This window comes from Drosophila santomea, chromosome X (genome assembly GCF_016746245.2).
Source record: "Drosophila santomea strain STO CAGO 1482 chromosome X, Prin_Dsan_1.1, whole genome shotgun sequence".
Classification (NCBI taxonomy): Eukaryota; Metazoa; Arthropoda; class Insecta; order Diptera; family Drosophilidae; genus Drosophila; species Drosophila santomea.
The window spans coordinates 17570107-17851532 of NC_053021.2; the positions used below are offsets into that span (position 1 = coordinate 17570107).

General features: G+C 44.4%; 26 protein-coding genes across 39 annotated transcripts in view; 15 read left to right on the forward strand and 11 right to left on the reverse strand.

Moving 5' to 3' along the window:
* LOC120456715 (cholecystokinin receptor type A) overlaps window positions 1-717 on the reverse strand; it is an 18877-nt gene extending 18160 nt beyond the window's left edge. The window contains exon 1 of the mRNA XM_039643697.1: window positions 1-717. This exon is cut by the window's left edge and continues 7 nt beyond it. Within this exon, the coding sequence (XP_039499631.1) occupies window positions 1-399 (399 nt within the window). The 5' untranslated portion in view covers window positions 400-717.
* A 12009-nt stretch (window positions 718-12726) lies between these two features.
* Window positions 12727-13427, reverse strand: LOC120455959 (cofilin/actin-depolymerizing factor homolog). Its single transcript, XM_039642501.2, has one exon. The coding sequence runs from the start codon at window positions 13285-13287 to the stop codon at window positions 12841-12843; it is 447 nt and encodes a 148-aa protein (XP_039498435.1). The 5' UTR covers window positions 13288-13427; the 3' UTR covers window positions 12727-12840.
* Window positions 13428-19997: 6570 nt separating this feature from the next.
* LOC120457078 lies at window positions 19998-21817 on the reverse strand. 2 transcript variants are annotated; one of them, XM_039644256.1, is made up of 2 exons: window positions 20513-21817; window positions 19998-20451 (listed from the first exon to the last, which is right to left on the reverse strand). In XM_039644256.1, exon 1 carries the CDS (start codon window positions 21749-21751, stop codon window positions 20771-20773), a length of 981 nt encoding a protein of 326 aa, XP_039500190.1. In that variant the 5' UTR covers window positions 21752-21817; the 3' UTR covers window positions 19998-20451; window positions 20513-20770. The 2 variants fall into 2 exon arrangements, with proteins under 2 accessions (XP_039500190.1, XP_039500191.1); XM_039644257.1 differs by having other exon boundaries at window positions 20509-21817.
* A 12129-nt stretch (window positions 21818-33946) lies between these two features.
* On the reverse strand, window positions 33947-42739 carry LOC120455756 (cholecystokinin receptor type A). Its single transcript, XM_039642194.1, has 5 exons — window positions 41937-42739; window positions 35539-35739; window positions 35191-35481; window positions 34774-34960; window positions 33947-34700 (listed from the first exon to the last, which is right to left on the reverse strand). Exons 1-5 carry the CDS (start codon window positions 42517-42519, stop codon window positions 34193-34195), a joined length of 1770 nt encoding a protein of 589 aa, XP_039498128.1. The 5' UTR covers window positions 42520-42739; the 3' UTR covers window positions 33947-34192.
* Window positions 42740-44101: 1362 nt separating this feature from the next.
* LOC120457017 (coactosin-like protein) lies at window positions 44102-50060 on the forward strand. Its single transcript, XM_039644173.2, has 3 exons — window positions 44102-44571; window positions 49402-49725; window positions 49790-50060. The coding sequence occupies exons 1-3, from the start codon at window positions 44521-44523 to the stop codon at window positions 49904-49906; spliced, it is 492 nt and encodes a 163-aa protein (XP_039500107.1). The 5' UTR covers window positions 44102-44520; the 3' UTR covers window positions 49907-50060.
* A 52-nt stretch (window positions 50061-50112) lies between these two features.
* On the reverse strand, window positions 50113-52283 carry LOC120457013. The gene is made up of 4 exons (XM_039644170.2): window positions 52065-52283; window positions 51482-52002; window positions 50649-51417; window positions 50113-50591 (listed from the first exon to the last, which is right to left on the reverse strand). Exons 1-4 carry the CDS (start codon window positions 52142-52144, stop codon window positions 50510-50512), a joined length of 1452 nt encoding a protein of 483 aa, XP_039500104.1. The 5' UTR covers window positions 52145-52283; the 3' UTR covers window positions 50113-50509.
* Window positions 52284-52529: 246 nt separating this feature from the next.
* LOC120457012 (serine/threonine-protein kinase S6KL) lies at window positions 52530-70495 on the forward strand. 2 transcript variants are annotated; one of them, XM_039644169.2, is made up of 9 exons: window positions 52530-53134; window positions 54579-54682; window positions 54747-54963; window positions 55026-55149; window positions 55214-55312; window positions 55369-55527; window positions 57856-57944; window positions 69816-70109; window positions 70167-70495. In XM_039644169.2, exons 1-9 carry the CDS (start codon window positions 52859-52861, stop codon window positions 70272-70274), a joined length of 1470 nt encoding a protein of 489 aa, XP_039500103.1. In that variant the 5' UTR covers window positions 52530-52858; the 3' UTR covers window positions 70275-70495. The 2 variants fall into 2 exon arrangements, with proteins under 2 accessions (XP_039500103.1, XP_039500102.1); XM_039644168.2 differs by having other exon boundaries at window positions 52531-53134; window positions 54573-54682.
* LOC120457016 (autophagy-related protein 101) lies at window positions 55534-57604 on the forward strand. Its single transcript, XM_039644172.1, has one exon. The coding sequence runs from the start codon at window positions 55971-55973 to the stop codon at window positions 56625-56627; it is 657 nt and encodes a 218-aa protein (XP_039500106.1). The 5' UTR covers window positions 55534-55970; the 3' UTR covers window positions 56628-57604.
* On the reverse strand, window positions 58396-61960 carry LOC120457014 (protein bangles and beads). Its single transcript, XM_039644171.2, has 3 exons — window positions 61910-61960; window positions 61588-61730; window positions 58396-60508 (listed from the first exon to the last, which is right to left on the reverse strand). Exon 3 carries the CDS (start codon window positions 60505-60507, stop codon window positions 59173-59175), a length of 1335 nt encoding a protein of 444 aa, XP_039500105.1. The 5' UTR covers window position 60508; window positions 61588-61730; window positions 61910-61960; the 3' UTR covers window positions 58396-59172.
* Window positions 70496-70962: 467 nt separating the features above from the next.
* On the forward strand, window positions 70963-75882 carry LOC120455152. Its single transcript, XM_039641060.1, has 13 exons — window positions 70963-71641; window positions 71726-71775; window positions 71831-72026; window positions 72102-73116; window positions 73186-73320; window positions 73378-73589; window positions 73645-73716; window positions 73778-74055; window positions 74112-74292; window positions 74351-74599; window positions 74665-75114; window positions 75179-75355; window positions 75417-75882. The coding sequence occupies exons 1-13, from the start codon at window positions 71606-71608 to the stop codon at window positions 75567-75569; spliced, it is 3204 nt and encodes a 1067-aa protein (XP_039496994.1). The 5' UTR covers window positions 70963-71605; the 3' UTR covers window positions 75570-75882.
* A 2011-nt stretch (window positions 75883-77893) lies between these two features.
* On the forward strand, window positions 77894-93311 carry LOC120455151. 4 transcript variants are annotated; one of them, XR_005616718.2, is made up of 12 exons: window positions 77894-78791; window positions 84037-84312; window positions 84583-85565; window positions 85628-85724; window positions 85805-86720; window positions 86792-87295; window positions 87664-87771; window positions 88808-89074; window positions 89140-89292; window positions 89356-90438; window positions 90526-90730; window positions 90786-93311. XR_005616718.2 is itself a non-coding variant. In XM_039641057.2 (11 exons), exons 3-11 carry the CDS (start codon window positions 84912-84914, stop codon window positions 90584-90586), a joined length of 3843 nt encoding a protein of 1280 aa, XP_039496991.1. In that variant the 5' UTR covers window positions 77894-78791; window positions 84037-84312; window positions 84583-84911; the 3' UTR covers window positions 90587-93311. The 4 variants fall into 4 exon arrangements, 2 of the variants coding, with proteins under 2 accessions (XP_039496991.1, XP_039496992.1); XR_005616719.2 differs by having other exon boundaries at window positions 92034-93311; XM_039641057.2 differs by having other exon boundaries at window positions 90526-93311.
* Window positions 93312-94742: 1431 nt separating this feature from the next.
* Window positions 94743-96301, forward strand: LOC120456964 (zinc finger protein 133). The gene is made up of 2 exons (XM_039644109.2): window positions 94743-95310; window positions 95390-96301. The coding sequence occupies exons 1-2, from the start codon at window positions 94830-94832 to the stop codon at window positions 95965-95967; spliced, it is 1059 nt and encodes a 352-aa protein (XP_039500043.1). The 5' UTR covers window positions 94743-94829; the 3' UTR covers window positions 95968-96301.
* A 343-nt stretch (window positions 96302-96644) lies between these two features.
* LOC120456507 (vascular endothelial growth factor C) lies at window positions 96645-107014 on the forward strand. 3 transcript variants are annotated; one of them, XR_005616836.1, is made up of 7 exons: window positions 96645-97038; window positions 102060-102433; window positions 104555-104633; window positions 104695-104721; window positions 104833-105323; window positions 105948-106201; window positions 106395-107014. XR_005616836.1 is itself a non-coding variant. In XM_039643375.2 (6 exons), the coding sequence occupies exons 2-6, from the start codon at window positions 102131-102133 to the stop codon at window positions 106485-106487; spliced, it is 993 nt and encodes a 330-aa protein (XP_039499309.1). In that variant the 5' UTR covers window positions 96653-97038; window positions 102060-102130; the 3' UTR covers window positions 106488-107014. The 3 variants fall into 3 exon arrangements, 1 of the variants encoding a protein (XP_039499309.1); XR_005616837.2 differs by having other exon boundaries at window positions 96647-97038; window positions 104833-105886; XM_039643375.2 differs by lacking the exon at window positions 105948-106201 and having other exon boundaries at window positions 96653-97038.
* A 334-nt stretch (window positions 107015-107348) lies between these two features.
* LOC120457195 (mucin-19) lies at window positions 107349-119585 on the forward strand. Of its 3 annotated transcripts, none has more exons than XM_039644548.2 (5): window positions 107349-107738; window positions 108342-110199; window positions 113583-118775; window positions 118855-119067; window positions 119133-119585. In XM_039644548.2, exons 1-5 carry the CDS (start codon window positions 107733-107735, stop codon window positions 119321-119323), a joined length of 7461 nt encoding a protein of 2486 aa, XP_039500482.1. In that variant the 5' UTR covers window positions 107349-107732; the 3' UTR covers window positions 119324-119585. The 3 variants fall into 3 exon arrangements, with proteins under 3 accessions (XP_039500482.1, XP_039500481.1, XP_039500483.1); XM_039644547.2 differs by lacking the exon at window positions 107349-107738 and adding an exon at window positions 108114-108232; XM_039644549.2 differs by lacking the exons at window positions 107349-107738; window positions 108342-110199 and adding an exon at window positions 112843-112861.
* Window positions 110221-112383, reverse strand: LOC120457196 (sulfite oxidase, mitochondrial). The gene is made up of 2 exons (XM_039644550.1): window positions 111208-112383; window positions 110221-111144 (listed from the first exon to the last, which is right to left on the reverse strand). Exons 1-2 carry the CDS (start codon window positions 112109-112111, stop codon window positions 110330-110332), a joined length of 1719 nt encoding a protein of 572 aa, XP_039500484.1. The 5' UTR covers window positions 112112-112383; the 3' UTR covers window positions 110221-110329.
* Window positions 119586-119618: 33 nt separating the features above from the next.
* On the reverse strand, window positions 119619-121165 carry LOC120457197 (L-xylulose reductase). Its single transcript, XM_039644551.2, has 2 exons — window positions 120787-121165; window positions 119619-120123 (listed from the first exon to the last, which is right to left on the reverse strand). The coding sequence occupies exons 1-2, from the start codon at window positions 121092-121094 to the stop codon at window positions 119703-119705; spliced, it is 729 nt and encodes a 242-aa protein (XP_039500485.1). The 5' UTR covers window positions 121095-121165; the 3' UTR covers window positions 119619-119702.
* Window positions 121166-121964: 799 nt separating this feature from the next.
* Window positions 121965-123855, forward strand: LOC120456740 (U4/U6.U5 tri-snRNP-associated protein 2). Its single transcript, XM_039643729.1, has 4 exons — window positions 121965-122097; window positions 122158-122211; window positions 122268-123420; window positions 123480-123855. Exons 1-4 carry the CDS (start codon window positions 122076-122078, stop codon window positions 123733-123735), a joined length of 1485 nt encoding a protein of 494 aa, XP_039499663.1. The 5' UTR covers window positions 121965-122075; the 3' UTR covers window positions 123736-123855.
* Window positions 123856-124016: 161 nt separating this feature from the next.
* LOC120455702 lies at window positions 124017-125028 on the forward strand. Its single transcript, XM_039642110.1, has 4 exons — window positions 124017-124046; window positions 124094-124273; window positions 124325-124744; window positions 124837-125028. The coding sequence occupies exons 1-3, from the start codon at window positions 124017-124019 to the stop codon at window positions 124724-124726; spliced, it is 612 nt and encodes a 203-aa protein (XP_039498044.1). The 3' UTR covers window positions 124727-124744; window positions 124837-125028.
* Window positions 125029-125174: 146 nt separating this feature from the next.
* Window positions 125175-127640, reverse strand: LOC120457100. The gene has a single exon (XM_039644289.2). It carries the CDS (start codon window positions 127507-127509, stop codon window positions 126043-126045), a length of 1467 nt encoding a protein of 488 aa, XP_039500223.1. The 5' UTR covers window positions 127510-127640; the 3' UTR covers window positions 125175-126042.
* Window positions 127641-127776: 136 nt separating this feature from the next.
* LOC120457099 (zinc finger SWIM domain-containing protein 8 homolog) lies at window positions 127777-142605 on the forward strand. 2 transcript variants are annotated; one of them, XM_039644287.2, is made up of 8 exons: window positions 127777-129560; window positions 135983-136225; window positions 136289-136452; window positions 136575-136885; window positions 136953-141710; window positions 141775-142113; window positions 142186-142335; window positions 142404-142605. In XM_039644287.2, exons 1-8 carry the CDS (start codon window positions 129281-129283, stop codon window positions 142468-142470), a joined length of 6312 nt encoding a protein of 2103 aa, XP_039500221.1. In that variant the 5' UTR covers window positions 127777-129280; the 3' UTR covers window positions 142471-142605. The 2 variants fall into 2 exon arrangements, with proteins under 2 accessions (XP_039500221.1, XP_039500222.1); XM_039644288.2 differs by having other exon boundaries at window positions 135986-136225.
* A 6218-nt stretch (window positions 142606-148823) lies between these two features.
* Window positions 148824-153392, forward strand: LOC120455045 (ubiquitin carboxyl-terminal hydrolase MINDY-3 homolog). The gene is made up of 6 exons (XM_039640893.2): window positions 148824-149530; window positions 150313-150446; window positions 150511-151234; window positions 151334-151493; window positions 151551-151710; window positions 151768-153392. Exons 1-6 carry the CDS (start codon window positions 149152-149154, stop codon window positions 151912-151914), a joined length of 1704 nt encoding a protein of 567 aa, XP_039496827.1. The 5' UTR covers window positions 148824-149151; the 3' UTR covers window positions 151915-153392.
* Window positions 153393-153662: 270 nt separating this feature from the next.
* LOC120455044 (fl(2)d-associated complex component) lies at window positions 153663-158247 on the reverse strand. The gene is made up of 5 exons (XM_039640892.2): window positions 157348-158247; window positions 156651-157293; window positions 155343-156471; window positions 154665-155079; window positions 153663-154531 (listed from the first exon to the last, which is right to left on the reverse strand). The coding sequence occupies exons 1-5, from the start codon at window positions 158045-158047 to the stop codon at window positions 153939-153941; spliced, it is 3480 nt and encodes a 1159-aa protein (XP_039496826.1). The 5' UTR covers window positions 158048-158247; the 3' UTR covers window positions 153663-153938.
* A 687-nt stretch (window positions 158248-158934) lies between these two features.
* LOC120456828 (succinate dehydrogenase [ubiquinone] iron-sulfur subunit) lies at window positions 158935-160640 on the forward strand. The gene is made up of 3 exons (XM_039643876.2): window positions 158935-159319; window positions 159381-160167; window positions 160231-160640. Exons 1-3 carry the CDS (start codon window positions 159079-159081, stop codon window positions 160436-160438), a joined length of 1236 nt encoding a protein of 411 aa, XP_039499810.1. The 5' UTR covers window positions 158935-159078; the 3' UTR covers window positions 160439-160640.
* Window positions 160641-165397: 4757 nt separating this feature from the next.
* Window positions 165398-175408, forward strand: LOC120455975 (dual specificity protein phosphatase 3). Of its 4 annotated transcripts, none has more exons than XM_039642524.2 (7): window positions 165398-165561; window positions 165730-165946; window positions 171286-171345; window positions 172770-172939; window positions 173006-173134; window positions 173540-173664; window positions 174199-175408. In XM_039642524.2, exons 2-7 carry the CDS (start codon window positions 165929-165931, stop codon window positions 174402-174404), a joined length of 708 nt encoding a protein of 235 aa, XP_039498458.1. In that variant the 5' UTR covers window positions 165398-165561; window positions 165730-165928; the 3' UTR covers window positions 174405-175408. The 4 variants fall into 4 exon arrangements, with proteins under 4 accessions (XP_039498458.1, XP_039498461.1, XP_039498459.1 ...); XM_039642525.2 differs by having other exon boundaries at window positions 165400-165561; window positions 173567-173664; XM_039642527.2 differs by lacking the exon at window positions 171286-171345.
* A 19186-nt stretch (window positions 175409-194594) lies between these two features.
* Window positions 194595-281426, forward strand: part of LOC120455991 (midnolin homolog) — an 88259-nt gene continuing 1427 nt past the window's right edge. The window contains exons 1-6 of the mRNA XM_039642548.1: window positions 194595-195259; window positions 201025-201185; window positions 242323-242404; window positions 259525-259580; window positions 266107-266845; window positions 266917-268554. Coding sequence (XP_039498482.1) covers window positions 266219-266845; window positions 266917-268503 — 2214 coding nt within the window. The 5' untranslated portion in view covers window positions 194595-195259; window positions 201025-201185; window positions 242323-242404; window positions 259525-259580; window positions 266107-266218 and the 3' untranslated portion in view covers window positions 268504-268554. The remainder of the gene's footprint in view (window positions 195260-201024; window positions 201186-242322; window positions 242405-259524; window positions 259581-266106; window positions 266846-266916; window positions 268555-281426) is intronic.
* Window positions 234821-238711, reverse strand: LOC120455992. The gene is made up of 3 exons (XM_039642550.1): window positions 238607-238711; window positions 238491-238550; window positions 234821-235126 (listed from the first exon to the last, which is right to left on the reverse strand). The coding sequence occupies exons 1-3, from the start codon at window positions 238685-238687 to the stop codon at window positions 234926-234928; spliced, it is 342 nt and encodes a 113-aa protein (XP_039498484.1). The 5' UTR covers window positions 238688-238711; the 3' UTR covers window positions 234821-234925.

Genomic DNA, 281426 nt, shown 5'->3' on the forward strand with positions numbered 1-281426 from the left:
AAACTGGATGAGCTTGCAGAGCAGCTCCCCAAAGATGAAGTGCCTCAGCAGAGTGCCGACCAGGGTCACTGGCATGCAGAAGACGCCGAGCAGGATGTCCGAGATGGCCAGGTTGAGCAGGAATACGTTGGTGATGGTGCGCATGCGACGATTCTGGACGAGGGTCAACACCACCAGCAGGTTCCCCACCACGGCGCACAGCAGGATGGCCGAATAGCACGGCACCACCCAGATGGGCACATCGGCACTGACCCGCACCACGCTCCTGTTACCCGGCGTCCTGGCGGTTGCGGGCGGCGCCAGTGTGCTGCTGCTGCTGCTGCTGCTGCTGCTGCTGGGTGTGCTGGCTAGGCCCATGTCCAGACCCAGATCCACATCCAGATCGAGTCCGAGATCCATTTCCAGCACGCTGTAGTTGAGGAGATCGCCGGGCGAGCCAGTGATGCTGACTGCACCGGAGATCTCGTTGCTGGCATTTAAGTGGATCGCGGCCTCCTTGGCCAGCGGCAGCGCCTGGCGCAGGAAGCGGTAGAAGGCGTCAATCGTGAGGCCGAAGTAGATTCGTTTCTGATCCCGGAACAGCACTCGCAATCGCAATCGCAATCGGAGTCGGAGTCGGAGTCGCACTCGCACTGTGTCCACACACACTTCGTTCACTTTCACGCAACAAAAATGGGGTCAGGCCGGAATTTGAGTGTCGGCACGGCCGATATGGAGTTCGGGTTCCGCGTTGTGTGTCGCGCCTCGCAATCTTCGCGAAGCACTGACGGCGAACGTCGGCGCTTTTTGTGACCACCAGCCGGCGCCAGGCGACCGCAACATGCTGCCAACACGGACACGGTGGCACAACTCACAACTCACCACAGGCATGGCAACATGTTGCCAGCGTGACTTGTTGATATATTCATGTTAGAAATTAGAATATGTGCTCGTCGCAATTCTATGCGATCACACCTTGATCAAGGTTTGAATATATGAATAAGAGCAGAAACTTCCTTTATTACAGGGTACAAATCTGCCATTCGAAATCATCCAATTATGGCGTTGAAGTGACAGTGATGCCAACTAATTGGTTTTGAAAGAGCGTAGCTAAAAGGATTCAATTCAATTTAATTCAATTTATAGTTATTACAGATATAAGAAAGAACATGTAAGTTAAACTTAAGATGAAAAACAAGTGTAGTTCTTTATATCCTATATATATAGATCTCCCCCGTAAAGCTAAATCCATTTATAAGCCTACGAAAGTGCCTGCGAAAAGGACAAATCGCTGCCACCGGATAGCATAGCATACATTTGGGGGCAAACGAGATGATGGAGCCCGTACAATGTTTGGCAATCGGTGGAAGTGACTGGATAACTGGAGTGACTGGAGTGGCTGAAGTGGCTGGTTGAGTAATTAGCATGTCTCCCCGAGGAACTGCAAAATCAGTGAATCCTGCCAGAGCGGAAAAGGCAACGAAAGGCCACATTTGTCAACTTAATTAGCGAACCTCCGGTGATTCCGGGGTGATCCCACCGTTCAGGTGGCATCTTCCAGCTTACACCCTGCGCTCATTATTTAAAGACTTTGTCGCCGTTTGTTTGCCCTGCGACCCGAGTTTATAAATCACTTTGCACCACTTCGCGCCACTGGAGCCAGCCATAAAGTGAAACCCGAGTGGTTTATTTGCCGCTTGCCGCTTGCCACGCCTTTTGGTGCCCTCAACAGGTTGTGTTGCAAGTTGCAAACTTTATTTGGGCTCCAGTTCAGGCGAATAATCGACTTTGGTGGACCAAATTAAGTGCAGACGGATTCTTTGGCTGGCCAAGCGCTCGAAAACTTTCCAACGGATTCACTTTATCTGCCAGAACGATCTGGCCACCACCAAAAAAATTGTGTGCTCTGGCGTTTGCCTAAATTGATTAATTCAATTTAACTCTTTGGGCGAACTTGCCGCGAAAGACAAACTTTGTGGGGCGCATAAATAATGCTGCAACATTAATTAAAGTGCCCAGAAGCGTTGGCCGGATCGAAATGCGAAGTTGGCTTGGATGTTTCAGTTGTTTCGGTTGTTTTTTGTCTGGCGGTCGGTTGGGTCGTTTGGCACGTCAGCAATCCAGCCTACATTTTATTTATGTACTTTGGGCTTTAATTAATTTTAATTGTTGTATTTGCATTCGCAACGGCTCAGTTGTTGTTTTTCAACATTATGGAGTAGTGATTGCCGGCCGTTAATGCAATTCAGGCCACCGAAAATTACAGCTGCCGTCGCTAATGGACAGATATATCTGTATATAGATACAGATATGAATACAGATATAGTATGGGTAATGCCACTGATTCGCACAAGAACCAAACAGAACAGAACCGAACAGAAGCAACATATATACTGTGAATGCATAATGAGCATGTCGGGGAATGCCCCTGAATAATGAATTAATAGTCCATTTCAGCTGCTAGTTCCCGCGTTCCAAAGCCATTTATTACCAAAGACATTTCACCACCACCCACCCACTCAAGGACATCCAGCCTGTCCTCTCACTCCTGTCTTCACTTCCTTTCTGTTAGTCCGAGGACAAACCTATAATAAACGAAAGGTACCCGGAACTTGCCAATTGTAAACTTATTCTATGCTGGCGCACAAAGTTTTGCTCATGAGATCTGCCCGATTGAAGATGCCTCCACAAACGTTTGAAGTTCAGAGGTCACCAAGGAGAAAATGGCAGAAAGAGAGCAGCTTTAATTCAATTCCAGTTCGTTCTAGAGCTATGGCAATTTCAAGGTTGAGCCTTAAACAGCAAAGTCCAAGGAGCGTGTATTTAACTAACGTTTTGGAAAGTGAAAAGTGCTCTTTGCTCTTAGCCGTATTGCAGTAACGTAGTAGGCTCGTGACTATAATTGGACCCCTGCCGCATTAAAGATGACCCAGCAGGTCGGAATATTCCACGCCCAAGGAGCGGCTCCTCATCCGCATGTGAGGGGCATGGGCATGGGATGAGCATCCCGGGATTCAATTGCTGCTGTCCTGTGTTGCGTTCTGTGGCGTTGTGTCCCAGCTGCGGAGGCATGACAGCCCACTTCTGCGTATGCTCAGCATCACAATCAGCATTAGGAGCCGGACACACGGGTCCTGGCAGGCGGCTTAGGGACACGCAATCGGACGGGCAGAGCGAGATAATTATGGCAAATGCTTTGGATTTTCCGCAGCACACAAATGGATATTAAATTTTTGCTGCCGGCTGGGCAAAAGTCGGCCGAAAAGCTGGCCAAAAGCTGGCCTAATCGAGCGCACATCTGGCTTTGGGTTACTTGTTACTGGTTGCTAGAAACGCTTTAAAGGTGGGTGTGTCGTCCTCGAGTGGCACGTTAATGATATGGCATTTTCATTTGGCCCCCTCCGAATAAATATCATTAGGCAGTTAATTTTATATATTTACGCAGCCAAGTAATTAGGGATCTCCAGGGAGTTCCAAGTCAATAGCTTGCAACCAGGTTAGACAACCAGCGACAGACAAAAGACCCGCCTCCTTTGGACCTTTGGTTTATTGACTTGGCCCAAAATCCTTTTTGGCTTTCACTCGAAATTCCTTCTTAACGCCAAAAACTTTTTATTTAACTTGGCTCCCGCTTGCTGCCTGCTGCAATATTTTACGAGCCTTTTGTTGTTCTAAACTCGAATTACGCTGAAATGAGCAATCTCGGGGCTTATTCGCAGCTTCGCCCTCGTCTTTCGCTTCTTTTATTTTATTTTTCATTCTTTTTTTTTATTTTTTGTACTCTGCACTTGCGGGCGATGGCGCTAAATACATAAATCGAGTGAAGCTTTTCCAGCGAAACAAAGGGAACGGCAATCTGCAATCCGCAATCCGCAATCCAAAATCCGCCATCCGAAATCCGCCCGAGGGAAAAACCACTCACTTAGCCAGTTAATTAGCTGAGTTCCTTGGCAATTGATTCGAAGAATAAAACCCACAAAATATGAAACCCCCCCTCCAGTCGAACTTCCCGAAATTCCTATGCAAATACCAGCGGGCAGAAGGCAAAAGGACATTCTGTGGAGGAGTAAGCACCACACCGCACACAACCCAATCAATGAATAGGTTTCTTCTGGTTTTTGTGGGTTCCGGCGTCCGTTTAATAATTCAAAGCATCTGGCAAACAAGCCACTGGCAGCAAAATCGAATGGAATTGCGCATAGATAGATATTAATTGAGCAATCAGGATGCCCCCAAGGATCCAGTGTTTCTGGGTTCCAGGCTTCCAGGTCTCCTGGTTTCCGGCAGTCCAGGTTGCCCAATCGCTTAGCCGGACTGTCAATCAGAGCTCGTGTTTCTCACAGGAAATATAAATTGGCCCAGCACACAGTTCGAAAAACCCCAAAAAAAAAAAAGCAACAAATAATCGAGAGAAAAACACTCACACACACACTTTGCTTTCTAAAAATAAGGACAGCCTGTTGGCAAAATGTATTAATACCTGCGATATGGGCGCCATTTGTAAACTGTTTCCTTTTTCTCAGGATTTATTTTTGGGCAAGCCAAGGTAAATGTTAGTTCAGTGCCCATCTCATTCTCCCATTGTTTTATGGCTCTCTCTCTCTCTGTTTTAGCCATCGCCATTTGCCGTTTGCCGTTTGCTGTTTACTGTTTTGCCAACTTTTTGCGGTGGAATGATTAATATTTGTGCACGCCCCCTCTCCCCACCCCCCCAAAATCAGAAGGGAGCCATTCTAATTCAGATTCCAATTCAACAGCCGGCATCGAATGCTAAGCTCCTCCTCCGCCGAGCTGTGCAGCCAGTGGGCGCCATTTTTCCGGCAGATCTGTCCCTTTTCGAAATGGCAACCAAGCGGATTTAAGCAGAACAAATTGGGGATAGACCATGTCAGCGGTGTGACTAATTTATAACGTCCCTTAAATAATACAATTTAAGTTTAAATAATTCGGCAGAAAACAAATAATAACAAGCATTAGCTTTAGCTAATCCAAAACTGTTTACATAGAAGTATCCCTAGTTCTTAGAGAATGTTCTTGGACTCTAGCCTCGTTTTCCTGGCCAAACGCATCAGCACTGATGCTCCAGCCGGCTGGCCACTTGGCAGGCGTGACACGTCCGGATGTCCTGGGCATCCGGCTAGGATCCACAGCACCACTAACACACACATGGAGCCCACTTTGTTTGCTGTGAGCCCTTTAAATTGACGTTACGCATCCGCCCTGTTAGCCGGCACGCACTGAAATCTTTATGAATGGGCCGCAAGTGGCGGTTGTTGGTATGTTGGAATGCGAATACCGCCTGGTATACCGCCTACTGTGCCCACGCCCACGTCCACGCCCACACACAGTTCATGTGTGATGGCAGTCATTTGCATTTCGCTTTCATATTTTTGGTAAAAAATTAGAATGTGTGCGACATGTGGCTGAAATAAATCAAAGCAGCAACAACAGCGGAGCCACACAGCCAGGAGCCAAATTATGCGATGCTCTGATTTGTGGCCATTAGCTTGAAGCTTGCCGAACGAGAGCGAATGTCATAAATTTCGGGCTCAAAATTAATGAAAAGCAAGCAATTTATGGTGGCAAAGGTCGTGTGGCGAGAACTCTCATGGTTCCCTCAATACAATTCGTTTCGTTTCGTTTCGATTCGATACGGTTGCCTGAAACATGGCTCGTGCTGGGCAGGCAGTCTAGCATTCCAATTCCCCGTCGAAAATAAATATAGTACATACATATATATATCCTATATCTGATGGGTATGGGTGGGCAAGAAGACAAAGGCCCACTCAGGTGTCACCGGAGAAATGACAGCTCATCAAAAGACCGACGACGACGATGAAGAAAACCAGGATGAGAACGTCGCCGCAACCCACGCCAAAGACAAACAAACAACAGCCATTTACGCGTGTCATCGAAGGGTGCTTTGATTCTAATTTTGATTGATGACACTGGTGTGTATACTATACACAGTGCACACAGTATACAGTGTACAGCATACAGTCAGCTTTCATAGAAGTGGGGGGGGGGAGTTGCCAGGAAACGCAGCACCGGTGGCTTAACGCCGGAGCACGCCATCATCACTGCCATTGGGTCACCATTCAGCTATGTGTGACCTTTGGGAGCTGTGCTGGGAAAGCTCCATTGGCGACAGCGCTTGTGATCAGCGTAAGACAACAAGTATGAGCTGGAACGTGCCCAGAGTGGGAACCGGTGTTTCTAAAGTTGTGCAATTGATGTCAAAGCAATCCATTTTGGTTGAATCTCTCTCTATTGCAGGAATGCTAAAAATTGCGAACTGGTGAACCCGATACTTGCTTTGCCTTTGCTAACTGGAGGTTTTTTTGTAGCCTTTGGCAGCATGTTTGTTTCGAGTAATGAATAACTCGAAATCAGTTTTCGAATGACAATCCCACATTCACATCCAACTCTGTCCCGCTCCGAGGAAGAGCTCTGGTTCGCTAATGCGATTAGTTTGAGTGTTGTCAGTGGAATTTTTAAACCGTTTAAGAGACAGCACATCTGTAGCAACACATACACACACTCGAGAACCAGACAGACACACACACAACAAATACTCACATCCTTCCAATCAGCATCCTTGTGCCGCCTTCGGAGTGCATTTCAATTTCCGTCTGTCCTGGCAAAGAGTCCTGGCACAGAGTCCTGGCACAGAGCAGTCGAGAGCCTGCTGCATCATTTCCAAGTCTCTTCCGGCCTTTGTTTGAGATTCGATTCATAACTTTTTCATCTTGGCTAGAAATAAAGCAAAGAAGCGCACAATCGAGAACGCAGAGCTTTGCTGGTATAAACAAGGAGGTGGACTCGCCACTCCACTCCAATCTCCCACTCCACTCCATGCTTATCTCTGTTATCCTTATCATTATCCTGCATACATACACTTTCGAAAGTTCCGTGAAACGAGGCGAGGCGAGGCTGCTCCGCTTCTGTTCCGCAAACAATGGGCAACAACTCGAAACACTCAAGTGCAATATTTGGCAACATAAATTTAATGTCTGTACATAAGGAGCGCAATAAAACTTTGACCAAGTGCCACCTTTTCCGACTTTTCCAGCTTTTTGCCACTTTTCCAGCGTTTTCCGGCTTTTCCGGCCGAGCCTGCAACTCCGGCGGCGGTCTTATCAATGTTTAAACAGAGCTGCACAACAGACCACGCCCCCCCCCCTCCTTCCACACCTTCCACCTAAAAAGCAAACGCAAAACCAAAAACAAGAGCTGTAAAAACCGGAAGAGGCTGCCGAAAGGACTTGCAACATTTTAAGACCAAATTTTATTAGTGCCAAAAGGCCATAAAGGGAATGCAGGTGGTGATGTCGCATACCCCCAACCCAACCAGCATAATGACCTTGTGTGAAATCAGGGCGCGTGTGGCTGTGACGATAAATCCGCTTTTTATTAATTAACATTTGTCTTTGTGCTGCGACCACACACGTTTACCAATTAGTTTACCCTAATTAGTCATCGCCATTCGATTAGCCATCAGTGCACTTTCGCTGCACCCGTGAATAATCTACAACGAGTAGCTCTGCGCCTCCCCAGGACCCAGGACCCTCCACTCCTGGTGCTCCGGCTAGACATTGCATCATCACAGTTCACTGGTGGAGTTCCCATTGGGGCTGGAGACGCCAAAGTCCAAGGGAAGGCGAGCAGCTTAGTTCGGTGCGTATAATTAAGCCTGTAAGCTGCTTATGGGTCTTCCTTGTGTGTCGACGAGCAGCAAGTGCGTAGCAAATGCCGATGAAGTGCATGCCACCAATTCCGCCGATTGGCACGTGTCACCGCACTTGACGGCGGAGTTTCAACTGCCGAAAGTCGCAGCGCGCAAGTTGGAGATTTCTGTGGGCTCCTGCAGCAAAGTTAATTAGTTGTTCACTCCCTGCTAATTGAAGACAGCAGCCAGTTTTCCTTGTCCCCCCTTCCCACTACGATTTTCCATGCAGGAAGTTTTCCCAGCAAGCGCACATGTGTGCCCGTCAAGATAAATGCCAAACGCCAAATGCCAAATGCCAAATGCCAAATGGCGGATGCCGGATGATGGGAAGGTCTTGTGGGCCGGCAATTTGTTAAATTTTAATTAAATTCCTCTTGGAATAATTGCTATTGCTGCGTTAGCAAGAAAGTCCCTGTTGTTTTTCAGAATAAGAAATCAAATGAAAAGCAACGACGCACTTGCCGCCTATTAAATTGTTTAACTTTTCAGTTTGGCGAATTCCCACACACACAACACAAAGCGACGGACATGGATATGGATATGCGGCTATCTGGAGCCATTGGGAGTCCGGAGTCCGGAGTCCGGAGTCCGGAGTCCGGAGTCCGGAGTCCGGAGTCCAGAGTACGGGTCAGAAGTGGCAGACGCGTTCGCCGGGCATTACTCAAATCGCACCCGAATGATGGTATATTTATATTTCTGGGCACGGAGGCAAAAGTGACCGACTCATGGACACGCAACAATTCCATTTGGCATCCAGAGCAGCTCGGTTACGTATGCACTCAGTGGCAGTTCTTTGCCAGCTTCGTGACTCATTAATCTTCTGTACCAACCCCCTCTTCCACCTCTTCCATGTAAATTTTCGATGAAAAACCACGTGACGAATGCCCCTTGAACCGAACGAACTTTCAGTTCGGAAAGTAAAGTTTTTTGCGTGTAGCTGTGCTGCATATGCTGGGTAAAAGTTTAATTGCTCACGGATCCCCGGAGACTAAGACTCCTGGGATTTCTCAGGGTCGCTGTTCCTTAAAGGCCCCGGAATACCCAGTAAACACAATTTCTACTCGACTTGGCCTGCGGTCGCCAACGCCTGCGTCCCCCCCTAGGGGGCGCCACATGGATTGGACTCGGGCAGGCGGCAGACAGTTTGGTGACCCCAAAGGGCCGCCATGGTTCACGAACCCAAGTGCTATGTGTGAGCACCTAATCGCCATGTATTAGAGCCGTGACCGCATTTTTGGGCATCCATATCCATGAACGGACGGATTCGCAATTCCAAAAATTGGGCAAGCGGCAGCATATTAAATATTTAAGCGTCAAGCCGTAAAAATGCCAATTTTCAAATACATAAATGAGCTTTCTGCCTTGGCCAACCATTTTGAAAAGCAAAAGCAAAAAGAACACATGTATGTCTGGCTGGCTGGCGGTTTCGTCCTTGCTCTTGTAGCTTTTTCATCTGCTATCGCTTTGCAATTCAAATTAAGCTCCGAGCAGCAGCTCCACGCTTCTATTCTCTGCGTGGAATCAGACGAGTGTCTGGACCTGGACACATCTCGGGTCTGGCACTTGGCAGTCCAAGGGTGCCCCCAACTGCCCCGAATTCCAAGCCCCAACGAGCACTGCACACTGGGCTGGGATGTTACTTCCTTGGGTTCACAGGAGGGGCAAGCTTATTTAACATAAATAAAGCCTTTGGTTAACCCATAACTTTAGTCGTGATTTCAAAATGATATTTCCTAGAAAGTTTTCAGTTTAGTTGGCTATTAATCTGCACTTAAATAAATATACCTTTTTCTTGACATATCTAGCTGCTTTGATACTCTACATTAAAGTATCTAAGCCATACTTTCATGTTCCATTAAATTAAGCTAAGCTTCTGCTATTGATTAAGTATCTTGCTGCTAGGTTTTGTGAGCTAATAACTCATCAAATGAAATGAAATTCTGTCTTTCCATAAAGTTGGCCAAAATGAAACCTCGGGGTTTCGAGTCGAGTCCAATGTGCCCGGCAAGACGCATCCTCCAAAGGAAACAATTCCGTATCTGCCTGTCATGGCACTTTGCATACACTTAGCATATTCGCATTCACATTCACATTCGCATTCGCCGTCGTATCTTCGATGGCCAAACGGATCACGGTCGCAAATTGATCCTGGCAAAAGGAGGCGTCTCTAGACAGGAGTTCCACGTTCGACAGGCAGCCAATTTAAGTGTAATTGAGCCGCATGCCTGGCCTTAAAGGTTTCCACAGGTCGTGGGTTTAATCAGACCTATGGAAACAATTGTAATGGGTACATAAAGTGCATGCATGCCGAAGGCTGGGAACAGTAGTTGAATGGGGTCGTCTGCTTTCAAGAACTTCAATTAGGCCAGGGAGGTGGAAAACTAAACCAACTAACAATTTCCAGCTGGCTTGTCCAGCAAACTAAACACACACAAAGGCCCCAGCGTAGCGTCAAAAATCGCATCATGTTGTTTGCATTCCAAATTAGAAAAGCCAGCAATTCTGCAACTTTCGCAGTTTTCCGTGATGACATGTGTTGCCCCAGATTAGAAGGGGTTGCCACACGGAGGTAAACGAGACAGCCACGGAGCAGTTTGCAACTTTTGAGCCAAGTACATGGCCATTAAAGTCGTTCAACCATACTGTTTTCCCTGTTGCGAGGATATTCCAATTCCAAGTCACGGTTGGCGAATTGGCCATTAATGACTAAATAGCCTTGTAAGTTTTGCCAGCCAGCAATGTGACTGGCCAGAAGAAAGTTTTGAAAGTTTGACAGCAAACATCGCGACGTGGCTTAACAAATTCAATTTCACGAGCACAACAGGCATAATTAAATGGAACACAGCGGGTGAACTGAAAGTGAACTGAAAGTGGGCCAGGAATCAGGAATCCGCCAGAAAGGCGGACATCTGTCCCGGATTTTGGCCACATTCTAAGCCGCTTAGCCGTCGACTGTCGTCTGGGCGAAATGGCTGGGTTGGGTGGTTAATTGTAAAGAGCATCGAAAAACGTAAAAGTTTTGGCCATTGACAAACGCATTAAGAGCATTCAATGGATAATTACGTACATTCTGGACAAGATGGCGCACATGGAGATGCCTCTATGGAGATGCAGGCACTTCTCGAGTGCAGAATCCTTAGTGGTGGTCGGTGTGGTCTTGCAAGGACTCCATCCGATTAGCCAAAGTCAAGGTGGAAAAAGTGCTAAGCTTAAGTGGACTCTTCTTTTTGTCGGTCTGCAGTTGGAAGAGTTGCAAAGAGTGGCTATTAGTCGGCGAGTTTAAGGGCTGCCAGGGCCAAATGGAGATAGAGATGGAGATGGGTATGCATTTGCATGCAGGTCTCGGCCAAAAAAGCTTCATTTCCCCATTTTTGGCCTGGCCCAAAAGTTCCAAAAGGTCCAAAGGTAAACTCATTTCCGCTGCGAGCGTGCGTGGTTCGCCGCGGATTCGTTGGCCAAAAATCAAAAAGGGTTTGCCAGCGCCATTTTCGCAACGGAGACACGAAGTCTGCCCGTTGCTGTCACTTCTTAACGGCTTCGCCTCTTGACGTTCGCATAAATGGGCAAAATTTTAATTTTCCACTAGATTTGCGTGAATTTTCCCGGCTTGCTTCGGTTGCCAGTTCTGTTTAAGCCCTGATTTTGCGCCATTCTATGCCGCTCCTTTCGCTTCGCTTTGCTTTGATTTTGCCACATTTGTTGTGGCACGAAATAAAAAAAAGTGGGAGAAAGGAGGCAGGAGGCAGGAGGCAGGAGAAAGGAGAAAGGAGGTGGCAAATTTATGACTGCATCTCTTTGAGGTTTCTCGTTTTTTATCTATCTGTTTGCTTTTTGCTCGCTTCATTTGGAAAACTTTTGCTCCTTGCGCGTCTCGATTTTCCTTGTTTCCACCACCCCCCACCGCCTTTTTACTTCCAGCGACATCCTTGTTTTCGTCCTTGTCAGTGTCCTTTCCCCCCGCCGCCTTTTCCTTTCCATCTCGTCTGCCAAGTAATATCTGCTCCGCCTTTGCATCTCGTTTCCCAGGCATATGACGGATATTCGTAGCGTCACCAACGTTTCAGTTTGAGAACGCCGATGAAATTACCAGCCAAGTGCTGCCCATTCGTCCTTTTTGCCGCCTCAAATGATGTGTCCTTGCTGAAAAGGAGACCCCTGCACGAGTATACCCCAAATATCCTAGTTGAATTTACATAATTACGAACCATAAACTGGTTCAATGGCTCAGATAGATTCCTCAGCAGTCCATAAAGAAATGTTAAAGTTAAGTTAAGTGATGCGAATAGCTTGGCAGCTAATATCCTAAATAGTACATACTCCAATAATAAAAAGAAATTAATATCTAATTTGCATGGCATCACTACAATACTTTCACGACAAGGACGATGTCCTGCAGTTAATGCACACGATGATAGCGGTAGATGGGAGGATAAGAACTCAAATAATGGGTTATTCGCTACTTCCAATTGAATTCAGTGAATCAATACGCCATACAAGGCAGCACATTCAATTGAGAATCCTGTTGCTGTTTGAAGTGTAGCAATTGAGAATGGTGACGTGCTCCTCGTCAATTTGATTAATTCGCAGACTTTTGCCAAATGATATGGAAAGTGGCGTGGCCGGAATGGGAAGTGGGTGGCGTTCTTTAACTTGGCCGTGATTTATGGATGAGATAAAAAAGTCGGAATGCTTTGAAAACTTTGCCCTCGCCAACTCGCAACTCAGGCGAAAGTATTTTTAGAGTCGGGCGGCACCAGGATAATGAGCGATGAAGGAAGCTGGGGGACAAAAACAAATTATGGCTGATACCCGTGGCCAGCTTCAAGAGGCATCCATATGCCAAATGGGCTCATTAGATGCTGGGCGAAATCAAATTAAATCCGGGCCCCTGGCAACGAAAGACGAGAACGAGTCAAGGATGAGGATGTGGATGAGGATGAGGATGAGAATGAGGATGCGGACATGGAGTGGATGCTGGACACTGAAGCTACAATAAGAAAACCCGACATCGGAGGCAATTTAAATTGACGGCCGACTGAATGAGCCTTACTATATTTCAAGAAGGAGCAGGAGCAGCAGCAGAAGCAGCAGGAGCAGCAGAAGGAGCAGGAGCAGCAGCAGAAGGAGAAGGACTACTCCCTGTCCAAGGAGCGCAGCTGCTCCTCGACAGCAGTGCGACAGGCCTCCTCCGGTTCGGTGGCCTGTATGCACTTCTGGACGCCGGCAAACTCCCGCTTGAGCACCGCAAACGTGCTGGAGTACAGCATCTTGTCCTTGATCCTGGCCAGCGTCGGGCACCAGAGCATCAGGAATAGCTTCTCCTTCAAGCAGGTGGACGAGGTGCCCTGGCACTGGTGCCGATACGCATAGTCGTAGACGGCAAAGCGGCACTGATTGGCTCCACCACGTTGCAGATCCCGAAGAAAGTCATCATAGTTGGCCTCCCTAACACCCAGCAACTCCACCTTGATCTCTCGCTCCTCCTGGATGACGAAGACCGCGTAGCGATGCTGCTTCAACTTTCGGATCTGCTCGAACACGTGCTTGCACTCGCGGCTCAGATCGATGCCAGATGCCATACTTGATGATGCAGTGCAGCAGCCAGGAGTTGGTCCACAGTTAGTTGGCAGCCAGTGGGATCAATCTCAGCCAGACTTGAAACTTGGAAATTTTTACTGGGATATGCACGAAATCCAGGCGGAAACTTGACAAATGCTTTGGGCAGAGCCAACTGGATGATCGAAATTCACACAGAGAGAAAAGTAAATGAAAATATATATACTGAATATCTAGAGATATCACAACACATGTAAGTGATGCAGGTGTATGTATATTATGATGTATATTATTTGTGCATATTCTTATATTTGTGCTATTTCCAATCTAATAATAAATAAATACGGCTCCACTGTGCAGCTCAACTGGGCCATGATTATTTATGGCTTCAGCACCTTCTGCTCCAGAACCCACACTCTCCTGCAACCCAATCAAATAGAGATAAATTTAGAACTGTTTGTAAGCACTTTTGTCCATGCAAAGGATGCAAAGGATGCGGCAGTGGATCCCAGTGGATGCAACGCGTGTTTGTGCATGCAAATCTGCTAAATGCCGCTTGTGGCCCGAAACAATGTCCGGTTTGTGTGTGGATATGGACATGGACATGGACATGGACATGGGTATGGACATGGGCATGGGCTTGGCGTTACGAAAATCGGATCCTTTGTGGTTAAATTAATGCACCATTTTATTCCGAATGGAAAAGCGCTCCGACGGGATGTACATATGTGCACATCTGTGTTTGGCTGGCAAGTAGTTACGACATGCTGACTGACAGGAGCACAAAGGCGGCAGGATGCAAGGAGGCAAGGATGCGGGGTTGCAAGGATGCGAGGATGGCGGCTGGGCAGGCTCACCCATCATCCAATGAGTATTAATGGTTTAAAGGGCCGCCCACGGGCTCAATGAGTAAGGACATAAATGTCCATTAGTGCGGCAAATAACAAGAGTTGCCAGATTTAGAGCCAGATTTCATTGTACTTTAAATTTCATATGTCATTTGGCATCCATTGTGCGAACTTTAAAGCGAGACAATGGCCCATTTCCCCATCGATTTAGTTGGAAAATGTCACAGAACTCGAGTGCTGCGTTTGCCATGCACTTAATTTCCTAATTAATCTGCGCAATGGGCCGCCCACATAAACATTGAGGTCCTTGAGCTCCTCGTGACTCGTGGCGTGGCACACACGGTCGTGGCATTCCGCCATCAAATGAGTATCCATCCTGAGTGGAAATGTATTTAACTTATCCACTTTGGCCCATAAAAAGCCGGCAAACTTCATTCCCATCTCCTCATTGCTGTCAACCGCTCGGCGCCACTTACAGACACTTGAGAACATCTGGGAATAGATAGATATATCCTACAGTCACTCCTCTAAGGACTCGAAAGGATCCGCCTTCTATGCGTTTTAAATTCAATGCGCTTTCGGCCTGGGCTCATGCATATTTAAGCGCTTTTGCCGTGTAATCAACATGTATGGCTTATACTTTTATGCCATTAAGAGCCCACCATCTCCAGCTCCATCTCCAGCTCCATCTCCATCTCCATCCAGCATCATCTCCTCCTGGAGCGGGAAAATGGTGAGCAAAACACTTTCTCATCGACACAGAAAGTCCCCTTGGGGAGGTTGGGCTGTAAATTAAATATAAAATAACGTAAAATACACTTGAGGCAACCGCAAAGTGTACGGAAAGGGACAACGGGAGGGGGCGGGAAGAACAACAAGTTATGGGCATGGTGGCACACTTTCTATACGCCGTACACCCACTTCCTCCTCCGGAGCTTCAAAAGCCGCCCGGCGGCCATTGTTCAACGGAGATTTCGTTTTTATTACGCGTAAATGAAAGACATTTGTCGTTGAATGTCGACCAACTGCAGGGGGTGGGTGATGGGGGGGGGGAGTGGCAAATGAGCAGGTTCATCCTTCACAGGCCGAGTTCGCCCACCACCCACAGCACCCAGAGAAAAAGGACATGGTATACCAAATAGTGGTACCTTCTCAGAGTCAGAATTCTCAGAAATATATTAAGAACTTCCACTGATTCATTAAGTGTAATATTAGCTGGAAATCTAAGAAAACGATATTCTTTACTTAAACATCAAAACGGGCAATTAATCAATTTCATAATCCAAACAAGATACGCGTACTCACATATAAATTGAATTTTTCAAGTCATTTTAGATGCAAATCTAAGTACATAACTTCAGTACTTACTCCTCTTTCAGATATTTCTCTGTTAGCTATCTGGTTGCTTGTCCTGGATACACAAAGGCGATGACATTGGGGTGCTGGCATTAAACAAGCATTTGGGCAACCTTCTTTATTCTCTGTGTACACTGTGCATAAGTTTCCTGCTAAGCTGTGCGATAAAAATCGCTTTACGGCTGGCAGGCGTCGCTTTTGCCTTCATGATGAGGCAAAGGCAACAGACATTGTTGACCAACACGCGAATGATTAACAAGCAATCGTAGCAATCACGAGGGAACCGAGGTCCTGACGCCTTCGTCCTCGTCCTCGTCCTTGCGCTCTTCCTCCTCCCCGCCAGCCCATCGCACCCATTCCGGAATAGATTTAGATTCAGATTCCGATTGTGATTGCGGATGCGATTGCGATGGCGATGGCGATGGCGATGGCTCGTTCCCGCTCGGAAAACTATTTTAATGGAAAGAGCGTGTTTTGCCGTCTTGGGGGCGTGGCAGGAGGGCAGGGGGCGTGGCTGGGGGGCAGGGTGCCAGGGTGCCAGGGAAATGAAAAGCACATTTTTGATTTAATTATATCGGTGCCATTCATGCGCGTGCGAATTCACCCTCCATATTTAAGACTATTGATTTCAAAAGCTTTTGTATTTCATTTCGCTGCTTGCCGTTTTCTATTTTCCATTTGCTATTTGTTTGTTGATATTTTGTTTTTCTTTTTTGATATTTGCTTGGTGATTGAAATAATGGTAACCCAAGGCTGCGAGCAAAGGGAAAAGTGGAAGAACGAAAGATGCAAGGGTTATGGTTTGCATACGCTTTTGTTCCACAACAATATGCACGTATATATATACATATGTATATTTTGTGCCATTTTCAAACCCAATTAGTTAAGAAAACCCCAACAAAGGGCGGTGGAAACATGTTGCCGCAACATGTTGCTACTTGGGGCGTTAGCAACTGAAGAGTTTTTAATGGCCAGCACAGCCGGATGACTAGGATGTGGCGCTGCACGACAAACTTGTGCCAGCTGCCTGGGAGAGGCGCAAAGTTTGCCTTGAAAGTTAAAGACCACTGCCCATCATCCACCACCCAGTAACCCACCATCCAGTAACCCACTATCCAGTATCCCACTATCCAGTATCGCAATATTCAGTGGCACTTAAGTGGAAAGACAGTAGGCTGCTGCAGTTCCAGATGGTCAGGAGTTGTGCACTTCCATAGTTACTATACTTACTTGTCGACACTTAGCAACTCACCCACTCCCACTCCCGCTATCGCCTCTTCTTCTCGTCCATTAAAGTCAGTTCAGTTGGCGTAAGTTGGAAAACACGCCCCCAGCACTTTTACCTACAGAATAGAAACTGAAAGAAAAGAGGAAGTCCTACCGGTGGTGGTGTGTGCACACAAAGTACAATGGAAGTCACGGGTCACGGATCGCTGAAGACTGCGTTCAGGTCAAAGAGTGAGTGTTTATGCTCGTTTATGTATCAGGCACAGCCATTTAGCCATTTTGTCGAATGGAAAGCCGTTCGGTGACATCAAAGCGCATCTGCAGGGGCTTACAACTCATAAATTACCCGCAAGTGTTGGGGGGCTTTTAAAGTCGAGGAGACGTGAGTACTGGAATCGCATTTTTCCGCCATCTACGCATTGATTTCTTGCCTGTCTTTTGGCCATTATTTTGTGCGGCTGCCTCCGGTTTCCGTTTCCGCTTCCGCTTTCACTTCCACTTCCGCTTGCGCAATGCGTGAAATGCGAAATTGCCAAAGGTTTTCGCGGTTGCAGGCTGAGAATGATGCACGGGAAATGAGAAACGGCAATTAACGATTCACAATTCACAATTCACAATTGCCAGAAAGCAGCTGCTATCGATTTGGGCATAATGCTCCTTCTTCTTGGCGACAAATTGATAAATGAATGGATGGTTGGGCGAAATGACACAGCCGATTGAAGCACAAGAATGCTGGTGGATCAGGAATGAGAAAAATCAAATAAAAAAAACTAAAAATACAGGCAGCACATTTTGATACGATTGAAGCGCAACAGTGCGTATGAGAAATTTCCAAATAGTTGAAGCTGGAGACACGTGCTCAATGGCCACATAAACACACAGAACAAGAGTTTGGAGTATTTGCACCAACTATACTATATAGTCTTTTGCGAAAGTTTTCAAACCAATCACAGTGCGTACCACGTCCCACACCAAAATTGATTCCCAATCCGATTGCGACTGCTTAAAGCTGCATCTGGAGTGTGTTCCGGCTTCGACCAGCAATGCAAATTACTGCCCAACTGGGGCATCCTATAATTGGCATTCCTTCCGATCGATTGCCTCTCTTGGAGTGGCACGCCACCTGGCTGCCACCCGTGCCTCCTGCCCTCCTCCGCAGACTTATTGCCTCGTCCAGTTATGCAACGACTGCTCCTTGGCAAGAGCAAATAGCGTAAAGTGTGCACTGCAAAAAACAACTCGAACTCGAACTCCAACAATCCGCAAACTGCAAACTGCAATCTGTAAACTGCAATCTGCAATCTTGTGCAATTAACAAAGAAATGCCTCGTGGTGCAACAAATACATAGTATGTAATCCCAAAGTGCAAAGCTTTTAGCAACATAGATACGCGAATTCTTCAGCAAATGTTTTATACATAATAAAAGTGATAAGTACTTATTTTATGTAACTATTTAAGGCATTTCTTGACTCAATCTGCAAACTGTTTGTAAGAGTGTCGCTGTACTTCCGTATCCGATTAAGTAAATTGCAGTGCGTTAACGAAAGCGGTGATTAATGCGTATGCCCTGTCAGTGAATACTTTAATCGCCTCGAAATGAGCCATCAACTGCAGCGAATCAACGAGGACTCAACAGATGGCTCTTGATTATCGAGTGCTGCTCAAGTGGATGCAGGCATGTCATCCATTAGTCGAGCTCCTTTGGCGGCATTCCTCCATTTTCCCGTTTTCCCGTTTCTCCATTTCTACATTAATGGATTCCTAGAGTCCTGGAGTCCTGGATTCCTGGATGCCGCCCAACTCATCCCCTGCAGCTAATCAAAATGTAACCGCTCTGAAGCAATTAAAGTCGCAACGTGTGGCACAAGGAGACAGTTGCTGCTCTTCCATTTGTATTCATGAATATCATCCGAATAAGAATACGAATATGTGCCGCCTTCTCCCCCGTTTATTTGGCACATCATCCTCTCCATTCGCCGGCGTTTTTGCTATTGCCAACCGCGATGCCAACTTTTTCTGGTATGCAAATGAATGACACGGCGATGACACGGCAAGTTTAGTGACTGCGGCAAACACTACAACTACGGTAGACCTGGATATACATTTAAATATATATATATATATATATATATGTATATATACTTGTGTATACAGTGGTTATCCTCATCCGCCTCATTCGCATGAAAATCATCTCTGCCTTTGTCATATAACTACGACAGTAGCTCACTTCTGCAGCATTAACATGCCAGGCGCAGAGCAGCAGCCTTTGGCTTACAGAAAGTATTCGAATGGGAAGTACCCTGTTTTTTATTGAGTTAAACGGGCCACAGAAACCGTTTACAATTTAAGTCACTTTTTTAGTTACAACTTTAGTTCTTGTTCATATCTAGATGTTTTAAATTTGGATACGTACAATTTATACCCTATTGCAATTATGAATGGATAGTGCATACATATAGGACTTACCCTGTATATATGAACACTTCTCACCTTAGCTTCACACTTATTTCGTGAATTATGGAACAAAAAGACAGCAAGGCAAGAGGTACTCACAAAGTTAACATGTTTGGTTCCTAGATAGTAGCATTTCCTGTAGTCCATTAAAATAGATATACTAGTATACCCGTGGTGTAAAATGGTCGAGCATTCCCTGGCCATTTTGAGAGGCGAGGCGAGGCGGAAATAATAAAATGCAAAAATATTATTTTTTAATTAAGTCATAATAGCAATGTCGAGGGCTAATCGGGGGCCCAACGACTCCGCCCATTCCGAATGCCATGTGAATGCAAATGACCCGGACGAACGCCAAGGGGAGTAATGCTGTTTCCTGGAAGGATCTGGACGGATACGGGGATGTGGAAGGATACGGAGATGAGGAAGGATACGGGGATGTGGAAGGAAACGGGGATGAGGACGGATACGGACGGAGGCGGGACGTGCTCACAGTTTTCGACAGCGCGAACGCAGTTTGCATATTATCACATCATTTTGCATTTGCTCAAGGACGAAGCTACAGTTGTAGGCGCTGGTGAGGAGGTAAGGGCAAGGACATTGGGCAAATTGCAGAGCCAACGGAGCCAAAGAAAGTGGCTTCTGTCATGGCAACTACATATTACGCCAAGTGGATTCGCCATCTAAACAGTAATTACTTGTATCGCAGATACCCAACATGAATGCCACAAAACTTCTCCTCGGTCTCTGCGGTTCGGTGTCCATTTTGCGGATATTCGTCACTCATTTAATCAATCAATTAATCAAAAGTTAGCGAGCGAAAGCCGGGGAATCGAAACGATTGAAAAGATAAGGCGAGCACTTAAGGGGTTTATTGGGGGAAATTAAATTAAATTTTCACACTAATGAGCACTGGTGTGGGAATTTCAGAATGGGGATGGTGATTGGGGATGAGTCCTATCCTTTTGCCGGATGAATGTGTCTGTGGAGCTAAACAGTATGTGTAATTTCTGGAAGTAATTTCGTTATTTGCTTTGGCAGCCAAAAACTAATTTCGTCGGTGGTTTTTGGATTTGCGGCAAGAGTTCACAACTTGACTGTACGTCATCATCATCCTGAAGTATTCATAAATCATTGAGTTTTGGGCCGTATCTTTCCGCCTCATTTGCCCAGACTCAAGGATTAATCAAACTCGAAAGGAGCCCTCAACAACTTGGCGGGGCAAAGTGGATGTCCTTTGGATTACCAAACAGGTACATGTTGTCAATGCTACAATAGGTCAAATGGACAAGTGGCAAATGTATCTAAAGGAAATGTATCGGTAGTGCTAGTCATTCATAAGTATTTCCATGCCTACTTACTGACCTTTGACTGTTTTGATGGACAGGTGGGCAAGAGTCATTGTCATTGATTTCGGGTTTCTTTGGCTCCAGGTAATTAATATTTATATTTATATGCAAGCTCATTTGATGGATAAGAAAGGAAGCTAACAGTTAGTTCCCTTTTGGAAATGCAAAGTTCTTGATCACGTACTTATCCAACTTGCACTTGTATCTGGCCCCTCTTTTTCCACTATTACTTAACACAATAAAATCAATTTGGTAACTTGGTGCGAGAACTTGGTTAAAATATATCTGGAGTGGGTTCGTTGGGCTGCGAAGGACGCAATCGCGTCGGCAGCTTCAGCAGGCGATCGTGTCCGGGACGCAGTGACCTCTGATCCTTGCGAGCATTCCAATGCAAGTTGTAGAGGTCCTCGTCCTCCGACTGGTCGGCGTTGGCCAGCGCAGCTTGTGCCCTCTTGGAGGTCGTCGGCTGCTCAGCGTCTGCATTCTTCTGGTTCATCTTGGTCTTGGATACGGAATCACCCGGGCGTGCCTGCAATGTGGGCATAGTCTCTGATAGAGCACCCATGGAGCTGGTGGATGGACGCTGGCCCAAGCCGCGATGCCAGTTGATGCTCTGCTTGAGATCTGGAACTTTCAGACGCGGTCTGTCAAACTCCAGTGGCGCTATCTGGGCATCCATGCGCAGCTTGACCATATCCACAATTCTCGGTCCCGAACGATGGCTCTCCCTGCTGGGATCGATTGGCTCCCGTGTGATGGGATTTGTCAGGGATTTCAGATTGAAGTTTGACCAGAGTTTCGCGAACTTCTCGGAGTTGGGTATATATTCTTCCTTCGCGTTCGACTTGGATTCCTGATCATCCGGCTCCTCAGCTCCGTCTTCTGCTTCCAGAAAGGCAAAGCGATCGATGTAGTAAGGCTTCTCGGGCGGTTTACCCTCACCGGTGGTCATCTGGTGCTCGATCATCTGGAGCTTGTACACATTGAGATGATACCGCATGTGGCGTATGCGGCAGCGTATGAATTCGGCACTGAGATGACTGCCCAACTGGCTGGCAATCTTCTCCCAGGAACTGCGCTTCATGTCCGCATCCTTGTACGCCGGCAGCGAGGTCTTCCACAGACACGGCTGCTCCCTGTAGAGATCCACCAGGCGCAAATTGAATTCCTTCTCCTGGCTGGAGGGCAGTGAGGATGCCGCTTGGCGCATGGCCAATAAACGCTTCTGGCGCTCGAGACGCCGTGTTTCCATCATTTTGGAGCTGCTGCTGTCTGTCTAACAATCTGTCTATCCGCATGAACGAAGTGTATCCAAGTGCCTGCTCAGTTCAGTTCCCTCGGGGAAATCGATTGAAAACCTTGAAATATTAGCTTTTAAAGTCCGTCAGCTGTTATTATGGATGCTGACGACTTGGATAGCCAGGTTAGCTTGCGGCTTGCAGAAGGTTTGGCCTGGCCAGGAATGCGGCCCCACTCGATGTCAGCACTCACATGCTTCAGTGCATCCGCATAATTTGTGCTCCGGGCAGGATGGGCGGCTCAAAGGCATCAAAATGTTGCAACCGCATAGTTGCCCCGGCAGTTGGGGATGTGTGTGGCAGGGGCAACCAGCAGAGACGGAAGCAAATGCGTCTCATGAAAGTTGCAACAAAGGACACGGCTTGCACTCACAAGTAAGTGGGTGGTGCTGGGCGTTGGTGGGTTGGGAAATGGGGCATGCCACTTGAGCGATAACCGAGCTCAGAAGGACGCTCGCAAGTGCTGCCAGTTTATCCTTTTCGTTTAGCTTGCCCTGCCTCTCTTCGATAAATTCCCGAAACTCCAAAGTGCTTTGCAAATTGTCGACAGAAATTTATCCTCCGATTTCTGGGAATCTTTGAGAGTCATTTGAAGTCGAGGCATCCTGTCTAGTTATAATTCCTTTTAAAATTCGGCATACATATGCTCAAAATGGAATGTTAGGTTGTAACATATTTGCTCTGGAATAGTTATAGTTCTTACCTGACGGATTAGTGGAGCAGTGGCCATCTCTAGGACGCACACGGGTGGGCCACTTTGTTGATATTAAATCGCAGCTCAGGACAAATCCGTCAACGTAAGGTCGTCCTGCTCCCCCTCCTCCTCCTGTTCCTGCTCCTGCTGCTCCTGCTACTCCTGATTCCATTGACATCTGCAGGATGCGTGTCCGGTGACTACGCCTCGAATGCGAATTCCCTTTTGGGTGGAAGGGCATTTAATTAATTTCGCCACCCAGACGCAGATGAATGGATGCGGCTGATGGGGCCTGTGTCTCTGAAATATCCACGAATTAAACTGCGAGTGCCCAGAGATTGCGACTCGTTCGTCAAATGCAAATGTTACGCACTTTACGCCGAATTTGAATAAACAAAATGTCTGCCAATTAAACGCAAAGGTGCCCGCGGCGGAATTGGAACTTCGCATTTTGCAATTGTGCCGCCTAACGAACGTGAGTAATTAGGGCTGATTGGCGTTGGGAATGGCACGTTTGCATAATTTAACAATGAATATTGGACAAACCATCGCAGTTTCCGGCGGCATGGGGTTAGAAATGGGTAAGGGGAGAGGAAAGTGGAAAAACACGCAGCATTTGATTTGATCGCTTTGTGAAGGACTCCACTAATTGCCCACAGCTGGAAGAAAGTTTGTCGCTCAACGCTGCGGAAAAATACACGTGCAGAAATCAGGGGTGCCTTAGTGTGATGATTTTAAACTCTCTCTATATTTAATTTTGATAAGATACATAACAAAGGTGGGTCTTATTTTCTTTCTATTTAAAACCCCTTTCTTGCTTGGAATACTCAAATGGCTCTATATTCTCTACTGAATATAATTACAAATGGAACTACTTATGTTTTTATTTAATTTTCAAAAAAATTTTGCCAGTGTATGTACCACTGTGTGCTTTAACTTTTCACGATGACAACATTGAAGCGTGTTAAAGTCCTGCATTATGCCAGAATAAGGAGAAGTACCCAGAAGTCCAGTCGAAGGATGACAGGATGTTGTGGGGTTTTGGGGTCAAACTGTGGACAAGAGTGATTAGTGCAGCTTGTGGCCTTGACGGCGTCGAAAAAAGTTAGTCAAGAAGTCCGGGGAACTAATTATTCCATGTTATTAGAGAACTTATAAACCGGATTAGGTGGGCGAAACTGAAAAAGGGAATGCATAAAGCGGGTTGCGGTCGGTCTTTGAATGCATACCCAAGGCCAAAACCCAAACCGAAATCCAAACTGATTAGTCAGTTACATCAGATGTAGTTTTTGCAATTAATTACGATGCCACATTCAATGCGACTTTTGTATTTTGCGGTTTCACTCTTTTAAGCGGATTAAACAGCACTTCCTTTGAAGAGTTTAATTGCCAAAAACATTTAGATTAATGCTCTCGACAATTTCCGATGTGCAAATTCATTTCGAGTGCCAGCATTTGGATGAGCAGCAAATTTCTCAATTTCCGAATTTATTAGAGCCAAAAAACCATTAGCCGGTTAAAAACTGCTGAACATGCCATTTGTTTTGCCATTAAAATGGATGTTAAGAGTAGAATATATTGACTTTAAAAGCTTTCAAGCAGAACTGCAGTTTTTCATATGACAACAGATAAACACACAAGCAATGCATTCATTATTATTATCGAAAACTACATATGCGCTGGCATATAATGTCAGTTATTCAGCTCAATTAAGTAGTGTTTTATAGCAAATTCCATGCAGGGCTTGCCAGTTTTTATGAACTTTTATTTTGTATATTTTCTCGACTTTGCAGCTAGAACTTTGGCCAATAATTCGACCGTCAGGTTGTGCGCATTCTTTGCAAACCCTGGGAATAGACAACCGAAAATTTAATAAAGTCAGCCTCAAGCGGATCCACAGTCCGGTAATTGAGTTTTGATGGTCGAGTGTCAGGCGCCCCGGCCGGCCACATCTGTTGCCAGCATGTAAATAAGGTCCTGCCCGCAAATAGCCACAGAGTGCCCACCACCAGGAGCAGCAGCACCACCACCAGGAGCAGCACCACCACCAGGAGCTTCGCCATAACCACCCAGTTGCCTAACGACTGCCGTTTGTTGCCATGCAATGGGTTTGGGTAGCAATGTTCGAGTCATTGGGTGGGGCGGGGGGCGGGGGGGGAAGGGGCAGGACCTTTTTGGCCGCACGCGTGACCAGCCACGCTTTCCAAATGAAGCCCCAAGTCCTGCAACACTTATTGCGATTCCACACGGGCAAGGGATTGCGCCGCAAAAAAGGGACTGCGATCCTGCGCAGGACCCTCAGGGCAGCACCGCTCTGGCTGCCGATCTCAACGGGGGGGGAGTGAGCTGCAGGTAGGGGGCACACCCACATGGATGGCAAATAGATTTAAAAAAAGTTCAACACTGCGTATACGTAATGTGCACATCACTGAAACTGTGAGCAGTGACAAGTCGAATTTGCCAAAATTTCATCGGGTATCTTGTAGTTTTAGCTTTAAAATGGTAGTAGATACTAAAAGTAACTTTCAGATTTAAAAAAAATAAAATGAACAAGAAAATATATTGTAAGGAGTGCAACACTGCGTATACGTAATGTGACAATAAGTACAGTTGAATTTGCCATAATTTCATAGGGTATCCTGTGGTTTTAGCTATAAAATGGTATTAGATACTAAAATCAATGTACAGATATAACAAAATATGTAGACAAGAACAAATTTTGTAAGAAATGCAACACTCCGTATACGTAATGTGACAATCAGTACAGTCGAATTTGCCAAAATTTCATTGGGTATCTTGAAGTTTTAGCTAAAAGATAGTATTAGATACTATTTAGATAGCAGATTTTTGTATCTTTGAATTGATTTGAACCAGTGAATGTGTTATTCATTTTGCTCCGTGTAGCTGCACCATCCATTCCATGGGGACAGAGGTGGCTTGTGCCGTGTTTATGCACAGCAAATTGTATTTAAACTGGATGCACTGCGCCACATGGGACTTGGCTGCCATCGCGAGCCAGGAATCGGTTGGCCACGAGTCGAGCGATTCATCAAATCCATTGTGCGGTGGACCATGAGCTCTTTCGCTTTCCACTTTCATTAAAAGTCCTCACGGCTGCAGAATACACAACGTGAAAAGATCTACAGGAGGCGTTAGGCATATGCGAATCGAATGCTCATCGCCAGCTACACTCGCCGAAAATCTCAATTAATAAAAAAAAAAATAATCAATTATATAAGTGTATGTATACCAAGGCATATAAAGTGTTTTAAGCTTTTCTATGATTACATTTGCTTACATTCAAATAGGATTGGTCTGCCCGAAAGTGTTGATCCTCGAAACGTGATAATTATTTTGTTCAGTGCGTGCAATGTACATATCCAAATGTTTGAGCTTGCCAATGAGTTTTTCCGTTCGACATTCATTGCAGTTCGGAAATAGCATATATCCTTCCAAAAGCATGTGAGCTGGTTGTAGTAAAAGGAATTCTATTTGCATAGCGACGATCAAAGGATGAGCTTTTACAACTATTTTGCCATAGCTGATGGATTTAAAAGTATTCATTTCCAACATGAATATTTAACATTGCCATATCTTGTTTCCGATTGAATTCGACTTAAAGTCCTCCTTCTTTAGCTGAGCATGCACAGCACCTTAACTATGCTTATGAAAATGCCCGATATATTTCCAAACTGACAGCGACAGGTGTGCACCTATTTTGGGTGTTCAGATGGAGGGGGTAAGGGGGTTATTTGGGGGCTTCAAATTCAATTCCAGACCGGGAAATCAAAAATACTCCCAGCTGACGCCTTAAATGAGATAACAAGTTTGTAATTTTGGCATAATTGCGGCCTCCCCAGGGAGAAACAGCCTGCTGGGCAGGATGAGCCCACTCCATGCCCATTCACATCCCCATTCCCATTCCCATCCACATCCACATCCCCATTTCCATCCGCATTCCACACTCTACTTTGGAGTTGCGGAGCTGCTGTGTATTAATAATATTTAAATCCAAATCCCCTATTTTTGTCTGCCGCTGACTGCTGTTCTGCAAACAATTGCCAAAAAAATAAAAAAAAAATGGGAAAAAAAAGTTTGTTTTCCTTGCTTTCGCACGTGCGCGTAGAGGTGGGGGGTCAGAGGTCAGATGTCAGAAGTTAAAGGTCGGGGATCCCGAACCGGAAGCACACGTGCTGACAACAAGCCAATTAAACGATTGCCACGAAATTAAGTCTGCAAACTGATAACCCACACAACTCCGCACAACTTGGCCACTGAAGGCCCGCCAACTTGGCCCGCTAAATTTGGCCAATTGAAATTTTACTCGTGGCCAAGAGCATCCAATAAACGCTTTTATATTCAATTTGAAGCTGATTGTGATTGTGATTGTGATTTTGATTTTGATTGTGCGACTGTGATTTTGATTTTAGTTTAGTTTAAACAGAAGTGAGTAGGTTGGATTTTAAGTGCCTTCTATGGGATTTATAGCTACTTTTCACATCGTTTTTTTCTGGAAATAGTTTTATGGCGCCTTTAAATTAAAGAAACTATCTGTTTCATTGCCCTAATGGGTTCAAGTCGGTTAATTTCCATCCGACTGCGTTCCCTGCAATTTCCCTCGATTCCCCCTCGATTCCCCTTCAACTCCCCTTCGATTCCATTAAAAAACTTTAATGAAACTGTCACCGCCGACAGCTAGACAAACAGGGCAATAAACATTCCTTGACCCTGATTTCAGCTGCTTCTCTCGACGCTTTTGTACATCTGCAGCCTTCTTTGTTCTTCTCCGTTGGGTTTTTTATATTGTTTTTCTTTTTTTTTGATTTTCTCGTTGGCTTTACCGCTTCGGTGGCAAAGGACATTTCCAGCCGTGGGCAGTCGCCAGAAATATTTATTATATTGTAAATATAATAAATAGAAGGGCCTTTGTGTGCATTGTTGGCTAAATCAAAATCGAGTTCCCCAAGGGCGCACACTCCTATACTTCATACTACTATGAACTATACTACTATATATATATATATATATATATATATATCTATATAGATGTGTATTTGCCAAGAAGAGTAAAGGTATTTCTGTTGTTTTCTTTTCTCATGGCTCACTTGGGCTTCATCATGGGCCTCACATGTGGAAATTAATATATCATTGTGCGGATTTGCAGGGGATTTTCGAAATTAATTCTGCCAAGTGGGCGGTGCATATGTACATATGTATTTCCAGGAAACATATGCTCTCATGAAGACCATCTCAACATCGACTGTAGTTACTTAATTAAGGGAACCAACCGCACAATTAAATGGCATTCCATTTTGAAGCGTGGCCCGCAATCCATTTATCGCGACTCGCGTGGCCGCCTCCGTGTGCGGATCTCATTAAAAATTCAATAAATTTATAAAAAAAAAAACACACACACACAAAAAAAAAGTGGAATATTTCCGAAAGAATGCAGCTTTTGGTTGTTTGCTTTCACTGGCCGCGGGCTGTTTCAGCATTCAGTTTTCGGCCATTTGCTCGCAATAAATGAAAATAAATTGTATCCCGCCAACAACTCGTTTAAGTCCTGCCACACACGCAAACACACGCAAACACACACAAGCACACACATATATAATTATACACACGCACACATTAAAGTCCTGGGAAGTGAAAATGGAAAATGGAACGGAAATGGAAGCACTGATGGTGCGGAGAAAAGTGAAAATCTGATGAAAAGCAAGGCGGCAAGCCAGTGAAAAATATCGACACGATTTCATTCTGCAGACAATGTTAACGATGATGTTGCTGTTGAGTGATGTTGAGTTTGATGTTGATATCAAATTTGATGTCGATGTTGAATTTGATGTTCTGATGTCCTGATGTTGTGGCAAACAGCGTACCAGTACCAAAACCAGTACCAAAACCAGGCCCATGATGGTCCACTGATGTTGATTTATCGCCCTGGTCCTGGTTACACAAAGCATCCGCTGGCCTGTGTCAAATGCCCAAAGCGGCCGAATCGACGGTTTTGCTGCTGGTCAATGTCCCAGGAAGCCGCACATTGGTCTGCGGGCCCAAAAAAAAAAAAAAAAAAAAAAAAAGGAAGCTCGTAAATGTGCGGATGTAAAATCCAATCCTTAAGTGCCAAGTTCACACAAATCTTGGCCGTAACACCAAGTTTTGCGTACACACGCAGTAAAAGTGCGTAAAAATGCGCGAATAAGTAGCAACTAACTATTGTTGCCGCATTTTATCAAATCTGAGCCTTGGCCAAGTGTGCCGACCTTCTTTCGGCCATTTCCGTTTCCGCATCGCTGCCTTTCACTCGTTGGCTGTGTGAAATATATATTTTTTTTGGGCCCAGGCACATAAAACTGTTGTAAAACAAAACGGCAACCCGAAAACTGTGTGGCTGTGAGTGTGTGTATCTTCCGGAAGAAACCATCATCTAAATGCCTACAACGTGACGTAAGAATGACAAACGACGTAGAGCAACTTCTGGACTTTAACTTTACCAATCGAGGGCATTTCTTCCCGTGTTTGTGGTCTTTATCTATAGAATGCTGTTCTACAAGCTGTGGTTCTTTAAGGTGCATTCCTTCATCCTCTGAACTTATCTGGCATTCTATCTACATGTGCCAATTGATGGAAGCTATACTAATTTAGCTCTGATTACCAGGACTCTTTGGCCATGCGAACAGTATGTGCATTCAGGTTGACAGCCTTCCTTTAACTGGCATGTCGATCAAGCACATATTTCAGCAGTTCCCAGTTCCAGTTCCAGTTCACTTCTGCCAGGCAGAAGTATGTGTACATTTTTATATACATACATATATTAAAACGATGTCCTTGTGGCGATGCAGGCCGATGGGCATGTGTGTCGACCGCCCCCCACTGTGTCAGCAACTCAATCTTGGTAAAAATTTGTCGCACTGGAATTTCATTTATTCTGTTGACTCTGACTTTGTTGTGGTCAGAACGACCGCCTCCCCCAAAAAACCAGAACTACACATATATACTGGTATACTTGTAAATATTTGGGGAAGCCGGAGGCCAAACTACTCGGAATCGGCAGCATTTGCCGTAGTCCCAGTTTTGGACCGGAAGCGTCGACTCGAAGCTATAAACTTTGAATGAAATCGTATTTGTGCCGAAAACTTGTGAAAGCTTGATCCAATTTTGGGGGCTTTATTAAATTGTTGACTTAAAATATTCATGCCAACAACCGGTTAGACCAAAAAAAAAAAAAAACTTGAAATCTCTGGCAAACTTGGATTTTGGGGTGGCGAAAAAAGATTGACAACGATTCGCGTTGACAACATGAAAATAAAAGAATGCTCTGGCCATCGTCTGGGATTGCAAATTAAAAACCAATCCCCGTCGTGGCCTCTCAAGTGGAAAGCCCCCAGTCATTATCATGTGGCAACAAGATGCGTGGTAATGGGAATGGGAATGGGAGTCAAGGAGTCAAGTGCACAATCAACAAATGCGAATCAAATTGCATGGACGTCGATGCCCCGAGGAGCAGCCAGTGGCCACTTGGTCACCAGGCTAGACAATCCGCGGCAACAATTGGGGTTCATCAGTGGACTCACCACTGGCGATTTGGTTCAACAACCTCCGTCCTAGTGGGTCAAAATCCTCGACAGAAAGAGGCCAATATAAGTTTAATACAGATGCTAATTAACAGCTGATGATGCCGTGGGGCTGCAAAATGGGTGTGGATGCTACAAAGTGTCCGGAATTAGCTGATTAGTCCGGATGTGGCAGCTGTTCCAATTGAATTCAATCAAAACGACAAATGTGACCCCGCCCGCAGGCACTAAAGTTATTCCATTTTATTTCACTGTGTTTATTCTATTTATTATTAGAGTTGCCCAAATAGATGTGGGGATGTGGGTATGCCGACAATTGTCCTGTGTGCTGATGGTGTCAGCCCAAAGACATTAGGCCGCATTATTTAGGCTTTGGCTGTACATAATCCCCGCTTGTCTCCTGTCGCCTGTCTCCCATCTCTTGTCGCCCGTCGCCAACGGCTGTCAGCTGTGGCTCCACGGCAGGATCTGAAGGAGCCTGGGCTCCTCCACATCGCTGTGGCAATGTGCGTGTCGTGTCGTGGCGGCAGCTCAAAGCGCAGACACACTGGCACAGGAAAAACACAAGCACGTCAGTGCCATAAGCAGCCGGGAGCCACCGCATCCGGAACAAAGGGGCGGCAAACAGCGGACGTGGTACCGCCAGCGCCAACAGAACCACCAGATCCTCCTGCTCCTCCTGTTCCTCTTGCTACTCTTGCTCCTCCTGCTCCTCTTGCTCCTCTGGCACCTCCTGCTCCTTCTGCTCCCTCTGCTCCTCTTGCTCCTCCTGCTCCTCTTGCTCTTCTTGCTCCTCCTGCTCCTCTTGCTGCTCCTGCTCCTCCTGCATCCATTCCATCGCTGGACAAATTAACAGCCCAGCTGAGCTGGCTGCCAAGCCATCGAGTGCTTGATGAAAAAGTCCTTGTAAAGTTCGACGACGCGCCATTAAGAGGCGTACAGCAATCAACAGGAGAGGTCCTTCGAGTGCTCCTTATGATAAATTCATCGATTTGCGACTGCTGCTGGGAGATTTGTCTTAACTTAAGGTCGCCAACATTTATCAGGCTCTCTGGGTGGCCGGCAAATGGATGGCATTGGTGGCTGGCTGTTTATGAATATTCAATCATTTGCTAAGTTCATTGGAGCAACGATTCGATGATCCGCAACATTATATGCTCAAACTAGGAATAACTTTTCTGCGAACGAATGGTAATGAAGATAATACGGAGTGGCCCAAGCCCAATTAGCCGTTTAGTGGTAAACTAGGCTCCCAAGTGGCCTCCATGTTATCATCTTCCACCCACCAAGTGCTGCTCTTTCGCCACCATCGTCATTGTCGTCCATGACGCCTTTAATCAGCTCTTTATAGTCGACCATCTCGTTGGCTGCGTGTGGAATCCCCAGGGCGCACAATTCACACACACCCATCGAAAGTGAAATTTGGGTGCGGTTTTGATTGTTTGCACCACTTGACCCCGTCCCCTCATCATCATCATCATCATCGTCGTCGTAGTCGTCGTCGTCGTCGGCACCTTTCGTCCTGCTCCTTCGTCCTCCTGCTGAATGGATCATCATCAAAACAAGCGACTGAGCTGTTTGTGTCTGTGCACCAGCCGAATGCCAATGACTACTCAACATCATCCCGTCCTGGCTATCCTGGAATTCCACACCCACATCTACATCCACAGCCAAAACCCACGCTCACATCCGGGCAGCCAGGTCAAGAGCGTGTCGTGAATATTTATACCTATTTGATTAGAGTCTCGCGGGAGGAGCTTGGATGCTCGAACATCTGCAAGTTTGATTGGATCCACTCCCCGGATGCGGACGATCTCGAAATTTATCGTTTAACGGACACTATAATTGAGCGGCAGTCGCCATAAGTTGGCCAAACTGGCGGCTGTCGCCCGGAGTGGCATCTTATGACCCACTTTTATTCCGTCTTTATTTTTGGGTGGCTGAGTTAGTCACCTAACCGTTTCTCACTGGGTAATCCTCTGTCAAAACTATTCGACGCTGCCAGTTGCACTTTGACAGCAAGGACACACACCAAACACACACACACACGTCCATATCCTTGAGTTGTGGAAGTTTCTGCCGCTGTGGCATAAGGAGTCATGAATAAAAGAGCAGCGCCAAAGCAACCCATCATCATCATCATCAGTTCCCCTTCCCTGCCATTCCCCCTGCCATTCCCCTTTCATCCTCACGTCGACCACAGAAACGCGGCGAGTAGTTTGTCCTGTCATCAGATGAGATTGGTACATGTCAAAGTCGCCGCATAGCTGTGTGTGTAAAATAAAATAAATTAAATAAAGCTCAAACTAGACTAGACAGCCAGTTACCCTCTAGTGCGAGCCAAGTGAAGATGGCCCTACTGGGTATCCCTCATTCGAACCCCTGCGAACAACTGACATACGTAGCTGCGTCTTGATTATAAGGTTGTGGCTCGCATGTTTTTCCTTCCCGCATTTTTTTTTTGTTTTTTTTTTTGCTGGCCAGAAGCAGCAGCCTTTGCTGCGGAGGATTTGCCATAAATTAAATTACCCAAAAGCCCAAAGCAGATTTGCGAGCCGAGCTGGCTGACAACAGCTCGTTTAGAGCCATACATCTTCCGGAATACGGACTGCAAAGTAAGGAGTATGGAGTATGGAGTATGGCAGAGTACAGAGTACGGAGTACGGAAAACGGCTCTTCCGGACTATCCCCCATCCGGGATTTCCCGCGCAGATGGGCGTGGTGGAGTCGGGCGGACTTTTCTGCATACGACGGCACTTTCGCCGACTGCCTGTCAGTGCACATTTGCCTTTTGCCAAAGCCGAAGCCAAAGTTATGTGCATGAATAAAACAAATTGCAGCTTTTCTGCCTTTCTGCTCCGCTTCATTACTCTGGGCCTCTGTTTTTGGGCCAATTCCTTAACGTGGCTGCCAGGCTGTCGACATGAAAAATTGAGCGCCACTTCTTGCGGCACGCTGCTGCATAATGCTAAAGTAATTAACGTGTTCATCTCGTATCTCAATCTCTATTCTGCTAAAAGCGAAACAAGCGCATGAAAACTAAACATTATAACAAATAAAGTAAATAATACAACGTAGTGCAATATTTAAGTAATGAACTTGGGTACAAGAAAGTTGAGGCTAAAGGAAACACCTGAGCACTGCTAAAACTTATATATATAAGTATACTTACTCAACCATGCTGCTTTTCTGGAACTTTCATTGCTGCTCATTGATTAATTGAATGAGTAATTGCGCTGCTGATAAGCTGCAAAACCGAAATGTCAACATTTAATAGGGAACATTACAGCACAAATGAAGAGGATGTTAAGTCCTTCAAACTTCACTCGGGCCTTTCCAGCTGAGCAGCGCAAAGTGCTGAAGGGATTTCTGCCCACACTCACACCTAAAACCCACTTCCACTTCCACTTCCACTTCCACTTTAAAATAATCATCATGGCCCACTGTTTTTGGCCAGGCTGCGGTGGCTTTGGGCCTTAATTGTCGACTCAGTTGCTGTGCCCTGTGTACTGAGTACTCGACGAGGCGACGAACCGTGAGCCCTGCAGCTCCATAATGACAACCGGATGGACTTGGACCCGGACTTGGACCCGTACCCGTACCCAGTCCCACAGCTGGGACATAAGCGGCTTGTGCTCCACTCAACTGTCGCCTTTCGGAGCTGCTCTGCTCCTCCTAGCTTGCAATTAAAATACCCACTCGGGCCACATAAATTCTGAACGAGAGCAGAGGCAGTAAAATAAAAAAAAAAAAAAAAGTCCCAGCACTCCCCTTTGAGCGGGGTCCACTTAATGCCCAGGTACTCCCATCCCAAAGGGATTTCCACTATTAAAACGTTCGGGGAAGAGGATTAAGTTAAGTTTTACTCTGTTTATTTGCAGCAACCTTAGGAAGTTCAATTGAAACACCAATAGACTAGCGTCTGAGTTATTTTACGTTATTTTACGTTATTTTACGAGTACGATCATAATCACAAGTAGGTAAAAAAAATCCATATATTCCTTACTTCAAAAAAAAACCACCCGCAGTTCGCTTATCATACATATTTACACCGCATCTCGTTGATTATGGGCGAATCCTGGAATGGGGGAGGGGTCCTTTTCTTTGGGGGGGGGCTAATCCTCTACAGCTTAGAGCTGAGGACTGTTGGCGGCGCCGGCGGCGGCGGCACTGTTGCTGGTCACCACCGAATTGAGAAACTCATGACGCGAGCGACTCCGCCAGGTGCCCATACCCATGGCTAGGCCGGGATTCAGACTGATGTTGGTGTTGGCACTCGCATAACCACCCGCTTGTCCAGCGCCCGCCTGGCTGGCGGAGAGTCCTCCAACGCCGGCGGCACCAGCACCACCACCACGTCGCCAGGGCAGACCCTTGAAGGTATCCACGAAGGCGCGCCGGAAGCTGGCGTTCATGAAGCAGTAGGTGATCGGATTGCAGCAGCTGGAGGAGTAGGCCAGCAGCTGGAGGAAACTGATGGCCTTGTAGTCCACATACTCGTACACCACCGGTCCAATCAGCATGACCATCGTGTTGATCACGTACAGCGGCGTCCAGCAGATGAAGAACTCCAGCACCAGGACGAACAGCATCTTGACCACACGCTTCTTGCTCTCCAGGGTCTTGGCCTCGTTGGACCTGGTTTTGGATGTGGACAAAGGGAAGTGGGAAAGGGAATTTGGCACACGAGGATAGCGGACACGAATCCTACCTGCGAAGTGCCGCATCATGGACGCGTATGCTGGGCGAGGAGCTCTTGGCCAGCGTCACCGTCGTCGTCGTGGTGGTGGTGATCACCGTTGGAGCCGTTGGTCTCGTTGTCAAGGTGGTCGTTGCCATATTAGTGGATCCTCCGCCGGCGGATCCCTCTGAATTTCCATTATTGTTGTTACTATTTTCTATGTGGAAGAGCATATGGAACAGCAGCCAAATGAATTTAAATCAAGGAACGTTATTCTGCTAAGTAAAAGATTTGAGCTAACTAAACTAAAAAAAATCGATAAATAATAATAGCATTATAATTGCTATTTAAGTTTCTTGTATGTTTATGCAATTTAAATATTAAAAGAGCCTTGTAAATATTCTACGTTTAAAGAGTTGCGACTTGGAATTTCCTGCAGTTACCTACCATTGTAGACTGCGGTGGCGGTCAGCACCAGGATGCAGTTGCTACTGCTGCTACTGGTGCCCGGATTGGGAGCGCCGCTTCCGCCGGTTGTTGCAGCGGAAACCGGGAGCGATTGCTGCAGGAGGATGCGGCCGCTGTCCTTGGCCATGCCCACGTAGAGGGTGCGCGTGATGAGGATGTAGGCCACGCAGAGCACCAGGAGCGGCAGGACGAGCAGCAGGAAGTCCAGCAGGATGTTGTAGAAGAGCTCGTATCCCTGGTCGGGCCAAAACTCGCGGCACTTGCAGTAGCCTGTAACCAATCGAATAAGATGACTGGTGATTGGTGACTGGTGCCCATCCCACTCACCCGGTCGACTGGTGGGTATCAATTGACTGAAGACCGCTATGGGCGTCATGCAGAGGATGCCGCCCAGCCAGATGAAGCCGATGATCTTGTAGGCGTGGCTGATTGTCTGCCAGGATCGCGAGCGCAGCGGATGGCAGATGGCGTAGTAGCGCTCGCAGGATATGGCCACCAAGGTCCAGGACGAAACGGCCACGGAGGCGGCTAAAAGATGGCAAGTGGATAACCTTAGAACAAGCTGAACACGATGGACACCATGGACACACCCAGCTCCTGTCTAGCGCCGTGTCAAATCGCTTTCATTAGAAGGTCCTTCGCCCGCACTCGTTGCATTTTAATTACACAATTTGCATATTAGGACCAGACAAACCAGACGAACTATCGCACTCCTTGCACTTTCGCACTTCTACTTGCGAGTAGATAGTGACAAACAGTACACCACGATGCAATTTGCAGAAAGTGCAATTAAACAATTCCCCAGCCACTCCTTTTCTCGTTTGCCCAGTCAGTCGTCAGTCAGTCCACTCTCCATTTCATGTGAGCCTGTTAGCTGCATTCGCTTCACATTGTAAAGCAATTTGCTTTCCGCCATTCGAATTCCCTCGGCTGCAATTTCGTCCTGCAGGAGTATCGATGGTTAACAAGCACACAACTGCGGTGCCATATGCAAGTGGATAGTAAGGACATATTGGATATCGGCTTGTGCACGGCAAATAAGTTTCAATTGGAAAATTGAGCCATTTCAGCGGAGTTAACAAGGTAAATATTTTCTATGTTATGCATCGATTTTGTCTCCTTAGCAAATATGTTATGAATTATCAGTGAAGATGATAAATTTGTTCATAAAGACTGCAGTTTAGACTTCAATGCAATAAGCTGTACGGTCTATGCCTTCAATTATTAATATTCCGAAATTGTTCTGTTTGCATTTATGGTTTTGCAGATATATTTGCTAATATACCTTTAATATACGTTTCATATTCAACAGCAAGGAATTAAAAAAAAAGAATGAAATTGCATCAAGGAATGAGTAATGAAGACAGCCCGTATCAAGTTCGCTTTGAAATTAAAATTTGTTTTTATAAGCACTTGCAACAGTCCACACAGCCAACCAAGGTCCACCCTAATGTGGCTTGCGCTTCAGTTGCATAGTATTGTATTACATTTTGCATGCACACTTGTTTACTTTATATTTTAATTAGGCGTGCAAACTAAGACTAGTTATGAAGATTAATAGCATCCACCTGCTCAGTCGAGGTCAGCCCATTAAAGCAAACAAGGTCCACCCTAATGTGGCTGGTATTTCAGTGTCTTTCAGCTGCATTGTCACATTTGTCTCGCCCTCAGAGTCGCGTTTTGCTGAGTTAACCCCCTGAAATTGAAGTTTACTTTTGATTGACGGCGGTGTGCGATGCGATGCGATGCTCTAAGCCAGAAATACTAGCATATGTGCGCTTAAACTTAAAACAAACAGCATTTCCATCCATTTCCATTGCGATTGCCATTTCCATTTGCATTTGGTTTCTCGCGCGCTTAACTTTAAGGCTTTTCGGCTAAGCAGTTTGATTGATTCGCGCACTGAGTCTTGACAACTAAATCATTTCGAGATGCCAATACAATCCGCCACATACTTTGCATACTACATGCTATATACATGCTATATATGTATATATATATATATATATTTACGCCCCTTTGGCGTCCACGGTGCGTAATTCAATTGGCAAATGCAAAACTGACGGCAAATAAGGCGGCGGCGTCGGCGTCGGCGGCAAATGACGAACCCAAATTGAATTCGATGCCGCCACACCCCCCTTTCTGCACGCCCAAGATGTTTTTCTTTTGGCAACTGATTGAATTTGATTTGTGCGCAGAGTGGGCAGCAGCACGCCTTTGAGGCCAGCAAAAGGACATGAGCAAGGATGCTTTTGGGGTGTGTGGGGGAAAGGCAGACGTGTTGAGCATATTACGCATACGACACGCAGTCCTCGAGCCCCGCATAAATATGCGACTCTGACAGGCCGGAATTTATAAGCGTCAGTTGGGTGATAAAATTTGATTGCCGCAAATAAAAAAACGAGCACACTCAGCAAAAAGAAATAAGGTCACTTCCCATTGAATTTGGTCGAGAGATTCCTTTAACAAAGCCATTTTAATTGACCAACGTGGCAGTGAGTTGCGTAAAATGCTGATAGTACCTTTAAATTCAACTTCCTAAGCTTATGGAGTCACTTAAGTCTTTTGTCTCTAGAAAAGAGCTCGAGAAAAATGTTTGAATGTTTGGGACACAAAATTTACTTCTTGGACTTTCAGTTTGCATAGCTCAGCGGCTTAAGAAAAAAGTTCGATAGAAGCAGCAACTTTTAAGCGAAATATAAAGGGTTTTTTTTGGAATATATTTATAGCATAAAGTTTTTGATTCAAAATGGAAAATGTTGACAGCTGTGTTGCGGTATGTGTGCCACTCGGGCAGTTTCTGTTTCGAAATATGACACTTGGCTAATTTCTTTAGGTGTACAAGTGGCAAAAAGACCACAAAAATGTGTTTTGACCAGCCTCAAAGTGTAAGAGAACGCTTGCGTGCCTGTCGCTTTATGAGGAACTTGGAACTTGGTCCTTGCTCCTTGGTGAGGTCCTTGGACCTGTGATTACAGCTGCAGGCGATCCAGGTTCCTGTAGCCTGTCGCCCTGTCGCTCGACTAAGCAGATTGAGTGCTCCTCGCAGATGATGGAACATATTGTCCGGACGGGGAATGTGGGACAGGATGTGCTGCACGGAAACCTGGCCAAAATTGCGCCCGATATTAGAAATGCTGGGTAATTTGTTCTTGCGGCTGGGGTTCCAAGTTCCCAAAATTAGTTGGGCATCATCATCTCGAGTGACTGACAATCAGATGCGGTCGCTGACGGCAAAGTGACAGGGCGGAAAAATACTCTCGAGTTTGGAGTTGGGAGTTGGGTTGACATGACCAGCGAGTGGATCTTGCCCTTTAAATGACTCGATTTTAAATGAAAAGGTATACATTTCCATTTCCCTAGAATACAATATCAAAGGAAACAAGCAACTTTTCGGGGCGAAAGTCTTTTAAACTCAATGATTCCGGCCAGCAAATGCATTCGTTCCACACGCGATGTACATACATAGTATGGAATGGGAAGTGGAGTATCCACTCGAAATCCTGAAGCCAATGGCAAAGTTTGACGGGAAACGAAATCAGAGTTTGCCCAGACATTCTATTTAAGTTGCAAAAGAAACAAAGTAGCTTTTTATCGAATTAAGTACTCCAAGGTGGCCAGGTGGATAGATGCCTTGGTGGATGGGCGCCCAACTTGGCTAAGCTTTCATATCATCCAGTGGCATGGGATGGGACATAGAGCCCAACATGTCTGGAGCAGGCTCAGCCGAGCGTGGCTCTCTCTCTCTCTCTTACTGATATTAATATTGTTTTCAAGTGTTTCATTGCGAACTTTAGATTTTAGATCTCACATTTTCCACGCCACGTGCTGCAGTTGGCATGCGGGTAAAATGAAAGTTGCTGCTGCTGCCTTTGCCGCACCGAATGTGCATTAATTAAAAAACTTCATGCGTGGCAAATCCCAAAAGGCAGCAAACTTTACCAAAACAAAGCCCTCGAAAGCGACAAAGTTTCCTGCCACACCAGCAGCCATGGCCAAAAGGGGAGTTTCTTTCTTCTTTTTTCTCGGAAATATTCTTTGCTCCTATTTATGAACAACAATTAGCCAAGGAGCACTGAGAAAATCCCGCCCGCTGGCCAAAAACTAATCAGCACAAAGTGCTCCACTGGCTCTGACCAGCACCTTGCACCCCATTACCCCAATGGCTCCAAGGACTCCCCTGTTCCCGTTTCCCTTTGCGACCAGGTGGCACTCCATGTAGGGCCATAAAAAGGACACTCTTTGCACCTCGCACCATGTGCACATATGTACATAACGCCCCGAATTCTGCTGTTGAACACATGTTTCGCAGCTTATGCAGCCTAAAACAACGAACCTTCAGCAAGGACAACAAATGCTTTGGAAAAAATATTACAACAATTGCTATGGAAAAAATATTACAACAAATGCTATGGAGAAAATGTTCAAAACATGCTGCGTTGGAATTTGATTTTTTTTGCTTAACATTTAATTTGAGCGTGTTATGGAAGATGGGGAAATTCGGTCCTTTTGAGCACCAAGTCGAAAAAACCCATATATATCCTAGCCGACTTCTTTGGAAACAGCCAGATTTCCTGCCTGAAAGTCCAGCTTCAACTTGTTAAAGTTCTTTTAGAACCCAAAGCCTTTGACAACTGCCAACTGAAAAACTTGGCAAACACAATATTAAATGTCGAACAAAACATCAACAAATCAATGAGGTAAAAACCAAGGCATTCGAAAAAAGTTATAGTTTTTGCCTTGAAAAAGTTATAGTTACAAAAGTTAGCAGGATTAATGATGGTGACACATTACAACCGATTAAAGGAAAAAACATAAAAACATCAGCTTACAACTATGGATTTCGATAGAGCTAATTTAAAAACACGTTTATATATTTATTTTTGAAGCTAATTAAAGCCATAATAATTTAGTTTGGCAAAATAAATCCTTGATTACCTAACGATGAAAATGCAATTCAGCACGACATTTTTAGAGATCCTTAAGTAAACGTTTAAGAACGAATATAGAAGCCATTGGAACGCCGAAGCCAAGAAGCGCCTCTTGACCACCTGGCAACCGGGCTTGAAAAAAATCCGTCCTCCGCGGAGCTCCGGTGGACACACACACACACACCGTACACACATTGCACACACATCGTACACACACTGTACACACACCGTTTGCGCTTCAATGACTCCGGCCCTCTTGTTTTCTTAGTGTCCGTGCTCCACATTTCCCACGGGCATCAGCAGGCGCCATTAGGAGCAGGATGAGGATGAGGAGCAGGATGAGGATGAGAAGGAGGAGGAGACTGTGACCGCGTTTGCGCTGCTCCCCCTGTAATAGCAAAACCCCGCCAAATCCACATCCATCCGCTCATCCACCTTCTCATCCACCTCCTCAATCATCCGCTCATCCATCCGCCTCCTCATCCACATTCCCATCCACCCGTGGGCCATGTCACATGCTGTGCATGCTGTGCTGCATGTTGCATGTTCCCCAGGTGCGTGACGCTTGTACCTGCCACCGGGAGCAGCTACATTCTAGCCTCAACCCGCCTCCTGGTACGCCTCCTCCGCTGGACGCTGTGCGGTGCCAATTGAAATGGTTATTTAATTCGCCAGTTTGACTGTTGCGGTGGGGCATGGGGGAATGGGGGAATGGGGACTTGGGGATTGGGGCCAAAAGTATGCAGTGCTAGTGCACACAGCCGCTTTAAATTGCGCAGCGAAGTATGCTACGCATTTGCGTTTGCTTTCAGAGCGACAGCATTGTAGCGCCTCCCTTTGCCATCCGAGATCCACAGCATGCCATTAAGATGGGGCTTACCTCTGCCAGGAACGAACTGCGGGGGGATTACGCGCGACTTGCCACATGACGCAATGGACAACAGTTACCGAAATCCTAAAAATGTGAATTTACAGTCCGTTGCTAATGCGCCATTTCACATAAACATAAAGAACGAACGAACGCACCGCCAGTTTTCCTCCAGCAAAACCCACATAATTATCCGTGGCCAACCCAAAAGTAGCGCCAACAAATGTCTATTTAATCACGTCCAACTGTTGTCCTGCCAAAGCGCTTGATTTGAAGTTATGTGCTGGCCATGGGACTCTTAAGGATACGCGGTATCCTGTATTATGTATCCTGTATCCTGTATTCGTATCCTGACGACAGACAATGGCGCACACTCTGTCAATAACATGGGCCAATATTGTGATTTTAATTTCCATTTTTCTAGGACAGCTGCTGAGTGGTTTTTGTTCGTGGAAAAGGAGACACGCACAGGTATATGGATATGGAAATAAAGGGGTAACTAGGAGGAGACGGAAGCCAGGTTAATATATGCCCACGTTTAACACAACTTGTTGTTCTGCGCCCCCGCATGACAGGGCCAATAAAACGATCCACATGCGACGATAATCGTAAAAAATTATTTTAATGCCCCACCAAGGAACCTCAAAAGCCAGGAACCTAGGAACCAAGGAACGTAGGAACGTAGCAACCCAGGAAACTATGAACCCGTGTGGCCCCCACTCACATGCGCCATAAATAGGGCTCCTCAACTTATGTATTTGTAATTCCAGCTAATTGAAGACTGCAAAAGGTGGGGGAATTGGGCCAGCTAAGCTAATATTAGGCGGTTACTTATAATGCCAGAGAACGCAGCTCCAGTGGGACGACAGGTCGTTAAATAAGCCAGACATTTAGACATTTAGTGGTTGTGAGTGGAGTGAACTCACCTTGGGAGAACTGGAAGAGCTTGCAGAGGAACTCGCCGAAGATGAAGTTGCGCAGCAGGGTGCCCACCAGGGTGACGGGCATGCAGAGCACGCCCAGCAGCATGTCCGATATGGCCAGGTTGAGCAGGAACACGTTGGTTATGGTCCGCATCCGGCGGTTCTGCACCAGCGTCGAGATGACCAGCAGGTTGCCCAGCACGGCGAACAGCAGGATTATGCTGTAGCTGGGTATCAGCCACACGGGCATGCCAGTGGAACTACTACTGGAGCTGGAGCTGGAGCTGGAGCTGGAAGCGGTAGCGGTACTGGGACTTGGACTGGAACTGGTGCCCAGGGCGAAGGCCATTTCGGTGACCAAGTCACTCGGCTCGGTGTCCATGTAGTCGGCATAGCTGGTTGTCGCATTGTCGCCCGCCAAGGAGGCACTGCCTCCGTGGCCAGTTCCATTGTATGGGCCCACGTTGAGCGACACTATGTGACCCGCCGCACTGGGCGCATTGGCATAGTAGTCGAGCAGTGCCCGATAGGCAGCCGCTGCAGCCATGGACGCCCGTTCGGCATTCCCCTCCTCGTAGCTGAACATCCCGGTGACAACCGGGTGATTTGTGGCTATCACTGGTCACCACCGCCGGACATGTCCCCTTTTTTTGGGCACCAAAAAAAATATATATACGAGTATATAACTTTAATCAATTGCAGTTGAAACGGCGACGCTTGCGCGCAGGCTGGCGAGGATTTCGATAGGGAACTCGGTGGGTGCTCCGAGCACACGAGTTGGCGGCTATGGCTGCCAGGAGAGGGCTCGCCTGCTACCGTTGCGGGTAACGCGTCGTGGGCAACTGACGACTGTCGGACGAGGACAACACCTACGCTCCGGTGGGTCAGCTGCCGCAACATGTTGCGTGGGCGATGCCGAATGGCGCAAACTCACCACGGCAACATGTGGCCAGCAGCATGCTGCCTGCTGTCGGGGCAGCCTTGTTGCCGGGCAACTTTCATGTTGCGCGCGGAGAATGTTCTGTTCCGTTCCCTTCCCAATTGTGACCACTTAACGGAGCACTGCATCCTCCTCGGCGTCTGCTGGCGGCGTCTTCAGCATCTGCTCGGCCCACGCCACACGCCACATGCCACATGCCACATGCACCACGCAAATCATCAAATCAGCCGCATTCCTACGGCACTTGAGTGCCCGAGAAAACAATCTCGGCTCGTTATGTATTTGCACAAATGTTCTGCGCCAATTCCATGGACGCATTCCCAGCCGACAAGCTGGCCGTGATCAGTGCTCATCTAGCCATATTTTCAGGTATATATGTTGGGTATATAACGTTTCCGATTAGCACCTGTAGCAGAAGCTACCATTGGAAGGGCATGTGATCGTCCGCGGTGAAGCAAATCGGAAATTGGGGGTGTCATACTCCAAGATTCAAGAGCACAAGCTAGAAAGCCACCATGCCATCGAAAAAGAGGAGCACTGCACTGAGTTTGATCTCCTGGAGAACGTGGTTCAGGTTTAAGAGCATGGTACAGAGTCACACTGATGAGTCGGTGGTCCCCGTTAATTGCACTCCAGGATTGCATGGATTTTTGGATTCAGGGTGGTGTGAAAATACAATCTGCCCTTAATGGCATCGTAATCTTGGGAGCAGTGAAGCTTATCGAATAGTTGGCTGTACTCCAGGAAACGGGATTCGAGGAGATCGCATTCTTTCCAGATTCCCAGATTATCCAGCTAAAGCTCTGGCCCAGACTTGGTTTCTGCACTCGTAATGTGAGCAATGTAAATGCGATTTTGTTAAGGTAAACAATGATAAAACTTCTTTGCGACATCAAAGCACGCCCAATTTTCTCGCGGTGTACGATCGAAAGACTAGCCAACATCTGGCTTTTTTGGGTGTTCCTGAAAATGCCTGCACTGAAAATGAAACTGAAAATAAAGCCAAATGCGGCGACATCGTCGCAGTTTGCGCTCTCTCTCTCCCTCCCTCTCTCTCTCTCTCTCGCTCGTTCGCTCGCTCCCCACGCCGCTCTGTCTCTGTCGCACCTGGTGCATGTCTATCAGCTGCCGTGGGGCCTCTGTCCCGTGCATCTCGCTCGCACCCACGGCGACTGCGCCGCCGACTTCGGGCAGTCGACGGCACTTCATTCGGAGTTGCAGACGCCGGCAACGCGGCATTCGTGAGATACAACTCGTGGTGGTCGGACGAAGTTCAGCGGCTGCTCCGATATCTGGATATCATCTGGAACTGTGCTGGTTCTGTTCTGTTCTGTTCTGTTCTGTTCTGTTCTGTACTGTTCTGTACTGTTCCTCGCTCTTTGTGCGCCTGCATTGCATTGCATTGTGTGTGTGTGTTTTTGTTGTTTCCTGGCGCTGTGTATTTTTGTTTTCGTTGTCACTCTGCCACTTTGCTGTCACCTTGCAAACGGTCAACTCCTCCCGCCGGACCAGCGATCCGATCCATTCACCATTCGAGATTAACTCGCGATCCCAGCAAGCGCTTACCAAGAGCACCAGCATCCCAGCTGCGCATCTGAAATCATATCCACATCCACATCCAGAACACAGAGCCACCAGAGCACCAGCATGTCGGACGGCATCGAGGTCGAGCAATTGGTGGAGAGCAAGCCAAGAAGGGTGAGTAGTGGGGTGGGCACACATGGACTTCCAGTTGGAATTGAAGTTGGAGTTGGAGTTGGAGTAGTCCTGCTGCGGGCAGGGTCCATGAAATGTGTGTGTATACAGGGGACGACCGAAAATTAAGAATTATAAAACATTGGGATGGGGCAGCCAGCAGTCCAGAGAGTCAGATAGAGAGAGATCTTATGGATACACCGAAAGAAAACGTGCGCATCAGAAAAATTATATTAGCTCAAGGAATTACAAACATATCAAGTAGATATAAGAAGGAGTTTCGTAGCCACTTTTTATGGAAATAGTAGCCACTTAACGAAATAGTGCATCTGCCATACCCTTTTCTCTCAGTGTGTGCCCATGCGACGTGTGTGTATCTCGGCTGGGCATGCGTGAGTGTCTGTAAATAACTCTGACATTGGCTCGCCGGCGACTCCGCTCCACAAGAACCGGCCCCAGAGGGCCAGAGGTCCAGGAGGCGGGGATGCAGCTGGCTTTTATGCCTCTGGCTGGGAGGGCGGAGGCAGTGGCAGTGGCAGTGGCAGGGACATGGGGCAGGCACCGAGTCTCGAGGGGCATCATCCCGGCGCGAAGCGATTGCGGGGGCGGATGCAGATTGCGGGGGCGACTCCGACTTCGAGTTCGTATCCAAAACCGAAAACTGTATCCAAATGCGTTGCATATCAAGTTCAAGTGCGTTTTCAATGCACTTGCTCCCGCGTCTCGAGACGCCAGCGATACCCACCGGAGACGCTGTGCTGTGGTTAATGCGGCGGAGTCCGTCTCCCTGGCGAACACGTATAGCTTTCCAGATTACGGTTGTTTGGCGGCGGGCCATGGAAGCAGTTGCAGCGCCATTATCTTGGGGGCACTTCGTTCGGCTGATCGCGAGATGTGCGATTCATGTGACTTTCGGTGCACAGCACTTGTGCGTCGACCTAATCTCTATGGCACCAAACAAAGAGCTTTCCTGCTTGGCAGCCAGGCCAATAAATCATATAATTTCGAGGTTTGCAAGTGGCGAAAACAAAAGGAGTAATAAAAGTCTGTGGATATTAGCCATTCCACACCCTCCAATGTTCGGATGTCGCTTCCTGACGCGCCAATTTTGGTCATCCACTCCCCAAGTCGTCATCGTCACCTTCAGGCGGCATGAATCACGCACTCCCCATACCCTGTACCCCATGCCCCATACCCCGTACCATACCCATCCCCATCCGGCATCCAAAATCCCCCGACTCCGGGTGTCTGGGGCGTGAGCAGCCACAAAACAGTTTGCTCCTTTGTTTCCTGCACTGCAGCACTGTGTGTGTGTGGTGTGTGTGTGTGTGCGAATGAAACATCGACGACTGCTGAATAAAAAATAAAATACAGTGAAAATAAAACAAAGTAAAGCTGGGCGAAAGAACATTGACATATCGGCGGTGCCAGACGCGGAGCAAGTACGTCATTGCGACTGCGCTGCGGCAACTGGCAATTTGTCACTACATCGGGATTTATTTATTTATTTATTTGTTTTTTGTTTTTTCATTTTTGTTTTTGGCCTGGCCAAGGCGAAGCGGTTAATAACCGATTCGTTGCAATTTATTGGTTATTTTCCAAATGCCTGACCGATCACTACTCGGCATTCAGCGCAGTGAGTCAGTTGCGTCGACTTCAAGAATATCCCGCATATTGTGCTTTTACTGTGCCATATTTCATATATCTGCAACGCCTCTCCTTTATTTCCCTTCATTCACGGTCCGATCGTATTATTTGGAATTTTTCCCGTCTCTTATCTGAAATTCATTAGTCAACATAAAACACTTTCGGTGCACACTTGTACAGTACACTTGTACACACATAACGAAAGCGAATGAAACACAAAATGTGAAGTGCAGTCGAAAGTAATACTTGCTGAATACTTGCTGAATACTTGCTGAATACTTGCTGAATACTCTTACTCTGATTATTCATACATCAGTATTTGCTTTATGAGCTCACTTTATATATACATACTATATAGTACTATCGGAGTTATTTTGAAATAATCCCATAATTCCGCTGAGCGAAAAAAAGATATGGGAATATGTATCTTTGAAGTTAGTGGCCCTGACTTTTCGGTTCTTGGATTCTGATTTAAAAGTGCAAGTATTCGAAGTATGCACTCAAGAATATCTGGCAGCTATTGCAACTGCAACTACCTTTCACAAGGGTATCAGATTTGAGGCATTACGCGGCAAGTCAGTTTTGAGCACCTGGCTGTGGATTTGGATTCGGTTTCGGTTTCGTTTTCGATTTCGTTGGCAATTTTTATTTGCAGCACTATGCTTGGTTACGTTTAGCTGCAGTTATAGCCGCGTTTGATGCATCGCCGGTCCGCTCATTGCCAGATATCGATGGATATAGCTATATATATACATATAGATATATACTGGCAATGCAACGTGCTGTATGAATGCACACATGGGCATACATATATGGCTCATTACGTACGAGTCCGCATTGAAACATGTGTACATATCTATATCTATCGGACATGGCCACAGGCCATTTGAGTAGAGCGAAATGCGAAATGTTTGGCAGATGGCTTTCCTGCTGGTAACTAACTGGCTAACTCAATGGAGTTATTATGATTATTGAAATGAAACTAAATATATATGTATATGTATTTCCTGCCATCGATACAAGGTGACTTATCAATCTGTCTGAGACTGTTGGTGACTGTTTTTTGCATCCAGAATCACGATTAACCATATCAATTATGGTCGCTTTTCCATGCGAATCTTTCGAGCATGACGCACTCTGATTTTCCTTGGAACTATTTTCCCTTTTTCGATACCCTCCCAGCAAGCCCAATCTCTCTCGATTCTTTATGACTAAGCGCCAACCTCTAGTGGATTTTTATGGTGTGTAAAATTGAAGCAGTCGAGCCCATCTCGATTACCAGATTGCTGAGGGAATGGCACTAATTGCCCAGGCGATCCCAAGAACTTTCGGTAATAAATTAATTTCGATTCCTGTAGTTTGGCGACACTATTCTTATCAGTGTTTTGGGACCAACTCGATGGCATTGCGTCAATTGCGGAGGAGGGGCTATCCGAGCCTATCCTATCTGATCTTTGGGTGCAGTCCCCAGCCCAACTGGAGTGATCTAATTTGTCGTGTTGTCATTCTTTCAGAGCAGTAGATATGGCCATACATATAGTTGTATATATACATATGTATGTGTTATCGGGCTTATCGGTTGGAAACTTAGTTTCAGCTAATTTTAGCCAACAAATTGGCTCACGTACCCATGGAGGTTGCACTAGGAGCACCGACATTTGTATATAAATTTGTATCTGCTATCTGCTATCTGGTTTTTTTTTGTTTGGGGGGAAAATTTGTTGGGTATTTTCGGTGGGTCATTTGCTGCAACGGTTTTTTTAGCCATCCGCTCTTTTTTGGCACAGTTTGCGTCCGCATCTTCTTTAATTTTTTTTTTCTTTGCCATCCGACTAATTAATTCAGAGCCACGAAACGGGAGCTTTAGAGCTGTTCCATAGTTCTATGCGACGTATAGAATACATATACAATCTCCAAGTTCTCACTGCGTTGCGTTGTGAAAGTCGTCGCCCGAATCATCTTTGGGTTTAATTGTTTGGCTTTTGATATTTTCGGCAGTCGTCGCTTTTCTAATTGATTTTTCTCACCAGACGCCGTACTCTTCTCCGGTCATTGAACGCATTATAGAGCGATCTCTATCTCCATCTTCCCATTTGTATCTGTATCTGTATATCTAGCTGTATCTGTATCCGCATCTCTGGCCCAGCTTCAATGTCTATTTATACGCGAGTCTTGTTCCTGACTTTAAGCCCGGGTTGTTTGGTTGGCACTTCGGTTTTCTTTGTTTGTTGTCATCCAGTTACACCGACGACCCCCAGTCACTTCAACTCACTTATCAAATCTCTGACCTGCTTTCCGTCGGCTACTGATTGAAAATTGTCACGCGTAAATTGATTTTAATGCGGCGATCCGCTTAAGACAATATGAGCAACAAAAGAGTGCACTACGTGAAAGGGTAGTTTTCCGACCCATGCGTACTAAGTGAAACCCATCGATCCGATCACTTTCCACGCTTTCCAATCAGCTTAACTAAACCCATCTTAATAAATCACAATTCAAAGTCACAGAAATTCGGTTTTTTAATTTCCCTATCAAGCAATCAAACTTATCAGGCAATTTAAATTCATTTACATATCAATATTTTTAAATCATTTGTTTGGGCTTTGAACCGGAACCCTCATAAGTATGGCACCCCTTCGATATCATTATCAAGAAGTGGTGTAATATAACATAATATGCGGGTATACCCAAGCTTATCAATGTACAGCCTTTAATTTTTGTTTGAAATAACTACAAATTTAGTATAGCTACTTTTGAACCGCTGATATTATTATGTTTGCGAAGCACTAAAGTGGCAACAAATTGCTTTCCGTGAATGTGAATCTGGTGAATCTGCCCGAACGTAATGCAAGTGGGCGATGCAATGGCGTGCCTTTTCCTTGGGCGTTTTGTGGTTGCCTGACACGGAAATTGAATGGATTGAATTGAATGTAATATACCATCGAAAGCGAAAGCCACGATCGAATCTGATTCATAGATGGCGCCGTCAAGAGTACTTGGCCCCGCATCGAGTGCATACAATACATTCGTTATCGACGGCCAAAGCGGATGGTGGATGGTGATTTGCCTTGGCGGAACGAGGCGGACTTGGAATACATAATTAAGCCATATAGTTACTTCCGACTGAAAGTTGCTTATAATCCCTCAAGCTTGCTTATAATCCTCCTTCCCCTTGCTCTTTCGCAGATGCCACTGGCCACGTCGCTGGAGAAGGACTCGATTCGCGAGGCCTACGAGGATGTGCGCTCCGATCTGACGGACACCGAGTGGGCGGTATTCAAGTTCGATGGCGCCCAGATCATTGTCCATGCACGCGGTCAGTGCTTCGAGGAATTCCGCCAGCAGTTCGGTGACTCGGAGCGCGCCTTTGGCTACATACGCATCCAGATGGGCGACGAGATGTCCAAACGCAAGAAGTTCATCTTCCTGACGTGGATCGGCCAGGAGGTGGGCGTCATCCAGCGGGCCAAGATGTCCACGGACAAGGCGCTGATCAAGGATGTCCTTAATGTATGTAGCCAGCTGCTAGATGCCAGGTGAAGAAATAGATCCTCTAATCTCTAATCCCTTGCAGAATTTCGCCGTGGAACTGCAGGCGGGCGTGGAGGCCGAACTGGACATTGAGCTCTTCAGGGAGGCACTGAACCGTGCCGGCGGTGCCAACTACGGAACGGGCATCCGGGATAACTAAGCGGCCTCCAAGTTACTTTATATATACATTTTTTTTTTTGCAACTCTTAACTGCTTACCAAACTGCTCCTTTCTCTTTAATTATTATGAATTAATTTTATGAAATTTAAAAACTGTACATTTTATGTAATATTATACAAGCAATTGTAACATTACTGGGTCACCTTCGTTTTTCTTACCATCCTAAAGACAAAAAAAGTACGCGTATAGTGTTTAATACCATTCTTCAAAAAAAGATGTGAAATTATTTTGGATGCCATACAATTCGTTATGTATATAGTGAGACTGCTACATTGTTTTGCTGATAATACAAATAGTTCGTTAGGAAAGTAAAAAAAAAAAGTAGCCGAAACAAAAAGAAATGTTTTTCTTGAATAGTACCATGTTCTTGTCTATTCATTTGTATATAGTGTATATACTAAACAAATGTTTTCGTTTGAACTTGTCTAGTTTTCTGAACAAACGCCGGTTGTATCGATTCAAATTCGACAAGCGCGCCTAAAGTGAAGATGGTTTACGTTGTAGAACTTATAACTAAGGAGATGATGAATTGAGTGGTATGTCTAGAAAATTGTCTAGTTGCCTCTTAGTTTCCGGACGCTACCTAGCGGTCTCGGAAGAGTACCGAGTGAAGTGCATCGATGTCCACCTCCACGCCAGACGAGTTTGTGGTCACTGTGCGAGAGCTACGGACGAGAACGTTGAACAATACTGCTCGATATCTTTGGTAGCATTTCACTCACCTGGAGTTGTGTGCCGAGCGGTGGGAGGAGTGCGGATTGACCAGCACACAGTGCATTGGCTGGTCATCGAACTCACGATGGTGATAGGCGTCTACGGCCATCTCGGCGTGTTCCAGTGACTTGTAAATAACTTCGGCGGTGCCAGGACGCACCACATGAGCATCGTACATTGGGCCGATGTCGCTAAAGAGCTCGCGAATATCCGCAGTTGTCACATTAGCATGCAGATTGCTCACCAGCAGGCGATATCCACCCTTGCTGTTCGACGTACCCAGCGGCAATGTGGGTGGTGAACGGCGAATTGTCATCGAGTGGGACATCGATGAAGCTGCACCACCACCACCACCACCACCACCACCACCACCACCACCACCACCACCACCACCGCTACCAGCGACCTGTCCCCGGTTCTCGTTTGCGTAGATTCCATGGGAAACGCGACGATCCGGCTCACCGCCAAACAAACGAGCCCGCAACGATTCTGGAAGATTGCTTGTGTTAACCGTGTTGCGGTGGCGGCGCTCGAAGAGCTTCTCGCTGGTATCCGTGCGTCCAACTACCAGTGGGGTGGGCAACGAAGGTCGCTCAATGCGATTGCGGGCCACCTCGTAAATAGAGAATGGATCGCTAGCTATGTTGTTCTTTAGTGGAGCCGTGGACATCTCCACGTCATCGTCGCGGTTCAGGTCAAAGCCACCAAAGGTGTAGCGCGGCGGCGGCTGCTGCTGGCCAGTGTAGGTTCCAAAGTGCAGTGTGCGAGTGATCTCCTCTGAAATAGAACGAGTGGTTTTAAAGTACAAGTTGGCGGAGAAAGCACTAGCTAACTAACTAACCATCCTCGAGGTCCTGCATATTGTCATGATCAACATAGCCGCGTGGGGCAAAGGGTTTGCCCGGCTGATTGGATCTGGGGCCAAAGGAACGACGCAGGCCCGCCAATCTGGGATCACGCAGTCTCACGACCTCGTCGTCCGTGTCCCATTTCGTCTGGATTTTGCCACCCGGGTGGTTTGACATGCTAATGGTGCGCTGAGCAAACGGACCAATATGTACTCCCGTTCCTCGTCCGTGACGTGATGGTTTCATCGAATCCTCTTCATCATCAGGTAATGGGCCCGCCGGACGTCCCTTCTTCCGCTCCAGCAATAGCTGGCGGGCATCTATGCCAGAGTCTCGCATGCTCTGATTGATCAGATCCCGGGCATCAGCTATTTTAGCACGTGTCTTCTGAATAATCTTGTTCCTGGCATCAAAGGTGCGCTTTGCCGGCGGATCAGACAGGGATCCTCCGGCGCCCGATGGTTTGAACGAAGGCTTGTTCAGCAACCGGCGCGGCTTGGAGAAGTTCGGATTGCTGCAATAGAAAACGCATTAAGTGCAACGCCATTTTTTCGGCTGTCCTGCAAATGCACTTACAACTTTCTGTCGATGGGACGATGGCCGCCTTGCCCGCGCTTTCGCTCTATAATCTCGTCCAGACTCAGTTCGATGTCCATGGCTTCCGGCTTTTGCTTTTCACACCCTTTCCTAAACTATGTACGAACCAAAAAAGCGAAAACCAGATAACTCGTACTCTGTTTGTAAAAAAAAAATGCTGGCGTTTCACTGGTGACACTCGGGATGGCTGTTTGTACTATCGCCCAGCACTATCGATAGCAACTATCGCTAAAATATTTTCGTGTTACTCGAAATACTAAATTTATGAAAATTTGCATGCATATATTCCCAATTGAGTGACCGTTTTGTATAGAAAAATAACGCGTTAATTACTAAGGTAATATACTAACACTAATGGACAAGGAATACCAATGTAATACTATAGTATTCTTAGTATACACCACGCGTCCCTAATTCGCAGTGTGCCCAGTCGCTCAACCGAAAACATTCGCGCTCAGGTGTCGACAGCTGGGCACACTGCTACCTGCACAACAACAAAAACAACACTCAGAAAAAACAGCAAAATAGAGCCAGCCTTAGCTACCAAATATTTATATTAGAATTTCACCTTACACGGCTGCGAAGTGCGCGCTTTTTACTGCGAATTTTCGGCTGCCCCCACACACACGCGCACGCACACGAACGGTGATTGCGCAATTCCAGTGGAACGAGTGTGGTGGTGTGCGGTGTGTGTGTGTGTGTAAACAACAAACGGACGACAAGGAAACAGAAACAGAAACAACGGGAATTGATTAGGACGAGTGGAGCTTTTGATGGGCAACTCGCAACCGCGTAATGCAAGCAGAAGCAGAAGGACATCCCAGTGGCCACAAGGCGCAGCGGAACTAGGCGCCACAGCCACCGATCACCACTACCACCAGGAGGAGCTGCAGCAGCACCAGCAACAGCAGCAGCAGCAGCAACAACAACAGCCGCAACAGGAGCAGGAGCAACCGAGCAGCAGAAGAATCCAGTTCCAGGCACAAACCAATCTCCCAACCCAGTCCAATCCTCCGGGCGAGGAGGAACAGCCTGTACAATCACAACAGGTAATGAGTAAGAGAAGTCGCATGTGGAGTGGGTGCTGGGTGGGTGGGTGTCTGTTGTGGTATATAGGACAGGCTGATAAGGCAACCCACATGTATACGTACATACATATGCATATATACAATTTGTTGGCCATGTTTGCCCTCGTCAGCGCGAATAAATACTGCGTCATTAATGGGTGTTGGGTTCGCGTTTTCCCCATTCAATTACGCCGCGGCTTTTGACCCCTGACCCCCACGAATCCCTCCCTCTTCCTCGCGGCTCCCCAAACCCCAAAAGCAGCACGTGTGTGGGCGCTCTTTTCCGCACTTTTCAAATGCCCCGAGTATTTCCGCATTCGCATACGACTTTCATGGCCATGCCAATTGAGCCTCCCGCTGCGCAAATTCTGGCGCCCCCTTATCAAAGCCGCCCTCCCGCGTGCTCCCTACTGTATTCTGCGTATGAATCTGGGGATCGCACAGCCCACACGGAGCTCCAAAGATCTGTACTTTATGCTCCATACGCGTGTGTGTAGCCATACGGAATGGTGACCCTCAAGCAAAGAAACGCTGGCCACAGTCGCGGGCAGGCATATTGGTACAGGTGTCGCTAAAGCTTAATAAAGTGAGATAAGACTTCGCATTAGTAGTCATTAGTAGTTTATTAACAGCAGCCATCAATGTTAATAGATAAAAATATACTTAAAAGAATCCTAGCTGTGCAGTGTTTTTCAAACGAATTTGGAAAAAGATAAGATCAACATGTTGACTATTAATTCGTTTTGATTGCTTTAGGAAGTGATAAGCGAATTCTTAATCATTCGCTATATCAATCGAATTGGCATTTAATGGCTCTGTTAATTCAACTTCAAATCGGTAATTTCATGAAGAAAGACGTTATCTTTTCGCCTACGTGTTTTTTTTTCCAAGAATGTGTCATAATAAATATCGAAAAAGAGATGATCACTTTTGGTGGACACCACTGTATGGGCTGTTGACGATTCGCTCTCTCGCTCTCTTCTGCGATTCATTCCCAGCTGTTCGATCATCGGTGGTGGCGTTGTTTGTTTGCAAATATTCATAGGCCATAACGCACGTGTCGTCGCCCAGTGAACATCGCAGAACCTAGTCTCCTACGCCTCCGTAGAAATTCTACGATTGCTAGACAGTTTTCTGCGAATTCATTAGCTGAGTTTCCCCGACGGAAAGGGCTAGGGCTTGGGTAACCGTTGAAAACGACGCAGGTAAGCCGTAATAAATCCGCTGAGCCCGTTTCCAGGCCGTTTTGTTGGCTTCAGCACTGGTGGTCATTCAGCAGACAGGCAGTCCGCCGCGTGTTCAATGTATAAATAACTTACTTACATTGTGTGTATGTCAATACATATGGGATAGATAGCAGCGAAGGGCAACAATTATGTATGTACTGTATAGCAAAACCTAATGATCTGCCCTGTTTCAGCAACAGCTTTCCACCTGGAGTCTTGGTAGCCTTAGCGGAGGACGACTCAACTGGAGCTTCTCCGGCGCCCGCAACTCATTTCGTCATCGAAACAAGGCCACGCGAAAGAGGTACTAGAATCGCTGAGATCTCCCCTTGAGTTTCCTTATTTTATATGCCAATTTTTCCTTCCAGCTTGACCTCACTTCATGGCTCTCGTCGTGGCAAGACCCAGTGGCACCGACCTCTGACCAACTCAATCTTTAACTCGCACTTCAAGGAGTCCAGTAAGAACGACCTGTACCGCATTGATCATTTGGTGGCCAAGGGAGCCTTTGGCGTGGTCTTCAAGGTGTCCAGCCAGACTGACAACAGTCTGTGCTACGCCCTAAAGGTGCTGAAGAAATCAAAGGTAGTTAAGCATTCGGTTTGGTCACTTGCAGAGTTTTAGTAACTCCCCTACTTGTCTAACAGCTCATCCAAGACAACAGCGTGCGGCAGATTAAGGACGAGGCGGACATACAGAAGGTGTGCGGCCATCATCCGTTTATCGTGAAGCAAATTGATCTGTGGCAGAATCGCCACAACCTTCATATTCGTACGTTGTGATAAAACTATATTTACGATTTCGTGTGTATACTAAATACTTAAATCCACTGCAGTATCGGAGTACGTACCCAACGGCGAGTTGTTCTCAAAAATAACCCACTTCTCCATTGATTTGGTGCGATTGTACATCGGCGAGATAGCACTTGCCTTGGGTGAGTAAAAGAGTTCGTAAGCCAGTTTAGCAAAATTTCACGTACGCTGTTTTCAGATTTTCTCCACAACGCTGGGATTATATATCGCGATGCGAAGCCAGAGAACATCCTGCTAACTCAACAGTTTCACATAAAGCTAACCGACTTCGGCCTTAGCAAGTGGCTCAAACTGGGGGCAAACACGCGCACCATGTGTGGCACTTTCAAATACATGGGTACGATCTAATCCAACTTAAACATACAAACACTTAAGTAATAGATTTAGCTGTTAAGAGGCGCGCCGATCCATCGCAATCCAAATCGTTCAAAGGCATTTTGTACAAGAAAGCCCAGCATAAGTAACTTAGAAGGAAAGGGAACAGAGCAGTATAGGAAATTAGGGCATATATAACCTCCTGTTACTCTAGAACACTACTATTTAAGCTATAAAACTATGTACATTTAATGAGAAAGGTTATTCAACTGTGAACAATTTTGTAAGCCAGTAAACAAAATCAGAGAACGAAGATCAGACTTAAGAGGCATAACATAGCAGACAGACAGACAGATAGTAAGGGAACAAGGGAAACCAAGAGTCACAATACCGACGTAACACTGTATATAGGCAACACACAAACACCAATCTCAACACCAAGCTCAAGCCGCAGAAGTTATCGCGATGAACGCGCGTTCGCAGGTCTTTGATCTGACCATGGAGGGTCGTCAGGTGGACGAGGCGGTGGCTACCATCTTTCACACCGTCCTATTCCACCGCTGCCTGGGCAAGTACATGTACACGGGCGATGCCCAGTACTCGATTGGCACCGTCGGTTACACGGACGTCGATTGCAACTTCATCGACTTCACCTACGTGTGCTGCACCTCGGACAGCTTGACGCACAAGGTGAAGCGGGCCATCAACTCGTTCAGCGAAAAACTGCGCTCCAACGAGAGTTGCGGCTCCGGCCAGATTAGCCTGGAGTTCTTCCAGAAAAAGAAGAACCGCTGGCCCTTCCCGCAGGAGTCGATACCGTGGGAGGTGTGGACGGTGCATCTGGATCTGATCAAGCACGAAAACGAGGATGAGAGGCAGCTATGCCGCGAGAATGTCTCCGATCTCCTAACCGAAAAGGTCATATACATCACCGAGCTGATGAATCGGCACGACTACGTGCCTAAAACGCCCAGCCAGAGTGAATTGGACCTGATCTTCGACACATCCTTTCCGGACGTGCAGCCGTATTTGTTTAAGTTTGACTACTCCACCTCGGGCTCGGCTGCGCCCTCCATGGGCAACGCCATGAAGAAGATCATCAAAGAGACGCTCGCAATGTGACGGGCTGGCGGGGGAATCGTGATCCTCCAATCATTGTGTAGTTAGGTCACTTTGCTGGCCACTGCGCTTAGTTGCTCGCAAGTTAATTTATTTTTACTTTTTTCTATTTTTTTTTTCAACCGTTTACGCCTGGTGTTTCGTTGCCCATGACCAGGGGTGAGTCATAGACAAGGGTGATAAGATGAAATTGCGAAGTAATTAATTATTTATGGCACGTCCCTGCTGAACTAGATCGTTTTACATATGTAAAGGCTTTCATCTTAAATGTTCTGCCTTAATACTTTTAGTTGTTATTATTGCTTTAGATGTCCAATAGGTTCCATGGACCACCGCTTAGCCCACGAGCATGATATGGGTAAATTCTGGACTCACATGTCCACGGCAGGACTTAAAAGCAGGAGGGAGACTTGCGTAGATAGCCATGGAGAGCCAAACGGAGATGGGTGTAGATGGCATAGGCCAACATAAGCTATCCAGATCCCACCAAATGTATAAGCTATAACCCCTTTAGCAACCATGCAAAACGTTCCAAAAGCAAGCTTTGAGCTCTAAGTTTTGAGCAAGCAGTTAGCTGTCAGCCGAGCAAAATATATTGTGTTAATTATATCTTAATCGCCAGTGTAAATAACGAAAATGATGCAAGCTATGAAATTGTACGCGGTGTGTGAGAGCAGAGCAGAAGAAAAGCAGCCTTAACGAGTTCAGAACCCATCTAAACCTAATGTTGAAGTCGAGGCAAGTGGCGGTAAGGTGGTGAGGCGGTAGAAATGTATGTATAAAAGAATGTGATTGTACTTGTAGTGATTAAACGATAGTACGGACTCCATGTATCCATGGGGATCCAATATATAGACGTGTATGTATGTAAATCAATGTTTATCTGTATGTCCAAGCTATAAAAGTAATCGATAAATGTACTTTACGACTTAACTAATATTGTAAAATCGAATTAAGCAGAATAAATCCTCTGAAGCACACGTTCAAAGTAGATATGTAATTGGCCTTTTTGCGAGCATTATTCCCATAATCCATCCAATCATTCGAACCAGTCATGTCTCGTTCCCCAAGTTTCCCAAGCTGTCCGTTTGTCTTGTCCGTATACCGCACTCCATGTCCGTATCATCCTTCGAATTCGGCGCGCCGAAAGAAAATAAAAAAAGAAACCATTGCCTCTGCACCATTTGTTTGCGGGTGGGTAAAACGTTCTCCCACTCTCGTATCGTTTCAGCACCGGAGATTCTGTGCGGAGAACCCTATGGCCATGCGGTGGACTGGTGGGCCTTGGGCGTTATTGCCTGTCAGATGCTGACGCAGAAGGTAAGCGACCAAATCCGGTAGTCGGTAATTCAATCGGTAATAACCATTCACAATGCGAGCATGCGCCATCTCGGCATACCAACCGATAAACTGATTTGTTTTCCAACGCAATTGCCATAGCTCTAGCTAGCCTTATATCCATATAGTGCACAGATCTCAGTAGATCTGGAACTGGGGAACTGGTTTGCTGCATTGCATCTGTGGGGAATACTCGGTGTGCTGGCCGCCTGTCCACAATGAAGCGTTCATAATTGGCATAGCTGTCAGAATCAGAGCTCTATAATCAAGTGTGTGTTCCATTCGATTCGAAGTCTGTATTTATCTATTCTATGTTCAGGATTAGACGTTCACATTCCACTCGCCCCAAGTTGGGATTCCATTCCCCCCAAGCAGGGATTCCATTTCCCCCAAGTTGCGATTCCATTCCCAGATAGGTTAGTATGCATTGTAGTTTAGTTTTTCGATTTTTATTTAAGAATTTTCTCAGTCTATATAAAAGCATATATACTTCTTCTCATATATACGTTATAACACTATCGTTATTAAATGTAGTTTCATTATGTTAGAGCTCAAATAAAAAAAAAGGTTTTTTTCATTTATAATGTATCATAGGCGATACTACTCATCGAGTGCTGGCATCGTTTCGGGTTTGTTATTTCTCGAAAGGACTTGGACTTGGACTTGGACTTGGACTTGGTCTTGAACTTGGTCTTGGTCTTGGTTTGGACATGGTTAGGTAGGCTGATCTATGAGTTTTTTTTTTTTGAGGTGGGTGGGGGGTCGGTTACCGGGTGGTTGTCTTGCAATGACTAAGATTTAATTAAGATTACATTAATTAAATTATAATTATAAGTATTACTTTATGCCATCTTAGCGGTTTGTCCTGTTTGTTGTGTATTGAATTGTTATGCCTACGCGTGGTCGGTCACCTTCCGATCCACCACTTGGTTCTATTGATCCTGGGGGCGCCATCCTCTCCACAGTTCTGCCCTTCATGTTCATTCTACGTTGTTGTTGTGTGTCATTTCGTTCTGCTCCATTTACAACTAAGGATACCACTAACTACGATCGTAATATTAAGACGCTGCCAAGGCGTAGCAGTGGTGCGATGGTCGGGAGGATTGGTGGTGCTGGTGTTGGTGGTGTTGGTGGTGTTGGTGGTGTTGGTGGTGCGGGTGGTGCGGTGTTGGGTTAAGGCAAGGTGGTAGATGTAAAGCTCTTACTATCCCTAGTTCTCATTCGATTCGCTGCTCTCCTCCGACTCCTTGGACTCCGAGGACCCATCGACCTTGGACTCGGACTTGTCTGACTTCTCCTCCTCCGACTTTTTGGGCTCGGCAGATGGTGTCTGGGCAATGGGCTCGGCAATGGCCTCCTGTCCCTTGGCCACAGGCTCGGCAGCTGGTGCTTCATCGATCTTCTTGGCCTCGGGCACGGCAGCAGCGGGAGCGGCGGCAGCGGGCTCTGGTGCTCCAACTGGGATGGCAGACTCCTCCGTCTTCTTCTGCTCGGCCAGGGCCTTGGTAGCGGTATCAGCGGCTGGCTGTTCCTTCTCCTGCTCCTTGACGGCCTCCGTCAGCTTGGTGGCACCGGCCGGAGCAAATGGAGCAGTGGTCTTCAGGACGGGAGCGGACTCGGCAACGGTTTCGGTGCTCTTCTGCTGGTCCACTGGCTTGGGGGCCTCACCGGACTTGGCCTGGGCGGCTTGGGCAGCAGGAGAAGCAGCTGCGACGGCGGGCGACGACTCGATGGACTTCTTCTCGGGCGCAATCACCTGGATGTTGGAATCGGACTTGGGTGCTTCAGGGGCGGCGGTGGGTGCGGCTTCAGCGGCCTTGGCTGGCTCCTCTGGGGCAGCAGCAGCGTCCTTCTTGGCCTCCTTCTGTTCGATTTCGTTGATCCTCTCCTGGCGGGCGGGCTGCTCGGGCACGGGTGTCTCCTTCTCGGCGACGACTACGGCGGGAATGGCTGGCTCCTCGGCGGACTTGGCATCGATCTTGGGCTCCTGGGGCTTGGCCTCGTCGACAACTTGCTTCTGCACCTCGGCATTGGCGGCTGGTGCTTCGGGGGCCTGTTCAATGGCCTTGGTGGCCTGGGGCTGAGCCTCGACAGCGGGTTCCGCCTCCGTGCGTGCAGTCTTCTCCTGCTTCTTCTCGGCTTCGATCGGTGCTGTCTCCTGGGCGGGCTTGGTCTCCTCGGGCAGGGTCTTCTTCTCGGGAATGGCTGGAGCGGTCTCTACATCCGGCGCACTCGACTTCAGCTCCACGCTGTTGATCTCCTTGGCTGGCTCGGCGGCGGCGGGAGTGATGGGAGCGGCGGCGGTGGCGATGGCGGCGGGCTGCTCTGGAATGGCGGCCTTGGCTTCGATGGTCTTGGTCTCCGCCGGCTTCTCGGCCTCGGGCTTCAAGGGTGCAGGCTCAACGGCGGTGGGGAGCACGGTCTTGGTCAGGAGTTCGGCCTTGGCAGCGTTGTCCGGCTGGATGGCCACCTCCTCGTCGGGCACGGGCAGTGCCCAAACGCTGGCCAGGCACACGGTGGCCACGAAAAGCAGTTGGCACTTCATTCTGCAATGGAAACGGCAATGGAAACGGGGGACTTTAATTTAGAACCCACAAAGCACTCGGCTGCACAATGACCCTCGCTGAGAATATATATGTATTTTTTTTTTAGTGGTCCGGACTTTCTATTCCGTTTTAAATTCCCCAATCATCGTTTCGTCTTCCGTGGAATTACGTTTCGTTTGGTTCTTTTGTAATTCGATTAAATGAAATTCTACCTCTGAATTAAATTGGCTCTCGTCGGCAGTTCGTAGAACCCGGCTTGCCAGTCCTGCTGGCATCCCACTAGGCAGTCATATGCATCTAATGATGCCTCTGCCTCTGTCTCCTCCTTTCTCCTCCGCCTCCCGCCTTCAATGGCCCACATTGAAAGCGTTTAATTATTCAAATGTGGCACTTAAACGGTGATCACTTAAGTGGTTTAAAACTGACCATCTCGGACCACCTCAGACCATCTCGCACCATCTGATAACGACTGACTTGCAAATTTGCCCCCGCAAGACGGCCATCTGCTCATTTCCTTATGCTAATTAATTCGGCCGTTTTATGGCCATCGATGGACCCGAATTTATTGAAAGAAATATAGCAGATATCAGATATCAGATATCAGATATAACGGTACGGATTCAAATCGAATGGGGTTCTTGAGCCCAGACCCATAAATAATGTGCATTTGAATATGCCCGAATAGTATGGTATTATTGTATACTACTATTATTTCGTGGGTGTTACGCAAGAAACGATGGCTGGTCGAGAAGCCAATGGTGCCCCCATGGTTCGATGCCAAGATACGATCTTTATAATTTACGAGCGGCTCTTGTTGGCCAAAACTGCATTTAGGGGCACATAGTATACATATGTATGTACGAGACTTGGCAATCGAAACTCGTTAACAGACATGCTGGCGGTGATTTGCGAAACCCAATCGTTTGGCTCAACCATTTGGTTGGCCACCTCGATAGCCCAACGAGATGAGGCAGATAAGGCAGGCTCGTTGCTATACTTGGATTCTAACTAAGGATTCCACATTTTAACCCGGTTACGAATGCTTCGATACCTTGGCCTTGGCCAGCAGCACTACTCACCTTTTGATTGAAGCGGCTGTGGAACGTCGATTTAGAAACTGTGTTTGCTTTGGCACTGCGTATCTCACAGATACACTTATTGGTTAACGTTTTGCGCTTTTGCAATTTTAGTTTGAGAATATTCTGCGATTTCGTTTCGCGCCCTGCAACAAAACACACAACGGCACAGAGTTAAAAAAAAAAATATTGGATTTTTGTTTCAAAAAAAAAAAATTAGATATATGAGTGTGTGATATATGTGGAGGATTTGTGTGGTGTTATATGTATGTATGTATGTTCTTAATCCACTGCGCTGCTGGACTGGCCTGCCGCGTGTTCTCACCGGTCAGTTTCAAGAAACACTTTGAGTGGATGCCAGCGTGCCGGGCGTTTATATACACTCGTCGCCGGATCACGAACGCCCGAAGTCGGCGTCGGCAGAGCATCGGCGGTCTGGCCATAGACAGCGTGCTAGGCACGAACGTCGCAGCAGCAGCAGCAGCAACAACAACAGCCGCAACAGCAACAGCAGCCGCAACAAGACGCAGCACGCAGCAGGCAGAATCTTTGGAGGATGGGGCAGCGCGGGCATGTGTACGTGAGAGTCGCGCCAGGATCCCGTGGATATGGATATTTTTAGTTCTTGCATTCTAAGCCGGGAATGGATGAGCTCCATAGCTCCAGAAGTACCCATCCCAACCAGAACCCTTTCTCCATAAATAGACGGCAAATTGTTCGCCGTGCGCTGTCTATTTTTAAAGCGAATGCAATTTGTAAGTCTTCTGCATTTCTGCAGAGCGACTTCTTTGGCAGACCGCAGATAGCTGGATACCTCTTGCCATGTGCCATGTACCTGGTACCTGGTACCTGGCACTTGGTACTTGGTAACTTGGTAACTTGGGGTGGTAGGATCTATTTATAAAATCGAACTAGCCAGGATCGCTGACTGCCGGGCCGCTGCGCGCTGATCGATTGCCATAAGCGTCATTAAACGCAGCACGATTTTCAAATGCAGTTGGTACGTTGATAATATCAGCAATCAGCCAGGGCCAAAGAAAAATGCTTAATTGTGGTTCAATGCAATTGGCGGTGCTGCCGAGCAGCTCGGAGGCGGCAGAGGAGTTGGCCTGGCGAAAAAAAAACCGGTATCTACATGGGCACGAGACGGGATTAGGGGGCAGGCCAACATGCCTGCTAGTTCCACCAGCAGCAGCAGCAGCACCACCACCACTAGCAGCACCACCACCAGCAGCAGCACCACCAAGAACTTTAGCAATCGAGCCAAAGACGAACTAAGCCAGTGGCCAGAGGAGGAGGACCAAACCAAACCAGACCAGACCAGGCTGCATTCGATCCCGCCGAGGAACATCATTAACATAATCAAAGCAGGGGGTTTCCGATCGTTGATTATCTTAGAATGATAAATGCCTTGGGGCAGCTCCAAACAGGCCTGCCGTTTCTTTTTATAGACTGCCACCAGATATATGTATGTATGTATAGTATACCCAAGTACCCAAGCACCCAAAAAGGATAGATGCGTTTGGATCGGTGGAAAGTTCCATTCCCAGCCAGAAAGTGATGTGCGCTAAATTGCCCAATCCCCCTAGTATGTAGTTGTCGCCCATGAAAATCCACAACCACGACCTCTTCGGTTCCTCCAAATTGGGCCACTAAAGCTATAATGCTTATACACACCAAAAAAATCAAATATTCAATCCAAGCCAGTGCTCTTCTTAGTACTACATGATTTTGATTTAATAGATTCGTAAATAGATCATACCTTAGACCCAAATAGATTTCTTAATATCGCATGATAAACAGTTTTAAATCATTCCTGACCCAATAGACTGAAGATTTCTATTAGTTCGTACATGATATTATGGAGAATCCTAACATCATATCATTCGTTTTTTCTCTTTGGGTGTGCGCCCATGGAACATGGAAACGAAATGCCTTATAGAAGACACCAGATACCAGATACTATGGCGTCGACGTCTCTAAGGTCAGACAATCGTTTAGCGGAAAAGTTCTGGGAGAGCTCTTAAGTTAAACGTGCTCTGATTGGATTTGGAAAGAGTCTGATTTCAGAATGCACATTATGATGATACTACAAGTGGTGCGAGATAGTAAGCGAGATGGAAGAGATAAACGAGGGAAAGCCGCATTAAGTCCGCTGTCCAAAAATATTTGAACGCGACCCATCTGTTTATTTACGACCCGTTTTGGGTTCGGTTTTTGGGTTTTATGAGCCCATGGATTATCTCTCCTGGGCTCTCTACCTGTTTTTTTTTTTTTTGGTTTACCAAATCTATATTTAGGCTGGATTGGCCACGTTGTTGCGTACCTAGGAACTTGTGTAAAGTGTATGCAAAATCAATGGATGGCTAAGCAAAATACAAAAAAATACCCAAATACCCAGAACCCGAAAAACCTTTATGACCCAACACCAACAAACAGCCAGTCGTTTTGCCAATTTTGAAGGTCGATCTACAGCGCCGCAGTTCTGTAGTTCTGTAAGTCTCGTCACGAAAATGAATCTCATAATCTTTAGATATTTGCGTTTAGAAAAATCATGCATAATTGCAATTATTAAGTTGCTCAATGATTTCCATGGATGAACGGCTGTGGAACAACAACTCTGCCGTTGTGAACTGTGTGTTCATGGAAAAAAGATGACGTATTCGAATGGTGTGACTACCGTGCTAATAGTCTAAACTTAGCTTAGATTTAAATCGCACTTTTACGAGTTTAATAAGAGCCTCTACTCACTCAGGTTTGCCATGGCACTTGGCAAGTCCTTGTACATATATATATAAATACATACATATATGTATCCACCACTTACACATTCAGTTGAGAATATCCCCCCACCTGACATTTAATGGCTCGATCTAAAAAAAACCTCAGCTCTGCTGGAGGACAACCAAGTTAGAGGAAAACCTGAACCACTGAGTCCCATCCAAAGTAGGCGATGCTATTAAAAATGTGAGTTTGGATAGGGCGCACCGAAATAGTGATACTCTCTTTCTTCAGATATGTTAGAAGTTCTATTTATTCTTGTTTCTATTTACCTGGGGAAAATCTAGCATTTCAATGATTTTTTCCTTCTATCGAAGGAACTCCTTAGTCGAAGATCTATGTAAGTAATACGATATTTAGCTAGATTAAATATATTATTATTCTTTATCAGCTTAAAGAACTCTGCTTTTACTGGCAGATCTAAAGTAGATATTTCATCTATGATACATAGACTTATTGTTCTGAATATTGGTATAACTTCTTGTGCCTCAGAAGTACATAGCTCCTATTTTAAAGGGTATTAGGGGTATGATGCGCAGAAACCTCGTCCAGCGGCCTGGGCCAAATCAAATGCAACATTTGGGCGCTGCGCCGGAGGAGGAGATGGTGGAAAATTGGCCAGGCACGGGATGGCACTGCTCTGTGAGCTGGTCCACCGATCCTCCATTGCATGTCGTCCGATCTGAAGAGGATGGGGAAGAGGTGGGAATGGGTATGCGGCGCCTTCAGAGGTGGAGGGCAGGATGCGAAAGCACTTGGCTGCTGGGCCAAGTGGTCAGTTAATGGCTGCACTGGTCTTCTCATTTTCTTGCGACATTTTTATGCTCTTGACTTGCATAAATATTTGCCTTGGCCCGCAAAAGGGAACCGTCTTCTGTGGACGTAGATTTTCTGCAGGCTCTTTTTGCGCCGGAGCAGCGAATGCAATAAATTTGTGCGCAGCGGACACGACTTGGCCATGGATATGGACTTGGACTTGCACTGGAGTGCAGTAAGAGCCTTTTAAGATTGGGTGAAGATCGGGTGAAGATCGGATAGAGGGAATATAATATAAAAATGCACATGCGTTGCAATCAACATCAACATTGTCCTGGTCGTCAACACAAAGGCGAAAGGGAGAACTAGCATAGATCGCGAGGCAGGAGCATTACCATCATCATTATCATTATCGTCATCCTGGCCAAAGGTAATTACACAGGCCAACATGGGTTTAGTTCACCATTTAGTTTACCATCGTAGCCATGGCCTGCGCATGCACTTGCAACATGGGCCACCTTGTTGCCCAGTGCTTTGCTGCATGCCACATCTCCACAGCGAGGCATACGAGTGTACGTGTGCACATACACATCCCAGTACTAGGCCTGCGATCGCCAGCAAGACAGAAAAGCAGGAGACCAGCAGAGGAGCAGAGTTGTAGAGGAGCAGAGAACGGCGGTTGAAGTCGCCTTTTGTATCTCATGGATACATAACTCTTTGTTATTGGCCTTGAATGTCCTAAGCACGGAAAAGAGGTCATTGTCGCATAATACGCCGCCTGTCCAGCCCATCCAGCCTGTCCAACTGCTGGACAATGACAGTGGACAGTGGCTACTAGAGACTGGGACTGCTCCCCCCCCCCCGAGGGGATAAAAAGTGCAAAATCTATGCGCGACGTTCGCCTTTTCTGTTTTGAAATTTGTAATTAAAGTAGACACGCATTTTAATGACTGTAATTGAAAAGGGCCCATCCCCATCATCATGGTCGTCATGTGGCAGTCGGGTTCCTCTGGAGGCGATCGCACTGATATTCATGTGCATGTGCATGGATTTAAATAAGTGAATCTCGAATCCGGCGATTAAGCAACCTATTACGCCATTGAGTTTGGAGCCAACTTGCCAAACATCTTGGCCAGGTCGAAGAGCACTTCCTGGCGCGTTTGTTTAGGTCTGTTCGCTCGGTGGAGGCCACCACCGCCACTCATATACTCATATACTCATATACTATATACTCATCGGCGAACTGAGCACTCGTGAAACCGCAATGGCCATTCGAAATCTGAAATCCGAAATCTTGCAGATTGTTTTCGGTTTTTGCTGCTGCGCACTTCAAGTATTGTCAATCCGTTCTTGTCGGCTTCCTTTTCTTTTAGGTTTTAGATTTTGGCGTTGGCTTTGGCTTTTGCCTGACTGTGCAATATGCGATGTACAGTCAGTCGATTAAGACAATTATCTCTGGACATTAATTCTGGGAAATATAAAAATAATAATCACTATCAAGCTTTTTTTTTTTTGCCCGCACTAAACTTTGTCGCGACGATAATTGGTCAAGCGAGCGAATGGCAGCCGGAGAAGGAAGCCGGTTGATGACCTATGCCAGTTCAAACGGAAGATGGACTCCAGCAATCCATGACTGGGCCAGGGCCAATCTGTGAACTCTGATCTGTGATCTGTGATTTGTGATGATTCTGTGATCTAGTTGGCCAAATCAAACGCAGAAATCCCAAACGGATTCAAGCTGATTTGTGACTACACGGCGAGAAAGAATGGCAGTTACTAGTTAAACTATGCAGTGTGTATTTGTAAAGATTAAACTATAGTTACTGCACTGGCAGCCAACCAAATCTAAATCTTCTTCGTTGATCAAAAAGTTAGCCCCATTAAAAGCCATTTGTTGTGTAATTAGGAGCGACTTGGCTTAGATAGGCCTTTGGAATTTGCAACAGTTCTAATTCCCATTGTAGTGTAGTTCCGATGGAGTGACAGTTGGTCAGCCAACTAGCCAGCTTGTCCAGTGGCTCACGTGCCGGCAATTACAATTACCATGCGTCACATTGTCAGCGATAAAGCAGATATGTTATATATATATATATATATATCTATGTACATATGTGACTATGGACGGAGATGGGCAGCGTCTGCGGGAACCAGAGCAGAATCAGTGGAGCGCTCGACTCATCTCATTTCGCAACTTGTTTTCGAATCAACGAACCAGGAAGGTGGCATGGTCAGTCGCAGTGCTCTAGCCTGATCTACCCCGAACCACCGATCAACATTACCCCGCCTCGCTTGTCTGTGATTTAATTTAATTTTTCTAAGCTAAGCACAGCCCAAACTGTTTCACTTTGTCAACATTTCGTTGTTTGTCAGTTGGCGGTCGCAGCCGCATTGATTAAGCTTAATTTGTTGCTCCAAATGCAGGTCAAACCTTTCGAAATCTCTCGGCATTAGGCCACCACCACCACCAGCACCACCACCACCACCACCACTCACTGCATCCCAAGTTGGACTTTTATCCACTGATACATATATGCCATGCCATGCCATGTGTATTTATCACCTTGTAGTCTGGGAATGAATCTGGATGACTAAGGGGCACTTTTCTGCTATTTCCCGAATGCCACCTGCCAGTAGTCGCCTTCTCCCATTATAGATGCCATTTTTGGGTCATGCCCGGGTGGTGGCCACTTCTGTCGTCCGGGTGCAGTGCAAGTTAAGTTCAAGTGCGTGCATTGCTCGAACCCGGACTACACTCATCCGCCATGAGCACCATGCATCCCACCATCTACCATGTACCATATGTATATATGCCATATATATATAATATGTAGGATTATTCAAGTGCAGCCCCTGTAATTAGCAGCTAGTCAGTGTCAGTAAGTGGCTTTTACATGACAATTGCGTTTGTCAAATTAGATTTGCATGAATTTAGCTATTCAAATGCGGAGTTGCTACCCCGCAAGATACTGTATTCCAATCCACAAATGTGCTTGATCGAACCACATAAAATTCCCTTGCGACATATCAGTTGTACACTAGTATAGCAAATACCATTTCCCTGATGAGTTCCTTTCTTTTCCGCTTACAATCCAGAAAGACCCATTTGAGATGGCATGCGAAGTATTCGGCCGTCGATCTGCCATTTGCCACATGTTGTTTCCCCATCATTCCCTTCCATGTGACCGCAGATGTGGAACGTACTCGGCAAGTGAGAGTGCGAGTATTACAGCACTCTCCATGGCGACAACGACAATAAGTCCAGCAATAGCAGTAGCAATAGCAGCAGCTACATCCATCAACTCGACAAAAAAATTGTCTATTTCTATTTTAGAAGTAGTAGCGCGCTAATTGAATCCAATTTGCATGCATTAGCGCTCGTGGAGCCGACCTGAGCTCAGCCGGGCTAGTTAGGCACAGCCGATCTTAGACATGGATCTTATCCAAGTCCCAGTATCCAAGTATCCAAGTACCCAAGTATCCAAGTATCCAGATTTCAGACCTCTGATTTCCACCGTCATTGTAATCAACATAATTGCAGCTTCTTTTGCAGAGTCATTGCAGGGATTGACTAAAATAGAGACCTAGTAGTGATGCTGAAATTGTTATCAAAGTTCTAGAGTATTCATTTACTATAGTTACTATAGTTATTGCTTTAGTTATTTCTATAGTTAATGATATAGTTATTGCTATAGTTATTCCTATAGATATTCCTATAGTTATTTCTATACTTATTGCTATAGTTATTGCTTGTGGTGTTGGCCTTTAAAGAAAATAGAACTGATGATTCAGCTATATTAGTTTTGTAATTAGAGCGTGTTACTGATTAGATACCTCGACCTTTTCCCAAGTTGTTTAGACTGTTTACAGTTTTGCTAACCCAAGCCAATTTTATTTTTCTTAATAGAAGTGCATAGTTCTTGGTATTTCAGTTGTTATTATTAAAATGAAGCATATGTAATTAGTTGGTTGCTCAACAAAGTTCAGTCTTAAAAAAATGCCTATTTAAGATTCAACTCTTATAGATAACTTACATTTTTAGAGTGTAAATTTGAAACAAATACTCGATTTCCTACAAGAATTTTCAACAATAATAATGAGGCCCACAGAGCAATAAGCGATGCACAAAGTCTCGTTTCTAGTTTCTGTTTACTCCAGTTCATGGGGTTTCATGGCAAAAAAAAAAGAAAATAAGAGATACAAAAAAAATCCAAGCCATGTGGTTAGTTGGCTCTGTCAATAAGCTGACGTTTGTGATTTGCGTATTTGCGTGCTCATGCGTCTGTGCCAAATTGTTTGGTTATTTCGATATGATTCAGGGCGCCAGCATTAGCATTGTTCGGTTGTTTGGTTGTTTGGTTGTTTGGTTGATCGTGTTGTCACCGGACGCTAATTATTATTTTTTGGAATAGTTGACAGAGGAGCGGAGAAGATAAACAGAGGTGTATGGTGTATCATCGCTTGGGTGACTACCCATGATCTCTTGGTTTCAAATCAGAAGTTTAGTCACACGAATTCCAAGTTCTTGATCTATAGGAATACCTGATACCTATATCACTTGGTGGAGTTACTTCGAGTGAGGGTTTGTGTCTTGGCTAATTAGCAGGGTCGCTGAAAAGTATGCTTCAATAAATGGGATTAACTAAGAATGATGCGTAATGATACCCTGCTTAATGATACCCTTTCCCCCATTGCAGTCGCCCAACATCAAACGCCACCTACTGCGCCGGCGGGAGAGTGTGGAGCCGGAGGACGGCCTGTCCAATGCCCCCTCCATTGCCCAGATCAACGGCTGTCTGCAGGACAGTGACGGCGACGGCGACGGCGAGGACTTCCTGCCGGAGGAGGTGCAGCAGCTCAGCCACGAGGGCAGGGATGTGCTGCGCAAGCTGCTCACCATTGAGCCGCGCCAGCGCATCCGCAGTGTGATGGCGCTCCAGAGGATTGCCCTCTACAAGGACTACAATCTGAGCTCCAAGCAGCTGCTAAGCGTAAGTCACATGCAGCTTACGTTGACATGGAAGTAGTTCTCCAATTGCCATTTGCAGCTGTCGCCGCGGGAGATTATAGCTAGGGATGGCATCCGCATCTACGAGGACAGGCAGTTCGATCAGCTGACCAACCAGTGTGCCATCGATGCATTCCTGGACTTCTAGTGCCCGCGATTTGGAAAAGCCATACAAACAAAGTCAGCCATATATTTTCCACTGGTTTCGGTATTATTTTAACTGCAACGTTCCATTAAATTACTATTTTTGTACAAAAGTGTTATACTCTCGACTCGATTAACTAATTTGAAAAGTGAAAAAGCATACCTTAAAATTGAACCAATTGAATATTGTTAAAATAATAATAAATTATATTCCATATTGTGCTATATTGAGCGTTAAGTGAAAATGTTTTCGAAAAACTTGCAGTGTTAAATTTCAAAACTTATTAACTGAGTTTTTTTACATTTCGAATGCGATATTTACACTGTTTATGTTTGTATTATATTTTCAAGCTCGAAAAGTAATTTTAGTCCAATGCGCCAAAATAAATGTTTTCCTTGTTCTTAAAAATATGTTTCAAATTAAATATGTTTTTATGTGACTTCGTTCTACGTCGATAACTATTTTAACTTTAAAATACGATTTCTATGTTGATCACTTGTATTTAATTTATTGTAAACTTAACGAGAAGTATAAACTTCTTGGAGTGTTGTATTTAGCTTAAATACGCACTGATAATATTTGATAAAAACTTTCATGATTTGTTTGGCAACATCTCTTTTCTAATTATTTTTCTGAGTGACAGCAAATGCCGTGTGAAAATGTGAAAATCAGTGACGGCAAATGAGTTTCCTGTCCGACGTCATTAGGTGCGTGCGTTGTGTTTGCCCAAACATTTCATGGAAGAGTAAATAGAAAGCTCTGCGAACGTGGGTGGCATTGTCATACATAACCACCCACCCACGTAGACTTTCGACTTTCGACTTTCCGCATTTCCCGGAGCTTTTCCCCCTGTTTTTCCGAAGCTTTGTCAGCTGCTGCTCGCGCCAGGATGTGGCCACGAACAGCCGGGAGGAGAGCGCGAACGTGAACGAGAGAGAGAGAGAGCCAGCGAGAAGGATTCGCAGCGAGCGCGGACTTTGGACTCGCTGGTATCCTTGCAGAGAGTCCTGGCGGCGGAGTAGCGGAGGTGGCAGCAACAGCGGCAGCGCAGTTACAGCTATTGGCAACAACAAATACATACACATGCACACTCGCACATCGATATCCGTATCCAGAAGAGGTCCTTTCTAGAGGCAGGAAAAGCAAAAAGTGGACACTGGTCACGACTCCTCGACGCATCCCAGTAGCGGAGCATGCAAATCGGTTGTCGCCGCTGGTGCTGGGCAAACTGCAGTTCCACATCGCAGGTCAGAAGTACACCCACACACACTTGGCCAGGATACATGGCGCTATGCGAGATTAGGCAACTGCAAGCAGGACACTAGAAAACCGCCATGGCACTGGTGCACACATTCCTGGGCACCTGGGAGGTGAGTTGCTTTGCTGCTTTCCAACTACCTGGTGCGGTTATCCATCTAACATACACACACACACACACTCCCAAAAATCCCCAGATTGTCTGCTGCACGTTCGAGGGCAAGCGGGAGCTGTCCGGTCTCGAGGGGTAAGCTAATCCTGAAGCAGCGCATAGCCATCCTAATCCTCTTGCTTCCACTTAGCATCAAGTTCCGCCTGGATGACACCAGTGACATTACCTGGTACAATGACCTGGTCAGCCCGCTTCCGGAATCCAAAGACTGCGGCACCTTCTGCGAATCGGCCAGTGTCCTCTTCAGCTGCGAGACCTTCGATGTCCACGAGATCAATCCGCGCCTGGTCTTCGGCGCCTTTGCCGGCCACAGCATCGAGTTTAGCGTATGTATTACACATGTATAACTCATGCAGAGCCCGTTTGATTAACCTTTGACCTTTACCTTTGACCAATCGCAGACCAACACCTTAACGCCGACTGATACGCTGGTGCTCAACTGCGAGAACTGGTATGCCGTGGAGTGCAAGCGGCTGCAGGACAACCAAGCCGCCGGCCAGGAGAAGCAACTGAGCTTCGGCGAGGCCCTGCAGGAGTCCTATTTCAGCGATGTGATGGTGAAGAGCTCCAGTGGCCTGGAGTACGCTCTGCACGCCTCCATACTGCGGCTCAATGGCTTCGATTGCAGCATGTACGTGAACAGTGCCCCATCATCGGCTGCCCCACGTCCTGCGACCAGGTCCTGCCACAGTGGTCCGAACACCCCGAATCCCATAAGGATCTCCGTGGCGCCGGCGGCCAACGATGATGGGCATGACAAGTCCCTGCCGCGCCTCAATCTCTCGCCCATTTACCTGCAGCCGCCGTGTGATTTCCAGACCATGCCGTCGTCCGGCTTGGGCGCCCAGCGAGTGCATCAGTTCAGCAGCAGCTTCAATTGCCTGAGCAACGGCAATGCCGGCGACTCGGAGTCGGTGGTCAGGACCACAGGTCTGCTCAGCCTCGAATGTGGCGGCGGAGGCGGTGGTGGTGGTGGTGGCATGTATCGTCTGCCACCCACCTCGCACTCGGATTCGCACCTGGAGACATCGCAGTCGCACTGCAAGAACATCTTTAACTTCTGCCAGGACCTGATGCTGCAGCCAACGCCCACGCCCTTGCCACCGACCGCTGGTCTGGCCATTTGCAGCATCCGGAGGCCACCACTATCGCCGTACCGTGCCCGCAGTCCCTCGCCTTTTCCCAGCTCCATGGACACGCCGCCCTCGTCGCCCCTAGCGCCCGTGGGCGTGCTGTGTAACCTGCCCAACTTCCTGCTGGGCCCCGTCCTGCACTGGCTGTACACGGAGTCTCTGCTTCCGGACCTGGACGAGGATGTGTGCGAGAAGCTCATCAGCTTTGCGGAGCTGCAGCCGTCGCTTACCAAGCTGGTGGAGCCGACTCGCAAGTACCTGCGGCTGATACGACTCAAGAAGTGTAAGCATCACGCGAGAGACTATATCCTGATTACATATTTCTGAGTAACTCCTAATCGATTGCTTGCAGTTGTGGTCAATGTTACCATGGATCTGCACGGCATTCTCAATCGGGTCATCCAGTGCATCAATCCCGGGAATATTACCCGCGATCCGGCGCAGCTCTATGCCACCTTCCAGGATGCCTTGCGCGAGTGTGCCATAGGTGAGTCACTGGGATATTGGTTATCCAGTTTCCATAAAAGGATGTATCTTTTTTCAGGCTGCGCCAAGGTGCTGCAGTTCTGCAACATCTTCATCACGGATGCCGCTCACATGACGCGTTATCAGAAGAACGAAATCGTTAAGTACATCCGCACCCGCATTCCCATCTTCATGTCGCAGGTTCAGCAGCTGCTCCAGAATGTGCTTGGAGTCTTCGTGGGTCTGAGTGTGGATGAAAAGGCCGAGCTGGTGAATTACCTAGTACCTGAAGTGAGTTGGCATGCAACTAATCTAAGCTAAGGCACTAATCCAATCTATCCCACAGATCGAATCAACCTTATTTGTATTGACCGCTGTGATAGAGAAAATCAAAAACTCACTGGAAATCATGTGTAAGGTGAGCTATCAGGATTATAAAGAGTTCCCTTAGCTGTATACTAACTAAATTACCCGTTTAGGATCTTAAATGCTCCCACTTGGATCTCTCGCTACAACAACAACAGGCGGACGATGCTATTGTCATGAAACTGCAGATTGCCGATGGAGGCGAACCCTCGCCACGTCCTCGTCGCGGTGCTCCCGTGGGTCTAACGCTCTACGATAATCTCTCGGACAAGCAACGCCTCAGTTCCGCGGAAAACGACCTCAAGTTTGTACTGTACATGTACGAGGTGCGGAAAATGCGCGACATTTACGGCCGGATTGTGGCGGCCCTCGAAATAATCAAGGACAAAAAGTGGGTGAGCATGGACCATGGGTTAACCCAACCTAATGATCTCTAAAATGTTACAGGACTACGTTCTGCGAAATGGATTTCCTGAGCAAGAGCAGCACAATCAACCAGAACCTCGAGCAACTGATTATGGACATTCCCGCTTACATCTTCATTGTGGAGAACCTGTCGGATCGACTGGACGACAAGCTCGGCTGGAAGGAGTTCAAGTTCTGCTTCAAGCTGGCCACCAGTCAGATAGTAAGCACACTGGTCCACCTGGATGACTGAGATCTGCAGTTTAACGTGTACTTCACAGAATGGCGTCATTGCCAAGCTGCTGGACCACAAGGACGCGCTGCGAGACGCCATCAGTCAGATCTGCATGCTGGTGCGGAAACAGGAGTTCACCCAGTCGGTGATCGAGCTGGGATTGCTGGACGACACCTGTCTGCTGTCGAACAATTTGAAAATGCCCGATCATGAGAACAACCTAAATCAGGGCCTAAGCGACAAGGATGCCATGAATCTGGATCGCAAACAATACTATGATTATAACACCATCAAGGTAATGAATGCATATCCTAGGCATATCCTTTGCCATCTGACTAACGTTTCCCATTTGGCCTTCAGTTAAACCTCATTCGGCACCTCTGTGAGCCACCCATTGCCGCCAGCAGCAATCTCTCGAAGAATGCCCTACGCCTGCTGCACTCCACCCAGCTGGCCGACATGGAGTTCGAGGTTCACACCTACGCACCCACGCCAAGTGCCGGCAAGCCAGGAGGTGGAACTGAAGCTCTTACCGAAGCCGCGGAGCCGGCAGCGAAAGCGCTGCAGGTGCACAGCTTCAAGGCACATCGGGTGATTGTGGCCGCTCGGTGTGAGTGGTTCAAGAAGGCCCTGATGTCGGGCATGCAGGAGTCGATCAACCGGAAGGTCATTATCACAGACACCTCGCCCGTGATCTTTCGACGCCTGCTCCTCTATCTCTACGGCGCTCCCATCGATCCCACGGTTGGTGCCGAACAGGTGTGCGAGCTTATGCTCCTCGCCGATCGCTACTCCATAGATGATCTTAAGGTGAGGGAATCTTAAGGTACTTCAGCATTTGTTTGTGTACTATAACTATCTGTAATTCGAACAGGAATTGTGCGAAAACACGCTTTACGCTCTTATTGACGAGGACTCCGTGGTCTGCCTTCTGGGAATAGCGGATCGCTATATGGCCACCGCTTTAAAGTCGAAATGTCTTTCTTTTCTCTCGCAACACGCGCAACTGACCAAGTGTGAGATATTCAAGGAATTGCCGCAGACACTTCAGGTGAGCATATATATGGATATGGGGATGAACGATAATCACATTAATGCACATTCCCTTTCAGCTGGAAGTTATGGATTTGATACACTGGTTCGGACGGGTCTCGGAGCCGTGGAACGATCGCGGATTCAAGCCGCGGAGCAGCTCGCGCCACAGCCTAAAGAGTCCTTCGAAGCCGCGATCGCGATCCCGCAAGTCCTCGCCCTCCTACATGTGACGCCGACAAAGCGCCATTGAACACACGAATGCCAACTTCTTGTGATAATTTTAGAAGACTTCGCTATCCAGATCATGATCATATGGATGGATATAGTCAGTAAGGCGGTGAGGAGAGGAGAGGAACATGTTAACCAAGGACGATCTATGCCATGACTATAGTTTAGACTATACAGGGCGCAAAGATTGCTTTAATCACTTACAGGAATGACCAGGACTCGTCCTTTTCTTCTTCGATTAGGTAAAATGTATCACCGGAACTGATGGAATATTCCCAAATATCAAGCCAAACACAATGGGCAAACATGACCTGATTTTAATGAGTTTTACTTAGTTCACTAGTAGGTAGATAGGAATTTTCCGTTTAATTAACATGTTTTCTCTCGAATTCTTTCACTTATGTTGGAAACCCGCTTCCACAAGTGTAAATCATTGGAATAGTCGTCGGATTTCGCTTGATTACAACAGCAAAAGATCGATTAAGTATAGAACGAGAATAGGTGTAAATGTAAATACACAAAATGATTAGTATAGAAAAACTTTTCGAAACACTCCTTATTTCGAAATTCTCTCTGTTTTGTGGTCCACTTGTGGCGTAGGTTAGTTGTACACTTATATTCTGATGACGGGTAGGTAGAATCTAGTCAAGTGAATAATTGTTTTGTATTGGGCTAACGTAATATTGACAAAATACATAATACTAATATTTTCGGTTGACCGAAGATTGTTGGCTACACTATTGTAAACTAACTAGCGTATTTTGACATATAGACACATATTAAATTTAAAACTAGACTATTTACCACGTGAAATTCGGCGAATTTTATGTAAACGACAACAGCGTATTTATACCCGTTACTCGTAGAGTAAAAGGGTATACTAGATTCGTTGAAAAGTATGTAACAGGCAGAAGGAAGCGTTTCCGACCATATAAAGTATATATATTCTTGATCAGGATCAATAGCCGAGTCGATTTGGCCATGTCCGTCTGTCCGTCCGTCTGTCTGTCCGTCTGTCCGTCTGTCCGTCTGTCCGTCTGTCCGTATGAACGTCGAGATCTCAGGAACTACAAAAGCTAGAAAGTTGAGATTAAGCATACAGACTCCAGGGACATAGACGCAGCGCAAGTTTGTCGAATCATGCTGCCACGCCCACTCTAACGCCCACAAACCGCCCAAAACTGCCACGCCCACACTTTTGAAAAATGTTTTGATATTTTTTCATTTTTGTATTGGTGTTGTAAATTTCTATCGATTTGTCAAAAAAAATTTTGCCACGCCCACTCTAACGCCCACAAACCGCCCAAAGCTGCCACGCCCACACTTTTGAAAAATGTTTTGATATTTTTTCATTTTTGTATTAGTCTTCTAAATTTCTATCGATTTGCCAAAAAACTTTCTGCCACGCCCACTATAACGCCCACAAACCGCCCAAAGCTGCTACGCCCACACTTTTGAAAAATGTTTTGATATTTTTTCATTTTTGTATTAGTCTTGTAAATTTCTACCGATTTGCCAAAAAACTTTCTGCCACGCCCACTATAACGCCTACAAACCGCCAAAAACTGTGTTTAAGACTCTCCTTTTCCCTTCCACTAGCTGAGTAACGGGTATCAGATAGTCGGGGAACTCGACTATAGCGTTCTCTCTTGTTTTTCATTCGATTTGAAAGCGTATCAAAAACAGAATATGTGTACAAATATTATGTGTAAATTACATTATTGTACTAATTCAATACATTTCTTGTTGTCTTTTTAAAACATATCACAACCTAACTCTTTTTATTAGATACAGATTATAAAAATGTACGTATGTAAGTAACGCCAGTAAAAAAATTTGTTTTAGCAGTTTATGGGTGGTATTAATGGAAATAAATATGTTAAAACGGCAATTTCTGAATGGTATGATATAAACAACAGGTAAGATATACTGATTATCAACAAAATTAACAAGTTACGAGCCTGGGAAAAATAACATTTCATACTATATCATACAACAAATTTTTTTTAGGAGTCAAAGTCAAATTTCTAACGGCCCAGACATTGGGATGTGTAATAATCGCTAGCTCTGTAGTAACTAGTACAACACAGGTAAAGTTCAAAGGTCACGTATTTAAATTTTCTAACGGTCAGGTTAAGTGGTACGTAATGAAACGTCGAAATTAAAGTAACGAGTAAGTTACATTAAACATTGATAGGCATATCACATATGGGATGAAATGTACCATTTTTTTAACAATAAACTAACTCCGAAACAGGCAAGCTTTGTGATACATGTTCAATAAGTTGCTGGAATTACACATATAAAAGTTTAGTTACACCAAGTAAATAGCAAGAAGTTTTGAAATGTAACGAGTATTACATTCGCCATAGAGGTGGACGAAAAAGCGATAGTTGTAAGGAGTTGCGATTTCGCGCAATCTTCCTCTTCCAGTACCAGTCTTCGGGGGCTGCCTGGCTTTTCCAGCGGGCCGCGGGCACTGGTTTTCCCGAATGCGTTGCCATTGGGCTGACCGCAGCTTTTCCACCCCAGGAACTTGGCGCTGGCGCTCTCGATCTCGCTGTTGCTCCCGCTCTCGTTGCTGCCTCCACCGCCGCTGCTCTCGCCACTCTCTCTCCCTCTCTCGTTTTGATTCGTTTCGTTTCGCTCGTTGGCACTCGGGTCGCCGAAAAATGGAGACTGCTGCTGCTGGCGCTGTTGGCGCAGGAAAATCCATTTTCCATTTTCCTACATGCGGACACTGGCTCAAAGTATCGTGTGCGGCGGACGTCCTTGTCGTGCGTGCGTCGTTTGCTCGCGCTGACGGTGTTTTTTTTGTGTTGGGTTCAGGGAACACATCCACATCGCAGCGGGCAACATGGAAACATAACCACCAGCTAGACGGAATAACAAGAAGGCCCAACTAGAAGAAAAATAGAAGAACACTGTATTTTGCAATCGCACAATTGGAATTTCGAATCGATTTATAAAGTGTTGTGTGTGCTTTTGCGGTTCGTGGTGTGTTGCATTTTCCGAAGATGCCTGGTTTTTGCTTTTTGTTTAGTGAGATTTTCTCGTATTTTTTTTTATCATATTCGGTGAAAGTGCTGTGCAACGAAAGGGAATACGCAAAAACGATTTTATTGTAGAAAATCGCGAGAGTCCCCGAAGGAGAAGGCCATACATAGAAACGAAAAGGAGAAGGAAAAGCGAAAACGAAAACGAAGCAAAGGCAGCGCAATAAGGTAGCCAAAGAAAAAAAAAAAAGAAGAAAAAAAAACGATGCTTGTGTGCGAAAATGCGAACACCGTTAGTTATGCTAGCATTGACAGTGAAAATGTAAAAAAATACGAGGAGAAAAGAGAATCGTCTGCATGTGGAAAATATGAAAAGTGCCCAATAATACATTTTCACTTGACCCAGACGCTGGTATGTGTGTTTGTGTGTGTGCGTGTGAGTGTGTGTGCTGCGAGTGTGCACACCAACACACACTGTTTGGTGTGTGTGCTGCGGTGTGGTGTGGTGGAGAAGAGAGTGAGAGTTCCGGGAGAAGTTGCGAACCAGCTGGCTCGGTGGACGTAAATATTTAATTGCCCACTGGGTGTAGATGTATGTGTATATACACACGGTTGTATAAAAATACGGAAATGTGTGTACTTGGTGATTTTTGTTTATTGTATGTTATTGCAAACGAATTTCGAATCGCCAAAGGTGTGAGAGTTCCACAAAAACACCAAAACGAACAGCAGCAGCAGCAGCGGCAGCGAAATCCCAAACTCCCCATGTGAAATAACTGTTTTTGCGCAAAGTTTTTTGTATGCCTTTGTTGTTTTTGTTGTTGCTGCTGGTGCTATCTGGTTGTTGATATTGTTGTTGCATACACAGACAAACACACTCACAGACACACACACACACAGGCACCCTCGCAAAATCATCATCAATTACGCCCCCTCCATAGAAAAACCGGAGAGTGTGTGCGTGTGTGTGCTATCTTGCGCCTATCAAAGCTCTCTCTTCGCCCACACTCACACACACACATGCACTAGCACCCGCGCCCGACACACACACACACACACATACGGGCGCACACATAGAAATATAGTCCCCCTACAGGCCACACTTTCTCTGATACTGTACCGTTTTAGTTTATTAGCTTGTATTCCCCAGTATTCGACAGTGGTGTTAGTTGGCCAGAAAGTCTGTAAAAATGTTTGTTGACTCGATCTACAGTGGAGCCTGCCCAAGTCGATCGGCGCCTTGGGCCTTACGTCAGCTTCTCTCACGAAGGCGGACATCACAATCTGTAGTGGGTGACAGCTGGTTCAGTTGGGCAAAGCACCAAAACATTGTTGGGGTGGGGTAACTTTAAACTTAACCTTGGTGTTTTGTTTTCATTGTCTACCGTTGATGTGAACTCTGTTTTCTTGGTCCAAGATGACTTACCTCTTAACCTTAAACATCGGCGGGATATTAAACTCAAAATAAAAAGATGTTTGAAAGTATGCAACAAAATGAAACGCCCTTTATTTTAGCTTATCCGTTGCGTATTCCCACGATAATAACATTCTGTTGCATACTTTCGCGCACCATTATGGTTAATTTCTGTGTAACTCTCGAAAAATTATTATCTCAATGGCTTATCGTCTCTATTAGATATACCCTGTACACTATACACTGATCCCCAACGGGTATTGTTTATCTTTTCTTCTTCGTACGCACGTGAAATACTTTTCAGCAAATTCCCCCAGATGTGTGATGTGTGAGTTCATGTGCGTAGTCATAAGTTATTGAAAACAGCCAATTAATCTCGCTGGGTAAAATTGATTGGACGTCTAGTCGATCCATGTACTGCCCTTAAATTAAAGTTTGATCACGAATAAGTAGTTCGATATCGATGTGAATGCTGAATGTTGAAGTGTGAATAGTACCCATGGTACTTCGATAATCGCATGTCTGGCCAAATATGTTTGATGGCTCGGCCTTAGTTTATGGCATCCCGAATATCGAATGAGTAGTACAAACAAATTTAGCTCCAGCCAGCAAGTACATACATACCAAATCCAGACGTGGAAGTGTTGATTCCCCATTCTACAGTGCACACTGTTATTTTCGCATTTACGGCGTAATTACTCAGCCAGATCTTGATGGAAAACGGCGGAGCGATCGCCAGTACACTCATCTGTAGACAGTCGAGTTCACTCAAATAGGGCCCATATCAGATGACCAGGTTCTACAAATCCGCTGCGAATTGTATCTGTTAAAATTTGGCAAGCCAAGAAAGAAGGTTTTTTAAATATAGCTAAATAGTTTTACTTAGCTTTTTGGTACTCATTAATTTACATTGCGATTAACAACAATTGTTGTGCCAATGCCAATGCAGTGACGGTATGTGTATCTACTCAGTTTTAGGATGTCGTTTCAGCGTTCTAGTTCTGTCTTAGTTCTGCAGTTCAAGGTGGCTCAAGGTGGGCGTGGGCGTGGACGTGGATGTGGGCGTGGGCTTAGGCGGTAGCATCAGTGTTTCGGTGGCCTTGACCAAAGTAATGTGTGGGAAGATTAAATCTTCAAATGAACGTAGGCAATGGGGCATCTTAAAGTAATCCTTTAACAAAGCCCCCCGCTTAAGGCAACTCGAGTGCACAGCACCCACAGCACGCAGCTGTAATCACATCAATTGCGCCGTGCACACAGCACCAAATGCACGAGATGGTAATCAATATCAATGCAAAGATAAGGTCCCACCACCGTAGGCATTCCTTAGTACCCAGTACCCAAGTACCCAGTACCCAATAGTCGGTACCCAGGGCTCAGCTCAGTGTTTAGGGCTGAGAATGCTGCTTCAAAGACAATTTGCATCCCATGCTCGTGTTGTGTGTGGCCCAGAATACAAGGATATGAGTGTGTGCTTTCTCATAGTTAATTCAGCCTTGTTTACGAGTTGGTTAAGTTGGCCAAGAGGCTCGCACTTGTTTACTTTAAAGGTTTATTGTTCATTGCATTGCGGCGCATATAGGGCAGCTGTAGCATCCGGATTTTGGATTTTGCGTAGCAGGTAGTCGGTGCAATCAGATTTGATAAATAATGTAATGGTGCAATGATGTGTAAGGGAATGGTACATGTGCATATGACGACCATGACTATCACTAACAGGCAGACAACCAGCTCATTAAGTACATATTTATTTGTACAATCGATTATTAAGAGGTCCACAGGTGTGGACAGACCAACGAAGCACCCAGATTTGTTTATTATGTTTGGCAATTTTTCATCGGCTGCAAGATTCAGGTTCTAATTGCTAGTGTATTGCTGCGGAGTAGCTGCCAAAGTAAATACTTCTATATGTATGTATGTACGAGTATGTAATAAAAAGTGGACAAACCCGATGTGCAGCAAATTAATAAACTTTTGCAAACTGTGCGAGCATGTAACGTTGGCACAAAAAAACCAGAAGCTAAAGGCAAAAAGGAGCAAAAGGCAGCCAAAGAGTCAACACAGCAACAGCAACAGCAGCAGCAGCAGCAAAAGCAACAACAACAACATAAACAACAAGGACTGCAGGCAGGAAACCTCCCTCGCAAACGGAAACTCATTTGCCAACAGTTTGAAACCAACTTCCGGCCCAGTAACGACGACAACGACAAGGGCAGCCGCCTGCGACGAATGCATGACAAAAGTCACATTTAAATGGGTGAAGGGGGTGGTGGGAGGGGTGTGCGCGGGGGCGGGCACTTCACGTGGGCGGGGCTTGTGGAAAACGCTTCAGCAGTGGCGGCAACAAAGACCGACAAAATCAGCGCTACTTATCAAAATTAGAACAGCAAATCTCGGCAAACAAATTAAATATAGTAAAGCAAACTTTGCCACTCGCTGTTTGCGTTCACTACTTTTATATAAATATATACATATATATATTTGTATATACATATGTATATATATGACCCAACACAGGACGGCAACTGGAATAAAGCGGGGCAATTAATATTATTTTTTTTGGGGAACTAGCTAAAGTTCAGCAAATGCAACGGGAAATTGATTATTGGTTTTGACCTTTTGTTTTCCAGGATAAATGTTATCATTAAAGTCAGGTACTTAGGTAGTTTCTGAATAAGTTTAAGCCACTGTGAAAGGAAGCTACCTAATTGGGAATGATGAAATATGAGTTAAGAGCCCTCCTTGTTGATTGTCATTCCACGAAAGCGTTATAAAAATATCTTCCATTACATTTTTGCAGAATTACAATTGCAAGCCATTGCAAAGCTCCAAGTTTATCGCAAAGTCCACGAGTTACCCAGTAAATTGCTAAAGTGCACAAATGCCTTTGTACTTTGAGTGGCTTGCCATAGCGAAATAAGTACGCACCTGGCACATCTTACATAATTGAATGAAATCCTTTTTAATTTGCTAGAAGCGAGCACTCTTTGCATAAGGCGGCCCACCTATAATGATGTCCATGTGCCTGGAGCTTCGCTTGATTGACAAATGAACAAATCGATGCGGAAAGACAGCGCATAGTGCATTATTGATTGGATTGAAATTGCCCGTGCCCCTTAAATTGACTTAATCGCCTCGCAGTCTGCAGGAATTTCCCGGAAGGCTTTAAAGAAGCCACACACACATTCTCTTATTTGGAAAACAAAGCTAGGGCCTAGTATTATTTGGGAGTATGCCGAAAAGTAGGCAGCTAAAATGAAACCTCTTTCAAACTAAGCTATTGCATACTTTTGCACACCTTTATCGGTGTTTTCATGATATTCTATGTACTTTCAAAATCCCATTCCTACTGAATATTTTTAGGGGCGTTGTTCGCCTGCATCTTCTAGTTGCCATATTGGTGTCACACGCCCATATTTCTGCCAATGTATGTGAGTCCAACCGCCTTTGTTATTTTTAAATGCTATCATTAAAGGAGGCGCAGTAAAGCTGCCACATTGGAGTCGCACGCGAGCGGCTCCACTTCCATTTCCACTTCCATTTCGACTTCTACTTCTAGTTGACTGGAGCGGAAAGAGGTCGATAGGGCAAAGTGCGTTTGTTAATGACAAAATGGTTATACAAGTTTGCCGCGGGCACGCACAATACTCGTACAAATGGAAAGCTTACTTAAGCGAGCCAAAATTCGAATACCCTCGCAGCTGCAGAATAACTTGTTATATAATTAGTTAAAAAAATATAGTTTTTAAAGGTCCCTAAACTTGATCATTTATGCTGGAAATATATCATACAAACTAAAGAGTTAGCCTTAAGTAAAAAAAATATCACTACTTCCTTGCTTTCTCTGTGAGAAAAGGGGAGGCACATAGAACAGCTTGAAACCTGGAAAAAGGGGTAAATTGTTCAATTTCCGTCTAAATTCCGGGCTAAAGTGGGAATCCCCGCCAGCACTCGACTGCTAAAGTCACTTAAAATGTCTTTTAGAATACGAGTAAATTCTTTAAATTATCAAACAGTAGCTGCATATAAATTAATGTATTTTCTGTACGTCTTTTGTAGGTTTTCACCTGCACACAGCGCCTTTAAAGAGCTGACGCTGAATACTACACGCCATTTGGAGGCCATGGAAGCGGGCTATTTATGGATAGAATAAGTAAAAGGAGTCCCAATCAATTTAAACATCAGTTCAGCATCTTGCAGTGGTTGCTACAGCGAGCTGGGCGAGAGGAGGGCACTCCAGAAGGGCTTCGCCGGCGATAGGCGATAGGCGATACTGGGGTCCTCACTTTCAACGGAAGGAAAGGAGAAGCCAACCCGACCGAACCATGAAACATTGTAAGTTTGCTTGTTACTCGAACGACCAGTTTTTCAGCGATGCGTATATTGTGAGGTACTCTTCTCTGTTGCGATTTAATTAGAAATGTTTACTCAACTTAAGGTACATCGCAGGTGTCTAAAAGTATGCAGCGAAAATAAGAATCATATGCTGATGAGACTTTAGTTGGTAGAAATATTGTAACATACTTTTGAACACTATGATGGAAGATTTGAAAACTCCAGAGATACCTCTTTTGTAATATAATTCGAATGTATTGCCTTTTTCAGCAAATATTTCCATACACAAGGACATGATGGAATTCGGATAACTGAAACCGAGAGCAACGTAATCAACTAGAAGTAGGCCACATTTACCGCATACTTCATTTAGCGGTTATCAAGCGCGTTTAAGATCATGAAGCGAACGGATATTTGCAGAACGCGTAAATGAAATCACAATACCGAACGAAGCAACTTTGATATAGAGCACCCAAACCGAACTGTTCCCAGCGGATCAGTAAGAACCAGGACGAACAGCAGGACGAGAAGGAGGCGGACGAGGCCGACGGGCCAGAGACGGCAGCGAAACCGCCGCCGCGCCACCGGGCACAGCGGTCATGGAACCACCCGGCGGTGTGCCGCCGGACAGGGATCGGCAGCTGGTGCTACGTAATCAGTCGGCGGCTCTCGTGCCCGTGGTCGTATCTGCACCACCAACGGCAACGGGTGCAATCACGCCCACGCCCACCACGCAGCCACCGGCACAAGCCCAGTTGTCGCTGGTGCCCAGCAAGCCAACCAGTCTGAGTCTTCAGCCGCATGTCGTGCTCCAGGCCATGCAACAGCTGTCGCCGTCGGCGGGTGGTGGCAACAACAATGCCAACAGCACAGTCGCCACCGCCGCCGCCACGAGCAGCAGCAGCGGGAATGCGAATAGCGGCAGCAGTCCTGCCCTAGCCTCCACCGCCACGGCCATATCGGCCACAACTCAGGCAGCCACTGCCTTCAGTGGCAGCTCGGTGGGTCACCACCACCTGCAGCACCACCACCAGCATACGCATCCGCATGCCCCACAGCAGTCACAGCCACATACACATCCACAGCACCAGCTCCAGCAACCGCATCCGGCCAGTGCGTCGAGTACAGCGCCACACCATCACGGCTCCATATCGGTCAGCGGGTCAGGCGGTGGACTGCTCGGCTCCAGCGGCGGCAGTGGCAACCAACAGCAGGCCATCGAGAAGCTATCGCGACCCATGGCCTTCGATAAGGTGGGTTTAATGACCTGGCGTATCCAGCTTTAATTACTTACAAGTATTTTGCATTTTTGTAGATGGAAATGCTGGTGCGGGAGATGCAGGATCAGGAACATGGCGTGCCTGTGCGACAGCAGAAGATGTTCCTGACGTCCATACCATATGCGTTTATGGGTAAGTGGTTCCTTACTACATCCACTCTTGATAATGATATCCATTTAACTAATCACTGATTGAATGTTGCTCGCTTTTAGGATACGATCTGATTGAATGGCTGATGGATCGCCTGCAAATCGAGGAGTCGGAGGCCCTCAACATTGCTAATCAACTGTGTCTGCACGGCTACTTCTTTCCGGTCAACGACTCAAAGACGCTGACCGTGAAGGACGACTCGTCGCTGTATCGATTCCAAACGCCCTACTATTGGCCCTGGCAGCACAAGGCGCCGGATAATGTGGAGTACGCCATCTATTTGGCCAAACGATCGCTGCGCAACAAGCAGCGCCATGCACTGGAGGACTACGAGGCGGAGGCACTGGCCTCGCTGCACAAGAATCTGAAGGGCAAGTGGGACTTCATCTCGATGCAGGCCGAGGAGCAGGTGCGGCTGGCCAAGGAGCGCAAGAAAGGTGACAAGATCGTGGGAGACTCGCAGGAACGAGCTTACTGGAGAGTTCACCGTCCACCACCTGGCCAGTTCACTCCATTGGAGCCATGTCCAGTGCCTTCGCGCGATCGTCAGGGCCTCAAGCCCAATAAAAAAAAGACTGTCGATGACATGCAGCGCGACGTTGACTACTTGGGCAAGTCGCTGAATCGGACGCGAATGAAGATGTCGCAGGCCTGCGAGTCGCTCGTTTGCTACTCGGAGACATTCTCCGAATATGATTTCTTTCTGCAGCCGGCACTGCCCTCCAATCCGTGGGTCACCGAGGATATTGCCTTCTGGCAGCTGAACAACACCTTTGTGGACATTCCCACAGAGAAGCGCGTCAAGCGCTGGGCCATCTCCATCGAGGAGCTCGTCTCCGATCCCACTGGCCTGCAGGAGTTCACCAGCTTTCTGGAGAAGGAGTACTCGCACGAGAACATCCGCTTCTGGATAGCAGTCAATCGATTGCGCCGTTCCGCCCACTCCCAAGTGGCACGAAAGGTCAACGAAATCTACGAGTGCGTATGAACCCTGCGCATTTTGGGTGTTCCAACCACTTAATCACCTGTATGTGTGTGTTCACTTTCAGGGAGTTTTTGAAGCCCGGCGCACCTTGCGAGATTAACATTGATGGAAAGACCATGGAGAGCGTGCTCAAGGGCCTGAAAAATCCATCGCGGTTCACATTTGACTCGGCATCGGAGCACATATACATGCTGCTGCTGAAGAAGGATTGCTACCCGAGATTCATACGGTCGGAGCACTACAAACGCCTGCTGGACACCGGCATTCAGCCGTCGTACAAGAAGCGGTTTTTCAACTTTGGCGGCGTGAGCGGTGCCAAGAAGAAAATGACAGCCGCACTGAGTAGCCAGCCGAATCTGGGGGATGCGGCCAAGGGACCCAGCGGCACATCCGCCGGCAGCTCCATGATGCAGGCTCCACCGCCCGGTAATCTCTCCCGTCGTCGTGGCAGCGATCGCAGTCTCACCGGCTCTGCCCACGAGCTGGCCGTGATTGGTGTGAACAAGGATGCCGGCTCCAAGGTACCGCACTCTCATTCCCAGAGTAATCTCAGCGAAATACCCTTCAGGTAAGTAAAGATCTCGACCGGATGCGGTGCTGAGTGAGTCAGTTTAAGAATCGATATACAGCGAGCTAATTTTTTCTGATTTTTCGCAATGTTTGATTTGCCTGAAAGAGCCAAGCTAAACAAAAACATCGTTTTGATTTTTGGCGACAAAAGCTTTTGGTTTACATTCAACATACATATATATATATATATATACTACTGTACTACTAACTTTTTCACGATGCGCACGAGACCTTTAGAAAACGAAATCGAAATCAAAATCGAAAACAACAAGAAACCACCCAAAATCCCCCGTTGAACAATTGATACTAAAAGAATTGATTATATCATATATATGCCATACAATTTACATCACACACGCACTGCAGTAGCGATTCAATTTATCGAGGCGATATGCCACAGCGCCACATGGCGATCATGGATATTGGGATATATGCGGCATACGGGAATCGCGAAAGTAGTTTGCAGGCACTTCCGTAAGACATGTTTATTGATTGGTTTTGCGAAACGCTTACTACTCTACTTACCACTTGTACTAACTAAACTCTTTCCAAACCTAAAACGTAATGCTAGTTTTTTTTCCTATCCACACACCTATTCTTCTTTTGTTCATCGTACAAATCTGTGACCCCCCAGATTCCCCAAAATCTTTACACCCATCCAATATTTGCGTTACTTGCCTTCTGTTTCCATCGACTTGTCGCCTTTTCTGCCCATTTTTGAGATGCAGTTTCGCATTGAAAGTTCGTTTTGCGATCTATTTAGCCAACTGAAAGTTAAAAGTAATCTAATTAATCTACTAATTGGGGGAATGGGCGACATCCAATTCTTTTGTAAACTTACATACTTGTTGTCTAACTTCACCGCAATGCCAATGATATAACCGGTACTTTAGCTCTAAGTTTTTACTGAATGAATCCGTAATATGGAAATATTTAGTTCTTTCAGAATACTCGTATAACCCGGTCCGATTGATCTTAAGACTTAGTCTTGTGTTTGTAGTCTTACTATAGAGTAGCGGATATATCTACATACCAAGTCGGATGCACCGACTGTGGCATTCCCACTTGTTGTTCCCCGTCATCTGTCCAGCGATCTCCCAGTTGCCCTTGGGGTCTGTATTGTCACCACTGTCACCGCTGCGATCCTGTTTGCCTCGCCTCTTTTCCAGACTTTTCCAGACTTTACCAACTGTCTCCGAATATACATACATAGTTTCAATCGTTGCTATGCTCGAATGTTTGCTGTTGTTATATTGTGTGTGTGTTTCTGTACTATTTATGTACCATTTGGACATAAGATAAATATGGCCGAATTGACTGTTCGTTTCCGGATGCTTCTCCCATTGCGTCTCTTACCCTTTTTCTGTTACCAATTGTACATATGCATATATGTAAGTCTACGTGTTGAACACCAGCATTCCTTTTAACCACCGTCTAAGTGTATAGAGCATATGGTTTTTATAAATTGCCATAATGTATATGTATGTATGTACTATGGTTTGTCCCACAGAGAAACGCCAAAAACGAAGACCACCGTCCTCGATGCCACGGAGTCGACAACATCCTCCACAGCACTGGTTGTGGCGGCCAGCAGTGCCGTCTGCCCGTGGGATGAGCCAGCCGAACCAGTCCCGCCGCCGCCAGCGCAAGTAAAGCTATCCGTGTGTCCCTGGGAACTCGATAGTGCCACAGAGTCGCCGGCAGCGGGTCCAGCAGTTGGAGTAGGAGGAGCATCGAAGATCCTAAGTTCCACCGGGCAACCACTGCGATTGAATAGGTAGGCGCACACCAACCAGAAACTCCGGATGTTTGGACAGCAAGTAATCAACATTTTATGCGCAGCACTTCCTCGGACAACAGCGATGTGAATGATCGAATGCAGCGCAATTTGGGCATTCGCCATCAGAACACCGTGGACAGCGGCGAAGCAGGCATAAAGCGTCTGATTCCCAACATTCCGGAGCAGCGTCGGGCCTCAGTCTCATTTACTCCAAGGTAACCCATTTACTTCATACCATACCATCGCAAATTTTAAAGTGTCTGCGTTTTCTTTGCCAGCCCCACTCCGGATTTCCAGCTAGGACGCACTCCAACGACAACCTCCTCACCCACTGTGGTGGCCAGCAGCTCCACGCCGCTGCAGGCTCGCAGCGCTGTGTACGGCAGTGGGCAAGGCATCGCCAAAGATCCACCATCTGGCTCGGATGTCGATGCGGAATTGGAGGAGGAACTTAACAAAATATCCCTGGGCGAGTCCTCGACATCGGAACCGCCGCTTCTAGTAGTACCCACCCCCGAACAGACCCCGCCGCCCATAACCAAGATCACGCCACCGCCGGGAGAAAGCGAGAATCAGGCGGAGCAGGTGGTCCTTTCGACCGAGTTGCCGGAAAGCTCCTGCTCAACGCAAGCCAACCAGCTCAACGATGCCCCGGCGACTGTGACCACGGTCAAGGAGGTCCAAATCGAACTGATCGAGCAGAGCAGTGGTGTCCAAACAGAGCCAGGTAGTCCGCCCACCATTAAGGTCCTGGTGCTAGAAGCAATTACGCCCGTGTCCGCTGAGACCGCAGCAGCCGAACCAGGCGAGGATCTGAAACAGATGGCCACCACGGCCACCGCCGCCACCGCCGCCACCATCACCACCGAGGATCAAGCAGTGCGGGCGGACGACTTAGAAAAGGCTGCTGATATGGAACCGACGGTTCTGGACGAGCTTTCACCAACCACCGACGAGTACCAGGAGGGACTGCAGTTTGGCGATGCCAAGGACGCAGTGGACGACTTTGACAGCATAGACGTTGGCTACATACCGCCGGCACCCACCCCGGCGCCATCCATGGCGCCCCTGGCCGTACTGGACGTGGACACCGTAGACGACGAGCCGTGCGAGCCGGCAGCTCCTACTCCTGCTCCGCCTAGCAGCAGCAGCAGAGAAATGGTGCTGGCCTCCGGCTCGGCCTCTGCTTCGGCCACGCCCACATCCAGCAACGAGGAGGCGCGAAAGCGGCGCAAGAAGCGAAACTCGGAGGGCAAGAAACTTAGCTCGCAGGACGAAAAGGACAGGGAGGCGCGCGAAAAGGCCGGCGGCAGCAGCATGGATGCAGCTGACCACAATGCGGTGTGTCCCTGGGAAGACGAGTTAGTATAAAGCCATGAGTTTCACCACCCATAATTGTGGCTAAGTTCGCTTTCTCCTTCTCCTCCCACCCAATAACTCATCCACAGGAACGTCAGCACCAACGACGGCACATTCGTGAAGACATATGCCACACTGGGATACTTATGAATAAAGCCCAATCTGTTCAAGACGGTGGTCAACAAGTTGCTGAAAAGGAAGCCATTGATGAAGTAGGGCCAGGCCTGGGTAGCTAAGTTTATTATACGGGAGTATCTATTATAATACCTACACATGCAAACATATTATGTAAATGTAAGTATTTGATTAATTGAGTGTATGCATATGTAAATGTTAAATGCTTCTCAAGTTCTTAATACCATTCAATCAAACGAGGCGCAGTGGTTTATTTGCTGAAAATTTCAATTGAAATGATATGAAATGAAATGAAATGAAATGATGATAACGGTCTATGAATGCTACAAAAATACATACTTTATCTACAGACGTACATACTTATTTACAAAAACCAAGTGGCCAACGTGGCTAACATGGTCAAATAGAATAACGAGAAAAATCAGATTATAACTAAATGGATATTAATGTGTTTAAAGTCGCGAGTGCCGCCTTCTGATCACTTGTAAAAACGATAATTAAACGGAGCTTAGACTCGGCGCAGCAGACACACTTTAATGTATACAATGTATATGATCTTTCTGCACATAAGAAACAATTTTCCATAGTTAATTCCAAGCTATACATATTACTCGTATAGTCCCCCTCAAAGTCAAAAGCAGTAATCAAGAACGAGATGAATAGACCATAAATAATTGTATTATAAAGTTAGGAGTGCAGCAGTGGGAGCAGTTTTCACAATGCATCTGCGATCAACTATGTATTTTTCCCCGGAAAAGCTCTTGTTATCCCAGCAAATTTGTGACATCGAACCCTGCCCTGAGATGAGCTGGTAAAGGGCAAGCTGGTACCTGGTACCTGGTACTTGGACTTATATCCACATTGTATTCGCGGTGCCTTGAGCTAGATTGGGGACAATACTATTTGAAATTGTGATGGTGATCATCCTTGCCCTCTGCCAACTCAAGAAACTCAAGATTTATTCAGCTAGTAGTACAAAGTGGCTTCGATTCACCAACTATAAACTAAAAAAAAGGTTACGGAAGTTACAAGCCCCTCGGATAATTAAATGCACAAGTTGCTGCGCAAGTAGTTGCCACTTGATATATCTCAGTTTGAAGTTTATTACTATAGTTTAACGCAAAGCCGTTTCATTTCACGCGTACATGCCAGAACTCACGAGCCCCAAATTGATGTGCAGTGCAAATGAAACACAGTTTGAAAAACGCAAATATGTATTTAGCAAAAAGCGATTAGCATAGAGCCAACACGTAGCCGATCAAAAGTGTAGATCTAATCCAGATGATGTATATTTGCCCATGCGAAACTGACTTGCGCGATTAACTTGTGCGTTTTAGATTATATACCTATGTTTGTCCTATGACTACCAACTACCAAATACAAACTACCAACTACCAACTACCAACTACCAACTACCAACTACCGACTACCGACTACCTAGTAATTTTCTCTATTTGACTAGAAATGTATTGAGCTGCCCGCCCAAACAATCGCAGAAATCGAGCTATGCCGTAATTACACTAACCACTTAGAGCCAACATCGATGGGAGTGGGAGGCGAGATGGGCCGCATCTTTAAGATCAAATTGCTGTTCGATTCGAACGTGTTAACTTAACTTAACTTAATGTGAATCTTACAAATAGACGAGAAGAAGAAGAAGAATATATGGAGAACAGATAAAACAGAGAAATTAGAGAAATTAGAGAATCAAATTAAGATGAAATCCTGGTTGTTCGCGACTAATACCTTTATATGAATCGAAAGATGATAACTTATCGAAGAACTATTACAATCTAAGTACATATATTTCTATTTTCATTGTGCATATGAATTAGCTACTTTACTGTCGAAAAAAAACCGTTTTGCTGGTAAACAATCTTTATATGGGATATCTGAATATGTGAATATCTGATTATCATCTGAATTCTCTTTGTGCTTTCTATGCTAAACATACATTTTTGAACTACTTCAATTAACGAAACGAAAATCCAAAGCTGTAACACTTGATATCCGAGATCCGTAAGTCCACAAATTGATATCCAATGTAAAGAGCGTACCAAAAATCAAAGCAACTGTTGCATAGATATTACGAAACATTACGATGGATACGGGGGGAATAATACATGCATCAGTATAGAGCATATTGAACTTATAGAGCATATAGAAAAATAGGAGCGATGTGCCGATGTGTAGGCGTGCGTACAAAATGTGTACATGAAACCACCGTTAACTTTGCTTAATGCGAGCCGAGCAATTAAAGAGTTAAATCATAAAAAAAAATACAGAATACAAAATGCAAAATACAAATGAAAAATGAAGAATGGAAAATGGAAAATGAAGAAAAATAATACCTAAAGCAAGCAGAATAAATCAGCAGCAGCAGCAGCAATAGTTCCGAAATTGTTGTCGAAATATAAATAGCAGCTTTTAGAACAACACCAAAGAAGTTGTAGTACATAAATGCGGAGGAAAATTGTATTGTTGTTGTTTTTTATGTACATTTACTTTTTTGTATTACCGTTGTTGTAAGTCAAATATGCCAAAAAATGAATAGTTTACTAAGAGTTTACAACAAATGATTCAAATGCAGGCAAGATATGAATTACTTTAAACGCAAATCGCAAGAACAAGTTCCGAATGTTTTTAGTAGTCAATGGTGAATATCTTTTAATCGCTTACACTAAGTGTTCCCATGCATATTTATGGGTTCCTTGCCGAAACAGAAATCTTAAATAAACACTAAAACTTATAACACAAGAGCGCGGCTGTCGACTTTACTCTGCCCGGTACTCAAAATGTTCAAATCAAAAAAGTGAATAAGTTTCTGAATCATCGATGCAAAAGATAACTACTTTCGCTAATGTATAATCGTGTTATTAGATCGTATTTAATTGCTATTTGATTTAAAAGTTATTTAAGGGTTTCCCCCACCAATTACATTCTACAAAAATCGTCCCAGTTGATAGAAAATTGCAATACAAATTCATTCACAAATACGTAGCGAATATATTCATATAATTTCAAGTGTATTTCAGTTTAAAGAAGTTCTACGTTTTAAAATGATCCAGAAATGATTTTTTAGAACTGTGGGCGATTTTTCGACTGTAGTGTTGGAGTTTCGAAACCAAGAACGTTGCCTGTGCACTTTCGTACCATTCGTACCGTACCATTATGTTATTTGGATTTTTGAGTATCGGGTGAGCATAGAACTAGGAAGTAATTAGAATTCCGATGGATTGATTAAGCCGCCACAGCGCCATTTTGATAATAAGAACAAAGAACAAAGAATTCGATAACTAATGTATGTTTAATGAATTACATAAGTATGTACTACTTCACGCGACAGGTGGGCGAGATTGCCCTACAAATATTTACTTTAATTTCTGGATAATTAGTGCTCATATCACTGATTAGAGGACAGGAATGCGCAAAAACAATATGCTTAATACATAAGATTCCAGAGCTTTTAGTAACGCCATGTAAATTCTGGGTCATGAATACAGTTGTGAAGATTGAAGATTGAAGATTGTAACCGAGGCGTTTGTTATTATGTATTCAAGTCATTTACTATAAGTGTATACAGCTTATACTATTACAAAAAGTGTTAAAAACATGAATTATTTTGAGAAAAACGAAACCAAAAAAAAGAAAAAGAATATACAACAAAATGTTAGTCGGTAAATGAAATCAAATGTAAAACAATTTAATGTAGACTGTACTAAAGAATTCAAGGAAATTTGAATATCAACACTCCATCACGCAAATAACTAAAAGGAAATTCGCAAATTGAATAGAAGTTGATGGGAAAATTATTTGCACAGTGCAGAAAAACGTGTTATAAAATTATTATACTATACAAAAAATATATATTATTGAATTATGCTGATGAAATTAAAAACCATAAAAGTATGTAAAAAAAAATTCAAATACAAAATGATTTAAATGAAGTACAATAAATATTCAAGTGACGAAAATGTACGAGCGGGTTCTTTTCAATGGGAATATTTCAATTGATTGATGGTTCTCTATTTAAACTGGATCTGTATGTACTGTTGTTATTCATCTTTATATTATAGGTAATAAAATTAATTGAATTTATTAATTAGTATGGTATATTCATACGGTATATTTTTTGTGAACTGCGGTCACACTTTTGGGTTCGCGGTCAATCGATAACATATCGCGCCTTCTGATATCGATAGACAGCGAGTAGTTTTGTTTGTAAATTAAATTTAAATTAACCGAGCTAAACTTATCCATGGAACCGGTGGCCATCCGGCCGAAGGCACCTGGAGCGGGCAACCGCGGAGCCCTGCGGCTGGCAGCTAAGAAGCCGCCCAAAAAGCGCATGTACCACTGCGGCGTTTGCTTGGCGGGATTCCCTGGTCATCTGGCCACCAAGCGGCACGAGCAGCAGTGCGCGGCCAGGTTGAGGCGTCTGTTCGTCTGCCGCCACTGCCTAACGCTCTTCGGCGAGGAGGCCCGGCTGGAGCGGCACCGGGAGCGAAAGCACGTCGACGGTCAGTTCCTGTGCCTGCAGTGCGGCAAGCGGTACGCGTCCGCCACGTTTCTGTACCGCCATGTGGTCAGCTGGCACGGCGAGCAGTCGGTGTTCTACTGCGCCATGTGCGCGGACAACTGCAACGATGTCAAGACCTTTAGCGGTATGCTGGAGCTTCAGCAGCATGCCGAGGAGGTACATAACCTGCGTTCCCTGGAGTCCACCGCCAGTGATGCAGGTAGGTATCCTGCTTAGAAACAGTTGTGGTGTTCATGATATACCCTGTTTAATAATAATATTTAATATAATCCCGGCAGGCAGCCAGGTCGACGAAACGGAGGACCTTGAGATGCTGGAGGAGAACATCGAGGACATACTGCCCAGCATTGACTGGGACGACGATCTGACATTTGGCTGGCCCATGGACCTAAACAAGGAGTCGTGTATTTTGGACACAAAGCCAAGCGTTTTTGTCTGTCCCTTCTGCGCCAACGGATTCACCGGCAGTCTAAGTTTAGTGCGGCACCTGGAAGAGGTTCACGAACGCAGTCCCCAGGAATGCTGCTACTGTGGCAAGAGCCATGGCAGTCGGGAAGCCCTGCGTTCCCACCTGCAACGTGTCCACGTTCTGTTGCGCAGTCATGTGTGTGGCATTTGCCAGGCGGACTTCGCCACCGCCGATCATCTGAAGAAGCACGTGAACAGCCAGCACCTGGACCACCGACCGCACCTGTGTCCCACCTGCGGCAAGAGATTCGCCCAGCGGTGCCACCTCACCCAGCACATGGCCACGGATCGCGGCCATGGGCAAGGCAACTTCGTCTGCCAACTCTGCCTGTGGCCCTTCTTCCGGGCCATCGATCTCGAACGGCATGTGTATGAGAAGCATCCGTGAGGCAGTCATCCTAGCGGGTATGCTAGCTTTAATATCGGGTATTTATTCTTTAAAGTAACTGCTTACAAGGCGCCTTAATTTACAACTTTAGAACATACTTATATTATAAATGTAACCGAAATTCAATTAAGATGGCTAATAGACAAAGTTAGTATGTGTGAATTTATCTGACTAAAATAGCAATAAATAAAGTTAGGTTGTAAGAAAAGATTGTCTAAAGACAGTTTACAGAGTCACTGCTGTTTAAATTGTTTAAATAGGCTATTTTGCTGTACTAAAATAAATGTTTCGAAGGTAACAATGAACTTTGCTGCTTTGCGGCCATACAACATTATCAATCAATATTTATCATCATCACATCACTAATTAATAAGATAAGATAAGATAAGATCTTAATTTAATTAATTTAATTATAATTTAATTTATATCACATCACTTTATAGAATGCAAGACATATATATCGCTTCCTTTGAACCGCATCTGTGCGAGGGTATGCGAAAGTCGATACCTCGCTCTCCCAGCGTTAACAGAGGGTTTTGATCTCGTGCAGCCGCTGTTAGCTGCCAGCTGATCCGCTTCAGGCACCCAGAGCAGCCCCAAGATCGGGAGAGCGCTGAGCGGAGCGGTTCGGTTCGGATTGGATGTGAGTGAAGTGGAGTGGAGTGGCGCGGAGCGGAGCGGAGAGCGTAATGCTGCGACCGCTGGTTACTGCTACTGCTACAGCTACAGCTACAGCTACAGCTACTGTTACTGTTATTGTTATTGTTATTTGGGGAGTGTGATAGGGGCGCAGTAACTTGGCCCACACCGACGACGCGACAGTTTTGAACGGAACTTGCTGGTGCTTGGATCGCAGCTCCGCCGATCTCCGCGAGGTTGAAACCAACGACTTCGATTTCGTCGCTCAAATCACATATCACAAATCGCCAAATACAAAAGCCTAGTTGTGCACATCTATATATTTTTTTTCTGTTTGTTTTCCGTTTGCGTGCTAAACCATTTGTGCTGGTGATCTTCGTGTGGAACATAAAAACCTAATATTCCGAATTTTCAAGCCGTGTTTCCAAAAGAGTAAGTGGTGGCTTCTCCAAATCATTTCAACACAAATCCGCAGCGTAAACAAACCAAACAAAACCCGTGCGACCCTCGGCTGCGACTAACATTTAAACTGAAACTGCTTTTTGTTATTGTTTATATGTTTTTCCACTTTTGCCCCAGTGAAGCCGGGCCTTAAAAAAGCTCTCCACAGCGCACAGCCTTTTGTTATATATTTTTTTCCAAATAGCTTTCGACCCAAACCAGAACACTGCTTTATCATTAACAAATGCAAAAAAAAAAAAAAAAAAAAAAAAATGAAAACAGAAAAGTACAATTGCAATTAACGTTTTTTGATCTGGCTGTTGAGTTATTGAAGTGGGCCTGTGGAAAACCCCTGTGAAAACTGTTGCGCTTGAATTCCCCAGTGGCTAAAAACCAAGTATAAGCCGGGCTTAATCGGTATTCAAATCAAACTGCGTCAAATCGCGTGCGAATCGCAGATTAGTGATTCATTAATGCAAGTGAACTTGGCTCAAATGTAGTCGCTGCTTTAAATTGCCGTATATCAAGTTGTTTATGATCGAATTATTGCGGATAAATCATCAATAAAGTTCAAAAAACTAATCAGTTATTTCTTACAGAACTTTATAACAAATCATCTTTGGTGAAAACATTTAAAGTGCTCAAGTTCAAAAAGGGCGGTTTTCTACAAATAATTTAGTTTAAAATGTACATTTGCGGGTTTATTTATTAAAAAGTAACACGTTTTATGATAAAGTTGGCTCACAAAAGTCACACCTAATATAATATTGATATACTAGTTTACAATTTTGTTTTGTAAAACAATCACGTTCAGCAACATTAAAATGCCCCATTAATTTGTGAGCAAATATATATATATATATATTTCCAAATCAGAACTTATATCGTATAGAAAAACTGGGCCCACAGTTTGAAAGGATTGTATGATTCTATCTATCCCTAGATCAAAAAACAAATATCTAAATTGTGCCCTAGTTTTTCAAAATCTTATTAATATTTGCGCCTTCCGAAAGTTGAAATCGGTTAATCTTGAGCTCGCATTCCAGACGGCGCCGTTGACCCGATCCCTTTGGGAGCCCTTTGGGGAGCAGATCCATAATTTATCTTGTAGAACTTGTAGAACCCACTGCCCATTGCCCACCGCCCATTGCCCTCCGGTAGCCCCAAGTAGCTCCAAGTTTTGCCTTTTCTTGTTTGTTGTTTGCTCTGTAGCTCGCCATCCACACAGGGGCCATGGATGCAGTGGAATGATTATCATGTCTATATTGTAATTGATTTGCCTGAGCGAATAGCCAGACGGGAAGACAAGCTCTGGGCCTGTTCCCTGATCTGCCACGCCCCCGTCTCCACCGCCGCCACCGCCGCCGCCTCCGCAGGCTTATCATTAACGCTCGAGTCTTCCTTTTGTTTTGGAATTCTTGTGCCGGGGCAGGGGGGGGAGTGGTGGAGCAATTGCCTGGTCGGGGGGCACTCCCTTCGCTTAATTGGGGACCGCCCAAGTGGGGATCGCGGTCCCGAGATGATTCCTTTCGGTTTCTCGCCTTCTCCTCCTTGGGATTGCTTTAAATGATTTGATATCTTCGGTTGACGCACCGGGAAGGAATGCCTCGCAAGTGGGAGAGTACATACAGCTGCCACCTGCGCAAACTTAATACAGATCATTTAGGTGAGCTCTATCGACTAAATGATACCTGAGGCATAGAAATTGCATATAACTAGCCTTCTCAGGTTAAACGTTTTTTAAGACAGCTTGTAAGGAGTCACCTTATTGTTTAGCTAGGTATACTATCTGTCACATACTCATTGTTGATCAGATTGGCCCAAAGTTGGCATACCCCTTCAGTACAGGGTATTAAAAGTAAAACGCAAGCCTGTCGCTTTTGCAATAATTATTCGCATTCATATTTATAATTTAAAAACGTGCTGAATTTTGTAATCTGTACGCAGTCAGTGCCTTGCGCTCTCTCTTTCCCTCCCCAGCTCCCTGTCTCTCTCTCTATCTCTCTCTCTTTCACACTGCCTGTCGATCTGTAATATCTGCGCTGACGAAATGCCTCAGTAGCAACAACAACAACCACAACTGATAACTGATAACTGACTAGACGCGCAATGTTAACCGTTGAATCGGGTTGAAGAGACCTTCGATGCGACAGGTTGTGCAATCATCAGCTTACCACCCGTAGAACCAACATCCAAATACGCTTTCATTCCCTAAGCCAAAGTAAGATCTATTGAAATGCTTTTTAGATTGATTAGTGAATAATTTGAATACTTTCAATTCCAATTGGAAATTATCCCAAATTTGGCAATCCACTGTTAAGTTAACAGCTGTTATTCCGCACAATGCTTGTGCAGCAGCCGCCAAAAATGAACAACAACAACAAGAGGGCACAGGAATGTCAAGATGAATCACACAGGTGTGCGTGACACCTGGCAACAGAGAGAGGGAGAGAGAGAGAGACTTTTGGTCAGTCATATCAATCGGCATTTGTTTAACTGTTAAAAAGAGCCAAGTAAAGTAAGGAAAACAGAAAGGAAAACAATGATAGCTGATTTCTGTGTGCGTGTGTGTATGTTGATTGCAACACACAAATAAACAGTTGTACACCCACTGCACCTAAAACGCAAGTGCAGAAACACACACAAATTGAAACTCCCAAGGAGTCCCGTTACAAGGCGAGCTTAAAGCTATTTTTAACTCCATCCGATCTCGCTCTCCTTCCCCTTTCACCTCCTCTCCCACACTTGCTGCTATCTCCTTTCCTGTGTTGTTGTTTGCACCACTCTCTCTTCTCACTTTGCCCTTCTTCGTCTCCACGCATGCACTGCACGAAAGCAGGACCACTTCGAAAAGATCAATGCAAATTCTTCAGCTTAGTGATAGGATGAGTAAAAGTTGGAAACTTTGGAAGTTGCGCTACTTACATATACCTGTAATTTGAGCCATTACAGGTATACAAGTTATCTTTTATAATGTTTGAGTTTCTGTAGAGATCATTTGAATTTGCAAGATACACGCTCCTACATATGTACATATATATTTACCGATCCATGGGGGAGCATACATACATATGTATATGTATGTAGCTATGTTTACATCTTCCCCACTTCCTCGTCTTCTATTTTTTGTTTTGCATTTTAATGAATGAACGATTGTTGCGATTTTACAATAGCCATTTATATGTTGTTTTTTTTTTTTGCTTGCTATTTCACTAGGCTGATAAAGCGCCTTGACCAGCAAGCTATATACAAATCTGTATATACATATGTATTATAGCATACAGTACGTATTGCTGGGACCTATCACTATCACTAGGCGTGCGTTTCATTATCGACAGCCCGAGAAGAAGAAGAAGAAACGCGAAAGGGAAACGCGAACTGACCTATAATAAGAATTTTCATATTTGAGCAGTACGCAAAAAAAAGAACAAGAAGAAGAACATGCAAACGCAAGGGAGCGCCGAGAATAAGAACAAATAATAACAAATAATAATAAAATGCATTAAATGCCACAGCCGCAGTGGAGCCTGCACTGGAAATAAATTCATGAACTAACTAACTTAGTGCGTAGAATGCGAATTCTTCTGTTTAAAAGCAGAACGCAAAGTCTTTAGTTCGCAAGCAAAACTCAAATTCTTCAGTTGGCTCATGTTAAGTAAATTTGAACTTTTTTTTCGAGTGCAGCATAATCAGTGGCTTAATGCTGAATGCTACTTTCATATGCAGGAAATACTAAGCTGCATACGCACTTGGCATACGAAATAGACCAAATGGAGTTCCGAAGACAGGAAACAGAGACTGAAGAATAGAAGAATTCCCGGCTGAGTCTTCCAGATTGCCGGCGATTACGAAAGAATCCTGTCGCCTTTTGCCGCCTAGAAGGGCTTTAATGCTTTAATGGCCACAAGTGTAGCTGATTTATGAGTCAGGGCATGGCCATAATAAAAGAAAGAGGCAAACAGGCAACAGCCGGCGAACAAACGCGGCTCATTCACGGCCAAAAGTGGTTGCATTGTCTAATACCGTGTAAGCACAGTGTATTAGTTGTCTCAGTCGTTTTGTAACCATCTTGCACTTGGCAGAATCGGTAGATTTACTCAATTTATCACTTTATTGTTTTGTTACACCTCTTGAATGGTTTACTCGGCATTGTGCGATAGTTGTTGAAAACTTTACGATTTCGATCGAAATAAAGGGGTGTTTATCTAGTGCAGCAGGTGACTAACGTGCGGCACTTCCTGTCACAGGTTGATTGCCTCATTGATATGCCTGACGCACCATCTCGTACCCTCGCCAGTGATAAGACGTTTTGTATCAATGTCAAGTTGGTTTTTTTTTTTCGCTGCTACCTCCAACGTTGGTCAACAACGCGCTCATAACCGAATTGACCCCAATTCGAATGGAAAACGTGCCCGCCCACCTCGCACACCACCCACACCTGAAGAACACACCTGCCCGAAGAATTGACATTGGTATTGTTATTGTTATTGTTGCTGTTATAGTTGCTGTTATTGTTGCTGTCATTGTGGCGGAGCAGCAAATAAACCAAGACAGCCAAGTCAGCCTAGGAAAACAATATGAATCTCTGACTCTTCTGATATCTTAAAACCCGACCCGCACATCAAGTCGTAAATCAGTCGGAGTCTGGAATAAAAGGGCGACTTCACACCTCTCTCGGCAAACAGAATTATAAAAACTATAAAACTATAAAAAAAAATATATAAAAAAACTATATAAAATGATCAAGTGAATAGAAATCCTCGCCATCTCAAAACTTCGCGGCGGGAAAGAATTTTCCAAACCAATTTTAGCTTAAATTTTAGTTTCCGGAACTATTCAATACATGACTCATGACTTTCAATTGTTTACTTGCGCTGAATATTAATATTATAATAATATAATATTATATAAAATGATATTATATTATAATTATTAGTAAATTATTTATGCATTGATTGCAATGAAAGTATGTTAAATTTAATATTAATTAGGTATTCTCACCTGGCTTTTAGCTAATTGCAACAGTTTCCGTGTCTGCAATCCATTCAATCGAGTTTGGCAGCTGTTCCTCCAACACAACCGCATGGCCATGTCCCGCATCCGCAACCGAAACCGAATCCTTGTGCCCATGCAGCAGCTGCTCCTCCTGCCACTGCTGCTCCTCGTCCTCCTGGTCGTGGGCAAGGCAGCGGCGGGCTCCTTGGTGTCCCCGAACAACAGGCAGCCATCGCAGCGCTTCTTCTACGCCGCCGCCACGTCCTCCTCCTCCTCCTCGCAGACGAAGGTGCGCCTGCTCCGCCAGGCGGAGGATCCCAATGCGGCGCCGGCTGCACTGGAGGGCAGTTGCTGTCAAGGAGCAGCCGCCGAAGCTGGAAAACCATTGACGGTAAGCCAAATGCTGCAATCAAATTGCGATAATATTCAAAAGTATTATATTATTGGGATATGTATTTTCACAAATAGAGTTCAAATATGTCAAACGCTGCTCAGAGCTAGTAAATTTAACGTTCTTATCAGATTCGAGCTATATAATTAAGTGGGATTTTTTAGAGTTTCGAGGGTAATTCCAGTTACTCTATATTTGTGGGTCTTTCCACACTGCTCAAAATCATACAAAATGCCATGAGTAAAGCATTATTAGTTAGTGTGTTATTTAGCAAATATTACTATAACATCTGGCTGCATCTAGATGGCGCCACTGTGTCGCGTAGAGACATCGCCTAATTGGGTCAGCGTCATCGCCGCCGTTTTGTTTGCAGCTTGATAAGGCGCAGCCTCGCTGCACAACCCCAACCCCAACCCCAACCCGTTGCCCGATTCCAGATCCCCGATCCCAGATCAGAGACCCCAATCCCAGACCCCAAACCGCAGATCCCAGACCCCAAAACCCCAACCAAAGATCGGGAGCAGCCGGTGGACAGTGGCGCCGTTGTCTCAGCATCTTCTCACGCAGCGAAAAAGGAGTAGAAACTAAGCAAAGTTTACTGAGTATCTATGAAGCTAATCTGTTTATGAAACGAAATCGTAGATGGGTATTTTTTGTACTTTATGAAATGTACCACTCTGAACTAGTATTTCTCTCAGTGAGCGCCTCTTCTGCTTCTGTGTCTGCGTCTTTGGCATTGATAACGAGTGCCGCCTTGATTCCAAAACAAATAATTCGCACTACGTTTTTAATTGGGCGTTACTCACTGTAACCCCCACTTTCTCACTCACTTCCCCCCTTAAAGTAAAAACCAAAAGTTTTGTTTACCTCGGTGCTCAGATCAACAAAAGGTTTCCTTTCCCATTTAGATACATACATATGTACATATATGTACAGAGATACTTAGATACATAGATACTTAGATACATTTGTACATTTATATTTATGGTGGAAGGGTTTGCTTTCTTTGGGGATTACGGTGGAGCAGTCATATTGGCTGGGTAAACAAGAGTGGGGATCGGTTTCTGGGCACTCGGCAAATAGCAGGGCAGTAAAGCCAACTAAGCACAGAAGTCGAAACCAAAACAGTTCCGATATCGGATGGCAATTAGTAGAAATGGTAGAAATGCGATTCACTTCCTGGAAGCTTATCAATAAGCAAATATGCAGGTGGATTGGGGCATCTATTGTTCCTGGTAAGCATTCCTTTTGGAAATTACCTCTGAGTAAATAGATGATCGTAATTAAATGGAAATATTGGAACTGCTAATTGCTGGAATATTTTGGTAAGCCCATAACTATACAAATTTTCGAAAAAAAGGGGTAATTCATAAAGTTTCTGCTTTAAAATGATAAATGTACAACGTTCTGTTTAATAACTCATAAATTATTATTTTTTCCAATTATTCATGCAATTTTCGGTGTAAAAGTTAGGAATAGTTATGAAGTTAGTAATTTGAGTGTATAGTTATATTATTTCTAATATTCCAGCTGCTTTTCCTGCGATCGCGATTATCACGGCGTTTAGTTAGCTCATAAAATATTTCCCATTTCCCCAACGATCGTTTGTCATTTGCCCTTGAACTTTCTCCGCCTTGTGACGCAGTTGCTGCTACTCTTTTCTATAAACATACATATGTATGTATATACATATATGCCCCGATCTCCGCCAGATTGGACAATTAGCGGCTGGAGTCGCAAATGTCGCTAATGAATCATGGCTTAGAGCATGGCTACCGTCACAACTACATATACATACGTACATACATACGTATGTATCTACGTGCAAATTGACCAAAACTGAGAACTCGGCACGTGGTTACGTTGCGGATTCACTTGCTCCTCCGCCGCTGGGAGCAGTCCAAAATAACTAGGTGACGCACGTTGGCGTCGATTTGGTGTTTATTCAAACCATTTCTATGCAGTTGCCGTACGTTTTTCAATGGAATCACGGCGTCAATGCGACGGGAGTTCGATTCGAAATGGGCAAACGGCAGTAGATGGTACATGGTAGTAGTGACCTATGACTAAGTTGATAGGAATGTGCGGGTGAACTGAAACCATGTCCAATCCATCTTACAGCTGCCACTGGCCGTGTCCGCTGAGCTGACCAACGTGACCGCCGACTACGACGTGTCCGGCGAGATGCCCTCCTCCAAGGGTGAGTACTGGGACAACTCCACCTGGCAGCAAGTTATCCAACTACCTTTCTCTCTTTGCAGAAAACTTCAAGCGCAGCATCATGAAATGTAAGCATAAACCAATCACACACACCCTTACTTATTCCTGAGCACCTTGTGCCTCCTTTGAGCCGCGAAACCATGTGCAAGTAAGCTGATAACCCAAATCCCAATCTGCAGCAACCGTGAGGAATGCGACGCCGGCGAGCTGCTCCCCGCAACCGACGATCGTGGAGCTGAAGCCGCCGGCGGAGGATGAGGCCAACTACTACTACATGCCGGCATGTACGCGGATCAGTCGGTGCAATGGATGCTGCGGTTCCACGCTGATCTCCTGCCAGCCGACGGAGGTGGAGCAGGTGCAGCTGCGGGTGCGCAAGGTGGACCGGGCGGCCACCAGCGGTCGCAGACCCTTCACCATCATCACCGTGGAGCAGCACACGCAGTGCCGCTGCGATTGCCGCACAAAGGCGGAGGACTGCAACGTGTACCAGTCGTATCGCAAGGATCTGTGCCGCTGCGAGTGCCACAACACGGACGCGAGGGACAAGTGCCTGGAGCAGGCGGAGAACAAGTACTGGGTGGACGACAACTGCACCTGCGTCTGTCGCTACAACCAGAGCTGCACCACCGGCACCGTCTTCGATGAGACGCAGTGCAAGTGCACCGACGTGAGTGGCTCCCGATAGGACACACCAGTGGCTCCCTTTGAGGCTCCACGGGCAGGGATCTGGTCTGGTTTCGATCTGGTCTGGTCTGGGGATCGGTTGTGCTCGTCCTTGGTTGGTTTGCGGTTGCTTCCTGGTGGTGGCTCCCTAGCTTAAGCTGTCCCGACAAGTTCCTCGCTTATTTATTGTATTTCTTCTGTATTTTTAATAGTTTCTTGGCCATTTATAGAACTACTTAATAATAGAGTTTGAAAGCTATTGCTTAGAAGTATTTTCAAAATCACAGAAGTTCACTCTGCGCGAATTCTTTAGCACTATTTGTAGTAGTTTCCGCCTAGAAGTTTACTCCGTTTGATTTGACATATTAAACCAACCAACATTTCCAAATAATTTGCAGTTAAAGTAGTGCTTTGGTTAGTGAAAAACATTAAGTAGATATTAGTTCACAGTACTCAGGTTCCACTGTTTCGCTTTTGGCTTTTGCTTAAACTTAGAGTAGACTGTTTTAATACTGTTTATTACTGTTTGTTCAACTGCTGGCACACACTCCATACCTTTTACGTAATGTAAGTCACTTTATAAATGTACGTATGTTTTCACTGCTGTTTCTTTTGTGTTTCGTTTTAGATTAAAAATGTCGAGTATTATTCTTAGAGTCCACAAAAAACACAACACACACACACAACACACAAAATATGTTCGATTGCGAATGCTAAAACTCTTGTGATACTGTTTAAATTAACTTTCTCGAACAAAAGAACTAACTTTAAATTAGCAACTTCTGCTTAGCGATTGGTTAAGGATTGACAAATAAATGAAAATACACTTAATAAATATATAGCTGAGTTGAGGCAAAAGAAGGGAGAAGGGAGTTGCATTGTGTGAGTACTTGTCCTGCTTAAATGTTTATTGAACCCGCTTAGAAACGATAATATCTCCATCTGCATGTCTAATCTTTCCTACAAAATATAAATATTTCGTTTTCCCAATTTCCCGCTTTTAGAGTTATTTATTCCGTAATAAAACACTTTAATTTGTTAATTAATTTGATTTAATTTGATTTACCCTTCTTAGCCGGCTGCACCCATCAATGTTTTGGACCGCAAGCGCTTCATTGTCCAGGCGGTACAGGTGGACCCCGATAACACCACCCTGTACAGCGTTTGAGGAGTACGAACGCCAGCTTCCTAGCGGGGAATCCCCGAGTACTGAGAAGGCAATTGCCGTGGAATTGCACCCTGTACTTTATATTATTTATAGTTACCGATTAAACCTAGGCTAAAACTGCATTCCCCCTTACACTTAACACACAGTATTTACCCCCTTTGAAAGAACTGCGGCACAAGCAAAAACTTTAAATGGTTGCGCAGCAATCTCTGCTGAAATCTCTCTCTACTTTCAAATACATTTTCAAAGTATTTTAGACCTTTTAGAGATTTCTGCGCATATCCTGTACATTAATTTTTATGAATTTGTTTATATAACCTTTTAAGCGCCTTTTCCTTTGTCGCGGCTTTGTGCACATTTGTTGATTTCCGTTTGTTTAAGTTTTAAGTCATCCTTAATGAGTTGTCCACAAATTAAACGCTTTCCAATAATCCGCCGTACTTCATATGCATGTAACTTTTTTTTTGTAAAAAAATGTTAGACTTAAGTTTACGTAAAGAAAATACAGACAAAGTGTTGAATTATTATTCAAATGTATTTTGATTCACAGCATTTTTGGGGAATAAACTGGTGCTAATACTAAAAAAAAGATTATAAGTACGAAGATCTAATTCGAAAAAATGTTATTTAATTTCTAAAGTCAATTTAATGTTATTTAAGCCCATGTTAATGCTGGCGCCATCTATGAGCATTTTATATAAATAAGCAAAGCTCCATCTATGGGTGGTGGTATATAACGCTATGTGCTACTTGCCCCTAGCGCCATCTATCGCCCGCGACTAGTGTATATCGATAGACATCCAACAACCCTGTTTCCTCAACATTCTGACCCACAGCCGCCGATAAAAGCTATCGGTATCTGGCCATCACTAAAATTTCACGAAAATTTCATGCGCCAAAAACGTAAACTAAAGGAGTATCTTTGGAGATAAGTGAATGCGGAAGATGACCAGCTGCCCAATAAACTGCGCTGCCAGCAACTGAGACCGGCGCCAACACATTTCGAGAACCGCTGCAGTGCATCCTGCGCGCAGGCGGCTGGAAAAACGCAATTTCCACCTTGTGGGTGGTACAGCAGCGCAGGAAGAAGAAGAGCGGCAACGCTGCGCTCCCAATTGATAAACAAAAGGATCGCAAGGAGCGGAAAAAAGGCTTTAAATCGGACACCTGGACAAGATGCCAGGCAGGCGATAGTGGGAGCGATCCATACACTTGGTCCAGCAACACACAAATCTGCAGATTAAGATGCAGGTAAGCGGGCAGAGCCCAAACAAAACACCCAAAGTGCCAGCCAGTTGAGCTAATTAAGCGTAGTTAGTTAGTGGGAATTATTTCATAATAACTCATTCTTATCATTCAAATCAGTGTGTTTTGAAGCAAACAAGTGGTTGAAGTGAGACCCTAGTTTCTACATGTATGTAACGCACTGCACTCTACTCCAAAACTACAACTTTAGGATCCCTCGTCATTTTCACTTGGAAAGCAATGTGCTCCTGTCACTTTTTCACATTGTCACTTTGTCACTTTTACTGTCAATATACGAAATTCCTGACAGTTGCTTAGTTGCACATGATACAGCACAAAAGTCGCCTCATCTAAGTGTAGAAATTCAGAGAGAAAGCATATTTAGAACATTGTTCCCTTCAACGATCAAGTTTAAAGCATTCAAAATGTACCAAACCAATTCGCGACTCGCTATGCTCTCATATAAGAGAAGCCAGAAGAAAAAGGAGCAGACGAAGCAGGTATAGGTGGTAGTCATTCTAGTCAGCACATATCTGTAGCCCAAGCTGATCCGCCTCTGTTTGCCAAGGTGAATATGCTCATCCAAATCTGGAACTCTTTGTCTTTCAGCAAATGGACGATCCGCCATCGCTGCCCGTGGGCACGGAGGTAAGTGCCAAGTACAAGGGCGCCTTCTGCGAGGCGAAGGTCAGCAAGGTGGTGCGCAATATCAAGGTGAAGGTGGCCTACAAGCAGGGCCTAGGATCCGGCATTGTTCCCGATGATGCCATCAAAGCGCCAACTGGTCAGTTGCGCGTCGGTGCGGTCGTGGAAGTGCGGCATCCGGATCGCAAGGAACTCGTGGAGGCAACCATCACTAAGATCCAGGATATATCGCAGTACACGGTGGTCTTCGACGATGGCGACATCACCACTCTCAGGCGAACGGCTCTGTGCCTCAAGAGTGGGAGGCATTTTAACGAGAGCGAGACGCTGGACCAGCTGCCACTTACCCATCCGGAACACTTTGGCAATCCCGTGGTGGGTGGACGAAGGGGCAGACGGCGCGGCCACCTGAACGAGGACAGTTCCGAGGACGACGACGAAAGCGATGCCAAGGAGGTGGTAAACGAGAAGGAGGAGAACATCGGCAAGGTGGTGTGCGTGGAGACGGAGTCCAAGAAGAAGGACAAGGAGAAATGGTTCCCCGCTCTGGTGGTGGCACCCACCGCACAGGCCACCGTCCGCATCCGAGTGAAAGACGAATACCTGGTGCGCTCGTTCAAGGACGGACGCTATTACACGGTGCCCAAGAAGGAGGCCACCGAGTTTACCCGCGAAGTGGCGAGCAAGCAGGATGTGCCTGCTGTGCATGCGGCCCTCGAGTTTCTGGACAGCAGTGTTCTGCCTGCCCACTGGGACAGGGACTCGCTGTTCGGCCTCACGAACATCTCCAGCGATGACGAGGGCGAGATTGACTCGGACTCCTCCGACGATGAGCCGCACGAGGAGAAGGATCGCTTCGTGGCCCAGCTGTACAAGTATATGGATGACCGGGGCACACCGCTGAACAAGGTGCCCTCGATCCTAAGCCGCGATGTGGATCTGTACCGCCTCTTTCGTGCAGTGCAGAAGCGAGGTGGCTACAACCGCGTCACCTCGCAGAATCAGTGGAAGCTCATTGCCATGCGCCTGGGCTTCACGCCCTGCACGGTGAGTGTGATGAATCTGGTGAAGCAGGCGTACAAGAAGTTCCTGCAACCGTACGGTGACTTCCATCGAAAGCTGGGCTGCTCCATGCTGATGACCTCGCGCAACTCCAACCGCAGCAAGGGTAGAAGCCTAGTGCGAGCCAATTCAGTGGCCTCGCCCAAGCCCATGGAGATCACGAAGACGGAGACGATCAGCAAACTGGCACAGCCCAATCAGACAAACGTGGTGGCCTCCACATCGAGCAGTGCAGCAGCAGCGGCAGCTTCTTCTACGCCGGCAAGAGCCGTGTCCACCGCCTCGCAGTCCGCAGCTGAGGAGTCGGGCAATACCAGCGAATCCAGCGTGGTGGTGGAGCCACCCAAGAAGCAAAGGAAGGGCTCAGCGGCCAGCAGTCAACAGGGCAAGGTCAAGAGTCTGGTGGAGAAGTACGAGGAAAAGTCCACTGCGGTTCAAGGCACATCGTCTGGATCAGTGGCCGGATCGGGAGCCAGCGGATCATCTACAGCCATGGCAACCACATCGGCAGCTGCTTCCACGCCGACCAACTCGTCATCAGCCGCCACAGGAGGCCCTGCTGCTATTGCGACCACGGGAATGAACAAGGATGCCGAATCGGATCTGCCGCTGGCCAAGATCAAGGCAGCGGCTGTGGCGGCCGCTTCCACCAGGCACAGCATGGAAAAGGAGACCAACATCAGTTCTGGCAGTAGCGCCTCCGCCTCCAGCAAGGCGAATTCCGCGGAGATGCAGCGCAGTCGGGATGCCTCACCATCGGGTAAGTGAAAACGAAGTAGAATTATGTTTCGGATGATTTCCAAAATCGTTCTTTTGTATTTTGTTCTGGACAGGATTTGTTCTTAGTGTCTATGTCTCCTCCCATCTGAGTATTGCAAGAAATCTCCCCTTCAGACAATCTTCACTTTGACTTTGTGATACGCGTTGGCCAAAACGCCACGCAGATTCCAGATGTGCTCGAATTTCTCCGGCTGCACATTGTACGCCGAGTCAACGGCCTTGGCCCAGATCTCCACATCACCGGCCTTCCTTTGGGCCTCGGTAACGGGCAGACGAGCGGTCCACAGGGACCAGCCGTAGTGTCTGCCATCGGGTATCTCCTCCTGCTCCAATTCGGCCACGTGCCAGCTTACACCCTCATCGTTGGTCAGGTCCACCCTCACGATTTTCCTGCCGCCGCCGCTCCACGCGTATCCCCTCACCGTGATGTGACCCTCGTCGTCGTCCACTTTCACCCTCGCTCCTGGCTGTGGTGTACAGATGGCCGAGGTGACCGGCATGGCCTGAATGGCATCCGACTTGCTGAAGTCCACCGTGTCCCAGTCGGTGCTAGGACTAAAGCCCTTGTAGTCGTTCTGCTGCCAGTGCGAGTCCGATTCCTTATCCGCCACCACGATTCGCGTTAGCCACTTAACGTTGCGGGCGCCCACTGTGCCGGGCACAATTGCGCGAATGGGGAAGCCGTGATCTCTGCTCAGCGGCTCATCGTTCATCTCGTAGGCCAGGATGACATCTCCCCGAGGATCCAGTGCCTTGGCGAGTGGTATTGAGGCACCATACGGATGGGAAGTGGGATCCAGGTCGGCACCCTCAAAGATCACATGCTTGCTCTCATCCGGCTGCACTCCTTGCTCCCTCAGAACGTCGCACAGTCGAGCACCGGACCACTTGGCATTGCCCACTGCACCAGCTCCCCACGAAAGTCCTAAAAAAGAAAACAGATGGAACTAAGGCAATCTTTAATAATATATCTAACCACCTAACTTACCCTTCACGGCCTTGACTTTCGTCATCTCGGAGCGTCGATTGCCACCGCACATGATGGCCGCCGTCACCGAGTGCTTGGGCAGAGCCTTGATCCCCTCGAGAGTGAGGGTCTTCTCTTTGGCACCACCCTCGATCTCCAGCTCGTAATCCTCCGGATTGATCACTGGCACTGGCAGGTGGTTGCGCACATAGAACAGATCGTTGGGTGTGTAAAACTGTTCGGCCAGCAAACCAATGGGTGGCTCAGCGTTGAAGGGTCTCTTGGAGGCTGGTTTGAGCAGGGCGTGGCGCTGCGGCTCCTGCGCCCACGGTGAGCCCAGGTCCTCTTCCGCATTGGTCACCACCTGACCCTCCAGATTGCCAATGCGAAAGCCCTCTAGCAGCTCCAGTACCTCCAGCGTATTGTGCTGCTGGTAGATGGCCCAAAAGGGATCGATGGCACTGCCGGCGGCCATCAGGATCTTATCGCCACCGGGATGATTATCGGCAAAGTCCGTGACATCGTATACGCCCAGGCCGTAGGTGACCCAAATGCGTTTCTCGGCGCAGTTGTGCTGCTCCACTTGCTCGGCCCTGTAGTTGGGCAGCTCCTTTCTGATGGTCACGTGCCACCGTCGAGCCGTTGCCTCCAGTTCCTCCTCGCTTGGCACCTTCTGCCCCTCGAGCAGCACACGGTTGTTCCTGTCGGTCAGCCAGTGATAGCCCAGGGTCAGGCCACCTGCCCAAAAGGCAGCATAGAGCAGTTGCTCCGATCTGCTGCCCGTTGAACTCCATTTGCTGTGCTGCTGCTCCTCCCTTTCTCCGTTGCTCCCGCGACTGGTGGTGGTGGTCTGCAGAAAACGCCGGTGATGCTGGTGATGCCTCCCGCGCACCAATCCCGACCAGCTGGGCCTGAGCAAGCGCATTGTTATGTAACTGACCACCGGTAAGTCGCTCGATTCGTTTCAAAATAAATCCAAACCAATCTTAAGCTCCCCCGCTCTGCTTCTTGCCGCTACGGTGAGTCCGCTTCACTGGTGATTTATGTGGCCTACTGGCGATATGTCTTGTGTTTGTCCAATGGCGTCATTGGCCCCAGCAGCCTCTGGCCCCCAATTGGCGTTGGTTTAATTGATAAGCAATCTTGGGAGCGCTAATTCGGCTGTTTACCGGCCGCTTCTTGACAACACAACAGACTGTATACAGCCCCCATGCGATATTTCCCGAAGTTGGCAACCCTGTTGGTTTTCTATACCCTAGCAGACTACTTACTTCACTACCATATAAATATTAATGTTTACTCTTGTTTAACAGAATATATATATATATATATATATATATATAATTATATATAAACTATAAATTATATAAAACTCAAGTTTTTATTAACAAACTATTACAATATCGTTAGCAAAATTTGGAACACATAATTATATCGATGTAGATAAAGGGTATGTGAGGTGCGACTATATTGTTTTTCCTTTTTTCAAACGCGCAAAGTACTAGCACGCACACCTGAAAGAATCGATTCCGGTATCGATACTTGAGCAAAAGTAGTCGGCCAAGAGTGAATAACTAAAATGAAAATTAATAGAGGAACTAAGCTCGTTAAAACACTCATATCTGCAGATGAAAAGCTCTGACAAAAGCACTTGTTGCTTTGTTTGTTTTTATGGGTATGATAATTTGATAAGACTTTGTTTTATCTCCCTTCTCCCTCTAATTCGAGGTGTTATGTTTATGAAGAAACAATATAAACGTGAAGAAAAACGTTTAAATAAGCAATATAAAGATATATTTTTTATAAGTACTTTTTGCCTAATAACAGCAAGTCTGTTTTGGTTTTTTGATGGCTCACTAAAATGGAAATACTAATTAAATCATTAATTTACCAGCCCTCTCTTTCTAACTTGGCGAGCTTTTTGAAACGCTTTTTAATCAAAAATAATTGCGTGTATTTCGTGGATATATCTGTAGTAATACAAGCACGATTATGCTTTCATTTTGATAAGTTATTCATTGTCTTCTAAGGCATATTTCCCTGGCAGTTTCCCTCTCTTTCGCACCAAGATGTCTCAGAAATGTTTATAAATAAAATGCGAAAATGCGCGAGGGCGTGTGTAAATAAATATTAATTATTTTGCTGTTTATTTCCTTGCATTAAATACTTTGTTTTGTTAGACTAAACAATTAAGTACTTGAATGATAAAGATATTAATGCTGTAAAAGTAGTTAAGCAAATGTTTATTTATGTTTATCTATGAAAATGCTTAAAACCAGCAAATAAGAAGTAACAATAATTAATTTATTACCAGAACAAGTTAGGAAAGAAGGCATTTTATTAATTCATAAAAAAACTGGAAGTTCTTTATTAAAGATGCCTTCTTCTTCTTCCAGTCGCTGCACCACCCTCGGCTGGCACAAGCACATCCGGAGGAGCAGCTGCCCCCGCCCAGTCAACGTCCACCAAGAAGGAGAAGCACCAGCGGAGCAAGCAGGCGGACAAGGAGAAAGACAAGGACAAGGAAAAGGAGGAGAAGCAGGCCAGCAGCGGCAAGCGAAAGAAGGAGAAGATTAGCGTGGAGAAGATCGACACCGGTGACTTTGTGGTGGGCATCGGTGACAAGCTAAAGGTGAACTACCACGAGAAGAAGTCGCCCAGCTCGCATGGCAGCACTTACGAGGCCAAGGTCATCGAGATCAGTGTCCAGCGCGGAGTGCCGATGTACCTGGTCCACTATACAGGCTGGAACAATCGCTACGATGAGTGGGTGCCACGCGAACGGATTGCCGAGAACCTGACCAAGGGATCCAAGCAGAAAACTCGCACCATTAGCACCAGCAGTGCCAACAGCGGCAGTGGAGGCGGCGGCGGTGGTGGTGGTGGAGGAGGAAGTGGAGGTTCCTTTTCGGGGCAGGGCTCACAGCCGCCAGGAGTGTCCGATAAGCATCAGCCAGGCAAGGATGGCTGCTCCAAAATGCCACCCTCATCGGGAAATTCGACTGGACCCGGAGCTCCATCGCAGTCGGGAGCTCTGGGAGGCGCAAGCTCCACACCCTCGCTGCTCTCTACCGTGGTCAAGACTCCGACTACGGGAGGAGCCAAGCGCGGACGGGGACGCAGCGACTCCATGCCACCGCGTTCCACCACACCCTCATCGGTGGTGACCCACTCTGGTCGCACCAAATCCCCGGCTGCTTCACAGCCGCAACTCCAGCAACAGATGAAGAAGCGCCCGACGCGTGTCGGCCCCGGCACCACCACTCCACGTCGCGTCTCCGATGCTTCAATGGCCTCCGAATCCGATTCAGATTCCGATGAGCCGGTGCGGCGTCCAAAGAGGCAGAGTACTAAGGACAAACCACAAGCGAGCAAAGCGCCGCCGCCAGGAAAGGGACGCGTTGCGAGTAGGGCCTCCTCCACGGCACCCGCTGCCCATCCCAGCGATGATTCCGAGGATGATGAGGAGGAAGAGGAACCATCGGCGACCAGACCAGCTCCGTCCAAGCAGCAGCAACAGCAGGCTGCCTCTTTGCGTGGATCCCGGGCTGGCGGCAATCGTGCCATGAGTAGTGGCGCCGCTTCCGCCAAGGGGCGGGACTATGATCTCAGCGAGATTAGGTCGGAGCTCAAGGGATTCCAGCCGAAGCTCCTGACAAACGCCACGACCAACGAGGAGCGCAAGGATCTTGCAAAGAAGGAGCCATCCGATGAGCCAGCGCTGCAGGACATCAAAAAGGAGCCCAAACTGGAGTCGTCAGCCAAGAGCAGCTCCACGGAACTGTCCTCGGAAACGGAATCTTATGCGGACGAAGACTCGCAGTCCTCCGACTACCGCAAACAACCGAAGGGATCTGCAGCAGGCAAAAAGGAACCCACAGCCACTCCCTCCAAATTGCATCATGAACCAGTGTCCAAAAGAGAACTGGCCGTCAAAGAAGAGCCTCTGAAAATCGAACCCAAAACGGAGCCCAAGGAGGAGGAATCGAAGAGCAAACCCTTCTTGTCGGCTGCAGACATCAAACCCACCGCCCTGATAGCGCCAGCTAGATTCGGTAATACCTCAGCTCCACAAGCAGCCAGCTCATCCGGACCGGGCTCCACTACGGCCAAATACACATCGGTGATCGTGGAGAAGCCCCTTACAATTGGCGGCAAGAAGTCAGTGGAGCAGCATGTGCCCAAGAAGGCAGAGCTTCTCAAGAAGCAATCCGGCGGCACAGGCGGAACGGCTGCCAGCTCTTCCCTGACCAGTCAGGAGTCTAAGAAGTTTGCAGAGCCTGTGGCAAGCTTGAAAGTGGAAATGCCGGCAGCTTGCTCGCCCTCGTCGTCCTCCTCCTCATCCAGTTCCTTCTGTTCGACAGGATCCGCGGTGAGTTCGAGTTCTGCCACTCGTTCGCTGCCGGATATGAGCAAACTGGAGATCAGCAGTGGCACTGTCCCAGGATCGACGCCGGGAGCAGCGGCTTCGCAGTCAGCCAATGCCACACAAGTCAGCTCGTCCGGTGCGGCCAAGGAGTCGAAGTACAGCAGCAGTGGAGGAGCTGCTGCAGGTTCGGGAATAAGCATGCGGAAGCTACTATCCTCGGATGTCTATGAGTTCAAGGACACGGAGCCCTTTGAGTTCGAAAAGCGCATCTCTCCGATGGCCTCTGTGGGCGGAACTGTGGCTGCCGGAGTCACTGCACCCGGACCAATGGCGACTGCAGGAGCTGCTTCGGTGATCACGACAGTGATGCCAACACCAGGAGCCTCCGGATCAGGTGGGCCAGCAAATGCACCCGCTTCAGCGCCAGGGGTGGTCGGATCGGCGGCCAGGAAGCAAGCTCTCAAGGCCAGCGCCATTCAGCACATCCTGGAGCACCAAAGTCCCACCGCTGGTCGCGAGCGTGGCTACGGTGGTATGACATCATCATTGAGCCTACTAACAGCGCCCAAGCTTAAAAAGAGGGGCTCTCCACTGAAGGAGCCAGCCTTTTGCATGGAGAAGTCGAAGATCTTAAAGTTGGATAAGGATCAAGTCCAGCAGCCGGTGGATCAGAAAGCTCAGCAGTTAACCGCACCCACCTTAGGGCCAGTAGAATCATACACAGCTGGCATACCGGAGCCCATGTCGCCCTTGAGTACGCCAACTACCTCGGGTGGCCATGTCCAGGTGTCAGCCTCTTCGACTTACAGCCAACTGACTCCGCATCATGCCACACCCTTCGATGCCTTGAGGAAGTCCCCCAGTTTTAATCTGAACATCACCGCCTTGAACGAGGAACTGGCACAGACTGTGCAAGAGACCACTCGAGCGCTAACGGATGCACTGCAGCCCCCAACTACGCCTGGTCCGCCGCCCACGTCGGCAAGTGGATCCACTCCAACTGCAGTGACACCAGTGATCACCCAAACGCCCACAGCTGCGTCAGCTGCCTTGAGTTGTCCCAGCACACCACCCACGGCAGCGAACCCAGTGTTGGCCTCGCCCAAGCTGAGCACACCACCGCAGGCCATCAATGCCAGCAAGCAGCCGCCAGCTCCCCACATTGTGGGCAGCCCCTTCATCGAAACGAGGAACGTGTTCGAGCTGAGTACATCCAACGAGGGCAGTGGCTACAGTTCGGGCGAGTCCAAGGACAACAAGTTTGAGAAACTGGAGAACGTGAAAATCCTGCTCGCCGGAGCAGTGGGGCCCTTCGACCTGGATGCCGGCAGCTATGAGCAGAAGACCAGCTCCATAGCGGACAAGGTGCTGAAGGCCATCAGTCAGAAAAAGGAGGAGGTGGAGAACAACAAGAGCAAGCCACCGGTGGAATCCGCATCCACCGCCGCTGCCACCGCCACCAAGACACCAGGGCGTGACGAGATGGTGCCAAGTCCGACGGTCAAACTGGAACTGTGCAGCAGTGCCATCAAGCTCGACACCCTGAAGCTGTTGAGCGAACCACTCAAGATACAAACGGGTCCACTTTTGGGCGAGCTCTATAGACCCGGACCGGCAACTAGCAGTCCGGAAACCAAATCCATTCTGGAGTCATCGCTGCCGGCAAAGAACAGCGAGTTAAGCGAGACGATTCAGAAACTGGAGTGTGCCATCCAGCAGCGAAAGACGCCGGTCGGTGGAGCACTCTCGCTGGCCAGCTCTACGGCAGGCACTCCACCCACAGCCCATACTCCGAACTCGACGGCCACTGCCGGAGCAGGATTCTCAGACGAATCAATGGACAGCACCGACTCCGAGCAGCGTCTGGTCATCGAGGATGTGATAGCGGAAGAGCACACAACGACCACAACAACTGGCGAGCAAAAGAGTCCGGGATCCCAACAAGAGGAGGGTCAAACCATCACGGCCACTATGGCGACGGCAGTTACCGCCGAAACGGAAGGCACCAGCAGCAGCACAAACACGCCACCGGTTCCTGCGCCCGTTAAATTGGAACTGGGTGCCAAGGCTATGCCAGGAATTCAGGCACCCATTCCGCTGAAGCCCGCAGAGGGTAGCTCCTTTGCTGGAAAACTCTCCGGAGTAGCTCAACCCCCACCGCTGGCCAAGCTCCAGCAACAGGAGGAGATGGGTCAGTCGCACGGCCAGTCGAAGAGTATCAGCTCCTTTGGCATTCCCATTGTGCTCCCCGAGATTCCCGCCTCTGTAGTGGTGGCCACGCCAGCCCTCATGGTGGCCTCCGCCGCCACAGTGATGCGTCACAGTCCTGGCTCCACGTCGAACTCGCCCGCACCCGTCCTGATCTCTCCCAAAACTTTCCTGACCGCACCGAAAGTGGGCGAAGTTGGTGGACTGCTGCTGAAGGCCTATACAGGAGTGGGCGGAGCAGTGGTGGCAGGAGGAGCAGTACCAGCCGGAAGCGTGATTGCAGCAGCCGGCGGTGGAACACCCACTGTCATCTCCAATTTCTCCCAACAGCAGCAGCAGCAGCAGCAGGCTAGTGTGTCTCAAGCGGCACCGGAGATGGCCGCCAATTACGTTATAGACGCGGAGATGGCCGATGCGCCCAACAGCAGTGCCCCACTGGTAGCACGGCCATTTGTGATGCACGCCGTGGGCAAGGAACTGTTCAATGTGGTCGCACCCGCTGCTAGCTCGCCCCTGATCAGCGATCCGCACAACGAGTCCATTAATTTGCTGTGTGAGGAAACCATACCGGGCAGTCCGGCGCCCATTCACGGTGGCACCGATCAGTTACCCCTCGCCGTGAACTCGGCGCTAGCCATCGTGGGCATTACGCCCCTGCCGCCAGATACGCCGCCACCCGTGCCAGTTGCTGCCATCCAGCAACAGCAGCATCAACTGCAAAGCGGTCAGCAGCAGCAGGTGGCCAAGGCGGGCGAGGTCAATCCCTCGGCGCCCAACAGTTCGCCGGACTCGGCCAGCCAGGATGAGAGTGGCGAGGAGACGAAGAAGAATGCCGAGCTCGAGCACGAGGACTCCACCGGACTGGGTGCGCTGAACAAGCGCAAGCGCACCCGCAAACCTCTACCGATGAACGCCCAGACGGCGGCAGCTGTGGCTGCCCAGCTCCAATCCCTGGGCAAGCGGCGACGCCAGGTGTCCGGAATGCGCAATCAGAAAACCGCAACCGCCACCGGTAAGTTACGGCTAACTTTGCTAACTATTTCTCAATCAAATAGATCAATCCTAATAATGGCGCTTGCTCTCACTTTCAGCGGGCTCCGATACCGACGACAACTCTGATAACATAGCGCCGAACGCAGGACAACAGCAGCAGCAGCGACAGAGCGCCCGCCAACAGATGATGCCCCAGGGCAACGCGCAACACCAACTGCTGCAACAGCAGCAGACGCAACTGCAGCAGGGAATCCAGTCGACGAACTCTTCGGGCGTGCGTCCATGTCCGTACAATTTCCTCGTTGAGCTGGGTAAGTGCAAAGTGAATTTTCTGCTCCGCTTGGTTTTGGTTTTAACACTCCGCTTTCCCCACCAGACCCAGCGCTCAGCTCCGACGAGTGCATCACGATCCTGCGCAAACAGATCCAGGATCTGCGCAAGGCCTACAACACCATCAAGGGTGAACTGGCTGTCATCGATCGCCGGCGCAAGAAGCTGCGTCGCCGTGAGCGCGAGAAGAAGCAGCAGCAGATGCACAGCCAACAGCAGGGCAAGATCTGTGCCTAGCTCGGCTGGCATCCACATCAGCGTGCGTTGAGCAGCGATTCTCTTATTTAATCTTGTGCAAATACAAAACGACTTTACACCGACACTGGAGAACCTATTGCAGATTGTTGATAAACGGATGATATGATATGATTATTATGAATAGAAATTGTATATCTATGGATTTTTTTCCAACTCTAGTTTTAGCCACAAGACCTAAGGATTAAGCACAAAACTATCTATATAAATATACATTTCTTAAGATGTATGTATTCGTAAGCAACAAAATGGCATTTTTTTTTACCTCACTATTGTGTTTTAGTGTATGGAAAGTTTTAATTCAATCATATTTCATTTGTATCAAAATTCGGGCTTACACATTGAAATGAAGGTGGGAGGCTTAGGAAACGGAGTATCCTCCTTCGAGCAGGATGTGGTGGCCATTCACGAAGCTGGACTTGCTGCTCAGCAGATAGCCGGTGGCGTCCACAACCTCCTGCACCTCGCAGAACCGATTCAGCGGTATGTGGGCCAACAGCGGTCCACTCTTGGCGGGATCCGACCAGTTGTCGGCGCCCATCTTGGTCAGCACCACGGTGGGATTGACGGAATTGACGCGAATCTTGCGCGGACCCAGCTCCAAGGCCAGCGACTTGGTCAGCGAATCGAGGGCCGCCTTGGTGGCACTATAGGCCGTGTGGCCGCCAAAGGATCGGGACGACGCTATCGAGGACACGTTGACAATGGAGGCTCCATCTTTCAGGCGGGGCAGCAGGGATTGCGTGACATTGAACACCGCCTTGATGTTCACATCGAAGTGGCTGTAAGGAAATTGAAATCATATATCAAGTTAGAATTGGATCCCAATGATTTTTCGAAAACTAATTAAGGATAGAGCCCATAATTCAGAAATATTTCAGATGATACACATAATGATAACTGGTTTAATGCTAAAATGAACACTGAAGGTCAATTATAGTGGGTTTTCAGTTGCCCTTTCTTATAATCTGATCATGATAATCGTTATCACAGTTTAACGATTCGGTGATCGTGATCTTTCAAAAAACAACGGACCTAATTTTTGATAGGAATATGAGCCACATAATTTTTAATTTGGATGATTTTTAATTAACTTACTGAGAAATATATATAAATACACTTCGTATGAAGTCGTAGTAAAAATTAAACTACTGTTTATCCAAATGTTCTTGTTTATTTATTTTATTTTTATTTTTAGTGAAGAAAGCTGAAAACGTGTACCGGCAATAAAAAAAAGTTATAAACATACGATAAGATTAATTAAATTGTTGTGTGTTCTAGGGATATTAACTAAACGCTTTTCTATTAATTTATTATTTAAAAATCTCAGGTAAAAGTACATTCCTTTGATAAATATGGATGTTTAAACAAAACACTTTTGCTAATCCCGAATCTAGGCTTACTAGCAAAGCTCCTAGCTGACAATAGGATAACCAAACACTTACGTATCGAAATCCTGTTCGCTGAGCTCCTCGAAAGGCTTTATGATGGCCACGCCGGCGTTGTTGACCAGCCCGTCCAGTAGAGGCACCTTCGCCAGTCCCTCGCGCACCGCCTGCCAGCCGCTGAGATCCAACTGGAGCGGCTGGATGTGCACCGGATCGAAGGCCACCAGCTCCTGGAGCTGCTCCGGCTTCCGGGCCACCGCGATGACGGTGGCTCCCGCAGAGGCCAGCTGCTTGACCAACGCCTGTCCGATTCCGGCCCCGGCTCCGGTCACCAAGATCACCTTGCCCGCGAGATCTGCCCACATGATGAAAGCTGCTAGGTCTTGGAAAGTTCCGTTCCGAGTGCAAGTGGATCGCTGGGAGAACTGAATTGGAAATACTCTTTACACCTTATCGGTGCCACTAATCGCCGGCCAGTCCAGAGCTTTCTTCGGAGATTCCGAAGCCGTGGAGCTTTGGCTCTCTTCGGTAGGGCGTTTAAGGTCGTTTTCCGATCGCAGATCGATCTGCAACGGATCTCCTCCAGGGGGTGACAGTGGGGTGGCTCCCCAAGCTGATAAACTCGCGTTTATAAATAGAGCCAACGATAAGGCCAAGAGTCCGGATTCATCAACGACCCGGTGCTCCTTCAAGTCCAACCTGTTCCTCAATTAGTTAGAGCACCTATGGTCAATTTGCATCTAAGCTCCCGTATTTTCGAGCTCAATTAACTAAAAAGCTTGTACGCATAATTTAAATAATAAACATTTTACAATTGGAGCAAGCTTTGCACCAGGCACATTTAAATAAAAAATTTAATAAAGAATAGTTTTACGGCATTAAAATTATTCCCTTTTAGTTAATTAGTTAGTTTTCCTAAGTTTTCAAGAGATTATCTTAGCAAAAATGCTTAGATTTAGTTAAATTTAAGCAACCTGCTTTGTTGTAGATTTCAAATAATTATTTGATGACGCTGTTCCATTAAATAATATCCATTTAAAAAAAAAATAATGAATCAGACAATCTTATTAAGTAAATAAATGTTGTTGAACTGAGGCTATTGTTTGGCAATCCATTAATTTATACATAAAAGTTTAATCTTAAAATCGTATAATGTGAATCTTTGAATTTCGGCGGTGTAAACGTTTTGAAATATGTCAGTGGAAACAGTTATTACACGGCTGCGAGAGGGTCTATCGATTTGCATATTAATCGATAACTGCGTCCAGTGGAACAAGCAGTCAACAAAACAAAACTTTATTTTAGTTTAGGAATAAATGAATTGCTGACTAAATCAGCTGCAAGAAATGGCGCAAACGCAAGCACCAGGTAGGTTCCATGTCATTCCAATAAGCGCACATGCATTTCATGTCTGAAACAACCATTTAGCCGCCAAGCGCATGAAGCTGGAGAAGAAGCCGGCGAATCCCGTGGAAGAGGATGGTAACTATTAGTAATAAACATGTTTGCAGAGCATTAATCCACGCTTTCATCTATAGAGACGCCCTCTGTGTTCAATCCGAAGTACAGGGTGTGTCCCTACTTGGACACTATCAACCGGAATCTGCTGGATTTCGATTTCGAGAAGCTGTGCTCTATCTCGCTGACGAGGATCAATGTGTATGCGTGCCTGGTGTGCGGCAAGTACTTCCAGGGGCGTGGCACCAACACCCACGCCTACACGCACTCCGTGGGTGAGGCGCATCACGTGTTCCTCAATCTGCACACGCTGCGATTCTACTGCCTGCCCGATAACTACGAGATCATCGACTCCTCGCTGGACGACATCAAATACGTGCTGAATCCAACGTTCACGCGCCAGGAGATCAGCAAGTTGGATCAGTTGCAGCCGAAGCATTCGCGAACCGTAGACGGTGTTCTGTACTTACCCGGCGTCGTGGGTCTGAACAACATCAAAGCCAACGACTATTGCAATGTGGTGCTGCATGCACTCTCCCACGTCGGTCCACTCAGGGACTACTTTCTGCGGGAGCAAAGCTATGCGCATGTCAAGCGGCCGCCTGGGGATTCCATGTTCACGCTGGTCCAACGTTTCGGCGAGCTAATGCGTAAGATGTGGAATCCGCGGAACTTTAAGTCGCACGTATCGCCACACGAGATGCTCCAAGCTGTGGTGCTTTGGTCCAGCAAGCGTTTCCAGATCACGGAGCAAGGCGATCCCATTGACTTTCTGTCCTGGTTCCTCAATACCCTGCACCGCGCCCTCAAGGGCAACAAACAGCCGAATTCTTCTATACTCTACAAGATCTTTCTCGGCGAGATGAAGATCTATACGCGTAAGATACCTCCTGTCGAGTTGGATGACGCGGCCAAGGCGCAACTGTTGGCCACCGAAGAGTACAAGGACCAGGTGGAGCACACAAATTTCATCTACCTCACCTGCGATCTGCCGCCGCCGCCGCTGTTCACCGACGAGTTCCGCGAGAACATCATACCGCAGGTGAACTTATATCAGCTGCTGGGCAAGTTCAATGGCTCCGCCGAAAAGGAGTACAAGACCTACAAGGACAACTTTATGAAGCGCTTCGAGATCACCCGCCTGCCGCAGTTTATCATTCTGTACATCAAGCGATTCACCAAGAACACGTTCTTCCTGGAGAAGAATCCTACCATCGTGAACTTCCCCATCAAGTGAGTGTTCAAACGCGAGTTATTATTACTTTAATTGCAACTTGATTCCATTTTTGCAGGAACGTGGACTTTGGCGACATTCTGGGCATGCGGCAGCGCGACAAGGATGTCAAGGATACGAAGTACAATCTGGTGGCCAATATTGTGCACGACGGCGATCCCAAGAAGGGCACCTATCGTGCCCACATCCTGCACAAGGCCAACGGGCAGTGGTACGAGATGCAGGACCTGCATGTCACCGAGATCCTGCCGCAGATGATCACGCTCACCGAGTCCTACATTCAAATCTACGAGCGCTGTGCGGACTCCTCGTGATCCACCTGACTTTTAGTTACTCCTAGCTGTATTTCGGTTAACAAACTCCATGATCCAAAAGTAAAATATGCTGTAGTCGAGTATAGCGACTATGAGTGGCCCTTGAATAGGAGAAATGTAGACAAATGTGTTTCATTGTAGGATAAGCAAAGAGCTGATAAGGCGGGTTCAATTTTAAAATTCTTCGATCTTATACTCACTCAGACTTAAGACTCGGTGTATGTTTAAGCACTAAGCCTCAGCATCAGCATGAGCTGTGGCCCAAAACAGCCAAATTGCGCATGCGTTGTGCCCACTCCATTCACGTGCAAGTGGGTGGATTGGGGCCACGACCAGCGAAAATCGATGGCATCGCCAGTCTTTGGGTGACAGAGTGTTCGGAAGCATGTCGGAGCAGCCAGAGAACACCAGCTACGAGCAGGAGTGCCAACGGGCGGAGCTGCTAGGCCTCCAGCCGCCGGATCCCGAGGAATTCGAGCGCAAGCGGCAGGCGAGATTGGAGCACGAGTTGGCCGAGCAGGAGGCCGCCGAGGCGGTGGTATGTTCTCACCTCTAACCACACGAATCGCCACTTAATTTCGCTCCCCAGCTGTTGGAGCAACAAGACGAGAGCCTTGGCAATGTGGGTGGCAAGCTGGGCGAGCTCAATAGCATCCTGTCCAGCACGCAGCAGAAGCTGAATCGCTTCAAGCAAACTGCCTGTGGCAGTCTGACCAACATATTTGCACGGGGCAGCTCGGGCTCGGTGGATCTTTCGGCGGGCATTGGTAGATCGGGCTCAATCGCCAGCCAGGAGGAGCGTCCTCCTGTCCAGGAACAACCGGTGGCCAAGCCACCGCCGACGGCTGCCGAGGTTAGCGCCGCCAAGGCGGCCAAGCAGAAGCGCATGGACTCGCAGCTGGACAAGCTGGATGCGCTGATCAACCAGGCGGACAACGCTCAGATAGCCATGAGTGAGCAGACCCAGCAGATGCGTCGCCTGGCCAAGTGAAGTGCCCCCATCGAGCAGGTGATGATCCCTTGCTGATCCGCAAGGCCCGCATGAAAAACATTTGCTTGCTTTATGAAATGATTCCAACTTTATTTATCCTCACTCTTCAGGTGGATAACCGTCGCCTGATTCTGGGCAGCCTTCTGTCCTCTTCTTTGTTTGGATGAACACATGAGTTTCGCTTAAAACTAAACACAAGTTGAGATTACCCAAAGCGTCTTCAATCACATTTATCGAGTGTGTGCAGACAGTGCGTGTCATGACGACTGTCTGCAGTACCGTCTTTCAGTCCCGGCGCGCACTGCTCCTCCTCCTTACATTCATCCCGTTGACTTTATATATACATATAAATAGGTCTTTTATATAGTTTACATCAGAGTTTTCAAAAATATAGAACTTTTTTGCGGTTATTCGTTGACATGCGTAGTTAAAAACAAAATTACAAATGTTGGACAATAATGGTTTTCTTGAAATATTTGCGTAACTAAAACATAGTTTATACATTTTCTGTTAAATCTTGTTCCTGCAAGCCAATTGAAGCATATATACATAAAATATGTTTTTCGTAAACATTAATTTTTTTTTTTTTTTCGTTTTTATACATTTTGTTTGGTAAGTCACATTTTGGAAAACTTTTTGCTTTAGTTCTTTGGGAATATCTAAAAATTGAATATTTTCAATATTTCAATTTTACTTTGAAACTAATACACTAATCTCTATTACATTTCTTGTTAAGTTAGATAAATTAATAGGGAACGTCAAAGTTTAAACAAAAGCAAAAAACTGTTTTTCATAACATGTGCAGTGCGTTTCGCAGATGCAAGGCCAAGACTCTTACACGTCGCATTGGGCTTACAGTCACGGAAGGCACTGCCTTTGTGCTAGTACATACATATAAGGAAGCATTGTCCACCACTTAGGAGTCGTTTATCCAGCTAATACTTGTTGCAAAACGTTTGTTAAACTATATATAATATATATGAAGCGATCGAGTCAAGCAATAAAATCAAATCAAGTTTTTCTCCACAAAACAAAAAGTATTCTTTGGCGTTATCAATTCCGCGCGCTGTTAATTGTTTCTAAGCCTATATACAACAAACTATATACAAGCGAAGGATATGAGGACTTCAATCAAAGATATAGCAGAGTATTTTGGATGGAATTGATTATCAAGGGGTAACTTAAAGAAATCATCCCAAAATTAGTGTTTCTTGACAAGTTACTGGGCCAAGTCGGCTAGGATTGATTCTATCGCCTTTGTACAGCGTTTCTAATTTACAAGCTATGCTTGAATTTTGTTAAATTAGGTTGGGGCACTACTTGTCCTCCGGCGAAGCGGACGGGGAGGAGGTGGCCATTTTGACGCAAGAACGCGGTGGCGTGGGACTGCGCTTGAGAAGTGTCCGCTTGCCGAGCGAGTGGACCGCCGCATCCTCCGAAGCGGTGTCCGTATCCGAGTACTCGTCATCGCTCTCGCTGGCATGTCCTGCATCCGTCTCGTATGGATCTTCCTCATTGAGCTGCTTGCCGTTCAGCTGACTCATCTGTTCTGGAAACACATCCGAGGTGACGACCCCGCCGTCAGGTTGCTCCTCGTTCTCATAGAAGAAGTACGACAGCTGCAGCTGCTCCTCCGCGCAGTTCACGCGCCAGGCGTCCGGAATCAAGCTGCCGTTCGTCTCCAGCCGCTGCTGAAGCTCCAGAAACATGTTCGGTGATACATCCATCTGGGGCAGCGTCTGCTGCGCCTGCCACTTCTCCATCAGCGGCGGATTGGCTCCGAAAACGCCGTAGTACAGCTTGCATGCGCGATAGCAGCGCAGTCGATTTGAATCCGGACGAATGCGGCGCAGCACACGCAGCTGTGATTCCACCACGTGCAAAAACATGTATTGTTGCTTCCGGTTGGGCAACGAGGTGACCAGCACCGCACGACTGGTGGTCAAACAAAGCTGAGGCAGCGGTTGAGGCCACAGCGAGTACAGCAGACGCTTGACCAGCTGCGTCAGCGTGGAGCTCTGGAAGAAGTGGCGGTCGGGGGCAGTGGCCGCCGCTCCTGCGGGAAGCCAACGCACTGCATCTGCCCAGATGCGAGCGGCGGCGCCATTGAACATGGTCAGTCCCAAAAAACGCATGCAGCGCTTACAGTACAAGTGATCATCGCGATTGAGCATGCGCGAATTCGCTTCGTTAAAATTTATGACCACATAGTTGAGGCCATAGAAGAGATCCGTTTCGGCTGGCACCAAGCTAATTGGTTGGGTCTTGCCCGCTGGTCCATGATTGTGGCAAAAGAACTCACTGGGATCCACCAAAAAGCTAGGGAACTCCCTCAGCCTGCGATAGCTTTGGGCCGCCACCAATTCTGCACGGCAATCGCGACAGTTGATAGTGATGGCCTCGTTCTCCTGGCATGTGAGGAGCAGTGGCACCAAAGGCACCTCCACGGCGCTCCCATCCACGCTGGTGAGATCAATCTCGTTGTAGTTGAAGCGGAAACTAATGTTGCTGCCACCGGCCAAGAACGTGGACAGGCAGCCAATGTCCATACCGTACTGGTCATGCCGGATGAGCAGCAGCTCGTCGGAGTCCTCACTGTCGCTTTCGGAGCTGGAATCCGAGTCGATCGCTCGATTCTCAGGTTTCTCGCTGATGTAAACATTGTAGTCCCGGATGACGACGCGCGTCTCGTGGCTGTGCGAAACCTGTTGGTCGAATTGCAGGAAGGCCACGCCGCTGCGTAAGTTGGGGCGCAGCTCGATGCACAGCCCGGTGATGGGCATCTTGACCAGGTCCTGGGAAAGCTCGAGAAGATTGGAAGAACCAGGAACCAAATGGGCCTATCGGGACCTATCGTTTTTCGATATTAAGAGCGTTACTTGGCAGAAGTTATCGATTGTCAAGAAGCTATACCACGAAATGCAGTGTGACCGTCATTATGGTTCTAAAAAAATCGCACACGGAAAACCGATACTATTGACCGAATCGAATATTCAGTTGAATATTATCGAAAACCGATATCAAGTATGAGCACTATCGCTGACCACTAACACCAACAACGTTTAGGAGCAAAAGAGTCGACGATGCGATGGGTAAAAACAAAGCCCCGTGTAAAAGTGTCCGAAAACCGTGCGTAGCATCAAACAAATCGTAACTCGGCCAGCAAATACAGGTGCCGTTGTTTTTGGAGACGCGTCTGCAGTGCCGTTTCAAGTGTCGGTAATCGCCAAAATCCTTTAAAAAATTAAGGATTTTTTTAAAAAACGTTCGCTAAACGCATTTCGTTCGTTCACTCACACACACACACACGTTAACCCAACACACGCACAGACGCAGACAAACACAACGCGCAGCGCATATACACACACAAAGAAAAGAAGGCAGTGAAAATCGACAAGCGCACGCATGCACACACACACACTGACGAGCACGCAGGCGAAAAAGTGTTGATATATATCCAATATATTGATGTTGTGTGCACCGTTGTTGTTGCTGCTGCTACTGCTGTGTGAGTGAGTGAGAGCGAGCGAGAAAGAGTGAGTGCGGTGCGCGCAGGATAAAGCGAAGATGAGCCACAAAGCGAAGGAGTGAAAAAATAATTAACGGCAAAGCGGAGTGCAAAGCGCAGAGCGGATAAAAAAGGAGCGCTAACAACAATAACAACGACTGGGGGTCCCCTGAAACAACAAAAACCACATCAACAATAATAACAGCAGCAGCAAGAACATCAACAACAAAAACTACAACTACAAATTGGCCCTCTCATTTCGGCAGTCGCATAGCATAGCCCCATCTCGCTCTCTCATTCGTTGGGGGATACGAAAAAGTTCACATGCAACAACAACGACAACAAACAATAGCAGTCGCAGTCGCAGTCGACGCGGGCAGAGGCAGCGACAGAGACCGCGGCGCACTAAACGTATTTTGTACATATAAACAAAAATAGTTTTTAAACTCCCCAAATCTAAATCTAAACCTTAAGTTAAGCTAAAAGTAAAACCTAAAGCCCTAAGCATAAATCTACAGTTAATAAGTTAATTAAAAGCAAGCGAGTCAAGCGGAGTGGTAGAGTGAGAAAGGGGAGAAGTGAAGTAGAGGAGCACAGTGAGAGAGAGAGAAAAGAGGGAGAGAGGAACGCTCAAAAGAAATTCGCCTTTTACACGATTTTAAATTGAGCGTTTGGCAGAGATCCATTATACATCCATCCAAAAAGAGAGGAGCGTAACAGTGTGAGCGAGAGAGAGTGGAAGAGGAAGAGGAGGAAAACAAACAAACGGGGGAGCAGCTGAAGAAGAACAAGAAGCAGCTTCAGTAGTAGAAGGAGCAACTGTAAACACACACAATCTCAGCCTCACGCTGGCGAATCGCAACGGCGGCAACAACAACAGAGGAGGAGGAGGAGGAGGCGGCGGTAACAACAACAACAATGGAGGAGGCGGAGGAGCGGCTGCAGTCGGCGCTGGCGCTGAAGGAGCAGCAGGCGGAGGCGCAGGAGCCGGAGCGGCGGGCAGAGACGCTGCAGGAGCGGCGGCCAACGAATGGAATCCGGAGGAAATGGACCGCTTCAGCTTCGACGACTCCATCCGCTTCGAGGAGGACTCCCTTTGCAGCTGGAGCTCCGAACCGGAATCGCTGTGCAACAACTGGCGCGGCTGGAAGAAGCCCGCTGCGGGCAGCGGCACAGGCAATGGCGGCTTGAGCGGCATGGGCGGCATGGCTGTCGCCGGCGGCTCAGGAGCACCACCGTTCGGAGGAGCAGGTGCCTCCGGTTCCTGCACACCGGGCGGCAGTGGAGCGACCATGGCCAACACATCCACCTGCGGCAGACATTTTGGTGAGTATCATCTCCATGTTGCTAGGGCGGGATTTACGAAAGTGGACTCGGGCCATTTAGCATTCCCAGTGACTCTAAAGTTGTGGAACATACAGATACGAATCTTAACTATCTATCTTGTATTGAGTATTATTACTTGCAATCATTATTTAAGCTAAGTAGAGTTATTTCTTCAGCTCTATGTTTATACTAACTCGGTCACATCTAGCTATTTGCAAAGCACATCTGGCCACACTGAGCTGCCTGTAATTATACGCATGACCTTTTCGCTTTTGGTAAATTCTGTAAAATTGGCTTAGGCACAACAACGAGCAGGCTGTAATTGTTGTTGCCGTAAAAGTCTGTCTGCAATTGTCTTCTTCGTTTCCCCGCATTTCCTCGAAGTCCTCCGCTTATCGCTGAAGTCAAAATCACGACTTTGGCTGCCAACGTTTTTTTTTATACCCGTTACTCGTAGAGTAAAAGGGTATACTAGATTCGTTGAAAAGTATGTAACAGGCAGAAGGAAGCGTTTTCGACCATATAAAGTATATATATTCTTGATCAGGATCAATAGCCGAGTCGATCTGGCCATGTCCGTCTGTCCGTCCGTCTGTCCGTCCGTCTGTCCGTCTGTCCGTCTGTCCGTCCGTATGAACGTCGAGATCTCAGGAACTACAAAAAAAAGAAAGTTGAGATTAAGCATACAGACTCCAGAGACATAGAAGCAGCGCAAGTTTGTCGATTCATGTTGCCACGCCCACTCTAACGCCCACAAACCGCCCAAAACTGCCACGCCCACACTTTTGAAAAATGTTTTGAAATTTTTTCATTTTTGTATTAGTCTTGTAAATTTCTATCGATTTGCAAAAAAACTTTTTGCCACGCCCACTCTTACGCCCACAAACCGCCCAAAGCTGCCACGCCCACACTTCTGAAAAATGTTTTGATATTTTTTCATTTTTGTATTAGTCTTGTAAGTTTCTATCAATTTGCCAAAAAACTTTTTGCCATGCCCACTCTAACGCCCACAAACCGCCAAAAACTGTCAGTGTTGAAATTTCTTCTTCGCACATCCACTAGCTGAGTAACGGGTATCAGATAGTCGGGGAACTCGACTATAGCGTTCTCTCTTGTTTTTATTTCCATTCGTTTATGCGAGATTCCTTTTTACCTTTTTGTTGCGTCCCTTTGTCTTTTCTCTGCGGCTCATTACGCTTGTGCATGTGGCTGCGGCATTGTTTTTTTGTTTTTGTTTTTTGGCCTGCCAAGAGACGTTCCATACACGTTTTCGGTATCCTGTGCGCCGTCGCAGCACTATCATCATGTAATATCTGGATATCTGGCTGCGACTGCGCAGTTCGTCCTCGACGCTGTTTTCTCTCCGTTTCTTCATTCGTCTTCGTCATTTGCCCATCCACTGTATTCGTTTGTTTAGTTCCCTTTGTTCGCCTGAGAGCAATGTTCCTGTGGGGGGGTGGGGGTAAAAGGACAAGGACTATATTTGGAAGGGTCAAAGGACTAAGCGGAGCGGCAAAACCAAGAGTAACCTCCAACCTCCATCCAGTTGTCTTCTCTGTGGGTTCTTTGATAGCCAGGGTTGCCAGGTTACTTACAAATATTGTGAAAATGTAAAATTTGTACTAGCAAATTCCAGCTGAATTTAATTATTTATTGTTTCTGGTAGTTTATACAAGTCCTTTACTCACTTCAATAAGCAAAGCTGGTAAAATAGCTATTTATGCATTGGCTGTTGGCTTGTATACCTTAATGGTGAGGAGTGTGCCACTTAAAAGTCCATCTCAAATAGTTTAAGCTATTTGCTTTTGGCGAGAAAATAGCCAAAGAGCTAGCCCTGCGACTGGAGGCAAGGAGGCAAAGCCAGCTGCATTTTCATGCTCGAAAGACATAATAACCGCATCAAAAAACTATATTGCCTCAAAACGATGTCGCTGCTGCCAGCTGAACACGCTGACGCTGACGCCGACTGCGACTTCGACGTCGATGTTGATGTCGATGCTGAGGCGTTGAGAGCCTCGCTTTCTCGCTTTGTTGTGTCAAAGAACCTTTTCAAGGATACCACCACAACCTGCCTGCCCAAGGGGATGTAATAAAAATAAAGACGACGTCGACACGGACGACGAGAGTCCATTATTCCCTTCGCACCTTGCAGCTCCTCCTCCGCCGCGTTTGCTATGGCTCCCCAGATATGGTAGTTCTTCGGATAGTTGGAACGGAAGAAGCCCATTGATTCGATCCAGAATTGTCAACGGCCTGTGATGCGATTGAAGGCTTATGTATGTATGTCATAAGAACTCTGAGCATTCAAGCATTTAACATGCCATAATTGAAATGTTTTCAGCCAAGTTATGCTGCGCTGGTAAGGGGATTTGGTGACCCCTACCTGTTCATGTTTAACTAGCATCTAAATTACTTATTTCAAATCGAAATGAATTCAAATATTTAACATCTCATAAACAGATTTGCATTTGGCTGAATATAAGTTTAGTTGGCCTTAATCGACGATTTCAGTTGTCTGCAAAAGGCAAATGAAAATGCCTTTTATACCGAAATGCACATTAGCCAAGTGTTGGTTGAAAATAGAGTATGGTGGCCCTGATCGATATATATTTAATTAAGTACTGATTGCTTCCCTGCCTGATTCAATTAAATGGCAAACGACCAAGCGTGTTTTCAAATTAAAATTAAAATTGAAATTGATTTAAAACAACATTTCATTAGGAACATTGCATAGCTGAATATAGGACATTACTATTTCGCAAAAGGGAAAATGGAACACCATTCGAAAATAGAAACGGATTCACCTTTTAACTTGTATGAAGCTATGTATAGGTTCAGATTCAGGTTCTGGTGACCCCAATCCTAATATCATTCATTCCATAACTCTAGTATCTTGTATCGAGATCTGGCATCCAGGGAATGACAGGGATAACGCGGTTGAAGGGCGTTCGCCAAGTGCGCCCCGCATAAACGTGGAACGTGGAACGCAGAACGTCGATGCGATGCAATGACCCCGAATAAACCGAAACCGTGGAATGGTCACGCTGCAGTGCTGACAATGCGACTCCGTGTCCGTGAGAGGTGTGCGAGCTGTGAGTGTGTGAGTGTGTGTGTGTGTGTGTGCCTTGAGTGGCCGGCGTTGCCACATGTCATCATCTAATTAGTGGGTCGAGGCTCGTTCGTTGTCAATTTCGAACTGAAACTGAACCAGAAACAGATACAGATACGGATACCGATGGCGGTGACGATACAGATACAGTGACCAGCTGAATTTTTAACTTGTCGCCGTGCATATCGGTTTCATGCACTTCCGCAGCCAAAACAATTGCACCAACATATGCAGCACACACATGTGCAGAAATGCTTGCTGGCACTTTGACCTGACCCCTTTTTTTTTTGTTATTTGTTTTTCGTGCGCGCTTTTTGTGCCGAACAACCTGAATTTGTCGTTGGAAACACAAAGTATGTGGGTGCATGGCAAAATGATAATTTTCAGCATATTTTCAACACTTTTGCAAGGGCTTAGGGTGTCAAAAGAAAACAGCTGTTCAATATAATGTATGATTAAACAATTAAACCGCATGGCGTTCTTCCAGTGTATCTCAATTTTATCACTAGGAGTACTTAAAAGACTTGTAAATTATCGTGACCATGTGCTAAATGGTTTTGAGTGCAGAAAACATATTCAATTCGATAACATATGTATTTAGTGTGGGCTACACTTTACAAAATAAATCCTTTTGACTAAGTGATATGTATGATGTATATATACATACATAGGGGTTCTAGGAGTGCTTAATAGTCGTAGGTAGTGTGACGAATGCATTCGCTGTAGGCGGCCACTTCGGCACCATTTGCTCAACTTTGAGGGGCTCGTTCGGCATAACACAAATAACTGGAGCATGAGTCTTTGTGTGGCAAATACTCCCTTTTTAATGTTGCACGTTTCGTTAGTGCGACGCATGGAAATGGAAAACAAATTAAAGTGCCAATAAAAACTGCGAAGGAACGCAAGAGCAAGCCCAGTTGAAGCAAGGAGCAAACCAGTTTGAAGGGGCAGCAACAGCCTTGAATCTGCCATAAAGAAGTTCAATGGGAAAAATTGAATATATACATATGTATATGTATATACATTGTACATACGAGTATGTACGTGAATCAGTTATTAAGCCCTCTTCAATCAAATCAATCTGACTCATGCGGCCTTTCGGTTTCCACGAAGTTCTTTTTAACTGAATTCTTCATCTGACAAATGCATTAAGCTGTTGCTTTTTGACTCCTTCCGCTTCTCGTCAGTCAGATGGAATTAAATGAATTAATACCGAATCAAATTCAGAGTGACGGTTAGTGTAATATGTCTGCATACTGTTGCATCTTAAATAAAAAAAAGGAGAAATAAATGGCAAATTAAAATACTTTTATCATAGGCTGATAATTGGGTTGTAAAGCTCTAACGTTTCTCAGTTTGCAAAACGTATTTTGAAAATGCCACGAGTCGCTGCTATTTTCTTAGCCTACGCTGTAGCTGTGTGTATGTATAATAGACAGGCATGAGCAATAAGTTAGCGCTTGCGGAAAATGACTTTGAATAAAATGGTGCCAAAGTGTCTGAAAATGAAGCGACGACAGCGCATGGGGTGAGGGGGTGAGCACGAAGAATGGGAGCGGGCCAACGAGCCGACGAACGAGCAAAAGAAAACAAACAAACAAACAAAACAATAAGCTCTTTCGCCAATTTGGCTCTTTTTTATGGAGCCTATGTACCATATGCCTCCAGAAATAATACAAATATATATATTTCATGGATGAGTTTGTTATAATCTTAATATAAGCCATTCGTAGCTTAATCACTAAAATAACTTTGATTATGATTATATTATGTTTTTTTCCCATCTCGGCTAGTTACACGATGGTATTTGAATAAAGATTTGATTCTTTGACATTCTACTGATAGTTGAAATAACTGAAAGTGAAATCTGTGAGACCTGCTTCTCCTCCTGCTCCAATATTTTATTTGCGTGGGTGAACTTGAACTCTGCTTTTTTTGTTGTTTTCTTGGTGGCTGCATCATCAGCAACACCACACCATACATACATATATGTATAGGTATGTAAGTACGTATGTAAACAAAATACAATAACAAAGCGCGCTATTCTTTGTTGTGCTTTGGGGTCATTGTTTTTTTGCTTTTGTTTGTTTGTTTGTTTGTCTTTTGTGTTCTGCGTTCTGCGTTTTAAAGGCATTGGGAACGAGACCTTTAAAATGCAAGTCCCCTCTTCCATTGCCATTTGTTTATTTGCATGCCAATTCAGTGGATTTCTGTTTATCTACAACTCAATTGCGCTGCAAAGATAATGACATTGGTTTTCGCAGGGGAAAATTGCGTGGCCAAGATTGCCATGGTTTCCCACGACCCACGACAACCACGTCGCTGAAAACCTTGTTTTATTTGAACAGTTGCGTTGGAGGAGGGATTACGTTTCCGACCGGAGGATTATCTTTCATTTGAATCCTAAATGTCCATATAGACGATACCCCTAGCATTTTATAGATGGTAGATAGTAGTAATAGTACAGATTTTTATTATTATGATTGTTATATAAAACTATAGGCAAACGAAGTGCCAGGGGTAATAGCAGCAAAGTACAACAAGCGGTCTTGGCTACTTTAATAGATAGAATAGGAAGTAAGAGCCACAATCCTTTTCACTTTGCATTAATCGAGTTACCTTTGAATATTTATTCGGGCTAGGATGTGGCATAAATTTGATTTAGCAAAGAAATCAATCCAAGATAACTCCGAAATGATAAGAAACCCAATCCGTACATTATTTAGCACCGTGCACTAATCGAATTACCCCAAAATATTGATGCGGGCAAAACTTAATATGATTACGCTTATTTTGCCAGACAATCTAATTTACATTTTGTTGACCTGTTGGTGCTGTGTGCTTGTTTCTACCCCTACGAAGACCTCGTGTTTGACCTCTCTTTCGCTGGTCATTGGCCGTTGGCTTCAGAAAAAGTTCTTTAATTAATAAAATGCCCGACATGTGAAACTTGTGTCTGTGTGCATGCATGTGCCTTTTCCGCGCTTTGTTTGTGTTTAATTATGGTGGTAGAAATATGGCATTAGTCATTTGGCAGCTTCTTCAATTTGTATATCGTCATGGTTTTCCTTTGTTGAACTGGTTGGTTTCCCTTGGACTTGCTTCTATGCTACACTTTTGGCACTTGTCTAATCGAATATGCTTCAAACAGTGAAACCTACTGTGTGGCATGCATTCTTATCATTCTAAGAACTATTTGTAACCTTTAATTAAACAAAATGTACTGACCAGTACAACTTTGATAGGGCCACTGCATTGGCATGCTCTTTACTCAGTATCAGGTGCCTTCTATATTCCGTTCGCCTTCTTCCAGAAGTATCCACATTGGCCGAACTGGCAGCCCGCTGCGTGGCCTCCTATATACCGTTCGAGCTGGTGGAGCACGTGTATCCGCCGGTGCCGGAGCAGCTGCAGCTGCGCATTGCGTTCTGGAGCTTTCCGGACAACGAGGAGGACATCCGGCTCTATTCGTGCCTGGCCAATAGCTCGGCGGATGAGTTCAATCGCGGCGACTCGTTGTTTCGATTGCGAGCTGTCAAGGATCCACTGCAAATAGGTAAGTTTGTCCAGCGCCATGAGATTAAAACCTAAGATGCAAACTAAACCCATCCATTTGCAGGCTTTCACCTCTCGGCCAGCGTGGTGAATCAGACGCCGCGTGCCTACTTTAATGTGGCCGTCACCTTTGACCGCCGACGCATCTCCTCTTGCAACTGCACCTGCACGTCGTCCGCCTACTGGTGCTCCCACGTAGTCGCCGTTTGTCTGCATCGCATCCATTGCGTAAGTATGGCGGGAGCAGAAGTATTAAATTGGTTTTGGTTTACTCTCCCTAGCGGTATCATATCATTTGGAATTTATACATTCAAGTAACTTAAATCCGTTCGTCTTGCATCGTCTTGCAGCCCCAGGAGGTCTGTCTGCGAGCTCCGGTATCAGAATCATTAACTCGCCTTCAACGCGACCAGCTGCAAAAGTTCGCTCAGTATCTGATTAGCGAGCTGCCTCAGCAGATCCTGCCGACGGCCCAGCGGCTCCTGGATGAGTTGCTCAGCGCCCAGCCAACGGCGATTAACACTGTGTGCGGTGCACCCGATCCCACGGCTGGGGCCTCGATCAACGACCAGACCAGCTGGTATTTGGACGAGAAGACGTTGCATAACAACATTAAACGGATCCTCATCAAGTTCTGTTTGCCCGCCCCGATTGTGTTTAGGTGAGCATTCTTGTACTACTCTCTAGCGTAACTCCTTTGTAATTTGTAACGTTTCTTATGCCCACAGCGATGTAAACTATCTGACGAACTCGGCTCCCCCAGCGGCGGCCGAGTGGAGCTCGCTACTCCGACCGCTTCGAGGACGTGAGCCAGAGGGCATGTGGAATCTGCTTTCGATCGTGCGTGAGATGTACAGGCGCTGCGATCGGAACGCAGTGCGTCTGCTGGAGATTATCACGGAGGAGTGCTTGTACTGCGATCAGATACTCATCTGGTGGTTCCAGACAAAGCTGGCGCTGATGATGGGCTCCCACGGCCACTCTGGCGGTAAGCACTCCAACACACACTCCAACTCCACGGCTCTGCAGCATGCGTGCAGTTCGCTGTGCGACGAAATCGTGGCACTGTGGCGATTGGCAGCGCTCAATCCCGGCCTGGCGCCGGACGAGCGGGATATGCTGCACGCCCAGTTCACGGCCTGGCATCTAAAGATTCTTGACCGGGTGGTCAAAAGCCGGATGATGCCATCATCGTACACCAACAAGCACCAGCAGAACTCAAGATCCGAGACGGAATTATTCATCGGCTTTAAGCCGGCAATCGAGGCGTGCTACTTGGACTGGGAGGGCTACCCCATTCCGGGAGTGACGCACACGCACGACACTAATCCCATCTACTACTCGCCGTTCACCTGCTTCAAGCACACGGACCTCAAGGGCGAGTCCAATAATCCCGGCCAGCTGAATGCCACCCAAGCGCTGATGTCGAACAACAAGCACTACAATTACTTCAGTTCCTCCAGCGATCATGGCATGCACGCAGGAGCCTTTAAGCAGAGATTGGACCGGCCTTTTCGTGAGTCGCGATTCTATACAAATCCGACCGATATGGAAGGAGGAGCAGCGTTGGCGGGCGGAGGATCTGGTAGATTTTCCACGGGACTGGGTTCTGTTGCTGTCGGAGGAGCTGGTGCAGGAGGTTTGGGTCAGATAAGCGGAGGAGTAAACAACTCTGTTGGCGGATCAGCGGCCTCCGAAGTCAATCCCGTGCAGCAGCAGCTGCCCAGTGGCTCGGCGGGAGTCGGTGCCTCTGCGGCAAATGGCAAAGTGGTGGTAGCAACGGATGGCAATCGTTCGAGTGCCAGCAGCGAGGGATTCTGCGAGAATGAAGATTTCGGCGGCGACACCAGCAGCAGTCACAACTACTGTCCACCTGGACAGGCGGTTGTGCCTGGCCAGAAATCGGCACTCACAGAGTCGGATTCGCAGAGTAGCTTTGATGCAGTATCGCAACAGAGCAAGGATGAGACACCAGTCGTCGGAGTGGGTGTGGCAGTGGGTGTTGAACAAGCTCTTTCCACATCAGACACTTCGTCGGCCTCCTCCTCATCTTCATCTGCTTCTACAGCTTCGGGAAGCTCCAATAGTTCCACTTCCTCCATGCTGATGGCTGGACAGGAGGCGACTGTTGGGGTTGGTGGCGCTGTGCAGCAAACACCTCGTCGCCTCAGCAAGGATGAATCCTTTAGCAGCAGCAGTGACGAGTTCAACCAAGGAGCCGTGGGTGGATCTGCAGGGCGAGTAGCTATGGCTTCCGCCGGAAGCGGATCAGGTGCTGGCGACGCAGTAGCGGGAGGAGCAGGATCGACAGCTGGCGGAGATCTGACGCCGGTGCCCAGCACGTCGGCAGCTGCACGAGCTGCCTTGGCCGCTAGCTCTACGGTGCCAGCGATTTCGACTTCATCTCATCTCGCAACTAACGCCGCTGGAGGTTTGGGAGTGCTGGGTGTGGGTGCTTCGGCAGACCAGCCTTGCACCTCATCCGCGCATGCAGCACGAGCTCTGGCAGCTGCAGTGGCTGCTTCCAGCGACAAGCCGCATGTATTCTCCAATGTTCGGCCCACAGAGGACGCCTGGGATATACTGCTGGCCAGAGCCGAAGGTCTGCATGCTCATGGTCACGGCAGTGAGGCTTGCATCCTGGCCGTTCGTCTGGCGGAGCAAATGCTGGCCAATCCGCCAAACCTTCTTCTGGAACTGCCACCCGCACCCAAGAGAAAGGGCAAGAAGCAAAACGTGAATCCCATCTCGCATCAGCTGACTGTTGTGGCCTCTGCTACGCTGTCCAAGTGTGCTTTTCTCTGCACAGTGCTGTCGGAGAACTCTGAACACTACCACATCGGATTTCGGATATGCCTATTCGCTTTGGAGATGCCGCGACCGCCAGCAAGCACCAAGCCCCTGGAGGTCAAGCTGGCCAACCAGGAGGCGGACATACTGGCTCTACTGAAGCGCCTGCCGCTGGGATCCGCGGAGCTACAAGTTATCCGAGAGCGAGCTGAGCAACTACGCAGCGGGACCTTTAAGACGCGAGGAGAGGCACTGTTGCCGATTAACCTGGCCACGTTTATTTTCGATGCCCTGGTTACGCTCAGTCCTGCAGGCGGATCCACAATTGTCCCTGGAGTGGCATCCACTAGCGGTGTCTCAAGTGCGGCAGGCAAATCTATGGTCAATCCAGGCGCACGTTTGCTGCTTTACAAGCACAACAGCGATGAGAGTCTTGGATTCGATGCTGCAGTCGCTGCTTTAGGACTGAAAGCCAATGTCTCGGAAGCAGAGCATCCGCTGTTGTGCGAAGGAACCCGCCGGCAGCGCGGAGATCTTGCCCTCACATTGCTTTCTCATTACAAGGATGAGCCCCGCAAGATAGCCAAGATCATGGAGAAGCTGCTGGACAGGGACATACACACGCTTCTAAATGCCCCACTCCTGCCCGCTTACTACTCGAGTAATCCGCCTGTGAGGACGCGAAGTAATCAGCCAACGCGCAGGGAGGAGCACGATTATGGAGGCGGCTCTGGATGCGCCTCCTCCAACTGCAATCCGGTAGCCAATTTGTGTGAGCTTCTGCCGGCGGATTACGGCAGTGTGGGAGGAAACAGTCGACCTCACAGCTCCACGAGTGCCGAACTGGAACTAAGCATGTGCGCTCTGAGCATGGCCAGCAGTGGCAGTCAATCGGGTGGCGTTCAGGGCATGGTGCCCACATCGAATGCAGCGGGAACCACAGGAACACCCAGTTCCAGCAGCACGACGGCCAGTGGGAGCCAGAACCCCAATGGTAATCCCAGTGGCAGCGGTGGAGGAGGAAATGGCGGTGGTGGCAACGGAGGCGGCGGCGGTGGTGGTGGTGGAGGCTCCACCAGTAGCAGGAGCAAGGAAAGCCGCTACAAGGGAAAGAGAGCATATCCCTCGATACCTAACCAGCCATCGGAAGCCAGTGCCCACTTCATGTTCGAGCTGGCCAAAAATGTGCTTACCAAGGCCGGCGGAAATAGTTCCACATCGCTGTTCACCCAGGCGAGCACTAGCCAGAATCACCATGGACCGCACCGTGCGCTCCACATGTGCGCTTTCCAACTAGGGCTGTATGCCCTCGGTCTGCACAACTGTGTGAGTCCCAATTGGCTTTCGAGGACGTACTCGTCGCACGTCTCCTGGATCCTGGGACAAGCCATGGAAATTGGTGCGCCAGCGATTAGTTTTCTGATCGACACTTGGGAGGCACACCTCACGCCTCCTGAGGCAGCCGGCATGGCCGATAGGGCGTCGCGTGGATGGGACAGTAACATGGTCTATCCGGCGGCGGAGCTGGCCTTGTCCGTTCTGCCCCACGCAGCTGCCCTCAATCCCAACGAGATCCAGCGTGCGATTCTGCAGTGCAAGGAGCAAAGCGATCTGATGTTGGAGCGCGCCTGTCTCACAGTGGAGACAGCTGCCAAGGGCGGCGGTGTCTATCCGGAGGTGCTGTTCCAGGTGGCCCGCTACTGGTACGAGCTGTACATGCGGAACACGCCAAACAACAGCGAATTTGAGCCGCACGACGACACCATGGACCACTCGGCCGTGAGTCTGAGCGCCTTGATCGAATCCCAGCAGCAGCACGAGCTCCAGCAGCAGCAACAGGCAGTGCAGCAGCAACAGGCGGTTCAGCAGCAACAGCAGGTGGTGCAGCAACAGCAGCAGGTGGTGCAGCAGCAACAACAGCTTGGCATGCCCAATCCCGTGGTGCCAGGCGGCGTGGGCCCCGGACCCGGACTACCCGTAGCAGTGCCGCCACCCGTTGTTGGTTCCGTGCAGAATCCACAGGCGCAATTCCAACCCGTGGGCGTCGCCTCACTGGCTCCCCTTGGACTAGCGCCGTATCCACCGTACAGCTTCTGCCAGGGCTTGTATGCGCACCATCACAACCTAAGCTACCCGCCCGGTCAGATGCAGATGTTCATTTCGGCAGGACCGCCGCCGCCACCTCAAGCATACGGTGGCTACCAGCAGCCGCCGCCGCAGCAGCCGCCCAATCCGCAGCAACAGCAGCAGGTTGTGCAACAGCAGGTGCAGCAACAGCAGCAGGTGGTGCAACAGCAACAGCAGCCGGTGCAGATGGGTGGTCAGGTGCCACCGGGTCACCCCGGTCAGCAAGGTCATCCGGGCCAACCGCCCTCTGGCTTCCAGCAGCAACCACCGCCTGGAGCATTCCAGGCGCTGCCGCCACAGGCCTATCAGGCAATGCAAGCGGGTCCACCGGGTCCGCCGATGGGTCCGCCTCAGGGCTACTATGGCCCTCCCCCACCACCACCTCCGAACGGGCCACCCGGTGTGGGCGTCGGCGTTGGAGTGGGCGTGGGCGTGATGCCAATGCGCCAACATCAGCACCAACATCCCGTTTACCCGTTCATGCAGCAGGCGCCGCCGCAACCGCAGCAGCAGCAACAACCGCCGCCCTCGCAGCCACCCGTGCGACAACGACAACCGCATCAGTTTACGTGAGTGATCCCAACGTAAAAGCTTAAAGGCGTCCTTAATTAATTGTTTCTTCTTTCTCTGTAGACCCACCCAGCTGCGATATCTGCTGGCTGCCTATAACGTAGGCATGCTGGCCATGGAGACACTGGCGCGACGCGTCCACGACGATCGGCCGCAGGCGAAGTATGCCCGGAATCCGCCGTACGGCGAGGATGTGAAATGGTTGCTGCGTATCAGCAAGAAACTGGGCACTCAGTATCTGCACCAGTTCTGCATCTGTGCGGTCAACTCGATCGTGAGTCCCTTCGTGCTGCACGACGTGGCCATTGAGTCCGCCCACTACCTGGGCAGGAATAACCATCAGATGGTGATGCAGCACCTGCGTTCTGCGCTCACGCCTCTCGTCCAGAAGTGTCAGCAGATGTGAGTACTTAGGGTGCTGTTGTACGTAGGATCTAATGCTAAAGTTAATGTGGAATATTTCCGTTATGGCAGGTACATCCAATGCATCCACCAGAAGCTTTACCATCTGACCCAAGGCGACTATGAGGAGTTTGCCAGCATTGTGGTGGCGGCACGCGCCGCTTTCCAGATTACGCCGGAGGGGAGCGCGCAATTCAAGGACTGGCTGCAGTCTATCAAGCGGTAAGAGAACCTGAGAGATGTGAACTTAGAATTATGCTTACTAATTTGGTGCTTTCATCTATTTGCAGTTCGAAATCATGCAAGAAAGAGCTGTGGACCCAGATCAATGCGGCCCTACAGAGCAACTCCAAATGACAAAGACTTGACTCCTGCAATCTGATGACGGCAGTGGCAACAGCAACATTGGCGACGACGGCGGCAGCGGGGACATCGGCCACAGCTGAATGCAAGACAACAACGGTGGCTGCGAGCAGCAGCGGCAACGACAGCGCTGGTAATCAAAACAACGTCGGCAACAACAATAGCAGCAGCAGCGGCACCACCAACAACAACAGCAACGGCGGCAGCATCAACATCGGCATCAGCGACTCTGTGAACGGACACAACCATCATCATCACCACCATCACCACAGGCATCATCATTTGCTGGAAACACCGGCCAGCAGCTCTGCGGGATTAGCAGCAGCACCAACAGCTGCCGGAGGAGGGACAGCAGCAGCTATTCCAGTGCCAGTAACACCGGCAGGCAATGCACCAGCACCAGCAACAGCATCGTCATCAGCATCAGCATCAGTATCAGCTACAGTTTCAGTTGCAGCAACTTCAGCAGCAGCAAGCAGTGTGGCTAGCTACGAGCGATCGGAGCGAAGACCACCACTTCTGGGAGCACCACCACCGCTGCCCACGGTCGGCAACAACAACGCCCGATCGGCCGCAGCGATCGCTTATCACTCGCTGATGCCGAACTACTATCCCAGCACGCGGCAGCTGCACATGCATGGCCATGCCCGAGGTCACGCGCATCCACCGCAGAACGGGCCTCCCCATCCCCACCAGCAACCGCAGCCCCACCCGCATCCTCACGCGCATCCGCAGCCACATCCCCATCAGTACCAACTGCAGTCGCTAAGCCACTACCATCAGCAACTTTAACAACGTGTCGCTGGCACTGCCCACGGGCACGGGCTACCAGCGGCTGGTGCGCCTGCTGCTCCTGCTGCAGCGTCGTCGCTTTGGCGGCCGCAAGAACAAGACGACAGCGGCCGCGACGGCGTCGGCGTTGGATGAAGAAGAGGAGGAGGAGGAGGGGCAACTGCAGCAGCCAGCGGTAGCTGTGCCTGTCGGCGATGGCGCTGCCCAGGGAACCATCGCCACTTGGCTCTGGCTGTGGCTGCTGGTGTTGCTGGTGCTGCTGTTGGTCCTGGGCATACCGCTGCTGCTGCTGCTCCTCTGATCCGCATCCGCATCCACATCCACAGCCATTCCCCTCCCGAGAACCACCGCACTTAGTTCATGTTAAACATAGTTTTTATTTGTATCTTCACTTTTCGTTAGGCATTTTTTTTTTTCATATTTAATCAAGCTATACTTAGATACACCATGGGTGTGTGCGCGTGTGTGCGTGAGTGTGCGCACTTTTAGACTGAGATATCTGCCAACAACAACAACATCAACAAATACCGATGCCCACATACACGCACACACCCACGCACAGCAACAGAAACAACAACAACACCCACAACCATGGAAGATGGAAAAGCTCTGTTTGATTTTTCAGAAATGTGTTCAGTTAAACTAACGTATTTATAGACGATCTATCAAATAGTTTTCTACACGTACAGCTATAAAAAAAAAACTCGGACTTATACATGTATGCTTACGATCCCTAAACCTAACTTTAAATATTTTTCACTAACACCTGCTTCGCAACACGTAAAAATACCAATCTTCTTCTATACATATATATTTTCTAGACTTAAGTATGAGAAAAGAAACGGTTTATATACCTTATACATATTTAATACCTGTGGTTAAGCAATTTTTTAGGATTTTCAAATTTATTTGACCAACAACATCCAATGCACACGAACCCCATCGATGCACTAGAAATTCTCCCCTGAGCAGTTTGTTTCGAATGTTTAACTAGCTAACTAACGATCTCAACTAAAGTATCCTCACATTTCCAGTGCAAGAAGTACTACTGTTCGAAAAATGTGGGCACAGTGAAAATGGCAAACATAATATTAATCGTTTCGAAAGTGCCGAAAATTGGCGATTTTGAGACGATTTTGAAACAGCGCCATGCCCCCAAACAGCTGAATCTGATGGATGTATATCTAGGTCTATAAAGCTAAAGTATAGATAGCGAAGATTGGAATCAAACTGCCAGGATTTTTGTTGCTTCGATCGATGTGTGTCCATCTAACCCGATGATTAGCGATCGAGCAAAGACAGCAGATCGAACAGATTTCTAGATAACGCAAATCATTATGCTCACACATGCACACACACACACTTTTTATCATATACAACTATTGAAAGAAAATGGTTTTTGTTGGTTAATCAAACGAGTTTAGCTGAATCATCAGAAGAGGAGTTTCTATTTTTACATTAAAAATAAACAAAAAAAAAAACAAAAAACTACAAAAACAAATGAAAAAAATATATACTTTTTGCTTACAAATTTTGTTTATATTTTTAAACCCTTTTTAATTATTTTTTTTTAATGGTTTTTATATCGACGCATATAAAACATTCTTATTATTAAACCATTAATACACAAAAGATACAAAAAGCAAACGAAAAAAAAGATGAACAAACAATTTTTTTATTATATACAAACAGTGCTGTTTTGAATAAATATGGTTTTTTGGATTTATTTCAAAACGCAGTGAAAAGCGAAAAAAAAACGAAACAAAAAACAAAAACACACAAAATAATCTATGTTGGTTTTATTTTTCTTGGTTTCCCTTCCAGATCACATCATTTTTTAACTTAATCTTTTGTTTTAAGTTTCTATTACGCTAGTTTAATTAATGCTTTTGCGGTTTTGCAAACCCTATCCCATCATTCCATTCCAACGCAAGCGATGTGCATCCCAAGCAAAAACTATAAAAGAAAACTGCCACTTTCTTGAGGATTCAGTAATGTTACATAAATTAAATATTATAAATAACTAGTTATACACGATCGCGAGCACCTGACGATTCCTCGAGTGCAGGCGGCCAGAGCTCCTCGGCATTTCGGATTTCGGATCCGAATTCGATTGGTATCAAAGCCGCCGGATGGCCTCAGTCCCCCCGCTTACAGGTTGTAAATACGGACGACGTCTTATATAAGTATTGTAACTCCTTTGTGTTTTTGTATAACTACGAGTAGAGCAACCAGAATCCGATTATAATGCGTATATACATGAAATTACATCGAGTCCATACCGATTTCGATTTGGATTCGAATTCGGATTCGAGTTTTGTAAGCAATCGCGTTATTTGTAAACTTTTAGTAGGCAGTGTTTTATACAAAGAAAATAGCAAGGAAATAACCAAGAGGAACTTAATCTATTTATATAATGTAAAACGAACGCAATCTGTACATTAAAATTAACAACATGTTTTTAAATTACATTATAGTTGAAAAGAAGAAAAAAAAACCCAATTAGAAAAGAAGGCAAACGATTTCTCGCTTTGTTCACCATTAATATTTGTAAAATATCAATAATCCCAATTAGCAAACGGATCAAAGAACGAATTGTGGAAAATATAACTATAGCAACGCAACTATCAGACAGATGAAGACCATTAGCCCATTGACTAGTACCACTCAATTACAATAACTGAAAAGTAAAACGAACAAACCAACAACATTCGATCTAAAATAATAATAATAAATGCGAACATAATGTTAACGTAGCCGATTAGCCTTTAGATCACATATAGCGCATATTTTACACAAGCGTAGTGAACCAATTTCCAAACTAAATTTTCCAACGCCACTAGTCCAAATTACACAGATCCATAAGTCATCACCTACACCAAGACTATTGGAGAAAGTTTTAATCACCCAGTCATTATTTCAGTCATCTCAAGTAGATAAGTTTTAAATTCGAACAAATTCCCACTATATATTAGATCTCAAAATTTAAGATCGTACACCTACCTTTTTGCAACTACTTTCCTCTTATTAATGATAAAAATCGAAAATCTCGACTTTGCGTAGATTTTTAAGATCTGTCCCATATCATTTAACTGCCACTGACATTAGGTTTATTTTAGAAAAATATTAAGAACTAATTCCAATGTTAAGGATAGTAACACGTATATGCAGATTTATTCATTTCAAGATTCGATTCAGTTTTCACCAATTTGGTCGTAGGATTCCACGATTTCCCCCCTACAAGACATTTATACAATTATTTTTGCACCCTGGCGTGTATATAGCCATACACTGGATCATCCGGATCTGATCGGGATGTGGATGGAGTGCGGCTATATCATCTATCAGCTTCCCGCTCGGATCTGCACCACATGCATAACATACATATATAGACAACTCCCATATATATTTACAGAAACATATTAAAATTGAAGCGGACATAAATTAATATTTAATCTTAAGTCGGAAATAAAACATTACCTCATACTTTAAAAACTTATGAAGACAGTTACATGTAGAACACTTGAAAATATATAGATTATATACCATATACACGATAAATATAGGCCATTTTTTTGTAGCAATCGAACTTAGGCTTTATGAAATTCTATCATTTGTGAATCGAATAGGAGATATGATTTTCCAGTTGTGAGAGAAAAGCGGGAAACCGGGAAACTGGAAAACCGAGAAAAAGTGCAGTTTAAATGGGATGTTCCTTGTGAAGAACTGGAGGGCAGTACTATCTCCCATCCCGGGGAATCCCCCATTGACATTTTTCTCTACTCATGACTCTTTGTACATTTTTGCACTGTAAAAATAAAATATTAAACGTATAAATATATAAATTGCTTGCTAAAAAGTTTAAACAAACAAATGGAAAACGCGCAAAGTTTAACATAAAATATATACATACATGAAGCGACGTTATTTATATATACGCCTACAGAAACATGCAAAAAAAAAACTATTATATACAACAAAATATATACATACATATATAAATATATATATATATACAATACTTATTTACATTGCGTATTTTAGCGTTTTATTCGACATCGGAAATAAAAATAAAACCAAAAACCAATCGTAGAAACGCTACAAAAGTGTTCTTTTTAACGAAAAAAAAATACATAAAAAAATACAGAGAGCGGAAAATAGAATATTAAATTAAGCAACAGAAAATATTTATACACTGAGATGCAGCGGCGAGTTGAAAGTTTGAATATAAAAAAAAAACAGATGGGAGAGCGACAAAATTTTAATTGAATATTTAATTTTACAAAAGCATACATGTTTTAATTCCCATTCGCTGTAAATATTAAGCAACACACTTTTCTGGCGGGCTTTTTTGAGTTTTTTCTCTTAAATTGCAAACTGTCTCCACAATTCGGCCACAGCCCCCAGCCACGCCCCCTGAAACCAATACCACTACAATGCAAAGCTTTAATTATTGCCACACACAAAGAGACACACCCACACAGCAATGCAAAAGTGCTTTAAACAAAAAAAAATACGTTTCTCTTGAGTAAATTTAAAAACTTTTTACAAACAGACGAAACACAAGAACACAGAAAACAAGAACTCTGCCAAAATCAAGCTAATACAGACGAAAAAATAAAAAGTAAATAAAAGCCGACATCTTCTCTAAAAAATAGCAACAAATTGTAAACAAGAATATAATACAAAACTAACTAATTATACATAAATGATTAAATAACGATTTGATGAGCAGAACGAATAACAAGAATGGAAAGAAATTAAAAAGCTTATTTTATATATTCAAACATACAACAATAAAATAAACCAAAATGACCATTAATGAACTAAATTATATACGAACCGAAATATAGTGTATATGAATGATTTTTAACCATGTAAAGAATTTGAACCAGTCTCTTTCGAATTTTATTCGTTTTCAAACGGTCCGAAGAGCAAGAAGCAGCAGCACACAGAGTTAGTGAGGGTGAGAGAGGAGAAGGGCTAGAGCAGCGCATTATTATTAACTAATTTAATATGCAATATATCTACTATATTTAAAGAAAACCAAAATAATACAAATAAATGAACGAGGAAAATAAAAAAATATACACCGCAAAGGAGATCATAAAATGAACACATTTTAAAACAATGAAAACGAAACGGAAAAAATACAAAAAAAAAAAACACTCAAATAAAAAAGAAAAACAGAAGAAAAAAAAAGACATAAAAACTGTTGGTTTTTCTTGTTTTAGTTTTAATCTAGATTTGCATTCCTTTTGGATGAGGCGACAACTCTGTTTAAGACAATCCCCCGATAGTCGCTACTATCTTATCGATATTCAACGGAGTATTCAACGGGCAAGCTTTGTCTAAATGGCGGAACAAGTTATATTTGCAGTATGAGTATAGTACCTATGAGTATATATTTGTTTTATCTAATTTTATCTATTTTCTGCTAAAAGGAACTGATTACTAGTTGAACTATCTCTTGCTCTATTTGTAGTACGCCTAATCGATTATTTTGGGATTTGCGCACACTCTGGCCACACTACGCCACACTGTTGCACTAGCCAATCGATAGGCTCGATAGGATGTGTCAAATAACGCCTCCTGCTATCGATATCAATCAAGAAAAAATAAAATTTATTAAATAGAATTGTACATAGGAAATTGTGAAGCTCGGAACGAAAAAAAAGCTGGGTTAGCCGGAAATGCCAACCAAGTTGGTGGGCTAAAAGAGTGAATCCTAACTAGAGTTAAAAAAAAAAACGCGGACGAGGAGCAGCAGAGGGAGTAGCAGCTGACCACCAGTGCACCAGTGGAGGAGCGACCGTGCGAGCGAGCGTAGCGGAGCAGAGCAGTTAGAGTAGTGTTTAGCGTTCAGTTGACCGTTTAGCGGACATGAACGACGAAATCGTGCGGGAGCAGAGCGGCGGCGAGGATTCCTCATCCTCCGTCGTACCGAAAAGTCCAACGGCAGCGGCGTCGATGACGTTGGCCTCGGCGGCCTTGGAATCGCACACGACGACCACCATCACAACCGCCAGTAGCAACCCCCCCACCAGTGGAGCAGGTGCATCCGTCTCGCCATCCTCTCCATCTGCATCGGCATCAGCATCGGCATTAGCTACAGCATCAGCATCGGCGTCCAGCGGGCAGGAGAGGCAGCCGTTGCAGCTGCCCCTGCTGAATGCCACCGATATGCGCGAACTGCGCGAAATCAAGCAGTTGCTGTGGGGCGACAATGTGCGCGAAGATGTATTCAAGCGTTGGTCTCAAGGTAACCACCACCCAATCAACAGCCCGTCCCCCCATCTCCCCATCCCCCCACCCCCTGGCATGTAGTATGCACCACCACCCACAGTGGGGCAAAAAGCGCGCCCTTTTTGCGCTCGGCAAGGCTGCGTCCCGTTGGAATGGGCGCTTCTATCTTCAACTTGGCCCAGGTCATGTTCATTCATATTTACTCGCGTTTTTCAAACAACAACAAATTTCCTGCTCGCTAAGAATTTTGTTTGCAATATTTCTGCCAAGAAACAAACATGAAGATTGTAAATACTCAATTTCAAATCACTGCCAAGCCTTATTTTCAAAGATTTATTTATTCTTCTATATCTTAGTTTTTTTAATTTGGCATAATTGATTGCTTATTTTACTACCGCAAGTAGTTTTAGTTATTTATGACTTACTGCAATTAGAGACAAAGTTAAAGCCAGTTTGCCTGTCATCACATTTTGAGATAAATACATGATTATAATTTCAATACTCTTTGTTCAATGTTATCGTTAAGATAAGAGTAATAAATATTATCTTTCAAGTACCATTCCTTGTTATCATGGCAACTACTTTTGATTTGTCTACTATTCAAAATTATTAGCTCATTAGACAGACAACCAATAAATTGCTGGTTAAGTGCTCACCGGTATAGATATGTATATAACCAGATTTGGTGGCTTTATAAAAGTTGGTAAAGATTACCGTAGTTACTGTCCTTTAATTTCCCCTCCTGTTCACATTACAGTACCCAATTTCTAATTATACTTACACTAATTTTATCAACAGGATTCGAGTTTAGTAAAGTGGAACCGTCTGCATTGGTGCAGAAGCAGGGCGGTCCTTGTGCTGTGATAGCGCCGGTGCAGGCGTACTTGCTTAAGATTATTATCATGGACTTGCCAGGCGTCAAGTTGTCGGAGGTGGGTCAACTTCTACTACTAGAATACTGGAGCTCGTACCTAGCTAATCTCCACAATTATACAGATTCCCCTGGACAAATCGCAGAACCTGCTGATCCAGGCATTGTGCAACATCCTGAAGAATTGTCGGGCGCCACGCTACCGCATCGTCCATCTCTTGCGCCGTCGTGGAAATGCTACAGAGGCTGGATCAACCAAAGAGCGCTCGCCAGTTGGCCAGGCAGGATCTGCTCCAGCTGGGCAAGCGGCAGGATCTTCCGAAGATGTGGAGGTGGCGGCTGAAGCCACTCCCGCATCGGTCAACGAGTTGTCCCAGGACCTGCAGCTCGATCAGGATATGCACCGCGAACTGTCGCCGGATGAGTTCCACGAGCGCCTGCACACGCTCCACTTTGACGATATCGCCGCCGTGGCCCGCTACTATATGGAGAACTACGGCCAACTGGGGCACACTTACGGCGTGCTGCTGTTCATGTACTCGGTGTTCCTTACCAAGGGCGCGGAGCTGGTCGCGGCCGATATATCGGACACGTCGGAGCCCCTGATACATAGCACGTACGGCTATGGCGGCCAGTCGCTGATTAACCTGATGCTAACTGGGCGAGCGGTCGCCCATGTCTGGGATAATGAGCAGGATGTTGGCGGACTGAAGCTGCGCGGCATCTGTGAGCAGAGCGACATCGGCTTCATAACGCTGATGGAGCAGATGCGTTACTGCACCGTGGGTTCCTTCTTCAAGAACCCACGCTTTCCCGTATGGGTGATGGGGTCCGATACGCATTTAACCGGTTAGTCATCCAATAATCTACCCGTATTGATAGCGCTTTGTGTGCCTTGTGCCTTTGCCTTGGGTTCTTACTAATTGCAGTGTTCTTATCTCTCCGCAGTTCTGTTCAGCAACGAAAAGAGGCTTGTCTCGCCAGAGACGCCCTCGGAAACTGGTCGTCGCATCTTCAAATCCTACGACCCGGAGGGCAACAATTTCATATCGACCACTATGCTGCGCGAAGTTCTCGCCGCCTTGAATCTGGTCAGCGAGCCGGCCTAGTAAGCTTAACCCAAAGTCGTTCCCCAAAGTCGGATGCTAATCGTTCCCTTTTGCAGTGTGGCTCTCATGCAGAAACGTCTTGATCCGGAGAACTTGGGCATTATACTGCTGAATGCGTTCATGGACGAGTTCTTCCCGCTGGAGCGCCGCTCCACGCCGGATACGTTTGAGCTGATGCACTACAACGGCATACCGGGCTCCAATGAGAACAACAAGGTAAGCAGTGATGGTCCATTTATTTTTGAAGCGCTTGCTAACGAACATTCATTGCAGGTGCGCTACTATTGTGGGTCGGCCATTTTGCTGGAGGGCGATCTGAAGTCGATCTGCACCTCCAACCCGATGGTCACCTGCCTGCAGACCAAGTGGCCAAACATCGAGATAAACTGGCACGACGCCCATATGCCCTCCATGAATTGACGTCGTCATGGGGGACAGAAAAAAATGCAGCAGAAGATTGACCAGGGTCGCATGGTACACCATGGACATGGTACTGTGATGAAGAAACCACTGCTGTAGATGCATGAAGACGCGATTGCACGTTTTTATTTCACACACACACTTCAATTGTTTTTTTTGTATTTATTTGAAAATATTTGAGAAACTGCTGGAGTGGAACGCACCAACCAAACCCATTAACAAACCCATTCAAAAAACCACAAAAGAAAAACAAAACAGAAGAATAGCAGCTAAACACTAACAGATTCGCTTCGGAAAAAGCTGCAGCCATGTTAAAGAATCCGCAGGAGAGTAGAAGATTTACGCCAAGCGTTAAACCCACACAAAACGCCCCAAGAAAATTTCCCAACATATGCATAGTTGTATGCAGCATGGAAATGGAAAACGGAGTCGTGCGGGCAAAAGAAAGAACATACATCTTAAAGAAAAAAAAAAAAACTCAAATCTAATTTCGAAAATTGTACGTTTAAATTTGCATTGCAAAAACTAAACTCAACTAAAAATACAGGCAACACAAATATACCTTTATGAATAAACTAAAAATCTAAAAGAACAAATCGTAATTGAGCATTAGACAAACCAGAGAGAGAGAGAGAGTATGAACAAAATTTGTTTTTGGCCTTTTAACAAATTACTTGTAGTGTTAAACAATTTAATACAATTAAATAAACACGGATGCATTGAAAACGAAAACAGGGCGCAGAAAAGGGCATATTTAAATCCAACATTAAAGCGAAAGAGACGGGGAACAGGGAAAGAAAGAGAGAAAGTGTGGGAGGGAGGGAGAGAGAGCAAAGCAAAGATTACTTCAAGTGAAACAAAAACTAAGTATAAATTAACAAGAGTAATAATTCTATTTAAAATAAACAAGAAAAATCCAAAATCCCATCAAACTGTTGTGCATTTTTTTTTTGTAGCAGAACCTACACGATTTCACACTTTCTTCCTAAAGTGCTCATAAATATGGCATTCAGTGTGTCAAATAGGCGTCCCTATACCCTAGTTTTCTTGCATAGTGCTAACTGTATACCCTAACTTCACTGCAAAATCGGTGGACTCACTCATTTGGCTGCGATACAAAAAAAAATCTGTAAATCCGGAAATCCGGAATCTTGCTTTGTTCCTTTGCAACAGCTTTTCCATCGCATGTGATAACCCAACACCAAACCCAAATTGTTTCAGTCTAGGATCGTTGCACATACGTATGTAGGTATTAGGACTGATGATTGGGTAGCGCTAATCAGTTAGGAGCTCTTAAGATGTAAAATGTTTGCAGATTATTCCATGATGGCTGAGTTGCTTATTACGAATAACCTAAACATACACGATAGCCATTCTGAATGTATTTATTGAAGTAACAAATAAATTAACATTATTTTCGGCACTAGGTTTCTTATAAAACTGTTCCAACGACAATGTAATAAATCTACTATTGAAAATACCAATTGTTTCCCATCCTTCCTTTTCAGAACTTCTACAATGCATCGAGTTTAGGGAGCACATGAAAATTAAAATTACACTTTGTTTATAGGACGACACTTTTTATTAGAACATGTATTAATGCAGTTGATATTCACAATTTTGTATAATTCATAATCAATTCATAATTCACAATTTACCTGATTCAATTCGTAATCCATAATTAATTCACAATCTTTACAATTCGATCAATAATCCACATGAACATGTATTAGAACATGTATTAATGCAGTTGATATTCACAATTTTGTATAATTCATAATCAATTCATAATTCACAATTTACCTGATTCAATTCGTAATCCATAATTAATTCACAATCTTTACAATTCGATCAATAATCCACATGAACTTATTTTTTACAATTTAAGCTTATTCCAAAAAATCCACCTAGTAGTGCTCTCGTTTGGGCCTTTTGCCCTCATGCCCGCCCATAAATATCTGTATATCCAGTCGATAGTGGCGTGGCTTTCGGTGCCGCCCCTGCCGTTCGCCGGGCATCGGATCTCATTTGACATCCAGGAGCCTGCGCTGGAACATTTGCATGGCCAGGTTGCGCAGTCCTTCGCCCACAATGGGAACACTACGCGGGAACTCGCATTCTCGCGCTGGCAGGCCGCACAGCTGGCGGCGCAAGCGCAAATCCTGGCGAGCACTCAGGGCTCGACTGCCCGGACCGCAGACATTGCCCACCAATCGCTGGCGCTCGACGGCGGCGCTGCGAAGACCCATCTGCACGCATGCCAGTGGCTCCAGCTGCTGTTGGCTGGCCAGGAACTCGCGGTAGTCGAGCAGTGGCGAGGCTATCTTAGCCGGCGGCTCCTGGTCGCCATCCAGTTCGCGCTCCCTCTCGCGCTGCTGGCACTGCTCCTTCTCCTGGATCAACTGCTGGCGCGCCTCCTCCATGACGCGACGTGCGTAGCTCTCGCCCGCCATGCCAAACGATATGCCCATGTCGAGGAGCACGCGATGTGGCTGCCATCTCTGCTTGGCGGATGTGCCGCGGTCCACGCCCTGCTGCGCCGCCTGTGCTTCGGTGGCCTGCTGGCGCGTCTCTGCTATCAATCCCTGCCAGTCTACGCCCAAAGCATCGCCAATGCCTGTGAAATGGGAGTGGAAATTACATATTATGACATTGCATTCATCACATAAATGTGACCATAAACCTAAGTTTATAGTATTGAAAAGGCATTGTTAACACCATGTTCACGTTCGTGGCTCGCATTTTCTCACCTTTGTGCCGCGCATCCTCCTCCAGCTCACCATCGGATATTTCCTCAAAGTCCAGCACCTCGTCCACCTCCTCGCCCTTAATCGGATGCCCTGCCACACCGTGGAGTCCCTCGCTTTTGACCTCCTCTGCATTGGTGTCCATTTCCTGCTCCGTCTCCGTTGGCAGCTCGCTCTTGGGCCGCACCTTGTCTGTTTTATTGAGGATGTCGTCGTCGCTGTCGCTAATCTCGCTCAGCTCACCCTCGACGGCGCTGGTGCGGATTGGCTCCTGCTTAACTGGATTGCCCTCGGAAGTCAGCGACTGATTCAGGTTTAGATTCTGGGTCGGCGAATCCTGGGCGCCCAATTCGGGTGTGCCAGCCGAGTCCTCAGACGCATCTTCCTGCTTAATGCACACAGTGTTCAGTTTACTCACCTAAAACAACGATTGAGGAGGATTACAACAAAAGAAAATTTATTACTAATGGAGTGTAATGGTTTTTACCATTTTCCGATGAAGACAATGACTACGCTATTGCACAACGGCTAGCAAACAATGGCTTTTAAATGGATGAACGTTGGACTCAGCTAACAGAAACGCATGCATATAACTTATAAACAGAGATGAAACCATAACCCATAGATATGATAGGCTGACTCCGATGTCAAGGCAGCGAAGTAAACGAAAAACAAGCGCACCTGAGCCAGTATTCCGGGATTAGTGGTGGCATTGGCGGCACTTTGAGCCGCAGCCTTCGCTGCTGCCACTGCTGTTGTGGCGGCCGCCACTGCACTCGCCTGTGCGGCTGCATTCGGTTTGGCCGGATTGATGAGTGGATTCAGAAGCGGTGTCTGCGTCGGTGAGACCAGCGGTGCGTGCGTGTGCTTCTTGAGAAAGGTGGAGGAACCGGGCAGACCGCCGTCCCGGGCTCCCAGTGCGCCGCCATCGCGGGCAGCTCCGTAAGGCAGCCGTTTGTGCGGAAATCCGCGGGAATAGCCGCCTGGTGGTTGCACCGGCAACGTCATCAGCGGTGGCGGATGGGATCGGTAGCCGGGCCGATCGCCGTGATCGCCATGACCGTGGCCACCTCGCCGGAATCCTCTGCCGGATCCACGTTCGCCCCTCGGATGCACATGGTGGTGCGGCGAAGCTGGATGTGGATGGGCTGGTGGTGGCGGGGCATCATCGTTATCCCGCCAATCACCTCCAGTGTTGGACGACTGCTGCTGCCAGGCGCGTGGTTTCTCCCGCTGATCGTGCTCCAACCATGCGGGCTCGTTTTTAATAGACGGCCGTTCGCCGCCAGCGCCTCCGCTTCCAGTGTCCGGCCGATCCTCGCGATCTCGTTCACGTTCCCGATCGCGCTCTCGTTCTCGTTCCCGCTCTCGCTCCCGCTCGTCGGCATCCCAGTCGGGCTCCGAAGCAGAATGGTGCTGCTGCTGCGATGGAGGTCCTCCTCCGCCCGAATGAGTTGGTGGCTTGCCCCGCTTGGGACCGCCCACAAAGCCACCAGGTCGACCAGGAGTTCCACTAGGTCCCCCTGGGCCGCCACCAGCGCCATCCTCCTCCCACTCGCGCTCCCACTCCGGTCGGAAGTCGCCCCGGGGTCCAATATTGCGCTCCCTTTCACGGTCACGCTCTCGCTCCCGATCCCGCTCCCTGTCCCGGATTAGACGTTCTCGCTCATCCGGATAGAGGGTGTCTTCCGTTTCAAGGTCGCGGTATTCGCGTCCTTGCAACTCCCGTTCCCGCAACTCGCGTGCTTCTAGCCAGGCTTCTCGTTCCCGCGACGAATAGCGGGCATCCAGATAGGCGCGTTTGTAGGCCCTAAAAAAAGGAATTCCCAAGTGATGGATTATATATTAGGTTATGCAGATTTAGGGGTTTAAACAGAAATGACAAAAGGTTCACTTTTTGCTACCTAGATTGTCAAACAGGTTCAGGTAAGAGCAAGAAGTGGTACAGTTACTTTTCGTGGAATAATTAAGTGCAGACCCTTTACTAACCTCTCACGCTCCTCTTCGGAGTACAGTTCCCGCGGATCGCGCATCCTGGGCGCATAGTGCTCGGGTAGAGGACTGAGGTCTCTGCGCCGATACCTGCGCATCTCGTCGATCAGCCCGTGGCCATGCCGTTCCTCCAGATACTCTTGCTCACGCTCATAGGGATCCAGCTCCCGCTTGTCGCGCACATGACGACCGCCCCTTTCGCGCTCTCGTTCCCTTTCGACGGTGTCCAGGGATCGCTCCCGGCTGCCATACGGCGGTAGATCCAAGTCTCGACCGGGACCACCGCGCTTGCCACCCTCCTCTTCCTCCTGGCGGCGCAATTTCTCGCGAGCCAACCGTTCCCGCTCCCGTTGACGTTCCTGGCAGCGAGCCAAGGCCTCAGCGCGCTCCTTGTCCCTGGCTGCCTCACGTTCTGCACGCTCGCGCTCCCGATCCCGACGATCTCGCTCCCGCAAGGAGAGATCGTGGCGTTCACGCTCCCTTTCTCGTTCTCGCTCACGCTCCCTTTCCCGCTCCCGTTCCAGGGACGGAGTACGTCCACGTGCGCGGGTCTGAATGATGATCTTCTCCCGCGACATCAGCTGGTGATGCATACGCGAGGATGAGCTGCTGCTGCCGCCTCCAAGACCAGAACCTAAGCCTGAATGTAAAGCCACGTTAGTATGAAATATCTTGTTTATCATCTGATAGTTACCTGGACTCTTTTGCCGCTTTCCCACGATGTCCTGGTGGATGCGAATTTTGGTGGTGGTGGTCGTGCTGCTGCTCGGCGGACTTCTGCTGCTGCCCAATCGATGATGGTCTCGTTCCCTGTCCCGTTGGACGACACGCAGCTTGTCCCGCTCCCGTTGCTCCTTGCTGGCGGCCCGTAGCCGTTTCCGCTCGGCCAGCTTCTTCAGCTTGGCCCGCGTAGTCGGCGACAGGGAGCGATGGACGTGACCACTGAGGGCGGCGGCAGCGCGTTTCTTCAGACGCGCCTCCTTCAGCTTCCGTTTGATGTGATTCCGCTTGGCCACCAACTTCTTTTGCACATGATCCCGTTTGTGTCGCTTGCGACGCGACGACGAGGGCTCATCTCCGGACGAGCTGCCGCCGCGCCGTGAGCTCTTCTTTTTCCGATGATGTCGTTCCGCGGAGCGCGGATGATGTCCATGGCCGTGGGGATGTGGATGCCCGTGGACGCTGCCACTGCCGGCGGGTCCACCGGCGCTACCAGGTCCGCCCACACCTCCACCGCCGCCGCCACCGCCCACGCCCTGCTCGCTGTCCGTGCTGCTGTACGAGCTGCTCCCGCTGTCCGAGTCCGAGGTGGAGTCCGAGCTGCTCGAGTGCGTCGCACTGTGGCGGGCGGCCTTCTTGTAGCGGCGCAGCGACTCCTTGGCCTTCTTCTCCATCGCCGCGATCTCCGCTAGCCTGCGCGCCTCCGTTTTGGCTGCTTTCCCTTCGTGCGCCTAGGTAAATTCAACGCGGCGATTTTGTGGCTTATTACGGAGTATCCAGTGATGTGATGTCCTTGCTCGGAGGCGCTGCTTTGCTTTGTTGTCAGTTTGTTGGCGTTTTCCTTTTCTCTTCTTCTTTATTTTCATCAACTTCTTCTTGTTTGTAGTTGCCGATAGTCGATCGACACGAGCACGCGCATATCGCTTACCGATAACAGTGTTGGTCAGCACGGCGGCACATATCGATTGTTAATCCAAAGGAAAACAAAAACATTTAAGTTTGAAAAATTGCTTAAAAAGTAGTTTATTAACAAAAGAGTGTAACATTATTTTTAATTTTTTTATTTTTTATTTTTTATAAATATTTTAGATACTTATATTTCTTTGTTTTTGTAAAAGTTGCTGGTTAAAATAAGTTCGTTGCTGATTTGAATTATGGTTTCGATATCGAAATACCGGTTCAGCATATCTACCCGGTTTTGCAGCTGTTAGGCCAACCGGGTATATACTCTGATTTAAACCTGATTTCTGATAAAGATTTAAACATTATCTTTTCCTTTATTTTTTGTTTAATACTTTCAACAGCTTAACTTTCAATACATTGTTTCGCTTTATACCTAATTAAATCTGAAAAATGCAAAATTTAAGTTTTTGAGGATATTTTTTTGTATCTTTGTTTAAAAACCATACAAAACCTATTGAAGTGACTTCATATGTCATTGTACCAAGTAGCCTGTTTTACCACTTAGTTAAACTAAAGTTTTCATTGGCAAAAGGTTTTCCAATATAACTGGCTGTGCTTCTAGCGTCAAGTCGTATTACTGGCACTTTTCCGGCTTTTCCTCAGTTTTGGTACATGGCTCGACAACTCAACACATCATTTCACAATCTCTCCCAACTAAAAGAATAAAACTGTATTTTTTAAACGTAATATTTTCAACGGCTTTTTAAAACCCTAACTAGAAGTCTCACTCGGCTGAAAACCGATGAATTTGCTGCGCCGGCAGCCTCGGCTGCTGAGTAAGCGGTCCACGTGGCTGCTGCGGGATTACTTGGTGGCCAACGGAGATGTGTCCGAACCCGTTTCCAATCCTGCGGCGTCTATGTCCTCCCTATCGATATCCGGACCAGCGTTGGCTGCCGCCGCCTCAGTATCCGCAGTATCCGCCGTATCCCTGGTATCCAGGTGCACCCACTCCAGCTTCCAAGGAGGTGGACAAGGAACAGGTGGGTCTAAAGGGAAGACTACTTCCTTTTTGGTTGTCTACATTTCTGTTATTCATGAAAGGAGGAAGAGCCCGCAGAGGATCAGCCACCGGAGGAGCAGCAGCAGCAGGAGGAGACGCCGCAAGAAGACAATACTCCGGAGGACCAGCCGCCGCCGGATCCGCCAAGCCCGGAGGAGCGTCCACCGGAAAGCCAGCTTCGGGCAACGCCCCAGCAGCTCCTCCGCCTCCGCCTCCTCCACCGCCTCCAACACCTGCAGCAGGCAAATCTGCACCCTCCATGAAAGCCAAGAAGCCGCGAATGAAGACCTTCGAGATCTACCGATGGAAGCCCGGGGATCAGCCGCAGACGCAAACCTACTCGGTGGATCTGGAGCAGTGCGGCGCCATGGTGCTGGACGCCCTGATCAAGATCAAGACCGAGTTGGATCCCACGCTGACCTTCAGGCGCTCCTGTCGCGAGGGCATCTGCGGCTCCTGTGCGATGAACATCAATGGAACGAACACCCTGGCCTGCGTGTCGTCCATCGACCAGAATGAGAGCAAGTGCTGCCGCATCTATCCACTGCCCCACTTGTATGTGGTGCGTGATTTGGTGCCGGACATGAGCCAGTTCTACGACCAGTACCGCTCCATCCAGCCGTGGCTGCAGCGCAAGGATCTCAAGCGCGAAGCTGGTTCGGCACAGTATCTGCAGTCGGTGGACGATCGCCTGGTGCTGGACGGCCTGTACGAGTGCATCCTGTGCGCCTGCTGCCAGACCGCCTGTCCATCCTACTGGTGGAACAGCAACAAGTACCTGGGCCCCGCCGTCCTCATGCAGGCCTATCGCTGGGTCATTGATTCCAGGTGAGTTGGCTTTTGCTAGTTGGCTGCTAGTGTTTCCCCCAATTTGCTGAAATCCGCTTCTAGGGACGAGGCCACCGAGCAGCGACTGGACTTCCTCAAGGATCCGTGGAAGCTGTACCGCTGCCACTCCATCATGAACTGCACCAACACGTGCCCCAAGCACCTCAATCCTGCTCGAGCCATCATCCAGCTGAAGCAGCTGCTCGTGGGTCTGAAGAAGAAGGGGAAGCCCCAGATCAAGACCGACGCCCTCTTCGCTGGCAAGGCATAGGTGCACACTGGGATGTCGACATAACGTTAATGGGATTTACATATATTTAGGCAACACTAACTAAAATATAGTACCAATCTGTACACAGCGGGCAATATACCAAGGACATAGCCTATCACACCATATTTGAATACAGGACTTTATGGACTTTATGGACTTTACGATGATTAGGTAGTGAACAATAAATGCTAAATGGAAACTATATATTTCGTTTGAAAGTCGATGAGGTGGAGTGGAATATTCTCAGTTTTCTTCTCTGCACTATCATATATGGAGTTTTCCTGCCACGAATGCTGGCCAAGATCATGTCGTCTATTAATTGATCAATTGGAAAACAATCTTACAAATGTCAGCATGGATACAAAATAAAGAGATCGTCTGGCAGATGGATTGCAGTTGGACAGATGAATGCAACTGATACCAAGCACGCCCAACACTCTAAATGAATCTCCATCATTTCCATGCCCCTAGACCCTAGATCCCGATACCGATCCCGATCCCGATCCCGTTTCCAATGCCTACTCCTATCCGGATCTCGATTCCGTGTTTGTGTGCTATTTCTGCGCCGCTCGTTGCAATTAAGTGGGAAAATGCTGTTGCAATGTGGATGTTAATGTTCGTGTCTGCACCAGAGCCATCCAAACAAATCACATAAAGAATGGAATCGTATGAAATGAGCCACTTCCCACACTGGAAAAAATTACGTGTCTCTATGTTACACATTGCATTTGAAAACCCAAACTTTCTTGTTACATTGAGTAAACTTTATAGATCTGTGTATTATATGATTAACTTGATAGTTCTTTTTGAAGCACTCAAATTTTTTTGCCGTGCAGGCAAGGAGATTTGTTTTCCAATTGGCCTGGAGCAGGAGCATTGGAGGGCAGTGAATGAAGCCAACTGTGAAAACGGTCCATACGTCTCGATGGGCATCTATAAATAAGCCACCGCAAATCTTCCGCCGGGCAGAAGAATCGGAGATGGAGTCATTTGAGTTCGGTATGGAATACTTCGATGTTGTTTTCTTTAAAAATAACAAGGCCCTCCGAACTTGTCAGCAGCCGTCGCGAAAACGGGGAAATGAAAGCAGGAAAAGCGGGAAATCTTGTCACGCTCTCATTTACACAACTTGCACTTTTCATCTTATTTCAGTCGGTTCTCTAAAATACCCTTTCAACGAGTACGTCGCTTGGCATCCCATTTGTATTATTATTTTATCAAGAAACAAGGATATATAAAAATAATTTTTGATAGTTTAGTACAAAAAATAAATTAAAAATAAAAAGTACAGATTTTTTAAGAAATCCTTAATTAGTGTTTAAATTTATGGAGAACCTAACTAAATTCTTGCGACTTTCGGACTTTAAAAATATTGTAGCATACTTTTTAAACCTTTTTTGCGAGCTTTGCGGCCTCTATAGATTTTATTTATCTCTTGTAATGAAATAGAGTATCAAAATATTCGCCTTTGGCATTCGTCACAAGGCCTCGTATTTATTTCTTGGGACGGCGACAACACTCAATCGCCTTGACACAACTTGACAGGCACGAATCAGATGAAAAGCCTTCGGCAAGAGCTCCGGGAGATTAACCAAAGCCAGTTGATCCGCAGCATCCCATTCTGCTGACGCTGTAGTATGGAGTATCATCTCCCGGCCGATTCTCCAGAAGCTTAGGCCATCAGGAGCCGCGAGGCGTGGCGTGGGGAGGCGAGGGGAGGAGACAATTAAAAGCCAATTCCAGCAATTCCAGCAATGCGCCTGTTTGCACCTGCCGTCCAGATATCAGCGACAAACGACATTGTCAACAGTGAGCCAGTCGAGCACGATGATTACACTAGACAGCAAAGAAAAGAAACAAAATGGATATATAGTCTTATCTTTCTCGGGTCACTAGATCCACTTTTGTTTATTATCTTTACATGCTAATATCGGTTATGGCTGTGAATTCTTGAAACTCTATAAATATGTGTGTCTTCTAACTTAGAAATTAATAATTGTATCTTCCTACTTAGAAATAACTAATTGTATCTTCTTACTTATATATAAATAATTGTATCTTCTTACTTAGAAATTAATAATTGTGTCTTCCTACTTAGAAATAAATAATTGTATCTTCTTACTTAGAAATAAACAATTGTATCTTCTAACTTAGAAATTAATAATTGTATCTTCCTACTTAGAAATAACTAATTGTATCTTCTTACTTATATATAAATAATTGTATCTTCTTACTTAGAAATTAATAATTGTGTCTTCCTACTTAGAAATAAATAATTGTATCTTCTTACTTAGAAATAAACAATTGTATCTTCTAACTTAGAAATTAATAATTGTATCTTCCTACTTAGAAATAACTAATTGTATCTTCTTACTTATATATAAATAATTGTATCTTCTTACTTATAAATAAACAATTGTATCTTCTTATTTAAAAATAAATAATTGTATCCTCTTGCTTATAAATTAATAATTGTATCTTCTCACTTATAAATAAATAATTGTATCTTCTTACTTATAAATAAATAATTTGTCTTCTTACTTAGAAATAAACAATTGTATCTTCTTACTTATAGATATATAATTAGTGCCTTATTTCCATAAAATAGTTACTGCTACTTAGCAACATAAGTCACATGTTTTTAACAGAACTATATATTAATATAAGAAAAACGCAAAGTGAATTTCTGGCTGTGTAGTGTCCTTAAAAATAAACACATCTCACACATGCGGACTCCGAAATACTTGGAGCAAATTATGTTGGACTAAAGTCGCTGGCTCCTCCTTTGTCGCATTTCCAAGGTGTTGATTCCGCCGACAATGTGGAGCATTCCCCCAACTCCTCCTGCAGCTCTCACTGCTAAGCTGCTAAGCCGCCGCTGACGGCTGACGGCTGACAGGTGGCAAGCGGAGTAGCAATCGAAGCATTCGAGTGCCGGGGAACAGGCATTTTCCAGGCACATTTCGTCATAGACGCGTGCTGGAATTAGCCGCGTGCGAAAGAGAAGGGGGAGTCGGGCAGTGAAAGAGATAGCGAGCAGAGCCTGCTGACCAAATGATTCAGATGCATTCAAAAGCTGGATAACGAGAGATGCTAACTATCGCTAGCAATGGAAATTAACTGCCAGTTAAATTGGCATGGTGACCCCAATATACTGTAGAAAGTGTTCACTTCGTTTTGCACATTTTTACTTATCACGTTACGTTGATTATTTAGTAGTTTGGTGACCCCGATCCTGTCTTTTAAGCAGATTAACGGTGACTACAGTGGCTTATCATTCTCTCTTGAAAGTATTTACTTAATATCTTACTTTATATGATTTTTCTTGACTATTATTGAAGTTTAAGAAATTTTTTTTTTTTTAAAAAACTAGCAGCACTGCAGCATGGGAACTGTTTCCTGCTTCTGGATGGTTAATTTGATTGCAACGCTGTTGTTGCCATAGTTACTAATGATATAAAATCGCCAAGATTTATGGCTTTTAAATTTCCATTCATGCTGGGATCTGGCTGATTGCTGGCATCCAGAGACAAAAGGCGGATGCACAAATCAATTGTCATTTTGGCATGGAGTGTTGTCGACGAGAGTAAGTCACTTGTAAAATGAAGTTTTCAATGAGAAAAAATGCCCACCACTGATTGTCTACTTTATGTCTTGATGGCTTTCCCAGCGCTTTTCCCCCTTTTATCGCTGGCAATCACTTTTCTTTTACCCTCCTTTCGGTTGCACTGATTTCGATAACTGAGTTGAAAGCATCTTTTACATTGCTTTACATTGCTTAGGATCAATAAAAATCAGTGCGCACTAGAATTATTCATGATCAGTCATCGCTCGACAATCGAAAGGTGTAGACGCCTAAGCTATTTAATCTTCTGAAACTGAAATATATTTGCCATTCTATTTTCGAGTCTCGCAGTCATTTTGCTCAAAGGGAGAGAGCATCGTTCGAATAATATTGAATAAGCTTTTCACTCATTCTGCTCAGAGCGTATTGCTTCAATGAATCACTTATAATTGATGCGCTGATGATTAACTAGGAGTGCATTTAATTACTTTAATAATTGACAATAATAAAACTACGTTTAATTAACTTTGGAAATGATCGATCATCACTTATACAAAGTTGGGAATGTAAGCAACGTAATCTATGATTAATGATCTTGATCACTCAGTTATGCATTTAAACGAGATCGATAAATGTTGATACATTGTCGGTGAGTTGCAATAACTTATCGATAAGATGTACCGTTGAATTCGAGCCCCAGTTTTCAGCTGTTCCGAGGGCATCTGAACTTGGCCGATAACTTTGTGGCCCAAAGCTTTGGCCGCCGTCAGGGCTGTTTCTCTGCTCCTTTCTCTTGCCAATTCTCTCCGAGTGAATCGCTTGGATATGTAAATGAATTACTCGTAAATAGCTAATGTAACTACGAAAATATTTACATATGCGTAAGTGGGTGTCGGCGACCCACACACGAATTACACTGGGAGAAAGCACTGGCATAAGCTTATTGATTACCAACTTAACCATTGGAATATGATCCATAATATTGGAATATGATCTATTGCTTAGACTTATTAGCGAAAATGAAACAAAATCCTTTCTTATATAACTTTATATCTTTTTGATAACAATTTGATAATGAAAACCGTTACTTTGCATCATCGTTTGTTAGGAAGTTTGTTTAAGAAGTGCATTGATGCAAATATTTAGATTTAAACATCTGCCAAGTATGGCGCCTATTTTATTGAAAGTCTTTAATAAATTTCTCCTCTGCCGCTAGCTTGCAGTTTTTTCTGCGAGTGTAGTGAGCGCATTGCCACGTGCGGAGCGCTGCAAAGCTTCAGCTCGAAAGAGAGAGCCGAGCGGCGAGCTTTGTGGCGGCGCCTACGTCACAGGGCCGCTTTTGGGGGGCGGGCGAGCTTTTGGCGCCTAGAAAACAACCCCAAAGCGGCACCGCGAATCAGTCGCAAAAAAGTGCCCGTCGCCAGAACGCTGAAAAAACAGCAAACAATTAAGATAAATAAATAGACTCGAGATAGAAATAGTGACAGAGTGACAAGAAGCAGCAGCCAAAAGCGAGAGCTGCCACAAAAATCGAATTGTTTAAGGGAAAACTATCAAGGTAGTTAACAATTGCATTTTTTTTTTTTAGTGAGAGAGTGTTTTTCTGTGCCCAAGTGTGTGCATGTGTGTGTGTGTGTGGGTGGCTGGCTGGCAGAATCTTCTTGCTCTTATTTGTTGCTTGCACTTTGATCCTAATACTTGTCACTATTTACACGAATCAATCAAGGATATCGCCGAGAGGATAACGAAAGCGCTGCCCCGCAAACGTGCGACCCCCTCCATCAGTCCATCCAGCCAACTATCCCCATCCATACAATCCAGATATCCGCGAATCCAGGAGCGTACGGTGACGAAAGCAGCAAGGACAGGACTCACACACAACCGAACACAACACACAACAAACCCAAAACACACACTCCACAAAGATGTCATGGAGATATGCGGTAAGCAAAAGGAGAATGGGGAAAGCGGGGAAGGTGGGGCAGGTGGGGAATGTGGGGTTAAAAGAAAAATACAGGAAGAGTGGGCGGATAAGGGTAGTAATAAAGTGTACAGAACACTGGGGGAAATTCTGGCATAATTTATTATTAGGGAATATTTAAATAACAAACACGTAATCCGAGGACAAAAAGCGGAAATAATAGTGGTTACCGCGGTGCGCTTCGTCACTACGTGGACTGCCGTTAAGCGGGCCAAGTGCTGTCATGGCCTAACTATTATTTTTCAAGTCCTACCAACAAGTCATAAGTAGATTACATTTTAAGTTATAAGCAGTCTTTAAATATTTGATGTGTTTTCGCTCAGTGTAATGAGTGGATGGGGGCGTGGCGCGGGCTGCTTTGTCAAGTGCCGCGTGGCAGACTTTTCGACGCTGACTTCGGGCATCTGTCAAAAACAGCTGATGACGATGACGATGGCGTTGGCGAGCGATGATGATGACCTTGACTTGCCTCAATCTTTGGCCCTGTCGTTCTACCGCTCCGCTGACCCAATTTGCCCATCCCAAGCAAACCCACCAATCGCCAAACCGCCCAACCGCCCACCACTTCACCTATAACCCACAGAGAACAACGACACAAAAAATCAGTGCAAGTAAAATAGAATTTGTTCTATTTTCTGTGGGACAGAGGCCTTGGCACATGTGTGCACCATCCACCATCCACCAACCACCGCAAACCACCCACCGCCCATTTGAAGGCCTCCAAATGCAAATGCAAAGTTCAAGTGCCTTTCCAAGGCGTGGCACCAGAGCACCAGCGCACCACCCAACCACTTAACCACCCAACGTCAAGCCCAACCACCCGAAAATGCCCACCAAACTGCGAGTATTCCCAACATGTGGGTCGTTAAATAACCATCTTTGTCTGTGGCTTTTATGAGGCGATTATCCTGGCATTAACTCGCTTTTGGCGCCTACTTTTTTGGGTCACCACTGCACGGTGCGCTGGGTCACCATGTCCTTGGAATTGCTGCACGTGGATCAAAGGGCGCCCCCAACTTAGGTAGCTCATTTATTTTTGAATAGAAATAGTTTACTTGGAGTGAATATAAATATACATTCACTTCCCGATCGATCGATCTTAACGTGTTTAGTTACATAGAACATCATTGCAAAAATGTGCCATTAAAAGGAGACCCCTTGGCTCTAATTGAAAACAACTCCAGCCACAAAAGCTTACCCACTGGTCATTAGCATTAGACTAACCGAATTAGTGACGCTGCACTGGTTTTGATTGACCCAAAAAACGCGGTTCGTTGGTAATAGGCTTTTGGCTTTGGTGGGCTGGCTAAAGAAGATTACTCATACGCCGCGTGGACCAATTAGGTTGATTATAAAACGGAAAATGAAGTGGGCCAAACAGCAGGAACAGCTGAAAACTTCAGGCCACCAAATCGAATGCGAAAACTTAATGAATTCAGAGGCAATGAAGCGCATTAAGTTACAGCCTGCTCTTCCTCGATTTCAAATAAACGTTGACTCGAAATTAATTGCCCGGCTTCCGTGTAATGGCCATTGTGAAGAGCTCTAAAGTCTACATAGACTTGGGTGTAAAGTACACATATATATATGTATATATATATATATATATATATATGAGGCACAGAGCTTAGCTGAAATGTCAATGTCATCGCCGTTTTCCGCTGCCGCCGTTTGAGCTGCTGGCTCAGTGTCAAGCCCATCGAGCGCGCTAATTGAACAATCGATAGAGCACTGTTTAGGCCCACATATTGTGTGTATTGTAGGTAAATACTATATATAGCCGTTTTGTGCCGATTGTGGGCGTGTCTCATCGCATCGCATCGCATCGCAGCTGTTGCGCCTGATTGAGCAGAAAGCGAAAGGCAAGCGCTTGGAGCTTGGAGCTTGGAGCTGCACTGAGAAAAAGTCGCGGTTAAAACAAGTTCTAGCCGGAAAAGCGGGAAAAGTTTCATAATATTTTAGAGAAAAGCTCCCATCAGTTTCATAATATTTTAAAGAAAATTTCTAGTCAGTTTCATAATATCTTAAAGAAAGGTTCCTATCAGTTTCATAATATTTTAAAGAAAGGTTCCAGTCAGTTTCATAATATTTTAAAGAGAGGTTCCAGTCAGTTTCTAATATCTTAAAGAAAAGTTTCGATCAGTACACTTTTCAAGAGATTTTTCGTTTTATACATTATTATTATTACAATATATCAATATTTGGCTTAAATGATTGTTTTAGCTATGTAGTGTATATGTAGTGTTATTTTGCACATTTTTTCTCTCTCTGTGCCAGCTGCGCCAGAAGCTGAACTCAATGGCGGCGACTTGAAAGCGTTTCCCCATTTGGACCGAGCTGGAAACCCACCCAAACCGGGGAAATGCGTTTTCCCAAGCTCAAGGTCGATCGACGATCTGTGTTCGGCCTTCGAAAATGGAAGAGATATTAGTGTAGATATGGCGAAAATGGAAGAGGATCTTATCTTACTTACTTACTCAAAATTCTTTAATTTATAATTTTATGGGCACAATAGTTAATTCTCCTAAACATTTTTGCATTGCAGTGGATGCAACTTTAGCAATTAATATTTATATGCTTATCATCTTTATAGTTAGATTTGATTGAATTTTATTGAATACTGAAAAGTACAAAACTGAACACAAACGCTGTTTTGATGGCATTCTAGATTTTTGATACCCTATACTCCCTGGTTTTATAATTATTTAATTTCCAGTAACCTGCGCGTTCGTGTAATTTATTTTATTAATAATTTATTGCTGTAAATCGGTTAATGGCGATCCTTAACCCTCTGAAGCCCATCTCATTTGCATGGCAGATGCATAAATGAGTGGATCGCCTGTTTGATGGGCTACTCGCGGAATGTGTACGTATATCAATTCGCAAGCCATAAACGTGCCCGCCTTAAAAGGCAAATTAAGCATCGAGTGAATTGCGCATTTAATTGAAATTTAGTTTTGCAATGTGGGAAATTGTTTTGGCTTCGTTTTGTTGATTCGCGCGGCTGCCAAAGTTTTGCGCCTTCAATGTTGGGAAATCGAGTGAGGAATGTCTCTTTCAGTTTTTTTTTTTTCTTTTTCATAATTATCTAGGGAATTTTGTTTACATTTTCCTTTTGGGGGCAACTGGTTCTTTGGCTGTTTAATCAATAACAAAAAAGTTGCTGCAGGATACTGGCTTGCATGTCAATGCGATTTGCATTTGTCGAGTGCCCAAAAACTATGCAGATTATGCAGATACATCTATATAGCTATATAGATGAATGCGCAGACAGATACATAGTTATATGTACATACATATATATATGTCTCATATCTATATGTACGGATTTATCAATGCCGTTGGCCAGACGAAAAAAGCAATGTAAATTCCTCTTTTTTTTTTGTTCGAAAATTAATTGTTGCTCTTGATTTTGGGTTTGTGTTGATTTCCAACATTTTCTGTCGAGCATTTTCACACTTGAAAAATGAATTTGGGAAAATTGTTGTTCGTATTTTTCAGCTCGCTCTCGTATTTCTATTTCTGGGAATTTTTGTGCTCAAGGCCGAGCAAGTAAATCGCGAATAAATTACAAAAAACTTTTTATAAATATATGGATGGAATAGTTCGTGGATGGGTGAACTATTTATTGAAAAGTAAATGTTAAAATATAAATGCCTAATAATATTTGAATTTTTTGATTTACAAATGAATATCAAATCGTATCTTTAATGGTATCTAATGGTTATTGCATTATAATAGAATGACTTCTTATATCTTTTACCGATTCCCTAGAAGTAGCTATGAAACCTGAGGCCATCCTTTGAAGCAAAAGTAAACGGCAATCTCGCAAGGCTGACCGCATAATTTCCCTTCACGTCCTTCCTTAGTTAGTAAAGTTTATTTAGCTGATTGCATTGTCTAGCCGCCATCCTTCCTTCGTGCCCCACTTTGTTGCACAGTGGCATTGTTTTTCCATTTTCCATTTACCATTTTCCATTTAGTTTGCTGCACTTCCTGCCGCCGGAGAAGGCAATCGGATCCACGGCAGCGAACTGTGTCAGAGGGCCAGAGGTCAAGTAGTTGCCCAACTGTTGCCACCTGCAAGCCGCAACATGTGCAGCGTATGTGGGTCAATCGCTGGCTGGCGTTGACTTGACCCACCCAGCGGTGCCAAAGGACATCAATCCCAATCTCAATCGCAATCGCAATCGCATCGAGATTATGACTTCATTATTATGACTGCAGTGTGGTTGACCCCAGCGAGAACTAGTTCATAAAAAGATTGCATTTAGATTTTGATGCAGTGCCCAAATACTTTTTATTGCATGGTTTTTTCGCTTTTAAAGTCGTTTTTAAGGGACTTCCATTCAAGTGTTTTCTTGCTTCACATGCCACACAGCAAAATGGAAATTGGTGGAAAAGTTACCAGTTACAAGTGGCCCCTCGTAGTTTACACACACCTCTCAGGTATTGTTGGCTGTCTGTTGACTGTTTTTCAAATGCTTTCAAAGGGGCTATAATAAGATACGAACGCTTTCAAAGTTGCCAATAGATTCAGATACGCTCGCACGAATATAGGAATATCGGTGGGGGAATGGAAGTGCTATATGGCTGGCTATCTGGCTATATCCGTGCATGTATGCTGGCGATTAGTTGGGGGGCACACCGCTCCGACATTCAATCATGCCAGTGTTTTTCACTCGCTTTTCGATTTTGTTGTGCCTTCGTATCTGGTACTTTGCTTTTCACTCCCCTCTCGGATTTGTCGTGTCCAGCTAATTGTCTTGTCATGCGGGCCTCACCAATGGATATATATATATAAATAGTATATATAGTATAAAGGGGGAGATGGGGATGGGGATACTTGGATGGGGGCGTGGGATGAGTCACAGACAACAAATTCGTTGCTGGGTTCCACTTGCTCCAATACATATTTTCTCAGTGCCTCTACCTCTGCCATTCGGGTTTTCATCGTACATCGGTGAGTAATTTTGTTTCTATCAAGTATTTTTAGATGCAAATCGGTGGGCGCGTGGGTGGGAGCGCAATTTTCTTGGCAAGGGGGACAAGGTCAAGGCGCAGCCTCACACACTCACCTGAGGAAAAGCTCTGCCATTAGTTTCCGTTTTCACCTGATGCACAGAGTGCTTGGGTTGGGATATATTTAGGTTATCTTGCAGATACTTTTCGTATTGTGTTACCCTTTGGAATAACTGGGAAATAGCTTGTATTTATAGTTTCATTTTAGTTTCTTCTACTAATTTACCATTTTTTCATTATTTTTTCCCCCCCTATGATTTGTTTTAAATACTTTTTCAGCTTCTCACAGACAGATACAGCAGCAGTATCGGCGATAGATATAGTCCCCACTATTATCAGGTTTGTCCAGTCTCCGGAAAAGTATCTTTGCATGAGCCTTTTCTTAAATGTGAAACCCAAACTGTGTTTTAAACTACACATTGTGCTGTCTTAAGTGCCAAAGTTTGCATAGTAATTGTGCGTCAACAATCTCTGCTGTTTTGTGACATCGAAAACGCTTGATTTGCTCGAATTCCGCCACTAACGAAAGTTGAAGATACATTTTTTGCTTACCTCTGGTGCCACAATACATAACACTCGTATCTGACGGATATATGGGCCACGGCGAGAATAATGCTATAAATAATGTCCACATCTTGTGGGGCTTTTCATCAACAGATTTAGAACAATTAACCCACACACACCTTGCGCGCACAAGAATCTCAATCGCGGGCTATATAGTATATATAAGTATAAATATAAAGATGTATTCGCCGAGAGGTGTATATGCCATAGATCAGTCACAATAGATCAGCGGCGAAAAGTTAAAGAACTCTGGCGACAGATGCCTTAAATTTCTATATACCTTATGATATTCTCTCTCGATCCCGCCAACGTATTTAGCTTATTTTCAATTTCAGGGTCGCATGCCGCGACAAAAAGCAAAAGTTTCCGTAACGTGAACACCAATGGCCCCAAACCCTTTAGGTCTCCCCAAAATAACCAGGTGATGGTATTATGACAAGTCAGACAGTCGATAGCCAACAAAATAGTCTTGAATTGGGGAAAACAGAATATAAAACATCACAAAAGGCAAGACAAAGTTTTCACTTTCTGTCCCTGAGATTGTCAGACAACAAATGGCATATAAATGGATATATATATGTATAGGAATATATAAGAAACCCACCGATTTCACCCCCCTCAATTCGTCTGATTTGTCATCTTTTGTAACCAAATTGCGACCTTCGCCTTTGCTATAAATCTGCAAAACAAGGCATTTTATTTCCCTGTTTTTTGTTTTTTGTTTCTTCTTTTTTTTTTTTTTTTTGGCAATTGTCGCCAGGACAATGATGTCATGTGAGGTGGGGGAATTTTAAGAAGCCTGCCAAGAATGTCCACAAAATCTAATTACCGAAGGTTTTTTAGGTATTGGTGAATCGATTTTCAAAGCCAAAGCTTTAATACTTTTCCATGAGGTCATAAGTTCATTTCAAATTATATCACGATCACATTTCTATAAGAAAATAAATGGGCAAAGGTGTCAATATTATATCTAATATTTTAGAGGTTTAGAAAGAGCGATGGATCTTCAAAGAGTTCTGCTAAATATCGAAACTAATAGCGATGGATCTTCAAAGAGTTCTGCTAAATATCGAAACTAATAGCTTTGCCATGTACTAACACTTGATGCACCTGTGTATCGTTAGAAGTGTGTATAATTTATAAATACTGCATATGAATACTTGGACCCCATTTAATGTGATTCCCATATGTTCTTGCAGTCGCCCAGCCGCCTGGAGACCTCCGAACAGACCACAGGACGCCAGCTGCAGCGAGTCCTGCACTACTCGATGGCTCCTAGCCGGGCACTTCCAGGATTAAGACGCGCCGAGTGCGCCATCCACGACGTTGACTGTGATGAGGTCTATCCGGGCATCTACATTGGTGATGCGTAAGTTGGTTTGAGATGTTCTTCAGTTGACTACCATTCTATCTATATACTTACATTTGATTTTAGTGCGGCGGCCAAGAACAAAACGTATCTGAGATTGATGGGCATCACCCACGTGCTGAACGCGGCCGAGGGATGTCGGTATGGTCAGGTGGACACTGGACACAGTTACTACCGGGATATGCCCAGCATCAGGTTAGTCCCACGATCTGGCTGATCTTGATGAACTTGCTGAACCGACAAGAGGCAACAACATGAACAATCGAAAGGAATGCACATTTGCGCCAAACTTTCGCTCTAAATTTGTTCATATTTTGTTTTGAATCGCACACAGTTTTGAGTTTTGATTTCGATTTGATTCTGCACACCCACACATTTCAAAATTTCTTTCCCATTTTTCTTTCTCTTTTTTTTCCTTTTCTACACCCTCGTAAATACGACATTTGTGGCACTCTTCATTATCTTTATTGTATTGCACTGAAACATCATCATTATTATCCATTATCACCACGATTTTGGCTCAACTTTGTTGTTGCTGTTTGTTGTGTGTACTGTATGTGTGGATGTGTGTGTGTGTGTGTGTGTTTGTTTGTGCAATAGACGCAGCCATAAGGATTGTGTTTTTAGGTACATGGGCTTCCCCATGGTCGATGCCCCAACGACAGACATCTCGCGCTACTTCTACGTGGCCTCCAAGTTCATCGACAGCGCCATCAGCAGCGGCGGTAAGTGATGTGGTGGTAATGGGTCCAGAGTAAGCAGAACGAATGGATATTATCAGTGGAATATTAGAAATCATTTAAAGTCTTCATTGAACTGATAGCACTGTTTTGTTTTGTGTTTGGTGACCCAGAGCTGATTGGTATTTGGCAAACAGGCATTTCAAGTTAAGTTTCACTGCGATATTAACATGTTTATAGAGGATATTATTGATTTTGAATAATAGAACTTCTTTATAGAATTCACTGCTAGAAATGTAGAAGGAAGGGATAGATTTCTGGTGACAAATGATAGCTCTCAATAAGATGGTTTGCAGAAGGTACAGCACTTCTTACATGCAGTTAGGTGACCCAGACTAGTAACTTTTACGTGTTCCCATTTGAGTTCATTACAAAAATCCAATTAAATTCAATGCGAATTAAGTAAAGTCAACAGATAGCTACATTCCTATATCCAATAAAGCCAAGCTTACTATGGATCCTTCGCCACAATGATAGCCCCCATAAGAGTGACCACTAATCCCGCTTTCCCTTCCGCAGGCAAGATCCTGGTCCACTGCCTGGTGGGCATGTCGCGGTCGGCCACCTGTGTGCTGGCCTACCTGATGATCTGCCGGAAGATGTCGGCGGTGGACGCGATACGCACGGTGCGGATGAGGCGCGATATCCGGCCGAATGACGGATTCCTGCAGCAGCTGGCCGACTTGGACATGGAGCTCAAGCGCAAGAACCTGTATCCCTACTAGTTGGATTCTTGGAGGGACTTGGAGGGACTTGAAGGGAATGGCCTAAGAGACAACCAAAGATCCAGGAAGAGGAACCGGGGGGTAATGGCTTCCATCTTGAGTGGATCCTGCAACTAACCAAAAGAAACAAGAAAAGATGAAAAGAAAAAATGAAAAAAAGATTATAATTATGAAATGAAAATTGAAAAAAACGTTGTTCTAAACAAAATTTGAAGGCTACAAAAGCTAACGACTTATAATGGTAACTTGGTCTTCTGATATATAGAAACTGTTCATCCCCAAAAACTGTATAATCGCGGCATACCCATATTGTAGGACTAATATATACACACAACCAGCCAGAAGGGAATCAAGTTATCTACACACTACACACTACACACACTCTCACTGGAAACACTTAGAGACCTAGATTGGTAGAGCCACGATCGAAGCAATACGAGGCGATCAACCTATATACCTTGCCTATACCTAGACGTACAGATTTATATACATGTATTCCGGACCCACATCTATGCGTATTTTTTCTAAGGCTCTCATCTGTGTTAACGTTCTGTTTCATACCATATACACCAGTCCCCTATAACCCAATAGCAAACCCAAATCCTCTATATCCCCATATCCCGATACCCCAAACATACATGCATGTAGGCATGGTATGTCTACATATATAAGAAGAGCTGAAACTAGAGATCATGAACAATGTTCGCGGACACAAACGTAACCAGATGCATATATATACTGATATATAACTGTGTAACGGATATACAAGCATGCGTTATATACACCTATACCATATATATATATATATATATATATATATACTATATACACCAAGTGTGAACAATGTAATAAAACCAAATTCATATTTTCTAGAACATGTACGATGTTTAAGAGCAGACGAAACAAAATAACTAAACCAAATCAAATGAGCAGAACGCGTAACTAAAAACTAAAAAGTAAACTTAAGATGTGATTAATAATAAAAAACCAAAACAAGAACAAAATTGTTGAAATTGTTTTGGGTTTATAATCAAATATATAGTAGGTTAAAGGAATGGAATCTTACCTCCGACGGGGGAAAACTGCTCCAGTTTCTAAATCACATCGCGCCCTTGGTGAAGTGTTGGGGAAATTGAATTCGATTTCGATTTCCCCAGTTCCCACCCTTTCCCAATCCAAATCCCAATCCCGGATCCCAACTCCAACTTCAATTCCAATGCCAATCCAATGTTGTGGGGTCTCGGACATTAGCTGCGCCTGCTAACTGCCTGGAAACACCTGCAGAGGCAAGTTCTTATCGAGGTTCTGGACTCACCAGGCTCACCTCGGCGCGTAATTAAAACAGATGATATTGGCTACCTGGAACTGGGGCTGCTGCTGCTAACCGCATAGTTGACCCTAATTTGGAACTATCAATAACTGAGGCGAACTGACCCCAAAGAACACAAGAAACCAGAACCTAGAGCTCAAAACACAGAATCCAAGCAAGCCAACACTAAGATTTCGATCGTGCGCACAGTCAAAACAATAAAATTAATGTCTCCGCTGGGGTTCATGGAGTTTACGGGGTTTACGGGGTTTACGGGGTTCACGGCTAGGTCGGGATCAGCGGGTGCCACTTAAGTGGTACCGAAATGGAATTCCTCTAAGCCCTAAACAGGTAGCAGTTGTTAAAAGTCGTTGGACAACAAATGGAACAACAACAGAACACCATTCTGCCAGCCATCAGAGCCCAAAAACAGTCTGTTTAGGTTTAGAGTGCACAAATGCTTCTTGTATGCAGACGCAGACACTAGCCTGATGGAACTCGACTTTGGCTGATACGATATCTGGGAAAATTGGTATGCGGGGTGCTAATACATTAAAATGTGTTATAAATAGTAAATCAAAGCACTGTGTGTGGCAGTGACCGTGTGCTGGGCTATCTAGTGAAATTAAAGTGTTGTCACTAGCCCAAACGATCTTACAAATTTCAACAAAACGCAGTGATATGCCATAACAAATTTTGACTACATTATATAGTAAAATAATATGCTCATGTATGCTCACAAGTAAGAAGCTATAAAAGGTAAGTGAAGTGCATTCCATATTCGTAGGGAAACCACTTCTTTTCCTGATCAGGTCAAATGGCAAAAGAGACGATGTCCAGCGGCGTTGTTGGTGCTTTCGACTGGCTTTTTCGGGAATGTCCGTGGCTAAACTAGTTTCTCGGTTTCCCAGGCCTCGGCCTAAGCTGCTGGAAATCATTTTTCAAAGCCCACACTTAAGACCCGCACTTCATGGAACAGCTGGCCCCTCGAGTCCGCGTTATAGACCATACATAACTATGGCCACATCCCCATCCACATCCACATCCACATCCATGTCCCTTTGCTCCAGAGGGTGACACATGCTTGGGATACGACATCGAGGAGTGGGTAAATAGATGAGGACTCTATGCACATGAAACAATTATTATAATTAATAAGTTAGTTTTGTTCTATACCACGTGCCACCTCTCCTCCAGTTGGCTCGTTCCTTCGAATTGCGTTGCGTTATAAGATTAAGCATGAAAAATGTTACGAATTTTCCTCTCGCATAATTAATCTTCATCTGGCGCTATGTTTGCCTCTACTGCCTGTGGGGAATCGGGGAGGGGCTGGGATCAGGGGGAGGATTTTACATGCGAAAGAGTTAAATAATTATAAGTACACACACTACTCACGCGTGCTGTGGATCGCAACCCTTCGGTACACAGAGCATAAGAAGTACATAAATAAGTTTGCCAATAACTAGGATTTTAGAAGTGAACATTTCATATATAAATAATCGTGTGCATGCGCCTTCAGCAAGCAAAATAAACAGCATGGACAACATAAACATGGAACACTTGTTTATATGTATTTTTCAAAGTGTATTTGCCACTATGCTGCCCCTCGAATTGTCCTTTTAAGCTCTACAAATAGTGGATGGCCCAGCAGCTGTGTCCTGGCGAATCAGGAGCAGATAGATTGCCATGTTGAGTCCAGGTTTCCGTTGGCACGGGGGGAATTACCTTGTTACTGGTTTGTTTGAGCACCTGTAATTGTTTACGGAACCTGCATGTGTGTTGTAATGCTATTTATATCCGTGCCAACGCAGCTATCCATCGGATGGCATCCCACAATGGTTGTTTAAAATTTTTATTTTTCAATATAAAATGGTACTCTGCATAAATATAAGTGTATTGCTTTCAAAGCAGGTTTCTGTGACGGAGAGTTTTATTTTTGGTTTTAAGGCTAAACCCTTTTTTATTTTCCCAATGAAGCATAATAATTTTGTTGAACAATGTGTCCTCCTAAGGCGATTAAAAACTAGTGACCGCATTCTGACATTCCGTGGTCGATGGTTTCGTTTTCGTATCAAATCGAATCAAAAATGTGACGGAACCCCAAATATTGGCAAGACCTAACCAAATTGGCAGTGAAATATTATAATAGCACGCATTTGCACTCCAAAGTGCTGATCCAGGTGCGCTTCGTCACTACGCGGACGGCCGTGCATGGTGATTAATATGCCAGGATCCCTTTACGTCCAGTACACAAATGTTCAATTGGCAGCGTTAATTTAAATTTACTCACACAATAATAAATGTAAAGAAAATTTCAATTCATTTTTACGCTCCAGCGCTTTGTAAAGCGATTTTTATACATTATTTTTTGCGAAATTATTAATGAGCTCAGGAGCTTTGGGAGTCGCAGCAATTTGGTTGGGCTTACGGCGCACAAGCTCACGCAACTTGAGCAAATATTAAATGCATTTTGGGTATTCAACGAAAATGGGCAAATTCAAAAGGGAAAATGCCAGATGAATGCGATTCAGATTCAGATGCAGATGCAAATGCAGGAGCAGGAGCAGAGATGGGAAATTTGTGGCTGCTCGACGGAGTGAAAAACAATAAATAATGCAGCCAATTAAAACTTTGGCTGTTTGGCTTCAAATTCAACACCAACAACAGCAACCAACAAGAGCAACAGCAATAACAATGCGTTGGCCAACAACAAATGAACATGAGCATGCACATAACTACAAATGCAATAACAACTAATTGACAAACAACAGAAAATTGAATGCAATAAAGCACATGGCATGTGGGTTAACTTATATATGTAGCATGTTTGTACGTATGCGTTATACATGCCACCGTTCCGATACGAACTCTATATACATACATACATACATTTATATGTATGTATATATGTATGTTCTCCCATCGGAAGCACGCACTTAGCCATAGATATATGCTATGCTATATCCTATATGGTCATCTATCTGCTCGGTGTGATGTGATGGACAGACAACAATCAATTAAAAATGGGAAGAGTAATCGCAGTGGCACAGCTGGCGCGACTAGAGCATACCCTATAGTAACAGTAACTGGAGCACTTTAGTGTACTAGCATAAAATATAAGTGTTAGAATATATGGTGCTATTTAGTAATTCCATGTGTAATTTTTATAATAAAGCTCGCATTTTTCTCCGATAATTCCACTTACCCTTTCTTTTTTCAGTGTATCGGCAAAATGCGAAACAAAACCAGAAAAATCAATGCAATTTGACAGGAACACGGCGTTGCAGCAGCAGCATCATCAACTGACCGAGAAAAAGAAATAAAAGCAGCTACAGGCTACAGTCCAGCCTCTCGGCTACTCGAAATTATTATTATAAACTTCTTCACTTTTAATGGAATTGTTATCAAAACACATTAAAAACGACAGACAAGCAGAATGAGTGAGTGAGTGTCGGTTGGCGGGGCTACGAGAGCAGGCAGAGGACGGGGGTATGCGGGGGGCAGTAAGGGGGCGGGGCTGGGGGCGGGGCTGGGCTGGGGGAAGCTGGACGGACACGCAAGCCGAACGCATCGCAACGAGAACCAATCAAATGCACTTTGTCAATGCCAATTCACACAATAAATCTACAGCCAGATAGCAAAGTGCCAGACAAGAGCGAGGGGTGCGGCGGGGGGCCGGGATCGAGGGGGGTCCTCAGATGTGCACTGTGAAAAAATGCAGGTCACTTTGGTTCGAGAAAATACATCCCTGTCAGGGATTATTTAAGGCATAATACCAATAACCTTTTTGAACTATTTCGATGTATTTAGTATCGCGCTTAAATATTTTATATGTTCTAAGCTAGTTAATAAATTCTTTAATAAATATCTTACCTAGAAGCACCTTTTTTCTCTGTGTGCATTGTGGAGAGTAAGAAGTGGTAAAAGGAGAATGGGTGCTGGTTTGACAGAGAGAAGAGCAACAACAACACAAAAAAAGCGAAACATGAGAAACAATTTGGGTGAAAAAGAAAACCGATCAACGAAATATTAACTTAAGCGCCAAGCCGGAGCTTTAAACAACACAAATATAATAATAAAAAAATATATATATATATACAAATACAACACTCTTAAATGTTAGTAAAAAGTATTTTATAAACTGAAATGACCTTGTATATGAATCTTAAAGTTAATTTTTTATGGAGTTTGAAGTTTAAGTTTGACCTTTAAGACGGTTAGCTTTGCAAGTCCTTTGCACCTATGGACATTACCTGCAAAACAGGATCGAAAAACCATAGCCAGACATTGACCCCGAACACAAATGATAGCCACGTGCCCCAAGGCTAAGGTGTCCAGCGAGAGAGGCGATCGAGGATGCAGTGGGGCAAGCAGGCCGAGGAGGAGCCTGCCACATGGCATGGAAGCATGGAGGCATGGAACTGGTGGAGCTTTCTACCTGAGTCCTCCGATTGCGAGCAAATTGCGACCACGCCCTCTCCCACCTGGGTGAAGATCACCTGAGGATCAGCCTGCTGACACCTCTAACTTCATTGGGGAAACTCTGTGATCTGGACAGGGCTGTTGTGGATGTGGAACAGCTGCCGGTGGCAGTGGACTACCAGCCATTAGGACTCATTATGGACTGCGGACTCCAACCTCCATTTCAGTCTGACACTCTGTTGATTTCTGCACTGACATTCTGTGGATTTAGCACTGCTCATTAATTTCCCTTTTACTTTTTTTTCTTCGTAGGTGTCTTACCAAAACTAACAGAAGTTGGTAAAGAAGAAGTAAAAAAAAAAAAAAAAGAAAAAAATTGGACACGCTTCGTCGCCTTTGGAAAAAAGTTAGAGACAACGAATTGTCTCTGAATTAATGTTGAAAATTAAAAACTTCACACGCACCTTTCTCGACCATGAAAAACGCGTGCGACAAAGCGATATAGAATCCGAGGGAGGAATAGAAAGAAAAATGTGAAAATGTGGAAATGGGGAAATAGGGAAATAGCCATAGAAACAAAACAAAATGGGAAAATAGCAAGATAGATGTTCTGAGTGCATCCCAGCGAAGTTTGATCGACGACACAACGAGATAAGCGACCCAAGAGCCATAAACACCAGAGCCCCAAAGAAACTGAAAACCACGGAGGGCATAAAATTGAGATGGATATCTAGGTTTACTTAGAATCAGAATCAGAATCAGAATAAGAATCACACAGAACTTTGTCGACCCTTCGGGCGAAACTACAAATACTTAAATACCCAAAGTACATCACCAAAGCCAAAAAGGGGAAAGTTTTCGTAGGAATAGAGCACCTTTAGTCTGCAAAAGTATCGCAGAATTCGAGAGCTTCATGAAAAATGACTTTCAAAAGTACACCCTTCGTTTCCAAATGTGCTACATCTTCTGTATTCCTCGCGAAACTTAAAAAATACTCAACTTTTGAGCTTACTTGCTAATTTCATGTTTGCCTCTTTGGCTTAAGGCATTACTAGGCTGCTTACACTGGAAAAAATACTTTAAAAACTGCTGTCTCTATAATGGATTTGTAATGCATCACAAACTGGTATTGGAATTTATAGTTGTGTGTAATATTTATTCAATTAATCATATCATATAATATTTATGCAAAATATGTAGATAGAATGTAACTTTTTTATAAACTTTTATTTTACATTATATATTATTATTGAACAAATTGTTGTTAAATTTGTGTTGTGTAGCCCTGCGGCCTTCTTACGCTCACTAATTAAGCAAATCGACGGCAAGTGCGTGTTCCGTGTTCACATCCGTCTTCCTGGTGGAGTGGAGTGGCGGGGGCAGGGGGAGTGGGTTGCCCGGGGGGGGTGGGGCGCACAGGTGGGGGTGTCATGCGTCAGCGGAGTGGCGGACTAGAGGGCGGGGGGTGGCAAGTCAAGGGGGGGAAACAATGGGAATGCGTGGCTGATGAATTACTTGCGACGCGGAGTGTGAACAAAGGAGGGCGGGGGTGCAGGGGGTGTGAGAAGTGAGACGGTCTACGGTCAAGTGTGAGTCCGCCTTTTTACCCCATACTCCACCCCTCCCCCCCCCCCCCCCCCTGTGACGAATTGCCAAGCTGCCCCTGAAAATGCAGTGCAGCCTTTGAAAAGTGCAACAAGCGCAAAGAAGCATAAAAATACATAATAAAACGAAATGAAAATCAAGAGGTATGGGGGGTCTTCTAATGGTGATCAATCTTGGGGGCTTTGACTGGCTTCTATGCGTAGCACTCGTACATAACGACTTTAATGTATTCATAAGCACTAACACATACCCTTTCACTGAACTGTATGTAACTATATAACAACATATACTGATTCAAAATAACATGATAAAGTAATGCATAGAAAGCAAATATGGTTGAAGAGTATCTAAAATGAAATAGGTCTGTTAAGTTAGTTAAATAAATACCAATTTATTTATGCATTTGCTGTAACATTTAACTTGGTAACATTAATTAGAAGGAATATATATCACATATGTATATACCCCATTGAAGTCATTACAGAGCGCCTTGCAAATCTTTGTGGGTGAATCCTTTTGACCATGGCTTCTGGAAAAGTTCCCATGTCCGCGGCGTAACGCTTAATAATTTGACAGCTCGTTTGACAGATGGGCCACAAAGGCAGTGGAAAACGGGTCTCAATAATAAATTAGCTAAGAAAAAGCGAGTGAGTGGAGCAACAAAATGTGAACTGTAAATGGAACAAGAACTCAACGAGCGACAAATGCAATTTGCAATTTGGGAACGCATTTCAGCTACAGCATTTCACAAGGACTTTGGGCCCCAATTCGAGTTTGCAGTTTGCAGTTCCGTTCAGTTTCCAGCTCGCAGTTTTGTGTTTTCAGTTTTCTGTCTGCCTTAATAGCCATTAGCTGGGCAATTTTCTCAGCGCACCAACACACACAACACACCAACACACACAACACACACACACACGCTCAGACGGACTCACACATGTATGAAAAATTGGCAGAAACGCATAAAAAAAAGGAGCGCGGGCAAGAAGCAGAAATCCGCGACAGGAAACGGAAACTGATCGAATTGCCTGATGCCGTGTTAAGTGCTGCACCAAAATGCTCATCCGCCATGTTGGCTAGAAACTTATTACCAAATTTCATGAAACATTCCACTTTCATTCAAATATGAAGTAATTTTTCATTTATAGTGGGAAGTAAGCATTTTCAATTGATGCAACCACATCTTAACTTTGAGTATAAATGCAAAATACTGATTATATTAAAATATAAATGTAATAAATTGCTGTTTGGTCAAAGCAACGATCATGCCCATTCTGCAGCGCAATGGTAATGGGTATGCAAGCTGTTGGGGCAACCAGATACCCTCGACCAGCTGCAATCTATCAACCGACAAAACGCCTGCAGACAGAAACAGAAGGAAGCGAGCTGCACACACAAAAATTAAAACAAAACAGCAAATAAATACCAAAAAAAAATGATGAAATAAACAAGCGACCCGAAAAAATTGCGGGCAGCCAAAAAAAAAAAGGCGAAAAAAACGAAAACTGAGCAGAAATGGATTTATGTAAATATTAATAAAAAATTCGGCCATAACAATTTGTATTCAGTGTCCGTCCGTCTGCGTCTGTGTGAGTGACAAATATACCAATTAAATAAATGCCAAAAAATAAAGGGCTTAATGCCAGAAGAATATGCAAATAAACATTTATTAAGCCAAATCACGCAGCAGAAATAAATCGAAAAACAAAGCGCTTGGCCATTAAAAAGTGAGCGAATTGTGAACACCAAATATGGCTCATTCGATATGGTTCCTCCATATGGCCAAATGGCAATATGGATTTGAGCTCTTTCAAAATATTTATCTCATGGCAATTTATAAATAAATATTATTACTATTTTATGGTGGTATTTATGTATATGTAGATCTTAGAGATATATTTCGTATATCGCACTAATATATTTACATTTATTTTCGTGTCCTCTTTTTACTAATCAAAGTTCAAAGGATCCATTATTATTATTTGTAGTTCATTTTATATTTAGTTGTTATATCTAATACGTGATAATATGCCACTTTGCGCTCCAGGAATGCAGTTCGCCAGCAGATTTCTATTACTCACCTACTATAAGTGAGATCCCCTTGCGCCAAAATCCATCTTTTGCCCCATGTCAGCATCTTTTTTGTGCTGCAGTTCATTAAGAGTCTTTGGGAGCAGCAGTATCTGTATCTAAGTGCGGCTATAGCTTTAACCTTGGCTGTGACTATATCTCTGGATCTGGATATGTGCGGCTGTCATTTGAGCGCCATTTATGCGGCACATTCAACATTATCAGCATTTATTCGAGTCTCCTGGCTGCTTCTATATTGTCTTTTTTTCGCCTTTTTGTGTTTTTGGTTTTTATTTCGCTATTTTTGCAGCGTAATTTCATAGCCCAGTTAACGGGTGGCAAAACGCAGGGAGTTTGGGGCATGTGTGGCACGACAAATGCTGTGGTTCTTCTTCTTGTTCTTGTTCTTGTTGATGTTGTTGCCATACACCGCCAACACTGATAACAATGTTGAATGATGAAAGCCATTGATGGGACCTGCAGCAATGACGTCCGCGATGGAGATGATGACGATGATGATGACAAAGGCGGACGATGATTAAGCAGTCGATGGGGTTCATCATCATGATGTCTGGTTAAAACACACTGTCAGAAAACAGCATTGATTTTCTTCATTTGTGTATAATTATCTAACCGAAGAAAACAGCATAGTGACACCTTAAAGCTTGTAATCATAAGACTTTAACAGCATTTTTGTGTTAAATAATCTTTAAAATCTATATCATTTGGCGGTTTTCATTGATGGAATTGGGATTATTGTAAAAACAACTGGTAAACAATTTTGATTGAAAAAGTTGTGTAATGTAGTTGTTTTTTCTCTCGGTGGCCACAGGCACATAAAACGCACACAAATCCACAGAAAGCTTCATATAAAGCGTATAAAGTTGCGCTTTATCAACAATGTGTCCAATTTATGGTGGGCGAATGGCATCTAGGAATAAGTGGGCGTGGCAGGGGGCAGGGGTTGGTCACATTCTGGCGATCCCCCACTCCATCACCATTCCCCTCGCCATCAATCGGCGCTTTCTGAGCCACGAATCTCGCACTCTTTCGTCTCGTTCTTATTATTTTTATTGCTCGTCGGACGCACTTAGTCAAAGTGCAGTAACCCTGCCCCCCCATGCCCCAAAAACCCCTCTGGCCCACCACTGTTATGAGGGGGGGAGGGGGGAGTGTTGGAACCCAAAAAGATAACCAAGAGCAACACGAAAAATCTGATTTCATTGTAATTGATTTCTTTGATGCGCGCGAGGCATTTCTAATTTTAAGAAAGTTGTGGCGACTAATGCATACCCCGTTTACATTAAGTTTTAAATAAATAACTCAAATAATATTACAAATGTTGCTAATATAACTTATATTGTGGATAAATTAGATTAATGAATATTTTTAATTGTTTATCATCATACGAAATAATTACAAAAAATTAATTCACTTTCAAGCTCTAAACGAATGTTTAGTTTGTTCCATTACTTTATTGAACTATGTTGCTGACTTGAAGTTAGATGTCCTAAATCTATAATCAAAAGCTTATCATAATAGCCCCACACGAGTACAGGGTATGCAATAGGAGCTGCTGGGTGAGCTGAGGAAGAAGAAGATAATGATAAGGTTTGTGGAGCACGAAGTATTTGGGGTCGGCGGTACTTTACACCTATTTTTTTTGGGGCTTACAATCAAGTGAGACAGACTAAAATTAGAGCAGCGATGGACAAATAGGTCTTCAACGCCTTTGCCCCCCTACAACTCCCCCCCCACGCCTCCTCCTACGCCATGGCTCTGTCTCTGTCGCACCACCATCTTGCGTCTCTTTCTGCGGCTGCTGCGACGACTGACAGATGCCGATGGCAGTTTGTCGTGGCTGCCGCTGTCAATTAAGTCAAATATGATCGAGTGCGCGGCGTCATAAATCTCATACAACTGTCAAATTTTAGACAACTTCAGACTGCGACACAATCCACAACTTACACTGGAAGAAAAGAAATATTTCAGAGAAAGTATCTTATGTCAGAATGTATCCTCAGAGATAGAAGAACTTTAGCATAGATAGAACGTTAAAACAAATGATGTAAAATACTCCAGATTTATATTAAAAATGTCAAACTTCTTGTACTGATTTTATAAATAGTGAATGAAATTTAGCTTGTTCAAACTATTTCTCGCCGTGCATCGGCGTGCTGGTGTGTGTGCCGAGTGTGTGCGAGTGTGTCCAAGTGCAACACCCAACTATGGGCAGGCAATTGCGACTGCGACTCCAACTGCAGCCGCACATTTACAGCAATTAAGCCAAGACATAATCAAGGGTTGTGGATGGGGGATGGGGGATGGTTGGGGCTTGGCTGGATGGGGGGAAGGGGAAGGGAAGGGGGATGGTGCAACACATTGTCTGGGAATCGAGCCGAAGAATGTTTAATTGTTTGCCTTTGATTTATACTCGCGTTGCAAGCGCACTGCAAATGCAGCAGTGGGAAATCAAAAATGGTAGGTCAAAATATACAGAAATCAAATCAACAAATTCTGGAATTTAAACTGTTCAAATATATATATATAAATATATTGTAAGCGTTTTATTTGCCACTTAATGTGCTTGTAAGAATTGTTAGTTCGCAAAAGAATTCCAAACACAAGTGCAGGTAATGTGATTATTCAAACACTCATTCTGAAGTTTCTCATTTGCTTCGATTATTCATCCGACTCGTTTTATGCACATTTTGGGCTTCCATTTCACGATTTCTGTTTCGTGTTCGAGCAGCACAAAAACACAAAAACAGTCCACTAATAACACCAACAACTTGTCAGTCACTGCCTCTATTTTTGGTAAACTTATTTATGTTTCTGTTTCTGTTTCCACTTAGTTCCATTCACTAAACCGAATCGGAAAGCAAATTTCGGAGCACTTGCCAAGCGACTTGAAGTGAATACAAGCCGCTCAAAACCCCCCTAACCCCGCTCATACCACCGCCTTCAAGTGGAGTAAATTATACAATTTAGTTGATAATCATATGGTTGGAATGGTGGGCGTGACGAGTGAATGGCACACAGGTGAAAAAGCAGGAGTGAGAGTTCAACTAAGTGAATATTTGCTCTGAATAAATCAGCAGTTAATTCTGAGCGTTAAATTAATTTTTTATCTCCAGATCTAATTAAATAATCGTTTTGAATACATTAGCAAATGCTTTAAAATACTTTGTAGAAGTTTAGTTAGTTAAATGGTTAGTTATAAGGGTATAGGGCAGTATTTGTTTATTGGAGTTTGGTGGGGTAAGGGAAGTGGCGAGGAACCTGACAACCAGGCCAAGATCACAGCAACCACGATACCGATCGCAAGTGAATAAGCCAACTCCATTGGAGAACGGCGACCAATTCAGCTCCTAACCCAAACTTAAGCCAACTGAAGTCGACTGCAGTGGAAAATGCGATGAACGGATTGATTGAATCGCATTACACGAACTCACTTCGCACCACAGTGGTTTTTTGCCATTTCAGTGGGCAACCTAGAACCTGAACATGACCCACCGAAGGCTCCTCACTTTTTCAGCTTTTCAATTTTTCAGTTACTCAATTTCTCAGTTCCTCAGTTTCTTAGTACCGCGAATAAAGTTCAAGCGATTGCGGTCGAAAATGCCTTTGCGCAAATTATTTTTGAGTGACATTTAAACCCTTCGACATTGGCTTGAATTCCAATCTAAATTTGATTACCAAAAGTACAACAAATGCTGATTGAAAAAAGTGGAAAAACAAAATTATATTAGTTTTTTATGTTAGATAATTATTGTAATAGTCTTTCAACTTTCAAAACATTTCACAATAAAGGTTCCCAATAATTGGATGACCTAGAATATCACTTGAAATAATTGAAACAATTCAAACTTAGTATACCTTTCAAATTGTAGGATCTTACGCCTTGTAAGCATGGTTTATGGCCACATTAGGCAACTTTAATCTGAATTAAATGGGCTTATTTTGTCAAATACATTTCATCGCTCTAAAGCTGCGCCTTATACACATAATTAAATTTTCAATTTGGTTTTAAGTGTTATTTTCGTGTTTCTTGTTTCTTCTACGTTTGGAAATGTGTTTTTAATTTGTATGGCGGCCCACTGTGCGTGGTGGAGGCCACAAGCCGCGTGGACCAATATGCATAGATCTTGGCCCCCTTCCTGCCCCTTCCTGCCCCTTCCGATCTCCATTCAAAATACTTTGCATCCAAAAATGTTTGTAGATTACTGCCGTGGCTGTGAACAGCATGATGCCATCAGCCAGAAACATTGACCGCCACTTGGCGGACTTGGACTCCAAAGTCGGGCTTGAACTGCGACTGCGACTGGAATCAGGCGGAGTTATCTCCGTGCATTGCTCAGTGGCCTTCAATCGCCAGACTGGCCCATGGAAATGAAACTAAATGAATTGTGGCCAAGAGAGCCGACGGTGCAGACCCAAAGGAAAAGTTCTCCCATGCTCTTAGGGGGTGCACTGCACAAAAAATTGCAGTAATTTATTTCAAATAACGTTGAAATCACCTTGGTAACCTAACAAATCCGACATAATCACATTAGGAGCCCTTAAAAATGTTTACAATTCAGTTTATTAGTTACCTTTACTTGGGCATTTTCAGTAATGATTGCACCTAACACTCTCCTAACTTTTCTTTCAGTTTTCTCTCAGTGTAGCCCGAGGTGGAGCCCTCTCAACTCGGTGTCGAGTCAAGGCTCCGTTATCGCCACGCATATTTGCATGGCTGCATTTTCCTCTCCATCTCGTTCTTCTGCTGCATATTTCCCATCATTTCTCAATAACTTACCGTATCTTAGGTTTCTTTTATATCGTTTTAGCTTTTGCCTCTATATATGTACATACATATGTACTACTATAATCGTGGCCTGTAGAAAACAGAAAAGAGAAATATTTGGTTAACTTAAATTTATAGATAAACTATGTATAGTTTATAGAAAGAAACAAAGAAAATTCATTTCGACAATGAAGCTGTGATATTTCCACATTGGCCGTAATACATACATAAATTCAAATGACCATTTTGGAGTGAACAATTCGCCATGTTACCAATCGTGTAATCGCATTTAGCAGGTATATGAACGTGTACACTGGCCTAGGGCCAGTGTAAATACATATATTTACTATGTATGCAGATATATGTATATACAGGCGCCCATATGATTCACACTCCACATCAGAAGTGGGATAGAGAAAGCAACAGGCTGTGCGAGCGAGAGGGAAATGGAGATGGAGAGGGCAAAAGGCCCAAAGCAATTTGCATTTCGTTTGGAACAATTGACAAATGATTCATAGGCTCGGAATCGGAATCGAAATCGAGGCACCGATCGATAAGCGTTTCAACGGACAACTGGACAGCTTCAGTCAACTGGACAAAACACCACCCCCACCCCCTCCCCCTTAACAGCCCCCCACTACCGCCCGCTTACTCCCATGAAGCGAGACACCGAGTGCCCTTGAAAATGGCAAAAACACATGCTCCATGGAGCTGCAGTCATCCATCGATCCGTGCTCTTTTGTGGCCAGTCGCCAGTCCATTTGAAGTTGATGTGGATGTGAATGTGGAGTGAGCTGGAGTGAAGTGAAGTGAAGTGAGTGGCACACAAAAGATGCCTGGCAAAATGAGCAACAGCATTGGCACAGTGGAACTCCGATTGCGCAACTATGGTATTTTCAAATAAACTATGATCATTTTTATAACAAATAAGTTATTAGAATTTCTAGTGCAGGGTTTCATATCGATACTTGGAACAGTTTTTTAAAATATTTTCAATTTACGATGGGAAACGAGTAAGTAAATGAGTTTTTATTTTATTATATTTCATTTTTAATTGACATTTACTAATCACTTAGCATTTAAGTTCCCGGACTAATTCGAGTGCTTCTACAAAACTAGGAGGCACTGTGGCACTTGGCAACATTCAACACCACACGAACATCATGTAGCAGCGAGTGGAAACCACAAAACGGCAATTATGTTGCCACATTGCCATTGAGAGGCGACGTATCCGTTCGGCCGGGCGCAGAACAAATACAATCATAAATAATATGATTATGATACCACATATTGCACATAAGCCCCTCGAATTTTCCCCTGCGCATGCGCAACCTGCATTCTAAAGAGGAGACCCCGAAGAGCCAACAAAGTTGCAGTCGTTTGACAAAAACAAAACAACAAAAAAAACAAAAAAACTGACAAACTGACAAAAAGCAAGAAAACGTATTAAGAACGCCCCTTGCGTTGCTGCACGTTCTTTTTAGCTGGTCTCTGTCCAAGAAACTATGCCACATAAAGTCACATATTCCAACTATATGCTGCACCAACAATCTAAACGGCATAAAAAAAAACATGAGAAAAGAAGGCACGTTTCGTAGGGACAAAATTTAAAATATAAAAAATGTATAATCAAAAAGTTAGTTAAAGTTAAAATGTTAACACCGCTATCCGTTAAGTGCACACTTATTTTTCTTAGCAATTCAATCATCTTGGGCTGTTATAGGCTGGATAATCACAGGTCGTATGGAACTGGCTTTGGTGAGGGTATGGAAATGTTATTTCATTATCGTGCCATGACAATCAGTCAGCACAACTTGAAGTCAGCTTTGGGCCGACTTTGCCGCTCATTGTACGCTGTTCGTTGTTCGTTGTTCATCGTTCGACGATCGGCGACCGTTGCTGTTGCTATTGCTGGTTGTTCGTTGTTCGTCACGTTGTTCTTGGGTGTTAGCTATGCTGTTCAACATGATCGGGCCAGGCCAAGAGCCATGAGTAATATTTGTTCAGCATAGGCCGCCGCAGCAGCAGCAGCAGCAGCAGCAACGCCCTTTTTTGTCGGCCCGCCCCCGCCCATTTTGGCCAAGTTAACCCAAAGCAAGCCAACATCCAAACCAAAAAACCGAAACAGAAACCGAAAACGAAAACGAACCGGACCAAGAGGTACAATGAAGTTGAGCCGCGAATGAGACCCATTAGCAAAGTCAAGCGCCGCTTCGAACTTAACTAGCGCCGATTTTAAATACCCTGTATAAGCATTACAAATTTAATAAAATTAAAAAAGATATTTATTTGAAAGTGACATGATTTTTGAGCTAATGAAATGGTTTTTGAAAATAAAATTAATCTGCAAGTGTGTTTCAAACTTTGATCTTTTAAAGCAGCCTGGATTTTCTTGTGTAGTTTTTATTTTTTTGGAGGGTAAAAATGCGCTGAAGTTTGAAAAACTAATTGTGAACATATTCACACGTACTTATCAAGTGGGTTGGTAACAGAGAAATCGGTGGAGTTGCTAAAGAAACTCTTATTGTTAATACCTAAATATTGCATTAATACAATAAATGTTTTTACAAATAAAATGTTTCAAGCTACAGATGCTAGTTATCTCGAGATAAGTTATCTTCAAAATAAGTTATAAATGATGAGAGGAACTAGATCAAAAATACTTGACTATACTTTCGATCATAACTTTAATAGTTATTTTTCGAATTTCTTTGCCATAGAATTTGTGAGGAATTGCTTTAAATATTTTGAGAAATCTTTGAAAAATGCATATAGTTCAAGAGTTGGGTATGCAAATTCTTGTGATTAGGGTATCGATGAATCGCCGATGAGAACTCTGCGCACTTTTGTTGCTTTGGAGCGCAGCTGCTGGCATTGTTGTTGCTGTGGCATTTTTCAAATTTGCGCATTTGTCTGCGCTTTGCATAATTTTCGTCTTATTTATTTTGCGGTTTTTTCATTTTGTTTATTTTTGCTGGCCGCTTGTCTCCTTCTTATTTTGGGTCATATTTTTTCGTGGTGCGCAGCAAATTTGCGCCGAGTGCTGGAGTGTTTTGTGTGGCGGCTTCTAAGTGGCCAAAGAAAAGAAAAGCGAAACAACAGCGGGGCACAGTCAATAGGAAAACAAAACCGCAGAACAATAAATGAGTCTCGACTCGAGTGATACGATGAAATACCAGCCAGCAGAAACAATAAAGTTCAGAGTTCGGCCTCCAAATGGGGCTTTAATGGTCACCCAAAATAATGGTGGGAATCGAAGGCGGGGGCGGGGTGGGCTTGTTGCCTGTTGCATATACATATATATATCTAAATATCTGCCAATTGTGCAGTTCACATTAGTGCAATTTCTCACATTGATCCGTGGATTAATTGGAACTTTCTGCATAGTTCGGCAATCCCATTGAAATGGGTGAAACGCAACTTTAAACCGCTGTGTGGGTAATTAATCATCTGAGCCTTAATATATATTATCTATTTTTAAAGTGTGCGGGCTTAAAATGTTTAAAATGAAAGCTTAAAAGGCACATATTGTCAAAAGTAGATATAATTTGTCCAAGGGTTAAAAGCCGACACAATTAAGCCAAATATGTATGCATCACCATGAGCATTTAGTTCAACTGCACTTTCTGTTAAGCTTAGCTGGAATTTGATTCTATTTTGGCCCAAATAATGCCTCATAACGTAATATGATATGTGAGACCCCAATTAAGAGTGCCATTAGTCACCACATTTAACCTGCATAATTAGCTACTACTGTGTTACTACTGTTTAATTATACGTTGAATATTCCGCTTCGCTGCATTTATGGTGGACTTTAGTGGGCTTTCATTAAGTTTAACACACGTATAATGAATACTATTTTTATAAAATATTTATAAAATATTGTGTTGTCTTCAAACTTTTGGAGTACTTACTTTTGCTTTAGTAATGATTAAATTTCGTGGCATTGCATTCTTTAGAAGACGTCTTTCATGGCCGTGCTATCTCGCTCTGTCGCTGCCTCTTTGCCGCCTTTCCGTTTTTCCGCCTTTTCTCGCTTCTTGCCGCATCCGCTGATTGCTTCCCACCCATTTACCATTTTTGGGGTGACTCGAGCAGAAGTCAATTCACCTACAAAAGTTCGCGGACCCGCAACATTTGACCCCGTGTTGCTGTCTTCCTTGCTCTTGGCTGCCATGCCTTTGTTGCCATGCCTTCGCCATCGCCGTCCTTTTCGCACCTTTTCGTGTAACAGTAATCCAGTTGCAGGCTTTTGAGCTTTTGTTGCAACACGCTTTTGTGGCACGTTCGTTGCCTGAGTCTTTTGTTTGCCACGCAGATTTATGTCATTCCTTTTGGTTTTCATTTTGCATGGCCAGCGCAGCGGGGTGAAGGGGGCTTGCCAGAGACTGACCGAAACCACTGGATTACAGTGCGGCCTGACTAAGTTGGCCGGACTTGTATTTTTTTGAAATACCATTTTAACATATATTGTTACTTTTATTCCATTAAAAATTTGAGTTTTAAAAATAAATGGTATGGTAATCTGTTTTTCTAATTAAATAATAAAAAAAATGGAGTGTACTCATTTGTTCTTATGTAGTCGTATTAAGTACAGAATTTTTTGTGTTTGCTTAGCATATAAACTTTAGTTTAAGCTTATTTATTTTAAGTTTCGATTGGATGAACTTATCGAGGTCGACCTGTACTTCTGTGGTCGCTGCCTTGCGCCTTTTGCTATTTTTTCTTGCCTTGCATTTTGCTGCTGTTTCTGCTTCTGTTGTTGTTGTTATTGTTGTAATTGTAGTTGTAGTTGTTGTTGCTGGTGCTGCTTTAGTTTTATTTCTTCTTGTTTTTGTGCATTCCTTGGGCGAACGAGCCTCAACCGGTTCTGTTTGCCATTTTAGTTGCATTTGGCCGAGAGAAGAGGAAGGAAAATTGTTGTCAGGTTGGTTTGCTCTTTGGCAAAATGCAAAAGATAGCCAGAGCGAGATGGCGACTGCTGGGTGCGACTGAGACGGCAGAGGCCTGGGAACTCTTCTCCTTTTTCCCACTTTTGTTTTGTTTTGGTAGCGATTTGCAGTGCTCTCCTGCATCCTGTTGAACCGGTTAGCCATCCGTCCACTCCTGCCCACAAAAAATAAAGCCACAAAACTGACACAAGTCGGAATTCTATGGCACTTTTTTTTCAGACTTTGGGTTACCCATTAACCGGATTTAAATCATAGGATTACCTACACTCTTTTGATCAGGTTATTTCTAGCCCTATACCAATAGTTTTAAGGATTATTTGCGTTAGACCGATTATTATTTATTAGGAACTTGTAATTTTTGAGAATCTTCCACATTCTATTTATAACCAGAAAGACTTTTACCCTTTAATTTACTTGAAAGTATAAAAATATAAACAGTAAATTTAAAAACAAAGCTCCATCTAATAATTCAAATATAATTTTTGTTATTATGACACTTACATACCCTAGCTTTAAAAATTAATGGGATGCTGCAGCAGCTTGTTTTTCGTGTTTTCCGTTCGTTGTTCAGTTTATTTCGGCTTTTTCGCATTTTCCCTTAAAACTTCTTTGCTTTTCTTTTATGCGAGTGCTTCGAACACGGTCCACACTGGCAACTCGAACGCGCAACTTCGATCTCTTAATATATTAAAAACAATAATTAATACATATTATTTAACATATCATGAAATGATTTCCACGATTGCCAAATTATCTTTGTATAGTCATATACCTCTTCCCAATTCCAGTTAGATATATTAATAGAAATAAAAAGAAAAAGCGGTAAGCTCGCTTAAAAACGAAATGTTAGGAAAATTCGTTACCAAGATTATTTTTGGGCCTTGAGTTCGATACAAACACGAACGTGTCCGCTTCGAACAGGAACCGTTCGATTCGAACCAACTGGCTCGACGCGAACAGCGACGTCACACGCAACACGCTCGACGCGAAAAGTGAAGTTGCCGAACAAATGGTGTTTCGCTCGCGATTCAAATCGAATTTGGACTTCGCAGTGGACGTTTCCAGAGGCGTTCGTCGGAGAAAACACGGGAAAAACTCGGGAAGGAATTTACCATTTCGGAACTCGGCTTTTCGGCCTTTCGGTGCGCGCGTGCTTGTCTGTGTGTGTCTCGATATTATTATTGTATTATTGTTGCTGCGGTGCGTCGGTGTGTGTGTGCATTTGAGCCACGGAGAAATTGTTAACAAATACAAACAAGAAAACGAAATCGAAAAAAAAGAATAAACCGGTTCCTTATTTTCTGTTTCTGTTTCTGCTTCTTCTTCTTCCTCGCCTGCAATTGCCTTTTCGTCATTCGTAATAACCAAAAATCGAAATCGAGCCTGGAATTAGTTTCGCCAGCGCAATTTTAATTACTTTTCGGTTTTTGGCCACCCGTTTTTCGGTGCGAAAGTAATAACAACCAAAACCAGGCATAAACTGCATGTAGCATTAACCAATTTTTTTTTACTGTGCCCCAAAACGAATACGAAAAATTCCAACGAATCAGTGCAAGAGTGCAAGAAATCAAGGAGATAAAGTTGCGAATTAAAAGCCAGTGCCAAAAAGTGAGAGAAATACGAGAAACAAAACAAAAGTTGCAAATTTACCGAAAAATTTTAACAGCAGAAAACACACACACACGTACGGACACAAAAAGGAGGAAGAAAGGTGAGCGCAAGTAGCGAAGAAGGAGAATACGGTAAAATTGGAATTGTTGTTGCACCATTCACTTGCATTTTGCGCGAGCGAGAACGAGACAGGAGATCGTCCCTCTCTCGATAGTGGTTCGGCAGATCAGATCCTCTCCCTCTCTCTGTGGTCTCCTCTTTATTATCCATTTTGCATTACAATATCGTTCCCTCTTTTGTGGTTTCTTCCTAACAAAACCCTACATCTTTCGTACTTGCTGTCCCTTTCGCACCTTGTACTTGCAGCGTTGAATATTTCTGGGTTTCAACGACCCAACTTTAAAAATAAGAAAAGGCTACACTTTACATAAGGTTAAATGCATTTAAAACTATTAGAATCTTAAATAATTGTGTTATTACCAGTTGTGTGTTAGTTTAAAGAGTATAGAATATTTTTATTGTTTTCAACAATTTTGAGATTGCATGAAGATGCAAAACGGATATTTTCTTTGAAGAAAGTTCAATGCCCCAAGAAATCTGGTTTATATTCACTATTTAACATGCGTTTTGGTTTTATTTTAGCAGTGTAAAGTTTAAAAACCACCAGTGCTGTATTTAAACGAATCCAAATTAAAACAACGATAAATACTCAAATCCGATATAAAGTTTTGGTTTTATTTAAATGTTTAAAAACCCATTTTCGCTCCCATAAAATTCGATTTAGTCAACTTGGACCGTCGTTTTGGTTGTAGTTTCTAGCGCGCCAAGTGCATGACATTTTAATGGCCTTTGTCAAGGGAGGGCGGGGGGTTGAATTTGGAAACCAATGGGGAAAACAGGGGTAGGGTAAGGGGGGCTGTATCGAGGACAGTGGGGGGAGGACGGCGACAATGTTAAGTGCCATGCAATGTGTTTTCGGAGGCTAATGAGCGGCAGCCAATTCGAGTGCCAATTAAGTGGAATCCAAATAAAAATTTCACTTTTTGCGGTCTATTTTAACTGCAGATCAATAAGTCCCCGGGGAAACTAAGCCCGAAATTCCAAGGGACTGGTAAATTTACCGAGAAAATTCGATTAAAAATTAACAGCGACGAGAAAATGCAATCGAAATACAGTTGTTGTTCTGTGTTTCAGCGAAAATTAAACGTTTCTGCTTTTGAAAAACTTTAACTTTGCCATAAAATTGGTTTTACTAGATGGCCAAGTAAAAGATTAATTTTCCATAATTAAGACAGAAACTGCACTTTTCCACCAAATAATGTGAAAGATAGAAGCACAAAGAACTCGGACAGCGGAAATCAAAGCTAAAAAATTGTACACGACATTTTTTACATGGGCGAATAAATCATTTAGACCACAAAAAGCAAGTTAACATCGCCATTAACTGTAATAAGATATTAAAAGAGGGCCAAGAGTTATGTGAACCTAGGCAGGCTATAAAAACACAAGGGCAATCCGCATCAGAAACGGAATAAACGGAATGAAAGAAAAAACCATATGTGTATAAAAGAGCCAAATGAAGTTGGATGCTGAATGGATGGATGGATGGATGGTTGATTGTCGCTGGGAACAGGGAAATGGAAGCAGAGATATAGGACAGATAGTACCGCCTCAAGACTTGGGATTAAAGAGCGAGATTAAACCATTTGTGGTATAAATGCGTTGAGTTTTGGCCCGCTTACAGCGAATTTTGAAGATATTAATTAAGTTTGGGAAGTATCTTCAGCTCGTTTTTGCCTTTAAATAGCCGAGGGCCTCAGCTGAAGTTTCTTGTATTTCTCTTGTTTATTGTTATTTGCATTTTTGTATTCTTTGGCTTATGATTTCGTACTGTTTTTCTTAAGCTTTCTTGTTGTTTGTTTGATTGTTTGCTTGGTGTTGTGTGGTGTCTTCCGTTTAAGGTTATATGTATTTATTCAACTTTTATTGCGGTCGCCTCGTGCGACAAATGAAAATAAACGGAAAATAGAGACGAAAACACTAGGAAAAAGTAAAAAAATAAAATAACATGAAATATCGAAAGGTTGCTCTCTTGGATTTCACTTTTGAGCAAGTTTCAAGCCGATTTGATTTCCTTTCAATAGCAGGAAAAATAATAAAAGCTATGGCCCGCCCACACACTGGATATTCTAAAGAAAGACTCGTTTTTCCGAAAAAGCGAATTTGTGACATGATTCATATTTTTCCTTTTAATTGACCACATCTAAATATTACATTCTTATATTTACGTAGATTTCATTCAGTAATTATTGCTATTTTTGCTTATATTTTTCTAGGTTTTTAGTTTCTTTGCAGTAATGGGCTTTGTGGCTTTCCCAAGAAAGTTTTTTATTTATGCTTTGGCATCGGAAATCTGCTTACACTAAATAAAAACTTGCTCCCTTCAATTTATTTAGTTTTTCTTGCTTTTCGTAGTTTCCCTAGAAGTTGCCGTTTTAATTGAGCGAAAAAAAGGCTCAACCCTATTGAAGATATTAAATTTCCAAATGATTTTTCAATCTGTGCTGAGATCTGGGGAAAAAGTGTCTTTTCCAAAGGGGTGAGAAGGGAAAACGCCGGCCGCCCATAGTAACTTGACTTTGATTGCTTTTGGCTGATAAACGTCTGAACACAAAAAAAAAAATTCCGACTAACCGGACAAACACCCTCCCCTCGCTCGCCTTTAGAATTTCTCTCCACGCTTTTGATAATCGACAAATTGCTTTGTGTTTTGTGTGTGTGGCAAAGTTTTCTCTGCACGCTTCGCTGGAGAAACGCGCTGGAAAAAAAAAAATAATAAAAAAAAATGAAAACAGTTTTGTCATGCTCCTGCTTATATGACAATTGTCTGCCCATTTCCATTCTTATATTTTCCAATTTCTTGTTTTTTTTCGCTCATTCACGGTCAACCACTTGACCTGGCCAACAATTTCCACTCCTTTGGCCACGTTGATGACTTCATGTCAGCAAGTTTGCAACGTTTGGGATATCTCAGTTGCTGGGGCAAGCAGCAAATGTCAGTCGGAATTATCTTTCGAAGAAATAATTTTAATTTTCATATGTCTCCGACGCCGTGACATGCGGAGAATGAGAAGGCCAGACAGAGAAGTCTTTTCCCCTTGACGGCGTGTGAACTCTCAAAGTTTCCTCAAAATTATCTGCTCTTTGAACGGGAAAATGCACGGCATAAAAGGGTTTTATAAACTGGAAACGCATTAAATGTAGGGTCTTTAAATGGTTTGAAGAATAAGTATTTAGAAACGAGTGAAGTTAGCTAAACACAAAGCAAGGATTAAATGATTTTCTTTCTTTTGTGTCCGATTTTGCTTGGTTCAACAAATGCAAGTACTTTAATTAGATTTATAAACGATTTCCCAGTGAAACTATAAAATACCGAACTTATTGCAATTACATTTAAAATAAGCAATTAAAGTGGAGCCATAGAAAGTAGCTTTGCGCAACTCGAGTCAATCAAATGGAATTTAATCAAAGTTCTTTCATCTTATTTTATCATTTCATTTGATTTCTTGTTAATTCTTATTAAACGTCTTTCACAAAGGGATTTTAATTTTATGATGCTCGCATTAAAATTCAAAAAAATCACATCAAAACCCATATCGATTAGTCCAAATGGTAAATGTTAATGAGCAGGGAGCTGCGTGATTTTTCGCTTGACTTAATGTCATTCCATGTGATATCTCAGCAAAAAACCAAAAAAAAGAAAATAAGAATGAAATAAAGAATGAAACAGCAGCGGAAAAAGGCAGAGAACAAAAAGCAAAAGAACTTGGGCCTTACCAAGAAGCCAAGAGAAATTCGGCAATTCACAGCGTTTAATCATTTAAAAAGCATCTTTGTAAGCAAATCCCCATAGCAGCAACTTCCCCAGGAATAAAGTAAAAAGTGTCTTACGTTTTTCTGGACTTTGCTCGCCGGGCTTATACTCTTAAAGATGGGATTATAACAATTTTGGGGCGTTTGTTATGCTAGAAAAAATATCTGATTTCTGTTGGGTTTTATTCTTATGAATTGTGAAATCATTTTGTCGTAAAAAATCATCGGAAAAACTTGTAATATTGTGGTAACATTTCAAAACGCTCGAAAGTTTCGTAACACACCTTTGAGCTGTCATACAAACAATACAATACATACAATCTACAAACGTACTCATTCATGCGGTTTCCAAAATCTTTTCCTTGATTTTTATTTTGTTTTTGTAACATATATTTGTCCTGTAAAACAGTAAAAAGTTTTCGTTGTTGTATAAGAAAGTCACAGTTGGCAAGATTCTGTGTCTCTGAACCCCCCTTTCACCAACGCGCCCCCCCTTGGTCACGCATTGAACTAAAGATTGAGGTCACCGAAAAAAAAGAGCCAAAAGATTTCGGGCGGGAATGTGGAAGGAAATGCGTGGCAAGTAGGCGCGTGGCGCCTCGGTCACAGTATCAGTTCTACCCCACCCCCGCAAGCGTGACCCCCTAACCGCCCTGCCCTCGGAATTCCCCCCTCAGACCCCCGATTGGCCTTGCTTGGCCGGCGGGCACAAGTTACAATAACTTTTGCCACAGTTTAAGTTGCCGCCGCCGTGCCATTTCGTATCTTTTCTTTCAGTTTTCTCTTTATTTTTTTTTTTTTTGCGTATTTGGCTTTTTTCTTCTGGAGTGGAGTGACTAGGGGCAAGGGGGCGTGTCAGTGTCATTGCTACTCGAATGCATTTTAATCCGATTGAGTATCTCACGCCGTATTCGGCCGACTTTTCCGGTTTGGAACTTACGGCAATGGGTAGCAAAAAGTATTCTGAGTAAAAAGATAGTACATGAATTAAATATATGCATCATATAAAAATATAAAGTGAGAAGAATGGACTTTTTCATTTACAAGTAAAACGCTTAGTAGTTTTAAAATATTCAACAAAGTATCATCTACTCATAATACATTCAATGATGGTGATGGGTACCAGAAAGTTCATTTAACTACGTTTTTATTTTCACTTCATTTTTTTCCGCAATGAATACTACTTTTCTGCCAAGACTAGCAGAAGTTTGATCTTCTTTTTCGGCTGGCGCATTCAACTTTATTTAGTAAATCGGCTTTTTTATTTGCTTTTTGATAGAACAAAAGAAAATTGAACTTGAGGCAAGTTTGCAACCGTTGAATCAAGAAAGGTTTAGCCTGGGGTCATGGTTCAGGAATGAAAAGGCTTTGGGCGGACAAAAAAGGCATGAAAGGCCATACAAAAAAATGGTATTGAAGGGCCAGCAAAAAGTGGTATCCTCCTCTTGTCATCTATATGGTAAATCTCGTCTTGTGGTCGTCTGCCTCATGACTCAGAAAGTTGTTAGTTTTGAATAGAATTAAAATTCTAAGCCGGAGCGAAACTGGATTCTCCACAAAAAGTGTTAATTTCTGAAGTTTTAAAGTGGAGAAAAAAAAATATGATAAATATTCATGGGCGCGTGAATCATTTGGTAAACGAGATTGGCTGTCAAAATAATTCGTTTGCCTACACAAATCGAGTGGTTATTGTAAGGAATTTAGTTAAATATTTGAAATTTTAATTACCTAATTTGCAAAGCAATTTAATTTGAATTTAATTCGATTCCAATTAAGTGTGGAATATTTTACACTTAGTTGCTTAAGGGCATGAAAAGATGTCAATTAACTTTAAACGTGCATTTTATTCATCGTGAAATCTGATTATGTAGCTGAAAGTTTTCCCAAAAGAAAACACAAATAGAGTTTGCCAATTTCCGCACGCTTATTATTGTTTATAATTCGAAATTTGCCATGGCCGACCACTCACTTACTCCTGCGATCTTCTTGCAGCATAAATTTGGTAACTTGGGGCATCTGGTGGATGCACAGAGTTCAGCTTTCGGGACTGCAGGACCAGGTGGAAAAACAAAAGTAGAAGGTCGGTGTAATTGAACGCCAACATCGGCGAGCAGAAGAACAACAACTGGAGAGCGTAAAACATAAACAGACAGGTAAGTGGAAGTGGTAGTGGAAGTGAAGCCACCTGTTGTCAAAAGGGAGAACTAGTACTCAGCTCAGCTCGTCCACTCTATTTACTATTTAGCTGGTATCCACTGTTGGCCATCCGACTACTACTATCCTCTGACTCATCCGTATCTGTATCTATTTCGGCCAGTGTGTATCTTGTCTTGTCGACTGTGTCAAAAGTGAGCGCAAAACTTTGCGCTTTCGACTTGTAGATACTTTGCACCAGCCACCTTATATCTTATATCCTAACTCCGCCCCCCCCCCCCGACCCCGCCTGCCATTCGATTACTTCCGCTGCTTTTGTTTGGCTTTCGTGCAGTTTGCTATCTTTAAGATACTTTCTTCGTATTTCGGGTATTGTTCTTTGCCCAGCTTCGGCTTCAGTTTCAGTTTCAGTTTTCTTCCTCTAAATACTTTTCAGTGCCTGCAATTTTCCAACAAACAACAAACAGGAGGAAAAACAACAATTGCAGCTGCAAACTCTTTGAGAATTTCCCTTCGCTCGAATTCTCCCTCGATTTTCCCTCCGTCCTCGTTTGGGTTTCCATTTTCGGGTTCGGGTCTTCTCTTTTTCCTGCACAACTCGATCGACAAATATTTGCCACTACAATTAGCGCTCACCTGTGATTCCTCGCTGTTTGCCTAGTTAGCGAGGAAAATTCCAATAGTTTGGAGTTGATTGTAATTTGCATCAGGGCGGAAAAAAAGGTGTTGAAGCTATTTACATAGATCTAAGAGTATTGTTTTTTCGAAAGTGTACCACCCAATCAGTTTGAAATACCCAACAAATATAACTGAAACTATATACAGGTTATATGACTCTATGCTATGCATATTTCTTTCGCCTGAACGAACTTTTGCGTGACTTTCAAAGGGGCAACCCGACAAAAAAGGGATCAAAATTCCAAATGGTCAAGAAATCAGAAATTACAGATAAGCAGCAACGGAGGGCAGAGTAAACTTCACTTAAGTCGGGAACAACTTATCGCTTCTTTTCTCACTTAAATCCCCCGCTCACCTGCCTTTTTTGGTTTTTTTCTTTTTTTTTTTTTTGGATTCCTCGCACTTTACCCGTCGAACCATTCAAATTTAAATCAATTTGATTCTGATTAGCCACACACGCAGTTTTTTCTCCATCGTTCGAAAACCTTTTCTTGCTTCTTTCCCTTTCGCTCTTTCGTTTTGTCCCCATGGTTTTCGGCGTATATTTCTCAGTCGTTTTCTCGTTGTAGTTGTTGCTGTTGTTCTTTGTACCTACAACTAGTAAATAAATTAGTTTTTATTATTGAGAAAACAGGTTTCCACTTTAAACAGAGCCAGAGCGAGAGGGAGCGATTTAGGGAGTAGGAATGTTGACTCTTGGGCACGCAGGTTCAAAAAAAAAAAATAGAGGGAAAAAAACACAAAACTGGTACACTCGCAGAAACTTTGAGTCGTAATAGTGTTGGCATAAAATTATATTATGTCATAATAACACATAATGCAACGAGAAATTAAATTATAATTATATTCAACATATAAACAATGGTATTTAAGTCCTTAAATACTTAATAATTATTTCCCAAAAGTATTTTTTGCGGTGCAGGAAAAAAGAATTCTTCACAGTTCGCTGACAGAACCTGTTTAAACAGAAAGAGACAGAGAGCTTGCAGGGAGAAAGAGATGGCAGGAAGGGTTTCGATTCCAAGAGTCTTCTGGCTTCGTTCGCTCGATTTCTTAACACTTTCGTGATTTGAATTTTTTCTCTCCTCTTTTTTTTTTTGTTTTTTTGTTTGAAATCAATTAAATCAATGGAATATGCACAGAGCTCACTGCTCAAAAAATAAAAAGCAAACCCCGGGCAGGCCAACAAACACTCCATACAAACAAATTATGAACAAACAGCGGCGACGAGCAGGAAGAAGCAGAAGCACCAGAGGATTCTATGGATATGGATGGGGCTAGATCTATATGGTTATATGGCTATATTGCTATATGGCTATATGGCATTGTATATATGTATATATATATGTATGTATTGCTCCCAAGGAGTTGGCGAGGCAGTGAAATATTATTATTCAATGCCATCGATGCGCTCTGTTTGCCATCCACTTTAATTTTCGTTGCCTTTTTTTCTTCTGTGTTTTGTTTTTCCCGGCCGTATTGTTGTTTCAACTGTTTATGCGCCGTGTCTAATGACAGTTTTGTGGTCATTATTTGAAATATATACGTATACATAGATATGTACATTTAGCCGAGAATATATGTGCTCCCAGATAGATGGGTGTGCGTATTTATGCATTGGATAACGCCCTGGATAGCAGACACAAACAAGCTGAGTTTTCGCAATTAAATGTTGGCCATAAATTAAATGTTTGTTGTCCACCATAAAAGCAAGCAAATCAAAGAATTCGAATAGAGAACTTGGGGAATACCACATATGTACTCTGGGGAGTGCTGGTAGTTGTTTTAGTAAACTAATTACAATGGTGCTACGCTGAAGGTTATAACAACATCAAAATGATGTACAAATTGAATGGCTACAAGATTGGCCAAAAGGATTGTATTAATCAAGATATTGCCTATACAGAAGCATCACCTACAAGAAACATCTGAGTTTTATACACAACTCTTGGTTTTATTTCGATTGAATTCGATTTGATGCGATAATAGGCATCACACTATATTATCATCAGCAGACGATTGTTTACGCAGGCACACACAATTTCGAATGCCGACTTATATGGGCAATGGTTATGGGCTATATAAATGATGATGCTGCTCATTTCTTGTTCGATATTGTTGTTCTTGCTTTGCTGTTTCTGTTATTATGGTTGTTGCTGCTGTTGTTTTTGTTGTTGTTGTTGTGTGTGGGCCGCTGTTTTTTTGTTTTTCGGTTTTTGTTTTGTTTTTGTTGTCGAAATGCCGCCTCTGATAAATGAGTTTTGGCTTTTTTGTTAAAACGACGTGGGAAAATAATGCATTGATTTACATGGCAACACAAGCTGACCATCGAAACAATGGGCATCTCGAGACCCCCGTCTAGTCATTCTGGATTCGGAAAGAGAATCTGGTGATTGGAAACGGAATGGTCTTTGGACTAAAGTGTGGACTCAACGGGGATCAAGTGGGAAGTTTTCTGGAAAATCGCCAAGAATATGTGTTATGTGCATTTCCAAGAAAGAGAAATTATTATACTGCAAATAAGATTGGTACATTTAATAATGAGTATTATTAAAACGAAATATGTATATTCGGTATATATTCGTTTCGTTTTGCTTTGCTTAGTTTTATTCCCGAGTCTTGGCCATGAGAATGCATTTTCAAGCAGCTCCAGAGCAGCATTAACTCGGTGTGAAAAATAGCCACTCATTTTCAACTTAATCCCCGAACCAATCTCGATTCCCAATTACTTGACCATTTATTTTACTGCATCCTCCTACTTTTTCACCCGCCGCTCTTCCCCCCCCTTCACTTCCACCATTGCACAGTCACTTGGAACAGCTGTTAAACTATTCAAAAGTAATCGCTCCACTTCTGGTTCCCCACTCACACTGCCCCATTTCCACTCCCACACCTTGTGCTCCTCCTCCCACCATGATTCACTTGTTTGGCTACTTTCTCAAAAAAAAAAAACGAGGAAGAAGCTGAAACTAGAGTGGAAATATAACTGAGGAAAAAACCCTGAGACTTGTAATCAATGCTCTCCATTCTAAATAAAATGGGATTTTTGGCGGCTATGTAGTGGCACATTTCAATTCAAGTAAAACGATTGTCTAAATTAACTTTTGATATGCAGATGAAGGCTTTCAATTCAGCAGTCATGGTCATTTTAAGCAGCCTACATCTGCTAATTCACATTTGGCCTGTATCAAATTCAAATTATCATAATATTATTATTTTCCCTTTTCCCTCCAAGTGCCCTGCTCACAAATCGAACAGCAAATCATGCCCATCAGTTGCAGAACCCAAATATCTACTCTTTCATTAGTTGAAAAGTGCCAGAAAAGTTTGCATAACAAAATAAAGCAAAAGCAGCCCAAGTGGTAGGTGGCCAAAAAGTAGGTTGGAAAACAGGTAAAAGTGTGTGGGTGGAGGGGGGGGGGGGGGGCGGTGTTCAGGAGGCTGGTGGTTGGTGAAAAGCCAATGTTAATGAAGCGGGTCTTTGTCCAAAACTGTCGGACTTGTGATATTTGAACTGGCAATAAGCGCCTTTCCATTCATAATTCGATAGACATTTGGCCACTGGCAACCGCCCCCACTTCCCCACTTGCCTGTTTTCCCACCCCTGCTCCCTTCCCTTTACCCATCGCCCAAACGGATTCCAAAACTGTGTGTAAAAAGTATTTTCAACTTTTGGCCACATGCTTCATTTATCACAAATTCATTTATCATTTGTCCCCTCACATACACACACACACACACAGAGCGAATGATACAAAATGCGAATGTATTGCGCACTCCCCCCATCCCACCCCCTCACATTTCCTCTATTTTATACTTTTTGAAGTTTTTTTTTTGGTTGAATATATGTCGCTGGCTGTGCCAGTCGCCTTCGAACCCGAAAACTAAGCTTGGCCAAATATAAAGCGAGAGATATGGCAACAGGGGTGGAGCGGGGGCGGTGAGGGGGGAAACCAGACGAAGAAAAATGATAAAGCAACAGCCAGAAACGAGGGGCGGTGGGCTTGGACGGGGGCGTGGCCGCTTCCCAGGACGAAGGCGACTAGCGAAAATTCGCATAGCTCGATAAAAATTGTGGGGCGAACAAAAAAATGTGGAAAAGCCCGAAAACTGCCAAAAGAAAAATGATATAAAGATAGAAAAAACCGTCGCACATAGAATCTATTATGGAAATACCCTGTAATTAGAAACATAATTAAACAAAAACATTCTAGAACCCTATCTTTATTAAATTATTTATTGAACTTGTACCTAAACAGCAGATTAATAATTTTCAAAAGTTTAGCTAGCATATACATATGTATTTAAGAATACATTTTAGCCGAAGATTATTTCGTAAGCTAATTATAACACAAATAATTGAATGTCTCCTTATTTAGAGGGTAGCTAAGGTAGTCCAAACTCCTCCTCCTAAGCGACTTTTCTCTTTTCCGGAGTCCATTCAGAGGATAAGGTCAGGAAAACGCTTTACAAATCCTCGAAAGAGACTCGGAAAAGCGGATGGGGAAAAAATCGCCGAAAATGAAACCAAGCGAATATAAAATTTCCCAGCTAATGACAAAAATTTCCGGTTTCACAGCAACAGCAGGAAAAATAGAAACAACAACAAATGATAACTACAACAACTTTAGGTGCAGGAGAAGACGCTTTCGATTGCCAAAAAGCGAAAAACGAAGAGCGAAATGTAACCGCTTGCGAAACGCCAGCGAAACGCGTGCAAAACGCGCGCGCGACTAATGATATAATTTCATTTGTGTGGCAAGTGAAAGTGTCTCAAAGAAGCAAAAGGAGTTTGGGGAAAAAAACTATGCAAGTGGCTGGGAGTACAAAGCAAAAAAATAATATTTTTAACATAATTAGACTGAATGGAGATATTTCTGCCAATTGGCAGTCTCTATTTTATTCGACTTGTTTGAATAAAGGTTCTTCATAGAAGGAAAAAAAGGGGGTTATCAAAAAAGTGTATGTATGCTCTTGAGTTTAATTAGTTTACAACGAATATAGTTAAAATGCCATTGCAAAATTACGACATCAAAAATGAATTTAACAAATCGTCAAAAGGTTGGTGTGAAACCGAGATGTAGATGCAGACAGCAGTAAATCAAAGGTAGAGTTAACAACATTTCTGGAATATGTCGAGTGGCTAACACACACACCCACACACTCTCGTCTCAAAATGCTCATTTAACAGTTAATTAGGCTTAACAAAAAGTAAGGGCAACAAAAGTAACACAAACTCGAAATGAGTTACAGCGTTTAAAAAAGCAATTTTTGCCCAACGATCCGATTCCGATTCTTGGAGCAGAGGCGTAGGAGGGGGCTTTTAAGGGGGGAGACAGCCTTTTGTTGCGCATGCGTTAAGCGTTTGACGGTGATTTTTTCAAAGGGGCAATCATTGCCGAGGATTGTGGAATTTTAAGTGCTTTTCTCAGGTGATTTTTTTTTGTTTTGCCAAAATTGAATGGGAGTGGCCGGCGGTGGGTTAAGACCACGTTCGAGTCAAGCGAAAAACAGTTAAATCCGCGCAGGTAATGGCCCAAATGAATTACCACTGGCGCGGTAATCCCCGCCATAGTTCCAAAGTTAAGACTCCAACTCAGACTGGTTTCCTGGGTTCTAGGCCCTCCTGGCGAAATTAGTTTTCCTGGAAGCTAAACCAACAGCCAAAAGCCAAAGCGTTCGTTTCAGCAGGGATTCCACTTCACGGAGGACAGCAGCGGATGGAATGACATTCCAGGAACGCTAAAGTAATGAAATGAAAAACGAATACCCGGGACATAAATCATGTTTTCGCCTTCACGTTCAATAATAAAACATAAATATTTGGAAAAGTGATTAAAGAATATGTGCTTATAAATACGAACCTCTGTAGGAATGACTACTGAACCGGAAAAAGAGCAAAAGTTATTTATATTTTTCTTTATTATGATTTATTAAGAGGTTCATTTAAATATATATTTCCAAAAAATATACTTATTTTGAATACAATTTATATAAAAATTAATTCTAGAAATGGCTGCGTTTTAATATACTCCTTAGATGTCATTTAAGCCCCACTTTTTCTTCAGTTTTCCTTTGGTATTATTGCAAAAATCTGCAGATCCAATTAATGCAGCCATCTGTTTGCCAGCGACACTAGCATAAAGTTAACTCCCCTATGCGGGTACCTCCCCCACTCCACCCCCACTCTACCCCCCTTCTCGCCACCCATGTGGAATGCATCCCCCCATTTGGTGTCGCTTCTTCATCTCTTTGCCGTTCTTATGCTGCAGCCGTCGTCGCTGCACTTAATTTTCATAATTAAAAAAGTTTACCTTGGCGAACCTCATGTGCGTGCCACGCCCCGCCTCGTAGCCCTTACCCCCGCTTCGCAGTCCTTACCAGCACACCGCCCCTGGCTGGATACGCACATTGGATCCGCCACACACTCGGAAAATTCACTGCCGACATTACAATCATATCACAATTACATTTTGGCGACTGAATAGTAGTTCTAATTGGTATATGGTCATTTGTTTACAAGCTTTTTGGAATGTGTGTAGGAATTTTTGGGCAGCTTACATTTGCGCATTTTGAATGTTTTTAAATTTTGAAAAGTGTGCAACACACACTCCTACGCTGCTGAAGGCAAAACGTTTTTGTAATTAATTTATGCAAATAATCAGAGACGCCGCTTAGGGTTGCCACCCCGTTTGAATGTGGTTCGGGTGGGGGGCCAATTGCAATCGCCCTGCCACGCCCACCGCACCCCTGCCGCCCATGCGTGGCCAGCGTTGGCATATTAAAATGAATGACCCTCGCCCCACAAACAATATATGTATAAAAAATACGTTATTTTTTTTTTTATATACTTTGCCCTATTCCCCGTGTTGTATACGTATTTTATGTTTTTTTCCCCCTCTTTTTTTAGCCACTCCCTCACGTAAGGATTAAGTAGACAAGTTGGCAAAACATAGCGCCATGCAATCCAACAATCCTCGGCATTACCCGCCGCCCCTTCTCTTGTATGTCATCATAATTCCTGCTACACATGAGGAGAAAATCCAAGGGGATGGGCCTGGGTTGCGAGAGGGTTGGCGGGGGAGGCGGGGGTGGCTTTGCAAACTAGTTTTTCTGCAATACTTTATTTTCCCGGCTCCTCGCCGTTCGCCCTATTTGCATGTGTGTGCAAGTGCCTGCTCCTTTTGCCATTTTGGAATTTATTATAAAATATTTTGTATGTAATTCCCTTCTTGACTTGACTTTCGGCTCGCTTTCAGTGTTTGGAACGCTCAGAAAAAAAAGTGATTCCACAAAAAGGAGAGGTAGATATCAAAAGGAAGTATAAAGCAGGACCTTTTAAAAAAGAAAGAAAAGCGGCTTATTGTATAAATAAAAAGATACTTTAGAAAAGCTACATTTACTTGGGGCTTTGAAAATATTTAAATGTATTACGGGTTTATTATTAGGCATTCTCAATAAAAACTAATAAAGAAATTGACGTACAATGCAGTGTTTCATCTTTAAGAGAAATCATGCCGTGTATTAAATTTCTGACTATCCTAAAATGCTAATGTTAACCGATCAGTGAAAATATATTAAGACCACAGGATCATGAAAACTGCCTGGATTAGCGACTTAAAGCTTGGAGAGTGTGCATGTTTCCGAGTCAAGCCTTTCACTGATTTCCCCCCATTTTGGTATGCCAGTTTTTGGCCAGGCCAAGACACAATGACTGTGTTTCATTTCAGGGTTGGGGCTGTGGAGCCCTTTTCTTCTTCGAGGAACCCTCGCAGAAATTGTCAAACAAAAGCCAAACGAAAAGGGGGAGGCATTGACTGAGCAGCGAGTTGGGGCGAAGGCGAGCCTAATGACTTGAGCCACAGTCGCACTGTGAGTCGCAGTGACAGTCACAGTTCCCGTTCCCGCTACTGCTACCAATCCCGTTCCCACAACTTCCCTTTTAGCCGGGAGTGCCTTTTGTGACTGGGTACTCTCAATCAAAGCCGGGCCGGGACTTTGGACTCGAGCTCCCCTTTTTGGCAGGGAGCAAAATGGGAAAAAATGAAGGGGAGTTTCAGAAACTACCAAAATGGGGGAGAACTACTACACTACCGCCGCGGCGACAAAAAGATGAGGAAGCAGTTGGGAACTAGGGAAACCAACTGCGGTTGTTGGCCCGATTTCTTTTTTCGGGGAGCTTTATGACTGTTTTCCCCCGATTGCTGCGGTTCGACGTTACTTTTCCCGGGGGAACTGTACTCTTGGACCGAGGATGCGGCTTTGAAACTGCTCCTAACCGGTTTAAAACCGATACAGACCCGATTCAAGAAATTTAGGATGCTTTTTAATTTTCAAAGGTTTGCCAATCAATTTATATTGGACTATAGAGCAAGACAAGTTAACGATCATTTTGCCTTCATTTTATATATATATTACAGTGTTGACACATAAGTTTCCATTTCAAAAACAAGGATTTCGAATTATGTATGTATATAATTTTCATTAAAGAGCATGGAAATCATTTAAATTCATCTTCCTTTGGACAATAATTTGTTGCACCCCTGGTCGGTTTGATGGGGCAACAATTTTGCTGTTGTTTTTGCAGTTGATTTTTTTTTATTCGCCCCCTTCAAAAAGGGGTTATTGCCCGACACTGGGCAACCCTGCACCCAGTAAACACAAAAAAATAAAAAAATAATACAAAAATGGGGGAACACAGTGGGAAACCCTCTACCAACTGCACTGACTCACTTCGACTACTTGAGAGTGTGTTGCACCCGCCAAAACCAAAAAAAAAAAGTTAAATTTTTTGTTATAAAACAAAAATTATACGTACCACTAGGAGACGACGGGAATTAGAAGGGAATTATTAAAGTGAGAACGAGGCGAGCAGGAGAATTTGAGAATTGAGAGTGGCAAATGTGGGCAATGTTTATTTTGCGTGTCGGGGCACTTAGCGCAATTTCCGCTTCTAGGCGAGGCACAGAGACAAAGTAACTCTCTTTCTCCGTTTCTCTGAGTCTCTCCTTCTCTGTCCCATTCCCTGAATTTCTCCCTTTTTGCCTGATTTTTCCTCGAGACATCCTTAATGCTTCATTAACCGCTATTACACTTGGAAAAACTGGGCAAAAGCAGGGCACATATCTATTACTGTACGTATAATATATTAAAATATATTATATGTGTATTTAGCTAAAAGTACAATTTCTAGAAAAAACGAATGACATAATAATGGGATGAATTCCCGTCTCCAGCCCAATGCCCACAATATCTAGTTATTGTTTTTTTTTTATTCTTCAGCGTAAAGGTTTTAGACTTGATTTCTTCCGGTGTAGGCATCCATAAAACATATCTATCTGTTTCCCTCACATGAGTTCCCGGGGCCCAGAGAAACCCGGATTCAGGACTACCTGAGCTACTTTTGGGCAAATATCGAATGACAGTAACCCACGGAGAACGACCTTTGCTCACCGCTTAAGTGGCTCAATGCTCATTGAAATTTGAGGCTGAAACCGCGCAGCTTCCTTCTACAACTCCTCATCCTCCTCAGCCACCTTCCCTCCACCTCCGCCTCCCCCCGCAGGGTCGAAACCGAACATCAAATGGCTGGAGGCCGCCGGAGAAGAAAAGAATGCAGAGAAAGAATGGCGGTTGTGGAGAAAGGCGGGCGGAAAAGGAACAAGTTTCTGGCAGAACCTTTAACGGTCTACCGACAAAAATCTCATTGTCTCACGGGGCAAATGGCCCTGCAATCAAATATCAATGAGATGGAGGAGGCGAGGAACTATCATCCTGCACACGAAAAAATTGATTTAATTAGCATAATTAACACAACATAAATTGGTACATTTATAGTACACGTATAGTTTGAGGAATGTATATTTTTCTTTGTGTGTATGACACTATCTTTTTGCCGAAAAGTTCGCTTTAACTTTGTGGTCTAATTAAGCTTCGGGCGACAAACAAAAGTAGTGTCGAAAAGCCAAGGCAAAAAGCATAAAGAAAGTTGGCAACGGAAAAGGGTTAGAAAAGAGCATAAGCGAAACTCTTTCCTTCGTCAGTCGGTAAAAAGGAGCAGGGAAATCGGAGGCGGATGCAGAAAAAAGGAACTAGAAGCGGACGTTGCAAATGATTCAATCAATTTGGATTAGATGTCAATTCTTTTTTGCGCGACCAACTGCGAGTGTGGAAGCACAGAGTTGTGGATTGGCGAACAAGGCGGGTTTCTCTTAAAGATCTTAAAGATGTAGACTTTAAAAAACATTCATTTTGCAATGCGCACATCAAATGTGTTTTCAAATATTAATATTATAACACAGAATGGCATTATAGCAGTTCAAGAACTCGAAAAAATACGCAATCGGCTTTATATTTAATATAAAAATATACCTGCAATATTGGCAGCTGAACAATAGGCTAATATATATGTGCAAGTATATGTATGTACACATGTGTATGCACATTTTTAATGGCCACATTGAAGTTAACACGCTCGTATTTACATTTTCCGTTGTTTATTAATGTGTGCAGATTTAAGCCGCTTGGATGCCCGAAGGAAAAGCCCCTTAAATAGTGCCACTTTTTGATGGGCTCTTTCCCATTCCTCCAGCATCAGCGAATCCACTCCGTTTCGCTATTCCGTGGCCATTCACTCTTCCGCATTCCATTAGAGCGTCAAAGTCCCCGTTCCGCGAAGGGAACTCACTTAGAGACTTTCCATCCGTTTGTCTCGCAGCTCATCCCTTTGTCTTGGATCTCCAGCACCATCACCATCACTAGCACCAACGCCATCGCCATCACCAGAACCAGAACTCTTCCACCGACCTGCTGGGTTTTTGTTGACTACGTCGCCGCCAGAGGTTCATTTTTACAACCCGAAAAGCGGCGGCTTGGGGGGCGCAGCGAAAATGCTCCCGCAAGTTCTTGGCTTGCTGAATAAAAAAAAAAGAAAGAAAAATATATACATATATACACCCGAACAAACGCTTTAAATTTTACAAAACTTTTCCCAAGCAAAACGAAGAAGTTGCATGCGAGATGGCTAGATGGCGAGGGGGCGGGAAAAAATTCCCTGAAAATTGCAGTCGTAAAGTTTAATTGTGGCCAACACCGTCGACCCACCCAGGCCACTTGAGTGGCCAAAAAAAAAACCACCCACCTCTCACTGGTGGGTACATCAAACTGCCCAAGAAGTAGGAAATTCAAATATAATATAATAATAAAAATCATCAAAAGCGTACACAGAAAGTTACTATGTTTTGGTCTAAAAAAAAACTCAGCAACTGCACAATATTATATAAAACATAAAATCGAACTTCAAATCAAAATACCGTCGTACAATTTCGCAACTCACTGTATATACTTGCAAACATACATATTTATTATGTATTAACTATGAAAGGCAGTGCATCAAATTTGCACAAGAAGTGTTAAAATTGTGCGCCAGCTGCACGCAAATTTACACAGCGAGAAAATTGGAGAGTGAGAGTAAGGGGTGGAGGGGGCGTGGCGCAGTCGAATAAACAAGCAGGAGAACGGAGAAGAAGAAGAAGGCAACAAACTTCTTCAACAATCCAATGAAAAATTGTCCAAATAAATATTTTTGCATTGGACTCAAAGCAACAAAAATATTAACAACAAAAATAAATAAATAAACTGGAAAAATGGGGAAAACTGCAGGGAAAACCAGGAAGGAGCGTCGAACAAGTCAACTGATGGAAGCATAAAAAAGGAACAAAATGGTGAAAAGCGGAAGTTCACACTCGAGTCAAGCATGAAATCGTGGAGGAGAAAGTGCAGGGGAATCTAAGATCCACTGCTGCTGCAAGGACCAACGAACTTAACCATGCTGGACAGTGTCCTCGTCAATGGCCTATAGAGCAGAGAGAAGAAGAAGAAGAAGAAGCAGCGGCAGCAACAGCAACAGCATTGCCACAAAATTTCCCAGTGACATCAAAATTTACATTTTGCACTCAAAAAGAGTGCGAAGTGAAAGGCAGAATAAAAAAATTTAAGGCAAAGAAAAAAAATACAAAATTGTATAAAAGGGAAAAGCAACTTCCACTGGGGTGAAACCAAATAAAAGGGGTTCCCAGCTGCAGGGGCGTAGGACAGGGGTAATACCATATATAAGGAGCTTATAAAATATACATAAATCACTCAGACATATGGAATTATCTTTTTCTTATGTTCCCAATCCGCTAAACGAAGTGATTAGAACTAATCTACCCAGCTAACAGTTATTAGAGGTCGATTGTGCAGAATACACATCTCTTATTTTATAAAGCCCCCTGTGGCGAATTCCACCTACGCCTCTGTAAAAAGGAAGTAGGTGTTGACTGTGCAACAACAAAGTTGGCAATAAAAATGCAACCAACCTAAGCGAGACAGAGATATATGAACGGCGAAGGGGACGAAGTAAGGGACTAAATCATAAATGGATGATGGTCCACACCAGCAAAAGGACGAGGGGCAAGTCATAGGGGACAAGGGGCGTGGCAGTGTCCTAAAGAAGCAGGGGGAGGAGTGGGGGCAGAGGAAGGAGGCCTGGGGAAAAGGAAAAGCGAGCAGAGGACAAGGGACGAAGGGAACTGCTGCTGAAGGAGCATAGGAAATGAGTTTCAGGACTTTTCCCAGCTTTCTGTCTAATGGCAACTCGGCAACTCGGCCACTCCGAGGAAGCTTACAGATTTCATTTTGAACTTTTGAGGTTTACAGCATATATAGATATTTAAATTTATACAATATAGAAAGACTTTAAACTCCGGCAGTGAATGCCATTTCCCTTGACAAATAATTTATTAACATTTGATAATGGGGGCGTCCACATTTATTGTTCCTCTTGCTAATATATAATAAATCAAAGTATCTATGCATTTATTGTTCATTTTATAATGAAAGTTAACATTCTGCCTTTATTTCGTCCATATTTTTCACCCAACTTCCCTTTGCATAAAGAGATTTCCTAATTGAAATAATACCATTTCCTTTATAATTCCACACATCTCTCTGTCACATGAAATGTTTAATTTGTTCTCCTTTGCTCTAGATCTCCCAATTATTTTTCAGTTTCTCTGTTTCATTTTAATTTCCACTGCCACTTGCCCCCAATTGAGTCACTTGCCATTCACCAAAAGGCAAAAATACAGAAAACACAGAACAAATTAAAAAAAACAGATGGAGAAAACATAAAAAACTGTCATGTGCTTGCCTCTGAAGTTGAAAAATGTCACTGTCTGTGTTCGTATCTGTGTGAGCCTGTGTATCTTGTAGTGTTTGATTTGCGCTTGATTTATGCGCTTTTTAAATGCCAAAGATTAGACATTTGTTTAGCAATTAATTTTCGATGACACTTTTGCCCACGAAAATGAGGCGACACAAACGCAGGCGGCTTTTCCAGCGCAGGGCACTCGAATCATTAAGATAGAACGCCCACACGGTCACAGTTTTGTGGCGTCTTTCTGCCACCGTCTTCAGTCTTCACATCGCCTTGCCCCTCCACTCTGGCCCATTGCCACTCGCTCATCCTACTTTCCACTCCCAATTTTTTATATATATATTTCTTTTTTCCTACTGGCAGCAAGCGAAACGAAGCGGGCAGGTGCTAATTAATTATAAACGCTGATCAGAGGGTAGCAGGGCTATGATCGGTCACTCGGAATAACACACTTTATGAAGTAAAATAGATAAAGTAAAATATTTTGTCATGGCTTTTATTGATATTTTTATATTTCCACTTTTTTCAACTGGCTTACAGGGTATTCAGCAAGTTCAGCTTGTATTTAAACGCCTTGTCATCTGTTTTTGTAAACTGTAGGAAGGTGAAAGGTGTCTGGGTGAAGTCTAATGGTGAAAAGTGGCGACTTCGCGGCAAGTGTGTCGCAAGCAGGTTCCAAACATATAAATGGAGATGGAGATGTGGCGGGATGTCTTGGGAAGACATCAAGTACCGCACCTCATCAATTTGGCTGGAAGTTGACTTAATTTTTTCACTTTTCGAATGACAGAATGCCGAGGAAAATCGAGGGAAAATTGTAGATGTACTATCAAACGAAAAAGTACATTTAGTTTGTGCTTAAATGTATCAGTTAGTTGTTTCAAACCATACAACACTTAAACATATTTAGGGACTCGAGAACATTTTCAGTTTAATGAGCTTAAAAGTTGTAGAATTTCGATCCAATGTGTTTTTTTTTTGCTTTTTCATTTTTCCAGCTGCTTTTTGCTCTGTCGTTTTAACAAAAGAAAAAGAGAAAAACAAAAATAAAACACGAGTTGACGCTTTGAACAAAAGACAAACTGAACTTTTGTTATTGTTGAAAGTCGTACGAAACTTCAATTAAATAAATTATTTTTATGAAATTAATTATGTATGAGCAAGGGAAAAGCACCAGCACACACGCCCATTTACAGTAAGAAGTGAGATAATTAAAATTAAAAAAAATACACATAAAAGAAAACAATTGCATGCAAAATGCATAAAAGGAAACTCCAGGGCTTTCCACCATGGAAAATTGCAAACTACATTAACTTTTGGACTCTTCCTTTTCCCTCGTTTTGTCCAGTTCAGAAAATTGCTATTTTAGCATTTGGGTTAGCAGGGAGTTAAAGTTAAAGGACGAAAATTATGAGGAAAAGAGACTACGATGGCAGCAAAAATGTATATATTTGAATATAGTGTATTTTCCCATTCGATTTCATTCCAACTCAGATTTCATTTAGCCTGCGAGTTTGGATTTTTGTGCTTGGTTCTCTTCCTCGTCCAATCCTCACTCCAATTTCCTTGCGGGCTATATTTATTTTTAAAGGGATTTTGCGTTTGCCAAATTGTTAGATTGAGTTGGGCCCGATATTTTTGGTTGGAATGGAGTGGAGTGGAGTCGAAGGCACACACTTCTTTGTATATATATATATACTAGGTTTATGTGTATGGGTATGTGCACTCGGCCCATCCCCCCCATTGGCCCCGCCCCCTCTGCACCTTGGTGTGGCATGTAGTTTATTTATTTCATAGTTTTTGTGCTGCATCATCTTCATTTCCGGCCAGAGCAATAGAAAGAGCCAGAGCCATGGACTGATGAAGAAAGCAAACAACTTCCTAAACAGCCGAGAAGAGAAGGAGATGATGGGTGAGGAACTGAGGGTCTCAGTCTCGGGATTCGGGAGTTATAGTTCCAGTTAGAGACCCCGCAAAACATTTTGTTTTTATGCCCCACTTGCGTGTGGCAGCTGCATTAAGCCAAAAAGATGGGGATGGGGCTTGGGGCATGAGGATCACGAACGAGGGGCAGGGGCACTCAGACCCCACATGAAGTGAGCCAAAACTGGGTGGGTGACAAAGTGGCTGTGATTATGGCCACGACACAACAGCGTAATTTCCTCCAAAAATATATATTAGAAAAAGAAAGGTAGCACAGAAATATGAACCATAAATAACTCAACCTTTATTTAATTTTAAATAAGAAAATTGATAAAAATATTGAAAATATATGCTGATTTATGTATTTCTTTTTTCTTTGCAGGTACGTTTCTACTTCTGCTAAAGCAACATCTCTTTGTGAAGCCCCACGAAAGATTACAACTGGCCTTGCGATTATAATAAAAAGTTGTACTTGCCATAGGTAATATCAATTAAATAGTTATTAGAGCATTCTTTGTTCGCTGTACCAAAAAGATGAGGAAAACCCCATCTATTTTGTGAGGCTCCTACTTGGACTGCCAGCCGCCCCTCCGGTTAAATTTTCCAGCGAAACCAGCTCAGCTCAGCTCAGCCCGCCCCGCCCCAATCATCATCATCATCGCAGACGTTTAATTGAAATGGCCCAACGCACGCCACGGCCATAAAAACCATTTCAAGGTGCCGCATTAGTCGTCAGCCACAACGCCCCATCGGCCAAGAAGAAGTACGATGATGAGAGGTAAGGGGTGAGAGGTGAGGAGTTCAGTTAGTTGGCCTGGCCAAGCCACCTTCCCTACCAAATAGCAGATGGGAATGAGCCAGAAGTATAGGAAGCAAGTGGTGGGGCCAACGAAAAAAAGATGACAATTATAAACAATTTTGATTTGCCTTGGCGATTTATCATGACCTCGGGAGGAAGTTGCTGGGCATGGGGGCACACGATACTATATAATCATAAAAAACAGACATCGAAGGCGATTCTCAAGGACTTTTCACAGCTTTTTTTTTATTCACCCACCCCTCCCTCTGCCAGTCACCATTTTTCACTATTTTTTTCTTTCCTGGCTGCTCTTGATGTCTGAAAATTACGCGCAGCATGAAAGGAAAATGAAAAATTATTTTTAAAATTAAGCGCGGATAGGGTCCAGGGATTCAAATTGCGAAAATTAACAAGAAGGATGTGGAATAATATATGGAACTTATTTTATTAATAAATTGAGTGCCATAAATATGCTTAGATTTAAAAGGGGGCGTCGGTAGGAGATAGCAATGACTATAGTCAAAGTGTAAGTTCGTTTCCACTTCTTCACTTTTCCCTTTTTCCACTTCCCATTTTCCATTTTCCATTTTCCTTTTGCTTTGCGGTGAGCCGGCGAATGATGTTGCAATAAAATGTTTTCCACGATGACGATTATGAGGCGAATTCCTTATGGTTCCGCATAAATTTTCAACAAAGTTTATTCTCTTTTGGGAAAGGATGGGCGGGAAGGGGGTGAGGTTTCGTGTTTTACCCCGATAAGCATGCAAAAGTTGAGTTTCAGCATATTTTCGGCAGTTGGGAAATTCAATTAAAAGGCAACAAACGACGTCAGCGCGGAAAAGCGAGGAAAACGCGTCATGCATCAATCAATGGCATCATCAATCATAAGCCAACAAACAATATATGTATGTATGTATATATCGGGTATATATGTAGTATATATGTATACATAGTATGGGGAGCAGCAGCCAATGTATAATATTCATATTTATGCAAACAACTTTCGTTGTTGTTGCGGCAAGTCATTCATTGAGTTTCGAGTTCAAAGCAAATTGATTAGAGCCCGTCATCGCGGGGCAGCAAGGGGTTAAGGATGGTGATGGTGGTGGCGGTGGCGGTGGCATTGCTGCACCAGGGTTAAGGCGACCAGCGAGCTGTGAGAGCGTCACACTGATAAACTCCAGTCTTGGGCAAATAATTTTTGAAATATTTCAGCAATTCTTTATCTTGTTAGCGTTTTTATGTGCTTTGCACAAAGTACATACACACCAATTGATTTCAAGGGGTTAAACTGTGACTCAAGCCGAGTGTCATCATAAATAAATAAATATTCATTTTGCTTATCTGCTGCATCGTTTTTAATGCTCATTAGGTCATCGTATAAGCTAAATAATATCCCTTTAACTAAAGAATAACTAAATTTCCGCAAAGTCAATCATTAAGGTGAAGTGCAACAAAGGGAAATTCTCCGTCAGAAGTAATTCCATTAATTTGGATTTTCCTCTTTGCATTGCCCAATGGAAAAGGGCAATTTTGGGGTTAACCTCAATTATCATTGTGATTTTCTCCGCCCATTTTTCACTTGCCTTTGCCCACGGAATATATGTATATGTATGTATGTATATATGGGGCTTGTTAATGATAACAAAATTGTTAATTTCTGACCCGCTGATGATGTTGGCTGTTTGGAAATTGTTAACGAGAATTTCGTTATTATTACGTGCTGTAAATTTACAATTCCCCCGGATTTCCCGCCCCACAAAGCCCCCCATTATTTACTGCCGCTGACAGGGGGCAGTTAATGAGGCGTGACGGCCAAACATATAGTTAGCATTAACTACAACCAAATCGATCCGATCCGATTCAATTCGATTCGCCCGTCAGGGCGGCCAGAATTAATTGCAGAGCAGCGCAGTTGCCTGATCTCCGATTTCGCCCCCACCTGGAAATCATCATCATCTTAATTGCTTTTCTGACGATTAGCGGGTCGCTGAAACGGAAGCGATTCGCTGTTGCCATCTTACCATATTTATAATTAATGTATTACATTTTTTTATAATTAGCTGCAGGAACTGGGCTTGTCAACTTTTTTTTTGTTAGATTTTTATAAAAATAGCTGGTTCTCTTTTTACTCGAGAATGCATTGACGCAAGTTGCACTTTTTGTTCGGTTCATTGGGGCCATTAACCTTAATGCATCTGCCTTGTGAATAACCGATATTTCCGGAAATCATTGGGTTCGCAATTGTTTTGCAAATGGTTAAATTATAATTCATAAATATTAGTAAACATAAATATTGAGAAAATATAACGAAATCACATATTAAATCCTATTCATGCGAAGAATCCGGCAACTTCGCCGCAAGGATTTTATTGGTATTTATTATGATAATATTTAACATCAAGACTTCGGCACTTGAGCATTGGCATTGGCATCCAGTTGATGCCGCCTGCTTATCCAAATCCCCACTTCTTGGGCCTGCTGCCAGTTGGTATCCTTCGTCCCCATTTCCGTGTCCCCATCCTGTCTCCTGTTTCTTGTCTCCATTTCCATCGTGTGCATTGCTTCACTTGGATTTTTGGGGGTTTTTTTCTTGTGGTTGTTATTATTTTTTTGGAGGGATAAATCAACAGCAGCAGACCAAGAAGAAGAAAACGCATCTTTGTCGCTCCGCCCTGTGCACACAGATACTCTCATTTATGTGTGGGTATACCTATATATATAAATATATATGTATATACTATATCTTTCTGCTTCTCACATCGCTTAGCTTTTGTTTGTTGTTGATTTTGTTGTTGACTGGCCAGAAACTCGCGGTTTTAATGTGTTTTTAATGTTATTTCCATGACATGCCGCCAACATTTAAGCTTGGCCCCAGCCATCGTTGGGGTTAAAGGGGGGCTGCGAGGGGTTAAGGCGGTACACCCGGTCCCAAGTTAGAGCGAGACGATAGCATAGTTTGTTGCACGTTTTTCGCATAGCTCGCCGACTTGTGGAAGCCCCCATTCTTCTTTATTTCTTCCCATATCGTGTCGCTCTCAGTTCTTTTTTATATTTTATTTGTGTGTTTTCTTTGTTTCTTTATCTTGCCCTCGAAGAGGGTATTTCAATTTGGGTTAGAAGTACGGTAAACCTTAATATATAGGATTTTCGTTACTATGCGGGAACATGTTTAAGCTAAAAGTTACAATAAAGTCTTAGTGAATATAAAAATATATTTAACTTGGAATTTTGTTTGGAATTCATGTTCGGAAAACAAGGATTTATGTTATTATGTCTTGTGGCACTACAAATATGCCTACATTTTTATTAGAAACTAAGAATACAGTATATTAAGTAGTATATATATACATTTTTATACAATTGCCAAGCGCATCATTTCATTAGGGTATTCAGCGGTACGTTCTACAATCTCTGGATGTTTTCCCTGATTTTTTCTTCATATTTTTATGTTTGTGGCCGCTTCCTGAGCTATCTCGCCCACATTTGGCTGAGTGTGAGTGACGTCGCCCAGCCAAGCGAGTCACACCCCAGAAAACCAGAACCCAGTCAAAATCCCCAGTCCGCAATCCCCAACCCCCTTTGGCGCGACGCCTCTGCCCACTCCCTTTGGCTGATGCATTAATGTGGTACTAAGAAATATTTTGCATATTTACTTTGAAATCTGTGAGAAATAAGTTGAATTTATGCTGTAGACGTGGCGTCTTATCCTTTTGTAGGTGAGACGGCGAGAGGTTGCCTATCAGAAGCAAGAAACCACTTCAATTTATTGACCAGAACCCGATTTCTTTTACCAACATTTCCGGCTTATTGCCAAATACAGAAGTGTTTTGAAGTTCAAAAGAATAATTTTACATTTAAGAGGGCAACAATTTTGCATGAAATTGGAATTGTCTTCCAAAGCCAAAAGTAATAGCAAAAATAATAATCCCATGCCACATAATAATAATCTATAATAATAAATCAATAAATATGAAATGATATATTTCCAAAGAGAACCATGTGAAATCTTCTCGGATTTGTGGCTATCCCCTATTTACGGCATTTAATTGCTCACCAAATATTTTGACACGAATCCGAACCGAAAATGTGTTCCCTTCTGCGATTTGGGATCTGAAATCTGGGATCTGGGATTCCTCCCGGTCTCGGATTTCTGTACAAGAATCTGGGTTAGGCAGGGAGCACGCAAACACAGACACCTTTTGGCTGATCTCAAATCGCCCATCAAAGTGGGCGTGTCGCGTCGGCCGGGGGTTTATGGTTACCGTTAAATGAGGGTGAACGAGAAGAGGCGACAGCTGGTTCATGTCCCTACTAAGTATGATCGATTGATCTCGATAAGCGAAACATTTTGCGCTAAAAATGTGCGGAGAAATTCTCAGCTACCGATCGTTCTTCCATTTGCTTTAACAATTTTGTGTTCTTATAATTTTTGTTTTTTATTTCTGGGCCGCAGAGGTTTTGTTGCGATTTGCCACGCCTCTTGAGCGCACAGCTCCCTGTTCCCATGAAATCATGCTTGGTATCTCTTGGTCGGGTTTTTTTTTTTTGGTTGGGTATTTGGGATTGTATCCTGCTGTTACACCTCCTTCCCTTCAGAGCCGTTTTCCAATTTGTATTGTTGTTTTCCTTTGCCACCGATGCCGCACACATGTTTCAGAAAAAGAGCAAAAGCGGAAAAAGGCATCGGAGCAACGGAGCATCCAACTTGAGGTTCAATTACTTGTAATTTTAGCCTCAACGAAAACAACTTACAAGTCGGAGATCCTTTTTGATGCCCTTCATCTTGGGCAGACAGTTGTTACGAATTTGGTACGAAAATAATGCATTTAGCACCGGAAACCGATGGTACCCACTTGCATTTAAGATTATATTTTTGGGTCTAGTGCTGAAACTAATTATAAAACGATGCGATTACTGATAATGACTGATAATAGCACTGATCTTAAGCCATTAGCATTCTATTAGTTATTATGCAATACGTTGTATTTTTTTAACCCCTGGTTCTTTCTTGTTTTCCCCAATATATTCACCTTCATTTTGTTGTCTTTCGTTTTAAATTGTGATTTTCCTGGCAGCATCATTTACAGTTCTCAACCATTTTCCTTTTTTCCGGCGCTGTTGTTTTTGCTGCTGCCGCTGGGATATCCTTTCCAGCTGTTGTTGTATTTCACGCTTAAGTTGTTGTAATTGAAGTGTAAATTTTTACATCTGTTTAATATGCATTAAAAGCAGCAACAAGCAGCGGCAACAATAACACGAATCGATAAAATGATTAAGGCGAAGGATATGGAGACAGCGGAAAAGTTTACATTAAAAGTTGGGCGGAAAATTCTGGCTTCAATTTGCGAGGTTGAAAATGGCTGAATGGAAATTGAGGAAAATCCAGTTGGTATGATGGAGATGGATAGAAGATGAGCAAAGTGAAGGTACACAGAGGAAAAATATTACTTCTCTAATATGATGATTATTTGTTAAATTAAACTCGTGACACGAAGGGAATATTTTAGAAATAATAATTTAAAGTAATACAATTTTGCAGCCAGGGAATTGGGGCTAAGAAAGTGTTATCAAATATTCAAATGGGCCTCTATTAGTGTGACAAATTGGCCAAATCCTTGAGTTGCTGCCCACCTTTCTCCGCCCCTTTCTCTACTTTCTCCCGTGGGCCATTGCTTAATTTGGTCTCATTATCAAAGCCACCTCTTCGTTCTTCGCTCTTTCTCATGTTTTTGTTTCCTCCCGATGTATTTTTCTGTTGGGTCTACTGTTTTTCTTTTCCCTTTTTGTTCTTTGTTGATTTTTCCGCTGTTTTTCCAACCTACAGCACATACACACTGCCATACACACACACATGTGTTTTCCATCCGGTTTTTTTCGATTCCTTCGGGGTCTGTTATTTTGCATTCATCTGGCAAACAAGTCACGTAACATAAACGATGTATGATGGCTGGCAGTCGAGGGTTAAGCAGTTGGCTGGTGGGGGGTTAACTGGCACTATATCTGGGCTGTGGGCAGTGGATGGTGGTGGATGGTGGGTGGTGGATGGTTGGTGGTCAAGGAGAAGGAGCAAACAAAGCACGGCAACAACAAGTAGCCAAGACAAAGCGGAGGAGCCCAAGAGTACCAACAATCAAAAGGAACAAGAAAAATATTGTGCATAAAACTTTTCTAATAATAACGATCACACGCCAGTTTGGGGGTTGAAGTACAGCGAAGGGGGCTGTGGAAAACCGGGGGACAGGGGTTGCGAATATCCAAGACAATGCCTAGTGCTCCCAGGAACAAGGGGGTGGAGTGGGGTGGTGGGGGGCGAAGGGCGTCCAAGGCTATTGTTTCACTCAGCCAACAAAACTTTGCGTGCAGAAATTAATTGCGTGACCAACGAAACAAAACAAAGTACAGGGAAAAAATCAAAGCAGCAACAATAAGTGAAAGCAATTGAAAAAGAATTCTTTTATTTCACTTCTTTAACTGGGCGATGCAGGCAAATGAAATATTCAAATTGTATAACTTAAATGGGTTGAGTGAAAATACTTGTACTCGTATGTAAACATAGAATATTAAGTGTCGCATAATTGATTCAAACTCTATTTTATTTATACTTTGTTACTTGGCAACCTTAATTAACTTCAATTAAAGTTCAATAAATATGTCTCACACCAAAATGCAAAAGGCAAACATTTGACAGCAGCCAACACTTAGATATTGAGAGTTGTGAAATGAAAAGCATAAATAATTCCAACGCTTATTTATGCACTTAATAATTCAGAATGCGATTTAAGCCGCTCAGACAGTTTAAAGTTGAGAACGGATGAAAAGGTTCAAGTTTGCCGATTTACAAATTATTTATGGCATAAACAAATGCCAAAAGCAGAGATAACATTGACAAAGCATTTTGCTGAAACACCTTGAATGTGCATTTCTGCTCACCCTCCTGAAATATTTTACGCTCAATTAAATTTTCCCTGATTTTACCCAATGCTGTTGCTGGTTTTTATTTTATTTTAATTTTCCCACTTTTGTACATATTTTTCTCCATTTTCTGACGGAGTTTGGATAAAATATTTGCGGCCGAACTGAACTGACCCCAATCCCTGACCTGACCTGCGCCGGATTCTGATTCGGATTGTGACGCTGATTCCAGCGCGCTCCCCTTCTTTGCCGTTTTTTCCGGCTCTATCAGAACACCCCCCACCCCCCACCCCCCACGACTTTCCTCGGATTTTCCACCGGCTTTTGCCAGCCCAGCCTCCACCACACGCTTTGTGCTGGTCCCAGTTGGGGAATTTAATTCACATTGATTGCATTTCGAGCGCCGCATTGCGTTGCATTTTAAATAATGCCAGTGGCTTCTGATTTTTTCACTTGGCCGCAGCGGGACGCTGACGCTGCGGGGAGGTCATCACTTTAATTAAACAAATGCCAGGCGAAGGCGTCAATTTTAAGATGGCACTGCCAGGGCAACCCTCGCAAAATAAACAAAAAAAAAAAAAAAATTGAGAAAAATCGTACAAAAATTGTGCAAAAATCGCAAGGAAGCCTGAGAAAGATGAAACAGAAACAGAATGGCCAGATTGATGGAAATGAACTCGTTCTGCTGGCAATTATGAACTGCCGTCGGTTTCAGTCCATATAAACAGGGCATACATATATACTTACATAGATCGCCGGCAGCTGCTATCGTTTAACACATGCCAGGTGGCGCTAATAAACACCATAAGCCCTTCAAGTCAAGAAAATTTTAAATTGTATTGAAAAAATGAAAAGGAAATGCTGAAAAAACAGCAAAGGGGCCAATAAAAATTTAAAACAGCTGCATGCTCAGCTTATAGAATGTCCAATAATATTTTTTCAGCATTTAAAGCATTATTTAATCGGCAGTAGGCAGAGCAAAAACCAGTTAACTAATTAGCTTAAATATACACTTATACATACGTGCATAATAATTGAAAGTTCGCACTATACTTTATAGATTGTTTAATTAAATTGTTTAAGCATAAGTGCAATCTAACGCATAAAAACAACAAAAATATTCAAAAGTTATCTGTTTTTAAGTACATTTTTTTGGTTCAACACACAAAATACTGGAATGAAAAAACATAACTATTAAATTGCATTTTTTCTTCTACGCTTGCATTTTATTATTTCATTTTCACTAGCATCACTTTTGGACCATTTTCGAATCATAAGTTAATAGACATTTAATCTGGTCATATAATTATGTGCAAAAGTAGGAAAAACTATGCAAAAGTGTGGAAAAAAGCGCGAAAAAAACCGGGGGAGAAAACTTTCAGTTGCGAATGGGGTTTTCCGGGTTAAATCCAGACGCAGCTCGTCCGTTCCTTTCGCCTCGTTTTTAATTATGGACATAATTATTTAATGAATATGTGTGAATACATTATGTCTGGCAGCAGGTACGAGTGTGTATGTGTATGTGTATGTGGGTGTAATTATATGTCCAGACTGCCATTGTAATCGGTGGGCGGTGGGCCACGCCCCCTTTTCTGTAAGGCAAAATCAATTTAATTTCGGCTGCAAACGAATGACCGAATATAAAATCATCTTAAAATTCCGGCAGCGTAATTCTTGTTGGCATTTTTTCTCTTTTTTCTTTTTCATTTTTCATTTTTTTCTTTTGGTTTTGTTTGTGGGCCGCTGTATTTTTCATAAATCGAGTCTCGTTTGTATAATTTTAATCAACGGCAACAACAATGCAGACTGGCGAGGGCACGCTGAGAAATAATAATAAATAAGCATATAATAATTGAAAATACAATTAGCATAATTGCCGGCAGTGGCAGATGCAAAAAAGTATAATTAACATAATTAGTGTTTACACATATTTAGCCAGCATTATGGGCGTGCCTATTTATTTTTTTATTTTATTCTGCGCCCACTTTTTGCATTATCTTTACGCGGAAACTGCTTCTTCGGATATGGCGAAAATAATAATAATCTGAACGCTAAAAAAAGCTCATCATAAAACACCACGAAAAAGCGTATTTTTGTAAATTTTTTGTTTGACTTGTCAATGCCATTGTTTATCTGCGTAAATAAATAAAAAAAAAAAAAATAAAAACAAACTACAATATCTGTTTTAAAATAAATACCCCAAGCTGTTTGCCATAAATTGTGTATAGCGCACCAAAAAAAAAACCCAAAAAAATTGTTCAAACAAAATTTTTGTTTGCTCATAAATTTTCCGGTTATTTTTTTTCCTTTGTTTGCGGGGAAAATGCTTATCAAACAATTTTCGCAAATGAAATCAAATGCATACTGCTGTGCATACACACATTGGCACGACTATATTTAGTGGCAGTTGAACCTGCTGCTCCGCTTTCATAAAGATAAAACATATTAAAAGGTTTTTGCGTGCGCTGTTTTATAAATATTTTAATCCATTTTTGTGCCAATTTTTTCCATCAATTTTCGTTATGCGAGCATTAAAATTTGAAATGAGCGTAGCGCAAGGGATTAGCTTTTCAAATAAATTTTTACACAGGTATTGATGGGTATTTAATAGAGATGGCAAGTATTCAGTAGTGAATTACTAGATAGAATGTTAAACTCTTATGATTGCTTACAAAATTCTTGATAGATTTATTTCACAAGAGGCTTCTTGCCGAGCCATTAAGTCAAGACTTTTGTATGCATTTCGGTACGGCCTCTCAATTTCGTTAATTTGTTTTATTTGAACATGCCCATTCCCACATGGCATTCCACTTATTCTGCCCGTCATCTTAATGGCAAAAATTCCAGGGACGTTTTGGGGAATTCCGGTGGCCAAAATTGGATGCACTTAGCTGGATCTTTAAGTGCAAAACTAGAGAAGAGAAGAGTATGCGGACAAAAAAAAAAATCAAGCAGGGCTTTTTGGACTCTGTCTGCGTACGTGAGGCATGAAACGAGATGGAATGAAACAAAATGAAATGAAATCAGGCAAATAAAATAAATAAATAAAGGCACAGGACAGGAGTAGTAAACGGGGAGTGCACAGCAAGAAACTTTTGAATAACAAATGAAGGCTGGCTGCGGCACAGACAAAACCTGAGCGGACTTTTTAAGCAGATTCCCCAGCATCAAATACGAGTACGAATACGAGTTCAAGTAAGAGTAAGAAAAGCATTCCGAGCAAGAAGAGTGGGCATTTGATTTTTTTCGTTTTTTCTTTTTTTGTACCCCGACGTTTGCTGCATCAGCAGTAGGAGCAGCAGCCACAGAAGCCGCAGCCAAAAGTCAGAAAGTTAAGCGTCCCTCTCCATTTCCTCCCAGGTACTCACCCCTTTCCTCAAGCTCTTTCCACGTCAGAGCTGACAGTTGGTTGTAGCTCCTGGAAAATAGCTAGCTCAGGCACTTCCTCCAGTAGTATTGATATCCTCTGCTGCCACATAAAATCACTTCACCACTCACAATTAGTATTTTAAAAAAAAAAATCGAAAAAGTGATTTGCTTACGTAGGACTTTTGAGAAGCGCAGAGGAGAGCACCTATTTTTTGGTATTATTTAGTATTAAGTATTTAGTATTATTTAGGATTTTTTTAATGAGTTTTTAGTATTTTTTAGTATTTAGTATTATTTAGTATATAGTATTATTTAGTATTTCGTATTATTCATTATTTTCTTTTAATGTAACGTAACACCTTCAGTTATCTTATTGATAATTTTATAATTTCACTTTGACTGCCAGCTAGAACCCGGCCAAGTGGCCATTACTGTGGCTCAACGCGGCGTATACGTAATCTGCGGCTGTCTGATCACTCACACGACCTGTCGCCCCACTCCGCTTCGCTCCTCTCCGTTCCGTTTGCCCCACTCGCCGACCGGCTGGCTCATCCGTTTGTTTGTTTGCTTGTTGGTTTTGTTTGGTGGCATGCCTCGACTGCTGCCTTTAGCCTGATACGCCACTGAGTAGCAGATTAGTAGCGCTTATGCTTGCACCTACTACGTGGCAGCTCCAACGCACATGGGCATGGTCGAGCGGGAATGTCGGAGAGCACATAGAGCACAGAACACAGAATAGGTCGGTTTTAGCGGGCTCTGAATGGGCGGGTAGCTCACGCATGGGGGCCAAAAAACCCGCGTTACTCGTTCCCCGGATTGCTTGCCCCACTCACAGCCCCTCCGGCGAAGGGGGGTGATGTCCATCAACTTTGGTTGGTCGGATTAACATATCTGCATATCGGGATAGTCCACCACATATAGATATGATCAGGAAGCGCTTCGGGTAAATGGTAAATACGTACTTTTCGGTCGCGCTTATTCATCTAAAAGCTAAACCCTCATGTGCTGAATTTGTGTGTATATTATTTACACAAAGTTATCATACCCAAAAATGGGATCCCTTTTAGCTTTCATAAAGAAACGTAAAGAAATATAATAGCAGGAGCAATATAATAGCACATGCTATGGTAAAACTTTTAAAGAGAACTCAAAGATAACTGATTTCTTACGACAGTTACCTCAGTGTAATTTCCTGTCAGTTTTGGTATTAGCTGATCAATTTTAATCGATTCAGCGGGCAGAGTATTCCCGAAACGTGTTAGCCTGCCATTATTGGTTTAGCTGCCAGGCATTCGGATTTGGATTGGGTTTTGTTTTCGACATTGAGTTTGTGCTAGTGCCCGTGCCTGTGCCTTTTTTTCCTTTTGATTTTTCTCTGTTTGTGCGCCGTCTGTTATCCTGGTCGCGTCTTGGGCCGCTGTCATCTGATCTGTGGCGTGGCTAAGTGGCCTCGCTGCAGCCACCGTGTGCCCCCCACCCGGTATCCGAGACCTGGAACCTGGAACCTGGATCCCGAAACCTCAATCCCCGAAACCCCGATCCGCGCCGCTCCCCTGAACTGTTCCGTCCATCAGTTGGGCTGCATCCATCCACCCGCCATCACATGACATGACTCGCTTTTGGCTTTCCTGGTCGTCTTTTCAGCTCAGCTCAGCTTGGTTCGGTTCGGTTTGGTTCGCTTCGCTTCGGTTTGGCTCCTCCACTTCATGGTTGTCTGGCGTATGCGTTTGGAATTTTTGATTTTGCCACATTGCAGTCTACGGTATACAGTCAATATGCAGGATGGTCCATGCTGCACTTCATACTCCATACTCTATACTCCCTGGTCCATACTACTGCATACCCAATACCCCATACCCCATTCCCCATTCCTCATTCCTCACCCGGACTACTGTGGTCCGCTCTTGCCGTTTTGTTTGTTTTTGTGTCCGCTTTTTCCTGCTTTATTTTTGCTCTTCGCCAAGCAGATTGAATTTTGATTTGGCGGGTAATTGAACTTTTACTACAGCAGCCAACTGTCCCGTTCCCCTGCTCCTCATGCTCTGCATGCTCCTCCCTTCTCTCTCTTCTCTCTCCTCGAGTTTTACTGGCCATGCCTTTTGCCTTGTGCCTTCTTGGCCATGATTAATGGCCGGCAATGCGCAACGCACGATCTACGTTTTTGGCCTCATCATAAATTATTAAACAAGTCCACTTGACACATGCACATGGAGCTGGAGCTGGAGCTGGAGCTGGAGCTGAAACTGGGGTTTGGGGTTGGATCCGAGGGGGGGATTGAAAGAAACTCCACAATATAAATGACCAGAACGAGATGGCAGCCCCCGTAATCCCCATTCCCATCTCCATCTCCATCTCCCGCTCATTTCCCGGCCAACAAAACTGTACAAAACGCTCTCAGGCTCTCGATGCCTCGGTTCTGGCCACCACCGACACCCTCCAATACCCTCCAGTACCCTCCAACACCCTTCTCCATTTCATTCTCCAGCTCATTCTCGGAGAGATCCACACAACATTTTTGGCATTCCCCAGACACCAAAAACGGTACAAACGAGACATGTCCGAGCCGAGATGACAAAGACAAAGTCGCATCACCGATTCTTAACCGCTGTCCCCTGGCATCGCCATCTGTGGAGCATGTTTAAATGATGATATACTTACTTATAAAGTGATCAGTGGATCGTCTCGTATAAATTGGCAAACGCAGCAAAAATAACTAGGATGGCAGAGAGATCGAGAAATTGTGATCGAAGAGGAGTTTACCAACTGGAATAAATCAATTCCCGAGCTAGCTATACCTTTGAACCATATTTTAACTCAATTTAAGTGCAAATGTAGTTTTTAACTTTAACGTTGAGAAGCGAAGCTCTTAGCTAATTATATTATATTTAATTATATTTGTTGAGCTGCCTTAAGGGTATGTTTGAAGCCCATGGTGATGTTAATGGTGGGATCTTGATGGACTCTTTGAAGGTGGAAGCATTTGTGTAGCTACAACACCGAGATAAGAAGCGAAACGCAACCCGAAGCGTCGAGTACCAGCAAAAGGTGCTAAAATTGATAGCCGACCCAGGCGAAGGGCAGGAAAAAGGGATGCGATATGCAGGGATAGGGATAGGGATGGGTATGGGGATAGGGATAGGGCATCTGTATATAGAGGGTAGAGACATCGGTAGCCGGAGAAAAAAGGAGTCGGCTCAGACAGCGGAACAGGCTACAAAACGCCATCGAAGCGTTGCGGGCCAGAGTTGTTCCCTGTGCTTTGTTTACCCGGCGACGATGGGAACTGCAAGACATCCGATGACGATGCAACCGCGATAAGGAGAACAACCCAGAGAAACCAGCCAGTAAAAAGCATGGGGCCGGAGGAGAAGTGGTCCGATGATTTCAGCAATAATAATGACAACAGCGACAACATTTCATAATAATCAGCGCGCTGGGGAATGCATTAAAATGCCCCAGAGATCAGAGATGACGGAATTGATGATGACTGGACTTCTGCAGGAGCCCTTGTGTCCGTCCGAACGAACCAGTTTTAATGGCTCAACTGAAGGTTAAAAGTTGCATGATGGCGAAATATGTATAATGATTTTATTGAAGATTCTGCACACACACACACACATTAGGTATTCCAGGAATCTGTCTCTATTGGAAATTTGCATTTTATGAAGCCAACGTTAAGGAAATATACTTCAAATACCAATTAAAAGCATTAATTAGGTGTTCAGTAAATGTGTTTAAATCTTTTGATTGCCCCTTGATTAATTTTGTGCCATTTAAAAGATTTTTCTTTCATAATTAAACTTATAACAGCTTTAGCTTTGCTTCTCATAAATTGATTATGTAAAATTGAATGTTTAGCGTGTTCATTATTTTAAAGGGCATCTGTATAGCATTTTATTACTATAGCTCAACTGAATAGTTCAATATTAAATTCTTGAACATAATCACTTTACGGTAGCGTAATTTCCGCCAGGACTGCCTTCACTTTTACTTCTGCCTGCTGCAGCACACTTCATAAAAGTTTAAAACAAAATGGGAAAAATGGGAAAACTAATTTCAGCAAAAACTTGAAAAAGCCAGCGCCGAAAGGCAACGAACAATCGATTCGCTAACAAATCCGCTTTGCGGGCAACTCATTACTAATTCATTGTTTACTGGGTGCCGGTTGCATTTAAGCGATAATTGAACGCTCTTTACCGGCAAAGAAATTATCAACTCTGATTGTGCGATGCGCAATGCTTATTTTTCCTTATTTTTCGTCATTTCAATTCATTTTTTTCGCCCCGCATTTTTCTCGTATTTTTCCTGCGGCTAAGAACCTGGTACCTGGTAGTTGGTAGCTGGTAGCCACCTGTCTGTTGGCTCGTTCACTTTGCCACACATATTGTCATGTGGAATGCCAATTTAAATTGTATACCCAAAGGACATTGCACATTGCACATGTCTCGACATTGCGTCGTTTGTTGGTTATTCCCAGAGATGAGGAAGGTACAATTTTTCTTGTACTCTATATGGCATAGAAGGGGTATATCCATTCATTTCAACGAGAAAGCTGGAAAAATGCGACGCTTAAGTGTCTATGCTATGACTAGGAGTTTAATTTTACTTAACAATTAACTTGTAATAATGATATCCTGAGCTATTGGCGTAGGTTCAATTTGTAAAAAGATGATATTCCTTCATTAGAACACAAATAAGCTAGGTATATGTACCTTAGGTACAATTTCGTGTATATAGGTACCAGTGAAACTATATAGCCTCCTTGGAACATAAAGTTTCAAGGCAGCAGGCGGTTAAATACATAATGAAAAAGTAGGGGAAAACTCCACGTACATCCAAAGTGCAGTTCGTGAAATTTTAATAAACCATGATGATGTTATTGTACCTCGTTGTGATACCAAGTACATTTGTGGGAAATACCCTGTTGGCTCCCATCTCTGGTTACTGGTTGTTTGTTGTTGGTTGTTGGTTTCTGTTGTTGTCCTGCCAAGAGATTTGCCATAGTCACCGTCTTTTTAGTTGTTATTTCCTTGGTTCGTTAGTTGTCTAGGTCTTGACAGGACAACCTTTACCACCTGTCTCCTCCCACCTTCGTCTGTCATTTGCTGTCGTCGTCATTTACCTGGTTGTTGCCCACCCTGCCCCTGCCCCTCCCACTGCCACTGCCCCTCAGGCCCCTCAGTTTGTGACATCGTACCTCTGGCAGCGTGTCCTGCAGGAATTTATGGGAAAATAACTTGCTGGAAATTTATGAAAACTACGACGCCATAATAACAATAATCAGACTAAGTAGTGACCGCTGCCAGACATAAACTCTGACCAGATAAACTCGTCGTTCTCGTTGTCGTTCTAGTCGTCGCCGTCGTCGTTGCAGCTCCAGCTCCAGCTCCCTCTCTCAATATTCGCCATATAAAAATGCTAATGTCTGGGCGACATTTTTAATGTGAGTAAGGAGCTGCTGCTGCTGCTGCTGGCTGCCACGCCCCCTTTGGCTCCCTTGGTCACAGCTTAATTAGCAAAAATGTCTCGCGAACTTCAGAGACGACGACGACACATTAAGATAAGAGGTTCGCCTTAAGCTGATTGCCTGGTTTAGTGTTATCTGGACTATTTATAGGGCCACTGGCGGCAGTCAGACTGCCAAATGGTTGCCTTTCTATATATACATTTACATACATATATATGTATATATACACGGCCGCCCATTTTTGATGAAGCGCGCCAAGAGCACTGAGATTCATCTTCGCCTATCGTTTTTCTAGATTTTATGCCTCTGGCCCGAAGATGTTTCAAAATTCCACTCCATTAACAGTTTAATGGCATTTTCGATAATTTGTTAATCTCATTTAATATTTTTTTAAGTTTCCGCGCGGAGAACATAAAACACAAGTGGCCTGGAGAATTATGTTCCATTTCCTCATAAGGCATAAAACGTAGAATATCAATCGGCATAGGACACTCAGTTTGGCCTAACAAAAGTATGCTAACTTTCACTCAACTGCCCTTAAACTAAACTTGAAAATTCTGTTTAAATACTATCAAAATTTGCGTTCAAACCAAAAACATGAAACTATCTGCTATGTTATTTTTCGCATTTTTTCAGCCGAGCTGGTGTGCCGACTCACCTGTGCACCGCAGGTGCGTTCACTGCCGGGAATTCCCCCAGGTGACCACGCTCCACTGGCTTCCCTAAGCCTTTTTCCAGCGCTCCTCGGCTCGTGTGTGTAATGACCAAAATGCGAGCGGCTACCCCAAAGTTACCAAAGTTCGAGGAAGAAGTGGTGCTGTCCGCCCAACATGAACTGACAAATTTCTGTTTACACCCTCGAAAAATATGCAAAAATGGCGACAGGTCGCTGGCCTCGTGCATAGTTTTTCCTTTTGCTCCTGTTTCAACTGCATTTAAGCGCAAATTTTCACTCGTTCTTGACATTCATTTGGCCAAAAAGTGTTTTGGGAGTACGAGGGGGAGGAAAACTGGTTGGGAAATGGGAAATGGAAAATGGAAAATGGGGAAAAGAAGCTTGGAGAAGCCGACAGACTGACTGGCACTTGACATGCAGGCAAACGTGTTGACTTTGTCTAGAGAATTGGTTAACTGGAGGGCAGGGAAGGTGGCAGGTGGCGAATATTGTGCACACAATGAGAAATTCATTTTCTGCAAGTGGCATATATTTTAAAGAATTTGTCGGAACAATTTGTGGTATAATTATAATAGTGATAATATTAATTACTTTTTATTTGCACTACTAGTTATCTTTCAACACAAATCTCACCTTCTCTCACCTCTTTGCTGCCGCAGCCCATTCACTACTCATTTTCGCCAAGTGTATGCATTTGTATGTGTCGCAACTTTTTTAATGAGCGCACAGGCAAATGAAGTAGCAGTGGCAGCCACCGCAACGAAGGGTCGGGAAGGGGATTTCCGCCAAAAGGGGGTTTTTGTAGTGGTGGGGCCCAACAACCGCCAACGTGTCATGGCCACCATAAAAGTTTTGTGACACTTTTTTCGCCTCGGATGCCTCTTCTTCAGCTCTTCCCTTCGCGAAAGTCAAAATCTGTGAAAGAAGTCGGCGAAAAAAGGAATTTTAATAGATAGAAAAGAATATATATGTATGTACGTGTATATGTATATGAAAAAGGGGAAAAGTGACAATTTTTTTGTGCAGCGCGTAAGCAGAAACAAAAGTTTTCAGTAAGTGTGTATGCACAGAAAAAAAAATCTGAGTTATATTAGAAATATGAATATGAACTTTGGTTTTGCCAGACTTAATAATTTAAAGAATATTCACTTGATAAAACTGATATAAAACAAGTGTACAATTCATTATAATGTTTATATTCGATTATATTCGTTTATATTTCGATTGATGTACATACATATGTATGTATTATAATTGTGTTACTATATATTTATTCAAATTTGCGATTTTAAGAAACATACATTTTTTCTTCGTTTGTGGATGTGTGTGCGGCATGCCACTTGATGTGGCTTCTATTTGCCATTTGCCTCTCCATCTCCATCTCCGTCCACTTCTCCCCTTCAGCACTTGCCTCTCTATATTTGCCCGTCGTCAACACACGCGCAAAATGACAAATTAATGCGACGCTTGCCTCCCTGCCCCCAGCCACGCCCCCTTTCTGACACACCGCCCTCGTCTGTCTGGTGTCGCCACTTGGGTGGGCGTTGCGTAAGCGCAAAAATTGTTTACGACATCCCCACTCCCACTCCTGCTCTCCATATACATATATAACTATAAATACTTTATAAGATCTTGCGGCTGCTTTTAGGAGATTCGTTTACGTAGTGCCTGTGCCGCGATGCGGTGGCGCCCTCTGGCGGCACGGAATCAAACGAAACGTAATGGCATTATATTTCCAACTAATTTGTAATTTTTAAACATGCGCTATATTTGGATTGCGAAATAAGAGAAAACGGCATTGTTAAGTAGAAACATGTGCAGCAGTTTTTCTTTTCTTCTCTTAACGATTTAGTGGGTTCTGAATGGATGAGTTGGTTTTCCATACAATGTTAATAATACTATAAAATATAAAAAAAGCGATTTTACAGCAAACAATTTATTTCAAACGTTTAAGTCGTGTCTACTTTGTTTTTAGGTTTTCTAATGTATCAAGTGCTTTCTTTTCAGCGCTTATTAATTCAGTTTTTTGATATATGATGCCATGTTCCGAACAATGCCCCTATTAATATCGCTCTTCCGCTTTTCCATCAAATCGAACTAATTAAATCACTTATCCAATCGTAACTCAAGTGCGGCATCTTGAGTTTAATTCACTTTCCAGCTGGCGACTGGAGTCGTAAATCTAGCCCTGATTATGGCACATGATCCTCAAAAGTTTGGGCTTCGTTTCGAGAAGAGAAATGCTACTTAGGCTGCCATATAAAATCCCATACATTTCATAAGCTTATCTTTGGGGCTCCAAGTGGCACTTTCCGGCATTTCAACACCCTCGGCGAAATCAATTTGTTTGGATTCCGAAAACTAAAAGCAAAGCTCAAGTGATGACTGTCAGTGCCCCTTCGTCTCCGTCTGTCTGCCCCATATATCATAATGATGAGGATCGTTCGGGATCGTTCGGAATCGTTCTGTTTGCCGCGTTTTTTCGGCTATTTTCTTCTTTTTTTTTCAAGTGAAAAATCAGTACGGCACACAACACAGCACACATTCCTCTTTGTTTGGGGGTGTCTGGCTCTGGGGTTTCTCTTTGCCACATTTTGTACGCTGCTTGGAGCCTCATCTTCTCTAATTGATTAAGCGTGAAATAATTTCTTTTGATTGACTTCAATTGAAATGAATTATTCTTTAATTGGAGGCGCGCAGTCGGCGACCAAAAAAAATGAAAAGAAAAAGTAACCAAATCGAAGCAAAGTAAAATCTTCTAAGCACAGTGCGTCGGCGCAACATTAACCCATGCTGACCAAATGTTGGAGTTGGGGAGGGGCAAGTGGAGCCCCTGTCATCGATGTGAATTGTGTCTATGCGGCAATACACATTCAACGGACAACAACCAAATAACTTTGATTTTGATTTGCTTCCCTCGAAATATAAATGCAAAATTTGCAGAAAAACAAAAAGGAAAATAAAATGGGAAACTAGTTTTTGTTTGGGAAATATATCTTTCTAGAGTTCAGCTAAGAGCTTGCTGATATCCTGTAAAGCATTTTTTATAAGTATAACTAAAAGTTAAAAAGTTGCTAATGTGTAATTGTAACTAGTATGTAATATTCATACCTAAAAATCTTTATATTTCTTTGGTATAAATTTATTTCAATGAAATGTGAAACTACTCAATTTTTAATGTCGTGCGACTCTGCCAACTAATACACCCCATGGCCACACCCTGTATTTGGTTTCGGGACATGTTACTGCCACACCACACCACAGCACACCATCCACCCCTCCCCTCCCCTCTGCCTTCAGAGAAACCCTCAAAAAATCGGTGTCCTGCCTTGCTGGCAATGTTGTTGTGCCTGCTGCTCCTCCGTTGCCCGTTGTCGTTGTCAAGAACAAAAATAATAATAAAATTTGCTGTCGCTGCGAATATAAACAGGCAATTTCTGTGCCGCTCCCCGTCGCTTGTCCCCCTGCTCCCCGTCTCCCTCTCCCCCCGTACCCATCCCCCCCAAAAAAAACTGCCTCACCAGCAACGGCAACAACAACAAGAGCGGAAAACAGGAGACGATGGCAGCTGTTTTTAATGTCTGCACAGCCGCCTAATGGCGCTTAACGGTTCACAGAGGGGGCAGCTGGGGGCGTGGCCGTTAGTGGGCGGCGGTCGGAGGAGTTGCCACGAAGTTTAAGCTGCACTTAAAAAAAAAGGAGTGCCTGATGACATACATATCTGCAACATAAAATGCCATTTGAAGCAATGTCTGTTGATAAAGTTCATAAGTCCATATATGCATTAATCTTAATAAAGTTTTATAATATTTTTAATGTCTTTATCTACAGAATTTTTTCGAGTGCACTATTGACACTTTATTCGCGAACAGGGCAGACCAGAAAGTTTAGTCTGAGTGTGTTTGTCTGGATTTGTGGCAAAAATTGAAAATCATATGCTCATCGTCATTGTCCCCACATTTTCACTCCTTCCCCCGAAAAATAAGAAGAAAAACCCGCGATCCCTATTGGCATTTAATGTGCCCGTTAAGTGGCAAACGTTTCAACAAAAACAAAAATAATATACTGTGAAACGGTGCAAAACGAAACAGAGTCTGCCCAGTGGGTGTGAAAAATTCGAAATGCTGCCTAATCTTCTGAATATTTAGAGCAAATTACCTCCGAGTTGGATATTAAAAGGTTCTCATCAATTTCCAAGCAGTTAAACTGTTAAAGCTTCCCCAAATATCAATAGCAATAGAAACAGACCTCTTTTTAAGGCATTTTTAGCTCAACTTACTCTAAGCAAAGTTTGAGTCGATCGGCGACTTGATATGAGCTCAACTCGATTGTGCAGCCTCTGAAAAAGTTGAACTTGATTTGACGTAAGCAAAGCTTATTCTAAAATGGGATTACCTCTTCCTCGGGCTCCCCAATCGTCTTTGCGTTGTACTGCCCCCAAAAACTTGCCCAGGTTTTCCTGTTTTCCAAAAACATAATTTCCTCGACACACACACACCCAGAAACACACATACGGACAAACAGAAAACACAAAGGGAGAAAAAAGCGCTTTCTATACAAAATGTGGAAGCCAAAAAGTTGCACAAAATTGCCAAAGTTTTGTTTGCTTATGCATTGCACTGCCCTTGTCAACCGTTCGCCCTCCGAATCCGCCCCCATATTCTCAAAAAAAAAAAAATATCCACCCCATATAAACCCCACTCCCCCCGTACCTGTGAAAAAAAAGTGGCATGCCCCTAATTGTGAGTAACCCTGCCATATATTTTTTGTTGGCTGAAAGAGGGAGAAATTATGTCAGCAGGACGGCGAATCGAGGGCCGGGTGTGTAAATTATTTATGTGCCAACTGTCCTGCCCCAACAGGCTTCTTCTTCATCTTGCGGCACGCATGGGTTAAGCCAGATCCCCACGTTCCCCCCCACTTCCACACTTTTCCCATTTCGCTCCTTTGTGGCAGTTTATAAATAAAAACCATTATTGCCGCGACTTTTGGGAGAGAGATTAGGCCTCATTCTGCTGGAAAATACATACATCACATACTGTTTTGGTTACAATCTTTTAAATGTAATTTAAATGTATTTAAAATCAATAATTAATTTGAAGCTTTGACTTACACAATTAGTAATTATTACTAAAAAATAAAATATAGCTTTTGAATATTTATCAGTTTCCCTGAAATCAGTTCTCTAATGAAATATTTCCAAAACTAAAACGTAGATTGTAAATATTTTTAAGTAAGCTTAATTATAGGATATCGGGAACTTCGGTGTTTATTTCAGTAATTTTGATTAAATTTCTTGGTGGCTTTTTTTGTGCTTTCTTTTCCGCTTCGCTTTCAGTTGGCCACGTTGGAGTTTTCGTTTGAAATTAGTACGCATTGTCCTTAATTGTTGGGGCGTTTGTGCAGGGGGGCTGGCATTTTATGGGTTTTTTCCAGGGGGTTCGGTCGCATAGTATATGGATGTATGTATATGTATGTGTGTTTGTGGTATATAGGGTTTTGGCTTTGGCTTTGGCTTTGGCCAAGAGCCATTGACTTCGTTCCCTGCTGCGTGTTTATTTATTTGACTTGTGCATGTCGCTTTTGGGTGTTAACTTTAATAATTAACGGCATTAATTGCCGCATATGTCACATGTTTGCTTTGCCTTTCCCCACACACTGTGCCCCACAGCGCCCCCTCCCCCAAACCCCCTGAAAACTTCGCCACGGGCCTGCATTTGTCTTATATTTGGTTTCGTTTTGTTTTTATAGAGCTTTTCGCCCACGCCAGCGAGTCGAGTGAAGTGGAGTCGCTCCTTTGAAATATTTAAACGCTTATGTCATATCCACATTCCACCCCTTTTGGGTATTTTCCTTTGGCCCGCTTGGCGTCCCCCGCTTTCAGCTGCATAATTCATAAATGGGCTAAATGGGAAATTATGCATTTCTAGGTCTTTAATTGACCGGGTTGGCTTTCCAGCTAAGGTCGAGGGTGTATTTGTTCTGGACTTCAAACTGGAAAGCGAACTTATGTCGATATTTGTAATGGTTGTGCGTTTCGGTATACATTACTCGTAACTTAATAATCCTATTTTGTTTGCCATTAGAGCATTCAATCAACAATAAATCGAGCCGAAGCTTAACCTCTTTTGCACAGCCCACTCGATTCTAAATTTATCGCTCGATTTCTATGACCACCCAAATCGTATAAATAGCTACAATATTTGGTTTGACAATGTCATAAGTATTTCTGTGGCGACTTTTTTGATATGTAAAGATTTCCTTTTCTATTTATTAATAGAGGTTCATTAGAGACGCCAATAAACCGGTAGAGTCAGTCCCCATCGCACGGGTGAAAAATGTTTTGTTTATCGTTCAGATGCGAGTTTCGATTCGAAATGTTTTGTCTCCTAATGAGAACTAATGAATGCGTTGGAGTCAAAGTCTGCGTTTGATGCCCGCTCAGCCACCGGTTTTCCTTTATCATTATTATTATTTTATGCGATCCGGCTGGTGGGTTGCACAACAACCCACACAAGATGGGAAAATCGGAGACCGAAACCGAAACCAAATCGAAACGGTTTGAAAACTGGTCTTCGATCTGCTCTGATTCGATTTTGGGGAATGACAAATGCATTTGAGATTAGGATCGGAGATCTTATCGAGTCTCAAACTAATGGGCTTAAATGTGATGACAATAAATTGATTTCATGATTATGGGAATACGATTTGGAATTTATGGATGGTAATAATGCAATTTGAAGTCATTTAGATGTGAAGATAGTGGCATATCTCGATTGGAATTAAGATATTAAAAGGTGAAACGCATGGCATTAAGATATGTGGAGGGGAATAAATTGAGTTCGTAAAAATTCGTAAAGAAAATAAAACTAATGTAAATTAATCTCTGGTTGCACAATTTACGAAAACGCTTCACGTCTCACACCACAAAATATTTATTGCTTTTCAAATAAGCATTTTAATATCCTGCATTTGCAGGAAATTTACCAGCTTCAATTTTCACACTCCCCCGCGCGTTGGAGACATCAAAAAGAAAAACTTCTTGAATGCTTCGTGTTTTGCTTTCCATTTTGTGGCTTCTGTAAAGTGTTTTCGCAGAGCGAGAGTAAACGCTTAAGGCGCTTATGGCGGGGAAAAGTTCAAAAATCTCATTAAATACAACAATATAAACATGCAGCAACAAGAACCATATACTAAATATTTATGCCCGGCTGTAAAAGTTCATTTTTTTCGCCTTGCTCTCTTTTCTCTTTCTCGTTTTCTGTGTATCGCATTTGGTTGGCTTTCCATATAAAAATTGTGTAAAATAATAAAAATAATTTCAACGACAATACAGACACAAAGCGTCGCAAACACACTCGCACACACACACAGCAAACACACACACACACACGCGTGCAACACATTGTCGCCCCAGACGCCATTTTGGCTTTGTTGTTGCGTGTAATGGATGCCGTTATGTGCAGAAGCAGTGGAATCGAGAGGGGATTGGGGGTGGATTTCCAAAGGGGGATCGGAATCGGGTTTGCGATTCGCCTTTTTGCATTACTTCGACTTGAATGCGCTCTGTGCAATGGCCAATGCACATTCGCCCCTCGCGACCGTGGCATAAATATAATTATTTCGTTATAAAAATGCATTCCACACTGCAAAGTTGGGTGGCAGGGTGTATGGTGTATTCCTTTATGCGACACTTGTCCTCAAGCATTCCACACCATTCGCACACGAGAGCCAAATGTTTATTGCCCCGACATTACCCGACATCACCCGGGGTAACCCCCTCCCCCCCATCCGCCCACGTCCATCCTTTCAGTTCGAAATTCCACTCAAGTGGTTTTTGGTCCTTTCTATGCGCTTCTCATAAATATTAGTTGGCTGGTATCGAGTGTTGTACGATATTCTGCGTAAGCTAGAGCTTTGAAGCTTACATAGGGCTGAAGAGAAATACTAAATTATGGTTTATACTAAAAATTATTTGTTTTATAATGCCAATTGCTGATATGAATCCTTTATGCTTTTGTTTCCTCTGTTTATTTATGTGTTTTAATTTTAACCCTTAGAAACAATTACTTTGCATAATAATTAACTTTTATTTCTTTTTCTCATTGCAGTTTTTAAAGCGCTCCTGTTCTCAGAAGTCTACAAGTTAAAGGAATCCGCGTAATACTTGCCGAAGTGGGAGTTGGCTTAGAGGTAAGTCCATCGAATAATAGAGCCCAGGCAATTGTCGTTGGCATTTGGGTAGAAATCCCATACCATCTAGTCAGATAACTGCTACATACATTGAAAGAAATTGTCAATTTGATGAGCCATTACAAAACGGAATTAAACGAATTAAAACTAAAATTGCACAAAAGCAATATGAACTCGACAATTTGAAGTTTTAGAAATATTGTGCTTGGGTTTTACTGAAGCAATAACAGCCTCGATATAAGGAAAACAGCTTTCTGAGTTTAAGGTTTGAGTGCCATTCAGTGTATTTCATGGCCTGTCCTTTCTTCACGTTTCCAGTCAACTGATTATAATAACACGATTTATCAAATGCACGTAAATTACAATAAATTAAACACGAAATTAATATTAATGACAAAGGCAGGCGCGCACACACACGGGCAGTTCTTCTGTGTGGTCGTGTGGGTGGAAATGCGGTGGTAGTGGTGCGGGGGACGATAGATGAACGGGGGGAGATACGAGATACTCGCACACAAACATGCATAAATACATGCAGGCAATACGCTTGTACGCATACATATCTTGTGCGTTTGTGTTTGTGTTTGTGCAGAGACAATTGCCAAATTAAGTGCATGCCTCTGTTCCAGCCACGCCCCGTTTCACAGACAACCCCTCTTCCTTCCTTGCACATTTTCCCTGCCCCGCCGCACGCAATCTACGCCCCTTTCCCCCACCGAGCTGCACTTGCTGCATGCGATCTTAAATATGAAAATCGTTCTTTTGATTGCAAATTTGCTTATTTGCATTGCATTTGCGAGACCCGCAGTTAATAAGCTCCGGACATAATAGTCCAAACACACACTGAGGCACTGAGCGAGTCCTGCGAATGGCGAATGCCAACGAATGACCAAGCGATTGATCAGGACTTGCTAACTGAATGCTCAATGGGGAGCGAGTCCTGCAGCCATCCTGGCGCTGGAGAAGGGTCAGGAATGCGAGACTGCAGGCGGAAAGGGAATGGGGATGGGATGAGATGGGATGGGGAAAAGTGGGTGGAAAGCTCCTTTGTCGATTGGAGATGCCTGAGTGAATTCCCCCTGATGATTCGGTGATTGGGAAATGCCTAATATGGAAGCCACATGATAAGGAGTTTAACCGCATATCGTGATTTCTTATTTGCATTTAGTCAAAGAATAATGAATAATCTATACCTTATTAAGCACTATAGTTGGCATAGTTCCTAAATAAATTCTTAAATCAAACAGCACAATATTTACAAATGAAACATAGTATTTTTGCACACATAACTTGAGAATAAGTAGCTTGGGTTTGTAGCATTCATCTATTCATTAACACCAACTAATTGGGCACTAAGTAACACTCACCATGAGTCACAGTTTTCATTATCTGTGATTTGCCTTGTAGTCGCCTCGCCGGCAGCTCATCCTTAATTGCAATTGCTGCAAGGACTTGCAGAATTTTGCATATTTGATGAGCCTGGCTCTCACTCCTCTGCCTGTTTGCATATATGTACATATGTATGTATGTCCGTTCCGAACGTAGACCGTCTACGTACCTGGCTTGTTGAGTTGCAATTTGGCCAACAAATTATGCAACAGCAGTGGCAACAGCAGCACTACTGACCCAACTACACAGTGGCCCAAGGGGGGGGTGTAAGGGGGGCTATTGAGTGAGGGGGTGGGGGTGGAGCGAGTGTCCGTTTGCTGGCGCGTTGACTTTACGGCCCGTCCGTCGGACTCATCCGTCCGGCCCTGTTAAATAATTGTAATTTATGGCATTTTACACAAATAAATATATGGAAATCAATAAATTTACCTCACACACAGGCACACTCTCTCCCTCTCTCTCTCTTTCTCTTTCTCTCATTGCCTCTCTCTCTCTTTTTCACTTACAAAGAGTATACCCAATGGAGTTGGGCCTCGGTTTTTGGTTTTTGGTGCATTGCAAATTGCTTTTTGCTCTTGCTTCTGCAGCTTCTGCTCCTGCACTCTGTGTGCTTGTTTATTGTTATTTGTGGACTTTAACAATTATTTTATGTTGTCACAATTTAAAAAGCTATGGTGAAAAAGAGAGATAGACGGCACGCAATTCACTGGCCAGGCCAGTCCAGGCCAGGCATTCAAAATTAATATTTTCCCCTATGCTTTTTCATTTTTCAATCATTGCATTTTGACTTTTTTCACATACACTCTCGTATTTATATGTCGGCAATATTTTGCATTTCAATTGCGGTTTTTTGGTGGCCACTGGCCAGCAGCATACGCACACACACATCCGTTTGTAGACACATAAAGACTATAATAACTCTGTCAATTTGACTGGTTTTCTGCTGGGGCGTTACACATTTTGTTAACTTTGCACGATGGTTGCTATTGCTGGTTGCTGGTTGCTTTTCAAAATTGTTTTGGTTTGTGAAAGAATTTTCGTTGGCATAATTATTCTTATTTTAACTTATTTAAAGCCTGGTGGTGGTTGTCCACAAAAAAATGCATTCAACTGTCAGTTTGAACAGGACAAATCAATTTCACTTTCGATTTGAATATCTCAAAGCTCTCAATTTAGTCGATTTGATTTGAATCGGATGGAATTTCCATTGCATGCATACTGTTTGATAATGAAAAAAGGCCAGTATCCTTTTTCAACTAGTACGTTTATTTTTGGTCAAAACTAGTTTTGTAAATTGAACTTGGTAAATTTTAATTCAATTTTCCTTTGCATGTGACACAGGAGCGTACCACAAAAAAAAAAAAAAAAAAAAAAAAAACATAGTCCGAAATGCACAAAATTTATTTTCATAAATATGTTTGCCTATAACTCGCAATGTCGTATGGGTATAGTATAAAATGTCGTGTTGACTTTTGTTTGGCTTTGCACATTTTGTTTGTTTGCTCCGTTCGCCCGCTGCTTTTTACATATTGTTTTTTTTTCTTTTTATTTTGTCATATTGGAATATCGAAATTAATTAAATTGTGTCAAAGTTATTAAATTTTATTGTCAGTCGCCATAAATAAACAAATGTCGTGCGCAATACGCTCTAAGCCTATAAATATAAACATCACCTCAATCTGCCCCGCACCTCGCAACACTTTCAATTAGAATTTATAGAAATTTATGATTGTTTATTTGTAATATGCCCCTTGTTATCTTTTCCTCTATTTTTTTTCTGTTCTTTGCCGACTGTTTGTTTGTGGGCTTGTTTGGGGTCACCTATGCCCCTCTGCTCCCCTCTCTTTCTGACGGGCTCCAAGCTCCCCTCTGCCCCAAGTTGCACACTCCTCGCACTCGTTAGTCACGCGTTCGGTTTGCCGCCGCCTGGTGTGAAAAGTAATTATGAACGCTTTATGACAGCCGGTCAACTTCATTCGATGTCCATTAATTTGGCCACACTTAACTGTGTTCGATGCGTTTTTTCCTTTTTTCGCTGGGGCTTTTCTTCTGTACTCGCCGCTTGGGAACAGGAAACTCTTTTTTTGGGGTTGAGGGATTGTGGGTAAGGAGAAATTGTATATTTAACATTGTTTGTTACTTGCTGAATTTAATACATTTTATTGCTTTCCTTCTTCACGCGTCGTAAGAGTATATCAGTTAAGCGGATTTTATGGAATATTCAATTCTGTGCCTCGATACTTGTTTCCGTGGCATTATCTAGGTTATAAATGGTGAAATAGTGATTGGAGTGACATATAGCTCATCAATTTTGAACTTGAAAAATGGTCGTTTTATTCGGTTTGTGTGGCGCAGTGCCAACTATTTTGGGGAAAATTCTCAGAGCTCCCAGATCGTGAGCTTTGATTGCATGCCAACTCTCCTTAAACGTCGACTTACCTCCATCGCCTTTGTTTATCTTCGTTTTTATGTGTGTTGTCTCAGCTGGATGCCGAAAGAGACGGCCAGAGACGGAGAGAAAGAGAGAGGGGGACGCGCCCCGAAATTCCATCGACGGTCACGTATGATGGCCCATATGTGTGGCCAACTCCCCTCCTGCTTTTTGGCTTCCACCTTGACTTGGTCTTGGATCTCGTTTATGCGTTTGTTTGTATATGTTTTTAATCAAATTTATTACACTCGCACATGACGAACATGCCATCTCCCTCTTCCTCTCCCTCTTTCTCTCACCCCTCCCCACTCATATTTGTCTAATAGAAAAATGGTGACCCAAACACAAACACAAACCCGGGAATTTCCTTTCTTTTTGAAGGGGAGAATAGCGTTAATTTTTATTATGCATTCGTTGACTTCGTCCGTCTTTGGCCTATAATTATAACATAAAATTTTTATTGAAATTTCTGAGGCATTTTCATTTGGAATTGGGAGGTAGGGGAATGAGTGCCGGACAAATGAAATGAAAGTAATAAACAATTTTTTTCATTAATTTATTATTGCACACAGGATGGCTTTGGATTGAAGTGATGCCATTATAAATGCATATAGCAATCAGGCTAATTTAATTTACCATAAATTCTACAACAGCAAAAAATATACAATTTGACATCGAAAATGTCGCAGCTCCCAAACAAGAATAATAATAACAATAATATCAGCACAAAAGCCTGGTCAGCGAACCAATGGCGGTTAAAGTCAACTAACAAGTATAATAATAATAATAATAATAATAATTTAACTGTCAATTTCAGCAAACGGCAAATTGAAAATTCAAACGCGAACATGCAGCAAAAATTATTTTCATGCATTTTTCATCTCGCTTATTAGCTGTGTAATTTCAAACTAATTAAACTGGAAAATATTGAGAATAACAAAGGAGTGCAATGCAAGCAAGGAAATTCCGAAATGCAAGAGCCGCCCACGTGGAGAAATAAATGCAAAAAATTGCATATAATTATATATAGTTGCTAAGCATATAATTCACAGTCTAATGGAAGTTTAACCCATATTTATAGAAGGCTTGCACAAATTTGCGATGGCAATTAAAATCACTTTTAAGGGCATTTAGGATCACATTAGGTGGCCATCAGCGAGCATGTTGCTTCTTTGGCCCGGTTAAAGTGCATCTTGTGTTGTTTCCATCAAATGCCAGCCTTTGGCAGTGCACAACACACGCCAATGGGGCATTAGCCAATGGCTTTTTATCTACCTGTAAGCCCTTTTCGTCCTTCGTCCTTCGTGCCCCTTGTGCACCCCCATTCAAGTCGCACCGTGTTGCCCCAAAGCACTTTGTGCTGTTAGACCGTTAAGTTTTTAATGAAATATTGCCGGGGCGTTATTTGTTTAGTGCGCTTCATCAAATCCCACCAAGCAGTTTGATTGAAAGCTGCACAAAGAAAAAAAGAACGAACTTCAACTGTTTTTTATTTGTAACATCAGTTCTCTGAGGTTGCAATGCCAGGAGTGAGTGCATGGAGTGATTATAGGGACACATGAAAATAGGTGCACAATTTCTCGCAGTGTGAGTGGGTCCATTCGCTGGCCATTTTAGTCCGCAAATGGGTTTGCTCGTTTCCTTGGCCGCGTGTGCTCTCTGGCAGGTGCCGGCTTTCAATTTGCTTTCAATCGCATTGAAATAAAACGCTGAAAGCGAAACCGCCAACAGCCAGCCATTCCCGCAAGAGGCACGCAAGAGCGGCATGATGGAGGAGCTGATGGATAGGATGAGGGGGTTGGCGGGGTGATGGGGTGCTTTTGGACAGAAAGCGTTAATAAATTACGGCCAGCAGAGATTATTATATGTGGCATGGCAACTTATGCACCACAAGCGCGCTCGAGCCTATGAAGGCCTCTCATGTGTCACGATAGAAAACAATTCAATGTGTTTTCTTTTTTCGCCTTTTTAATTTCCCGGCTTTTTTTCACCCCCCCACCACCGCGGCGGTGTTAAGTTCTCAGGTGGTTCAATGTGGGAATTGAGTTCGGATTGCGTACCGCTCCTTCAAACACGAACACAAAATAATAAAATGGTGAAAAATTATTTGACTTCGACTCTGACACGGAAACGATAATTAAAAATCTCACTTTTCATAACCGTCAAGTTGTCAGTTTAATATTTTTTTTTGTTGGCCATTTACATTTACAATTTAGCACTGGAAAAAAGTGGGGTGCATGTGTATAACTGCCATATGCAGGTGATCGTACGTTTCCACTTCTCAATGCGATCCTTTTTTCCAGTATCGATTCGAAATGCAGCTGTGGTCCATTTAGGAGCGAGTGTCTTTAAGTCGCTCGGTGAATTGAATGTTCACATGAAATTACAAGACAGTCCAATTGGGAGCTGTGAGGGGGGGGTGGTGGATGGGGGAGGTATAGTTGCGACCTGGGGCTCGAACATGCTATATAATGCCCGGAACACTTGACAGAGCCCTGGGACTTGCCTCTCTTTCTAGCCCCCTCTCTCCCTCTCTTTCTCTCTCTCTATATAACTTTCGGTCCCTATTGCACGCATATTTCATCTGTGCTGTCTGAATTTTTGAAGTGATTTCAAAGTGATTATTTTTTGACACATGGGGCAACACCTGCGTTGCATTTGCAGCTGCCTTCAATGGGATAGGTATACATATTGATATATAGCAATATAGTTTATATAGTTGGTGTGCGCGTTGCACACAAATGCATATAGTCAAATGAGTGCTGCCTCTCTTTCACTCGGCGCAGCGGCCGTCTCTGTCGCTCTCGTTTTGCGTGCGCGTGTTGTTTGTGTGTAATTATATAATTTGACTGCTGCAATTATGTTGTTCGCCGTTAATTGAAATGTAAACGTCATCATTATGATAAGACGACGTCGGGGTCACCACTCTGCCACATGGCTGCAGAATGAAAGAAGAAGAATGGAAAGATGACGATGATGAAGATGGAGATGGAGATGCAGATGATGATGATGATGATGTAGAAGTGAAACGGGTGGAGGAGGTGGACTACGAGACGGGGAACACCTTTTGTTTGCGTGCATCTGGCGGCAGAACGTGTCAATTCCATTTTTGATGGCTTCACACGCTTCAAACGCTCACCGGGTGGATCGCTTAAGTGGGTGAAGGGTACGAGGGGAGCCTGTGTGACTCAGTAAGACTATTAGCGACTGATTCTTGCAGTCATTATTTAAGGACAAGGACCACACGGGCGAGAAGTCAGCGAACTCATTAAAGTTTGCCCACATTAAGATGCTCGAAAATGGCACAAAACAGATAGTCCAGGGTTGCTGGCATTACAGGAAGTGCGAAATGGTGGAACAGTAATAACAACTTCATGTGCTACTTGAATACTGTTCTTGTTCCAGTCAAGAGACAAACTTGTGTCCTGGCGTGAAAACGTGTATGAAAATGAAGTAAGGAAATTATGTTAATATGGATGATGCCAAGTGGAAGAGGGGAAGTCCGCCCTCAGGCAACCCTTACAATCGAATTTTGATATATTTCAATGGAAATCGAAGTCTGCTGATTGAGGCTATATTCTGTTTCTTATATATGTACATATAAGTTATTTTTAAGAAGAGATGACAACCCTAGAAGGATGTGTCGGCGAGTGTTTGCGTCTTCTGTCCAGTTTGTTGCATTTGCCTTCGCATTAAGTTGGCACTGCCATTCATGTGACAGGTCATATGAGCAGGGCAACCCTGCAGCCACGCCCCCTCGCGCCCATGGCCGAACTCCGCCCACTTCCTTCCTGGCTGCCACTGTCTGCGTACGTGACATTTGGCGGCGCCACCGGGAAGCACGTAGACGGAAAATACTCTGTAAATCTGTACGCTCTTTTACTTCGTCTCCACTCGTTGCACTTCCTTTGACCGTTGAAGTTGGAGAAGGTCAAATGCAGGGCAACAGTTTCGGATTCCTTAACATTTTATAATAACTTTAAACCTGGATCACTTGAATGTCATATTGAAATAAATATATTACATCAACTTGAATCAATAATTATGCACTTACTATCTATACTGTGATACATATTTGCAGCACAGGGTATTTTCCAGTCGCAACGCGCTTTTCTGCTCTTTCTAGCCAGCATTTTTCGCAGCGCTTCTTGCGCTTTTCGATTTCGCATTTTGCAAGTTCTGGCTGCACTTTTTTTTCTTAACTTCTATTTGGCGTCTTTCGGTCGTCGCAGTGGCAGTCTTCTTGGGGTTTTTACTTGGGTGTCCGCTCGGCTGCCACTTTTTTTTCTCCTACTTTTTATAAATATTTTTTTTTTTTGTTTTTTGGTGGCATTTTCCGTGCTGTTCCGTCGCGCTCTTGTATTTGCCCCTTGTTTACAACTGCGACGCCGACCAAGCGCAAAAGTGTTTGTTGCCGCAGGACTGCGACTGAAACTTTGAGTTCAGACCGAGACGGGACAGAATAGCGATCGAGGACGCGAGTCCTGCCATAAATTTTGCTTATCTAAACGGAAAAATACAATTTGTAATTGAAAATATTTTCGTGCACATACACACACACACACACTCTCGCACTTGCACTTGCCATGAGCTGGAAAGTTGCTTTTAAGTTTTTTTTTGTTTTTTGTGTTCATTTTTGCTTTTGGGAATTTTTGTACTTTTAGCCTTTTTTGTTGTCGTTTCGCCGGCCTCCTGATTTCTGGCTCCTTCTCAAGTAGTTTTTTGATGGCCACTTGTTGTTGGACATTTCTAATGGCCGGGGAAAAGTTTTTGCATTGTTTGGTCGCCTTTGCAGCCTTTCTGTGCGCTTCTCAATGAGCTTACTTCGCGAAGTATGGCAATCTCTCTGATTGGTTTGTTTGCTCTTGTTTTTGCGACTTGTCTCTGCTGGTTAAAGTTATTCAATATTGCCATTTTTCACTCGACTGCCTTAGTCATTTCATTGATGAAATCTAATACATATACACTTTCACAGGCTCAACACAAAATAAAAGCGCATTGGAAATGCAAGTGCTTAAATATGATACTTGTGTAAAAGCGGCCAACATTACTCATTTGAAATTCAATATGTATTAGCTGTATTTTCATAGTAATCCCAAAGTCCACGAAATCGTTTATTGAAGAAAATACTGCTATATTGTCCACGGTTTCGCTAAACAAAAACGTAATTTATACATTTTCATTGTGCTGTAAACTCAGTTCGCTTTTTGGAAACCAAATACAGCGCTCGAATCTCATCTCAGGTTTTCCTTTCTGTGTTTTCCGCGCTTGTGTTTTGTGTTTGAAACGCAAAGATTTCGATGGCCCGGCGTTAATCAGCTTAGCGGAATTATGAGCTATTTTCCCCAAGCGCCCCTCTCTGCGCTTCTCATGGCATTTACCTCGCTTATGATGCAACACACTTTGCATCGTTTGAATGCGGCTTAGTCGCAGTTGCATAATCGCTTGTCGCTTAATCCACTTATTGATTGACAATATTGAGACCCTTTAAAAGCCCCACTACACCCATCCCACCTAATGGCAGCCCAGGGCCCACAAATCGTTTTAATGCGTTCTTAATTAGCTGCAGTCGCTGGATGGCAGCTGCAACGCTGTTGGCGTTTGGTGGCACTTGTTCGACATTTTCAATTGGCCGCATTACTTAAAGTGCACAGCCACGTTACCCGCTTTTCCCCGATTTCTCCGCTTGCTCCAAAAGTGGGGCCTCTTGGCTCCTGGCTCTCCAGGCTCTCCGCTGAGTAACCCTTGAAACCGCAAGTGGAAGTGAGCTCTCGCCACTTGGCAGCAGAGTTGCATTTAGTTGCCATCTGCGAGGGCTTAAGTATATAAATGTGCACTTCCCGCAAACACACACACACACACATGTAATACCATAGTATAGTGCGATATAGATGTGTGTGTGTGTGGCTCCTAGGATGCGGATAAATAAATCCATGTGGGTAATATTTGACAGAAGTGAAATGTGTTCGTTCTGGCAAAACGACTGATGCGGAGAATCTTGGCCAAATCTTTACTAACGCTTATTGATGATGATGATCGTTATGACGGCGCTCTATGTGGAAATTAAGTGGCACGTGGATGAGTCTGACTAATGAAGCAGCTTTTAGGATACTCGTAAGTTTTAAGTCTTCATGCCTCCGGTTTTGTGTTTGTTTCTTTAATAATTAAATTTAGCCAAAAGTTTTACCTCTTTATTATTTGTAAATGCTTTCAATTCTGGCCAGAGATGTTTTTCTTGTGACATTCATTCTCGGAACGATTTCTCCACTCGAATTGCTTTGATGTAATTCTTGCAACTGGCGACTGGCTCCCCTCTGTGTTTTCTTACCTTTCCGCATGAATTGAAAGCGTTTGTTGTCGTGCTATTTTGTTGCGAAACTCCTTGAATACGTCGATGCTGCTGGGGGAGGGAGGGTAGGGGGGTGTCGTTCAGGATGTTGAGCATTTTAATTGTTTGCCACTTTTGGTGGAGGCAGCACAGTACAGCATAGCACGGCACTGTGGCAGCAAGTGCAAGTGCAAGTGCAAAAGTCGCAGCTTATGCCACCTGAAGAGCAACAAGTTCATCTCGCCGTCCCTTGCCCCTATGCGCTATACACACATTCTGGGCACAGGACTTGGCACTAGGATTACTTATATTCATATCCATATCCTTTTGCTGGAACGCAGCTGCAGCTGCCGCAAATTGCGGCACGACTTGTGGCATGCTCCACTTTTATTAACTTTTTAATGCAGCAATGCCAGTGCTTTCCCCACTTGCAACCCCTTCCTCCCCACCCCCCTCCGTTTGGTTAGAGAGTTTTGCCAGCTTTTATAAGTTTATGTCGAGCAGCTGTTGGCTTCTGTTCCTTGCTGCTTTTTGTTTGCCCCCCTTTCGTCCTTTTTTCTTAACTTTTTTTTTATTTTCTTTCTTTTTTTGGCTCATCTCTGGCATGCAAATCCTGAGCCCCACACCATCGCCCAGGATCTTGGGCTTACTTTATTGGCTTTTGGCTTGTGTGGGGGAAAAGTTTTGCAAATTAATTACATTTTATTGGGCTCGACTTGACTTGAGTTGGAATGAACTCGAAGTGTGGAGGGGGGAGGGGAGAGGGGGGAGGGACAAACTTTATTTGCGAGCCGGGCACAATAAGCAAGGGTTTAAAGATCAAGCACTTGGCCCAGCATTATTATTAATAATAATAAGCTAATGCCATCAGCATGGCCTTAAAAGATTCCATGGCTGTCGTCGCCGTTCGCTGTTCTGAAATGCATTTTACGACTTAAAAATTCGAAAGCTCGTAAAACCAAAAAGAAAAAAAAAACAGAATAAAATGGAATAGATGGGGGAAAGACCATAAAACGTCGAGTAAAATCGGAAAGTGAGGGGGGAAATACAATCATAGAACAAGTACGACAACGACAACGACAACGACACCCAGACCGAATGTGAGTTTTTATGGCTAATCAAACCTTTGGCACAGCCAAGATAAACATACGAAAGCGTTTCCACTGGCTTGAAGCAGCCACAGTGCATAGTGGAAACGAGCTATCTGCAGATAATTCATATTTCTTGCGCTGCGCTTATCTTTGTCATTAATTTCAATCAAAGCAATTCAAATTCATTGGGCTTCAATTGTCTATTTTCACGATGGCAATTATAATTGAACATTTTTCAAAATTCAACGAATATTTTATTATTTTCGTTTCCTGACATTTGTATGACTCCATTAAGTCGGCGTAATGAAATCAACTGAAGTCAAAAGCTTTTTCAAATTGATTTCGTTAGTTGATCTCTTCAAGACATTTTTTATCTCAAAGTATACTGAATATATTATGGATTCATCTAAATACGAACCGTTCATAGGCTTTCCAAAATATTATATTCATTTTAACGATTATGATGAGCAATGATAAGTCCAAAAACGAAGCACTTAGAAATTTAGATGGATTGTAAATTATCCTACGGCCCGAAAACCCACATTCTATTGTAAATTTTCCACGTTTCTTTTTTATACGCAACCCTTTGAGGTCGCTATGCATAAGCAAACAGCCTTGTTTGTATTCTCCCTACACCTGTTGATAAAGATCAGTGTCCATTATTTTGGGTGGCCCTTGGGCGTAAAAAAGAGTATTTGGAGAGGAAAAGGTAAATATGAAGTATAATTTTGATGATGATGCAGTGGGGTTCAAACTGGGTGGAATGGGCTGGGTGGGCGCTCGTGTACCAGCTGTTTATGATGCGTTTACGACACATCAACCAGGACACGCACACGTGAGTGAGGTAGGTGGGATCGTTAATGGCGCCCAACGTGGGACCCGCATGGTAATCGTAAAACTGACACTCGAAACTTCCCCCTCCAACGCCGATCCCCCCGCACTCCTCGCCTCTGGCGTGATAGTGTTGCACAAGAAGCGAAACATGGAACACGCAAAACAAACGAAAGTAAACAATCGGAGATTTTTGTGTAAAGCGTTGTTTTTCTCGACTTTTTCGGCTCAGCTTACACCAAAGTCGTGATTTTTTTTTTTTTTTTTTGTGTTGGTCGAGCAGAGCATAAAAATCCAAAAATAAATAAAGAGCACAGGAAAAAAGTGAATTTATTTTATACGTTCACTGCTCGTAAAAATCAATGAAAACATTTGTCAGGACAAGCTTTTCTGGCTTGATGGCCCACCTTGCCAATCTGCTAGGGGATGGAGATGGGAATGGGGATGATGTTGGGGAATGGGGCTACTGGGATCTGGGATCTGTTGGTGGAAGTTATTCCAATGAAATGCCTGCGAAAAGTTTTTGTGAACCAAGTTTCGTCTGAAATTTGTAGCCAGTGGAACCGAACCGAACCAAACCGAAGCGAAGAGAACCAAACGAAACGAAACCAAACCGGAGGGGAAAATACGAGGAGCCAAGAGCATGGAACTATAAAACTTGAAGTTTGAGTTTCTTTGAAACTGTTTTCATTTCTTTATTTATTTTCGCTCTCCTCCGTTAGCCTTCGTTCTATAGGTGGAAAGGAATGTGTTTGATGCAAGCCAAGTTAATTGGATTAACACGAGGCCCACACACACACACACACACACACACACACACACACACACACACACCCACTTTCAGTGTTGCGAAATTCGATTTATGGTCAAAATGATTTAATTGCCAAACATGGCCAAAAAAGTGAAGGCGAGATGAAGCTGCAAAGGGAATTTTTGTATTTTTCTTCTTTCTACTTGTTGTTTGTCCTTTGGAGTTCGGTAATGGAAGTTCAAAGCCGGGCTAAGAAAATTGCAAAGGGAGATGGATTTGGGGCTGGAAAACTTTGTCACGCACTCGGAAACTAATTTCAAGTACGAACTAGCTTGTTGAGCCGCCAGTTGATGGCAAGGCTTTTAGGGATATGAATTCCTCCTAAATGGGTTAGTTAGTTAGTAAGCAACCAATGGAGTTTTCAAAAATTCACTTTAAAATTAAGCACATAAAATGGTTTTCTCCTTCTCTGTTGTTTCGAAGTAAATGGACCCCAATTTTAATTTACCTTAAGTGAAAAGTGTACTTGTTAAAATGGAGCAATTACAAATTGTGTCCAGACCGAAGCTCACCTGAAGACATGTACCCACGGTGTGCCTTGAGAACCATCTTCGGGCTTCCATTACACGGTTGTTGTCCCTTCAGCAGCCACCATTCACCATTCCGCCATGTAATTTGGCCACCCCGGTGCTCCGGCCGCAGAAAAACTCATTTCGTGTAATTAATTAAAGCCAGCCACCCGGGAAAGGTCAACAACAAAGCCGGCGAAAAAGGGACAGTACCGAGTACTGCTGCTTACTTTGTGACTACTTCTGACACGGCTCAAGTGCATCAAAGTCGGAGGAGCATTCGGGTTTGTCTGGTAATTTGATCAACTCACTGTGCCTTGCCCCCATCCTGTTCACTTTCCCTTTCCCCTTCCCCTTCCCTTTCCCTGTCACTGTCCGTGTTCGTGTCCGTGTCCTTTTTGCTTTTGTCTTAAGGACATAACACATTTTTCCACATTGCTGCGCTGAGGTGGCCGGCTAATAATTTAGTTAAGTTGGGACTTTTTCAGGCAGTACGGCTTCACCGTGTTTCTTACAATTTTTTTTTTTTCCTACACCCGCTCCCATTGCTGGGCATATGGAAATCGGAATCCCATAAAATGTAAGCGTGGCTCAAGTTGCCTTTTGCAATCGCCATTGCCATCGCCTTCTGGTTTTTTATTCCTCCCCGTACACGAAATAAAATTAGCTCAATGAGCATTTGTGCAATCAAGTGATTTTTAAACAAGCAAACGGAAAGGGGTTTTTACGAAAGGGGGTTTCGCAGTAACCCCTGGGACGTGGCTGGTGAAAGGGTTGTCGGTGATATACTTACCACGGATACCACGGATACGGGCGGAACACAGAAACCCAACCTTAAACCCCTGGGACGGCGCGGGCTGTGGCAAATAAATTTCACACATATTTGCACACTCATACGGGGGCCGAGTGTGTGCTCAATAATTTTTTCTTTTTTTTTTTTTGCCTTCCCATTTTATTTTTCCCCTACAAGGTCGTCTTGGTTGATTGTAGTGGAAACAGCGGGGAGGGGGAGGGAGTATGTAGGCGAGTTCTTCCCTAAAAACGTTGACTCACAAGATAATAGAACCAATAGGAGGTGACCCAGACCTTTGCCTAAAGGGTCTCCGATTGTGGCGTTCATATGAGTTCTGTGGGGATTTTTGCATAATTTCATATTTACCAGCTGCTTATAATTTGGGCATTGCTATTACCTCAACCTTAGCTGTTTGTTTCATATCGAAATGTCTTGCCTGGGCTGCCAGTTTGTTTATCTGTGGGCAAACAGAAACCCCTTCCAACCAAAGAACATGACTCATGAACAGAGAGTAGCTGAGGGAAAGGGTTGCTCTCGATTCTCAGCTGCGGGTCTTCCGACATCCGAACCCAAAAGTAGAAAAAAAAAGGAGAATCGAATGAGACTGAGACCTTTGCATATAGGACTTCAGTTCGGTGGCGGTTTCTTTGACGATTAATTTGGTGCACAGATCATTGATTAACAATTGGCCATTGATTGGGGGTTGCAGGAAAATGCCAAAGGAATACCCGAGCAAATCGAGGAATCTTTTGTTCAATGTCTTCGCAAATTGGGGTTTTAAATAATTAGCTTATTGTTTGGAGAACCTTTTATATATTAGCTGAAGTAAACTTATTATTATTTGGTATAATTTTATATCCCTTATTATGATGTACTTCGATTGTAATATCAAAATGATATAAAACAACTATTTATTTATGTTTTTTTTTTGCTTTGCTAACTTTACAAATTGAATTCTTTAAGCCTTGCAGTAAAATAGCTCAGCGCCTCTTGAAAAGTAGAAGAAATGGCATTCGGAAAACCTTTGACTGAAAGGTGACTTTAAAATGTACAAAATATGTCAGAGCCGGAAAACTCAACTGGCAACATGCCGCCGCTCATCATCTTTACCAGAGGCGGCATCGTCACGATGATCATTATCATCATTTGCAGAGGTTACACTCAACTTCTTAGGAGCTTATTCCTTCTGCCCGCTTTCTTTTTACATTTTTGTCAATTTACCGCGAACTCAAGTCATTTGTGTGTGGAAAATTCTGAAGGAGGGTCGGAAAAGTGCGGGTGAATGGGTGATGTGGTGCGGCAACGGTGGCCGCCTGTCACATTTGCCGCGACACGATTTCCTTTGACTTTCCCCCGTGCCCCAACCTCAACACATCCTTATTTATTCCTATTTTTATGTGCTCGGGAGGAATAAAAAGTACAAAAAAAAAAAGAAAAAGAAAAACATACTACAAAACCAGGGAATAACAGAAACGGTAGCAACTGAAACCGAAAAGGGAAAATAAAATGGCAAAAGGCAAGCAGTTATTCTTGCTGCGCATTTTCACTCCTTCACTGCTTCACCCCATTCCCCACTCTCCATTTCCCACTCCCCATTTTCCATTCCCCATTTTCCCGGCGACATTCATTCGCATTCCTCCCAATTGTGTTATAAATTCAAAAATGAATAACGCACGTTTGCTTGCGGTTTGAAATTCCATTTTATTTGTATTGTGCAAAATGCTTTCACTTTTTTTCCTCTTTTTTCATTTATTTTTTTTGTCCTTCTTCGTTTTCATTCTTGGCTCAATTAAAACATTTTGCAGTGACATTTGTGGGGTTTGACTGAAGGACTAGAAAAAGTCGGACTTTTGTGACCAACCGCTCCCCATTTGAGTTTCTATATTTCCCCAATTTTTTCCCATTTTTTTTTTCATATATTTCGTTGAGTCGGCTTAAGGAAATTTTTTGTTATTACTGAGCATTTTGCGGGGTTGCAGTGAAAGCAATTTGGTTGATGTAGTTGTTTGGGGTTTCCCGGTAAAAAAGATATTACATCATGAATAGCAAAAGGTAAAGAGGACTTAGATACATACATAGAAGTGGTAGAAATGTATTGGGCATTTGAAAACATATTGAAGGTAAGCTTAAAGGACAGAACTCCAGGCATAAAATATAGACACATGGTGTCATCTCAACGGGATTAGTAAGTCAGGAATTCACGCTCTTTTAGTATTTCGTTACATAGAAGTAGTAAGGTCTTTCTAGAAATTCCTGCTACCAAAAAAGAGATGACTTAATCCACAATAAACGTTGATGAAAACAGCAATACAAAGATGGAAAACTCATTCAGCCTCCAACTGGCCACAATTATCCTTGCCTACACGAGTACTGCAAGAAGTCTCAATCAGAAAACGAGAATCCCAGAAATCCGAGGCCAATCGGGAGAAGCCGAGCCAAAGTTCCATGGACAAACGGCATCAGAATTTAATTCAATTGCAAATCCCATATCATCCCCACAAAGTTGAGAGAAACATTCAATTATGAATTCTGAGAAAAGCTACAAAAATAACAAAAAAAAAAAAAAAAAAAGAGAATAGAAGCCAAGCACACACACACAAGAATTGAAAAAAGAGAGGGGAAGAACTACAGAAAACTGTTTTATTTATCCAACATTTGACTTTGAAATGATGAAAATGCTAAAGCTAAAAGGAAAACCAGGGGAAAATTTCATTTGCTCTGACATTGTAAGTCACATTTGATGTACAATGCTGCTGCTGCTCCTGTTGGTCGCAACTTCGACTGATTCCTGCAGCATTTCCATCATTGATGGAGCTCCTATTTTTGTTTTTTTGTGTTTGGGGTATGACTGACCACTGAAGTCCACTTGAAAAGTATCCGCATACTAATTAAATCACGACTCTGTACTAATATTTTCTCGTTTCGTGTTTGTATTTACAGATTCCAGAAGTTTGGCGAACAACAAGCGTTACTGGAAAATTTCTTCAAAAATTTCGGTAAGTGGATTGGGAAGTGGAGCCGGAGCCCCTATGTTTTTTGGGCAAATTCTGTATCCAATATAACCACTCAGCTCTGCGTCGATGCTAAACTTATTGGAATTTCGAAAATGATAGCGCTGACATGAAAGTTTCTTTGACTTTCCCCCCACCAACGCCGCTGTCTGTGTCATCAGCCAGCTATTTCTTATTTCACTCTTATTGTGTTTTATGTCGCAACGGACACACACAACAGAAAAAGACAACCCAGAAATCGGCTTAAAGAGGGGAAATACGAAGAGCGACAATCCGAAAGATGCGTATCTTGTGGTCGGTCCCCCAAATAATAAGCCCCCCATCCCCGATTTTTCTCGCAGTGTGTGCGTGTGTTTAACTGTCTCTTCATCAGCATCTTCAGCTCAATATTTTCGATATGCATCTCATATGCGAGTGTGTGTGTTGCTTTTTATTGTGATTGTGTGGGCAAGAGGTTTGCTTTTCTTCTTCTCTATGGCTTTTCCAAAAAAGATACAAAACGTATCTGCAGCTGGCCGCCGTCCGACGAGCGTTTTGTTTATGATTTGTCAAGATCTTTTGGGCCGGGAAAATGTGTTTTAAATTGCTATAGAAGGCACATTTTATCACAGGGAAATGTGCAGAATTGGTACGATTTCTTTTACTTTCTTTTAAAATTACTGATAGGGTCTGTTACAACTTTTAAAAAATAGTTTTCCTTGAACTACTTATTGTAGCCTTCAAGTTGTTATTTTTTCAAGAGGGGAAAAAGGTATCACTTCTAGTGAGATTAAAATTTGCTATGTACAAGGAGTAGTAGTGGGGTTTTTGGTTGGCAAACTGTAAGTGAACCCTCTCCTCTTTCTAGTGCTAATAAATTCACCTTTTACCGCAAAATATTGCCCAACATTTGCGAAAGACAAACAGCTCAGCCACCCCCCTCTCTTCCCCCCCCTTCCCCCGCCCAATATCTTGGCCATATCTCGTTCTACTGTGGGCGTAGTGCCAACATAAATCTCTTCAACAATCTGCCATCCCCTACAGCAGCCGACTTTTCCGACTCCCAGCATTTTCCTGCTCATCTTTCGGCTCCTGTTTTCCCGCTTGGCTGTTGATTTTTGTCAACCTAATACAAAAGGCAAACAAAATTTGTGTTGGCATTTGGTTAGATTTGCCTGAGTGGGTGGAAAATGGGCGGGGGTAAGGGTAAGGGTAAGGGGCATGGAAAAGGCGGAAAAGCGGAAGGGAAGTGAAGTTGTGGGCCAGAGTTCATGGTGCAAGTGGGCACTGGGGACTCGACTTGATGAAGGAGCCCGGAAATCAAATATTCGATGAGTTGTATGAATTACAGGTGGCCCAAATGGGCTGGGGGATATGGGCGAAAGAAATATCGAGGCGATTATCGGGTGTTGAACGGAGGTTTTCCTTCTGAACCCGAATGACCTCTTGTAACATCACTGAGGTTCAACTTTCCTGCACAATGTGTGTATGTGTGTGTTTGGGTCACCAAATAGCCATTGCTAACATAAGGAGAGCAACAATTTTAACAATAAAAGTTGCCTGCATTGGAGTAATAGAAAATTAAACTTTGGTCTTTTAAATCAACTCTTAATCCTTCGTTTCAATGGATTGAGGTCACTTAATTTGCTGAACCAAAGGTATGGAATATGTTCATTACAACACGCCGTTACTTTCATGATATTAATTAAATTTCATACTTATTTGGTCAAATATTGTGCTATATAGTCGAGTCCCACTTGAAGGGAAAGAAAAACAAATGGCCGAATGCATTTCCCTTTCATTAAGCGTTTGTTGTTGTTGCTGTTGGTATTGTTGCTGCTGCTGAAGCTGGGGAACGTGTGGTTTATGTTGTTGTTTTTGTTGTTGCTGTTGTTGTTGGTGCTGCTCATGAGTTTGTTGTTGCAGCTGCCATTGGCCACCAAGTTGTGGCCCACATTTTGGGTGTTTTTCCTGCTGCTGCTGCTGCTGCTGTTGGCGATGCTGCTGCTCTCGGCCAAAAAAGCTTCCACTTGAGTGATGCCCCCGCCCCCTCTTGGCCAGCCACGCCCCCTTTTTCTTGTGCCTGAAAAGTATATGTGTATGTTAATTAAAGTCATTACGTGGAGGACGCCACCAAAAAGGAAACAAAAGCCCAAATGGCTGCCAATTGCACACAGCCGAAAAAAAAACCAAACTCAGTCGAAGGATATTAAATACATTCAAATATGTTAGTCTATAATATGTGCATATTTTATAGAAATATAGCTACTGCCAATAAGTTTATGAAATAGGAAGTAAAAAAGATACTACAAAATCTATTTCATCTGCTGATTTAGTGGAATCCAGCATGTTAGTATGTTAATTTCCTCTGTGCATAATGATACAGGCGCTGTGTGCGGAATAGGGTGTTGGATTGGGGTGGTGGGGTGGTGGGGCACACGCACACATGAGGCAGCAGCAGCAACAACAGAAGCAACAACAACTACAAAGTGAAGCCAAACGCTGCGCCAAATTGGCCAATTTTCATATGCATGCCAAGCAGCAAAGGCAGGAGCTGAAAAGCAGGAGCAACAGCTGCCGAGTCGAGTCGAGCCGAGCTCAAGGCAACAACACACACACGCACACACACACACAGGGCCAGTGAGAGTGTGGTGCAACAGGGGGGAGTGGCAGGGGCAGGGGCAGGGGCAGGGGGAAGGGGCAGAGTGGCAAGGAAAATCTCCTCTTTGGCATTGACATCAATGAATAATTTTCAGTTGGCGGAGCGAAGGGCAAGCGAAATGGGTGTGTTCGGTGTGTGGACCAACTGCAGACGCCACGTGTCAGGAGCATTGTTGAAATAACGAAACATGTGAGATGGCTGCACTGCAAGAAATGTTGTGTATTAAACGTAACACATTCCTAGTAGGGAAAACTATACATATATGCTTTATAGGAAGGATCAATCTGTCAAGGAGTTTTAAAACAATCTTTTTGTTCCCTAAATTATCTTACAATTTGTTATCGTTTACCAGTTGGTATCTGTGGCAGTGTATTCCATCGACATTGGCAACCATTCACCACCACACATCAACCTCATCCTCATCCTCATCCTCATCTCATCCTCATCTCGTCTCGTCTGCTGCTCTAATGATGCACAACATGCACAAAATGTGTTAATGACAAACCAACCAACTGCCGACTGCCGACTACTCGTGAGTTCTTTCCCAGAACTCGATCGCCTCCTAATGAGCCCCGCCCTGTTTTGTACCTGTTGCCCTTTCTGCGCCCCAGGTGCTCTATACACCCATACTCCCCTTTGCGGGGTGGTGGAGGAGGGGGCGTGGCAAGTGGGGGAGTTGCGCTAAGGTACGGACAACTTGAGTTACTTTTGCTTTTCAAATCGATGCTCCGATGCTCCGTGGCCAGAGTGAAGCAAATTAAATTGCTGCATGAAATCGAATTGCCAGCAGGCAGCTGAGGCATTCAAATGCAGAGAGCAAAAATGGATGGATGAGAAGGGTAAGGGGATGGGGATGCAGGAGTAGTATCCATAAGATACATTCTGGCCCTGGTCCGCAGCTGCTGCCTTTTGCAGAGCGAACAGGAAGAGGATGAACCCAAGATTCAGCAGACTTTAAATTGCTTTTGCCGCCCCCTTTCACCTGGCGAAAAAAAAATAGAAAAAATGCCAAAAAAAAAAAGGGAAAAAAATGTAGAAAATAGCTGCTGCAAAAAGAGTTCTACAAAGTGTTCGATTAAAATAGATATTTTTATGGCTTTTGCATTCGAAAATTGCATTAGGCAAGTGGTTGCTCGCCTTCCACGAAGAGGAAGAATTGTTTTCACTACCCAGATCGATCCATAAAGATATCTGTTTTCCTTTTATTTCATCAAGGGGAGAAACCATTTAATTCGCTCCAAGAGCTACAGTTAAATAAAATGTTAGAAGCTAGCGTCTATTACTCCGCATCAATAATGCATTTCATTATGATTTTTATACATTTTTTAAGAACATATTGCAGCGCAGATGCAGATACAGATACAATGTGTGTTTTATGCGGCTTCCTGGCCAAAATCTTAATTGAAAAATTCACATCAATATGCGATGCTGGACGACGGGTCGTTGTTTCCATTTGGAACTATGCTTTTAATTTCTGTTTTTCGTTTCGCTCTTTTTTATTTGAAACCATCCTTTATATCAAACCAACTCAATCAGGCAAATCAAAATGTTGCAAAAATGCAGCAAATAAACGGCATATGGTTGCCATTGTTGTTGCCGTGTTATCATGGTTTTTTGCGTCGCAATTGTTGTTACTTTTGTTGGCAACGCCTCGACAAGACCACAAACAACTCGTTAGAATTTGCATGTGAAATGCAAACGGCCAAAACAAAAAAGGAAGCTGAAAGCGGAAAATAGCCAACGCAAAAGGAACGAAAGAAAAAAACAGTGGAAAAATCAAAGAAAATTTAGCTAAAGATAAGCTCGTGACGATCGCTTTTATGGGCAGTCGAAGTTGTTAAAATAAATTATTAAAAGCTTATCAAGAATAAGATGTTGTTTGAGTATTTAAACTTTATTATGCATAAGAGTTAAACAATGTTTATAGGCTAATGCTCACTACTAGAATCCATGTTTCTGGTTGTTAAAAAGACATGTTTTTGAGTGCAATTTTGGTGGCGTGATTCGTCACGCGCTCATCTCCAAGCCAAACAGACATGGTACAAAAAGGTGAAAATAAAATAGACAAATACGCAGGCACAAACATTTCCGAGCTTTGTTAAGTGGAAAAGGGATGGGCATAGAAGCGAGATAGCGTTAGACTTTTCCGGGGGACAGTGTTTTTCCGAAGGGGGGCGGTGTGGGGGGTGGAATAGAAATATCTACGGGGCAATGAAAATTGGGTATTCGCAGAGTGAAACAGTGAAGCAGTGAAACAGAAACACCAACAAGAGCATTTGAGCATATATAGCAGCGGATGGCTATCAATTTGATATATCAATCAGAGTGAGGGCCAAAAGTGAAAAGCACGAATAAAAGTCCAGCCAAGAGGAAGGGAAATTCATTTGGGTTTTTATACGTTGCTGCCACGCCCACTTGGTGGGGCGCAAAACGATGGGCGAAAGAGGGGCGAAAAAAGGGGCGGTGTGAAAGGTAAAATAGCCTGCACATTTGCCCAGCGGCAAGATAATAATTAGTTTTAGTTACAAATCAGGTATTTTTGCATTTGCAGCGAAACAATGCAAATAAAATGATATAAGCTTATTTCAATTGTATTTTCGTTTTCAGTACAGATCACAACGATTTGTTTTAAACTGCCACATTTGCTCATTTGAGGTGCATGTCGATAAATATAGATTTCAAAAATATTGTTTCCAATGCGAGATTGATTTTTATGACTTGTTTTTCTGGTTTTTATAGCCTCGAGGCTATTAATATATCTGGCTGTATGGTAAATAAGGACTTGGACTTGGATAATAACATGGACAAACAAAACAAACAAACGCACATACGAGTATAGCCATGGCATCTTAAGTCGATATTTGATATGGTTTTATTATTTTCTGCCCGTTAATAGCCCTGCCTTCGCCCGCCCGACCCCCAAAAACTTGGCCTTGAGCTGGGCTCACATGTGCAAGTGCTCATATGTACTCCTCTTATACGCCTATATATATAATATATATATTTGTATATATATATTTATATATGTACATCTGTGCGTCCCGCTTTTGTCAGTCTGTTTCTAGGATTATCTTGGACACACGCTGGGGCACTCATAAAGGGCGGCCTGCCCACTCTGATTGATTTATGTTCCCCCCCCCCCCAAAAAAAAGGGGGTAGGGATAAGAAGAAGAGCGGGGAGTGGGGGCTAAGGGTGGCTCTCGTCACTATCTGTTTTTTTTCCCCCCTTTTCCCTAGTACTTCTTGGCCTTTTTCTTGCCGGCTGGCTCATTTCTCCTTTGGCTGTTAATAGCTTTAATGCTGTTTTATGGCATTTCGTGGAGAAAGGGCCACAGTTTAGTGGGCCAAGGGGATGGGCGGTGGTGGGGGTGGAGTTGAACACATTGGGATCTGGATGTGGAACCGAAACGCATGCCAGCGCCAAATGTTTTACATGCGTGCCTTTAAAACACTCCAAGAAAATATATAAACTGGAATTACGACTTACGAGTAAAATGACTTACTTAAATGGCAAAGCTGTGTGCATTTTTGTTAAATGTTCTTCGTGGCACTACCTGGTCACTTCTCGCAGTGCATCTTGGCCGCCACTTAGTGTGGCAACAATGTTTGCGCATAAATAAATTGGAATCGACTGCGGGTGCGGATGCGAATGCGGATGCGGATGAGGGTGCTGGTCTTGGAGCTGTGCGGTGCTCATAATTCCAGCTTTTATTTGTGGGATTTTGGCATGGCATGTCAGTCATGCATCTCTGCATCTCCGCCACATCTCCACGCCGTCTCCCATTTTCTACCCAAATGCTCCTTGGCACCCTTGACCATTGCTCATTCCTCCATTTGCACGCTGATTAATGGCTTTCCGTATTTCCACAGATGATGCCCGACTCCTGTTGCTGTTGCTAAATACGCCGAATTTCTCACCGAACAGCTCGCGCTGAAAGCTGAGCAGAGCGAAACTCCGATCGACTTTGATATCGCATTCACAATGTATCCGGCCAGCGGCAGTGGTGGAGGAGGCAGTGCAGCGACCGCTGCCAAGTTCCAGAATCGCTGCGGATCGCCGCAGTTTGCCAGCGACTATCCGCACCCACATCCGCACCAGCATCCGCACCAGACGACATCGGTGGCGGTGCACAGTGCCCCGCCCGGTGTGGTGAGTGGTGGCTCCATAGCCAGCGGTGGGTCCATGTCCATGCGTCACGGCCAGCGGGTGGTGGCCTCAACCCATCAGCATCCCAGTCAGATGACCCTCAACCACGGCGGCATGGGCCATAACCACGGCATGGGTGTGGGCATGGGAATGGGTCACAATCATGGACATGCGGCGGCCACCTTGGGGCATCCGCACTCGCATTCGCACAACAACAGCAGCAGCAGCAGCAGCGGCGGCGGCCACGGACATGTGGGCTCGCATCTGATCTTCCCCGACGACATGGACAGCATCGAGTTCTGCATGCCGGCGGCGCCCTCCTCCTCGTCTGCCTCCTCGCAGAACGGTCTCGGGATCGGCGACCAGTTGCTCTTGGGCAGCAGTCACGGCGAGGCGTTCACGGAGCGCCGAAGAAGGGGTCACAGCCGGCGCAGCAATCACAAGATGGATGTGGAGCAGCAGGTAGGTTTTCGGGGCGACGACAAGGGTTGCTTTCATGGCTCTAATCCATATTTGAATCCCTTCTCAACCAGGTTAAGTGGTCTCGCAAGAACATCGCTGCCACCATGGAACGCTTCGAGCCCACGCCGAACACACAGTCCTCGTCGTCCACTTCATCGCTGGATTATGGATTTGCAGCCGGCGTGATGACGCCCAGTGGCAGCAGTGCCACAGCCTCGCACGGCGGTGGCGCCTCCAATCCCTCACTGCACGTGGCCTTCAACGGCGGCGGTGGAGCTGTGGGCGGTGGCACAGCCTCCGCATCGGGATCAGGTGGTGGCGTCGGCTCGGGATCCGCAGCAGCGGCGGCGCCATTCAATCATGTCTATTCGTATGCCTACTACGAACCGGGGGCGGCCAAGTGTCACACCAACGTGCCTGCCGCCCAAGGAGCTGGTCCCGGCCAGGGTCACGCCCACCAGGTGCAGTCGAAGAGCCCGCCGCGCAACTCGATACGCGCCCTGCTGGCCAAGAGCTTCCGCTCGAAGAGCAGCACCAACCATGGCGGGCAGTCCACCTCCAGTTCGCCGAGCGCCGAGGAGCGGGATCGCCACACGTACACCACACGCTACGGCACCACCGAGAATCTGTACGAGGAGGTCAGCGATCAGAAGATTCGCAAGGTGCTGTCCGACAATCGGATTGCCAGTGGCTCCAGTGCGGGCAATGTGAAGGAGGAGCAGCGACGGGTGCAGCACAACCACTTTAGGGTGCTCGACGAGCTCAATCTCTCGCTGGAGGCCCTAATAATGCCGCCCACACCGCCGGACGTCAGTCCCAGTCACGCCATGGGCGCCGATGAGCCCAGCACCTCGATGTCCGCCGGTGCAGTGGGTGGCTCGGTGGTGTCCAGCGTGGTGGCGGGACCCTCGAAGACGGCCCAAAGACCACGACGCGGCGGCCTACTGGGCGGTGCGGCTGGTGCTGGGGGCACCTCGAACTCCAGCTCTGCCTCGCACGCCAGCCTGGAGAATCTATCGAGCACGCTGAACAGCATGGAGCTGAAGGATCATGGCCACAGTAGCTGCATCAATCCGGAGTTCGATGAGGGGGACCTCGATTCCGGCTTCAGTGGCAGCGGCAGCAGCAGCGGTGCCAGCTACAACGAGAGTCTGCGGTACTACAAGTCCGCCACGCCCACCGGACCGCTGCACCACCATCACAACCACCACCACCAGCTGCAGCAGCAGCAGCAGGCGCTGCACCACCACAGCCTGAACAACAACACCTTGCCGCACAACCTGCGCAGCTGCCGATCCTCCACCGCGTCGGCCACATCCACATCCAAGAGCAGCATGGCCAGCTGTGGCGAGGATCAGGGCATTGGCATGACCTTGGCTGTGGGCGGCGGTGGCGGCATGATGACGCCCATGCACGAGGGATCCGGCGTCGTGGGCGGCGGTTCATTGTCGCCCTTCAACTATCCACGCCGCTGTTCCGCCGACCAGCAACGCGCTTCGGGCAGATCGATGGCCTCCGCCGTGGGCGTTGGACCCGGTGTGGGCGTGGCCGTGGGCGGAGGCATGGGCGGCGGCAGCATGAGCATGAGCAGCAGCAGCAACGTGGCGCTGTCCACGGGCGCGAAACCCAAGAAGAACTTCTGGACCATGAAACCGTGATGCTACAAAAAGGCGCTGCGTCACATTTGCAAGAAATGGACTATTGTTATGGTGAGTGCAACTCTGAATTGTTTGACTAAATGAAAATTAAGAAGCAAGAACAGTGTAGAAACAAACTTTTGGACTATAAAGTTTCCTATCTTTATATTTAAGCTTTATATCTTATAGTTTATTTCTTTATTGCCATGGTTAATAGTTCAAGAGATAAAATCGCTCAAATCATTAAGTGTTTTTATCAATCAAGAGTCATTCACTTCCCTCACAAAATCACAACGCCAGAACGTCCATTTTTTTTTCCACATCGCCGTGATTGCGATTGTGTTAACCCCTTTCAATAGTTGATTACTTTTTATGGCCATTTTGTCATTTAAGATCATCTGCCATGATTATCGCCGTCGCCATCACCATATTCCCACCCCCTCCACTCAATCCCAAATGCCCAATGCCCAATCCCCAATCCCACATCCCCAATCCCACATTCCCCACTCGGAGCAATCGCTCTCATATCCCGACTGCTTTTGGGCATCAATTTCAACTTTTCAACTTTAATCATAATAAATTTGCGGCCCCGTTTTCCAGCCACGGCCATGGCCATAGCTTATAGCTCCATTTCACAATCAACGAGATACTTCCGCTGTAGAGGAAGCAGATCCGCGCGAGATATAGGTATATATAGATGGTGGAGGGGGGAAGGGGGATGTTGAGGACTATCCGCATTCCCAAGATAATAAATTTATTAACTGAGCGGCCCGACATCATCATTATCTGCGAGAAGCGGGCAAAATGTTTTCATCCCTTCGCCGCCGAAATGAATCAATTAAAACTGATTGAACTTCATAGATTTCCTCCCCCAATACACACACACACACACACACACACACACACACACACACACACATATATATATACTTTTTTGTATCTTGCTCGGACCGAAAAATACGAAAAATTCATTTATAACTGAAACTGGGCTAATCCGCATCGCTCACCAATACTTTTTCTTCTCTTTTTTTTCTGGATTGGTTGTGGGAAGCGCTGCGGATATTCCGGGGCCACATATGCCCCCATTTTTATACTGGTCACGGGGATTACCCCGAATACCCCGATGAGGATGGTTAGCAAAGGGAAATAATGGATGTACGGCAGGGGGGAGTGCAGTGGAGTGGAGTGGTGTGGAGTGGAGTGCCGAACATTAAGGCGCCTGTTGAAATGTCCGCAGACCTAAAGATGCACCCATACCACACTATATCCCATAGCATCTCTCTAACACCCTCTTTAATCCGCTCACTCCACTCACTCCACTCACTTTCCCCATTACGCGCTGTGTGAATAATACCATTATTCATTGCATTTTGTTATAAATCTGTCAATTTGCACAATTGTGCGTACAAGCCAGCGATTCACTCGAAACACAGAAGTCGACTCCAAAAACGGAACATTGTCTTGGAAATGAGAAAAACAGTTGTAATATTTCTGAAAAGTTTATTGAGCTCTAAATGCTATGATATTATAATTTAAATTTAATTTTCAAGATAGCTAATACATTAGTATACTAATTATTACTTTATAAATTTATTTTTTATTTGTTTTGTATTTATGTTTAATTAGTTTGTTAATATGCCGTTTTTTCTCTGAGTGCCAGGATGGTTTATGCTCTATGCAATTCGACAGGGTTTGCAAGGGGATGCAATGTGAGTGCGTCGAGGGTCGGCGGTCGGTGGTCGGGGGGTGGAAAGTGGAGTGTGGGAGGTGGAAAGTGGAAAGTGGGGAGTGGGAGGGCAACACACTTCAGCCCTCGGGGGCAGGGTCGCACATGTGTGGCAGCCGCAGGGTGCACGCTTTCCGCGTTCCTTCCGCTCTTTCTGCGCTTCTCGCATTTCGGCGGCTGCCATAAAAAATCTGTTGCGAAAACTCGGAAATGGCTCCGAAGGCAAAACTATTTTTACTGGGTATTATTGACGCTCTGATGGTTAGCAAATAATGTATAGCAAGGTATACAATAGTCGATCACTCTATTTACACAAACTAAGAGCATTAACAGTTGGTGCAACTATGAACCGAGGTATATATTTATGTTAGTATAATCAAGTATTTACTGAATTCACAAGAACATATTGCAGGGTAGCAAATGCATCGATTCATTTAGTTGTGCAGCCATTTCCTTGACTGTGCGATGTTGTTGTTCCGCTGTTGCTGTTGGTTGTCCGCGTGTTGATTTATATTCGAAACTGCGCCGAGGCGCAACTAATTTGCCTCGGGTGTTAAGTAGCATGTGAAATAAACGCAACGGGAGAAAGCCAAACACATGGGAGAGTGTGGAGGGAAAACTGGGCGTTGGGTGGTTGGTTGGTTGGTTGGTTGGTTGGTTGGTTGGGAAAGCGCTGAAAAGGGAAACTCCAGGCTCTCGGCTTTCGGCTGCATTCAATGCCGTTTGGATGAATGGAAGCATGATAGGCAGCGAACGAGTGTGTGTGAATGGTCCATTGCCGCTCCATGAATAAGTGACCGAGTGCGAGTGTGTGAATCATGAGGACCCGGCAATATATATGCCATATGAGCTACTATATGTGTATAAAGCACTCCTTATTCAATCGCTGCTTATACAGAACATTTATGCGGAGAATTTCCGGAGTCATTTATGAAATCGGCCAAGAATGCGAGCATTCCCATTCATTCAAAATCTCATTCATTTAATTTTCGACCATTCATGCGGAACCTAGCATTCACCTTGAATTGGGGTTATCAAAGCCAAGAAATATATGCACATTCCCATGTTTTCTGCATTTTTACTTATAGTTTAAAGCTTCTGAATTTTTCTTAAATATTTGCTTAAGCTGTTCCTATTACTTTTCGTTTCAAAGCACTTGTGTACCCTTTCAGTGTAATGATGAGTAATAGTAAGTGAATATGTCCACCCACTCATTGCAGTTGATTCATCCTATTCATTTATTCAAGACGACTTTGTAGAGGACATTCGGTTTTTGTGAGCATTTTCTGGGTGCTCCAGACACAAGTTTGGCTACAAGCCCAGACATCTCATCATCATCATCTGTATTAGAATTTAACCCTTGACCCTAACCCTCTGATGATTCCCCAACGCAATCCCCCTTCGTTTTCGTTTCCCTTTATTTTTTTTTTGGGACTTTTCTCATACATGTGACCCAAAACTAGTCCTTGGGCAAGTCTATCTGGAAACGATTTGTGCACACTCGATTTGACAGTCAGTCAGTCAGTTGCTTTCCATTTCCCCCCTTTTATTATGATTTTTTTTTTTTTCTTTGGTTGGGGATGGGAGCTGTGTAACCCTTTGCCGCCCCACAGCCATCGCCCATTTCCCATTTCCCTTTGCACCGAGAATCGTTTAAATGTAGCCAACAATAATAAAACATTTTAAACTTGCGCCGGCTAATAAAGCAAAGAGGGAAAGGAGCGCAAAATGGGGAAAACGAGGAAAAGGAACTTGAAATGAAATCAGAGCCACATCGAAATGGGAAAATGGGGAAAAACGTCTGCTTTTCAGCTCTGGGCAAATATGAAAATAGATCTCGCCAAGAACGACGACGATTTGGGGATTCCAATGCCGGACAATGGAGATAAGGATGAAAAGGATGGAGCCAAAGGAGCCAAAGGAAGGATTGGGGCCAGAATGGCACATGTGCTGGGGAAATCGGGCATAAACATTCACTTAGCCATAATAAAAGCCAAGCCGCACACAAAGTACTCAAATGAACAACATTTCTATTTAAACAGGGAACAGGGGTCAGGGGTCATCACTCCGCCCGCCGGAGGCCAAGCTGGAAATTTGGAATTTGTCAGAAGTTTGGTTGAATGAAGCCTGGTTCCTGGATCCTGAATCCTGTGTCCTGTACTGGTCTGGTTACTGGTGCCTGGTTGACTTTTCTCCGGCTAGATTGCGCCCGACTGATTAAAAATTGAATGATGAAGGCCCCGAGACGCTGGCGCTCACATTGAAATTGTTAAACTTGCCCTGAAGTACGAAAAGCCATCATGCCTTATTCTTATACAACATTGAGAACACCGAAAAAGAAAGCTGAAACTTCAAATATATTATATAAAAGGGAACACAAATGTACAAGTATATTTCAAATCGAACAAATTCATTCAGTTGGACAGCCCTAATTGTTGGCAGTTAGTTTTATTATTTATAAACAAAATGGCACGTTATTTGCTCTGGCATCTGAACAAATGCAATTATTCGGTCAATTTAAATGCAATTCTCGGTGGCAAAAACCCATTCAAAAGTAATTAAAACTATGTAGGCTAACACAGACCGTACAGTGTACATATGGCAACAAATTTTTAATATTGGAAAGAAAGCAGGTGCAAATTAAATCGATAGTTTCTAACCACAAACAATGGCCATTTATTCAATGTTGCTCCCCAATACAGTGTTTTCATTTTAATGTAAATTGCGCTTTTGCTCTTAATACCCCTTCGACATTTACGGCTTTTGTGTGCGTCTCATTTAACCGACTCACATATCCCTAAATCCGATGCGCAGTATTTCTGCGAGTGTAGCTGAGTGGAAGAATGGCGAAGGAAAACCTTAACCCGCTGGCGCCAAAGTCGCGTGGGTAGCTCAATAAATTTGCAAGGACAAGGACCCGTTTGGTCTGGTTCTCGGTCGGTCGTCTGCTCCTTTCATTGGCAAGGCGCCAAGCCAGCGGATCAGATCCAGGTCCAGGGGTATGGCTGCGGATACGGGCGGATGGGCGGATGGACGGGCGGGCACAGAAGGACACACGGACGTACGGACATACGGACAGACGAACGGACAAACGGACGGACAGGGGTGATGGCGTAACGGCGGACAAGGAGCACAATGCCAGGCGTAGAGCAATAACACACAACGAATTTTGGGGGTGGCTCAACGGTAGCTGGTGGTGACATTGTCCGCCTGCGTTCCCTTTCATACTCACTCGTGTACAAGTGCACTGGGAGAAACAGCAACTACTTGGAGATGAGCTGTTGTACTTATAAGTGCTAGGCATGGCGATCTTAGTCGTTTTGTACTTTTGGAAGAGTAAGAATATCTACGGTTTAGAAAACAAAATTCATATTCTGAAGTGAACACAATTTTCCTCAGTGCACACACAAAGAGTCTGAGGAGTACTCCTTGGTTTTCGGGGGTTGTCTAACCAAAATCACCCACCACTCGCCGTCTAAGACGAGAACTGTAGTAAATAATTCTTTAAAGATTTAGAGACACTCCACCCGCACAATTGCAAATTTTTATGAGATATTCGAGGCGGCGGCGTTACGGGGGCGCAGAGGGCGAAAAAAGGGGGAGTGGCGCGTGCTTGTCGCGGCTTTTTAGCTATTTTCGTCAAGGAAATGGAGAGAGGGAGTTCGTCGTCGTTGTCGTCGTCGCCGCCATAAGCCGGCCACATATCAAGATTAATTTTTTCCAAGATAATAAATTCAATGCAGATTAAATGGCAGAGACCATTAAATTATCGACTTGAGGTTCGCTGCGCCCACAGCTGGTGTTGTTGTGGTGCGTGCGTTTCATATCAAGGGGGTTGAACCTTTGGACCTGAATCCCGGTGATTCGGATACGGAATCAAAATCAAAATCAGGGAACTGGGTGAATGTGAATAGCAGAGACCCACTATTTTGGGCCGATTGTTCGGCGGCCTTAAGCTGATGACTGCATTAACATTAACAACGGGCAAACGTGCGTAAAGAGCAATTGATAATGCCAGATGAGATGAACTCGGCTGCGATGATGGAACATGAACATTTGTTGCGCAATCAATTCGCCTGCCAAATGAGACGCAGTAGTCAAAAGGTTTATTCTGTGTGTGAGTTGCCATTGAAGGGTGAAATAAGTCGCACTGCTCGTAATTGATGTGGATTACCGAACTAGCAATCAATATGTATGTGGTCATCGGCACATGGTGCTCATGGCTTCAATTGATTTAAAGTTGATAATGGCCTGAAAAAGTAATCGTTAATTACTTCCATTTTTCCCTTTCTAGTTGTGGAATGTACACTTTTTAGCTCATAGCAAGAAGCCGTGTTTATCGACTTTAAATCCGATTTAAATGGCCACGTTTTCCATCAGCTTGTTTAAGGTTTTATCAGCATGTACTATATGAAAAAATAGCCTAATGGACCGCCGTGGAATAATCTTTATGGTCTTCAGATATTCTGTTGCTTCTGTTAATTCTCCTCCTTTATTCGCGGCCATCGCGCCATGAAAGTTATAATGGAGATGTACAACTTGCCGGGATTTTGCAGATCAGCTTGCAAAAAGAAAACAAAGAAAGAAAATAAAAAAGAAATGGCAGGACTTGTAAGTGAAAACGGAAAACAAAACGCAACGCAGACACATCAATTACGGCAAAGGGTGGCAAGATGGGCAAATCGGGATGGGCAGGAACACAGGGCGCAGCTTCAATTGAACGCGACTCGTTGTCCTTTATTCCGCAGCGTTTGCAGCTCCTTTTTGGCCAAGATGAAGAGTAGTAGCGAGCACACTGCTAAATGCAAACGACAGATCCTCCAACCAAAACCCCCAAACCCAAGCCAACCCATAGCTTTATCTTAGCCCATCAATCAGGACCAGAAAGCTCACAAAAAAAAAAAAAAAAACAAGAAAAATTCCAAAAATACAACCAGGCAGTGCACAACACAGAAATAGAATCTCAAAGTCAATTTTTTGGCAAACAAACAAACCGATTGACGTAGGCCCCTAAAAACCAAAAAAAAAAAACAAAAAACACCATTCCCGTTTTTCCTTTGCTTAATCAATGTGTGGTGGTGGGTGCTGGAAAAACGGGGGGGAAAGCGGGGGAAATAGAAATGGCAATGGCTGGTGAAATGTCAAATGCGTTGATTGGAAAGCCGCCAGCGCGACTAAAAACGCTGGCAAATCGCGCCCGCGTTAATGTGAATGAGATTTGCTGCAAATCAATGGGGTAAAGGTAACGACGAGGGCGCAGGAGAGGTCCAGTTCCCGCCAGACCGCACAATCAGTTTCCGTTTCCGGTCGCTGGCCGCACAATTAAGCGCGGCGGCGGCGGCCATTTTGACCATGTTGCTGTTGCTGATTTTGTTGTTTTTGCTGCTGTTGTTGTTATTGTTGCACGGCGTTGGCTAATAAACAAACGCTGCAAACGAAGTGCGAGCTGGGAAAATTGGGGAACCAAAGGTGCCAAAGCGTTGCTTCTGCTCTGCCAAAAGTGCACTGATCAAAAAAAATATATATTGTATATATTTACCTAAGAAACTACAGATATATTGCATAACATTTGGAAACTACAATATTTCTACAAGCTTAATGAAAGTATTATTATAATACTAATTATATTATTATACTAATGATCAAACTGAAATATTGTTGTTTTCTTTAACTTGTTTAAACTTAATTTTAAAAGTTTTTACATGTATTAAACATGTCATAGATTTCACATTATCTAAGTTGCCCAAGTAAGTGCATTTCCCAAAGATATTCCAAGACGTTCGCTTTACTTTTCCGAGTGCAGTTGGCATTCCTTGTTTGCTTTTGCTGTTGTTGTGTTGTTTTTTTCGTACTTTGGTCTTCGGTCCTTGGTCGCTTCATTAACTGTAAAAAATACACACGCTGTATGTATGTATGTATATATGTACATATGTATGAATGCAAATGATGGCGGGCGGCGGAATGGCACTTGGTTTTTCACTGTCCTTGCCATTATTATGGCCATTGTTGTTGCGCCGTGTCTCTTCACACCTTTATTTGTATTGGTATTGGTATGTGTATTTGCATTTGCATTTGCGTTTGTATTTGTATTTGTGCACAGAACGAGCTGTTGTGGGGAATGCGTTTTTCTTTCGTTTCGTTTCGTTTCGTTTCGTTTCGTTTTGTTTCGTTTGGTCTGGTTTTGTTTGCCGGAGAGCAGCGAACAAACAACGTCGACATTTGGTCATCACAATATACATATATCTCGCGATGGCTGGATTGCTGTGTGCATGTGTGTGTGTTTGTGTGTGCGTTTGGGCTTGGCAAAGGCATTCCAGTGGCGCCCACCACCCCCCGCCCCCAAAACGTAAGCGTTCGGAAGGAGCAAAAGGGGGTGGGGCAAGACTGCCCGCTGCGCCAATTTATGACCTGTCAGAAATTTCCCAACACAACAACACAACAACGTCGACGGCGCGACGGGCAGCGACTTTAAGTGCGCGGCCCCAAAAAGTAGGCAACACTTTCTGCACTTTGCCTTCGTTGCATGAAGAAGGGGGGAGGGGAAGAAGGGGCAACTGGCCCACCACAAGGTGTCCTCATTTAATGGGATTAATAAAGTTTAAACGTGCTGCAGCCTGCTTTAAAGTTTTACACAATATAATAGCTAGCTTGCTATATATATTTTACTCGATATAATTAGAGCTTAGGACGTGTAAATGGCACTGGAGTACTCAACTTAATTTCGTTTCTAATTTCTGTATTTAATTTTTTACCAAGCCCTTAGCACACATTTTGGCCAAACCCCACTTGACCACATGCAATGATTGTCCCAATCAAGTTCATATTTCCCCCCACGCTCCCAAAATGATGCATTAACAGGGCGACAGATGGTGTCCTTTTCAATATCTGCGCACGCCAGACATCACAGACATCACAGCCATCACAGCCATCAGAAGAGCCATCAATACATAATCAGTTTTAAGTTTGCCTTCCTGCTTGCGCTTGCGAGGCAATTCGTGTTTATTGCAATTTATATAAAGTCTCTGACACGCCCTTTCACCCTGTTATTCGCAGCCCCTTTTGGGTGCGAGACGGACCCCTTTTGTTACCAGCAATATTTTCACTTGCCCAAAATCGTTTTCTTCTCCTGCCTTCACTCGTTTCGCCTGACGCGCAGATTTAATATTTCCGCACTATTGTCGGCTGGGCAGGTGCTTCCTCTGCCTCCCCTTTTCACCTGGCATCCAGGAGGGGGGGGGATGGGGTGTTGCCATGACGTTTTCAGAGGGGGGGGCGGGGGCATATGTCACATGTCGGTGCCACGCCTTTGGGGACAGGGGTGCCAGAACAGAGGAACGCTTCATGTGGAGGTGTTTGCTCTTACCCCTCGCCTCCGCCCCCTGCCACGCCCCCCTCGGCTCAATGATGCCTTTTGACGGCTTTTGACTTTTTGGCTCTTTGGCATTGTTGTTGTCGCCTGCTGTGTATTTATATTGACGCTTTTTTACGCACACACACCCCATGCAGCGAGACAGCTGTGGTCGATATAATAGTTGTGGTCTATTCCTCTGGCTCTTCCATTTCAATTTGAATAGTTAATTTAATTACGTTTTTTTCTTTGTAGTTGCGTCTGAAACCACTGCATAATTTCATTTAATTGTCCGTTTATGTCTGGAAATTTATAGCCGACATTTATGTTGATGCAGTTTAGATAATGAATCAAACATTGTACTTACGAACAAAAAATATTACCCAATGGCATTAAACAATATGTTAAGCATATATATTTCATATATACAGCTGCGAAAAAAAAAATAGCACCACTTGCCCAGTAAAACTTTGAATAAGTCTCCTATCTACAATTTTGGGTTTAAAAGGATCTGAAATACCTTTTTAGAAAGGTTAAACAATTCACTTTTTAGAAAATAAAAAAAAATCACAATTGTTCTATGAATTCTTAACTTATTTATGGAACTTTATGAAAAATGACAAAAAAGGGCGAAAAAAATAATAGCACCACTTCATAAAAAATGCTTTAAACATAAAATATAAACTTAACAGTAACAAATTCATTAATAACAAGTGATTGTATATTAAAACTACGCCGATCCCATTAATTTAGTATTTGGTAGTGTATCCTTTATTAGCAATAACAGCTGCGCAACGCTTTGGCATGGAGTTAACCAGGTCCTGGCACCGTTTTGGGGTTATATTGCTCCAGGACTCCTTAATCACGGTCCATAGGCTTTCGTTATTAGTTGGCTTAAAAGCTGCAACTGCCTTTTTAATATCCGACCAAAGGTTTTCGATGGGATTGAGGTCTGGCGACTGCGCAGGCCACTCCAGAACATGAACTGATTTATTTTGGAACCATTCCTTGGCTTTCCTGCTGGTATGCTTGGGGTCATTGTCTTGTTGGAAGACCCATTTTAGCGGCATATCATATTTAGCAAAGGGTAGCATCACCGTCTCCAAAATATCCACATACACATGCTGATCCATTATGGTTTTTATCCAATGTATTGGTCCAACTCCATAGTAAGAAAAACATGCCCATACCATTACACTGGATCCGCCGTGTTTAATTGCTTCTACTGTGTCGTTTGGCTTATATTCGGTGTTCCTAGGGCGCCTTACATTCGATCAAGATCCATTGCCACCAAAAAAAACCACCTTGCTCTCATCTGACAATAAAAAGTTCGTCCATCTTTCGCATGGCCAATTTAAATGTTCCTTGACGAACTTAATGCGTTTGGGTATGTGTCTCCCATTTAAAAAAAGGACCTTTCCTTGGACTACAGCCTTTTAAACCATGTTCCCTTAGACATGTGTGAACTGTTTGCACTGTTGCGGATATGTTGAGATCCTTTTTCAGTTCGGTAGGAGCTTTAAATGGATCCTTCTTGCTCTCGGGCACTAGCCTTTTGAAGAGATGGGTGCCCAATGATTGTTTTTTCCCACGTTTTTCGGGATTCTCGTTGTAGGTGATTACATTTCCTATAATTTTGTTTGAGCATTGAAGGATTTGGCCAATATTTCTAAAAGATTTTCCTTCAGAAATGAGTTTTTTGGTCAAGTCAAGTTTTTCTTCAGTACAGTGCTTTCCACGTCCCATTTTAATGATTTTTTTAAGGAAATTTTTTAAAAATTGTTTTCGAAATAATAGAACAAGTGTCAAGTTTCATAACCACATGCTTTTTACCAAAGCAATCCTTCGATTATTATTGATTATTTGAAAAAACCGATAGTGGTGCTATTTTTGTTTTCGCCTCATTTTAGACCTTGCCGCCCAAAAAAAATTATAAAAAATGAAGGTATGAACAATTCAAATTTTTTTTTTCTTTTTTGGATGGGAAAAATATCTAGCATTATGCGAAAAATCAGTATTTGGTTCTATCGGTACCTTAACCTTAATTTATTTGATCGATAACAAAAAAAGGTATGGTGGTGCTATTATTTTTTTCGCAACTGTATATTTTAAATGTAATTAATAGCAAAACCTTTAACCAACGCGCAAAAAAAGCTGTTTGAAAATGCAATGTGTTTTGCGAATGTTTTTCAGTATTTTGCCATAAATATTCAGTCGAAACACATTTTTTTACACCCTGTGCTGTGCGATTTTTTTTGCGACCTCAAATTGTAGGCGTTTGTATCCCTGACTCCATTTATCTCTTTGGCACTCTCATATTTTTTGCCCAACTTTTTGCAGCCGCTTGTGGATTTTGATGTCTGGCCGAAACGCAACGAGCCACACAATGACCGACAAGCAACTGACAGCCGCACCACCCACCCACCCAACACGCACCACTCACCACCCACCCACTGTCCACTTGCACCACCAAACAACACAGCCTTCCATTCTCTCATTCACCCATTCAGTCATTCAGTCAATCATGCAGCCATTCAATTTATCGTTGACTTAACTTTTTGATGGTTACAAAATGAAATTTATGGAAACTTTGCAGCGCCGCTCTTCCTCACTTTTCACACTTTTCACCAGTGAACCGGAAGTGATGGGCACACAGATATGTTGGTACCTATTTGAAGAGGTTTTCAGCTGGCAAAAGGTACCATAAATTAACTCAACGTTTGTTTTCTGCTCGGTTAATTAGGAAGCTCCAATGAATTTTGCTGGCGAGGCAAACATTACTGACGTTGGCTCACTTTAATGGCTCCATTAGTGATGCAGATGATATTAAGAAGCTTTAATTAAGAATTAAAAATCAAAGCTTTAAGTTTACTAGCTAGAAAACTTACATGTCACTTAATATGGGAATTCACAATTTTACTGATTGATATAGATGTATATATACCTTTAAACTGGAATATTGCTATTGGTTTTAGTTACATCATATGCCAGTAGTAATAGCAGTACCTTTTGCAGTAGCATCACTGGCATGTCGCACACCCTTTCCCGCACCCAGAAAACCAGGCGAAAACCCATGGCCCAAACCGAAGGCTTGACACTTGTGTTTGGGCATCCATCAGAAGTCGAGTCTGGACCGAAAAGCGAGTGTTATCTTTGCGGTCGCATCTATAATGGGTTTTGTCACGTTGCAGACGAGTCTGCACCCCATGTACCTCCCCTCCCCTTCCCGCCCATGTGACCCCTGACCCTCTGGCGGGGCATGAAAACGCACGACGACATCAATAAACTTGAAACAAGCAGGTGAATGGGAAAGGGAAACGGAAAGTGAAGGGGAGGGGAGCTGCAGGGTGAGCTCTGTATGAATAGGATGGGTGGCTTATTCAAAATACATTTGCCTGCTAAAGCCGATTTTAAAACTCAGTCCAGTTTTGGGTCAGATCAGCACGGTTTAAACTCCCACCCCCACCCCCACCCCCTTTGGAGCCCCCCATCTGGCTTGCCCAAAAAGTGCTTAATAACTTTGGCACCAAATGGCCAGCCCAGCGACAAGTGCATCAAATTGTCAGACCTATGCGCCCACTGTTGACTTTGGCCGAACAACCCGGCAAAACATAATTGTTAAAGTCCGATCCACTGCTCCTCCCACCCTCCCATATTTTGCGGTTAAATGGGGGGGGGGAGTGGTTCGGGGATCCAGCCCCTCCTCCACTTGGAGGACGCCCAATGCCCAATAAAGGCACATGCATGCAACAATAAATAAATTAGAACAAGGTGCGGTGTGACAGGGCCCAAGCCCATATTACGAGTACACTGCGAGAAAGGTGGCTTAAAGAGGTTAAACAGATAAGCAGTAAATTGGGACTCTGTTGC

What these genes read in the sequence shown, in the direction of transcription:
- LOC120457013 (XM_039644170.2), bottom strand. Translation starts at nt 52,144, where the DNA reads ATGGACATCGAACTGAGTCTGGACGAGATTATAGAGCGAAAGCGCGGG. An exon ending in CGTCCCATCGACAGAAAGTT is followed by an intron (nt 52,003 to 52,064) that starts GTAAGTGCATTT and finishes TTTCTATTGCAG; the next exon opens with CAATCCGAACTTCTCCAAGC. An exon ending in TATGCAGGACCTCGAGGATG is followed by an intron (nt 51,418 to 51,481) that starts GTTAGTTAGTTA and finishes GTTCTATTTCAG; the next exon opens with AGGAGATCACTCGCACACTG.
- LOC120455975 (XM_039642524.2), top strand. An exon ending in ATAGTCCCCACTATTATCAG is followed by an intron (nt 171,346 to 172,769) that starts GTTTGTCCAGTC and finishes ATGTTCTTGCAG; the next exon opens with TCGCCCAGCCGCCTGGAGAC. An exon ending in CAGCGCCATCAGCAGCGGCG is followed by an intron (nt 173,665 to 174,198) that starts GTAAGTGATGTG and finishes TCCCTTCCGCAG; the next exon opens with GCAAGATCCTGGTCCACTGC.
- LOC120457012 (XM_039644168.2), top strand. Translation starts at nt 52,859, where the DNA reads ATGGGCAACTCGCAACCGCGTAATGCAAGCAGAAGCAGAAGGACATCC. An exon ending in AACAAGGCCACGCGAAAGAG is followed by an intron (nt 54,683 to 54,746) that starts GTACTAGAATCG and finishes TTTTCCTTCCAG; the next exon opens with CTTGACCTCACTTCATGGCT. An exon ending in TCGCCACAACCTTCATATTC is followed by an intron (nt 55,150 to 55,213) that starts GTACGTTGTGAT and finishes AATCCACTGCAG; the next exon opens with TATCGGAGTACGTACCCAAC.
- LOC120455702 (XM_039642110.1), top strand. Translation starts at nt 124,017, where the DNA reads ATGCGTTGTGCCCACTCCATTCACGTGCAA. An exon ending in CCCACTCCATTCACGTGCAA is followed by an intron (nt 124,047 to 124,093) that starts GTGGGTGGATTG and finishes TGGCATCGCCAG; the next exon opens with TCTTTGGGTGACAGAGTGTT. An exon ending in AGGAGGCCGCCGAGGCGGTG is followed by an intron (nt 124,274 to 124,324) that starts GTATGTTCTCAC and finishes TTCGCTCCCCAG; the next exon opens with CTGTTGGAGCAACAAGACGA.
- LOC120455044 (XM_039640892.2), bottom strand. Translation starts at nt 158,047, where the DNA reads ATGGAGAAGAAGGCCAAGGAGTCGCTGCGCCGCTACAAGAAGGCCGCC. An exon ending in AAAGCGGCAAAAGAGTCCAG is followed by an intron (nt 157,294 to 157,347) that starts GTAACTATCAGA and finishes CTTTACATTCAG; the next exon opens with GCTTAGGTTCTGGTCTTGGA. An exon ending in ATCCCGGAATACTGGCTCAG is followed by an intron (nt 155,080 to 155,342) that starts GTGCGCTTGTTT and finishes TCGTTGTTTTAG; the next exon opens with GTGAGTAAACTGAACACTGT.
- LOC120457078 (XM_039644256.1), bottom strand. Translation starts at nt 21,751, where the DNA reads ATGATGGAAACACGGCGTCTCGAGCGCCAGAAGCGTTTATTGGCCATG.
- LOC120457197 (XM_039644551.2), bottom strand. Translation starts at nt 121,094, where the DNA reads ATGTGGGCAGATCTCGCGGGCAAGGTGATCTTGGTGACCGGAGCCGGG. An exon ending in AGCGAACAGGATTTCGATAC is followed by an intron (nt 120,124 to 120,786) that starts GTAAGTGTTTGG and finishes ATTTCCTTACAG; the next exon opens with CCACTTCGATGTGAACATCA.
- LOC120455045 (XM_039640893.2), top strand. Translation starts at nt 149,152, where the DNA reads ATGAACGACGAAATCGTGCGGGAGCAGAGCGGCGGCGAGGATTCCTCA. An exon ending in CTGGTCAGCGAGCCGGCCTA is followed by an intron (nt 151,494 to 151,550) that starts GTAAGCTTAACC and finishes TCCCTTTTGCAG; the next exon opens with TGTGGCTCTCATGCAGAAAC. An exon ending in GCTCCAATGAGAACAACAAG is followed by an intron (nt 151,711 to 151,767) that starts GTAAGCAGTGAT and finishes CATTCATTGCAG; the next exon opens with GTGCGCTACTATTGTGGGTC.
- LOC120457100 (XM_039644289.2), bottom strand. Translation starts at nt 127,509, where the DNA reads ATGCCCATCACCGGGCTGTGCATCGAGCTGCGCCCCAACTTACGCAGC.
- LOC120455992 (XM_039642550.1), bottom strand. Translation starts at nt 238,687, where the DNA reads ATGTTTTTGGAAAACAGGAAAACCTGGGCAAGTTTTTGGGGGCAGTAC. An exon ending in TTGGGGAGCCCGAGGAAGAG is followed by an intron (nt 238,551 to 238,606) that starts GTAATCCCATTT and finishes CAACTTTTTCAG; the next exon opens with AGGCTGCACAATCGAGTTGA. An exon ending in CGACTCAAACTTTGCTTAGA is followed by an intron (nt 235,127 to 238,490) that starts GTAAGTTGAGCT and finishes CTTCTTTCACAG; the next exon opens with ATTTTGACTTTCGCGAAGGG.
- LOC120457014 (XM_039644171.2), bottom strand. Translation starts at nt 60,507, where the DNA reads ATGAAGTGCCAACTGCTTTTCGTGGCCACCGTGTGCCTGGCCAGCGTT.
- LOC120455151 (XM_039641057.2), top strand. Translation starts at nt 84,912, where the DNA reads ATGGAACCACCCGGCGGTGTGCCGCCGGACAGGGATCGGCAGCTGGTG. An exon ending in AGTAGTTTGCAGGCACTTCC is followed by an intron (nt 87,772 to 88,807) that starts GTAAGACATGTT and finishes TTTGTCCCACAG; the next exon opens with AGAAACGCCAAAAACGAAGA. An exon ending in TCAGTCTCATTTACTCCAAG is followed by an intron (nt 89,293 to 89,355) that starts GTAACCCATTTA and finishes TTTCTTTGCCAG; the next exon opens with CCCCACTCCGGATTTCCAGC.
- LOC120456740 (XM_039643729.1), top strand. Translation starts at nt 122,076, where the DNA reads ATGGCGCAAACGCAAGCACCAG. An exon ending in GAATCCCGTGGAAGAGGATG is followed by an intron (nt 122,212 to 122,267) that starts GTAACTATTAGT and finishes TTTCATCTATAG; the next exon opens with AGACGCCCTCTGTGTTCAAT. An exon ending in ATCGTGAACTTCCCCATCAA is followed by an intron (nt 123,421 to 123,479) that starts GTGAGTGTTCAA and finishes CCATTTTTGCAG; the next exon opens with GAACGTGGACTTTGGCGACA.
- LOC120456964 (XM_039644109.2), top strand. Translation starts at nt 94,830, where the DNA reads ATGGAACCGGTGGCCATCCGGCCGAAGGCACCTGGAGCGGGCAACCGC. An exon ending in GTCCACCGCCAGTGATGCAG is followed by an intron (nt 95,311 to 95,389) that starts GTAGGTATCCTG and finishes TAATCCCGGCAG; the next exon opens with GCAGCCAGGTCGACGAAACG.
- LOC120457016 (XM_039644172.1), top strand. Translation starts at nt 55,971, where the DNA reads ATGAACGCGCGTTCGCAGGTCTTTGATCTGACCATGGAGGGTCGTCAG.
- LOC120457195 (XM_039644547.2), top strand. Translation starts at nt 108,158, where the DNA reads ATGTACCAAACCAATTCGCGACTCGCTATGCTCTCATATAAGAGAAGC. An exon ending in TCGGGATGCCTCACCATCGG is followed by an intron (nt 110,200 to 113,582) that starts GTAAGTGAAAAC and finishes TTCTTCTTCCAG; the next exon opens with TCGCTGCACCACCCTCGGCT. An exon ending in CAATTTCCTCGTTGAGCTGG is followed by an intron (nt 119,068 to 119,132) that starts GTAAGTGCAAAG and finishes TTTCCCCACCAG; the next exon opens with ACCCAGCGCTCAGCTCCGAC.
- LOC120457099 (XM_039644287.2), top strand. Translation starts at nt 129,281, where the DNA reads ATGGACCGCTTCAGCTTCGACGACTCCATCCGCTTCGAGGAGGACTCC. An exon ending in CAAGGATCCACTGCAAATAG is followed by an intron (nt 136,226 to 136,288) that starts GTAAGTTTGTCC and finishes ATCCATTTGCAG; the next exon opens with GCTTTCACCTCTCGGCCAGC. An exon ending in GTCCAGAAGTGTCAGCAGAT is followed by an intron (nt 142,114 to 142,185) that starts GTGAGTACTTAG and finishes CCGTTATGGCAG; the next exon opens with GTACATCCAATGCATCCACC.
- LOC120455152 (XM_039641060.1), top strand. Translation starts at nt 71,606, where the DNA reads ATGGCACTGGTGCACACATTCCTGGGCACCTGGGAG. An exon ending in CATTCCTGGGCACCTGGGAG is followed by an intron (nt 71,642 to 71,725) that starts GTGAGTTGCTTT and finishes AAAAATCCCCAG; the next exon opens with ATTGTCTGCTGCACGTTCGA. An exon ending in GAAATAATCAAGGACAAAAA is followed by an intron (nt 74,056 to 74,111) that starts GTGGGTGAGCAT and finishes AAAATGTTACAG; the next exon opens with GACTACGTTCTGCGAAATGG.
- LOC120455756 (XM_039642194.1), bottom strand. Translation starts at nt 42,519, where the DNA reads ATGTTCAGCTACGAGGAGGGGAATGCCGAACGGGCGTCCATGGCTGCA. An exon ending in GCTCTTCCAGTTCTCCCAAG is followed by an intron (nt 35,740 to 41,936) that starts GTGAGTTCACTC and finishes GCCATCTTTTAG; the next exon opens with CCGCCTCCGTGGCCGTTTCG. An exon ending in CGCCACCGCAGTCTACAATG is followed by an intron (nt 34,961 to 35,190) that starts GTAGGTAACTGC and finishes TCTTCCACATAG; the next exon opens with AAAATAGTAACAACAATAAT.
- LOC120456507 (XM_039643375.2), top strand. Translation starts at nt 102,131, where the DNA reads ATGGCCATGTCCCGCATCCGCAACCGAAACCGAATCCTTGTGCCCATG. An exon ending in AAGCTGGAAAACCATTGACG is followed by an intron (nt 102,434 to 104,554) that starts GTAAGCCAAATG and finishes TCCATCTTACAG; the next exon opens with CTGCCACTGGCCGTGTCCGC. An exon ending in CGAGATGCCCTCCTCCAAGG is followed by an intron (nt 104,634 to 104,694) that starts GTGAGTACTGGG and finishes CTCTCTTTGCAG; the next exon opens with AAAACTTCAAGCGCAGCATC.
- LOC120455959 (XM_039642501.2), bottom strand. Translation starts at nt 13,287, where the DNA reads ATGGCATCTGGCATCGATCTGAGCCGCGAGTGCAAGCACGTGTTCGAG.
- LOC120457017 (XM_039644173.2), top strand. Translation starts at nt 44,521, where the DNA reads ATGTCGGACGGCATCGAGGTCGAGCAATTGGTGGAGAGCAAGCCAAGA. An exon ending in TGGAGAGCAAGCCAAGAAGG is followed by an intron (nt 44,572 to 49,401) that starts GTGAGTAGTGGG and finishes GCTCTTTCGCAG; the next exon opens with ATGCCACTGGCCACGTCGCT. An exon ending in TGATCAAGGATGTCCTTAAT is followed by an intron (nt 49,726 to 49,789) that starts GTATGTAGCCAG and finishes AATCCCTTGCAG; the next exon opens with AATTTCGCCGTGGAACTGCA.
- LOC120457196 (XM_039644550.1), bottom strand. Translation starts at nt 112,111, where the DNA reads ATGCGCTTGCTCAGGCCCAGCTGGTCGGGATTGGTGCGCGGGAGGCAT. An exon ending in GAAAGTCAAGGCCGTGAAGG is followed by an intron (nt 111,145 to 111,207) that starts GTAAGTTAGGTG and finishes TTTCTTTTTTAG; the next exon opens with GACTTTCGTGGGGAGCTGGT.
- LOC120456828 (XM_039643876.2), top strand. Translation starts at nt 159,079, where the DNA reads ATGAATTTGCTGCGCCGGCAGCCTCGGCTGCTGAGTAAGCGGTCCACG. An exon ending in AGGAGGTGGACAAGGAACAG is followed by an intron (nt 159,320 to 159,380) that starts GTGGGTCTAAAG and finishes TATTCATGAAAG; the next exon opens with GAGGAAGAGCCCGCAGAGGA. An exon ending in CGCTGGGTCATTGATTCCAG is followed by an intron (nt 160,168 to 160,230) that starts GTGAGTTGGCTT and finishes ATCCGCTTCTAG; the next exon opens with GGACGAGGCCACCGAGCAGC.